The following is a 249,860-nucleotide window of genomic DNA, read 5'->3' on the forward strand; positions in this document are numbered from 1 at the left end:
TGTGTGTGTGTGTGTGTGTGTGATATTTGCCACAATTATATTCCCTCGGAACAGTAGGTGGGCGTGTGCGTGTGTATTTGTGTTTGTATACCCCTGCTATACTTGATGTAAGTCAGAGCGCCACGTCCATCTGGTGGCTGCAGCGAACCACACACAAATTGTGGTCGTCATGGCAACACCAGGAACCCCCCTTTGACACCCCCACCCCCTGGAGGAGCAGTGGTGAGGGATTCACAGACATACTTAGGATCAACTGCTTGTCGTAAATGTCATTTTGAAGGAAGACCAAGGAGAAAGCAAAATCTCCTTTCTTCTTGTAATTTTTTTATTTACTGTTCTTTATTCAAAAACAGGTTTCAGTTACAAGCGCAATATTATCATGAGATGCATTCTCTTTCTGTACAAAAGGACAGTGTTTGTACAAGAGAGGTAGAAGAGAGTCCATGTACAAAAGACAAAGAATAGACAGTGCTTGTACAAAATGGAATATATGGGACAGCGCTTGTATAAAAGGCATAGAATGAATATTGCTTGTACAAAAGACACATAAGGAAGAGTGCTTGTGTACAAAATGCATAGAAAGGAGAGTGCATGTACAAAAGGAACCATATATAAGCGACAGTGTACACACTTCACGTGTCTCTTATTCTCACCGTAAATCAATATCGGATGTACGAGAGGGAGCTGATCATAATCACCCTACAGAATACCACCCCTGCTTTTCTTCCCAGTCGCACACACGGACTGCCGTCGTCATGGCGACGCGAAGACGCTACACTACCTAACTCCACCAGTGCAGTGTAAGTGAGCAGCAGCTGTGGACTCGGCCCCTATATTTCATTCAGCTTAATTTGGTTTAGATATTCGTTCTGTTGCAGCTTCTCTAACGTATCTTCGTGGCAAAAATAAGGTAATGCTAAAGCTCTACATCCTTTCCACAGCACTTCTTTGTGACTATAGTTAGCACTATATTATAAAGTTAATCTAGTTTTACTACTCAGTGGCAATTTGCAGCTAAGTTAGTGCAAAAACATTATATAGAAAACAGGCAAGTTTCCACGTCATTTTGGATAATATTCGAACCTTCATTTTTGTCTTCAGTAGCAAGATCTTTAGTATATTCGTGATTGACTTATTTCATTTATAAGTTTTGTAAATTAGTAAACTATTGCCATTAAGGTGGAAATTACTAACATTTTGAAGTACGCCACTCAGTTCCGTATTCTAACTGTCACTGGAGGACTAGCAGCACTTCTTCCTGAGCGATTTGCATATTAAACCTGAACTCCTCTTATAAGCTATGTATACCTTTTTAAGATCGATATAGTTGCATCAATAATATACATTAGGATATTGAGGTATCATGTCCAGAATAAATCGCACTGGAAGAAGTGTTACGAAATTTCCAAAACTTTGCATACGACCCTGGACCAGCATCTGTATGTGGGCACAATTTTGATCGTTTGAACCATTCGTCACACCGTACCACCACCAAACCATACCACCAGCACACCACACCACCACCACACCAAACCACCACAACACCATACCACCACCACACCACACCACACCATTCCACAACCACACCATACGACCACCACATCATATCAAACCACCCCCACTCCACCATACCACCACCACATCACATCATTACCACACCAAACCACTCCCACTCCACAATACCACCACCAATCACATCACTAGCACACCAAACCACCATCACTCCACACCATCACCACACCAAACCATCACCACACCACTACCACACCACACCACATCACACCACTACCACATCAAACCACCACTACCCCACACTACCACCACATTAAACCGCCACCACTCAACACCACATCCATACGAAGCACAACCACATCGACCACAACGAATCAAACCATAATCTCAAAAGACCACAATCGCACCAACAATGTCAATCACACAACCACATCGACGACATCAAATCATACCACGGTCTCATTAGGCCACAGTCAAACCACCACAACAAATCAGACCACAATCCCATAAGACTACGATCAGACCAATAAAGACAATCACACGCAATTACCCATCAGAGTGCAAGGCTTGGGAGGAGAGGTGTGGTACATAGTATGGCCGGTCCTGCTCCCAGAATCCACCTTAGCCGGGCCAGCAGCAGCGCATCGGAGGGCGAACAGCACCACCACACTGAGGGGTAGGCGGAGGTTTCTTCATGTTACTGACTGTATATTCCTGTACTTCATTAGAACTCTGATCGATGCTAGAGCGTTTCTGTTTCTCCCGAAGTGTTGTCTTCTATCTATCTATCTATTGCCAGACGCCTCAATCCCGTTTGGGGTGGCCACAAACAAATCGCCTCCAAGTCGCCCTGTCCCCCGCCATTTCACTGCCCTGCTCCCAACTCACACCCCCCTCTCTCATATACCTCTCCACCCCATCCCTCCATCTCATCCTCGGCCTCCCCCTCCCTCTTCCACCCTCCACCTCACTCACATACACTCTCTTCGTCAGTCTTTCACCCTCCATCCTCTCCACATGGCCAAACCACCTCAGTGTGTTCCTCATAACGCTTCCTATCACATCCACATCCACTGTCTTACGACAGTAAAAATTTTATTGTGTGTGCATTTTACTTGTACTAAAGTGTAGCTAAAAGATATAATAGCGGTTCATAAACCTTTCAGCTTGATGCGGAATTCATTCAAAATAAAGTCGAATGGTTTAACTGGACTTAGGAGAGAGCCCTCGGGCTGCATGAGTTAAGAACGATTACAGGATCATTGGCAAGCTTACTGAGTGATGCTGGATAACCATCATACTAGCCAAGGAGTAACCCATAACGGGTAGGTCAGGTGGGACTGATTAGCCAGTTCTGATAGTCATCTATCATACACATTAGTTAGTGTCAGATAACAGACAGTCCCAAAGGACTCCGTGGTGTTGGGGCCCGAGGCCAGACACCGTAGTTAGAAACTTTAAGGAAATCGTCCCCTCCTGAGAGCAATCACACACACACACACACACACACACACACACACACACACACACACACATATATATATATATATATATATATATATATATATATATATATATATATATATATATATATATATATATATATATATATATATATATATATATATATATATATATATATATATTCACATCTGTGAGTTTCAGACCCATACAAAAGCCAAGTCGTCACTCCGTCTAGTATCTTCTAACCATCAGACCACCTGTCATACGTGTAATGATGATATGATGGGAAAAGTAATGATGATAATGGTGATGATGATGATGATAATGATATCAATAATGTTGATGACAGCTCTGATGACTATAGTACTACAGTAGGTATACCGCTACAATAATGCAAACAGTAATGATGACGGTTAGTGTGACTACAGTATTTTAAATGAGGATGACATTATAACACTGATAATGAAAGCGATAAGATATGATGAGTGGTGTTAACCCTAATCTCATGGTCGTAAAAACTCTAGTAGCCTATGCGTATTATATTCCAATTAACGGTACACTAATTTATCCAGCTGAGAGTTTATCATACTGCAGAAGCATGAGAATGTTAATGATGATGATGATGATTTTGTTTTTTATTATTGTTTTTGTTGATGATGATGATGATGTTTTGTTTTTGCTGACTGACTGATGATGATGATGATGATGATGATGATGATGATAGTGATGATGATGTTTTGTTTTTGCTGACTGACTGATGATGATGATGATGATGATGATGATGATGATGTTTTGTTTTTGTTGATCTGATTGATGATGATGATGATGATGTTTTGTTTTTGTTGATCTGATTGATGATGATGATGATGATGATGATGACGGTATTGCAGAGCAGCCAGTGCGTCGGAGCTGTGGTCTGTGCTTACCCCCGCTATCCTTCTGGCTCTCCACAACCACTTCACTCCACAACGGTCAGTCCACAGCACAGTAGTGTTGGAAGGCTTGCTAGACGGTACGATGAGTAAGTCCACGATGACACTGGTACTTATGCAGTCTAGAAGTCTTCAGTTATCCATCCATTCACCCATCCATTCAATCCTTTTCTGACCCCTCAGGAGTGTTGGTACCCGGGACTAGCCTATTCAGTCCCGACATTTCAGGCAACGTGACCACCCTCACCTGTCCCTGAATGACATTAAGTGAGCAAAGAATCCCAGCCATCCGTCAGATAGAAACCTTTACAGGTTCCATCCGGTTGGAGCGCCTTAACCCACCAGACCACCAAATTTCATTTGGCTATTTGGTTACCACCCAGCGTATGATCCCCTGGTTTAAAGGAAACCATTTGGCTTGTCACTCAGTAAAGAGTGGCGTGAAGATACTACTACATCGAGTGAGTGAGTGACGAGCGCCTTCACGTACCACACAGAAAACTTACGACTATTAAAACAGGTCATCGTTTGGCCTGATATCCTTGCAACGTATTCCTCGCAACCAAAGACTAGGGTAGTGAGTGAGCAGAAACTATACACCATTTCACCAAGTTTGGCACCATCAGTGATGGTCTCAACAACTGTAGTGTTGATTTAAATCCTCTGCACTAGGTGAACCTCGATTTATTACCTTGAGAACCAATATAAAAAGACACTATAGAATGGTATATCCAGTTCTGAGGACCTTTATTAGTGCTACAGATGGTGACGACATCACTGATGGTGCCAGACTCGGTGAAATGGAGTGTACGACTCGCGAAGGTATATTGTCACTTTCTTCCTGAATACTGCTATTACGGTCAAGAGCCTTTGACTTGCGATTTTTGAACTAAAAACTCGGCATTTGGTAAATGACCATGTACCATACTAAACGAGACTGGCAATGTTATACTGCTGATGATAACAACAGCAACAAAAACGTGGTGTTGATTTATTCATATTCCCGTGGAGGAAAGATTTCTGAAATAAAGAGCACTTGGCTGTAGAAAGAAGGAACACTGCCGCGGGAATTAAGTTGATACAGCTGTTGTACAAAAAAGTTAAGGTGGGCGAAAAGTCAACTTGGTTTGCACGAGAACATGAAAAGTATCAGTACTCATTAGTTGCATCCATTTACGGCACTACTGCATCATCATACGCCGTCACAGGGCAAGGTCAACACTGGCTTTGCCCTGTGGCGTTGACTTCAGACTAAAAGGCAACAGCTTTCCTCATTTGATGACCCTTAACACTTCCATCAAGTCTGGATGAGATAGGATAAAACTGTTCATCTCACAGCTAGGACTACCATGAAAAAAGTTCCAGCCGTGAGATAACTCGAACAGTTTTTATCCCATTATGACCAGACTTCTTGGAAGGGTTGAGGATCATACACTGAGGAAACCTATCGTTTTTGAGACGGATAGCCAAAGGTCAAGGTCACAGAGAGGGTCAGAGTCAACCTCGCTCCGTGGCATTGACCTTTAACCCACTGTTCTAAAAAAAAATAGTGTGGTCTGTCAAGGGCTGCCCCTCAATCCGTCCACCAAATTTGGTTAATAATGGATAAAACTGCTGGAGTGTTCTCATTCTTGGAATGATTCTCAAACGCATTCCTTCCGTGAGAATTATTTCGGGTATGACATGACTCACTTTCTATCACATTTAAACCAAATCTGGTGGAACGATTTAGAGGCAGCCCACGACGATTTTTTTTTTTTTTTTTTTTTAAGAACAATTGTTCGGTGTCAAGGTCACAGGGCAAAGTCAACTTCGACCTTGTCCTGTTACCTTGACCACTGACTTCTAAAAAACGATAGGTTTCCTATTTAGATGACCCTTAGTCCTTCCACCACGTTTGAAAAGTATCGGATAAAAGGTGATCGAGCTATCTCCCGGCTGGAACTATCGTGAGAATAGTTCCGGCTGAGAAATAAGTTTTATTTGATTTTAACCATGCTTGGTGGAAGGGTTGAGGGTCATCCAATGAAGAAACTTTTTTTTTTTTTTTGGAATAGGTTAAAGATCAAGTATACAGTACAAGGTAATCACGTTTACCATGCCATGCAATATTAACCTATAATCTGTTGTTCTAAAAAATAAGTAGGTTAACGTAGGATGCCCCTTAACTTTTTAGCGAAGTTTGTTTAAAATCGGATGATTAATAATAATAATAATAAAACTAATATATGTGTGTTGCTTATGTACCAAAATTACTTATCTTGAGATCGCCGCGCCCGTTTGGTAAATTATCGATAAAATAGCAGCAGCAGCAGCAGTAGTAGTAGTAGTAGTAGTAGTAGTTGCAGTAGTAATAGTAGTAGTAGTAGTAGTAGTAGTAGTAGTAATAACAACAATAACAACAACAACAGTAATAATAGTAATGTCCTGTCTTCGTGCGTGTGGTGCGGCATCCAGTGCGTGGAGTGATGGTGCTGGTGAGAGTGAGAGAGTTTCGTGCCTTCTAACCAGGGTACAGTTCGTCAACGCTATCACTTCCCTCCTAGGTGAGTAAGTCTTTTCTTACCTCACCCATTTTCTATTCTTGTTCTTGTTCTGTTCTGCGTGCTGGGAGTGAAAACAGAATATTTTCAGCACACCCTGAACATACATCAGGTACATGGACTCGAAGAGTATTCAAGTCTGGCTGAATCTTTCATATTTAGCACAATTTGCGTTAGTGTGAAAGATTCTTACACCTGAATAATTCCCATTACTGTAATATAAGACACAAAACATCAGTTTCATTTCTAAAAAAGTGCCGTTCTTTGTCTACACTTATACAGCTGATGAATTAGTGATGTGTAGTGTGCGACAGTGCAGACACTGGAGTGTGTGAGGCTGTTGTCATTTCGGATTTTCAAACACTCACTCATCCGCCATATGGATTATAACCTGTCATTAACCTAGATGCAAAGTAGGCTGCAGTACAACACAAGACATTCCAGACACATACTATAGGCAGGGCAGCACAGTGCAAGGGAAACACAGGTGTGATGAATACACTGTGTGGCAGTCTGTCGTGGTGCTTGATATAAGTACGCATGGCCGGCACGTTAAATACTATCTAGACGTCAGTTTTCGGTACAACATGCTGTATAGGCTATTACTGAATGAAATAAATTTCCTTGGTTTTCATTCTTAAGTTCCGTTCCCTTCAGTTAACAATATTCCCCATCAGTTGAGCAAATTCGTCTCGTTTAACCAGTACAAAATACCTGAGATGATTTGCATGATAAAGGATAATGCAAGTTATTTTTTTCTCTCTCACTTGCAGGTAGGTTCTCTCTCAGGTGAATAAAATCGTCTGGCGTTGTCAAGACAAAGGGTTAAACTGGAGAGCTCTAGTTAATCAGTCCCATGTTAACTTTCAGCCTGTCTTTCGTACAGTATCAGTGGTTACTGGCAAATATTACCCAGTGACTCTGAACCTCTCTTATTATTTGCTTAAGGACGCCGTGCATGTGTGGTGCAAAAAATTGAGTTTATATTACTACGCCGAGCAGCCCGACACGGACCTGTGCCTGCTCCATACTGTCCTACGGTCCACTGTGCATTCCTAGATTTGAATCAGCTTCATACTAATTTCGGCTTTGCCCTGCGGTACGTCGCCTGTGCCGTCTGCATCTCAATATGCTCCTAAGCTTACTGTACAGAAGATAAAGTCTACGTGCTTCACATGCCGAGTTTCACTTTTTATTTTTTATTTTTTAAGACTTCCGAAATTGATGTTCTGTAAACACACACACACACACACACACACACACACACACACACACACACACACACTCTCTCTCTCTCTCTCTCTCTCTCTCTCTCTCTCTATGATCAGGGACAACAATTAGGCCAATTCTACTTCTCACTTACCTTTGGTGGCTAATATTCCCAAGCTATGAAAGGAATGGTACGCTTCTCTGCTCATATACGACTTTCATTCATATGGCACATCAGGGAGAAAAGTAACAGAAATGTAAAGTAGATGCAGCGAAACAGCAGGTGAATTTTTTGTCACTGTACGATGAAACTGTGTTGTGTTGCGGTGCAGGCAGTGAGAGGTATGAGGGTGTGAGTGGCGCCATATATATTAAGGCCGTGCTGTGTTGTACTATGCTGCGATGCAGGGAGTGTGAGGAAAGTGTGAGTGGCGACACATAATAAAGGTATGTTGCGCTATGTTGTGGTGTGTGCAGGTAGTAAGAGGTGTAAGGGTGGGAGTGAAGCCTTGTAGTATGGATGTGCATTGTGCCTTCTAGTAGGAGTGTGTTATGGTGCAGGTAGTGAGAGGTATGAAGGTGTAAGTGCCGTCATATAATAAGGATGTATTGTGTGTTGTGGTGCAGGCAGTGAGAGGTATGAGAGTGTGAGTGGCGCCATCTACGACGCAGCAGTGGCAGCCACGCTCCCGGCCCCATCAGCGCACCCTTTCAGCTCAACCAGCAGCAGCCACAGCACGCCCAGTGCACAAAGTCTCGGGTAAGGACACATCTCAGTTATCACACACGGCGCTTTTTTTTTTTTTTTAGCTCCACTCCCATGACTTCTCTCGTATGATATTCTTATTAATATCGGAGCTTTTCATAGAGCTTAGGAGGCCTTTACGAGCTGGAGAGGACACATGTAGCTTAGTCCTCATCCAAGTGTGGCAGAGGAACTCTGACCAAGTACACTTCCTTGAGTGCAAGTAAACGAATGTCAAACACATTCATCAATTTCGTCAGACAGCACATGGGCGACAAACACCTTTATTCTACTGAACATTCCTCGATTCTTTAAATCTGCGGAACCAAGTGTGAGGTGTGGTGTGATGTTGTGTAGTATCGTGTGACTTTGTGTTGTGTGATGTCGTGTAGTACAGTGTAGTTCTGTGTAGCGTAGTGTGATGTCCTGTGATGTGGTTTTACAGAGGTGGTGCTGGACTGAGCTGGGATGGGTTGGTGAGCTATCTTGCGGAGGGTGTGGGCAGGGTTAGGGAGACGCCTAAACACCCGCTCTTCATATCATCACCTCGATACCGCCTCCTTACACAAAATAAGGTGAGTCGCACACACACACACACACACACACACACACACACACACACACACACACACACAACGTCAGGTAGGGATCAGCACAATGTCCCTCACTCATATTACCATAGAGGCTATTACGGGATGAATAAATCGTTGTTTCACTGATATCTAATTGTTGAACATTATAATGTATTTCTCTTACTATACTAAAATATCTCTAATCTCGGGACTGGTGGTGAAAGATCAACCAATCTGCAAGAGGTTAGGGATCTTTGTCAAATTAGAGTAAATGTCCTAGACTTATTGTGATAAGAATCTGTGTGTGTGTGTGTGTGTGTGTGTGTGTGTGTGTGTGTGTGTGTGTGTGTGTGTGTGTGTGTGTGTGTGTGTGTTTTGCAGCGTGAGGGCACAGCGGGCGTGGTGGCGTGTGGGCGTCGACTGGTGGTGGTGGGCGCGAGGGGTTGTCTCACCAAGATGCACCGAAGGTATAGTCAGTTTTTATCCTGCCTGATACAGATTTGCATTCCCTTTTAGCCGATTACCTGTTATTTAATGGCAGAATAAGTTAATACTACATCCATTTCGCACGGACGAGTCACACTCACTCATTATTTAGCACTATCGCACTGCTGACTCACACGTTCTCATTCATACTCATGCACTCAAACTCATTCACACCACCTCATACCATACTGCTGACTTTTACTCACACACTCACTCATTTATTCACACGCACTCACACTCACACTTTCATATCATCACATACCGCACTGCTGACTCCCATTCACATCATATAATGAATGCAACAGTTTGGTGTGGCGTTATCTGCCACAGGGATTTCTGATGTTCATAATGCTATAGATATTTTTATATAATGATGATGATGATGATGATGATGATTAAAGAATGACAGAATATTCTCTTCACTGATTCTTGAATTATATGAATCGATCTTACATGGCTTACGATTTGTATACGACGTTTCACTGACAATAAGGCCCGTGTTGTAGGTGGCTCTTGGAGATGTCCTAACACCTTCTCCTTGACCAATTATTCCGCACATTACGCCTCAACATGATATCGTATATTACTGATGCAATCTATGTCGATTTTAATATTACAAAAATAACATGAAAGAGAATCAGTGAACAATATGGATATTAAAGAGCTAAGGGAGAGGTATCACGAAACCTCTCATGCCAGTTTGAAAATTCCTCAGTGGCAACTGGAGGTTGATATAGCTTATAATCCATAGATACTCAAGCTCCTTATTACTAATTCGCTTGTTATGGCAGTATTACTCTTTTTACTCAAACTTGGCCTAAACTCTTAACCCCCTATCCTGAATACTGAGTTGTAATGGTAAACAACAGAATTTGAAGCAAGATACGAAACACCGCTATGGAAAGGATTTGAGGCGTAGTAGTCTTATTTTGCCACTGACCTACGGGAAATATGACAAGATAAAGGGAGGAGTTATTGACAGACAGAGAGATTGATTGGTAGAAAGATAGATACAGATATAGATAAACAGTCAAAAAGTACAAGTACTCATGCCATAAAAAGTACAATCACATGCCAGTAACTATCGCTCAATATTCACTTTATTGATATAAAGTTAGTACATAAGGGAAGTCCAAGGATGATATGAAGGGAAGGAGTGGAGAGATATGTGAAAGTGGTGGGTGAGAGTTGAAAGGAGGGCATCCAAATGACAGAGGACACGGCGACATGGAGGCGATTTGTTATGTGGCCATCCCCTTACGGGATTAAGGCGTCTGGCTATAGACAGATATATAATAGGGTTTATTTTAAAGAGTATCGCAGTATCCCCTCTATTAAGTTTTTAAATAGCTAGTGTCAATGACCTGCATGAAATTCGTTCTACTGACTCCCCACTCCCCCCTTCACTCCTCTGCCTGTCCGTGCCTGTGGTGATGATGATGGTGTGTTGTGGTTTGGTATGGCTGCAGATGGTGGGATCAGCACCACGCCCGTCTTCACCTGGACTCCGCTCCTGATGAGCATCACAACAACCTGCCCTACGCAACTCGCAAGGTCAGCTCTCACACCTGCACACTTCACTCATTACCTTACCACCTTACACCTTACTCATCTTACACACCATCTTCCACCTTACTCACCCTGTTCCCCTCTCAGTAACTGCCTAAATTGGTTACGTATCGGCCCAAACCTCCTTCTAAATCACTATGACAAGTTCTTCAATCCATAATCCTTAGTATCTGGGAACCAAATATCAAACCTTGATGATTAATATGATACTGATAATGACAGTGATATCGATAGTAACGACAGTGGTGTTAACAAGTTCACTCCGACGATGTCTTTCTTATTATACTGTATTCTTGAAAATTTAAGACTTTCGTTCAACGCAGGAGACTTCCGCGGAGTCAGATACAGCCTTCAGTAATCCCCACCTACATCGAAATCTGATGGTACGGTAGCAAGAAAATAATGAAGAACAAGTCAACTGATTCAAGGGATTGATAATGATGATGATGATGATGATGATGATGATAGTAATGGTGGTGATGTTCCAGGTAGGAGTGGGTTCATGGGTGGTGGGTGTGGCGGGTGTATGTGAGCGTGAGGGTGTAGCTGCCGTGGTATCGTCGTCCTCCACACTACATCTGCTGGACACCTCGGCTACACCCCCACAAGAGCTGATCAGGATCACATCACTGCCTGCACTACCGACGTGTATCGCCGCAGGGTATCGTACACTTACTGATACACCTTTACACTGACACTCACTTTCACCCTCACCCCCACCCTCAGTGTTTCACCTTCACCCTCAGTCTTAGTCTCATCCTTATTACTTGCAACTTTACTCTCACCCTCACCCTCACCCTTCCTGCTGCAACTTCACTCTCACCCTCACTGCTGCAACGTCATTCTCACCCTTACCCTTACTGGTGCAATTTCACTCTCACCCTCATTCTCATTCTCAATGCTGCACCTTCGCCCTCACACTTACCCTCACCCTAATTGCTGCACATTCACCCTCACTCTCACCCTCACGGCTGAACCTTCATCCTCACCCTCACTTTCACCCTCACCTTCACTGCTGCATCTTCACCCTCACTCTCACCTTCACTGCTGCCCCCTCATCCTCATCCTCACTATCACTGCTGCACCCTCATCCTTACCAACACCCTCACCATCACCCCCATCACTGTTGCACCCTCACCCTCACTGCTGCGCCTTACTCACCATCACTCTCACTGCTTTACCCTCACCCTCATCCTCACTGCTGCGCCTTACTCACCATCACCATCACTCTCACTGCTTTACCCTCACCCTCATCCTCACTGCTGCATAAAGCAAATGGTAATTTCAACTAGACTTATGCATTTTGAAGTACTGCAATAAAACACACGCATTAGTAAATTAGGAACACAATATTATCCAAAAACCATGAGTGAAGTAATATATACACTACCAATTTCGAGGCACTGAAATTAAATGACCATAAAACATAATAATATACAGTGAATAGTTAATGCTTATTCCCAAATCCTTGCATTATGTAAGGACCTTACATGACGTTGGAAATTAATATGGAAGGTGATGGAGGGCAGAGAGAGGGAGTGTTACATGAATCCAAGAGTCCTCCCTTCCCGCCTCCCCCGAGACTGCCATTGCTGGTATGCCATGTCCAGTCTTATGGTTCATCGGTATGAAGTACACTGCAAGAATGACTTTAACTATTAGCTATAGACTCAAACTTAAAAATGAAACTGATTCTTCCTCCCCTCCCTCTTTCCCTCTCGTGTGTGTGTGTGTGTGTGTGTGTGTGTGTGTGTGTGTGTGTGTGTGTGTGTGTGTGTGTGTGTGTGTGTGTGTGTGTGTGTGTGTGTGTGTGTGTGTGAACAGGAGTCACGAGGGGTGGGCTTGGATCTGCATGGGTGACGATGCTGGCTCTGTACAGCTGCTTCGGTTTCCTCACCCGGTCTCCGCTCTCATCACAAGGCCGCGAAGCGAAGGACTCACCACCCTAACTTGGCAGGTAATATCCACTCACCACCCTTACTTGACAGGTAATATCTACATACCACCCTCACTTAGCGGGTAATATCCACTCCTTCATTCATCTCTAAACGGTAGAGTATCCTTCCTTCTCATTCTGCTTGTTGTGTGCTTCGTATTATTATTTTCTCTGAACGTCAGAAAGTATCCTTCCTTCTCATGCTGTTTTTGTTTCTGTGCTTCATATTGCTATCTTCCCTGGACGTCAGAAAGTATCATTCTATCACATAAAAACGATTCATATAACACCTTCCATCATCACCCCCGCAAGGGATGTGTCGCTTGCACTTTTTTTTATTCAGCTATGGAGAAGCTCTTCTACCTCGACAAGTATAGATACAGCCTTCATTTACGCAGTCACTACAAAAGGTCTCTCTAAAACCGAACATGGCAAAATAAATCAGTACAACAGGTCACCGTACAGGAAAGGTTTACAGCTCCACTCCCAGGATGTTTATTGTTACTATCCTCGCTACCAATGAAAGATTTAAGCTTGTATATTAAGACCTGAATCACGAAGTGGGGATACAGACGAAGATTTCTGAAGCATGTGACGACGATGGAATGAATTTGGTTTTCCTGTTATTGTTGCCGATTGCGTTCTCTAATATGGGATGCAGACTGGTCATGCCTAATAACAACAGACGTTCCATAAATGACCGCTGATATTTAGGGTCTTGCATTATACGTTGCGGTTTAAGGTCTATCATACGACCGTTACATTTATGTCCCAAACTGCACTGGTAAGATAGTCTTTAGCTTGGGAAGTGGGGGGGAGGGTGGCTCGAACTGGAATGGTTAGATATAATATTACTTAACGTCCTAGGGCAGAGATCATTCCCAAGTTCTGTGTACAGTTCAGCTCCGAGGTTTATGGTACAGAGAACTAAACTATCAGCCTTTGCAGATAATCATGGGGGAAGGCTTTAGTAATAATAATCAGACCTAATATTATGAGATTGTCTAGAGCTATTCAGCTAGACTATAAAAGCATCATAGTCTGACTCACTATTAAGATATTGCTTCGGGCCAATCACCAATATAATTAATATTTCAGTCTGAACCACTGTGAAGATATTGTTTTAAATATTCACGTATATAAGTAACATTGCGGTCCGACGCGCTATTAAGAAACTGTTTCAGGGCATTCATTTATACAAGTATACAAGTCCAACTTATTATTAAGAGACTGTCCCGACCCATCGAACTACATATACGATCACTTACATTAGTTCATAACTGTTGTCATATCCGTCATATCCTACGCGTGTCACTTGCTGTGCCTTGAACACGTGACCTCAGCTGTCCCTCGTGGTCCTTTGAGTGGATGGGAGAGACTGGTGAGTACACGGTGCAGCTCGGGAGGTGTGTGTCACAGAAAAACACATTTCGTGGTAAAGCTGCAGATATCTGGGATCAAGTGCCTCCCTCCCACCGCACACCCCACCACCAGTCACCCTGCACTCTCCCACCTCCTACCCCACCACCAGTCACCCTCCACTCTCCCACCTCCCATCCCACCACCACAGTCACCCTCCACTCTCCTACTTCTATCCCACCACCAGTCAACCTCCACTCGCCCACCTCCCACCCCACAACCACTTACCCTCCTTGGCTGATCTTTGACGCCACGTGTTGTCCTCGTAAACTCCACGAGACGTTCCCGTGATCCCTTACTCATTAAAATGGAACACCTGGTCTGTGATTCAGACCAGGACTTGGACTGAAAAGATAATGCTTTCCCATTATAGTCATTCCACACGTAAGTTCCCAAGATCACCGAGGGAAAAGGAGGAAAATCTGGACCGAGTTAAAGGACTACAAATTATGCTGCTGAGGTCCGTAATAAATCACCATTTTTTTTTAAGGGGGTGATAAGTACAACGAAGTACGAGGTCCCTTATAAATCACCGAATTGGAAGTTTTCTTTTTCTTTTTTCGGGGGGTGATGGGTGATCCACGTGAGTACCAGCCGTAGGGGATCCGTAATAAATCTCCGAACTGAAAGTCTTAATTCCATTTCAGGAGGTGATTGATAAGTACCAGGATTCTGATGGGGGTCGTGTGTATGCGTGCGTGGACGTGGTTGTGGCAAGTCGCGTGGGGGTGCACGGCTGTGGTGTGCGTGGCGTGGACTACAACCCGGCCACAGCCACCCTGGCCGCCTGCAGCGGCGACCCCAAGGCCAGCGTGGTATTGTGGGGGCCGGATCATCCCACTAAGACATACACCTTCGCTGTACCTAAAGTGAGTACCAGACTTCATCATCACTAAATGCTCTCGGCCGGATCACCCCACCAAGATGTATACTTTCAATGTACTGTATGTACTTAATGGGAGCATTCATAGTGTATTTCAGTATCCTTAAGATTCTCAAAATCATATGACATAAGGCCAGTCTGATGAGTCCGGATCACCCCACGAAGATATGCACCTTCACTGTACCTAAAGCGAGTATCCAGACATCAGTAAATGCTCCCGTAACCACATGACTCAAATTATACGGACATGAAGAGACAAATGAAGAGTTAACTGGGTGATTTTAAAGCAGAGTGACAAGGGGGAGGGGGATCAAAGAAGACATGGGGTGAGATATTACATAGAGACCTCAGTGTAAAAGGACCAACCACAGACGGTACAAATGATCGAGCAACTTAGAGACAATCATTAGGAGACCAAGGTGTACACATACAGCCCTCTTTTCACTTTAACTTGGCCTAAAACAGACACCTCTCCATCTTGAATACTGTGCTGTTACACGAGATGGACTCAAGAATATCGCACTCGTCACAGGCAAGTGCTATGGAAAGGATGTTGAGATGTAGCATTGTCTTTTTCTGCTAACGAGCAAAGTGAAATAAGCTGCAAGAGGACGAAAATCTGGGTCAGGTTAAAATGAAAGTACTGTAGGTGTTGCTATATACTACGACTCCCATGGTTACTTGAGCCTGTATTCTCGCCGAGGTTTGGGGATTTTCTTACACAAAATATATCCCTAACGATTTATTTTGTCTAGTGTAGCTTATCATTACTGCGTTTTGCGTTGCTTACATATTTTAAGAAGTCGACGTAGATTGCATAAATATCATACAGGAAAATATTTACTTGCTAAATGCATAAATAACGAGTAAGGAAACGGTACTCGGGAGTCTCTTTTACTGACGAAAATACAGATCTTGGACACTTTAGCTGCTCCCTTGTCAGAATAAGACTGGACGGCAATGCTGAATAAACTCAAACTCGCCTTGAAAAGTGGAAATATTATATAAAATTGCACTGTGTTGCGAGTTTCCAAGTATCCCGATCACATGCATAGGTATATCAGTGGCACATCAACATCACAGTGTCCAAATTCCCAACTTCGTTATACAGTCTGGATGTAGAGAGGAGCGTCAGATATGGACGATTTATATATCCCCATCATTTATGCAGGTTCCATGCTTGTTTAATTATTAGGTTCAGTTCTCACAGTGATTTTTAAAATAAGGGTACTCATTGTGCATTGTGCAACCTGAAGACAGACTACACACACACACACACACACACACACACACACACACACACACACACACACACACACACACACACACACACACACACACACACACACACACACAATATTGGGCAAGATCGATCCAGATGGAAGCAAGTGGGAAAAAGAAATTGAGGAAGTAACGAGGAGAGGGCCGTATAAGAAGGAAGCAAGACCAATGAGAGTTAACCTGTCGTCAGGAAGTGTTGTAAATGACAAACTAAAAGTGACCTGGGAACTAAATAAAGAGGCAGGGATGGAAAATATTATAATTAGAAAAGATCTGAATGAAGAAGAAAGAGAGGCTTTAAATTCTTTGAGGGAACAAGTCAAGAAAAAAAATGACATGAGGACAGTTGAAGAACGTAAGATTTTTTTTCTTTTTTTGAAGGTGATAGATATGAAAGTAAGGAAGTGGTATGTGACAAACTAAAGTGAAGGAAACAAGGGGGATGGTTGTGAATACGAAGAAAAGAAGAATGAATAAAGACAAAACTGGGGCAGTACATCTAAAAATCATGTATAGTAATGTAGATGGATTTTTATATAAGCAAGAGGAAATTTTAGACTATATAAATGAAAAGAAATAAGAAATTATTTGTTTGAAGACCAAACTGCCCCGGGATATTCATACAATTATTTGGATGGACCAACTATAATGTACTTGGGGAAGGTGGGATTATTCTAACCCGTACTGACTTAAAAACAAAAAAAGACAGAAACTGAAAACACCACGGCTGAACTTTTGGGAATGGAAATAGAGGACTGCTATGGAGAAAAAAATAAATGTAATACCGTAGTATCTTATATGCCCCCCAAACTAGGGTATGGACATACGAAGATTATGAACAGTTGATAAGAGAATCCATTATAAAGATGTTAACTGAACGAAGAAATAGAATAATAATCATTGGGGATTTTAACTGTAGAGAAGTTGACTGGGAATGTATGGATGCTGGAAACAATGAGGAATCATGAGAAAATAAACTGATGGAAATGGTGGTGGAAAACATAAATCAATTAATTACAGAAAATACAAGAATTGGTGGTGATGACGAACCATCAAGGCTGGACTTGGTATTCACAAAGGACCTAAACGATCTGAAGAACATAACCCATCAATGCCCCTTTGGTAAAGGTGATCATCTGGTCATTGAGATGGAAGTGGTGGGAGTAAGGGAAGGAGAAAGAGATGAAAAACACAGGGAATATAGATACAGTTATGGAAAGGCAGGTTTTGCTTCCCTAAGAAACTTTTTCCAAAGTGTAGATTGGAGCAAAATAAATGTGATCAGAAATGTTGATGAGAAATATGAGTTTCTAACAGATGTATATAAAACAGGAGTCAGTAAATATGTCCCAAAATTCTCCACGGCAATGGTAAGGAGGAAAGAATGGTTTAACAATAGGTGCAGAATGGCACTTGACGCAAGAAACAGAGCATGGAATAAAGTTGGAAGAAGGTATAGTGAATGGGCCTGGGAGGAATACAAGCAGGTACGAAATGAATATGTAAGGATGCAGAGAGAGGATGGAAGGAAATACGAAAAAAATATTGTAACTAAATGTAAAGAAAGAACCTAGGATTTATTTATAGGTTTGTAAATGGTAAAATGAAAGTTAAGGACAGTATAATACGATTGAGGGATGGAGATAAACTTACGAAAGAAACGAAGATTTGTACGAAACAATGAACAACAAGCTGCAGTCAGTCTATGTGTTGGAAGAGGAATTTAATGAACCTGAAATGGAATCCAGGATGACGAGAATGGCAAAAATTGCAACTGACATGAATGAGGTGCTACTACTGATGAGGGACCTGGATGTGAAGAAAACAATGGAACCATATAGTGTGGCTGGAAGGATCCTGAAAGAATGTGCTGACTAATTAGTGTGGCCTGTTTATGTTACCATTAAGAGCTCTCTGGAAAATGGACAGTTACCTAAAGCCTGGAAAAAGAGCAAATATTGTGCCAATCTTCAAGGGAGGAGTTAGGGAAGATCCACTCAATTACAGACCTGCATCACTTACTGGTAATGTTTGTATAATTTGTGAGGAAATTATTAGAAAAAGATGGATTAAATATTTAGAAGAAAATGAAGTGATAACACCAAGACAATTTGGTTATGGGGAAGGAAGATCTTGTGTTACTAACCTACTAAGTTTCTATAGCAGGGTAATAGATGTCATGCAAGAGTGAGAGAGAGGGGTGGGCTAATTGTGTCTACCTAGTTCTCAAGAAAGCATTTGACAGAGTGGCCCTATAAGAGACTGCTGTGGAAGTTGAAGACCTCTGGAGGAGTGCATGGGAAACTATTAAAGTAGATGGAAGATTACCTGATAGGAAGGCAGATGAAAACAGTCATAAGGAACAAGGTTTCACAATGGAAAAACGTGACCACTGGAGTACCCCAGGGCTTTGTCTCAGCCCCCAGAATGTTTCTGATATATATAAATGATTTGCCAGAAGGTTTGAATAGTTACATGAGTATGTTCGCAGACGATGCTAAAATCATGAAACATTTTTGTAATGCTAGGTGGTTTAGGGTCGGCTTCCTGTCCCTCTAACGCCTAGCGTGTGGCTGGGTTCTCTTTCTAGACCGGAGCTTAGACAAATAGGGGAGAGGCAGGACACGAAAACTCAAGGCAACAACCTTACATGTGTATTACTAAATTCTACAATGGAACGGGTAGATGTCACGAATACAGATAAACCTGACAATTATACTTCTTAGGCCTAGATATGAGTTATTAGTATCGCACAGGATACTACCCAGGTCAAGGTCGGGTAAGGTGAATAGCACTTAGGGCCGAGGTTTATATACTATTATTGCGGGAAGTTCAAGTTATATATTTGTGGAGTGGGTGGTACTATTGCACTGTTGGTAATTATTACTTTAACACTGGGGATGGTCTCTGCATGATTTTAGTATGATGCGGCGTTACTAGATGGTAGCGTATTTACTGTAATACTGTAGACTCCTATTTCACTGCTTGGCCATGTTCACGGTTTCACTGTTACTTTTATTCACCCCACCACTTTTATATTGCCACTGGTGTTTCTCTCACCGACTTCCTTTTATATGGTTAATTCACTGCTCTGCCTTTATGTCACTAAGTCACGGACACTGTGCTTTCACTGTCACTCCTTTTGGGTCTGGGCGTTGTGGCACTCAGGTACAAGGGCGGTGGAGGTGACCACGCCTCCCTATTGACAAGGCTGGGTTCCGCCGGGGGCCCTCTGCGTTCTGGGGCCATGGGATCATGAGCAGGGGCATCCCCTCTCGTCCGGGGCTGCAGGTGGTGAAGGGTTCCCCGCTTTCGGAGTTTAGGGCGGGAGTATGGCCCTCGGGGGTGGGGCCAAATAGCTGCCTGAACTTCTCGCTCAGGCAACTGACGGAGGACAAAGATCTCCGGCGTCTGGGTGTAGGGAGGTCCCACCCAGGGGTCCTGGGGGCGGCCTGGAGGTCCCGAGGGCTGCAGTCCCCAGTGTTCAGAGACGCCGTCTGGAGGGGGCTGCGACGTCAGCCTACGTCGGGGTCCATCAGGCGAGTCCTCTCCGGATCCAGCTGCAGGGAGAAGAGCCCAGTGGAAGTCATGGGGCCTCTCCAGTACTCCTCCAGGCTGGGGGCTCCCTTTGGGTTGTTGGTTGATGAACAGGAGTCAGCACCTGATGGAGGGGCGGCTACCGGCCGTCTCCTGCCATAGGGCCTGGCTACTGGCCATGGCCTTCTGGGGGTGTGGCTGCAGGCCGTCGCTAAGGCCCGGCTACTGGCCATGGCCTGGGGGAAGGAGCGACTACAGGCTGACTCAGGGGCAACTTCAGAGCAGCTACAGGCAGTCTCGATTCCCTCTGGAGCGGCTACAGGCCGTCTCCTGCAGAGGAGTTGAGCGGCTACAGGCCATCTCTCGAGGGGCACCTTCAGAGCGGCTACAGGCCATCTCCTGTTTGCATCCGGAGCGGCTGCAGGCTGTCTCCTGTAGGAGGGTTTAGTGGCTACAGGCCGTCTCCTGGCGAAGGTGGGAGCGGCTACAGACCGTCTCCTGATTCCCTCTGGAGTGGCTGCAGGCCGTCTCCTGTAGGAGGGTTGAGCGACTACCGGCCGTCTCAGGGGTGCTGACTGGAGCTGGAGCTACAGCTCCACCCCGAAGTTGGTTGGTGGCAGCTCACCCGGAAGGTAGTCTTGTATTCCTGCTATGGTGGCGGCGGGCAAGCTCCGGGTCATAGGAGTGCGCAGCCCAGGCGGACTTATGTCGTTGTCGCCCTGAGTCCCGGCGCGCTGTCGGTGCTCCTCGGTGGGCTCCTTCTGGGGGTGTTAGGTCGCCCTCTGTGGCACTACACTGCATTTTAATATTAAATGTACTGATAGTCGTACAGAACTGCAAGAGGACTTGGATAAACTCCACAGCTGGAGCCAGACTTGGAAAATGGATTTCAATGCCAAGAAATGTCATGTATTAGAAATGGAAGTGGGTGAAAAAAAGACCACATTGGACATATAAAATGGGCAATGAGATAATTAGTAAATGAAAACATGAGAAGGACTTGGGAGTGATTATTCAGGATGACTTGTTACCAGAAAAACATATAAACAGAAGCATTGGAGGCACTTCTGGATTACTGACCAACATGAGAATCGCTTTTAATTATATGGACGAGGAAATGCTGAGGGACTTGATAGTGACCATGATAAGACCAAGACTAGAGTATGCGGCTGTGGTATGGTCACCTCATTTGACGAAGCATATTGATAAACTGGAGCGGGTTCAACGGATGGCAACAAGGATGATACTATGCTTAAGGAAACTGACCGACGAGGAAAAAAAAGGCAAGAAGAGACCTGAGAAGGGCAAGAGGAGACTTTATCACGATGTTTAGAAATGTACAAGATCAGGAAAAGGTGGACAGAGAGGATCTTTTTGTGTTGGACGGTGGAAGGACAAGAGGTCATGACTTCAAGTTGAGGAAAAGTGGATGTCTCTTAATGAGCTTACAAGGTTCAGTTCCCCGAATGGAAGCATAGGTACTTGGAATGACTTAGACGGGAAGGTGGTGCAGGCAAAAAACATTCATCTTTTTAAAACTAGACTGGATAAATGTAGATATGAAGACAGGACAACATGAGCTTTGTTCAGTTCCTGTATACTACAAATACGTAAATACGCACAAACACAGGTCATTTCATGGGTGTTTTAGGAATTTTCTTTATTCACAGCCAGTGGGGTGAGACGTACTTATGTTACAGGGCGTGCGTGTGTTTGCAGTGGCGTGGGATATGCACCTGCTGGTGACCGGCAGCAGCGATGGGCGGGTACGTGTGTGGAACCTGTACGTGCCCAAAGCTTCCCTGGCGCTCCTACCCCCGACTCCAGCCCCACCAGCCTCCATTATCATTTGCACAGCTCGCCCAGCGATCATCACACTCGACACTGATGCTGTTTGTATAATGGCTCGTATAATACTCGGTTTATGAGGCCTTCTGTGCCTCTTCTAAGTGCCTTAATTTTTCCTCTTTCTTCCTAGTATGTTATTTTTAGGTTATTTCTATCTGGTTAGCTCAACCCGTCATCATCACACTCGACACTTGATGCTGTTAGTACCCTAGGTCGTATTATTGTTGGTTTACGAAGCTTACAGGGATTTATTTTACGTATTATAGGCCTCCATAATTATCTTGTAATGTGCCATTGATATCTGTCCAGCCCGACCCACCAAGATCACACTCGACATAGATGCAGTTAGTGCCTCGGGTCTTATTACAGTATCATTACCATTGATTTAAGAGGTTTAACTGGAGTTCCTCCTTGGCGACTTATTTATACTGATAAGAGTAGTATTCATTAATTCCTTCACTACAAGAGGGTTTTCTAAGCTGAATAAAATGGCAGGTAGTGGCAAGAATAAACTCCACAAACGTCACTGCAGTGATGGCGGTAACTCCCTGTACTGCATAATCCCCACAGTCCAGCATGAAATATTCTGCATTTTCTAACTGTTCCTCACACCTGTTCCCCCTCTCCCAGGTGGTGCGGGTGTACAGACTGGATGGCGTATGTGTGCAAACTGTGCCCGTGGCGTTCCCTGGTGGTGCAGGAGGCTTGGCACCTCAAAACCTCACCCTGCTTGCTGGGGGCGAGCTGCTGGTGGCTTGCCGGGACTACTTGGCAGCCTTAGCACCCGCACCCCAACCCCCTTCACACCCACACCCACACCCACAGCAAGACCACCCGCAGGGGGAGAATTGGTGGGCGGAGGAATGCGAGGGCGAGGATTCCAGCAGGGAAGAAGTGGCTCCTGTGAGCAGTGAGAGTCAGCGGCTGGTGAAGGCGGCAGGGCTGGCGTCCAGTGAGGCGCGGAGGGAGCGCAAACACATGCAGAGCCTAATCAGACAAGGCGCCGCCTTCTGCTGCATCACTCTGGCTCCGGTTTTGCTGCCCGTCCTGCCGCCCAACTTGCCCGTGCCGCCCAGCCTCGCCGACCTCGGGCTCTCCTCTGATGACCCAGCCGCTCTCCTGGCCCATCTGCCCTCGTCCACAGCCCTGTCCTCCTCACGACGCCTCACACCAGTAGCCAAGACGCCCATCCCAACCTCACCCACGCCCGCCACCCAGGCCCCCCCCACATCTACACCCGGCCCTGCTCACTACCTCACTCCGGCTTGGCGCCCTCTCTAGAGGATGGGGTGATGAAAAAGGTCATGTGAAACTAAGGCTGGTGACTACATTATTGTGATCATGTGGTTATGGAAGTAGCCTGCTGTGTGAAAGGACGCAAGTTCAACCTTTGACTAGGACATGGAACAGTTTAGTGATTTTGATTTCGTTCAAACATACAGGTACACGAGTACTTTACTGACTTCAAGATCCACCGACATATAAAAAAAACACCCCCGCGAATACCAGCACGTCAGTTGTGAATGAGACAGCCCTAGCATGCATTAAATATGGTCAGTGAGTAAAAGAGCTGAAGTAATGGCATGTGAAGGACCTAGGAGATCGTACTGCTAAGCCTACGCTCAGCGTCAGAAAATGAAAGTTAATCTGTCCTTGTGGTAGGGTGCTTGTGTATGCACAAGCATTTTAAGCAAAACTTTGCAAATTGAATTAATCTTGCACTAGATGCAAGTCAACAACGGCAACAACAAAATATCAAGATTTCGTAATTGTTCAGATTATTAACCAAATACCTAATTACACGTCCGATTTAAACATATCGGCACCTCTCTGTATGACCTTCATCTATTACGAACATTCCTTTAACTCCGTAAAGAGTGCAGCAGTAATGAGACCAAGTAGAGGGTAAGGAAATATGAATATTTCTTTCCTTCACAACACCCCCGGATCCGCAGCAGCAGCTCAGCAGTAGTCCCGCCTCCCCAGAAGTCCATACTCTGGGGTGGTGCTGAACCATGACACTCTTCACAAGGCGGTCGGTGAGAAGCGTAGGTCATGCTGTATATACAAACTGATGTGGTCTAAATCACTCGGGATAGAAAAAGAATTCATCAGTTCCTTGCGTTTGATTTAACCCTCTCATCAACCCAGCATCCAAAATATAAATTCTGGGATATGGAATAGTAAAGCAAAAACATCAGTAAGTTACGGCCGTATGCTTAAAGCTAATGTAGGGCCTTTCCTAAGGGCCCTATATCAAAACAGTATGCTAAAAACATTTTTTTAAGGGGACGAATGCTTGGCTTTCGCAAACCCTATATTTAATTATTCGTAACAAAGTAACTCTGTATCTTCAGAAGGCATAGAATAATGTACATAATTTATGTGAAAAATATTTTAACTTGCTAAAAGTGCAATGCAAACATATGCGGGAACTGAACCGTTGGTTATTAAAACACGCGGGCTCTACCTTACCGAGTAGTAGGTCAAGCACGTCTTTGCCCTGGCAGTGACACGCAGTCATTTTTATTTTTTAAATAGTTAACGGTAGGCGAGGTCCTAAAAATGACATGCGTAAACCACTTTTATACGTTGCCCATTTGATTTAGCTGAATATAGAACGTTCAGTCAATGCTAAAGGTAATAATATAAGTTAATATATATAACGAGAATGGTACTGTTCTTAATTCATAGACCAAACTATGAAGTGTCGTGCCAGCATCGGATCATCTTTGCGTTTTAATCTCAGGCACTGCAAACTGTTTTTCATTTTCTTATAATAACATTTTTAGTTATTTATCACCAGCGTTCTATTCATAATCCTTGGTAATCGTTAAGGAGACAGGACAACCTTATTTTGCATTTTTTTTCCTTGTTTTAGCCCTTCATGGAATTCTTCAAGTACTCTCGAATTTTGTGTTCAAGTTACAGTATTTTTCGTTTCTTTTCTATCTATCTATTGCCAGACGCCTCAAGCCCGTTTGGGGTGGCCACAAACAAATCACCTCCAAGTCGCCCTGTCCCCCGCCATTTCACTGCCCTGCTCCCAACTCACACCCCCTCTCTCATATACCTCTGCACCCCATCCCTCCATCTCATCCTCGGCCTCCCCCTCCCTCTTCCCCCTTCCACCTCACTCACATACACTCTCTTCGTCAGTCTTTCACCCTCCATCCTCTCCACATGGCCAAACCACCTCAGTCTGTTCCTCATAACGCATCCTATCACATCGACATCAACACCACAACGCTCATTTATATCCTCATTCGTCAGCCTGTCTCTCCATGTGACTCCACAGGCTCCTCTTAAATAAGTCATTTCCACTGCTCTCACTCTTGACTTGTGTCCTTCCAACAACTTCCAAGCTTCACTTCCGTACGTTAGAGTTGGTATCACAATACTGTCATGTAGTAACTTTCTAACTTCGATGCTCACTTCCCTGTTTCTTATCACTGCTTTCAAAGAACCAGCAACCTTACTTCCCTGCTGTACCCTTTCAAGCACTTCACCCTCCAAACCTCCATCCTTACTCATCACACTACCCAAGAACTTAAACGTCCTTACATTTTCCAATTCCTCACCATCTAACCTCGCTGTACATTCACTGACTTCACTTCTCTCAAAGACCATCACTTTACTCTTCCCTACATTCACCTTTAGATTCCGTTTCTTACACACTCTCCCAAACTCATCCACCAAGCCTTGCAGCTCCCCTTCGTCTTCACTCAACAACACAGTATCATCTGCAAACAACAGTACAGGGAGTTTCCAAACACTATCCTCTCTCACCAGGGCCACTCCAACATCCACTACCCTACCTTGTACCTCTTTTATTACCCCATCCATGTACAGATTGAACAACCATGGAGACATGACACATCCCTGTTTCAACCCAACTTTCAAAGAGAAAAATTCACTTAGTTCACCATCCACACGCACTGCAGCCTTTGCACCATCGTACATACTCTTCACAGCATTCAACAACTTCCCATCTACTCCATATATTCTTAACACTTTCCACAATCCTTGTCTATCCACCCTGTCATATGCTTTCTCCAAATACATGAAAGCCGCATACTACTTCTTTCCCTTCTCTAGAAACTTTTCCACTAAAGATCTAAGAATGAATATCTGATCTACACAACCTCTTCCCTTCCTAAAGCCTCCCTGTTCTTCTCCAACTAATTTCTCTGTTCTTTCTCTAACTCTGTCAATAAGTATCCTACCATACACTTTTCCTATTATACTAAGAAGACAAATGCCCCTATGATTACCACACACTTCTTTTTCCCCTTTTCCTTTGTACAAGGGAATAATTATACCTGACTTCCAATCCTCCGGGACTCTACCTTCCTCCCAGGCCAATCTGAACATCTTCCACATCCATTCTACTACTATCTCTCCCCCATGCTTCAGCATTTCACCACACACTCCATCAATTCCTGGGGCTTTCCCCGATTTAACTTTCTTCATTGCTTCCACAACTTCTATCCTACTGATTTCTTCCTGTCTTCTCACCTCCCTCCTTCTCCCAGCCATTCCCCAGCCAATTATACTCGCATTACTTCCATCCTCTACGTTCAACAATTCCTTAAAGTGTTCTCTCCATCTGCTCACTTTTTCTCCCTTCTCCACTAGTAATCTACCATTTTTATCTTTCACTCCCCTGCTAACTTCACTTCCACCCTGTCTTTACTCTTTTCACTTCTCTCCAGAACATTTTCTTACAGTCCCTCCACTTTACACTCAAATTCCTTCCAAATTCCTCATCCACTCTCTTCTTACTCTCTCTTACTAATCTTTTCACCTCTCTCTTTCTTTCTACATATAACTCTCTCTTCCGCCTCTCAACTTCTTTCACGCCCCTATTTCTCATCCATTTATTGTATGCTTTCTTCTTTTGTGCCACAGCCTGTTTCACCTTTTCAGTCCACCACGCTGTTCCTTGCACCCCCCTCCGTCTTCTCTTCCTTCCACACACCACATCACATGCTGCACATATTTCTTCTGTAAATATGCTACACACACCTTCCACGTTTCCCATCTGCTCCAATTCATATTTGCCCAATCGTTCCTCCACTTCTCTCTTATACGCTGCCTTTTTCTCATCCTCTTGTAATCTTTCCACTCTCCTTGCAACTACTCCTTCCTCTCGTCTTTCTCTTCTTCTATTCCTCCATCTTACTTAAATTCTAATTCTGGCCACCACCAAGTAGTGGTCAGAAAGTCCACTCCCCCAGCCTCTATACACTCTTGCATCCTTTACACATCTTCGCATCCTTTCATCCACACACACATAATCAATCATTGCCTTCCTTTCATTCAGTTCACCACCCACCCTTCTCATCACTCGCCATGTATACCTGTGGATCATTTTATGCCTGAAGAGGGTATTGGCTATCACCAACCCCCTCGCAGCACAAATGTCCACTAAAGCACTCCCATTCTCATTTATCTCAGCAGGCACACCCCACTCACCAACTATTCCATCCACCTTCACATTCCCAACTTTACCATTCATATCACCAATCAAAAACACTCTCTCATTCCTTCCAGACTTTTCCATGCACACTTCCACATTTGTCCAGAACTCTTCTCTCACTCTTCTAGCACGATCTTGCGTTGGTGCATACACACACACAATCTCCCACATTTGTATTCCAACTTTCAACTTTACCCACACAATCCTTGACCCAGCTGATCCATACTGTCTTATGCTCCTCTTCCATCTTTTACTCACAACTATACATACTCCTAAAATAACATTTTTAGTTATTTATCACCAGCGTTCTATTCATAATCCTTGGTAATCGTTAAGGAGACAGGACAACCTTATTTTGCATTTTTTCCTTGCTTTAGCCCTTCATGGAATTCTTCGAGTACTCTCGAATTTTGTGTTCAAGTTACAGTATTTTTCGTTTCTTTTAAATGTGGTAAAAAGTGCTTTAAGGGAAAGGGGGCGGTTGGTAGCCCTACATGACCAGTTGGTACGTCGGAAGTGCTCCCGTGGGAGTCACCTTGACTATTATCTGTCCAGACGTCAATCAGCACAAACACAAAATAATTACCCGTCATTTTTTTACATATCAGCACTTATTTGTAAGTATACTTTATATACTATTACAGTAATAAACTTTTCAATCAATACTTATGTTGTAAATATGATAGTTAGCGCTGGAGATGGATCAGGTTAGGTTAGGATAAAGTTGGTTAGGTTACCTTAAAACTGGTTAGGTTAGCTTAAAACAAGTTAGGATATATAAGGTTGGGTTGAATTACGAAAATTTGTTAGGTTTGGGTAAATAAGCACTGATTAAGGGCAATTTCGCTGAAAAATGGCGTTCTAAGACGGCGTTCGTCAGTCTTCGCGCACAGGTTTGGTTAGGTTAGCATAAAATTGGTTAGATTAGTCTAAAATAGGTTAGGTAAGGTTAGGAGAAATAAAGTTGGGTATTTACGAAAGTTTAGTTTAGGTTTGTTTAAGTAGGCGTGCAAGGGTAATTTCGATCATATATAGCACTCTAAGAGGGCGTCCATCTGTCTTCGTGCACCGCAAGATAATGGCTGTCCGTGAACAAGCACTGCTTTTTAATGTTCTCTTAGCATACCATGTAAAAACTGACAGCTTCAGACAAAGATAGTAGCGGGGACGGTACAGGGTGACATCATGATGCTGGTGCCAATGGTATTGCCTGTCCATGATGGACACTAACACTGTACTGGAAACCTAGTTTTTACTAGCCCAATCACGACTGTACTTGGGTAAGTGATGGTTTGGGCGCGATTTCGGGAACGACTGGGCAGAAACAACATCCACCGACCTGAACATTGATCCGGACAACTGCATATTTAAACTTTGAACACATATCAGGAAATGCGTTCTTATTTATCCACAAAGTGTTAATCATAGACGGTAATGCATTCAGCATTTACAACTCAAAATTACATAGGTTGTATCTCATCGTTTATCAAGACCCAACGTGCTTGCAAGCATCTGCCTTGGTCACTACGCTGCTCAATCTCTGGCAGCCTTCCTGTGAAGCCTGTTCAGTCCCATATCCCAAAGGCACATTCTACGACATCGTCCCTGTCTTTTTCGGTCTGCCTCTCGCAACCCTATTCCCGACATTCATGCTGTCCACATGCCCAAACCATCTCAACCTGTTCCTCGTCATCACAACACCAGTCCCATCTTTTCTCTCATCAATCGTACACCTAGCTACCCCAGGCCTCACATTCAAGGACGCACTACACATCTATCTAATCCTTGCCATTTCTGTATGTTTGAGACTATGAATATTCTCCACTGCCCTGGTCTCATTATACAGCATTATACTCCTAATACATGCTGCATGCAAAGATCCCCTAGCATGGGGGGAGAGCTCTCTCACTGTCAGAACAGGCAACAGCTCCCTGAACTTCCTCCAGGCACTCCTTACCCTGGCCACATAACATGTCACCGAACATGTTTTATGTAAAAAAGAATATATGTAATGGGGTCTATAAAAGCCCGCATTGCCCTGCGGCAAGTACTTCTAACTTGGAAGGGTGTGCCCCCAATTTGGTCATTAGATAATTTGTTGTAAGTGGTCAGCAAGGTACCAGGTTTTAGACTGATTCTTAACCTACTTGGGTTATGAAAGGGGAGATAAACTTCTTTGTTCTCATTAACCCAAACACACAGTGGTGCCTCTTGCTGGACACACTTACAACAAATTATCTGATAACTAAATTGTGGACACACCCCTTCCAAGTCAGAAGTACATGCCTATGGGCAATGCGGGCTTTTATAGACCCCATTCTATCTAGATAAATTTAATAATAATAATAATAATTCAACAAAGTTCGATTTGTTCTGTGTCTGTCTATTGCCAGACGCCTTAATCCCATATGGGGTGGCCACAAAAAAATCACCTCCATGTCACTCTGTTCCCCGCCATTTCACTGCCCTGCTCCCAACTCACACCCCCCTCTCTCATATACCTCTCCACTCCGTCTGTCCATCTCATCCTTGGCCTCCCCCTCCCTCTCTCCCCCTCCACCTCACATACACTCTCTTCATCAGTCTCTCACTCTCCATCCTCTCCACATGGCCAAACCTCAATGTGTTTCTCCTAATGCTTCCTATCACATCCACATCCACACCACAACGCTCCTTTACATCCTCATTTGTCAGCCTGTCTCTCCATGTGCTTCCACGTGCTCCTCTCAAATAACTCATTTTACACTGCTCTCACTCTTGACTTCTGTCCCTCCAACATGGTCCAAGCTTCACTTCCGTACATTCGAGATGGCATCACAACACTGTCATGTAGTAACTTTCACTTCCATGCTCACTTCCCTGTTTCTTATCACTGCTTTCAAGGAACCAGCAACCTTTCTTCCTTGTTGTACCCTTTCAAGCACTTCTCCCTCCAAACTTCCATCCTTACTCATCACACTACCCAAGTACTTAAATGTACTCACATTTTCCATTTCCTCATCATCCAACCTCGCTGTTCTATGTGAATTCAATATTAATTTCTTTCTATTCTTCCTGGATTGCTTCCAATCTTGTTTTCTTTGGCTTTGAATGTGCCATACTGATCTGCACACTGAAAAAGAGAAAAATATTGGAAGCATCCCACTCAGAAGTGGAAGGAATCACTCATCCCTAAGTTCACCCAGTATCTTCATGCCCATGAGCATGTCCACATTAAATGCTTGCTGGTGTGGGTGGGAATCTGAATCGTTGTAACCCATAAAAGTTTCTGCCTACATTCAATAGGGCCTACGGCCAGCAACTGCCCATACCAGCAAGTACTGTAATTGGTGTACATACAACCTAACTCTACCATAAAATACCTACTCTAACCCAACCAGGCAAATAGGATGAAAACTGGGCACTGTTCTCACCTGTGCAAGCACCTTTTCTTTGACACTTCCACCGGAAATCAAATTACAGAGATGTAACATCATTTAATCTGGCCAGCTGGCAGCCTAAATGAATCACATCATTAACTCAGCCAAGGAAGAGGTGTTAAATCACCAAATTCATTTAGAATATGACGTTAAACAATGTATGTGTTTTCAGTTGTATGTATGGAGAATGAAGACTGATGCAGGACTGTGGTTGTTTGGCCTGGCATCATATGCAGCAGTGTATGGTGCAGCCCATAATTCCCGACCTCACATTATAATCATTGTAGCTGATGATCTGGTAAGTGGATTTTATATTAATCTCTCTCTCTCTCTCTCTCTCTCTCTCTCTCTCTCTCTCTCTCTCCACCACAGCCAATCAAAACTCAAGCCAAACAGCATCCTTCATGAACCTTCACCAGATATTCATCCTTCAGAATCAGCCCTTTCCAGGGACACAAAGGCACCTACCCAGACTTTGATGTGGCCATCACCCTTCCCCAAATCAGCAAATACAACTTGCAAAAACACTAATCCACTAAGCTTACTGTCAAGCAATCTCTCACATCACAACACATTTATTTTGCTCATGCACCTCGCTTTCACAGCACAAACACTGCTTCATCGTAATAAGAGCAAAAGGTTACTGGGAGTGCCTGGTGTAATGAGGTCTGTAAATGCCCGCATTGGCCACTGGCAAAGTGGGGGATCATCTGTTTAGCTCAGTGGTAATGTGCAAGTGTTTCAAGCACAGAGGCCTGAGTTCGAATCTCAGCCAGACTAGTGATTAATTTGTTAAGCTTCATTTTAGTCATTACATTGGTCGGCAGTGGTGTGGGATGTGAGGCAAGGCTTGGTTGGTAATTTGATGTTATTCCTCAGTTAGCTGAGAGCATCACTGTCCTTCATCCCAGGGATGAGCTGTTCGGTGTGGTCCTCAGTGTCCCCAGTGGTGGCCTCCAGTGCTAGGCTACCAGGTGTGTTCGAAACTCACCAAATTAATCACCAAGGGGAGATAAGAGGGGTGCAATGGGGCTATAAATGCCCACAGACAATGTGGGGGATCCTCTGATTGGCTCAGTGGTAACGTGTGCACGTTTGGAGTACAGGGGCAACAGTTCGAATCTTGGCCAGACATGTGACTGATTTGTTAAGTTTCATTTCAGTCATTACACCGACTTAAGTGGCCAGTTTCATACAATCCACTGGAGTCACGACCAGATGAGCCTGGGGCCACAATAACATTAGTAACAACCTGGATAAACTAATTTATTTTGATTGTCTTAAGTGTTTCACAAGAAATTCTACTTTTCTGGTTTATTTTGTTGTGTTCAAAACTGAACTGCATTTTTTTTTTTTTTTTTTTTTTTTACTCCTGCAAAAATGGCAAATTTTACTGAAAACTGGCATCCTTTAACCTAACAACAATATAGAATCATATGGAATTACCTATCTTCACATTTCATACTTTGTTTTATTAGTTCTGTGATAGTTTTGAAGTAAGGAGAGCACTTTACATCAGGATTTTAGTTTAAACATTAATGCACAGCCCTGGGAAAAAGTTCGACAGTCTTCTGGCAGCACGTAACATGCCTTCCATATACAGTACAGTGTCTCATTTTTTCCCAAATGACAAAAAGTATGCTTCCATATACAGGGAGACCCTGAGATACAATACCCCTTGATGCAATACCTTGGCATAGCAATGGGTGTAGAAATTCCACCTTACTCTGCTGTATGATGACCAAGCCCAGGTATAATGTTTTTTTTGTTTTTTTTTTACCGATTTTGGTGATATATTTGAATTTTGTGTTTAGGTTGATTTATAAACTGTTTTTAGACTTAGATTAATGTGTTTTAGTCATACTTGGGGTGAACATCAACATTTTGGGGTACAGTTTACTTTGTTTGATTTTTTCCAGACATTTTTTATGATTTTCAGATTTTATTTTTGGGTTTAGGTGAGTTATAAACTGCTTTTAGGCTTAATTTAGCTTGTTTTAAAGCTATTTGGGGGTTTAGGTTAGCCAGAAACTTGATTGTGGACTCATTTGGGTGGGTTGAGGACTTGGTTGTGGGGAAACCCAGGGCTCCAAAACGCACCCCTATACTTCACGTTAAATCTACCTCGAGATACGATACCCTGCCTAGCAATGGGTTTTTACTTAACCAACTGCATCTTTAAACCGGGGTATGCCCAACTGCATCGTTAAACTGGGATATGCCTGTCCTCTTCTGTTATGTACCTGAAATTCTATCAATCTATCTATCTATTGACAGACGCCTCAATCCCGTAAGGGGTGGCCACAAACAAATTACTGTACCTCCATGTTGCCCTGTCCCCCATCATTTCACTGCCCTTCTCCCAGCCAAAACCCCTCCCCTCTATCATATACCTCTCCACCCCATCCTTTCATCTCATCCTCAGCCTCCCCCTCCCTCTCCCTCCCCCACCACCTCACTCACATACACTCTCCTTGTTAGTCTCTCACTCTCCATCCTTTCCACCACCTCAGTATGTTTCTCCTAACACTTTCTATCACATCCACATCCACACCACAACGCTCCTTCACTTCCTCATTTGTCAGTCTGTCTCACCATGTAACTTTACATGCTCCTCTCAAATAACTAATTTCCACTGCTTTCACACTTGACTTGTGTCCTTCCAACAAGGTCCAAGTTTCACTTCCATACATTACAGCTGATATCACAGTGCTATCATGCAGTGACTTTTTTTTTTACTTCCATGCTTATTTTCCTGTTTCATATCACTGCTTTCAAAGAACTAGCAACCTTTCTTCCTTGTTGCACCCTTTCAAGCACTTGATCCTCCAAACTTCCATCCTTACTCATCACACTTCCCAGGTACTTAAATTCACTCACAGTTTCCATTTCCTCATCATCCAACCTCATTGTACATTCAGTGACTTCATTTCTCTCAAAGACCATAACTTTACTCTTCCCTACATTCACCTTTGGTTTCTGTTTCTTACAAACTTTCCCAAGCTCAGTCACTAAACCTTGCAGTTTCCCTTTGTCCTCACTTAACAAAACTATCATCTGCAAACAACAGTACAAGAAGTTTCCATACACTACCCTTTCTCATTAGTGCTGCTCAAACATCCACTGCCATACCTTGTACCTCTTTTATAACCCCATCCATGTACAGACTCAACAACGATGGAGACGACACATCCCTGTTTCAATCCAACATGCAGATAAAGAGATTCACTCAGTTCACTATCCAGACACACTGTAGTCTTAGCACCCTTATACATACTCTTCACAGCATTCAACAACTTTCCATTTACCCCATATATTCTTCCATCCATCCATCATCCAATCCTACGTCGCCCCATGAGGAGTGTAGGAGCCCGGGGCTAGGCAGTTGGACCTGACATTTAAGATGAGAGTGACTAGCCTCACTCTTCCCTGAGTGGCATTACGTGAGCAATAAACCCCAACCACTCCTTGGATATAAACCTTCACCGGCTCAATCCAACTGGAGTGCAATAATTACCCACTAAACCACCAGGTGCCAAAATTTGGTTATATGGTTACCACCCAGCATAGTAAATGGTTTCCTGGTGTACAGGAAACCATTTGGCTCGTCACTCATATATTCTTAATACAGTATATTCCACATTCCTTGTCTCTCTACTCTGTCATATGCTTTCTCCAAATCCATGAAGGCCACATACAACTTCTTTCATCCATCATCCAATCCTATGCTGTCCCATGAGGAGCATAGGAGCCTGGGGCTAGGCAAGTTGGTCCTGACATTTAAGATGAGAGTGACCAGCTTCACTCATCCTTGAGTTGCCTTACGTGATCAATAAACCCAAACTGCCCCTTGGATATACAGTACGTTTGCATTATTCGATGATTTACTATACTGTTTAATACTTTACTAATATTATTGACTTGAACTGATAGGTATTGTGCAATGTGTAACTGTGGATGGTTATGCCTAAGGTGTAGTTTGGACTCTGTTGGCCTTGCATGGTGTGTGAATGAATGGATAATCTCACCGGATTTTTTCTTGCTCTAGGGACCCCACCTCATCTCATCCTTGGACGAGAGAAGAGGTTGGGAAGGTGATGAGTAACTTTATTAAAACTGCTTATTAATTTTCAGGGCTTCAATGATGTGGGGTTTCATGGATCTACACAAATTCCTACTCCTAATATAGATGCCTTGGCATACTCTGGAGTCATATTAAACAACTACTATGTCCAACCAATATGTACACCATCAAGGAGTGCTCTTTTGACTGGAAAACACCCAATACATACAGGTGAGTTCAACAACTGAGAAAACACATTTATTTTTCTGTTATATCATCATCATCATCATCATCAAGATCACTTTTGGTTTTGTGCCTGTTTTCCATGCACAGTCAGCTCACCCATAACATGGCTTATAGGTTAATATCATGAACAGAAAACTCTGCATTATGGGAGATACAGAGCCTATGGGAAAAACAGCTTATGGTTGACACCCTCCCCTTAGTCACCCCTAATGACCCAAAAGAGTGCCCTTGCCACCTGAAACTGACCTTATATGTACCAAACAATAATAAACACAATTAAATACACACTGTACTGTAACTAACCTTAAGTGTGAAAGTAGCCCAAAGCATCACCCAAACCACACCATCACCCACCACACCATTATCCAGACCATCACCCACACCACACCATTATCCAGACCATCATCCACACCACACCATTATCCAGACCATCAGCCACACCACACCATTATCCAGACCATCACCCACACCACACCATTATCCAGACCATCACCCACACCACACCGTTATCCAGACCATCACCCACACCACACCATTATCCAGACCATCACCCCATACCATTATCGATGAACATAGCCAAGGGGTTAGATTAGATGGAGAAAGATCGTAGGTGTATCGTGATGAATGACTGCACCAGTATCACTAGTCGAGTGTGTGGGATGCTGCGAGTAACATGGTGCATCGTCAAGTAGGGTAAAAGGAAGCTCTCTCTCTCTCACCTTCCTGCTCTAATGTATTCTTTTATCTTAAGTGAGGTGAGTTACAGTTGCTTCATAGGATTACGGGGTTTCATTGTACAATGTTATACGAAGACCTGACAGTGTAATGTAATGTAACGTAGCGTGATGGCAAGCCACCTAGCTGTCCTACTCCAACCCCTTCTCTCCTTCTTTGCTTTCCTCTCCAATTTCCCAGTCTATATATACCGACCAGTGCATAGGTGTATCTTCGTCTGGTACCTTTCCACAGGTAGTTTTCCATGATGTAAGATAACTGGCTCAAGTTGGTTATGCTGCATGCTTATGACATATCTGTATTGTCTGGCTTAAAGAGTTTGTGATACATCGATGTTCTTGAGCACAAATATGTGTTCGACTTTCCTCATACATCAGACATGACTTACTGTGTAAGTGTTACTCATGCCAATACCTATTTTTTTAATTTCTATAACTATTACATATTGTCATAACATATTAAAGCTTACACCATCACTGACATCTTCATCCACACCACACCCTTACTCAGACCATCACCCCACACTATCACTGACACCTTCACCCTGACCACACCATTATCCAGACTCTTACCCCACACCATCACCAACACCATTACCCCACACCATTACCCATACCATTGCCCCATGCTATCACCCACACCAGTGAGCCTCTGAGTAGTCACTCAGCCTCTACTGTGGCAGGTATGTCCATACAGCGACAGAATATGCCGTATTTTGCCATGATTGGGCTTGCCTCCCACACTGTGGTGGATCAGATCTCACCGTGACAACTCTGGGGAACTAACCATGTGTCTACCACATTACAGGCAATCAGTGTTATAGGAGAGCACTTTATAGATGAGCTGACTGTAGCATGGGTCAAATGCCTTCACCTGAGCATGCCTCCACTGTGCTCTGTTCTGTGCCAACTCTCTGTATGTGCTTTAGTGGGCTGAGGGTAGGGTATATGAGGAGACAGTGTTGGTATCCAGAATCAGGCAGGTGTGGGTGGGTTCAGGTCAGATTACCAGTAGACTGGGCAGTTAAACAGTGGTAGATAGTAGGCTGACAATCCATTCTGTATTCTTATAGTGTTCAAACATCTAAAACCTCCCTCATCAGTCACTAATCTAGAGTCCACACAGATTAACTCAAATGACTGCCATCTACCCTGCCCCTCTACTCTAACTTGCAGTCTTCTTTCCACCCCCTATTTATACCTGTGTATCAGTTTCTAATTATATATAAAAACAATTTGCTAATGGGAAATGTTATTATTAAATCTAGTTTTCTTAATATTCTGGTCCTGGAGAGGGATGCCTTCATGTGGTGACACTACAGGTCCTCCCCCACTTACGAATGGGTTATGTTCCGAAAAACTGCTCGTAAGTCGAAAATGCATTAATACTTTACACCTAACCAACCAAACATTAGCCAAGCCTACCAAGCTATTCAAACATGCTTAGAACACTTACACTAGCCCACAGTTGGGCAAAATCATTAACACAAAGCCAATTTTATAATCTATCTATCTATCCATTGCCAGACGCCTCAATCCCGTTTGGGGTGGCCACAAACAAATCGCCTCCAAGTCGCCCTGTCCCCCGCCATTTTACTGCCCTGCTCCCAACTGACACCCCCCTCTCTCATATACCTCTCCACCCCATCCCTCCATCTCATCCTCGGCCTCCCCCTCCCTCTTCCCCCCTCCACCTCACTCACATACACTCTCTTCGTCAGTCTTTCACCCTCCATCCTCTCCACATGGCCAAACCACCTCAGTGTGTTCCTCATAACGCTTCCTATCACATCCACATCCACACCACAACGCACCTTTATATCCTCATTCGTCAGCCTGTCTCTCCATGTGACTCCACAGGCTCCTCTTAAATAACTCATTTCCACTTCTCTCACTCTTGACTTGTGTCCTTCCAACAACGTCCAAGCTTCACTTCCATACGTTAGAGTTGGTATCACAATACTGTCATGTAGTAACTTTTTCACTTCCATGCTCACTTCCCTGTTTCTTATCACTGCTTTCAAAGAACCAGCAACCTTTCTTCCCTGCTGTACCCTTTCAAGCACTTCACCCTCCAAACCTCCATCCTTACTCATCACACTACCCAAGTACTTAAACGTACTCACATTTTCCAATTCCTCGCCATCCAACCTCGCTGTACGTTCACTGACTTCACCTCTCTCAAAGACCATCACTTTACTCTTCCCTACATTCACCTTTAGATTCCATTTCTTACACACTCTCCCAAACTCATCCACCAAGCCTTGCAGTTCCCCTTCGTCTTCACTCAACAACACAGTATCATCTGCAAACAACAGTACAGGGAGTTTCCAAACACTGTCCTCTCTCACCATGGCCACTCTAACATCCACTACCCTACCTTGTACCTCTTTTATTACCCCATCCATGTACAGATTGAACAACCATGGCGACATGACACATCCCTGTTTCACTCCAACTTTCAAAGAGAAAAATTCACTTAGTTCACCATCCACACGCACAGCAGCCTTCGCACCATCATACATACTCTTCACAGCATTCAACAACTTCCCATCAACTCCATATATTCTTAATACTTTCCACAATCCTTGTCTATCCACCCTGTCATATGCTTTCTCCAAATCCATGAAAGCCGCATACAACTTCTTTCCCTTCTGTAGAAACTTTTCCACTAAAGATCTAAGAATGAATATCTGATCTACACACCCTCTTCCCTTCCTAAAGCCTCCCTGTTCTTCTCCAACCAATTTCTCTGTTCTTTCTCTAACTCTGTCAATAAGTATCCTACCATACACTTTTCCTATTATACTAAGAAGACAAATGCCCCTATGATTACCACACACTTCTTTTTCCCCTTTTCCTTTGTACAAGGGAATAATTATACCTGACTTCCAATCCTCCAGGACTCTACCTTCCTCCCAGGCCAATCTGCACATCTTCCACATCCATTCTACTACTATCTCTCCCCCATGCTTCAGCATTTCACCACACACTCCATCAATTCCTGGGGCTTTCCCAAATTTAACTTTCTTCATTGCTTCCACAACTTCTATCCTACTGATTTCTTCCTGTCTTCTCACCACCCTCCTTCTCCCAGCCATTCCCCAGTCACTTATACTCGCATTACTTCCATCCTCTACGTTCAACAATTCCCTAAAGTGTTCTCTCCATCTGCTCACTTTTTCTCCCTTCTCCACTAGTAATCTACCATATTTACCTTTCACTCCCCTGCTAACTTCACTTCCACCCTGTCTTACTCTTTTCACCTCTTTCCAGAACATTTTCTTACAGTCCCTCCACTTTACACTCAAATTCCTTCCAAATTCCTCATCCACTCTCTTCTTACTCTCTTTTACTAATCTTTTCACCTCTCTCTTCCTTTCTACATATAACTCTTTCTTCTGCCTCTCAACTTCTTCCACGCCCCTATTTCTCATCCATTCATTGTATGCTTTCTTCTTTTGTTCCACAGCCTGTCTCACCTCTTCAGTCCACCACGCTGTTCCTTGCACCTCCCTCCGTCTTCTCTTCCTTCCACACACCACACCACATGCTGCACATATTTCTTCTGTAAATATCCTACACACACCTTCCACGTCTCCCATCTGCTCCAATTCATATTTGCCCAATCGTTCCTCCACTTCCCTCTTATACTCTGCCTTTTTCTCATCCTCTTGTAACCTTTCCACTTTCCTTGCAACTACTCCTTCCTCTCGTCTTTCACTTCTATTCCTCCATCTTACTTGAATCCTAATTCTGGCCACCACCAAGTAGTGGTCAGAAAGTCCACTCCCCCAACCTCTATAAGCTCTTGCATCCATTACACATCTTCGCATCCTTTCATCCACACACACAATCAATCATTGCCTTCCTTTCATTCAGTTCACCACCCACCCTTCTCATCACTCGCCATGTATACCTGTGGATCATTTTATGTGGATCATTTTATTTTATAATAAAGTGTTGAATATCTCATATAATTCCATGTAATTTATTGAATATTTTACTGAAAGTACAAATCTATAAGTGCAAAAATTTGTAAGTCGACCATTCGTAAGTGGGGGAGGACTTGTATATATATAGCTGAGCAATTATACAAATGTTCCTCCATTCCCTTCGTATCCCACAAAAGGAGAATGGTGGACTACTAGAGAAGGGCAGCTTTAGCCAGTGGTCCACTAGGTTCACATTTCAGATGAACCTGATGCCACTGCCACAACCACTACCACTCATTATATTCCCTTACTAATGGGGCCTTTTTTTGTTTGTAGGTCTTAATCATGATGTTATCTATGGGCCTCAACCCTATGGTATTCCTCTTGAGGTGAAGTTGCTTCCCCAGCACTTGGTCAGGTTGGGTTACACTACAAAGCATGTGGGCAAGTGGCATCTGGGCATGGCAATAAAAGAATTAACTCCTACATACCGAGGCTTCATGTCTCACATGGGATACTGGGCAGGACACCAAGACTATTACGATCACACCTCTGAGGAAGCGGTACGGTCTCCTTTTATTACTTTCTTTCGAAGTACTGGTGTGCTGTTAATCCCTTCAGTCCAGTAATGTACTTTTCATTATATTCTTGGCATTTCCCACTGAGCCCTATAGCATGAAGAGGCTTTCTCAAGGGCAGCGCCGCATTGTTTGTGTGCCTGCCTCCAGGGGCACAGGACGGCGTTGATGATGTTTATGCCTTACCGCTGACGCCCACACCTTTTGAAATCAGCCAATTAATTCAGAAAATATAGTGCCATGGTCCACTGCACAGCTAAAATATAGTGCCATGGCACACTGCTCAGCTTATGTAAACAACGGGAAAACAGAAACAGAAAGCTAAGAACAGTGTTCCTATTGCATTATTATGATGGAGGCGACAAGTGCGGATGTTTCAATGTTGCAGCCAAAGTTACACACTCGCTTTGGAGATAGCCTCTCTATACTATAGACCTCAGTGGTATTTCCAGATAACTTTATACACCTCTGGGTATAATTTTTAAACTGGAAAGTCCATACTGTATGTAGCCTGCATTAAGTCTTCAATGCAAGAGGTCTCCCCAAAGCTGAATAAAATAATCTGGAGGTAGAAAGCACAAACCAGTAAAACATCACCAGACTGAAGGGATTAACAATTGTAAGGGTGTATTATCATTTACTCTTCCTTGGAATTACAGCATATTTTGTGTAATTATTTCAAGATAATGAATGATTCATTCCTGCCTGAAGGTAACAGCTGTTCCAATTGATCCTGTATAGTGCAGCTGAGCGTCACAGATCAGGACTCACTGGGATTAAGGAATACAATCACTACTATTCATAGGCACTGCAAGATTTTTTTTTTTTTTTTTTTTTTAGCAGGTTCATTACAAGCATCACAATGCACAGCTTGTATTTCATTCATGATGGGTCACAAAATCTAATTCTGAATATTAAATACTCAGCCTTACACTGTACTGTACCTACTTTCTTGACACACTTTATTCATGGGATGGGGAGGAGAGGTATGAGAGAGACAGGTGTGAGTTAAGAGATGGTGGAGGACAGAGTGACATGGAGGTGATTTGTCTGTGACCACTTCTAGGTTTAAGACATCTGACTATGAATAGATATACTGACAGACTTTGCTCATAGTATCATTAATTTCTCCCATCTTTTCATTTTAGGGTTGCAGCACTCAACAATAGGTGGGCCACACCCATATGGCTTGTCCCTTTCGGAGACCATTCTCCCAAGTCACTTGGCCTCCTTGGGATATGTTAATCACCATGTTGGCAAATGGCACCTTGGGTTCTTCAAGGAGGCTTACACTCCATTATATAAGGGTTTTCATACTCATTTTGGATACTGGAGTGGCCGCATTGACTATTTTGACCATACAGCCTTTGAACAAGTATGTTAGTTGATCTCATTTTGTTGCTCTTATTGTGACCCCAGGGTCATCTAAATGTGAACCTGGTGGACTGCAAGCTGAAACTGTCCTTCTCTTGCAGTCCACCACTCTCCTTTCAGTGGCAAAGGAGGGACCTGAGGGATGGTTGTATAACCAGACAGCAGAACTGCCTGGTTATACACTATTGCTGCTACCACATAATGGCATCCCTCCCCAACACCCATCTTATTTTACCTAGTGGTGTTTTGTAGATCGAACTGTTGTTAGTGTTTTTAGTTTTAACTGTAATTGTTGCTTTTGTATTTGATTATATATTCACGAACTTATTGGACAGCAAGCGTGAACTAATGTTTTGCTTTAATGAGTTCTGTGTGGCATTACACAGAACTCATTAAAGCAAAACATTAGGAAGTGATGGAGTGGTGTGATGTTGATGTGATTGAAAGTATTAAGAAAAATACTTTGAGATGGTTTGTCCATGTAAAGAGGATGAAGAATGAGAGACTGACTAGAAGAGTATGTGAGTTAGGTCAAGGGGTCGTGAGCTGGAGGGAGGGCATCCAGATGACAGGGGACAGAGCAATGAGGAGGCGATTAGTTTATGGCCATCCATTTTGAAATTAAGGTGTCACAGTAAATGATTTTCGTGTGTACCGGTAGCTAGATTTATTACACATGCATGTAGTGAATGTTTATGAATAATTCAGTTAACATGATGTGAACATGAGTCCACTGAATCTTGATCATAATCATGAGTTTCACAAAATTACATTAATTCATCATCATGACCTTCATTCCCTTCTTAAGATGGGATCATGTAGGATCCAGAAACAAGGAAGGAGTATAAAAGTGGGAGAACTATCCACATCACTGCCAGGGAAATGAGCTAGACAGTCATTCAGACATCATTCAGATCCATGGACTTCTGGTTTTGCCTCATAGACATTACCATCAGCTTATTTTTTTCCATGTGGAGAGGATGGAGGGTGAAAGACTGACGAAGAGAGTGTATGTGAGTGAGGTGGAGGGGGGAAGAGGGAGGGGGAGGCCGAGGATGAGATGGAGGGATGGGGTGGAGAGGTATATGAGAGAGGGGGGTGTGAGTTGGGAGCAGGGCAATGAAATGACAGGGGACAGGGCGATTTGTTTGTGGCCATCCCAAACGGGATTGAGGTGTCTGGCAATAGATAGATATATAGATAGATACATTTCACAAATGCCTGCCAGACATTCATTCCATATTAATTCTTTAACAAAAATAGCGTCACAGAGGTTAGGTGTACTGAATCAACTCTGTATATTTCTTAACCTCACACAGTTGCTGACATACTGAAGAGGCATTATTTTCTTATTTTCCCATGTATCGAGTATGGCTCGTGTGTTAAGAGGGGAGAAGGGGGGAAGGGATGCTTACTGCATACAGCATTTCAAACAATCGTCTCACCAACTCTCCTCCTCTAACCAACTCCCTTCAGCCACTCTCATACTTGAACCTCAATTCAGCATATGGCCAAAGCTGAATTTGCTGAGCCCGACCTATATAAGTGATGTCTGCCTGGACTCGAAACATTCCCATATCAAACTGCAAAGTCCAATTTGAGTCTTGTTCTAGAATTTTGATCCTAGTATAATAAACTGTTAACTATAAATGGTTATAGATTTGTATTTAATATTTATGAATACTGATGTGTATAAACAGAAGGGTGATGCCCTGGAAAGAGGAAATTATAGAGGTATAAAGCTTTTAGATCAGATAATGAAGGTAATGGAGAGAGTTTTAGAAGGTATGATTAGAGAAAGAGTGAATATTGATGAGATGCAGTTTGGGTTTATGCCAGGTAGGGGGACCACTGATGCCATATTCATTGTTTGACAGCTTCAGGAAAAATATATTGGTAGGAGAAGGGATCTTTATTTTGTTTTTGTTGATTTGGAAAAGGCCTTTGACAGAGTCCCTAGAGAGGTGGTGAAGTGGGCAATGAGAAAGCTTGGCTTGGAGGAGTGGCTGGTTAGGGTGGTTATGGCTATGTATGTGGGTGCTCGCACCCAGGTGAGAGTGAATGGAGATTTGAGTGATGGGTTTTCCGTGAATGTTGGTGTGCATCAGGGGTCAGGTTTGAGTCCCTTGTTGTTTATCATGGTACTTGAAGCCCTTTCACGTGACTTTAGAAATGGACTCCTGTGGGAGTTGTTGTATGCTGATGATTTGGTGTTGATTGCAGAGAATGAAAGGGAGGCGGAGGAAAGGTTTAGGAAGTGGAGAGATGGTATGGGGCACAAGGGCTTAAGAGTAAATGCAGATAAAACAAAAGTGATGATATCTAGGGTTGGTGGCGGTACTGTCAAAGACAAGGGAGAGCGGCCACATGCAGTTTGCCACAAGGACGTGGGAAGTAATTCCATCTTGTGCGGTGTTTGTGATAAATGGGTGCACAAGAGATGTAGTGGTATCTGAGGCAGACTGCGAGATAATGCTGATTTTATGTGTACGGCTTGCTGGGGAGAGCAGGTGGAGATTGTCAGACGTGGAAGAATTGAACTTGCTGGTGAATCTCTTGAGTGTGTGGAAGAATTTTGTTATTTGGGAGACATGTTGTGTGCTGGAGGTGGGGCTGGAGCTAGCTCTGTGGCTAGGGTGAGAAGTGGTTGGAAGAAATTCAGGGAGCTCTTGCCTCTCCTGACATTGAGAGGACTCCCCACGTGCTAAGGGGTCTTTGTATGCAGCGTGTGTTAGGAGTGTAATGCTGTATGGTAGTGAGACCTGGGCTGTGAAGGAGGAGGATATTCGCTGGCTCAGACGTACAGAAATGACAATGATTAGGTGGATGTGTAGTGCGTCCGTGCATCCAAGGTCTGAGGGGGCTGGGTTCACGATGGAAGAGTTGAGAGGTAGGATGGGACTGGAGTGTATTGGTGCTGTGATGAGGAGAGGTAGATTGAGGTAGTTTGGACATGTGGAGAGGATGGGGGATGATAATTGGGTGAGGAAGGTGAGAAGTGTTAATATTGGGGGTGGGGTTACGAGGGGTAGACCGAGAAAGACATGGGACGAGGTCATTAAGTGTGACCTCAAGGTTAAGGGACTGAACAGGAAGGCTGCAATGGATCGTGCAGCATGGAGAGCCGCCATTAGGTGACCAAGGCCAATGCATGCAAGCATGTTGGACCCTTTAAAAATGAAACGAAATGAATTGATGCACAATCATTGTGTGTTTTGGTATACCCTGTGTTACCTAAAGATTTTGTTGTATTGTAGATTTAAAAGTTCCAAACATACAGCAACTGACTTGCTGTGTTTATTTCAGCCTGGTTACTGGGGTTATGACATGAGGAGAAACATGAGTGTGGCCAAAGACTGTTATGGTGAGTATTACACTGGTATTTTTTTATCCCGTCTTAGGTAGGAAACTCAGTCACAAGTAAACAGGCATGATGTAAGATGAACTCTTACACTATAACAAGTTGTTTTACATATGTTAGATTTCTTTTTCCCAATGTTTCCAGCAACTGTTAGGATTTAATTAGCTGGGTTTTAATGCTTGGTTACACATCCACCCCTTACAAGACATTAATTTTATTGTGGCTCATCTCAGTACATGTTATATGGGTTCTTAAGTGGTAAACATGGCAAAATTGTGAACTTATTTGATCTGATGTGAACTCAAGTCAGTCAGTATGTCTCACTTTCAAAGTCCATCATTAGAACATGATTATCATTGTTCCTGGTATCTGTTTTGCAGAGTACAGTACTGTACTATACTGGCTTCCAGATTTTTTAGCTTCATACATTTGGTGGTAGTTGAGGCACTCACCCTCTACTCACTAGATGTAGTGCTACCTCCAGAAGGCTTTACATTGAGTGACAAGCCAGAGGGTTTTCTGTATTCCAGGAAAGTATCTACAACACTGGTTGGTAACCATAAAACAAACAAGTGAACATTTGGTCTAGTTGGTTATGGTACTCCAACCAGATGTTGCCCATAAGGGTCCACCCCTACTTCCCTTGTGATTGCTGGGTTTATTGCTCACATATTACCACTCAGAGATGAGTGACTGGTCCCTTCACCTTACATATCTGGACTGAGTACAATACCTAAGCCCCAGCCCTGGTTGCCCTTATTGGGGCAACACAGGATTGGATGATGGATAGATAGATAATGTACAGCGAGCGCTCGCATATCGTGCGATCCTATGTCGTGAAACTCACATAACACCAGAGGTGCCATTTTGTGTCCAAAGAATGTCATAATGCGGAAAAAACAGATATAATGTGGTCAGAGGAAGCTGCCCATTTTTTACAGGACCTGACTATACGGTGACGACGGACATACTGTAATGCGGCCGGCCCCAATTTATGTTTCAAATTCATAGTATGCGACCAATGATAGACCGAAAGCAGCATGACATGAAGCATAAAATTACGGTTGGAAATCACACAACGCAGTAGGTGATGGACAGAGCACAGATTGCATCAGCTAAAAAATGAAACATAAAACATCACATGCAGTAAGGGAGAGAAAGAAATATTATCCCCCCCACCCTGTCTCACTCACTCATTCATTCTCTTACTCACTCATTCTCTCACTCACTCGCTCACTCATTCTCTGTCACTCACTATAGTCGTGGCGCACGACTCTGAGGTTGTTATTATTGTACCCTGGCAACCTACCATTCAAAAGTGCGTCCGATTTCGTATCATATTATACACGAATCATATTATTATGCACGAATATATTATACACGAATATTATTATACACGAATCACATGCGTCTCATATTATACACGAATTCAGACGCACTTTTGAATGGTTGGTTGCCAGGGTACGATAATAACAACCTCAGAGTCACACGCCGCGAGTATAATTCTCTCTCACTCACTCACTCTCTCTCTCTCTCTCTCTCTCTCAAACACACACACATCCCCTCCATCCCCCCCTCTTCTCCTCCCATCCCCAATTTCCCCCCCATCCCTCCTCCATCCCCCTTCAGGCCCAGCAATTTTTTGCTTTAGTTTTTACCACTTTACTCAAAAACTATTGGTTGTATCAAAAATTCTGAAAAAAACACAAGAAACCTTGTGAAATTCTGCATCTCGGCATATACGTTGCTCTTGCTTGGGGTTTCTAAAATTTTGCACTAGGATGTTGGGAAGTTATTTAAAGCTATTTTTTACCCTTGAACAATTTTATTCTCACTGCACTTCTGCACATTTACTCATCAGTTTTGTGTTTTTTTATTAGCTTATCAGCATAAATACCAGTGAAGATGATAGTATACAATTTATACTAATAATTACCAATTTCTAAGGGTGAATTTGGCAGTAGAATTTTTTTTTTCTTCGTGCCCAAGCAGAAACAACCATAAGGGGATGGAGGAGGAACAGGGGGTAGAAGAGAGGGGATGGAGGGAGGACTGGGAGAGTGGTGTACACCACCACATCTGTGTTCCAAAGCGCTTGTTTCAAACTTACGGTCCCAAAAGGTGAACTTGGGGCTGGCTTAGGTACCATGAAAGCCTTTAACATGCAAACATATGGTCCTATAATGTAGAATTCTCATAAAGCGGGAGCTTCAGGGTACAATATTCCCAAGTTATGTGAGCACTCGCTGTATTTGTTTTTTCAAAAGTTTCATGTAGCAAATACAGGGTATAGTGTACTGAACTGGGTTCCATCCATCCATCATGCAGTTTGGTATTGTGCCATCAAAAGTGTTGGCACCTGGGGTAGGCTACTCAATCCAGACATTTAAGGTGAGTGACTAGGTGCTTGCCCTTAGCAGAACTTGAGTAATAAAACCCCTGGAATTAGAACTTTATGGCCACATATGGTTAGACCTCCATAACTTACAGGACTACCATGTTTCTAAAAACTGTTGAAGGGCAAACATAGCTAATGCACAACATCAGTGCACAGCAAAAAGACATAGTATTGATCTTCCTCTATGCATCAGAAAAATGTCTTGTAAATGGAGAAGTACCCAGGTGCAACAAGGATAATTTATATTACTATCATTACCATCACCCTCACCCTGTTTCTAAGAGAGGAAGACAAAAAAGTGGATTGAAACAACACTAGGAAAACAAAAGAATAAAGCTAAGAAAACTGTCGACAGAATGCCCAGTGAAATGAGGTACACATACATTCATTCCCTGTATTCTGCAGATGTGCAGTTTACATGCAGTTCTGGGAAAGTTTTAAGATTAGTGCAAAGGATCTTGGATGGACAAGGTGTGTATTAGTTACATGGTACTCAGTCAGCTAGCAGAATGATGGCAAGTGGCAAATGCAGTAAAAAAATATATATATACAGTAGTCCCTCATTTATCCAGGTGCTCAGTATGTGGACGTGTTCATTATCCAGATGCTGGACCTTGGCTTTATTAAACCATTATCCGGGGACGTAAAAAGTCCCCGAGAACTTCGGCTGGCCAGCCGACACGGTCAAACTTCGGTATCATGGCCGCTGGGCTTGAGCCATGAGTGGGAAGTACAGTAGCCAGTAACCCACGACCAGAGCTAAAATGTCCGTCCGCCCCTGTACTGAATGGTCAAAGTCGTGCACTCGTCCGACCACTCCCAACAAACCTCCAGCACCTGAGTAATACAACTGTAACCTGCAAGCGGTGTCAAAACATCTGTATGCATCTCCACCGAATGTCCAATATCGCGCGGCTTACGGGCTGTCTTTCCCAATCACCACCACCATCGAACACGCACCACAAGCCACAAGCACATGTTTGGCGACAGCGGCCCTCCACCTCTCTATTGAATGTCGAAAGTCCCCCGGTCACAGTGAGTTGTTTCCGCATGGCCACTCGGTGTCTAACAGACCACAAACCATGAGTAAATCAGCAGTTAAAGTGCTCGTCCACCTATTGACAGAAGGGGGAGAATCCTGTCCACAGCCTCACCTCTCCCCCCCTCCCATCCCTCCTCCATACCCTCCCAGCTCCCTCCTCACTCACTCAGTCCCTACCCTCCTCCATGGTGATAATACTGACTTGTGAGTTTTCAAAGTTTTTTGCGATTTATTTGACTACTGTTGATCGTATTGAAATTCCAAAGTGATCACAAGAAAGCTCATGAAATTCTGCACCTAGACGTATGCTTAACTCTTCGAAGGTGCAGGCAAAATTTTGCACTAGGATGGTGGGAAGTTATATAAAGGTAAGTTTTACTCCTGAACACTTTATTCTTGCTGCATTTCTGTACGTATACAGTATTTACAAGTTTTATGTGTTTTATTAGCTTATCTTATAGCATTAACTCCTGTGAAGATGATGGTATACTATTTATACCAATATAACCAATTTCTGGTGGCATATTTGGCCATAGAATTTTTTTTTTGAGCCCCAGGAGCAATCACTCGTCATGGACAACAGATTTTCAAACCATCGTCAGTTTTTTTGTGGATTTTTGTTGTTTATGCATTGTTTTCATGATATTTAGCATTAATATGAATAATCCTATGTGTGTTTTGATGTTTCAATATGGCAGAATGACCTGAAAACAGAGCCAAAAGTAGGAGGTGGTACTGTACATACAGCAGTGTATAGGTCGGGTGTTTTTTGGTTTTCATTTTTTTTTTCATGGTTTTCTTGATATATAGCATTAATATGGATAATCTTATGTGTGTTTTGTTGTCTCGATATGGCAGAATGACGGCAAAACAGTGCCATACTTAGGAGGGGTACTGGACATACAGTAGTGTACAGTATAGGTGGGTGTTTTTTGGTTTTCAATGTTTTTTTTTTTTCATGGTTTTCTTGGTGTTTAGCATTACTTTGGATATACCTATGTGTGTTTTTATGTCTATAAATGGCAGATTGACCTGAAAACAGTGCCAAAATTAGGAGGGGTACTGTACATACATTGGTGTATAGGTAGGGTGTTTTTTGGTTTTAAGTTTTTTGCATGGTTTTCTTGGTGTTGAAAATTATTTTGGATAATCTTATGCATGTTTTGATGTCAGAATATGGCAGAATGACCGGAAAACACTGCCAAAATAAGGAGGAGTACTGTAAATACCATAGTGTTTAGGTAGGGTGTTTTTTGGTTTTCATTGTTTTTTCTGCATGGTTTGCTTGGTGTTTAGCATTACTTTGGATATTCCTTTGTGTGTTTTGATGTCTTAATATGCCTGAATGACTGGAAAACACTGCCAAATTAAGCATAGGCACTGTACAATTAAGTTAGGTATAGGTTGGAGGTTGGGTATAGGTAGGGTCTGAGTATGGTAGGGGAATAGTGTTCATTATCCAGATGTTGCCACTACCCGGACATGCCTTTGGCTTTGTTATGTCAGGATAAATGAGGGATTACTGTATATGCATACAGGATGGTTCATCTACTGTATTGTGCCCCTGTTGAGACATCTGGCAGTATCTTAGGTACAAGAGGAATACCTTAGTCTGCTTGTGTGAGAAGTGCAGATATTTTGGCTGCATCATAAAATCAGTAATTATATATGCAACCACTGGGTGTAACAAAGCACACTATATAACATGAAAAGGGCTATAGGAATTAGAAAATGATGCAGGTTAGTTATACAATGCTGAGGAGCCATTCCCACACCACATGGGAGTTCTCAAGCAAGTGGCAAGGGATGTTCAACATATGCATCACCATTATACTGTATAATGCTATCTTTGTTATCTTGAAATAAAGTTTTGAGAGTTAGGTAAAAGAATAAATAAAGTTTGCAGAAAGCATCACAGAGAATCTGTAAATGCTGGGCATGGTGAAACATATGTCAAGGTTGTGTAGTACATATCTCAGGAAAAGATAAGCAAAGTGAGTGGGGATATATATGAGGCCCCTAATAACATAGTGTACCGAATGCCACATGTTGTAAGTGGAGAAAAACGCAGTTAAGTTACGTAACTTTCAAAATGCCATAACTTTGGAACTAGTGAATATTTTTTTGGTGCTTTTTTTTTTTTTTTTTTTTTTTAGCTTGAAGTTCGTACTTTCATGTCATGTTAATCTTGGTAGAAGAGAAATTAGTAGCATTCTGAAAGGTACAACAGTAGCTGCGTTTTTCTCCAGTGTGGTTATTGAGAGACAAAACGTACTCTCAGTATGCATTTTTTTACAATCAAACCAACGAAAGATATCAATGGGAAATGTTTACCATAGCAAAATAGATGTATGTAATACTATTTTCAGAAATTAAAAACCATTATGAAAAAAATAAATCTTTCATTTTAGCCCACATCCCCGGCCTCCTCGCTCTTTTTCTGTTATGAGATGACCAGCAGCTTTTTCCTCACTACTAGAGTCACTCATGTTCTCGAGACAATGAGAAAAAACACTAAAACAGCTCTTATAATAGCCTGTTAATCCAGGCAGTGTTCTAGGCCGGCTGGTAAACAAAAACTGCATCACATCGCGACAGATTCCCAGATCACAGTTGTCAATGTCTTGCTGAGCTCTCTGCCTTTCCCGTTTTCTGTACATTATGGCTAACTTACCCTTAAAATCATGCAATTTTATGCTAAAATATTCCATTATGTTAGAATAATGGTACAATAATTAATAATGCTATAAAAAAATGCATGACTGTGAGCATAAAGAAATGCTAGTATCTGGTATCACCAGACAACACGTTGCTGGGAGGCACTCAGTACATTCTGTGACCAGCATGAAGGCTTGTTGATGCACTGAGGTGAAGTGGGCAGTGAGACCATGTTACAGAAGGGGAATTTGGACCCTAATGCCAGTTGCTTTCTGTACCTCGTGGTTGCTTTCCAGATCAAAGAGGGTTTGGGCTACATAGTGGTATACTTAACTCGGTTTCGCTTGCAGTGGCGCTCGGTACACTATGTTATTAGGGGCCTCATATGAAATAAAGAGGTTGAGGAATGGAATGAGAACTGCTTATGGTATGAGGAACCAAAGGAATAATGAATGCAAATAATGAAACTTGATATTATTGATGCTTACACATTCTGATAAGCAATGTATTTTTGGTTGCAGGGAAGTACAGCACAGATCTGTTCACGGATGAGGCTGTGGACATTATAATTCGGCACAACACATCCCAGCCACTTTTCCTATACTTAGCACACCTAGCAGTCCATTCAGGCAATCCTTATGCTCCCCTCCAGGCCCCAGCAGATGTGGTCAATAAATTCTCCTACATTGCGGATATCCAGCGCAGAAAATTTGCAGGTGTGTGGTATATTACATCAGTATTACAGCTGTTATTGTTGTCAAATGTAAGACAGTTGTGGTATTGATATGGATGTGATTAAGAGCATTAGGAGAAATACCCTGAGATAGTTTTGGTGACATGGCCCCACGTGCCCCCATAAGACTGGAGTAGTCATCCCCAAACCTCAGGTACTGGCACCCTCCCTTCCCAGCAAGCCCAGCCTGCCCTCAACTTAAGGTAAAGTGTCATGTTTTAGATGTTTTGTTTACTTTTCATGCTTATCTTTCTTGAAGGAAATACTGTACATACTGGGTAACCTTAAAATGTAGTGTGTCACGTAGACAATAATGAGGAAATAAATGGACAAAACCATGTGAGATGTCCACCAGATACCCTTACTTACATTGTTTGACTGGTCTGTACCTTGCAAGTTCCTAGTCTGCGATGTGAAGTGTTGACCATATTCTCACAAAGTAGGTGAGTGTACTGTATGTGGACACTAGATCTGAAGAGAGTGTGCTTAGATGGTATGGTCATGTGGAGAGAATGGGTGTGAATAAAGTGGTGACTGTGGGTTACTGCACAAGTACCTGAGTGAGTCTGAACATGGGAGGAGGCATGGTAGCCCAAGAAGAAGAAAAATGGATATAGTAAATGAGTTTATGTGAGAGAGAAATATGGAAGCTGTTGGGCTAGGGAACTGACAAGAGGTTCAGTTGACTGGATGAATTTTGTGCAGAGTGTACAACCAGAGTTTGGCACCCCTTTTTAACTTGATAGTTGTTGGGTCGCTCCATCAGATAGGTGAATGTGAAACTACATGCAGATTTCCCTCTCCCCCATCAGGAGAGTCAGTATTAATTGTGAATAAATGGAAGTTTGGCCCATTCAACTTGGCAAGCATTGGTTACTGTCATGTTTTTTCTGGCTCTCAGGACCCTACCTCTCCCCACCTAATGTTGGGAAGGGAGTCTGGATAATGATGATGATGATGACACTGCCTCTCCCCACCCTATGTTGGGAAGGGAGTCTGGATAATGATGATGATGATGACACTGCCTCTCCCCACCCTATGTTGGGAAGAGAATCTGGATAATGATGATAATGACCTTACCTCTCCCCACCCTTTATTGGGAAGGGAGTCTGGATAATGGTGATGATGATGATGATGACAACGATGATGATGACAATGATGATGAAGACGATGATGATGATGTCGTCAGTGACAAGGACAAGGACAATGATGAGGACAAGGACGAGGATGACGATGATGATGATGATGATGACCTTTCACAGCTGATTTAGATTTGTAACTATTAATACTCTCTTCATGACAGGAATGTTATGGAAACTGGATGAGTCTGTTGGTCGAGTGGTTGAAAGTCTTGACAGACGTGGAATGCTGCAGGACTCCATCATTGTTTTTACTACAGACAATGGAGGGCCAGCAGCTGGTTTCAACCTTAACGCTGCTTCAAACTGGCCTCTCAGAGGGGTATGTATGCAGTTCCTCTGCACATCAACAACAGTATATAAACATAGTCATGGAATAATGTCACATTTCCCTTTGCCTACGACCTCCAGTCTTTTACATAGTGTATCCGTCATCATCATCATCATAATCATTATCATCATCATCACTATCAGTAGCAGCACACTGAGCCAGTCCACTGCAGGACAAAGGCCTCTCTATCTTTTTTCACCCAAACCTATTGGCTGTTAGCCGGTTCCATTAAATTCTGGCGAATCTCCAAATCTCGTCCTCTGCCTACCTCCTCCTCTCGATCCATCCCTGGGATGCCACTCAATTACCCTCATTGTCCATCTGTTATCTGTTCTACAAAGGACATGACCTGCCTATGTCCATTTATACCTTTTTATTTTAAAACTGACAAGGGGAGACCCATAAATTCCGTGGACAGATCAATAGCACAGGAGAAAAAAATAGTTCCCTGTTGCTCTGGTAGGCACTGCTTGAGTTCAGTCTGGTGAATCATTGTGACGGATGGTATTGCACTAAGGGGGTCAAGTTCATACTTCTGGCATTTTTTCTTGTCCATGCACGTGACTTCTGTGATTTTTGCCCTCTGACCACTTTGGCAGAGTTGAATGAGCAAAGAGAGTGCATTAAATTTGTTTTTTGCTCAGGAAAACTGCAGCTGAGGCAGTGATACCGGGCTAATAGATGGCCCGGCCTGCACTACAGGTGCAGAAAACTTTAAATGAACGAACGAACAAGGCAGTGACAATGCTTGAGCAAACTTTCAAGAAGCAGGCTATGAAAAAAACACAAGTATGAATGGTACGCTTATTTTAAGAAAAGCAACATGTAGGTCCAAGACTTTCCTTGTCCTGGCTGTCCTTTGACCTTGTGAACAGATGAAAACATCAGGAAAATTTGACAGGCAGTCTTGGAAGATCGTCATCGCCTTACTGATGAGCTAGTGGAGGCAACAGGTGTTTCTTAAGTTTAGTCTAACAGATCTTGACACAAGATCTTAGCATGCACTGAGTCTTGGCAGAAGTCATCCCCCATCTTCTAGCAAAAGATCAAAAACCAAATCATGTGAATGTTTGTCAGGACTTGAAAGAACAGTAGAGAAATGGCCCGGAATTTCTTTCAGACGTCATTATGCATGATGATACTTGGGTTTACAGGTATGACCTTGAAACCATGCAGCATCCCAGTCAGAAGACATCAGCATCTCCAAGACCAAAAAAAGCTCTTCAGGTCAAGTCTAACATCAAAACAATGTTGCTCTTGTTTTCTGACAGTGAGGTTGTCAGTAACAAATTTGTTCCCTGTGGACAGACCTTGAAGCAGCAGTTTTACATGACAGTGCTGACAAGCATTAGGAGCAAACATCCAGAGAAGTGGTACACTCAGAAATAGTTCTTGCATCATGACAATGTCCCATCACACACTGCATTGTCAGTTAGGCAGTTTTTGGCCAAAAGCAATGTTGTTGTTGCTCTGCATCCCCTGTATTCACCAGCTCATGCTCCCTGTGATTTTTTTTCTTGTTCCCCAGTATTAAGTTAGCACTGAAGGGCAGATCTAGCAACTTCGAGAAATTCAGGAAAAAATGTCGGAGTCTCTGGACAAGGCGACAAAAGACGACTACAGAAAGTGTTTTCAGGAATGGGAAAAGCACTGGGACAAGTGTATAGTGTCTCACAGGGAGTACTTTGAGGGGAAATATAATGGATTTGCTGTAAGTTTTGTAATGAAGTTCTTTGTTAACAATACTGGGAATTTTTGAGTCCCCGCCCATGTACATCCTCACTTTTGTTTGTTGACGAATCCAAGAAGCTCTCATTTTATCTCTCCACCCGATCCTTGACATAATCTTTTCCATTCCTCTCTGAGCACTCCTAAGTTTACATTCCAAGGATTTTATTAGGCTCCATGTTTCACATCTATAAATTAGAATAGGAAGGACACACAGATTATGGAACTGTCTCTTTTACCATAATGGTAATTGTTTATCCTTCATGTTACTCACTGTGTTAAAAGCCCTCCCATCTCATTCCTATCCTTTGCTTGATTTCATTGCCTACCCTAGGTACAGGTATATGTATTCCTCAACACATTCTAGTTTGGTATGAAAGATGTTTAACATGTTTTGTATTTTATTTTTGCTATTATGAGACAATTTAATTAAACTTATAAAGGACCTCTATAAGTGAAGCTATTGATGAAGGCTGTATCTAGCCCCTGTAGTTTGAAAAGTCTCACCTAAACAAAATACTGTAAACTCAACTGGTCATGTTGAAGGATGAAATATTAAATACATCATTGGGTTGATAGGGTTAATGATAAACCCTAATGCCTGGGAAAAGTGTTTTAACTATCCTGCCTTAACATATGGGTAATTAAATGTTGAATTATTGTTTCTAGCTGATAGATACTGTGTAGTGCATAGATTTGGAAAGTTATGCTTGTGAGGTGGAGTCATGATTCCAGGAGCTTGAATGGTGTGTGAAAGAGAGTGTGGTTCATTTAATTGGGCATGCTGCTGACAGATCTGTACTGTCATTTCTTATTCTTCCCCATTTGGTCCTTGGGTGGGAAAAGAGGTTGGGATGCTAATAATGGATGAATGTTGAGTAAATGTGTAATGGTGGTGTTAGAGAGAGATGTTTTCAAATGGTAGCACCCTCCCTCCCTATCCCCTGAAAAGAGAATAGTGGACTTCAAGATGAGGGCAACATCTTGTAGTCCACTGGGCTCACATGCATTTGAACCGAGGACTTCAGCAACAATGAATCTGCAATGGTTCTAGGTGAAGGCATCAATGTGGGAGGGTGGCATACGAGGAGCAGGGTTTGTGTGGTCAGCTGATGTGGTCCGGCCAGGCAGGGTTGCTACGCAGATGGTCCACATCACCGACTGGCTCCCTTCACTTATCACTGCTGCAGGTTCTTTGCTTTTTTCATCAGTACAGTAAAGACTTATATTCTCATCAGAAAGGAGGCTCCCTAACGTATCTTCCAAAGTAATTTATTTCACTTTTACTGCTTATTATCCTATGTTATATAAATCGCCTACAGTAATGCACTACTATATTGCCATACCCCCCATAAATATTATACAAAAAGGTAACAACCATTTATCCATCCATAATCCAGTTCTTTGCTGTATCCAGAAATTACTGGTCAGAAGGAAGTGCTAGGGAGGTCCTTAGTTAGAGGGAATATGGGCCTGGCTCGTAATTATACATCAGGGATGGGTTCTAAAATATCACAATTTATTTCATGCAGCTGATCATAGGTGGTCTAGCAGGTTAAGGCACTCCACTGGATGGGGCCTGTAAGGATTTACATCCAAGGAATGGTTGGGGCTTATTATTCACATCATGCCATTCAGGGGTGTACAAGGTTAGTCACCCTTTCCCTGCAAGCTGGGACTAAGCAGTCTGGCCTTTAGTCCCTATGCTCCTGTCTAATGTGGCAGATTGGGGACTGATTTCATACAACTGGTAATGAATGGTGGAGAGGGGGAATATAATAGTAAATTAGCTAACCTGGTAGCAGTGGAGGTCTGAAAGACTATTTTTTAGAATTATTGTGATCATAACTGAAATGAAGGACAAATACAAGGACAATATTTTAATAATATTCTTTATATGATGATGATGATGATAATCATGATGATATCATCAGTTTTATAAAGTACAGTACCGTAATACAATTGTGTTGTTGGATACTGTAAAATTTTAACCCCTTCGGATGGTGTTAGTCTGAAGAGGAACCGATGATGCACTATGACGCATTTGTCAGTGTTGGACTGAAGGGATGCCAATTAGGAAATTCTGGACAAAAATACAGTATTCACTAAAAATTATGTTTTGGCATGAAATGCGTCAATATTTTGTGCATCACAGGGGAAGGTGTTTATTTCCAGGCCAACACTCTCAAACAGTCGGCATTCTCTCGGATTTTGGTTCAGGGGGGAAGGGGGGTGCACGCGATTTTTGACAATTTACTCTAAAATTATTGGTCATATCAGAATTCCGACAACACCACATGAAAGCTCGTGAAATTCTGCATCTAGACATATGCTTAGCTCTTGCATTATGCAGGCAAAATTGTGTGCTACAGTGTAGGGCATTTTCACTGTTGAACAAAAGTATTCTCACCTCATTTCGGTACTTTCACAGTACACTCAACCCCCTGCTATCGCGCCTAATTGCTCACAGGAAACGTGCGTGATAGCTGAATACACGATAGCTGAACTGAACAATCAATGGGAAAATTTCTAATTGGTTTCTCGGTGGCCCATTTTTTCTAACTTTTAACCACTTTATGCCTATGATTTCCTGCCAATCTCTCCTCTAACATGAAATAAAGCATTATTATATTAATAATAACAGTATAATGAATAAATAAACAACATAAAAGGCCATCAAACTTTTATAAGGATTACGGCTTGGGTGGTTTGAAGGGTTCTGAGGCTTGGGAGTGGCTTAGTTGCCGCCAGATCTCTTTGGCTGTCTCCATTTCTTTAGTGTCCACAGCTAAAGGGGGTATCACATGGTACCTTATATCAGGAATGGCTGAGGAACATTTAAGTGGAACAAAACTTGGACGCTATCACACACGTTCCTCACACTGTCGTCAGAGCCCCGTCTCAGTTGTAAACACATGATTACTTTATTGACATCACAGTTTTTTCGGCATAAGAAATATTAACTCTTTATAAGGGTTTCAAAACGATTGATATTTATTCTAAAATACAATATTAATAAGTATTCAGTGTTAGGCTAAATTTCAGTGCTGTAGTACGATGTATTTTTCAAGCCGAGTGGGTTTTCGTCACTGTTTTGCCCGTCATGTCCTCGGCAGGAATCCGTTCAGATGCATTCCAAGTGCCCGTGCTATAATCGGGAATTTTACCACGTTACTGTTCCGATTAACCATCGAATCCTCTGCAAACCTCGTATGAAGTGCCGAAATTCTAATACAGTATATCAGGAAAAGTCCGATAAGGCCAGAACAGTCCAGACTGCTTGATCTCAGTCCACCATGGGGAGAGGGATGGTGGAGAATGAGGATGTTTGGGTAGGTTGTCGTGACCTCGATGATGGGCATTGGATACGCACTGGGTGGTTGTCATGATCTTGATGATGGGTATTGAGTGGTTGTCGTGACCTTGATAATGGGTGTTGGATGGGCACTGGGTGGTTGCTGTGACACTGATGATGAGTGTTGGATGGGCATTGGATGGCTGTCGTGACCTTGATGATGGATGTTGGATGGGCGTTGGGTGGTTGTCGTGGTCTTGACGATGGGCATTGGGTGGTTGTCGTGACCTTGATGATGGCCACTGGGTGGTTGTCATGACCTTGATGATGGGTTTTGGATGGGCATTGGATGGTTGTGGTGACCTTGATGATGGGCATTGGATGGCCATTACAGTGGGTCAGGATCCTGAGGATGTAGATTGCTAGAAGTGAGTTGGATAACAAGTAATGAAGCAACAGTGCTAATGAAAAATGAGGTTAGTGCGATCCGGACTAATGTCTGATATATCGGAAAATGTCCGGGTTAGCAGGGGGGAAGTCTCAATGTTGGTTTTATCAGAATTACGCTTTTTTTTGGAATTCCTTGGGCCCCAATTAGTCCATTATGGTGAGGTTTTACAGTACTGTACTGTGAAACTGTCATTATACTCTGCAAAAGTGGAGCTTAAAATTTTGAAAACCATAGTTATAAATGAATCAATACGTGACATTTCGCTGACCACTCTCTTGATAAGTTTCCTATGTTTATGCTTTTCTTTTCCTATTTCTGGACCCTTCAATCTGCCTCCCCCTCTTTTTTTTGAGGGTGGGGGAAGTAAGGTTACAATAATGATGATACAAGAAATAATGTAGAAAATCCATGTGCTGGCATATAAGTACAAGAGTTAAGTAGGTCACTTTTTTATTTTTATTTTTTTTTTTTTTTAATAGAAATGTTATATATGAGATTGATTTTCACTCAGATATATAGTACAGTACTATACTGTAAAGTGATGGTCTGTGCAACTTTATAAATGATCATATTCAACCTTTACACTAGGAGGGAATTCCTCTGCTGTGGGTGCAATTGATGGTATGGATCTTTGGAAGACTTTGATTAATGACCAAACTTCCCAACGCAAGGAGTTCCTGGTGAACATTGATCCTGTGTGGAATGGTGCTGCTGTGAGAGTTGGTGACTGGAAGATGATATACAGTAAGTATTCTCACCACAGTACATGAAGTCCCCATTATATACGAGAAAGGTTTTTCAAAGTACTGCAACTTTTGACTACAGCTCTCAAAGTCAACTGGGAGAACTATCACAACAGCTTTAGAGGTACAGTAGCAGCGTGGAGACCAGCCATTAGGTGATCAAGGCCACAGCATGTAAGTGTGTTGGAGCCTTTATAAACAAATGAATTATTATTATTATTATTATTAGTGGTGGTAGGTGGAGGTGCTCACCATGCACTCACTCAATGTAGTACTATTCTCGGGTGACTGTCCATTCCACTCTTCCATCCTTCTTTCCTTCCTTCCTCTTCTGTCTTTCCATCATTCTTTCCTCTTCCTTCTGTCTATGAGTGACTCTACACTGAGTGACAAGCCAAATGGTTTCCTGTACACCAGGAAACGATTTATCACACTGGGTGGTAAATATATACAGTAACCAATTTAAGATGCCTGGTGGTTTTGTGGGTAATTAGAGAGCCCCAACCAGATTGGGCCTGTGTAAGTTTATATCCAAGGGGTGGTTGGGTTTTATTGCTCATGTAATGCCACTGAGATATGAGTGAGGCTGGTCACTCTATCTCAAACGTCAGGACTGAGTTGCCTAACTCTTGTCTCCTACACTCCTCATGGGGCAACACGAGATTAGATGATGTATTTATGTATGTACGTCATCATCATCATCATCATCATCATATAATCCTGTGTTGTCCCATGAGGAACGTTGGAGCCCAAGCTAGACAAGTTGGTCCTGACATTTAAGATGAGAGTGACCAGCTCACTCAACCCTGAGTGGCATTAGCTGAGCAACAAACCCTTACCAACCCATGGATATAAACCTGCACAAGCTCAGTCTGACTGGAGCTCCTTAATTACACACTAAACCACCAGGCACAATAATTTGGCTATATGGTTACCACCCAGCATAGTAAATGGTTTCCTGGGGTACAGGTAACCATAAGGCTTGTCACTCAGTGTAGAGTCACCTGTACAGAAAAGGAAGAGGAAAGAATGAAGGAAAGAAAAACAGAAGAGGAATGAAGGAAAGAAGGAAGGAAGCGAGGAATAGGCAGTCACCCAAGACCAGCACTATATCAAGTGAGTAGATGGTGAGCGTCCCCACCTACCACCCTCAGACCCAGCTCGATGTCATATTGGTACTGCAAGCTCATAAAAAAATGTAAGTATCCATGAAGCACAGCACTTGGACAAATATTAAAGATAAATATTTACTGTATATAAAGGTAATGTTTTCAAGACCTCAATGTCCTCAAGTTTGGGGAGATCGTTGGAATGGTTGGTCAGGGCCATTGAGATGCAATCTTATAACTCCTTGGGTCCATCTTTATGTCACACTGTTATCTGGGTGTGTGTATAAGAAATGGAATCTAAAGGTGAATGTAGGGAAGAGTAAGGTTATTGTCTTCAAGAGAAATGAAGTCGCTGAATGTACAGTATGGCTGGATGAGGGGGAAATGGAAAATGTGAGTGTGTTTAAGTACAGTACTAGTACTTGGGTAGTGTGATGAGTAAAGATGGATGTTTAGAGGGCAAAGTGCTTGAAAGGGTACAACAGGGAAGGAAGATTGCTGGTTCTTTGAAAGCAGTGACAAGGAACACGGAAGTGAGCATGAAAGCAAAAAAGTCACTGCATGACAATATTGTGATACCAACTCTAATGTATGGAAGTGAAGCTTGGACCTCGTTGAAAGGACACAAGTCAATAGTGAGAGCAGTGGAAATGAGTTATTTTGAGAGGAAAATGTGGAGTTACATGGAGAGACAGACTGAGAAATGAGGAAGTGAAGGACCACTGACTGAGAAATGAGGAAGTGAAGGAGCATTGTGGTGTGGATATGGATGTGATAGAATGCATTAGGAGAAATACATTGAGGTGATTTGGCCATGTGGAGAGGATGGAGAGCAAGAGACTAATGAGGAAAGTGTATGCAAGCGAGATGGAGGGGGGGAGAGGGAAGGGGGGGAGGCTGAGGATGAGATGGAGGGATGGAGTGGAGCGGTATATGAGAAAGGTGGGTGTGAGCTCAAAGCATGGCAGTGAAGTGGCATTGGATAGGGTGACATGGGGGCGATTTGTTTGTGGCCACCCCTTATGGGATTGAGGCATCTGGCGATAGACAGATAGATAGATCCATGAAGCATGGCAACTGAACAAAAATTTATATCAAGTAATGTTTTCAGACCCTCAGGCTTATGGAAATCATTGGAATGGTTGGTTTGGGCCATCAGGACGCAACCAGACTGCCCCTCAGACCCAACTTGATGTTATACTAAGGCAGGTTGTCACATCACCTGCTGCCATGGCTGTCAAGAAACTTTTTCCTAAGGCATACCTAAACATTAAAGCACTGAGGATGCAGGCAGAGGTTAGTGTCCACTGAAGATTGATTTGTTCATTATTTTACTAGTGTAATACAGTACAGTATATATCTAGTGGTTCCAAGGATAAAAAACATTGGATTCATCCTCCTCATCATCATTACAGCCCTGATACCCATCCTAAAGAATAAGTTAGGTAGAATCCAGAGACAAATAGAAGGCACAAGAGTGGAAGCACTGTCAAACAACATCCCACTGAAACAAGTCACACAGTTATTCACATATCGTTCAGGTTTTTGGATTATTGGGCATTTGCTTGGTAAACTCTTAATATTTCCTTGTATGGAGGAGATAGAGGTAGCCATCCCTTGTTTTCACAGTAGAGTACAACTCTCACGTGTGAGGAGACTTCCCACATACGCTCTTCTCAACAAGGTGGAGTCAAAGGCTTTTTGTCTCATTAACTCTTCTCCTCTTACCTGCTTCCTTCAACCTCTGTCCTTTGCTGCACTGTTGCACCTTTACCTCTTTTCTGTTGCTACATCAATGGTCACTGCTCCTCTGAACTATCTGCTTGCATCCCTCCACCACTACGGCAGGAGCATAGCACCCGTCTAGCAACAAACTCTCATCCCTTTTCTGTCCAACTTTCTAATGCAAGAGTTAACCATTACTCCCACTTCTTCAAACATGCAACAGGTCAACTCTGGAACTGTCTCCCTCTGTCTCTATTTCCTATTGCCTACAATCTCCAGTCTTTCAAACACAGTGTATCCAGGCATCTTGAAATGAATGGATGTTGAATTTGGCTCCCTGTTATTTTTTTATTTATTTATTTTTTTTTAAGGAACAATTGGCAGGCTCCTGGCCTTTGGTTTCTTCTTCCTTGAATAAAAGAGAGAGAGAGAGAGACAGACAGAGAGATGTAGTAGTGTTAAATGTATGCTGCAAAATACAGTAGACCCTTGCTATAACAAACCTTAATACAGTATAGTGTAGTTTAGGTTTAATGAACGCCTCAGTGCCCACCAAGCTTTCATTAGCTATACCGAACAATAATTGTTAAATTGGGTGAATCACACAACCCTTCCTAACATCTCTGAACCCATCAAACTGCCTTTTGGCCATATTAAATAATGGTCATTAAATGGAGCACATTACATGGCCATTCCAAACCAAAACAGAAAAAAAGCTGCAAAAGGGCAAAATTATGGACCAGGTTATTGTAAAATTGGTATAGTTTTCATTTTTGGTACTAGAATATGGATGTGTACTCATTTATTTTCAAACGTATGCCTGAATTCCCATCTGAAGGGGGGGGATCCACAGATTTAACAAACTTTCATCTTTAACGAAGCTAGCTTTTCCCCAGTTAGTTCATTATAACAAAGGTCTCTTGCTGATTGTGAGTGTAAGGCCGCTTTCACAAGAGGCCACCGGTGGCCGCAGTTAGTTGTCTCCCATAGTTTTCAAAGGAGCCTTTCATACGAGGCCACTGTGGTTGCCCGGCCGGCAACCAGCTCCCTGCGGTGGCTTGCTCGTGCAACTCTGGGCCACCAGTTGCAGCCACCGGTGGCCTCGTGTGAAAGCGGCCTAAAGGAGAGCATACTGAAGCAGAGTGGTAAGAAATTATTAAACTTTCTGGGAAGTCTCTTGAGTGTGTGGAAGAGTTTTGTTATTTGGGGAACATGATATGCATTGATTGGTAGCAAGGTTAAGGAGTGGCTGGAAGAAGTTTAGGGAGTTGTTGCCCCTCCTAACATTGGAAGTTCTACTTCCATGCTCAGGGGCCCTTGTATGCAACATGTGTTTAAAGTGTAATGCTCTATGTTACTGAGACTTGGGCAGTAAAGGAGGAGACTATTCATAGGGTCAAACATATGAGGTCTGTTCAGAATATATATAGTTTTTCTATGTGCCCAACACCAGGCAAAAGGCTTCAGAGCCTATCCCAAGGTCCAGTAGTCCTCCTACAACATCTCCACATGTCACCGCTTCAGTGCTAACACCCACTGTCCATATTGAATACAAGCTAGGGCTGTCTCATACAGGACTGGTGTACTGGTATTAGCAGGGGTATTTGGCAACATGTTGGTGGGTCTTCCTGCAGATCTGTAAAGTCTGCTTTTATGAAATTCAAATCCTTAACTGTTCCCTGCCCCAGCCAGGATTCAATATTGGGTCCATTGGGACTGCAGGCTGCCTCTCTACTGATTCAGCCACTGCCTCCCCTAGCCTTAGGCTCTAAAAAAATTAATAGCTAACCTGTTATGCTAGGACACTAATCCCCCTCATAGTAGGCCCCTTCTGAATTGAAACGCATAACCCACTGTTCTTTCCACTGTCTGAAACATGTTTCAAAGTCGGTTTTCGATATCTCCTGCAGGTGCTTCATCGCATTCTTCATGATCTCTTCTCTCATCTCAAATCGGGAACCCTTGAGTAGAGTTTTGAGCTTGGGAAATAACCGAAAGTCACACAGAGCCATGTCTGGTGAGCAGGGAGCCTGCCAAATCTGTTGGATGTTGTGCTTGGCCAAAAATTCCTGAATCAGTTGAGAAGAATGGGCAGGGGTGTTGTCTTGGTGTGGCTTCCAACTTGCTGCTTTCCAAAGGTCTGGTCTCTTCCTCTGATGTATGTCACGAAGATGATGAATAATGCCGAGGTAGCAATTTTTGCTGACAGTCTACCCTTCTGGTGTGTATTCGTGCTGCATAGCACCCTAGGAGCAAAAGAAAAAAAAAAATGTCAACATGCATTTCACCTTGCTGAGGACCTGTCGTGCCTTTTTTAGCTGGGGCATCCCCCCATGCTTCCACTGGGACAACTGTGCTTTGGTTTTTGGGTCTTACCCATACACCCGAGTCTCATCTTCAGTGATAACTGTCTTCAGAAAGTCTGGATCGCGATTCGCACACTCCAACATGTCTTCAGCAACGTTCATCTGCAAAGCTAGTTGTTCATGTGAATGGAGCTTTGGAACGGACTTGGCAGCAATTCGTCACATGCTCAAATCATCCATTAAAAATCTGTGTGCTGATCCATAAATGATTCCTATTTCAGTAGTAATTTCTCTGACAGTCAATCGATGATGACAAAACTGCAGACTTTCCTCACATTTTCAGCATTCCTGCTTGTTGATGGCCTCCCAGGACATGGATCGCTCTCGACCAACATTGGCCATTTTTTAAAGTGATTTCACACCCATGCACCAAGTTTCTGTAGCCCCCTCGGTGGAAGGATGTGGACGTCAGGGTTAGAGAGAAGGCAGACGAATGGACAACCACGAGTGGTAGTTTGGTATATTTGGCGGATGGTGAGAAACCTGATGAACTTGGATTCGAAACATTTCCATACTGTTCACCTGCGAAACATTATGCATTTGTAACATACACAGTACATATATATTATGATATTGACTGCTATGTTATCATGGAGTCCTGTGAAATGTGGTCCAGACACGATCCACCTGTTTTGGATCCTCATCATACAAATGAAGCACTGAGCTAATTTCATTTCAGTCTGCTTCATGGAGGCTAACACTGGATAAGGTGTGGTTTATATTGTTTTTTTGTTGGTATGCTGATAGATCCTACTTCAATTATAAAATAGAACCCAATACTGGTATAGTCAGTCTGGTTGAAAATTATGTAATGTGTTGCCATAAACTGTAATGACGCATTGTTGTTGTTCTATCTATCTATCTATCTATTGCCAGATGCCTTAATCCCATACGGGGTGGCCACAAACAAATTGCCTCCACGTTGCCCTGTCCCCCGCCATTTCACTGCCCAGCTCCCAACTCATACCCCCCTCTCTCATATACCTCTCCACTCCATCCCTCCATCTCATCCTCGGCCTCCTCCTCCCTCTCCCCCCCTCCACCTCACTCACATACACTCTCCTCATCAGTCTCTCACCCTCCATCCCCTCCACCTCAGTGTGTTCCTCCTAACGCTTCCTATCACATCCACATCCACACCACAATGCTCCTTTATATCCTCATTTGTCAGCATATTCTTCATGTCTAATTATTGTAGTCATAATGTTAACATGACATTAACATAACATCTTCTTTTTCCCTGTTGTTAATGTCATGTCAACATTATGATTATACAGTAATAATCAGACATTAAGATGCTCACCATCCACTCACTCGATGTAGTGGTGCTTTGGGTGTCTGCCCTTTCCTCTCTTCCTTCCTTCCTTCTGTTTTTCTTTCTTTCATCCTTTCCTCTTCCTTCTGCTTGCAGGTGACTTTACACTCCCTCTTCTGTCTTTCTTTCCTTCATTCTTTCCTCTTCCTTCTGCCTATGGGTGACTACACTAGGTGACAAGCAAGATGGTTTCCTGTACACCAGGAAACCATTTACTATGCTGGGTGGTAACCATATAACCAAATTATGGTAACTGGTGGTCCAGTGAGTAATTATGGTGCTCCAACTGGATTGAGCTGGTGCAGGTTTATATCCATGGGGTGGTTGGGGTTTATTGCTCACGTAATGCCACTCAGGGATGAGTGAGGCTGGTCACTCTCATCTTAAATGTCAGGACCAACCTGCCTAGCCCCGGGCTCCTATGCTCTTCATGGACAACATAGGATTGGATGACAGATGGATGGATGGATGAAGAACAACAATGCATCATGACAGTTTATGGCAACACATTACATACCGGTACTTTTCAACCGGATTGACTATACCAATATTGGATTCTATTTTATAAATGAAGTAGGATCAGTCAGCGTCCCAACAAAAAACAATATAAAGCACACCTTGTCCAGCGTTAGTCTCTGTGAAGCAGACAGCAGTGAAACTGGCTCGGTGCTTCATTTGTATGATGAGGATCCAAAACAGGTGGATCGTGTCTAGACCACATTTCACAGGACTCCATGATAACATAGTAGTCAATATTATAATATACAGTATACTGCGCATGTTACGAATGCATAATATTTTGCAAGTGAATAGCATGGAAATGTTTCGAATCCAAGTTCATTAGGTTTCTCACCATCCGCCTAGTAGCTCGGTACCAAACTACCACTCACGGGTGACTATTCGCCTGCCCTCTCTCTAACCCTGACTTCCACTTCCTTCCACCGAGCAGGGTACAGAAACTTTGGTATGTGGGTGTAGCACTCCTTTATCTGAGTTACCCCCATGGCTTCATTCCCCAGTGCTTGCAAGATCTTCCTGATAGTTTCAACTTGGGCATCACCTAGTTTTTGGTAAAATTTGATGCAGTAACGCCATTTGACTTTTTCGGTCATTGTGATGACCGCGGGGATGCAACGGCCGTAAGGTGCACGACCATGAACATAGGCTGACTGACAGCCTCTGAGTCACTCATGACGGCTGGCATTAATCACGCATGCACGCGAAGGTCATGCACTGCACTACAAAACCCTGTCCCTATCCTCCAATAAGTTGGTGAGAAAATGAAGTTGGATACTTTCTGAACAGATCTCATACAAAGATGAAAATGATCAGATGGATATGAATTGTGCCCTTTAATGACAGGCTTTGGGGGGGAGGAGGTTGGATTGATAATAAAGAGCTGAGGGGAAGAATGGGACTTGAATGTGTTAGTGTTGTGATGAGAAGGGATAGAGAGCGATGGTTTGGGCATCTGGAGATGATAGAGGGCAACAACTGGTGTGGAGGGTGAGAGGTGTGAATGTTGAGAATAAAGCTGCAAGAAGTAGACTGAAAATTATATGGGATAAGGTCATAGTGTGACCTCAAAGTTAAGGGACTGAACAGAGAGACTGCTCAAGATCGAGCATTGTGGGAAGCTGCCATTAGATGACCAAGGCTGATGCATGCATTCATGATGGAACCATTATAAACAAAGCAAAGCAATAATGCAAATTGAGAAAGAGTAATACTGTTATTTTGAGGCACTGATCACTAGTGACTTCTTTAGAGGAACTTGGCTTTTTAAGAAAAAAAAGAAAAGAGATCACCCATTACTATTATTACCCATGTTTTAATTTTTTAACAATAATTCACCTACTAATTTGCCTATCATAATTATCATCATCATCATCATCATCATCATCACCATCTTCATTTTTGGTATTATATCTGTTTTCTATTTAATACTGGTCTGACAGGATCGCCTGATAGACTTCTCTACCTTGCTCTGTTCGGCATGTCAGTCATTAAATGAAGGATGCCTGTATTTGCAGAGTATTAAGTACAGCATTTGAGCCTGCATTCACTTTGATACACCACTGAAGAAATTTTGGGAATGAATTGGCTTCAATTTTACAAAATACAATATTTTCTGATGTTTACAGATCCACTGCCCACCAGTTCCAGCAAATGCAACAACAGCATGCAACTCTACAGAATTCCCATGCTTGTTCAATATTGCCAGTGACCCATGTGAATACAGAGATTTGTCTTCACTGAGGCCAGATGTGATGGCCATCACGAAGTCCAGGCTACGGTATTACAATTCTACTGCAGTACCTCCCCGCAACCGCCCTTGGGACCCAACTGCTAACCCAAAGTATTGGGATTACTCCTGGACCAATTGGAAGGATTACCCAGCACCTGCTTTAAGACATGAGGAACTTGTTCAGAACGAGGACTTTCTAAATGATCTCTATGGTGATTATCGAAAAAATTAAGATCTGTCTTGTTATATGATGCATTCAGAATCCTAAAGATGAACTTACCAGCATATCAGATATCAATATCCTGTAACAGGTGTTCAAACTTGTAATGATTTTTAAGGCACAACACTCTTAAATCAGTGTTTATGATAAACTGACGTAGAACTAATTTTTTCTCTGATTATTATTTGGTGAGCTGGCAGTTTATTTTGAATGCCTTAAAGTTGTCCATTGATACCACATTATTCACTGAGCAATACCTTGATGTGATCTATGTGTGAGCCATTTGCTTTTGGTGCAGGCCTTTAGTTTTGATTATTGTGTTTATGACTGCAGCTCTTCATTTATAGTACACACATATATTCATTATTGCATTCAGCATAGCGTAAACATTACTGTATCGTGATATACACTGGTATACAGATTCATACAGTACCCCAAGTTATCACACAACAGTGTAATTACATAATTGCAAAGTACTAGCACTGCTTACGCTTTTGGACGGAAGCATGTACAGTACCCTCGCGTCCAACACGGTAATATTGTCATGCATGGGTCACGTGTTGGACCAAAAACGTGTTGGACTAACAATAGAGCTTATGGGGAAAAATGAATTATGTCAGCAACCCTAGGAAAAGTCACCCTAAATACCTACCATATACCTATACATATATTGGTACTATTGTAATTATAATAAATGGTACTGTGCTATGAGTGATAACTAACATTTTAGGATAGTGTTGGTGGGCTTGCTGGGAATGGAAGGTGGTATCCAAGGCTGTAGGTAGTCTTACTGGGTCCCCGGAGGATGGCTGCTGGCGTCACTAGCAGGAGGTTTGAAAAAATCGCGAGAAATCAAAGAAGGCTAAAGGAAAACTATTTCATTATATATCCTCTATTATCACAGTACGGACTGATCTTAAAATTTAAATGTGTTATACCAACGCTTAGATTATGCAGTATTATATCTATCTAGCCATATACAGTACTATTGTGCATATTCAGGCCCATCAGTGTCCAGATCCAGCAGGCCTTATAATATTTATGAGAACCGGAGCCTGACGGTCCATATCCACCTGGCCATATGTTATTGTAATATCAAGTATAGTACTATGTATAACTAGGCCATATACTACTGTGTCTATCGAGGCCTGACAGTGTCTCTCGCTACGTACCTGTATGATTGTGTATAATCAAAGCCCGACTGTGCCTATACAGTCCTGTGTACAGTATATACAGTACTTGTTGTGTATTGTTAAGAGTATGAATTGAGGCAATATATGTATAAGGTTGGTCTGCTCAGTTTTTATGCCCTGTTCAACTTGTAGTGTGTTCTACTTCTGGTCGCGAAAGAGAACCCCGCTCAGCAGCTAGTGTTCTTAGGACAAGAAGTCGACCTAAAAACATCTAGTATAACGCTTCTCATCATCCCAACTCTCTCTCTCTCTCTCTCTCTCTCTCTCTCCACTTTCCCAACTCCTCTCCTCTGCTATCCTTCCGAACTCTTCTTCTCTCTCCTCAGCTTCTCTCCCTTTTTCACCTCCCAACTCCTCTCTTCTCCTTGATCTGCTTCTTCCTCTCCTCTCCTTTCCTTAAAGTCTCAGTTCCTTTCTTCTCCTTTCCTCAAAGTCCTAATTCCTCTCCTCTCCTTCCTCCTTTCATTTCCGACTGACTCTTCTCACAGCTAACACTTTTCTTCCCCCAAAGTTCTGCCCTCTCCTCTTTCTTCCCCCTATCTTCTCCTCTCTTGTCCCTGCACCTCTTCCATTCTCCCCGACTCCTCACCTCTTCCTGCCAACTCCTTTTCTCTCTTCTCTTCCTCCCAACTCTTTATTTCTCTCCTTCCCAACTCCTCTTTCTCTTCCTTCCAAGTTCTCTTTTCTTCCTCCCAAATCCTGTACTGTCTCCGCTTGCTCCCAGCTTCTTTCTTCTCTTTCTCTCAATTGCTTCTCTCCTCTCTTTCTTCCTCCTATCTCCTCCCCTCTCCGTCCCAGCACCTCTTCCCTTCCTCCCGATTCCTCTTCTCTTCCCGCCAACTCCTCTTCTCTCTTCACTTCCTCCCAACTCTTCTGTTTATTTCTCTCCTTCCCAACTCCTATTGCTCTTCCTTCCTAGTTCCCTTTTCTTCCTTACAATTCCTCTACTGTCCCCAGCTTCTCCCTTCTCTTTCTTTCCATTGCTCCTCTCTTTTATTCCCTTCCCCCTTCATCATTAAAATGCAGTATAGTATCACCGAGGGCAACCCAACACCCCCAGAAGGAGCCCACAGAGGAGCATATACAGCGCGACTGGACTCCGGGCGACAGGGACATAAGTCCGCCCAGGCTGCGCTCCCCTGTGACCCGGAGCTCGCCTGCCGCCACCATAGCAGGAAAGCGAGACTACCTTCCTGGTGAGCCGACCACCGACAACCACGGGGTGGAGCTGTTACTCCAGCTCCAGTCAGCACCCCTGAGACGGCCGGTAGCCGCTCAACCCTCCTACAGGAGCCGGCCTGCAGCTGCTCTGGAGGTAACAAGGACACGGCTGGTAGCCACTCTACCCTCCTACAGGGGACGGCCCAGCAGCCGCTCTGGAGGTAACAAGCAGACAGCTGGTAGCTGCTCCCGCCTTCGTCAGGAGACAGCCAGAAGCCGCTCTGAAGGTGTCCCTAATGAGATGGCTGGTAGCCACTCGACCCTCCTACAGGAGATGGCCTGCAGCCACTCCGGAGGTAACAAGGAGATGGCCGGTAGTAGCTCTGAAGGTGCCCTGAACGAGACGGCCGGTAGCCGCTCGACCCTCCTGCAGGAGACGGCCTGCAGCCGCTCCAGAGGAACAAGGAGACGGCCGGTAGCCGCTCTGAAGGTGCCTCTCAAGAGACGGCCTGTAGCCACTCGACCCTCCTACAGGAGATGGCCTGCAGCCGCTCCAAAGGTAACAAGGAGACAGCCGGTAGCAGCTCCCGCTTTCCTCAGGAGATGGCCGGTAGCCGCTCCGAAGGTGCCCCTGAGTCGGCCTGTAGCCGCTGCCTTCCCCAGGCCACGGCCAGTAGCCGGCCCTTAGCGACGGCCGGTAGCCGCGCCCCTAGAAGGCCATGGCCAGTAGCCGGGCCCTACGGTAGGAGATGGCCAGCAGCCGCTCCTCCGTCAGGTGCTGACTCCTGCCCACCAACCTACAACCCAGAGGAAGCCCCCAGCCTGGAGGAGTACTAGAGAGGCCCCGTGACTTCCACCGGGCTCTTCTCCCTGCCGCTGGTTCCTGAGAGGACTCACCTGACGGACTCCGACATAGGCTGATGCCGCAGCCCCCTCCTGACGGCATCCCCGACCGCTGGGGACTGCAGCCCTTAGGACCTCCAGACCGCCTCCAGGACCCCCGGGCAGGACCTCCCTACACCCTGACGCCGGAGATCTTCGCCCTCTGTCAGGCACCTGAGCGAGAAGTTCAGGCAGCTATTTGGCCCCAGCCCTGAGGGCCAGACTCCCGCCCCAAGCCCTGAAAGCGCAGGGCCCTTCGCCACCAGCAGCCCCATATGAGAGAGGACGCCCCTATGCGTGATCCTGTGGCCTCTGAATACAGAGGCCCCTGGCAGAACTCAGCCCCGTCAGTAGTGAGGCTGAGTCACCTCCGCCGCCCTTGTACCTGACAGCCACTATGCCTAGACCCGAAAGTGAGTGATAGTGAAAGCACAGTGTCCGTGACACAGTGAAGTAAGGGCAGAAGAGTGAGTTAACAGAATAGGGGAAGTCAGTGAAAAAAGCATCAGTAATATAAAATAGTGGAATAAGCAAGGTAACAGTGAAATACCGAACACGGCAAAGCAGCGAAATACGGGTCTCTCTCAGTGAACACGCTACCAGATGGTGACACCGCCTCACACTAAGACCATACGGAAGCCCCAGTGCAAAAGTAATAATTAATGACCCGACCAACAAACCCGTTAGCCTACCCGTAGTGAAATAGTGCCACCACCTCCACCAATACACAGAACCTTGACTTTCCTACAATAATAGTGCATAACCTCTCTCCCCTAAGTGCTATTCACCTTACCCGATCTTGTCCTGAGTAGTATCCTGCACCATACTAACAACCCATATCTAGGCCTTAGAATTATAATTGTCCAATATATCTGTATTTGTGACATCTGCCCGTTCCACTGTAGAATTTAGCAATACACATGTAAGGTTGTTGCCCTGAGTTTTTGTGTCCTTCCTCTCTCTTATTTGTCTAAGCTCCGGTCTAGAAAGAGAACCCCGCTGCACACTAGGCGTTAGAGGGACCGGAAGCCGACCCTTAAACACCTAGCACTACAATCATATTTTATTCTTTTTGCTTCCTCCCAACTCTTCTCCTCCCTCCCTCCCAACACCTCTCCTCTCGCCTTTTATCTTTCTCCCAGCTCATCTTCTCTTTTCCTCCCAACTCCTTCCCTCTCATCTTTTCTCTCTTCTTTCACATACAGTAATTTCCTATCTTCTCTTCCTCGTAACTCATCTCTCGCTTTTCTCTTCTTCCCAACTCCTTATCTTCTCTCTTTTCTCCTCCTCCCAACACCTCTCATTTTTTTTCTCTCTTTCTCCCAACTCCCTTCCTTCATTATTTCCCTCCCAGCTTTCCTCCTTTCTCCTCTCTCTCCCAGTTCTCCTTCCCAACTCTCCTCCTTTTGTCTCTCTCTCCCAACATCCCCCCCTTTCCTCTCTTCCTCCCAACTCCCCTCTTTTCTTCTCTTCCATCCAACTTTCCTCCTTCCTTCTCTACCTTTCAACTCTCCTCCATTCTTCTCTCTCTCCAAACTCCCCTCCTTTCTCGTCTTCCCAGCTCCTCTCCTCTCCTCTATTCCTCCCAGCTCCCCTCCTTTCTTATCAGATTGCCATGTGCACTACTCATGTCGAACTCAAAACACATGTGCACCCATTCCTCTGCCATGTGCACTCAGAGCTACCCCCCTCCCAGATACAGGGCTCCTTAACAGTGCACCGCTACTAATGTTACCTGAACCAGACTGAGCACACCCTCAACTCATCATCAAAAATTTCCAAATATCCTGCACTGCCATGGCTATATTTCCAACTCTATCTTATCCTTTACCACTTCTCAAATCTCTTGGGTGGCTATTCTTCTGATCTCATCCGCCATCACCCAACACTAGGCAATCATAGTACTGCAGATGCTACTGTACTAATACGTAAGGCTAGAGAAATGATGTTATTTGTGTTGGAGGTAATGTTTTAAAGTCATGACAGCCCTAACACCCTACCAACAAGCAATATCCGAACACTTACCACCGGCGATCTTGACTGACGTTGACTGGGTTGCTACCACGGAGGAGAGTTATGTGCCAGGTGGCACCTTCCCTGAAAATAATTATATATAATTGTAAAAAACTACCATGAAACTAAATATTATGCAAAAAAATAATTCTAAGTAACACAATCAATAATTATTACCCTGAAAATGCATAATGATGACATTTCCATACCAACATCTCCAGTGCAACCAATGACCCTGACATGAGGAGGACACGGCCCACAAACAGCACTTCAATGTGCGAAATGGTTTATCCTGAACAATGGCACTGCCAATCAACCATTAAGTTAGCATGCGTGATAAACAGGAGGGTGATTTTGCAAGTCTGACTCTTTCCCCCTTGAAAAACAAATGGATCAGTAGTAAATCGATATATAATTTTTTCCAGCTTTCTCAGTAATTCAGCCGTTGCAGCCGAGTGGTCAGCATTGCTAACTACGAAGTTGTCGGCACTTTAACACCTGGGTTAGTCTCGTGCGGACAACTGACGCCGTTCGCCTCAGGGATCCCGATGACACCTGGTGTGTTGGTAGGTAAAATATGAACCAAAGCTAACTAGGAGGTAAATGTGCTGTTAGATGATGCAGTCGCCATGCATTCCATTTTAGTGGATGAATAGCCCACGACAGGCTCAAAGGCCTATGCACCTTCTGACGTCTGCCGCTACCAAGAATCCAGAGACAGGTTGCAGGTCTGCTCTCCTTTTTCGTGTGTGTGTAATTCACCGGGTCGTTCAGGATCACTTGATGGTCGTGATCGTCAGCTTTTACCCACCCGGAAGGGTGGAGAAAACAAGGAAAAGAATATCAAAGAACACAAGAAATATCTGAAAGATATCTGGATAAAGAGAAAAAAGATAAATGGAAACGAAGTTGGCAAAACAGTCAAGGTAGTGTAAATATAGCGGGAGTCGTAATTAAAACATCCAACAATCATTACAGGTTTCGGTAGCTCCAGGTACGGTACGTACTGTACATACGCTTCTGATGGGGCAAATAAAGGTCTGGATAAGAGGTAGAGAGCATTAATGCTATGTTCAAATGATACTCAGCTAGAGATATTCAGAACTCAAGGGTGAATCTCCCGAGCTAGGACCAACGGACCATAATCATACCTCTGCAGGAAAAGGAGAGACCGCTGGATCTCACCAGCGCGCTTAGCTAGTGAGGGCTCGAACTGCCACCTCTGCTGTCGTGAAGCGCGAGCACTTCTACTGAGCCTGTCTGCCCCTATCTATCTATCTATCTATTGCCAGACGCCTCAATCCCGTTCGGGGTGGCCACACGTCGCCCTGTCCCCCGCCATTTCACTGCCCCGCTCCGAATTCAACCCCCTCTCTCATATAACTCTCCACCCCATCCCTCCATCTCATCCTCGGCCTCCCCCTCCCTCTTCCCCCCTCCACCTCACTCACATACACTCTCTTCGTCAGTCTTTCACCCTCCATCCTCTCCACATGGCCAAACCACCTCAGTGTACAGTATTCCTCCTAACACTTCCAATCAATCAACCGTTTTAACCGAAGAAGTCAATTAAGGTGAATGTTAAGGTCTGGAAGTAGCAAGAAAACTGCAGGCAATCAAAATGGATGCCAAAGCCGCGTTTTTGTCGTCCAAGCTGAGGGATTGGATTCGAAGCCATCTTCGGTAAAACCAAGGTGCGCTGTTTTGTCGGCCAAAGTGATCCGAAGCCGGCCCGAGCGTTTGTCATCAAAACCAAGACCGTCTTCGTATCCCACCCAAGCGTGGTCGGCAGCAGTCTTGGTATAGCTTGGGGAGAGTGAGATTGGCCAGCAAGGACACATAAATGATAAATATCCTGAAATTAGCATTATGTACATAAAATTAGGGTGCAGGTGGCTAATATTAACAACATATAGAGCCAGTTCAGCACAAATAACGGGTACATGTAAGTTGCATATTCGTCAAAAGATCGTCTTCGGCGAACCCCTCTGTTTGCTTTGCGATTGGCACGTAATTTTTCGGTTCTACGTATCCTGAACTGTTTTTGCGGACAAAAACCAAGTGCCCCAAGAAGCGCTTCGAATCCCAAGCTCCAGCTTGGACGACAAAAACACGCCTTAAGTAAAGCCTAGTACTCTACAACACATAGGTCTCACTTTACTCAATGACCTTGACCTTTGGTCGTTCTTAAAATCGAATCACTTCATCCTTGACTTACCTTGAACCCTCCACCAAGTTTCGTCTAATCGGGTAAGAACTATTTGATAATCGGCTAGAAACTAGGTAGGTTGCAGAAGCCGTAATTCACAAAGAAGCTTCCAGAACAGCCCCCCTACTTTTTTGTTTGTTGTCATGCAATAATTGCCACCGACATCAAAATCTTTTAAAGAATGAAGCTTCCTTTCGTATAAATTTATAATAGCTAGAAATGCAGAATCCTTATTATGAATGTAACTGTGACCTAGAAATATATTATTTATCAAAATATCCAATACTGGGTCCGAAATTAAATCGAACTGAAATTGCTGGAAACAACTTATAGTGTTGCCAATATAACATTTATAGCGCTAGATGTAAAGATTTTCACTTCATTTTGCGAAAGTTTTTTACATTTAACGGCAAAAAATTAGCCATATTCTAGATATTTCTACTAAGTTTTACCGGCATTGCATAGATTCCAGTTCTTCCTCGAACTATTATTTAGAGATTTTTGTGTTAAGCATCATTTTCAAGGTTTAGCAATTTTAGCGATATGTTAGCGTCGAGTTTGTAACTATGTCAGTGAAGTTCATCTGCTCGCGACACGACAGGAGTCTCGCCGAGTAACTGCAGAGGTGTCTGTGAAGAAGACGAGTCATGGCCGCAATTAAGACCTTAAATCCCAAAGCTGAAGTAGCTAGGGCTGCTCAGGCACTTGCTATCAATATTTCTGGTGCCAGAGGTATCCAGGATGTTCTCAGAACCAATCTTGGGCCAAAAGGCACGATGAAAATGTAAGTACAAATTGCACGTGTGGTGGTGAGTCATAGCTCCTTGGTTTACCCAATTTATCGATAATAGATGTTACAGCTTTTGTAATTTTCCAAATGCAGTGACAAGGCACAGTAGGGTACACTTACGCTTTACTTTAAGCAGTACAAATACCTTACCAAAACAGATCTTCCTGATAGTCTTATATTTTGATTATTTCTGGGGTGTAAATAAATGACGTTTCTTGTGAAATCTTTCCTCGTTGTTTTTAGCAGTGTTTCGCAGTCCACTCTTGTTTGATCCGTTAGTGTAATGGCAGTTTATGAGTTCTGGAAAATAAGGAAGAAAAAAAAATTCCCACAAACTAAAATGGACACAATAAAAAAAAGTACACAAAAGGGAGGACCATTGGAAAGGCTATACTCCCAAAGTATCAACAGCAGGATAATGGTGGAAGTGACTGTCCTAACCTTACTGTTTAAACCTATCCCACCTAAACTGTACCTAATAATTTAACCTAACCCAAACTCCAGTTGGGAGATGAGAAACGAAACCCACATTTGAGTATGTTTGACAAAGTTTCTTCCATTATGCTGGAAACAAGACAGTGGTAGGTACAGCTTAAGAAACATACAGTAACAAGGAGGGGAGGGAATTAACCAAGAAATGGTTATTTACCATCCAGGTTATAGAAAAAACTCTGAAAACAAATGAGGAATATGAACTGAAATGGTAAGGTCTTTTTGCTGCTTACTGTAAAGTGTACAGTATATATCCATCCATCCATCATCCAATCCTACATTGCCCCATGAGGAGTGTAAGAGGCTGGGGCTAGGCAAGTTGGTCCTGACATTTAAGATGAGAGTGACCAGCCTCACTCATCCCTGTGTGGCATTACGTGAGCAGTAAACCTCAACCGTCCCTTGGATGTAAACCTTCACCGGCTCAGTCTGATTGGAGTGCCGTAATTACCCACTAAACCACCAGGCGCCAAAATTTGGTTACATGGTTACCACCCAGCATAGTACATGGTTTCCTGGTGTTCAGGAAACTATTTGGCTTGTCACTCAGTGTAGAGTCATCCACAGGCAGAAGGAAGAGGAAAGAAAGACAGAAGAGGGAGTGTAAAGTCACCCATAGGCAGAAGGATTAGGAAAGAAAGTCAAGAGGATACAGTGTACTGTACAATACAGTCGTACTGTTTGTATGTACGACCAGTTTGGAATTATGTGCTGTACAAAGTAATTTTTGTAGGGAACTGTCAGGTATAGTGGATGGAAGTGTACATAACGGGTAGTTGCACAGCCTTTTTTGTGGGTGTATCAGAACCCAACCTCAAAAGGATAATGTAACCTAAGTCACCGTTGGTAGGTTGGAACTTAGGTTTGGTATGTATAATAGCCACACAAAGGTACTACTGTTATTGTTCGATATCCTTTCTTTTCCTGGTAACTGTTGAAATGCAGATTAAGCCAGTTGTATAGTTAAGCTCAGAACTCTTCAACCAACCATCATGACTATTTTGAAATATAGTAATCCCTCAATTATCCTGCATTATAGAGCCAAGGGCAAGTCCAGAAAGTGGATCCGTCTGGATAATGGACTTTACCCCTGGCCCCCCTTCATAATTATATAAACTGATTTAAAAAGGCCACTACAGTACATTGTACAACACTTGTTCCTGTTGTTTAACACTACCTGGTCAAGCAGAGCTATGCACCACAGGCAAGCAGTTACCATGATCAAGTAGACCCATCAGTCAGTCATCACTGCTGGGCTATACCCTGAAGTGACACGAAAAAAAAAAAAAAAAAAAAAAATGGCCCGGTGCGGCGAAAGTGTTTGGGCAGCTATAATTCCCACCTAGACACAAGCACTTTGTCTGGATAAAGTGGAAAAATGAACGAATAATGGTTTTGAACAGCCAGATCACTGCGTTCGGGTAATGGCTTGTTCGGATAATGGATGTCCAGATATTTGAGAGATTACTGTACAGAATATGGCCAACTTGGTAGTTAGGCTCAAAACTCTTGTACCAGCCCTTGTATTTATACAGTTACAACAGATTCACCAACTAGTTAGTCTGGTCCTAAAAACCATTCCACTCCTGTGTTGTTCTGAATAAGCTTTTATAGATTAGCCTACCCAGTACAATAGATAAAATTGATGCAGGGGAGGAACACTGTGTGGTAATGCTGCAGTGCTAGGTTGCTGCATTGCCTGGCTATTCATTTATCTGTCAGCTTATTCCCTGTTCCCTGAATGGAGGATGGTTGTCTCCAAAAAGGCTTCTTCTACTTGCCATCCACTTCATTCACATTTAGGTGAGAGCAGTGCTGACACGGCACCAGTGAGGCTAGATAAGGTTAATAGGGATAAAACAACTTGGGACAGATTAACATGGTGGCGATACTGACTTGAAAGCATACAGTATTGTGTGATTTATTTATTCTATCTATTGCCAGATGCCCTAATCCTGTAAGGCGTGACTACAAACAAATTGCCTCCATGTTGTCCTATCCCCTGCCATTTTACTGTCCTGCTCCTAGCTTACACCCCCCTCTTTCATATATCCATCCACTCCATCCCTCCATCTCATACTTGGACTCCCTTCCCTCCCCCCCTCCACCTCACTCACATACACTCTCCTAGTCAGTCTCTTGCTCCTCATCCTCTCCACATGGCCAAACCACCTCAATGTGTTTCTCCTGACACTTCCTACCACATCCACATCACAATGCTCCTTCACTTCCTCATTTGTCAGTCTGTCTCTCCATGTGACTTCACATGCTCCTCTCAAATAACTCATATCCCCTGCTCTCACTCTAACTTGTGTCCTTCCAACAAGGCCCAAGTATCTTTTCCGTACATTAGAGCTGGTATAACAATACTGTCATGCAGTAACTTTTGCACTTCCATGATCACTTCCCTGTTTCTTATCACTGCTTTCAAAGAACCAGCAACCTTTCTTCCTTGTTGTACCCTTTCAAGCATTTCCCCCTTGTACCCTTCAAGCACTTCACCCATCCTCACTCTTCACACAACCCAAGTACTTAAATGCACTCATATTTTCCATTTCATCCCCATCCAACCTCACTGTACATTCACTGACTTCATTTCTCTCGAAGACCATAACTTTACTCTTCTCAACATTCATCTTTAGATTCCATTTCTTTCACACACTCCCAGACTCATTCACCAAGCCTTGCAGCTCCCCTTCATCTTCACTTAACAACACAGTAGCATCTGCAAACAACAGTACAGGGAGATTCCACACACTGCCCTCTCTTATTAGGGCTGCTCCAACATCCACTGCCCTAACTTGTGGCTCTTTCATAGGGACATCCCTGTTTCAATCCAACCTTCAAATACAAAAATTCATTCAGAGTTCACTATCCACACGCACTGCAGCCTTAGCACCCTCGTATATACGCTACATGGCATTCATCTACTTCCAAGTTTCTCTGTATATTCTTAATACTTTCCACAATCCTTTTCTATCCACCCTGTTATATGCTTTCTTCAACTCCATGAAGGCCACTTACAACTTCTTTCCCTTCTCTAGAAATTTTTCCGCTAAAGACCTTAGAATGAATGCGGTATCTGATCTACACAACCTCTTCCCTTCCTAAAACCTCTATGTTTTTCTCCAACTAATTAATTTATTAATGGTATTTGTTTTCAGGTTAGTGTCTGGTGCTGGCGACATCAAGATAACCAAGGATGGAAACATTTTGCTGCATGAAATGGTGAGCACCAGTAATATGAAATGGCAGCACAGTACATACAGTAGACCCTCGTTATAACTATTCTTGATATAACTGATTTAGGATTAAATGAACGCCTCAGAGCCCACTGAACTTCGTGGGCAATACTGAACAATGGTCATTAACCCGTTTAGTGCTGGAGTCTTTGTTGGCTTTTGTGCCTAGATTGCCGAGGGTCTGGGCAGCAAAGTTGCCTAGAATTGTGGACAGTTTTATATATATATATATATATATATATATATATATATATATATTTTTTTTTAGACCTGAAAAATGGTCAAAATAAGCCTGGTGATAGTAAAAGTGTTCACCTTGGTTGTTTTTTGCCTGAAAACAGGTGTTTTGGTCCAGCATGCCCAGATTTGCATCAGATGGCTACTTTGATTTGATGGCAAATGATTTTCTGTAAACCAGGAAATCATTGACAGTGGTAGGTGGTAACCTTATAACTAACCAACATGTGTTCCGTATGTGACATCAGGCGGGTTGGCAGTGGGTTAGTGTCCCTCCCTGGAAAACAACTAACTAAAAATACAGACAAGAAGCCTTGGACCAGGGCTGACCAACAGGTGATGACTAAGGACTAAACAAAGGACATGGTACGGATTGCGACATGGAATGTAAGGGATGCACATGATAAGGTGAAAGAGATTGTCCAGGTGCTTGAGGGTGCAAAAGTAGATTCAATGAAACTAAATGGAGAGTTGAGAGTGTGAGAGAATGGAGGTATGGATGGGGTATATGCGTGGGAATGGGTGAGAATGAGAGGGCAAAAGAAGGGGTGTGTATTGTTGTGAGTAACTGATGGAAGGAGAATATAAGAGAGTATGGATCAGTTGGCTCAGTGAGTGTGAGGGTAAGATTGAAAGTTGACTCCAAATATTGGGCTATTGTGTGTTTTTTTGCTCCAACGTTGTGTTATTTTGGAAATTACTAAGATGACAGACTCTCACAGTTTTGTTATTTATATATACCAGTAATCTTCATCAGAACAGAGTATCAAGGCGAAAAAAAGTTCTGACACTACAGGTATCCCTCATTTTATGATTGGGTTGCACGTGGGGAAAACTGATTGTTGTTTTAGATCCATCCATCCATCCATCATCCAATCCTATGTTGCTCCATGAGAAGTGTAGGAGCCCAGGGCTAGACAAGTTGGTCCTGACATTTAAGATGAGAGTGACCAGCCTCACTCATCCCTGAGTGGCATTACGTGAGCAATAAAACCCACACCCAAAGCAGCACTACATCGAGTAAGTGAATGGTGATTGGAATGTTAGAACATTGATTCAGTGGGGATATCGGAGGCCAACCAGGACTCATATGTGACTTTACCTAACCCTTTCAATTCATAATTAGCCTACAGTTCCTCAAGTCATTAACTGCCTAAATGCCACAATAAACTTGTGATATCAAGTGTCTCATAAATGTAAGTATTCAAATGCAACATTTGCCTTTTTCCACAGCAAATCCAGCACCCAACAGCATCCATGATTGCCAAAGCATGCACTGCCCAGGATGATGTTATTGGAGATGGTACAACCTCCACTGTCCTTCTCATTGGCGAGTTACTAAAGCAAGCAGAGATCCAGATTCAGGATGGCTTACACCCAAGGCTTATTGCAGAAGGATTTGATTTGGCAAAGGTACCAGTATATGAGACTGTGCTAGAAAGCATTAGGCTTACCTTGAGAGAATGTGGTGAGAATGTAGATTGTACAACGAGGGATTAACTAAGGGAATGTGAATGACGGATGGGGAGGGGCGAGAAAGGGGGAGACAATGAGATGCAATAGTGGGTTTCATTTGTTTTGTTTTGTAAAGGCTCCAACATGCTTTCATGCATCGGCCTTTATCACCTAATGGCGGCTCTCCATGCTGATTGATCTCTGGCAGCTTCCCTAAGGTCACAGTCAGTGACCTCATCCCAGGTCTTTTTTAGTCTGCCTCTCACAACCCTACTCCTAATGTTAACACGTCTCACTTTCTGTACCCAATTATCATCCCCCATCCTCTCCACATGCCCAAACCATCCCAATCTACCTCTTGTCATCACAACACCAATACCATTGAATTGGGCAGACTTGGGCTCTCTGGATGTTGGTACTCCTCATCCTGCCCTAAGGTGGAAAAGGAGGTCCAGATGATGATGATGATGATTACTACTTGCTTAACCCTATATAACCATGACTTATCATTATATAACAGTTATCAGGAAAATCCCTGAATTCTTCTGCTGTAGTTGATAGAGAACCTAATCTGTTTTCAGTGTCATTTTTGTTTGTGAGGCTTATAAAGAAGTGACTGTTTTCTTGAAATAATACATTGAAATTTACAGGTGAAGGCACAAGAGGTGCTTGATAAAATGAAGATAAGTGAAGAGATGAACCGGGAGCGTTTGTGCCAAGTTGCTCGCACAGCATTACGCACCAAAGTTCATTCAGAATTGGCGGACAAACTGACACAGGTTTGTGTGGATGCTGTACTTGCCATCAGAGAAGACCAGAAACCTCTTGACCTACACATGGTTGAGATTATGGACATGCAGGTGAGAATTTGGTACTGTAAGGTGAAGTCACAATTAAAAGGACTTGAATGATGAGTGAAGAGTTTAACCCATTTAACTGTGTGTGCTGTTGCTAGTTTTTAGCTAGACCCTGTCTCACCTCATCCTTAGGTAGAAAAAAAATGTGTGGATGTTTTTTGGAGATGGGACTGGTGAGGAATCTATGTGGAGTACAGAGAGTGGATAGGATACGGAATAATGTGATTCGTGGAAGATGCGGAGTGAGGGAGTCTGTGGACACCAGATACAGAGAGATTGTACTAAGATGGTTTAGTCATGTGGAGAGAATGGACGACAATAGAGTGGTGAAAAGGGTATATCTTAGCAAATTTGAAGGAGGGAGAAGGCGAGGTAGGCCAAGAAGGTGGAGGGATATGGTGGATGAGTGTGTGAGGAAGAGAGGTATGGAAGTTGGTGAGGCTAAGTGACAGACAGGAGACCAAGCTGGCTGGATGAATTTTGTGCAGAGAAGCGCATAGCCAGGGATTTGGCACCCCTTTTTAATGTGACAGTGTTTGGATGGCTCTGTCAGATAGGTATATATGAATCTACAGTACATGGTGAAATTCTTTTTTGGCCTATCTGATGGAGCCGGATTTGATGAGCTTGAATGATGAGTGAATGGAAGCATGGCCCATTGAATAGGGTAGACATAGCTGTTTGGACGTTGATACACCTCATCCTGCCCTAGGGTGGGAAAGGAGGTCCGGATGATGGTGATGATGAATTATTATGTTTCAGCACAAGACAGAGCTGGACACTCAGCTAGTGAAGGGTTTAGTGTTGGACCATGGTGGTCGGCATCCGGACATGCCTAAGAGGGCCACAGATGCCTTCATTCTCACCTGTAATGTCTCCATGGAATATGAAAAGACGGAGGTCAACTCTGGATTCTTCTACAAGTCTGCTGAAGAGCGGGAAAAGTTGGTTGCTGCTGAGAGGGAGTTCATTGAAAATAGGTGAGAACAAACATTATCTTATTTCAAAAACTGGTTGCTGCTGAGAGAGTATATTGTAGTTAAGTGAGAACATTTGCAGCTTAGGAAGTAATTAGCTGTTTTTGGCACTTGGTTTGGCTACCCGTCCATGGAAAATATCAGCCATACCATGGCCAACCTCATTACAGGAATTTATTAAGAAGATGTATGGCATCATGTTTATCTGTGTAAAAATAGAATTTATAACTTTAAGGAGAAGGTTATTGTGCTGAAGAAAAAATTAATTTCATGCTTGGCAGAGTGGAATGAGAGATTACAAATGTGTCCACTCGAGATGTATGTATGTCAGGTTCAAGTTTGAGAAGGTGAAAGTGACAGTGACTGTAGCGTAGCTATGCACTGTGTGATGACAGGAGTGAGACAGAAAAAAAACAAGCTTTGGGATGAGCTGGATGAAGCAGTTGGAGAAATGCCCAGGAACTATAAAGTGATCATAATGGGCAATATGAATGGCACTGGCCTTGAGGATGACATAATGGATTGTAATGGAGTATGGTACAAGGAGAAAATGATAATGGGAAGTGACTGAAGGATAAGTGTCAGGAAAGGAGGTTGTGCATTTGTAACTCTTACTTCAAATACAAAGATGCACATAAATATACATGGTATGGAGGGGACAGGGGTCGTGTTGAAAGGAGTCTGATTGATTACATGCTCATAGAGAGGTCGATGCTGGGAATGGTTGCTTATATAAGAGTGTGAGAGGGCAATGTGGAGGTCTGTCAGATCATATGCTTATGGTATGTCTGTCAGATCATATGACTGGCATGCAATATCAAGCTGAGAGGAGTGAAGTGGACCAGGAGATAAAGGAGCACTCAGGGAGAAAGACTGAAAGTTGAGAAGCTGAGAATCAAAGAAATGGCATACCACCCAGCATAGTAAATGGTTTCCTGGTGTACAGGAAACCATTTGGCTTGTCACTCAGTGTAGAGTCACCCACAGGCAAAAGGAAAAGGAAAGAATGAAGGAAATAAAGACAGAAGAGGGAGTGTAGTCACCCGTAGGCAGAGGGACAAGGAAAGAAAGACAGAAGAGGATGCATGGAAAGAATGATGGAGGAGAGGAAAGGACAAATACCTGAGAGCAGCACTACATTGAGTGAGTGGACGGTGAGCGCCCCCACCTACCACATACAGTTCTTGTAATTGTAAAAATAATGTATATGTGTGTTGAGCACTAGTGAATTCCCAGTGGAAGAACTGGCGGTGTTCAGAAACAAAAGAGTAGATTATTATTATTATTATTATTATTATTATTATTATTATTATTAGTGGTGGGTGGGGGTGCTCACCATCCACTCACTCGATGTAGTGCTGCTGTTGGGTGTCTGCTCTTTCCTTTCCTCCATCCTTCTTTCCTTCCATCCTCTTCTGTCTTTCTTTCCTTCATTCTTTCCTCTTCCTTCTGCCTGTGGGTGACTCTACACTGAGTGACAAGCCAAATGGTTTCCTGTACACCAGGAAACCATTTACTACGCTGGGTGGTAACCATATAACCAAATTTTGGCGCCTGGTGGTTTAGTGGGTAAGTATTGCACTCCAATCAAATTGAGCCAGTGAAGGTTTACATCCAGGGGGTGGTTGGGATGTTGATGAGTCCATCCTCTTTGGACTCCACTTCATCCATAGGTGAGAAAAGAGGTCAGGATGATCATAATAATTTATAACTCTCAGAATGAAGGTGATTGAACTGAAGAAAAACATACGTAGAGGTAACAGCAAGCTTGATAACAATTTCTGAAAAGGCTAAAATTGACATCAAGGTGTGTGAAAATTGTATGCAGGAATGAATGGTTGATGGTGATGACAAGTATACTGTATAACCTAATGTATAATTTTACCTTACAGGGTGAAGAAGGTGATTGAGCTGAAGAAAAAAGTTTGTGGAGGTAACAAAAAGATGTTTGTAGTGATCAACCAGAAGGGAATTGACCCTATGTCCCTTGATATGCTGGCAAAAGAGGGCATCTTGGGGCTAAGGAGGGCCAAGAGGCGAAACATGGAGCGGCTTGCCCTTGCGTGTGGCGGGATGGCCATGAACAGCTTTGACGATCTCACTGAGGAGTGCCTTGGCTATGCTGGCTCTGTGTATGAACATGTATTGGTAAGCTCACTTTTCTTATTGTTGTGGCCCTAGCCTGGCTTATCTGAACATGAACCCAGTGGACTGCAGTCTGAGGAGGTTGCCCTTCTTATGCAGTCCACCATCTTTTCAGAAGGTTGGGAGGGAGTTGAGGGATGTCGAGCTATATAGCCGGCAATTTGCTAAGCTGTTATAGTCAATTCCAGCTCCTGAGGGTGTTGCTCATAACCCCTTGATTCCTTAGTTGTTTTAATATCAGAGTGGACAATCGTAGCTAATCTGGCTCTGTTTACAAATATGTCATGCTAAGCTCATTATTTTTGCCCTTAATCTCAAGAAGCCATTTTTGACTATTTTAATTCAACTGGGGGGGGATATTCATAGTGAAAGTGTTTATGACAGCTGTATCTGTTCCCTTGAGTTCAGTCTCAGCCTGAAGAATATCTATTAGGTGACCTAGCCAGGCACATGCAAGTATATTGGAGCCATTATAAATGATACGTTTATTATTATTTTAACTGTTACAATTATTATTACAGGGAGAAACAAAGTATACATTTGTTGAAGACACCAAGAAGCCACAGAGTGTTACCATTCTGATCAAGGGTCCATACAAGCATACCCTTACACAGACGAAGGATGCAATCAGGGATGGCCTCAGAGCCATTAAGAATGCCCTTGATGACACCTGTCTTGTACCTGGTGCTGGTGCCTTTGAGGTTAGTGACAATTTGCTTGGGTATGCTGTTGATACTTCTCCCCTTATCAGATTTCATAGCATCTCTTCCTGAGTTGATAAGAATGTTCCTGATGACACCTGCTTTGTACCTGGAGCTGGTGTCATTGATGTTAATTACACTGTGATTGGTCATACTGTTGCTAGATCTATCACTTGTTTTCCTTACTTCCTGAGCCCTACATCACCCCATCCTTGGGTGGTAAAAGAGAGCTTATTGTGAAGATGAATGATGATCCAGCTTTTAGAGTGTCAAGTGGGGTTGGTGGAGGATTAGTGCCCCTCCCTGTAAAACAATTAACTCTAAGCCCTTGGCCACCCCATTTGGGATACATGGCATCTGGCAATGAATGAGTGAATGAATGAAAGAGCTGGGTACCTGGGTACAGTGATAGAAAAGAGAGGAAAATGTGCAAAAGAAGTGGAAAGTAGAATGACACAAGGAAGAAACGTAGCTGGTGCAGTGAAAGCCTTGATAAGAAACAGAGGCTTGAGTGTTGCAGCTGGATGAGGCTTACATGAAGGAGTGTTAGTGTTAACTTAAACATATGGATGTGAGACTACGGTGTGGCATGAAAATGAAAAGTCAAGAGTGAGAGCTGTGGAGATGGTACTGCTGAGGAATGTATGTGGAGTACAGAGAGTGGATAGGAAGCGAAATAATGTGATTCATGAAAGATGTGGAACGAGGAAGTCTGTGGACACCAGAATCGAAGAGAGAGTACTGAGATGGTATGGTCATGAGAGAATGGATAACAGTAATGGAAAAAGGTATATCTGAACAAATTTGAAGGAGGTAAGAGGCGAGGTAGGCCAAGGAGTAAGTGGAGGGATATGGTGGATGAGTGTGTGAGGAAGACAGGTTTGGAAGTCGGTGACGCTAGGGGACTGACAAGAGATCGAGCTGGCTGGATTAATATTGTAAGGAGAAGCGCATGATCAGGGATTTGGCACCCCTTTTTAACGTGACAGTGTCCGGATTGACTCAATTGGATACGTTTATGTGAAGCTACAGAACGTGGTGAGTGTTTTTAGTGTATCCAATAGAGTCAGGATTTCGGGGGCATGAATGATGAGTGAATGGAAGCGTGGCCCATTGGAGTGGGCAATTTTGGGCTGTCTGGACATTGCTAGTCCTCACCCTGCCCTAGGGTGGGAAAGGAGGTCTGTATGATGATGATGATGAAGAGCTTGTCACATTAACCGCTTCAGCATGATGACATGTTTTATTTTTGCTAGCTGCAGACAATATTAACTTTGGGGAGACCATTTGTAGTGGCAGGGTTTGAAATAGTCTCCATGAACCCTGCTACAGTCTGATGGCTCTCCCTAACCTTAAATAAACTTATCAGAAGGTGGCAAGGAAAACCCAAAAAGATGTCATCCTGTAACCCAGGAAACTATGTACCATATAGTGTGGTAGCCATATAAACAACGAATAAGTACACTCCTCATGGGGCAGCACAGGATTAGATGATGAATGAAATGAATAATAGTGAATAAATATTTGGAGTAGTGGGTTACAGTGTTGCTGACTGAATCTGGTCTGTAAGAATGTGCATCTGAGAGGTTATTGGTGTTGATTTCTTACATAATTGTACTTATGATGAACTGCTGGTCATTTGTCTAAAATGCCAGGATTAAGAAATGTAACCCTGAGTTCTTTAACACCTAAACCGCGGGGTTGTTTTGGCGCTTCTTGCATGTCCCGCGGGGATATTCGCGCTCCGACAGATGTTGTAAAAATATTTGCCAAAAATCAGTTATTAGTCCTAGAATATTATAATTACATATGCATATGGCACATACCATTAGCTTTCTCCTGGGATGTTTGTTGAGCCTTCGTCGAGTACCGTAGGACTTGTGGAGACTTCTGAAGTTGGGTAATGAAGTCTCCTCTTTACACTTCCCGACACCCCATAATATGATTACCACAACCTGATATTATCACTAGAAACACTATTCTATGATTTTCAAATAGTTTGGAATCCATACTCAAAAAAAAAAAAAATAGTGAAAGCAATGAAAATTACGAGCGCGTACCAGCTTCCCACTTGCGCTCATTCGCTGCTGGTATTCTGTCATTTATTATTCATAAAAACACTCACACGTTATATTTCTATTACTATATAATGCTTATATATATCTGCAGTCTTTATCCATAAGTTTCCTTCAGTAATAGAAGTTTATCGTCACTGTAGGGATTCAATTTCTCTTTCAGTAAAATACGTAGCATTCACTTTCTCGTCCTGTATACTAGCGTTGAGAGCAAATCTGTCACTTTCACTTTCATAACTCATAGTATTCATACATGCTAGAGTGAAACTTTCACTTTCATTACTCCTAGTATATATACTCGTATTCTTATATGACTACATACTCATTTACATTTCTATTTATATTTATATTTTATTTACGCTATGTTATGCACTGTCACTTACAGTAACTTATAAAACTATTTTCCATTGTTCAGTTATATTTACATTCATTGGTTTCACTTGCTGTTTACACAGTATTTACATTTCCACTTGCACTGTTTTAGAGTCATCAGAAAGATCATAGTCATTGTCCATCATTGTCATTGATAAATTAGCCAGTTCACATTCCACAGCAGTCACTTAGCCTTTTACCCTTTTCCACACGAGGTTTAGTAGGGGTAGAGGTCACAGGGCCCTTTGCATTGGGCTAAAAAGCGGCGGAATTGGACAGGCGTGAATCCAACGTGGTTTCACCTTGAAAGACGACAGTAAACTGAATGGTGCTGCTTAGGGGCAGTGAAGGGCTGCCAATGTCAGCGTGGTGACAGCTGCTACTATATGTGCTATGAAATGATTGGCAGGAAATCTAGACAATACATAATAAATTAGGTAGTTCCAGGTGAATGTAAATATCACTTAGGCCTCTACCTTCCTCTCATATATATATTTTTATTACGAGAATAGATTATACGGCATATTTCAAGGGGAAATTACCGGGGGAAATTAGTGAACGAGTGCACATGAGGTGTTGTGAGGTGATAATTAGCCAATTCCAGGTGTATGGGACTATCACTTACCTTATTTCTTTTTGGTATATATTATTTTGTATAAGAATAGGGCATAGGGCATATTTCAATGGATGAAATCAGTGGAAAATCCCGGGGAAGATTTGCTTAGCGCAGCGCGGCCGGGCAGGTGAGAGGGTAATGGAGGGGAGGTAGGGAGGGGAGTCAAGAACAGAGAAAAATGGCTAAATTGTCAACAATGGATGGGAGTACAGATGAGATTAGGAGTGCTGACTGGTGTTGGACATTGGCAGTACTGATAGATGAGACAAGCCACCACTTGTAAGCCCGGGAGAATTCAAAATAACACAGAATCACAAAAGTGACGCTCTGCGGTATGATCCATTGCGCCCAAGCGTCACAAAAGTGACGCCCCGCGGTTAAGGGGTTAATCTCCTGATGGGGCATTGAAAGACTGGTGCTTAAAATATTGGAACTAAAGGAATGTAGCCCTGAGGTCTTTATCCTTCTGATGGGGCTTTGAAGGATTGGATGATGGCTAGGACACAGTATTTGAAACCAGTGATCACTATATAAAGTTTCAGTTAATTGCAACAGTTTGTTCTGTGTGACAGTATCGTACTTTTCCTTAACTTAAGTATAGTTAACCCCATGGATTATTTATTTATTTATTTTTTTTTTTTTTCACTACTACCTGACTATTTTACTTTGAAGCTTTATTTATATCAAGTTTGGAAGAAGTTCTTTTATACTTTATCAAACCCCACTAACTCAAAAAGTCTCTAAAGCAAAATATATTCATGAGGTATAGTCAGTTCACTGTAACTAGGCAAGAAATTGCCATCTCTTTATCTTGAATGCTGATCCGAAAGAAGGAAGTAATCCTGAAACATGGTACTAGTAACAAACTAGTGCTGTTTTACGGAAAGGATATAGAGCTGTAGTATTGCCATATGCTGCCACTGAGCTATGGTAAAAATATTGCAATGGGACAAAAACCTCTAGTAAAAGTGAAATAACTGTACTGAAATGAAATGTACTTCACTGGAAAAGGGACTAATGTAGCATGTACTCCTCAGATGGCTGCTTATGATACCCTGATGAAGTATGAGAGTGAGGTCCAGGGCCGGGCTCAGTATGGTGTCAGAGCCTTTGCTGACGCCCTCCTTGTCATCCCAAAGACTTTAGGTAAGCTCTGATTTGTAAGTATATATATTATATATCCATCCATCATCCCATCCTACATTGCCCCATGAGGAGCGTAGGAGCCCGGGGTTAGGCAGTTGGTCCCGACATTCAAGATGAGAGTGACCAGCCTCACTCATCCCTGAGTGGCATTACATGAACAACCAACCCCAACCACCCCTTGGATATAAACCTTCACCGGCTCAATCCAACTGGAGCACAATAATTACCCACTAATCCACCAGGCGCCAAAATTTGGTTATATGGTTATAAGTCGGTGAGGCTAGGGAACTGACTGGAGATCGAGCTGGCTGGATGAATTTTGTGAGGAGAATTGCATGATCAGGGATTTTTGGCACCCCTTTTTAACGTGGCAGTGTCTGGGTTGACTCTGTTGGATACGATTATGTGAAGCTACAGAACGTGGTGAATGTTTCTGGCGTATCCGATAGAGCCAGGATTCCGGGGGCTTGAATGATGAGTGAATAGAAGCGTGGCCCATTGGATTGGGCAATTTTTGGCTGTCTGGACACTGCTACTCCTCACCCTGCCCTTGTGTGGGTAAGGAGGTCCGGATGATGATGATGATGGTTACCACATAGCGTAGTAAATTGTTTCCTGGTGTACAGGAAACCATTTGGCTTGTCACTCAGTGTAGAGTCCCCCACAGGCAGAAGGAAGAGGAAAGAATGAAGGAAAGAAAGTAAAAAAGATCACATGGATGTACTGTATAGTGCATTCTTGGATGAAGACCTGAGGGGGCCAGGATTACAGTGGAAGAGTTCAGAGGAAGCATGGGTCTGGAGTGTGTTGGTGTTGTGGTGAGGAAGGGTAGATTTAGATGGTTTGGGCATGTTGAGTGAATGGAGGATGAGAGTTGGGTGTGGAAGGTGAGAAGTGTGAACATCAGGGGCAAAGTTGTGAGAGGCAGACTGAAAAAAAGCCTGGGATGAGGTTATCGAATGTGACCTCAGGCATAAAGGACTGACTAGGGAGGCTGCCAGAGATCAAGCAGTGTGGAGAGCTGGCCTTGGGTGGTGAGGACTAACACATGCATGGCTGTTGGAGCCTTAATTATTATATGATACCATATATGATGCATGTTTTATGTACCAAGGTTGCAACTGCAAAAAAAGAAAGTCAAGCTTGACTCTTAGTGCTGTAATTGAGGATTTAGTAGGTGCCATCAGTTTGATGCAGTACTACTAATAAATTAATAGTCATATTGTAGTGGTAGGTGGTGGCAACCATCATCCACTCACTTGATGTAGTGCTGCCTACTTCTTCCTTAGCCTTTATCATTCTTTTTGTGTGCCTGCCCTCCTCTCTTCCTATTTCTCCCATCTTTCCTGTCACTTCTTATTATTTTTCTTTCCTTTACAGGTGCCTTTACATTGAGTAACAAGCCAAATGGTTTCCTGTAAGCCAAGAAACCATTTACAACGCTGGGTGGTAACCATATAACCAAACCATACGTGCTCCCTACGTGTTAACAAGTGGATTGGTGGAGGGTTAGTGCCCCTCCCCGTAAAACAAATAACTCGAAGTCAAATGGCCACCCCTTACGGGATTATGGCGTCTGGCAATAGATAGGTAGATAGTGTGTTCAGATTTTGAGCATTAGCGAATTCCTTAGAAGAACTAGTGCTTTTGTTAAACAGATCAGCCATTGATTTTATTTGTTATTTGTGTATCTGTTTATTCTTTCAGCTAGTAACAGTGGTTATGACCCAATGGATAGCCTGGTGAAGCTACGTGAGGAGTACAAGAGCAACTCTAATGTGGTTGGTTTAGATATCAGCACAGGGGAGGCCCTTAATCCAGTTGATGCTGGTATATTTGATAATTACTGTGTGAAGAGACACATGCTTGATGCCTGGTGAGTACTCCTGGTTTTCTGTATAAGTAGGTGCTTGTGAGGAATGTCTTCAAATGGGGTCTCTGATATAACTGGGTACTCTGCTGCCTGGTTATACAAATGCCCACAGTTCCCTATAAAGATTCATGAAAGATGTGAAGTAAGGAAGCCTATTGATAAAGGATAGAAAAGACCATCCGTAGATGATATTTTAACATGTAGTGACTCTGAATGGGATGATTGTTGTTGTTGTTGTTGTTGCTTTTTCTTCATATGAACTTGGGCACAATACAGTGCTCGACAAAAGTATTGTGTGCCCTGCGTCCCTCCTACAAAACAAACCTTTCAACATTGAAAAAACATGTAAATAATGCATCATATTTACGTTTAATGCTTGGTAGGGTATCCTTTGCGCTTCTTCACGAACCTGAGATGTCTTGGAACTGAAAGGACAAGGTTCCTCAGGTGCTGGGGTGATATTCTTGCCCAGGACTCATGAATGGCGGCTTCCAGCTCAGGCAGAGAGCTCACGTCCTTCCCTTGGAGAGGGAGTTGAATTCGCGTACTAATAAAAAATACACTTAAAAAAAAAAGGTCCTTGCGTATAAGGGGGATCGCGTACTCAGAACTCGTGTACTGTGGGGATGTACTGTCTATGGGGGCAGCACTTTATAAAGATTACGAGTCTTTAAGTTTGTTGAAAACATGTGGGTAAATGTCACTCAGGCACAGTGAAAGCAACTTCATTAGGGGATGCACGTAGAATCCAAGAATTTAATCTGTGGATTGCGACCCACAGCTCTGGCTGTGCCAACCTTCCAGTAGCCGTGCATCACCACTAACTCCACCCCCTACACAAACTTATGCATGGCGCTACAATGACGGAGTTTTTTTTTTTTTTTTTTTTTTTTTTTCTCCATCAGATGATGCCCTGGATGTTTATCTTCAAGTTTATAATATCCATCCATCATCCAATCCTACATTGCCCCATGAGGAGCATAGGAGCCCTGGGCTAGGCAGTTGGTCTCTACATTTAAGATGAGAGTGACCAGCCTTACTCATCCCTGAGTGGCATTACATGAGCAATAAACCCCAACCATCCCTTGGATATAAACCTTCACTGGCTCAGTCCGACTGGAGCACAATAATTACCCACTAAACCACCAGGTGCCAAAATTTGGCTATATCGTTACCACCCAGCATAGTAAATGGTTTCCTGGTGTACAGGAAACCATTTGGCTTGTCACTCAGTGTAGAGTCACCCACAGGCAGAAGGAAAAGGAAAGAATGAAGGAAAGAAAGACAGAGGAGGGAGTGTAAAGGCACCCGTAGGCAGAAGGACGAGGAAAGAATGAGGGAAAGAGAGAAGAGAATGGAAGGAGAGAAGGATGGAAGAGAGGAAAGGGCAGACACCAGAGAGCAGCACTACATCAAGTGAGTGGATGGTGAGCGCCCCCACCTACCATAAAAAAAAAAAAAAAAAAAAAAAAAAAATACATCCCTATGCAAACTTACGCATGGCGCAACGCAAAGACGGAGATTCCCCCCCCCCCCACCAGATGATTCCCTGGATGTTTCTCTTCAAGTTTATAATAAAGAAAAAAAAAAATCATTTTTTGCACACCATGGAGTGAGATAAAAAAGGTAATTGCACAATTCATGGGTTAAAGGATAGGCCATAGGCAGTAATGCAGGCTTACACTTCAGAGCTTACCCTTTTCATTCTCTCTCCTGCTATCCTCTTCTTAATAGAAATTGATTTTTTTTCTTCCTGTGAATGCTTGACACATTTTAAACATCCACAGCTCGGTTATCGCTCGCAATCTGCTGATCGTTGATGAAATCATGAGGGCTGGACTTTCTCAGCTCAAGTAGTTTGAAGAAACATTGAAATATCCTTGCAGGTGAGATATTGATCTGCTTAATAATTAAGTTCCAGCATGTTAAATGAGAACTTGTGGTATATGCATTTACATATGACCCAAAGTGACTTTTTTTTTTTTTTTTTTAATGTATCAAGTTGCAAAAGGACAATGGTTGATGGAAGGCCTGTAACTCTGCATTAAAAAAAAAAAAAAAAAGTTTTGCTGTATCAACACATACAAAAAAACAGAGTTGCTCCACCTGTGAATATAACTGTGTATCTTTCCTAGTAGGTGCAGTTTGTTCTTTAAATGTAAAACCTATAGCCTCATATGAATTTATAGAGTTTTTACTGGGGGAGTATATGTGAGAGGTGATTGAGGTTGAGGTACAGGGATGTGGTGATGTCTATGAGTGAGATGGAGAAAGAGCAGCCTGATGACGGTAAACAAGGTGACATGGTGGAAATTTATAGCCTCCACTTCTCTCCTGCAACTTACAGGAATACCACATAACTCAGTGGCAGAAATGGAATACTGGGGTTCTTCATTCCATAGCAGTTATTTGTGACTAGCATCATGTATAGTGTGAATTCAGTACACCTTGGCATTCAGGATGAAGAAAACAATATCAGGCCAAGTGAATAGAGTGTTACTTGAATTACTACTGACAAGTGTAGCACACATTGTAATTATCTCACCATGTCCCTACTGGACTTTGTCTTCATTCCATGACTAATTGGTATTTTTTGTTCCAGCACGTACAGACACCATGCACTACATGGCTCGAGAAAGACCTTTTCTCATTAATGCCTTCTAAAGCTTAACAATAAAAGCAATTTAATTATGGTTTGTTTCTAAAACCTAGTATTATGTAATGGTGTTGCCTGGCACCATCAGTAATGAATCATTTGTGATCATTTGACTATTTCCAGCAGCTTATAATGTAAAGAACAGGATCTGTGCAGTCTGGACTGAACATAAGAAAAGGTAACTAATGGAGGCCAGGTGGTATGTGCTAGGCAACTTGTGCATGTCTGACTAAACTACAAGAATAAGTACCTTGGTTTGAATGTACTGTAAATGCAGAATATAGCAATTCGTGAGTGTGATGTGCTGGTAGAAAAGTCAAATATGCTGGTGCAGCACTAGTCAAAAGAGGTAAATGGATAGAGGTTTCAAAACAAGCCAGCCAACTTGTCCATAGAATCTGTGCACCCTGCAAGTCACCATCGGAGACTTATGGAAGGTTAGTACAAATTTGACAAATAAACAGACACGTGACACATCACCATTTTATCACCAGGAAGAAAATTAACTTTGCCTTTTAGGGACGAGTATTAGGAAGTGCTACTTTACAGAAAAGCTGGCTAGCATAGCATTTAGAAAGCAAAACAGCTTGGTAGGATGCACAGATTAAAATAGTGGGAAAAGAAAATGAAGTGGCTGTGGTGGGTGAAAGAAGGGAAACGTATGGTAATTAAAGTGTGAAATTATACTGAGAAATGTATAGTCATAAAATTAATTTGGAGAAAAAAGTAATATATTTTTTATCATTTTTTGAGGTGCAAAATACAACACCAAATAAATATGAACATAGTATGACACATCACTATTTTACAAGTATCAACAGAAAAAGAAATTACCGTAGCCAATCTGAGTCAGCAGTTAGGAGCTGTGACTCTGGGCAAGTTGGCTGGCACAATGTGTAGTAAGAACACAATGGCTTGGTGGGATGTGAATATTGAAAGAGCTGCGGAGGAAAAGGAGGGTGGGGGTGGCTGTGGTGGAGGCATAATACTATTTTAGAAAAAGAAAAACGGCCATTTTTGTAAGTCGTCATCATCATCCGGACCTCCTTTCCCATCCTAGAGTCAAAGTTTGACCAATTCAGTAGGCCATGCTTCCATTCACTCATCGTTCAAGCCCTCGAAATTCCGGCTCTATCTGATAGGCCAACAAAAATTTCATCACATTCTGTAGTTTCACATGTACCGTACCTATCTGATAGAGCCAATCCGTATGCTTTCATGTTAAAAAGGGGTTCCAAATCCCTGGCCATGCACTTTTTCACACAAAATTCATCCTGACAACTCAATCTCTTCCTTGGCCTACCTTGTCTCCTCCCTCCTTCAGATTCGCTCAGGTATACCTTTTTCACAACTCTGTTGTTATCCATTTTCTCCACATGACCATACCATCTCAGTACACTCTCATCGATTCTGGTGTTCACGGACTTCCTTATTCCACATACATTCCTCAGCAGTCCCATCTTCTCTGCCCTTACTCCTGACTTTTCTTTTTCATGCCACACCACAGTTTCGCATCCATATGTTACAGCTGGCACCAACACTCCTTCATGTAAGCCCTGTGGAGCTGCAACACTCAAGCCTCTGCTTCATATCAAGGCCTTCATAGCACCAGCCACTTTCCTTCCTTGTGTCACTGTACTGTACTTTCTACTTCTTTTGCACATTTTCCTCTCTTTTTCTATCAATGTACCCAGGCATTTGAACTCTCTCACTATTCCAGTCTCTCCATTCACTGTAACATCATACCAGAAGTCACCTTCTCTATCAATAACCATAACTTAACTCTTATCTACATTCACTCTCAAGGCACAATGCTCACAGTCATCTTCAAAACTCTGCACTAGTCTACCAAGCTCTTGTCCGGTATTTGGAAGTAGCACTGCATCATCAGCATACAACAAATTTGAGATATACCATCCATCACTATTCCTTCTCAGTGCCATCCCTCTCTCTATTACTCATGTTTTTACTTTTCTCATCACCCCATCCATATATATATATATATATATATATATATATATATATTTTTGAACAACCATGGGGACATCACACAACCTTTTCGCATTCCCACACTGATCATGAACTATTCACTTAGGTTCCCATTTACTCTTACACATGCTTCACTACCACCATAAAAACTTGATGACACCTAGCAGCTTACCATCTACACCATACATGCACAAAACCTTCCACAATTCTTCTCTGGCTACTTTGTAAGAGGGTTCAAAAATGTTGAAATGTACATGAAAAATGTAAGGAATCAGTGTCAAAGACTGCTAATAAATGGAAACGTATTAGCAGGTGGAATGAACATGTTAAAGTAAACTAATGCTTGAAAATGGCAAAAGCAAAAAGAAGTAAATTTGACTTTCGGATGGTATACAGACCAGGAACATGGTGCCTATTACTGCATTATGCTGTTGTGACTCCACATCTGAACATGAACCCAGTGGACTGCCAACAGATGTTCCACTCCTTGCAGTCCATGAAACCTTTCAGGGCAGAAGGAGTTGAGGGACATTTGTATAACCAAACACTGGAGCTGCCTGGTTGTATTAGTACCACCATGTGAAGGAATCCTCCAGCACTACCCTAGAAAAGCACCAGATGTCAATGAAGTATGATTGTATATGATAAAAAATAGAGGAGATAGTGGAATAATACATATAAGAAAAATGATCCACTGTCTGGAGATGTGTGGAGCTGTTAATGTGGAATATTGTGATTGCACCTGTGTTCAAAGTAAAGCTGACCATAGTAAAAGGAAAATATGGGATGTAAACTGAATGCTGCAGAGGGCTGTATGGAATAATACCCATAATATTAACACCAAAGCTATGGAAGGTATCATACTGTCAGACAAGTGATGAAAAGGGTGGTTTAACAAGTTGTTGGGGCTATGTTCATCAAGTGTTTGCAAGATTAAACATGCAAGAAGGACCAAGCTCTATAGGTATACATCAGGAAACGTGAAGTACTTCAGAGATCATATGAATATGAAAAGCAGAGTTCATTTCTTAAGCCCAGCCCTTGTAACTTCTATGTTTCATCACTAAGGGGGAAAAAAAAAAAAAAGCAAAGTACACATACAGTATCTTAGTAATATAATTCCTTCTTGGTCCAACTGTACATACAAAATATCTCAGGAACATATCTCCTCCTCTAACCGACACTACAAAGTATTTTGGAAACATTCTTCCACCTCTGTCCAACACTACACTGTACTCAATAACATCCCATCTCCTCTGCCCAACACTACACTTCACAAATGCATACAAAAACACACTGCCTCCACAGACATCCAAAACCTTCAGCCAAACAGCATCCTTCATGACATACCACCAGACATACAATCCTCAGGAACTTCTCTACCCAGAGAGCTACAAGTATTATATACTTAGCCAGAATACAGTATGTTTATTGCCCTTCCCTGCTACAAAGCCAACACAAAATATAAATCAATCCACTATGCCCACATTGCAGTGCAGCCTCCCCATACCACAAGACACTCACTTCATGTGACAAACTAGCATACTAATACAATCCTTCAACAACAAAGACTTCTGGGAACAACTAATTGTTGCAGGTGATTTCTTTCAGTCTACTGGGCTCATACCAAGACGACCCTGGGATTGCAAAAACACTTACAGTGGCTCCCTTCTTTATGGAGTATGTATAACAAGCACCCTCACAAATTACAAGATCCACAAATAATTGGGACTCCTCCCCCCTCAAAAAAAAACAGCCAATGCAGTCATATTTTATAACATAGCCTAAAAACCCTTGGCAGTGCCTGCAAACATCAGACATTACAGTCTACTTGTTTACACTTCTTGGGAGATTATGTAACGTACACTGTTAAACCTTTCCAAAATACACCTTAAACTAGTACCGGTATACTCAGATGATTTCTTGACCAACAAATAATGAAGCAACTAACATGAGGGGGCCATCTCATATATTTTTAATCCGTAAATAGGGGCAGGTTGACGAGTGAAGAAGTGAAGAACGCTGTGGGGTGGATGTGGATGTGATTGAGAAATTAGGAGAAATACACCGAGGTGGTTTGGACATGTGAAGAGAATGGAGAATGAAAGACTGACTAAGAGGGTGTATGTAGGTGAGGTGGAGGGAGGGAGAGGGAGAGGTAGACTGAGGATGAGGTGGAGGGATGGAGTTGAGAGGTATATGAGGGAGGGGGGGGTGAGTTGGGGGGAGGGTAGTCAAATGGTGGGTGACAGAGCGACTTGGAGGCGTTTCGTCTGCGGCCACCCTTTGCGGGATTAGGGCATCAGGCTATAGATGGATAGATAGAAATAGTATGACAAGACTAGGGAGGGATTAAGGAAGTTATACACGGTGTGAGAATATGGTTGACCACATCTCTTATTCACACCCTGTATAACACCTTCCATTAACAATGTTCCTTAGTGCTGGAAAGGGATGCCTTACTGTGGTGGTACTGTACCCATATGATAGTCAGCTCCAATGCCCAGTTATACAAATGTTTCTTTCCCATCCTCAAGAGGAGGAGGGTGGTCTGCTGATTAGCAGTTTCAGCCTGCAGTCCACCAGGTTCACATTCGGATGAACCCTGGGTTGGAAGTACTGTTGCTGCCTCACTACTTGGTGCTAGACCAGCTTTATATATTAGGGTAATCTAAATAAAGTGACATAATTTCTAAATATGGCATCCTACCAAAATGTTCCATATCCTGAAAAATAATTCAGTAAAAACATTAGCTCAAAATATTCAGAGGTTGCTACTGAGTGATGAAATTTACAGTTTATATGCTTCCCTCTGGTCATGTATACTAATATACTGATCTATCATCCCCCCACCCCCACCCCATAGACAGGAGTGATTATGTACCACTAAATGTTGATGTCAAACTACGGATGCCAGAACTGCAACAGAGATATGGTTGCTTTGTTTAAGGCATGAGGGATTTAGAGGAGGAAAGCTGCCAAGTAAGAGAGATGCTATGGCAGTTTTTCATCACCATTTGACAGGAGAGTTGGAGGAAAAGTGCTGTTCTGATTACAAATGTGGCTATTGCCTTTTGGGAAAAAGGATACATACCCACTGAAGACTGAATAAACACATGACTGATGCATTAGTTAAGATATTCTAAGAGTGAAGGAAGCTCAAAAAGCATCAGAGTAATAGTGTTATGAGGTCAGTACTTTCTGGTGACTGAAGGTAGTTTCAGCACTCCTGCTCAAAAAGCATCAAAACAATTGTGTTATGAGGTTAGTACTTTGTGGTGATAGATGGTAATTCTTTTTAGTGTAGACAACTTGTAATTTTACCAATTCCAGTGCCAGTAAACTGTATGTGTATGGCTAAACAGACTCATTTAAATGATTGTGTGTGTACCAGCTCAGGAATAACTTTTACTTCTTTCAAAACTTAAAGAACTACACTGGAACGTAACCTGGATATCTTAAAAATTTAAGGATTTACATTTTGCTTCATTTTTTTTTTTTTTTTTTTTTTTGGGGGGGGGACTTTTATTAAGATTATTGTTATAACACAATGAAATGCAATAAGCCATTTCCTTACAGCCTGTCATAAACAGATGGAAAATTTTATTGTTTGGAAGTTTTTATGATGGCAGTCAGTAGATGAAAGTTTAAAAATTTGGTTCAGTATCAGTATTAGAGTGAGGTAAGGGTGTGCCATGTCTCAGTACATACATAAAAACATATATACATACAAAACTGTATGTAAATACATAAGACTGGCACCATGCTTCCTCTTATAGAATCCCCATACTGAGGCTGACCATGGTACAGTTGATGTTTTTCTGTGGGCTGGAAGCTAGACCAAGTGCAAGACCAGCTAATTACCTCCCAACATTTGCTGGATGATATTAAGAAAAAGGAAAAATGTGTAATGAGACTAGTAACAATGAAGGGGACATTGTCTACCTGTGGCTGAGTTTCCTGCCTAGTAGTGATGAGTGTGTGCTCGTTACCACATAACTTACCATATTAAATATCCAGTTGATATAACATTTACAATGAAAATAGCTATTTTTCTAGTACAATTCAATGACATATTATTTAACCCCTTGACTGGTAGCAATATCACTCCCAAGTAAACAATCTGGTACAGGTATGCCCTGGTTATATGGTGGTGACGTATTTGAATATGTATACAATAATCCCTTGATTATCAGAAATAATAGAGACGTTGGTACCGTAAGTCTGGATGCAGAGCAATATCCTACCTACCAATATCCTGCCCATACCCAGCTCATATGTACAGTACTCCTAATTGTGGCAATGTTCTTTGGTCTTTCATTTATTGTATTTAGACATCAAAATGAACATGGGAATGTCCAGTATAATGGTAGACACTAAAACAATGCATTAAAAAAAAAAAAAAAAAAAAAAGTATTGAACTTACCACCCAGTGAATGGCAGACAGGTGTTGTAAACCACTAGCCTCAAAAATCACTTCCTCTATCCCCTGGACCTGGGTGGTAACTGGGGACGTGCAGCGAGGTGATGGAGGACGACCCACCTCAAGACACTCTGAGGACAGCCACAGGCTCATGTGTATTGCGACTCAGTGGCTGTTGATGTGCTCGGTTGCAGGTCCGAAGCGAAGACTGGGGACAAGGTGTGGTGGTGGTGGGGAGAACTGGCTTACACACTTGGGGGTGGAGGGCTTGCAAAAGAAGTCGATCTTGGTCTGACAATACAGTAGGTGCGACAATTCTGACGGAGAATGATAGCATCCCTGACTGCCTACGGATCCATACCCGGCTTCATTGGCACCAACTCCCTGTTACAGTGTGGGTGTTCGGCATATTCAAGCACCTGCTCAATGCCGGCATGTAGCACACCAAGACGAGGGAGTGATGGAGTGGCGGGGCAGATTTGCATGGTCATGTAGAATGTGAGGTGTGAATGAGGAGAGCAAGAGGATGAAGTCTCTTCCCTTCCTAAAACCTCCCTGTTCTTCTCCAATTAATTCCTCAGTTATTTCCCTGACTCTCAGTATCCTATCATATACATTTCCTGTTACACCAGGACAAATGCCCCTATGATAACCATGTTCTTTTCCCCCTTTTTCCTTTGTACAGGTAAATAATTATACTTGACTTCCAATCCTACGGGACTCTACCTTCCTCCCAGGCCAATCTGAACATCTTCCATATCCATTCTACTAATATTTGTCCTTCAAGCTTCAACATTTCAACACACCATTAATTCTGGGGTTTCCCCATTTCAGCTTTCTTCATTGCTTCCACTACTTCCATCGCATTGATCTCATCCTCCTATCTCACCACCCTCATTCTCCCAGCCACTTGTACTCACATTACTTTCATTTTCTATGTTTATGGAGGGTGAAAGACTGACGAAGAGAGTGTATGTGAGTGAGGTGGAGGGGGGAAGAGGGAAGGGGAGGCCAAGGATGAGATGGAGGGATGGGGTGGAGAGGTATATGAGAGAGGGGGTGTGAGTTGGGACCAGGGCAGTGACATGGTGGGGGACAGGGCGACGTGGAGGCGATTTGTTTGTTTGTGGCCACCCCAAACGGGATTGAGGCGTCTGACAATAGATAAAAGTTTCTTAAAGTGTTCTCTCCATCTGCTTACTTTTTCTCCCTTCTCCACTACCAATCTACCATTTTGATCTTTCACTCCCCAACTAACTTCTTTATCATCCTGTGTACCTCTACCTCCTACCAGAACATATTCTTACAATACACTTATACAGTACATTAAAATTCTTCATCCACTCTCTTCTTACATATCTTTTCCTCTCTCTCCCCCTCTCTACATGTAACTCTCTCTTGTCTCGACTTCCTCCATACCTCTGCTTCCCATCCACTAACTATGCCTTCTTTTGCACCACACCTTGCCTCTCTTCATCCTACCATATTGTTCCTTGCACCCACTTTTGTCTTCTCTTCACCCCACGTACCACTTCACATGCTGCACAGAGTTCTCCTGTGTCTATCTTGCACACACCTTCCACCTCCCCAGTCTGCTACAAATCATATTTACCCAATTGCTCCTCCGCTTCTTATAATCTGCCATTTTTCCATCATCTTGCAGCCTTTCTACCCTCCTTGTATGGACTACTTCCTCCTGTCCTTCCCTCCTCCTATTCCCCCACTGCACTTGAACCTTGACTTTCACCATCACCCAGTGGTGGTCAGAAAGTCCTCTCCCCTGACCTCTGTATGCTCTTGCATAGCCTACTTTCACATTCTCTCATCCAGACACATTATCACTGCCTTCCATTCATTCATTTCACCACCCACCCTTCTCATTACTCACCACATAATGATCCACAAGTATATTATACTTGTGGATTATTTTCTGCCTATAAGGGTTTTGGCTATCACCAACCCCCTCCCAGCACAGATGTCCAATCGAGCACAGCCGTTATCGTCCACGTCTGCAGGCACACCCCTCACCAACTACTCCACCTACCTTCACATTCCCTACTTTTCCATTCATATCTCCAGTCATAAACACTCTCATTCCTCTCAAACTCTCACATGCACGTTTCTACATTTGCCCAGAACTCATCTTTCACTCTGCTTGCATGATCTTGCGCTGACGCATATACACAGTCGCCTACGATTGTATTCCCACTTGTCAATCTTACCCACAATCCTTGAACCAACTGACCCATGAACTTATATTCTCCTTCCATCTCTTGCAAACAATACATACTCCCTCTTTTGTCCTCTCACTCTCATCTACTCCTGTGCATATATATCATCCATACTCCCCCCCTCTCTCTCTCACCTCCTCATTTAGTTTCAGTTAATCCACATATGTCCACTTCAGCACCCTGAAGCACCTGGAGTGTCTCTCTCACCTCATTATTTGCATCCCTCGCATTCCATGTTGCAATCCGTACCATGTCCTTTGTCCACTCCTTGGTTGTCAAAAGTTAGTCTGTCCTGATTCGAGGTTGTATTTTTAGTTGTTTTCCAGGGAGGGGCACCAACCCACATGCTGACACATACAGAACATGTGTTAGCTGGTTACAAGGTTACCACCCAACATATTAAATGATTTCCTGTTTTACAGGAAATCGTTTGGCTTGTCACTCAATGTACAGCTACCATGAAACAAAAGTACCATTGCACTGTGAGTGGATGATGGGCATCCCCACTGACCACAATCAAAATAGATAATCTACCCTCTGGCCAGTTGACTCCCTTACTTCAAGTTTTTCACAAACACAAGACAAACATGTGGATCTATTTAGTGCACATCTTGCAGATAATGAATCCATATCACATGCAGGTTACAGTGCATGATTATATATATATATAAAAAAAAAAAAGGCCAAAGAATTTAAAAGTGGCATTTACCACACTATTATATTTACCTTGGGAGAGGAGAAACTGCTTTGGCTGAAAGGGTTAGACCAAACTATAATTCTAGAATTGTTTTGACTACTGTAAATAAGCATCATCATCATCATCTGGATCTCCTTTCCCACCCTAGGGCAGGATGAGAAGTAGCAATGTCCAGACAGCCCAAATCTGCCCAATCCAATGGGCCACGCTTCCATTCACTCACCACTGAAGCCCCCGAAATCCTGGCTCTATCTGATACGCCAAAAACATTCACCACATTCTGTAGCTTCACATAAACGTGTCCAATAGACTACTGTATATATTATAATAATAAAGAATGATCAAAACTACTGTATATATTATAATAATAAAGAATGATCTTTTGTTTTTCACAAGTGCCACTACTTACAATTGTGCGCACTCATAACCTCAAAATACATATCATAACTATCGATTCCTTCAAAGTTCTGTTAGAACAGTGGCACCTACTAAACCAAGACTGTTGGCAGTAACAATGAAGGATCAAAATTAACGAAACTTGCTACACACTAGAGAACTTTAATTTATAAAAAAAGATTCTTACACATTTTCTTACCATTTACGAAAGGTTTACAACTTGGAAAATATAAAGTCAAACCCTGTGCTCCCCTGCACAGGCAATGTCCTTCCACATGAACAGGGTAGCGGTTCTCTACTGTAGTTTCTCGCTGGTTCATCCATGAGAGACTGATAACTTTAACCTATAATAAAAGGTTCTTCCACATTTTCTTGCCATTTATTAAAGGTGTACAATTTGAAAATGGAAATATAAAGTCAAATCCTGTGCTCCCCTGCATGGGCAATGTCCTTCCACATACAGAGGGTGGCAGTTCTCTAGTTTCCTGGTAGTTCACCCTTGAGAATGATGACATTACTACAGTGCATTTGTTCTAACCTGACGGACACCTCTAACCCATTTCAGTTCAGCTGATGGGCAAGTGTAGTCAGATTGGAGGGTTCAGTTAACTATTAACCAAGGAGACTCATTACTACCCCTTAACAAAGGCTTGTCAAATTTCATGCAACCATGACCTATTATTCAAGTTGTGGGAGTGGCCCAGTTCCATCAGGTAAAAACAAACCTACTACAGCATAATACTGCTTATCGTTAGTATAAACTCTGCATGGTATAAAACTCCTCAGTATATCTCAATACAAATAACCTTGGAATCATCTCACGGAACCTGATATCTGTGTCCGTGAAGCATCTTACAATGGAAATCCTTGGGATATTTACCTATCCTTCTTTAGTTCTTTGTCAGCTGGTCATTCCAACAAGGTGTCACAGTCATCTAATAAATTTATCTAGTTTGAGATGCAAGACGCTGGCAAACCTTTACTTCGCTTTGAAATTCCTGTTTTCTGTTATGGATGCCATTTAACTTTTACCGGAAGTTAACTAACATTTTTCACTCAAGAAGCCACAGCATTATCCACAGTACAGAGTAACGAAAATGACAAGTCCTTACAAGTGAAGTTATGGTACTGGATGAGAATGTGAATTTCAGCCTGACACACACCATCTACTGTAGGATTAATTTTACAAGTACACATTTTTTCAATGCAAATAAGATAGAGAAGCACATGTAACACTATTTTTTTTTTTTTCCTGATTAAGAACATCATTCATTTCTCAGAACCACTAAACTTACTGCTTAATACACAGTTAATCTATTTCAACACCTCTAATTGAATAAGCATGTAAACCATTCTCATGTCCTGAAGAGAATCATATCAATTTCTATGACAGTACTCACGATGAATTATTCCTTATAAAACACACCTTGTGACCAGGTTAACAAGAGAATGGTTCAAGCCTGTGGCTAGAAAAGTTCCACAGCAAATTTCACTCAAAAACGCCCTGTATCACCTGAAACACGTTAACCCTTGGTTTCCTGCCTCTACTGTATTGTTTTCTTAATTTTTAAATAAGTTGCAGTCATTTGCTTTTCTGCACTCAACACTTGAACAATTCCAAATAATAAACTAATTGAATATATAAAGGTTGTGCATTCAGGAGCAGGTGATAAGTTTCTTTAATCTTTACTCTCATGATGAACTATTTTCAAATTATATACGAGGCTGTAAAACTTTTCATAATCACCACATTTTCAAATTAAGCCAACAATATGCGAAAAGTCCTGTAATAACAGACTTAGTAGACATACATTCCCATGTACTACTCACTACAATATTTTTCAAAACTTTTACAACAAAGATCAACTTCCTATTACTCGATGGTTTTCTAGCATGTTATAAGGTCCTCTTCTTTTTCTCAGCATCAGTGATCCTACTTGCTTTCTTTTTCTCCTACTTGCTTTCTTATCTAGTAGTGGCCATCAACAGGGCTCCGGCGTCCTCCATAAGATGAACTAGATAAAGAAGAAAGATAAGAGCTGTGTCAACAACAAACAACCCCATTACTTTTCCTGAAAATGAAAAAATTTTCAACTATGTGAATTACATATTTACAGCATCACACAACCAGTTCTTTTGAAAACAACACTCCATTTTCAAATAAAGATTTTCTCGCACACTGACGCAGCAAACATCGCTTGTTCGTGAACTGCTTCAGATTTCAGTGATTGATAAGGCATGCCTAACACAAACTTTTTTTAACAGGATCACTGAACAGCACAGTTTTCATGTCAGTTTTCCATTCACAAACATACTTGCCATACAATTACTATTTCAAGATATCAGTACGATGTCATTTATAATTACTATTTCAAGATATCAGTACGATGTCATTTATAATTACTATTTCAAGATATCAGTGCGATGTCATTTATAATTACTATTTCAAGATATCAGTACGATGCCATTCATCATTGTACCTGTTGTATTCCTTGCGTGAGTAAGCCCGCTCAGGACTATAGTCACGGGTATCACGAGAGCGTGAGGTTCGGATGACCTCCCTGGATGGGGGAGGCGGGGTTGTAGTAGAGTAGTAGCGAGACGAGCTGCCATACCCACCACCAATTGGCGACCGTGACCTGTAACCACGCTATTTATGTAACGGAAATAAACTCTCTTTGTGGGTTTTTATTTTTTACTTTTTATTTTGCTACGCACACTTCACAGCTCATCACTTAGTTTTCTTCTCATGTACAAAAAATAAATAAATAAATAAATAAATAAATAAATAAAAAATCATGCAACCCAAGAAGCTAACACAAGTAGGCAAGGACTTGCATTTAATCTTGTGCTAAGATGTATCTATTACTGAAGCTGGCACACATTCATTGCATCTTGAAAATTACTTTATAATCTGCGTTTCCAGTTTCATGTGTGTAATTTTCAACAGCCGTCAAAGTATTGATTTTCTTTCCAAATTTTCCTTTTAAGTGTTAAGGGTCATACAGTACCTGTACCGTGGCAACCAATTATCAAATACTAAAATGAAAATTATCTTGCAACACATCAAAACTACTGGTTGTATTTCCATTCAAGCACTTTCAAGTTGCTTTTTTTTTTTTTTTTCCTTTCATAAAGAATGTTTCAAAACTTTCCATTTCCAATGTGATGCCTCAAGGATAACTTGGATCACATCTTAAGACTGATCATCTTAATCCAGCTTTTACCGGTACCATCGAAATCACTTTGCATACTGCTTCTTTTCATGCTAAACTCTGATACTGTACACCTGTCACTTCAGATAAATTTCTAAAGCACTTTCAAAAGTTTTCAATGTCCAAATTTCCATAGGTGCAGAATGGTATCTTACCAAATACATTCATATTTTCTGGTTTAAACAGACGTTTTTTTCATCCAGTTTCAAGTTTTCAAATTTTAAAAATTTTCAGTCCTCATTTACAGTTTAGGATAGTAAACTGAATTTACTGCACATTATCGCTTCACAATTTATCAGCTTCTGCATCTTGACATTCGCATTTCTAAAGTTGTCCATTAGTTGTTATTTTTCAGATAATTAGTTCTTTCCCAGTTCTATTTCTCCTTCATTGACAAATGGCATTTGCTGAAATCGGTATTTGGCATTCTTAATGCTTTAACGAAGAATGGAAACTGAATGTTTAATTTTCATAATTTTTTTTTTCCCAAATACACATACGTACACATGCATGTTTATGCTAATGTAAGCATGAAATAAATAAGCACATACTAAAACATTAGAATTAAAATCCTATATGCTATGCTATTGGAATAGCTTTAATTTGCTAATGGTCCTTATCTTATTATAAAATGCCATAAAGCCAACACCAATTTCTCATATCGTCTGCCTCTCAAATTTTACTACTACTGCAAAGTATTGTCATAGTGGCACCTTCAGAAGTTTTTCATGCTTTGAAGTAAGAAAGTAATACTAGTCAAGTGCAGGAAAGCATTGTGCTCCATAACTTGTCAAGCTTTTCAATCACTTAAGCTTGTAAACTTAGTATGCACCAGTTACTACTTCGTTATTCCTTACTTCCTTCCTTGTCAACTTGTTGGGTTGCTTTAAAAAGCATGCAAACTAAAGAAGGCACAAGAAACATAATATCAAATAACACATCTTTCAAAGAAAAATGTTCTAGAATTCGAGCATCAACTCGAAAGTGTTAAAATCCACAAGGCATCCAGTCCATTTCAGCAGCTTTTTCTGAAAAGTAATTTCATCTTAAGACTGCTTTCTGGTTTGAGCTCTTTCCCTGTAACTGAGGAATTTTTAAAAATGAGACTGCCAACAATGTGATGAATCTGAAAAAGAAATTCTTATCATAACTTGTAGGATGTTCTATATTTCTAACCCTTTTAAATGATCCAGGAACTGACATATGACCATTTTCTTGACTTTTTTATGGCATATTCTTTGTCTAATGTGTGTTTTAAATTTCCTATTTGATTAATCAGTCAACTTTTCAGTGATTTCATCACATTAGTGAATATCAATTATCAGTAACTGGCTACGCATTCTAACTGAAACTCTGCATGGTCCAATGCAGGCAGTACTGTCATGAGTTAATAATCATATTGTTTAAGTTTGTTTTGAGCAACATCAAGTGACAGCTCCTGGAGTGGGGAGAGCAGGGTACCTGGTGCGCTGGTAGCCCGGAGAGGCAGAACGATATCGATCAGGTGAATGGCTGACTGGTGAACGGCTGCGCTGGTACTCCTCCCGGCGTGATCCGCTGTAGTTCACATACTTGTCATACTTCTCATCTGAATAGTGGGACTTGTACTTGTCACCAGAGGGGTAGCGAGAGTAGCCGTTCTCAGCTGGCTTTTCATATGACTTATCATACTTGTCATAACTGTAGTTGTCATAGTTGCCGGAGCCTCCGCTGTAGCCTCCACGAGAGTATCCTCTGGAGTAGCCACTGCCTCGTGTGTAGCCCCCACCGCGTGAGTAGCTGCCTCCGCGTGAGAAGCCTCCACCACCTCTCGAGTAACCACCTCCTCTGGAATAGCCTCCACGACCACCATAACCACCCCTGTCAGAACCCCTGAACCCTCCTCGGGAGAATCCACCCCTATAACCTCCACCTCCCCTTGGATAATAGCCCTGACTACTACTGTAGCTGCTGGAATAATACCCTCCACCCCCCCGACCACCTCTGTTAAAACCACGCCCGCGAGCACGGCCACGGGGGATGCCTCCTTTTGTGACACGAGCAGATACCCGTGAACCCAAGAAATCAGCCCCATCCATTTGGTTAGCTGCATACTCGGCATCATGGGCATCAAAATACTCCACAAAGCCTGAGCCTGGTGGGTCGTAGATTAGGTACACCTTGGCTATCTTGCCATAACGGGAAAATGCTTTATCCACCTGGTCTTTCCGAATGTCTTTGGGAAGGCTCTCCAAAAACACTCTTGTGTTCTGAGATTTGCTGAAAAGAAAAAAGAAAAATATTAACAGAATAACTGTGTGTGTGTGTGTGTGTGTGTGTGTGTGTGTGTGTGTGTGTGTGTGTGTGTGTGTGTGTGTGTGTGTGTGTGTGTGTGTGTGTGTCTGCGTGTGTGTGTGTCTGCGTGTGTGTGTGTGTGTGTGTGTGTGTGTGTGTGTGTGTGTGTGTGTGTGTGTGTGTGTGTAATGCTGTATGGTACTGAGACCTGGGCAGTAAAGGAAGAGGATACAGTATTTGTAGGCTCAAATGTACAGAAATGGCAATGATTAGATAGATGTGTAGTGCATCCTTGAATGTGAGGCCTGGGGTAGAGGAGGGGTGCTAGGTTTATAACTGAAGAGTTGAGAAGAATGGGACTAGCGCATTAGTGTTGTGATGAGAAGGATCAGATTGAGATGGCCTGGGCATGTTAGGAGGACAGAGAATGACAACTGGGTGCAGAAAATGAGAAGTGTGAATTTTGGGGGTAAGGCCGTGAAAGGCATACAGAAAAAGACCTGAGACAAGGTCATAGAGAGTAACTAGCAATATGGGGCTGAATAAGGAGGCTACCAGAGATTCAGCAGCATGGAGAGCCACCATTGACTAGGTTAATGCATGCACACATGTTGGAGCCTTGATAAATGACATGAACAATACAAACGAGGATGGGTGGGTAGGACCAATCTGTGGATAAGGCAGGGCCCTGACCCGGGTGTTTGTGCCGTATATATTCAGGGCTGCCTGTACCAGATACTACAGAAAACAACACAGGTGCAATGGAAATATTACAGAAAGCCCCCCCAACTGTCAATGCCAACAAATAAATGAATAAATAATCATTATATTGTTTTCAGGCTCCAACATGCTTGCATGTGTCAGCCTTGGTCACCTAATGGTGACTCTCAATGCTGCTCAGTCTCTAACAGCCTCCCCATTCAGTCCCTTATCCCTGTGGTCACACTACGACCTTGTCCCAAGTCTTCCTTGGACTGCCTTTTGCAACCCTACCCCCAACATTAACACTTGTTACCTTCCACAACTGACTGTCATCCTCTCCGCATGCCCAAACCATCTCAATCGACCCAGCCCCATCACAACACTAATACACTCCAGTCCCATCCTTCCTCTCAACTCTAATATTACAAACCTAGCACCCCCAGGTCTCGCATTCATGGATGCATTACACAACTGTCAGATCATAAAGCATATAGTTTATAGAGGCTCCAACATGCTTGCATACGTTGGCCTTTGCCACCTAATGACGGCTCTCCACGCTGCTCGGTCTTTGGCAGCCTCCCTATTCAGTCCCTTATCCCTCAGGTCACAAACTATGACCATGAAAGTGGTGATTAGGCATACACTGCCCAGCATCAAAACTATAAAATCCATGAGAAGTAACTAAATAAATAACAAATAAACTGTACTTGCTTATGGGTTGAAAGTTAACAACTACCAGTTGGGGACATATGACATAGCCTTAGCACACTTGTTGCAATAATATCAACAAAATGACACATAACAATCCAAGGCAACAGGAAAAATGCTCAGCAAACCTGAAGGTAGATTATATGTTCACGGACTCATTTATTTATTTTTTTTAACTGAAAAGTAAAGTTTTAAATTCTATACATTTGTCATGGATTATTAAGAATTAATCTAAACTGTCTGAATCCAATGTATATATATACATATTCTAAGGGAAATAAAGTTGTGAGAAGCTTGGGAAAGAACATGAAAACTACTGTCCTAACAATTACTCTGCTCCGGGCTAACGATTTCGCTGCATTTTATTCCCCCAATGTCAATAACTAATCATTTTAGAATGAGCTTCACTTTGCAAGGTAGTTTTTTCTTTCTTATGGCAATAACTGTGACAAAAGTAATTCTCAGTGGAACTGGCATAATGCTGCATGGCGGTCTTTCACAAATATTGGTACAGTACTGGGGGCTTTCCAGGCTAGGCTCATTGGCAATCCTAGGTGGTTAAAATTACAGGGCATCTGGCCCCATGTTAGGTTAAGTTAGGATGCAGTGACATGTTCAGCCGATGAAATCCTTTATAAACAACCTGCTGTGGATATCCGTGGTAATGATATCATCAATAATAACCAAAAAAGTGGTGACTAGACATACAATGCAAAGAATCAAAACTATAATATCCATGTCTATACCATGTTTCAGTTTTCCATACTGTAGCTTAACTGTGAAACTGCAAGAATGCTCCCATGCACAGAATTTTCAATTTTTTTCCTCAATAAACCTTAATGTATTTATCTTTGTGCCAATTTTCGGTAGTTCACATCACTTGATCCAGGAAATCTGACACGGCCATGTTGTAGGCCACGTTCTTTTAGATCTACTCTACTATAAACTTGTTTTCAGAAATGTATATTCAACGTGAAAATCCTATACTATCTTTCTATCTATTGCCAGATGCCTCAATCCCGTTTCGAGTGGCCACAAACAAATCGCCTCCACGTCGTCCTGTCCCCTGCCATTTCACTGCCCTGCTCCCAACTCACACCCCCCTCTCTCATATACCTCTCCACTCCATCCCTCCATCTCATCCTCAGCCTCCCCCTCCCTCTTCCCCCCTCCACCTCACTCACATACACTCTCTTCGTCAGTCTTTCACCCTCCATCCTCTCCACATGGCCAAAACACCTCAGTGTGTTCCTCCTAACGCTTCCTATCACATCCACATCACAACGCTCCTTTATATCCTCATTCATCAGCCTGTCTCTCCATGTGACTCCACAGGCTCCTCTTAAATAACTCATTTCCACTGCTCTCACTCTTGACTTGTGTCCTTCCAACAACGTCCAAGCTTCACTTCCATACGTTAGAGTTGGTATTACAATACTGTCATGTAGTGACTTTTTCACTTCCATGCTCACTTCCCTGCTTCTTATCACTGCTTTCAAGGAACCAGCAACCTTTCTTCCCTGCTGTAATCTTTCAAGCACTTCACCCTCCAAACCTCCATCCTTACTCATCACACTACCCAAGTACTTACACATACTCACATTTTCCAATTCCTCACCATCCAACCTTGCTGTACATTCACTGATTTCACCTCTCTCAAAGACTATCACTTTACTCTTCCCTACATTCACCTTTAGATTCCATTTCTTACACACACTCCCAAACTCATCCACCAAGCCTTGCAGCTCCCCTTCGTCTTCACTCAACAACACAGTATCATCTGCAAACAACAGTACAGGGAGTGTCCAAACACTATCCTCTCTCACCAGGGACACTCCAACATCCACTACCCTACCTTGTACCTCTTTTATTTCCCCATCCATGTACAGATTGAACAACCATGGAGACATGACACATCCCTGTTTCAACCCAACCTTCAAAGAGAAAAATTCACTTAGTTCACCATCCACACGCACTGCAGCCTTAGCACCATCATACATACTCTTCACAGCATTCAACAACTTCCCATCTACTCCATATATTCTTAATACTTTCCACAATCCTTGTCTATCCACCCTGTCATATGCTTTCTCTAAATCCATGAAAGCCGGATACAACTTCTTTCCCTTCTCTAGAAACTTTTCCACTAAAGATCTAAGAATGAATATCTGATCTACACAATCTCTTCCATTCCTAAAGCCTCCCTGTTCTTCTCCAACTAATTCCTCTGTTCTTTCTCTAACGCTGTCAATAAGTATCCTACCATATACTTTTCTTATTATACTAAGAAGACAAATGCCCCTATGATTATCACACACTTCTTTTTCCCCCTTTTCCTTTGTACAAGTGAATAATTATACCTGACTTCCAATCCTCCAGGACTCTACCTTCCTCCCAGGCCAATCTGCACATCTTCCATATCCATTCTACTACTATCTCTCCCCCATGCTTCAGCATTTCACCACACTCTCCATCAATTCCTGGGGCTTTCCCCAATTTAACTTTCTTCATTGCTTCCACAACTTCTATCCTACTGATTTCTTCCTGTCCTATACTGTACTTAATTATCTTGGATTTCTGCCAACGTCTGCCAGAAGCTGGCCATATTTAATGTTCCTAACACAGTTTTTAAATTTGAAAGCTGGCTGTCAAAGGCAAGTGAGGTCAAGTTGAATCAGGCTTGGTTTGGTTAGATACTGAATTTCCCATTGCTTTGACATGAGATGCCATCAAAAACTCTCTATGTAAGGTCTATAAAAAGAGTGTTTGTAGAGTATAACAGCCTAAAACCATGTTGTGATGGGGCTAGGGGGATGTGAGATGTAACTAGTTGTAATACCAGTTGTTCAGTGACTTCGGAGGGGGTGCAGAGGAGTGTGATGGGGCGGTGTAAGGAAGGAAACATGGGGTCTTTCTTGGGTTTGGGGACAGTGATAATAGTGCCATGCTTCCAGATGTTGGGTATTATGTTGTGTGAGTAGCTGTAGTCTGATATGTTGGTGAGTGCTTGTATGCTTTGTGGTCCAAGGTGTTTAAGTTGTATCTTGCTTATGTTGTCTCGTCCACAAGCTGATGAGTGCTAAAGGTTGCTAATGATGTGTTTCATCTGGTTGTAAGTGAAAGGTGTGAAGTCTGGGTCTGTGGGGAACTGTCTCTTGTGTTGGGTGACACGTCTTTGTGATTGTGTAGTGTTGCTGTTTAGTGTTTTGTAGAGTTTGCTGGTGTTTGTTTTGTGATCAAGTGTTTGGAGATAATTGTTTCAATTTAGTGTTTGCTGCTCTGATATTTTAATGTTGAGTTCCTATATTTGTTGTACGATGTCTTGTGTATGGGGTGTTGGGGAGTGTCACAGAGTGTCGCATTGACTGATGAGGCCTTGAATTTCTGGTGTGAAGTTGGGGTTGTCTCTCTTTCTGTTGCCTCTAAGGATGTGTTTTTCGTCGCATTTTGAAAAATTGTACTGAAAGTGTGCACAGCAGTGTTGATGTCCATAATGGATGTACTGTTTAATGTTTCAAAGTGTTGTTCTGTTTCAGTTGTGAAGGCCTCCCTGTTGGTTCTCTTAATTAGTGTATATATGTCTGTGGCCAGCTAGGGTGATTCTAGTATTGGTAGTGATGATGATTGGCAGGTGGTTAGGGCCAAGGGTTCTGACCACTCTCCAGGATGTTGTGGGGGTGAGGTTTGGGAGCAAAAGGTGATGTCTGGGAATGATGGGAGGAACAGCTGTTGTACGATGTACTGTAGTGGCCTTTTACAATGGCTCTCAAAGTTAGGGTATGTATGAAGGGGGGCCAGAGGAGAAGTCCATTATCCAGACAGATCCACTATCCAGGCATGCCTTTGGCTCTGTTACGCTGCGAAATCGAGGGATTACTGTATTTTGCCTTGGGTAAACCTAACCTCCAAAACAAGTGATTTCTGACAGAAATGATGCAATACACATGAAATTCACACTAAAATTGACCAGAATAAATATTTTTTGTTTTGAAGTCAATTGATGTAACTACCAAAAACTGACCTATCTTTGTCAGTAATTTTCAAGATTTTAACTAAAAAAAAAACTCACCAGTTTTACATGCATACCATAACAAGCGGCTACCCACCATGTCGGACTTTCAACTTGATACAACTTCAAACTCAATCCATCACTAATCATTTGTCCCTACCAACCCATTCTAATATGACCTAACCTAACAGCCTAACCTAATTTGATTTAACTTAACCATACTAACTGGAACAATTTGGGAATGAATGAGTTTCAAGTCTGAATCAACCTACTGCTGTCTGTGAGCCACCACCACCACCGACAAACATACTGAACCTGAAGTGGTGGTGTCTTCGCTGTGGATCTACCCCCTAGAGGCTGTCGAAGTAAAGGAAGAGGACAGCATGGGGGGCCAAACTACCACAAACTCCCCCGGCCCCTCACAGGGCCCAAGAACCTGGGAGTGGCTTCAGTTGCCCGGGCAAGTACCACATCTCTCAACACAACAACACTGTTTTTTCTATACTGAGAAATGACTCCCCGGCGGTCGTTTCTTGAAGACTTCTTCTAGCCGGTGACATTGAGCAATCCAGGACCCATCAACAAATACACGTCCAGCATGCTCAAAACTTATCACTTTGAGCCAAAAGACAAAGAGTTCACTTCAGTGCAGTTCCTGCAAGAACTGGGCCCATTACACCTGCACAACACTTGCATCCAGAAAATATTACACAAACACCTTATCTCCATCACAACCTTCTCCTCTCCCTTCCCCTCCACCCACACCCCGACCTCCCCCCTGTGCTGCAGCACCCTACACACATCATACACACAACATCACCATTCTTCAGATAAACACAGATGGCATAAACACCAAAAAAACAAGAACTCACACAATTCATCAAACAACAGAACATACACACTACCATCTTACAGGAAACTAAACAACGGACATCACAAAAAAAAGGCCTAAATTTCATCATTTCATCACCATTAGACAAGACTGGGCTGATGGTGGTGGCGGCGGACTCATCACCCTGGTACACCAATCCATCAACTTTTCAGATACTAGTGCACACACACAGTCACTTCTCCCCCCACATGATACCACAACATTAATACAATCAATTAAAATATGCACATTTATGTGAGGCTACAGAACGTGGTCAATGTGTTGGCATATCCGGTAGAGCTAGGATTCCGGGGGCTTGAATGATAAGTGAGTGGAAGTGTGATCCATTGGACTGGGCAAATTTGGGCTGCATGGACATTGCTACTCCTCACCCTGCCCTTGGGTGGGAAAGGAGGTCCAGATGATGATGATGATGAACAAATCACACATAACAATCGCCAATATACAGGATTCATTTTCCCCCAATCATCCCTCACAGTACCATACAATTACTCTCCTCAAATACATCACATTACTAACATACCCAACATCATCCTGGGTGGTAATTTCCACACCAAAGTATCGGCCTAGCATGTCATCTACCTGTACCCTGACACAGACAGGGGGCTGGTACTACAATCCCAAACAAATAATCTTTTCATACTTAATAATCTCCATCAACATACCCATATCCCACACCAAACTCTCTTCCTGCAGTCATCTCCAGACATCACCTTTTGCTCCCCAAACCTTGCCCCCACAACATCCTGGAGAGTGGTCAAAACCCTTGGCCTTGACCACCTCCCAATCATCACCACTAGCTACCAAAACCAGAATCACCCCAGCTGGCAACAGACACACATACACTAATTATAAGAGGGCCAACTGGGAGGCCTTCCCAACTGAAACAGAACAACACTTTGAAACACCAAACAGTACTGTAGGGTACATCCATCACAAACATAAACACTGCTGTGCACATTTTCAATACAATTATTCAAGATGCAGACAAAAGACACATCCTTAGAGGCAACAGAAAGAGAAACAACCCCAACTTCACACAAGAAATTCAAGGCCTCATCAGTCAATGCGACACACTATGACACTCCCCAACATCTCATACATAAGACACCATACAACAAATACAAGAACTCAACACTCAAATAAACATTAAAATACCAGAACAGCAAACATTAAATTGCAATAATTATCTCCAAACACTTGATCACAAAACAAACACCAGCAAACTCTACAAAACACTAAACAGCATCACACTCTCCAACAGCAACACTACACAATCACATGATGCCATCACAACAGACACCATACCCCTCAAACAAACAAAAAGCAAACACCCTCATCAATCACTTTTTACATCAGCCATCTAAACCCACATCACAATGACCGATGTGTCATCCGACCCAAGAAACAGTTCCCACAGACCCTTCCACCTTTCACTTCCAACCAGACAAAGCACATCATTAGCAACCTTAAGCACTCATCTGCATGTGGACCAGACAACATAAGCAGCAAACATCTTAAACATCTTGGACCACAAGGCATGCAAGCACTCACCAACATATCAAACTACAGCTACTCAAACAACATAACACCCAACATCTGGAAGCATGGCACTATCATCACTGTCCCCAAACCCAACAATGACCCCACATTACCTTCCTCACAGTGACCCATCACACTCCTCTGCATCCCCTTCAAAATCACTGAATGACTGGTATCACAACTAGTTACATCTCATATCCCACTAGCTCAATCACAACATAGTTTCTGGCCGCTGCACTCCACAAACATTCTTCTTACAGACCTTACACAGAGAGTTTTTGATGGCATCAATTCAGCTAGGCCACCACACAGAACACTCCTAGTCACACTAGACATTAGCAAAGCTTTTGATGCCATGCCCCGCCACAACCTCACAAACAAAATATTCAACACAAACATGCACAACAGCACAAAAAGATGGCTGGCAAATTATTTAGCAGGCAGATGTGCACATGTAACATTTACCCGTCAGTCATCGGACATCAGAAACTTCACAAATGGTGTCCCCCAACGATCTGTTTTGTCCCATGCTCTCTTTAACTTATACATGCATGACATACCCACACCCCACGCAACACAAATACACACAGCATCCTATGCAAGCGACATAACACTCATACATACACACCAAAACACAAACACAGCCGTACACATCCTTCAACCTTACCTCAACACATTAAACAAGTGGTTCACCACAAACAGGCTCAAAACAGCCACAGGCAAATCTACAGTGACCCTTCTCACAAACTGGACTGCAGAACACAGTCACATTCCACACCTCACCATAAACAACACTCCCCTACCCCCCCAAACACACACACACACACACACACACAAAGAGATCGTCCAGTCTAAAAACATAAACGAGTTTAAAGTTAAATTCGACTTATTGAGAAACAGCGACGGAAACCCACGAGCATAGTACATTCTGTGTATATCACAATTAGGTATATTCTTAAATATTTGGAACGACTTAGACAAAGAGGTGGTGCATGAGAAAAACATTCATGTGTGTAAAGGTAGACTTGATAAATGTGGATATGGAGACAGGACAACACGAGCATTGCTCAATTCCTGTATACTACAAATAGGTAAATACAAATAGGTAAATACACAAAATCCTTGGTGTAACATACATCAACGTCATTTAAACAACACATCACAAACATTAAAAATAAATTAACACCAAGACTCAACACCTAAAGGTGCCCATACAATATTTGGACACAACAAAGAAACCACCACCACAACAGCAGCCTATACAAACAATATACTGGTATACAGTATGTTCAGTGATGAATTATGCAAACCCTGCTTGGGCTTCAAACCTCATTAATGCACACTACAACACTACAGGCCACACAGAACAAAGCCCTAAAAATAATCACAGGCTGCACAGATGCTAGTCTACCCCCACAGACCACCTACACCAAGAAACCAAAGTCCTCAAAGTCAAAGATCATCTACTGTAGACATGAGAGGCACACAACTTCTTGCCACAGCCTCCACAAACCCACACCATCCACTACACTACATGGCAGCACATCCACACACATCATGGAACATCAAAACAACACCCAGCACATGATACCGTATCATACACAAATACTGTCATCTCTCCCTCCTCGCCCACCTCAAACCAGCTTCCATAAACATATCCATACTCAAATCACTCACCGCTCCATTCAGTCACTTAAAGACAACACACAGCTGCATGCACAGCCTCCTGATATCCATCCTTCTGAATCCTATCTCCCTTGTGAGGACAGGGTCCACCTGGCCAGCCAGAGATGTGGGCATCATCCAGGCCTCTTGAACTATCAGAAGAGGCTGGATGACTCAGTTGCTGATGCCTGTCCAGGATGCAACACAGCACCCCATACCATTATGCACATTACAAAAGACTGCATTGCAAACAATGACCTGTGCCAACAACACAACATACACTCCTTGAGAGCTCTGTGAGAATGCCCGGTCTCAGCCATGGCCTTCCTTAGGGACTCGGGAATGTTCAGCCAGACTAACTAGGGAAAAACTACTATTACTACCGGTACTACAAACATAATGTTTGCACTTTTCAGTAACATGTTATTTCAGCAGTATCTGGGTGTAATAAATGAAGATGAATGTACACTTTACTTGAAGCAGCACAAGGTCCTTATCAATTCAACTCATTCCTCCAGTTTGTTTCCTATATTTTTCTGACTACACTCAATCCTCGTAAATCGCGTGTTCATAAATCAAAGATTCGTAAATCACAGCTATGTGGCCGTCAGACTGCCGGCAACCTTAAATCATTGTTGTCACGAAAATCACGGACCTAGGCACCCAAGTGGGCCATTTCCAAGGAGAACCGTAGACCGCGGCATTCAAACTGAAAATCGCGACCCAACAACCAATCAGTGCGCGTCCCTGGTTGTATGTGTGCATACTAATGCCGCCATGTTGTTGTTCTTGTCCCGCCAGTCCACACACTACAGACCGTCGCCGTGGAGTACGAGAGCTACCTGCCTTTTTTGTGCAACTTCCCCCCCGCCTCCTACCTCCCATGGCACCTCCCGACCCCCTGATGAAGCGCTCTAAGCAGTATGGCGCCAAGAGGCTGCCATCGTTGTTGTACAGTCAACGTTGCTCATTCGTCATGTTGAGAGGGGAGAGAAAAGTTTTCAAAGCTGGCGAAAGAGTTTGGGAAGAACAAGTGCAGAGAGGTTCTAAGTTCTTCCCAACACCACCCCACTCCATTCACTTAAGCAATTTCGTTATAGGATTAAGGTGAAATCCCTTAACATGGCTTATTTCTATTTAATACATGCACTGAATATTCGTAAATTTGTATGTTTGCATTTGATGGTGCCTAGGTAGGTGTAGGTAGGGTGCTGTGGGGACGGGTTGGCCAAAGTCCAGACCCATATTAATTTTTCACATAGGAGTTATTATTCATAAATCGCGGAATTCTTAAATCACGGCATTGGTACAAACCCAAATTGCCGCGATTTACGAGGATTGAGTGTATTTCAGGGTGGTAAATTACCTCTTCCTGCTAAAAAATTTCCTAGTTTTCATCTTCACGTTCCTTAAGCAATACCTATGATGGTTTGTCTTACTCAACATACTCAACAGTGGTTTTCGTTTCCCAGCTTCCCAACTGGATGCCAGGTTAGGCTAAATTAAATTAAATTATCAGGCACAATCAAGCTACCAGATTAGGTTCAGTTTAAACACTTAGAACAGTCCCTTCCACCATCATGCTTACGAGTCAACCATGCAGACACAACGGTACATTGCTAAAAAACAATGGGGAAACTGATTTTGCATGAAATGTTTACCTACCACCCCAGAAATAATCATAAAAATATTACAGACTATCAGGAAGAAAAACAGATTTGGCAAGGTGCTTCTACTGCTTCAGATGAAGTGTATGTTTACCAAAATGAATAATATTAATCTTTAACAATAATCCTATTACTGCAGAATCTGGGCTTCATAAATGAACTGTATAATTACAGCATGTAATTTAATTTTCATAATTTGTTATAGGGAGCTCTCCTGCAGTCAGTCGTCTTACAGTACAGGACATCTAACTTTATTCCTGCTACCTCCAGGCAATTTTATTCAAATTGAGACTTAGAAATGATGGGATAAGCTCTGGGTAATACCTTCACCATTACAACTGAACATAATGGTCCGGTAGTAAAAGGGTTAAATTGAAAAACACGTCATCGTTATGACGGGATTATGGCGATGCTCTTCCAGATAAATGCCTGGTTCATGCCAAGCTTACATGATGCCAATCACAACATAGCTTTCAATGCGGCCTAGTTTACAGTGACTTAAGAAAACATCATTCAACATCCGTCTTGGCATCAAGGCACCAACCAAGTAACCCAGAATCGCCCAAGTGAAGGAGGAAGTAAGACGTTACTTGGTGTGGGTGACACGATATAAATACACAACCAGGACCACATGCCGGTTTATGCTCTTAAGCAGTGTTACGTCTCAGCCAGCACTCGTCATTCCCATCTAAGAAGTCACTCTTAACCATATACTGCCTAGCATTGTTATAATACAGAAAATTAATACTTACTCTTCACTTAAATTACTCTCCATGTTGAAGGGTGCAAATGGCGTCTCTTTCCGCCCGCTCGATGAAAACAGACAATACAAACCTCAACGTGAAGCCTTTAACAATATTCATTTTCTTGTTTCCCTTTTCATATATCAATTACCTAACTATTGGGATTTCAATATATCAAATTTTCACAAGTGGCAAATAACGAATGGTATATTCTTAGCGAAGCAGCAAAGTTTATAGAGAGCTAATTTGACTTTATTTTGAGCGCGTTTCTTGAAATTGGCGTCCCTTCATCACATCTGATGGCTTTTTTGTATAATACGAACATAAGAACAAAAGAAGAGAGGATAACTGCAGTAAGCAACTTGGTTCATGCTAACCTGCTCTTAGAAGAGTAATTAAACTACTATAAAGAGATAAGGAAAACAAAGAGAAGGCTCATCCCCGCCCTCCAAATTCTCCAGCTCTCATGTCATCCATTTCTGATTTGAAATATGATTTTAATTTTAAAACCTAAATATAAAATATTACCTATCTATTGCCAGACGCCATAATCTCGTAAGGGGTGGCCACAAACAAATCGCCTCCGTGTCGCCCTGTCCCCTGCCATTCCACTGCCCTGCTTCAAGCTCCCACCCCCTCTCCCATACACCTCTCCACTCCATCCCTCAAACTCGTTCTTGGCCTCCCCCTCCCTCTCCCTCCTTCCACCTCACTCACATGCATTCTCCTCGTCAGTCTCTCACTCTCCATCTTCTCCACATGCCCAAACCACCTCAATAAATTTCTCCTAACGCTTCCCATCACATCCACATCCACACCACAATGCTCCTTCACAACCTCATTTGTCAGTCTGTCTCTCCATGTGACTCCACATGCTCCTCTCATATAACTCATTTCCACTGCTCTCACTCTTGACTTCTGTCCCTCCAACAAGGTCCAAGCTTCACTTCCATATGTTAGAGCTGGTATCACAATACTGTCATGTAGTAACTTTTTCACTTCCATACTTGCTTCCCTGTTTCTTATCACTGCTTTCAAGGAACCAGCAACCTTTCTTCCCTGTTGTACCCTTTCAAGCACTTCACCCTCTGAACTTCCATTCTTACTCATCACACTACCCAAGTACTTAAATGCACTCACATTTTCCATTTCCTCCTCATCCAACATCACTGTACATTCACTGACTTCACTTCTCTTGAAGACCATAACTTTACTCTTCCCTACATCCACCTTTAGATTCCATTTCTTACACTCCCAAACTCATCCAACAAACCTTGCAGCTCCCCTTCATCTACATTTAACAGCACAGTATCATCTGCAAACAAATGTATGGGGATTTTCCAAACACTCCCCTCTCTCATTAGGGCCGCTCCGACATCTACTGCCCTACTTTGTACAGCATCTCTTTTTATAACACCATCCATATACAGATTAAACAACCATGGAGACATGACACATCCCTGTTTCAATTCAACCTCCAAATAGAAAAGGGATTTAATCCCCGAGCTAGGCAACTATGGCCATATAGCCCCGCTAGGTTACAGGAGCGTGCTACCACTCCTGGTACGGCAGTCCCGGGTGAGGCTCGAACTCGCAATCCCCTGATCACAACTCCGATGCTCTACCACTGAGCCACCATGCCCCCTCCCAAATAGAAAAATTCACTCAGTTCACTATCCTCACGCACAGCAGCCTTAGCACCCTCATACATACTCTTCACGGCATTCAATAACTTCCCATTAACATCCATCCATCCATCATCCAATCCTACATTGCCCCATGAGGAGTACAGGAGCCCGGGGCCAGGCAGTTGGTCCCATCATTTAAAATGAGAGTGATTCCCATTCACTCCATATATTAATACTTTCCACAATCCATGTCTTTCAACCCTGTCATATACGTTCTCCAAATCCATGAGGGCCACATACAACTTTCCCTTATTTAGAAACTTTTCCACTATAGATTTAAGAATGAGTATCTGATCTACACAACCTCTTCCCTTCCTAAAACCTCCCTGTTCTTCTCCAGCTAATTCCTCTGTTATTTCCCTAACTCTGTCAATAAGTATCCTACCACATACTTATCCTATTACACTAAGAAGACAAATGCCCCTGTGATTCCCACATACTTCTTTTTCCTCTTTTCCTTTGTACTGGGGAAAAATTATACCCGACTTCCAATCCTCCAGGACTCTACCTTCTTCCCAGACCAATCTGCACATCTTCCACAAGTCTCTCTTCTCCATGCTTCAGCATCTCACCACACACTCCATCAACTCCTGGGGCTTTCCCCATTTTAACTTTCTTCATTGCTTTCACAACTTCCATCTTACTGATTTCTTCCTCTCTTCTCACATCTCTCTCTCTCCCAGCCAATCCCCAGTCACTTTGACTTGCACTGCTCTCATTCTCTGTGTTCAACAATTCCTTAAAGTGCATCAAGTACTTGGGTAGTGTGATGAGTAAGGATGGAACTTTGGGGGATGAAGTGCGTGAAAGGGTACAGCAGGGAAGGAAGGTTGTTGGTACACTGAAAGCAGTGATGAGAAATAGGGACGTGAGTATGGAAGTTAAGAAGTCACTGCATGATAGTATTGTGATCCCTACCCTGACGTATGGAAGCGAGGCATGGACCTTGCAAGAGGGGAACAAGTCAAGAGTGAGAGCAGTGGAAATGAGTTACTTGAAAGGAGCATGTGGAGTGACGTGGAGGGACAGGTTGACGAATGAAGAAGTGAAGGAACGCTGTGGGGTGGATGTGGATGTGGTTGAGAAGATTAGGAGAAATACACTGAGGTGGTTTGGACATGTGAAGAGAATGGAGAATGAAAGACTGACTAAGAGGGTGTATGTAGATGAGGTGGAGGGAGGGAGAGGGAGAGGTAGACCGAGGATGAGGTGGAGGGATGGAGTTGAGAGGTATATGAGGGAGGGGGGGGTGAGTTTGGGGGAGGGCAGTCAAATGGTGGGTGACAGAGTGACTTGGAGGCCACCCTTTGCGGGATTAGGGCGTCGGGCTATAGATAGATAGAATAGTTCTCTCCATCTGCTAACATTTTCTTCCTTCACCACTAGTAATCTACCATTTTTGTCTTTCACTCCCCAACTAACTTCTTTGACACCCAGTCTACTTCTCTTTACCTCTTTCCAGAACATTTTCTTACATTTCCTCCACTTTACACTCAAATTCCTTCCAAATTCCTCATCCACTCTCTTCTTACTAATCTTTTCACTCTCTCTTCCTCTCTACTGATAACTCACTCTCTTCCATCTCTCAACTTCTTCCATGCCCCTGTTTCTCATCCACTTACTACATGCTTGCTTCTTTTGTGCCATAACTGTCTCACCCCTTCATTCCACCATGCTGTTCCCTGCACCCCCTTTCATCTTCTCTTCAACCCACACACCACCTCACATGCTGCACAGATTTCTTCTGCAAACATCTTGCACACACTTTCCATGTCCCCCATCTGCTCCAATTCATATTTACCCAATCACTCCTCCACTTCCCTCTTGTATTCTGTCTTTTTTCCATCCTCTTGTAACCTTTCCACCCTCCTTGTATGAGCTACTTCCTCCTGTCCTTCCCTTCTGCTATTTCTCCATTTCATTTGGATCTTGATTCTGACCACCTCCAAGTGGTGGTCAGAAAGTCCACTCCCCCAGCCTCTGTATACTCTTGCATCCATTACACACCTTCTCATCCTGTCATCCACACACAAATAATCAATCATTGCCTTCCATTCATGCAGTTCACCACCCACCCTTCTCATCACTCGCCACGTATACCTATGGATCATTTTGTGCCTGAAGAGGGTACTGGCTACCACCAACCCCCTCCCAGCACAAATGTCCACTAAAGCACTGCCATTCTCATCCATCTCTGCAGGCACACCTCACTCATCAACTACTCCATCCACCTTCACATTCCCCACTTTTTCATACATATCTCCAATCAAAAACACTCTCTCAATCCTTTCAAACTTTTCCATGCATGCTTCCACATTTTGTCCAGAACTCTTCTCTCACTCTGCTTGCACAATCTTGCATTGGTGCATACATGCATGCAGTCGCCCACATTTGTAGTCCACCTTTCAATCTTACCCACACAATCCTTGAGCCAACTGATCCATACTCTTTTATATTCTCCTTCCATCTGTTACTCACAACAATATATACTCCTTCTTTTGCCCTCTCATTCTCACCTACTCCTGCACATATACCCCATCCATACTCCCATTCTCTCACACTCTCACCTCTCCATTAGTTTCAGTTAATCCACATACATCCACTTTCACTCCCTCAAGCACCTGGACAATCTCTTTCTTTGACCTCATCACTTGCACCCCTTACATTCCATGTAGCTATCCATACCATGTCCTTTGTTCGGTCCTTAGTCGTCACCTTTTGGTCAGTCCTGGTCTGAGGCTTTTTGTTTGTATTTTTAGTTAGTTGTTTTCCGGGGAGGGGCACTAACCCTCCGCCAACCCACTTGTTGTCACGTAGGGAACACGTGTAGGATGGTTATAAGGTTACCACCGAGCGTTGTAAATGCTTTCCTGGTTTACAGGAAATAATTTGGCTTGACACTCAATGCAAAGCTACCCTAAAAACACAGTATCACTACACTAAGTGGGTGGATGATGGGCACCCCCACCTACCACCATTATTATATGAAAGTAAAGATGAACATTCTGAATAGTTCTGTATTTTTTTTTATAACTTACACAGAATAAAATATACACCAAATTAGTCAAACATCCAGACTGCTTTAGTGTTACAACCCATCAATCACCTGCATGTTATCAGTATGGTGTAAAAAAAAAATAATTTGTTGCAATAAACTTAGATTTACCATATCATTTCAGAGTCTAGCACAGTTGTACAGTGCCTGTTGTGCTGGATTACAGTCAATCAAATGACAATATGTTTCCTCTTAAAAGAATCCCATACTGATGTTGGCCATGGTACAGCTGATGATCTGTATAGACAAAGTGCTAACACAATTTAATTATAACCCAAGAAATGCTAGAAACTTGGCAAAATATAAACAGCACTGTATTAAATGTGAAGTAAGATTTGTAACATGGCTGAATGCTTCCAGCCTAAAGGGCTTCATTCAACCCTGATTACATAATCATGGTGACTGTGCTGCCATACCTTTGTGTATGAGTGTGATTAAAGGCTTGCACAAATGACAGAAGAGTATCCAACATGGTCCGATATTTTCTCATCATGATGCTTGTACAATCATGCCTGACTGTATAGAAATGACTGTGCGATCATGGTCCTGTAAACGGGTCTTGTATGTGAATCTTGGTATTTTCTTATGCCAGTTCTTCATCCCCCCCCACCCCCCAATTTTTTTTTGTGTGGGATCTGTGGTCTTTAGTGCACAGGCATGGCTAGGGTTTAAAATATTGGGTGACCAAGGGGTTGCCAAGTCTATCTATGGGGTGACCCAGTGACCCAAGGAAAACTTGGGGTGAGGTTGGGGATACGCCCTCAGAAATTTGGGGTGGCCAGGCACATTTCGGGGATGGGCAGTGCCATCCTGGTAACCCCTCTGGCTACACCACTGCTCAAGTACAAGATTTATTGCTATACATGCAACCTCCAAACTCATCTTTATGAGGTGTACCACACATGATGAATGAAGATTGCACAATCATTACTAGTGTGTGGCCAAAACCAATGTTTGCACACTCACCATGATTACAGTCATGACTGACAGTATGGGGCCCTTCAGAGTGAAATGACTGACCTTTTTCAAAGCATGTAGCCACCCTTCACTCTTTTGACAGTACCTCTCTGGGCTGATGGCAGCCATCCATCTTCTACTACTTAACTGGTCAAGCAGCTATAAAGTTTTTGTACACATGATACACATGACTACTGACAATATTCAGGGTGATGACCTACATTAAGCAACTATAGACAGTTCCACCTTATTCCTTTTGAAATGTTGAGATACAAAGTCAGGCTACCCCATACACTACCTTTAAAGGTAGTTTCCAGCCTCCAGTCTGCTTTTCCTAATGGCATTACATGATCGAAAAGCCTCCAGTCAACTCATGGGGTTTAGTCCTTTGGATATCCGTTTCTCCAGCTAGGGTATTCTAACCACTAGATCACCAGACACCATGGTTAGCTAAGCAAAAGCCTTGTGTAATGCTGATTATTCTTTTAGGTGATTTTTCTTGAGGCTTTGTAAACTCTACAAGCTGGGAAGGAAGATGTCAAAGATGAAATGGAGGGTTGGAATCAAGGTGCTATATAAGAAAGCAAGGGCGTGATCAGGTGAGATGGCAACCTGAAGGCAGATGATGGGGTGGCATGGACATGATTCATTTTGTAGCCATCCATTCCAGGATTATGCCACCTGGCTATGACAGATGGACAGACGACTCTATTGAGTGACAGATGCACAGTAGCTATTCATATTCTGGCTGACTGGTAATACACAGGCTCTGTAACAGTATTACATTAGTCTGCTTACTTGGACAACTGATGAGTGTTGTACCACATGCCCTTTCCATCTGTTTATGTGGTATGTTCTGCTTGTGTGATGTGCTTGTTCTCCCTTTTTATGTACTTCATGAAAGCTGCACAGTATGCCTTGTAACATGATTTCCATATTCAGTCACGAACTGAGATGTACCAGTACTCATTCTCTGACTTGGCAGATGAGGATGTCTGCCAATTTATGGATATCACTGTGTTACATACAATAGGAACATGCCTCCTCAAATAGCCTGATACCTCTCTGTCTACCTGTCTGTCCATCATCCAATCCCCCTTTGCATCAAGAACATATAAACCTGGGGCTAGATTACTAAGACCTGACATTTAAGGCCTGAGAGGCAATATGTGAGGAATTAATCCCAATCATTTCTCATGGAAACCCTTATGGGCTGCATCTAGTTCAAGCATCTCAATACACAAGACTGCCATAACATCAAAAATGTAATTCTCACCCATTGGTTGCTAAGTACAGTACTGTAATGCAAAATAACCATAGTTTATTCCCTTTAACTTTTGCTACTAGGTGGCACAATAAGACAGTGCTACAGCTCAACATCCTTTCCATCGAACATCTTCATGACTAGCACCATATTCGAGTGTTACTTTCCTGTTACAGCTCAACATGCAAGAAGGGGCGATGGCAATTTTACATCTCCTTAAAGTGAACAGAGTACTGTATAACAATAATAATTCACCAGCACTGGACAGCAACAACTCCCCCTGAGCTAAGCTACATTATGTGTAAACCCATCCTCTTCCTCCTGACAATACACTTTTGCCCTTGGAAATGACATTCATTTTTCATGTGATATTACAATACTCTATATATTCCAGGACATGTTCTATAATGCTGTAGCATTACCAATTCCTTTTTTTTTCTTCCACACAGGGGTGGGGGTCAATCTTGTTAATTATGCTGTTTTTGGTCACTGGATAGCATAAGTCTACATTAATTACCTGCATCTGGAATGTAACAAATATTTCACAGAATGAAAATACACTTGCAAAAGTAAGTTTGGCTATGTGGATGGAATGGAGAATGAGATTTTGGTTACAAGAATGTACATGAGTGAGGTAGAGGAAGAGATCAAGAATGAAATGGAGTGTTGGGGTAGAGATGTATATGAAGAAGGGAAGTATGGACTGGACAGATGGTAGCCTGATGTCAGTAAACAGGGTGATGTGGAGGTGATTTATCTGTGGCCATCCCTTCCATGATAAAGGCATCTGGGTACAGATAGATGGGTAGATACTATATCAAGGTCAGAGTCCTATTTCTTCATGTTTAGTAGGGAGACTGGACCAAGGGTCTCAGATTTGCTGGAGGACACAATCAGCCTTTCCAAATGTCCTCCCAACAGTACCACAACAGATTTTTACTGCTTGTAACAACCAGGCTAGGAAGTCCAAGATTAAATGTATTTAACACTTACTGACACTGGGTCTGCATTTAAAGATTACGGTACCTTTACTTAGAGCAACTGGTGTAATATTATTTCTATTTCTGTATGCGTTCATCAATGACTTGTACATACTCATCTCCTTTTTTTAGTTAAAACCCATCACTTGGAATGCATTACATTTCCAAGTATGAGTGCAACTGTTCAAGCATGTATCCATTTATGCCTCTGCTCCCTGTTGCCATACACACTCTTTCATGTAGGATAGGCTACATCACACATCTTCCACATATCCTCATCCTGCCTCAGCTATAGTCATGTACAGTACTTCATTCCAAATCACCTTCCCTAATATGTTTTTCAGCAGTCTTTATAACTCATCCCATGTACACTGAGTTGCCCAAAATTCAGGACCCAGGTTGTGAGAATAAAACAAACCTATGCTATAACAATTAATTATAATAAAAGTTGCTGTATAACAACACTGATAAATGACACAAACTGAAATGTCTGCAGATAAATCACTGGAGGAAATAACAATTTTTACAGATATTTCTAAAATACTTTTACAAAAAGTCACTTGACATTATCTGTTACTACTGACTGGGAGAACAAAATCTGAGCAAATGAGATTTGGTTGAAGTATATCCTGGGTAAGATGTGTGGCAGTGGCATGAGTGTGAGCATGGGTGATATATCGAGCAGGTGGAAGTGACGGAAAGGCTGAAGAAGAAGATGACACAGCAGTGTAGTCATAGGAATCCAAGCTTGCTGATACATTCAATTCCCCATGACTCTGGATGGAGTGAAGACTCATCTCCTGTTTCACCTCCTGCTTTAAAGGCTCCCTGAAGATTTGATCTGAGGTGAGGGAAAGGGGGTCTGCCTCCTCCAATGTCTTCTGAGTGGTTCTCATTACATCTGGCTGTACATGAACTTGGTCTTCCTGTGATGTAGGCACCACCACCAAGGCCTCTGAGTTCTGTGACAGACTGAATGGCTCTACCATGACCTGCCCACCACTCCCACTCTCAGCATAGGAAGCAGACGAGGATATGGGCAATGTGTGCAGCTCATTACTGGATACCAGGGATACAGCCTGAAAGTTGTCTTGTGTGAAGAAAGTGGACGGTATCAGCTGGATTATCTGTGAATCCCCAACAGTGATGATATGGCTTTGACCTGAGTTTGAATTCTCCCCCATTAATATGATACTCTCCTGGTCCGGAAGTAAGATGCCTGAGGTGTCTTTAACAGATGACTCTGTGGGCAGGGCAGGTGACAGAACTGAATTTGAAACTGACACAATCTCATATTCCTCACCATCTGAATATTCTGCATTAGGCAGCTGACTTTTCCCACTGAGAGATTTATCTGTATTGGAATCTAATTCTTCAGGTCTTTTAAATTTTTTAACAGCTCTGGATTTTAAAATTTCATTGTGGGCAGAGGACATATGTCGCTTTAGATGTGAGAGCCGTTTATAACTAGTGCCACACTGGCACTGGTAAGGGCGGTCATCTGAGTGAATTCGAAGGTGGCGAGCCAGTGAAGATTTGTTTTTGAAGCTCTTTTTGCACTCAGAGCATTGGTAGTTGCGCTCATCAGAATGCACAAAACTGTAGTGGTCTTTCAAGGTTGCCAATGCCTGGAAAGAACTACCACAAATTTCACACATAAAGTTACGGCTTTCCTGATGCAATTCCATATGTCTTTTTAAAGTGTGATTACGATTTGTTTTATAATCACAATGGGGACAACTCCAAGTGATTCCTACTTTATGCTTTGAACGGCTGTGCTTTGAAAGCATAAGTCTGGTAGGCAACTTTATTCCACAATATTCACATGTAAAATCCAGTTTATGCTTTGCATCATAAGCATGATCTTTTTCCATATCATTAGTCTGCAACATCTGTTCGTGGCTAACACTGTTCAAGTGTTTGCGGAGACCTCGTTTATGACTGAACTGCTTGTCACACATGGCACACTCAATCTTCATCCCTGGGGGGGGAAAAAAAAAAAAAAAAAAAAGTTAAACAAAATAAAAGGAATATCTGATATGACGTACTGTACAGAACTGTCATATTATGTTCAGCACTGCCCAAACATATATGTACTGTGCTACTAGTCTCCTGAAGAGATCCTTACATAAGTTAAATCATCTGTACTGTTTAACCCTTTGGATGCTGTCAGCAACAACAGATAAGATGCGTTGCCTTCTACATTAATTTAACCTTATTTCTACCTTTGTTCTTAGCTGTATGTAACTTTGTTAACCAAAGCACTGCAAAATACATCCTAGGATGTTTTGAGTTTAGGACCGCAACATGCATCTTATGATGATGGGCTGAAAATTGAATTTTAAATTGTTCTGATGGTCATTACAAATCAACCTGAACAGGAAATTACTTGGAAAAGTGCATAACTATATTTCAGCATGACCCCTTGCATTTAATGCCCATAAAAATGACCACGGATTTAATGCCCATAAAAATGACCACGGATGAAGTAATTTTTTCCTGAAAAATTTTTAGCTTTAGGATATGGCAGAGGCTAAACTATGACACATATTGACCTAAAAATTGATACAGTTACTTCACTATACTGTATTTTCTATGAGTCTGCAAGACCGAAAATCAGTTGAAGGGACATAAAGAGACTGATTTTCTTTGTGCACCTGGGTTTTAGCATATACAGGTATTCCCCAAGCAGTAGTTTACAAACTAATGCAGTCTGAAGTGCTAAATGCTCTAATTTACATATACTTGATATGGAAATAACAATTATTGTCAAATTTTATTAAGGCAAAGTCAAGCCAAACAACAGAAGTGAACAGAACAGGTGATGCCACAAAACATTCTAATACTGGTAAGTAGTGACAGCCATCAGCACTGCAAACAAATTTCTGAGACCTGATGATAAAAGCCACAGACTCCATGGCTAATTCCTCCCCCACAGGTTCATCACCTGATTACATACTGGGATGTGGCCAGGACAGACGTCTTCACTGTCTTCTCTGACAACCAATACATCTCCCTATCAACGACAGCACCACATAGTGCATTTAACACTTCGCCACACTGATTCTTCCTCCATCACCCCAACGTCTATGTCTGCTACCAGATTATCACTATGGTCAGAGTGGGAAACAGCCTATGCTATTTCAGCTTCTGTCATGCACATACCACGCATCCGGTTGGCGATAACCTCCACGGCACTGGTATTTAGGGTCATGCAGGAGATTAATACTGTACCTTGGTCAATCAGGTCTTGCTGATGAGGCTGTGCCCCCACCATTTAGCTGGAACTCCAATCACCAGCATCAGAAGACATGGTACCACCTCACAGCTGGTAAAACCCACCAGCTGATGAGGTCAGGGCACACAAGGAAAAGAAAACTATACAAACACACTGCCCACCATGAGGATATGTGAACAGTAAGACAGCTGGCGCTGGACCCACTTATAATATCACATTCCTCCTTTTCTGCAGCTTGGTTTTTCAAACTCTACATTTTCCTTTTGGGTGAATAAGTCCTTCAAAATTATGCAACCCTCAACTACAGTACCATTAACAAGATCATAAGTTTTCAAGATGTGAGAAGTCTTGAGTTGCTTCTTAAATGACTAGGAGTTACAAATAATATCTCCTTGCAAATCATCATCATCATCATCATCACCCCACTTTTTTTTCTCCACTAACAGGACAGTTGAGGTGAGATAACACTAGGGAAGTATAGTGCCACTGCTAACTACCAGTTCCAATAACTGCATTCTCTCCAAGAATGCACTTGTGGTGGGTACTTCACAACTTACAAAGGCCTGGCTTTAGTAATAAACGTAGAGCCAAATTCAATAGTTCATTCACTTTTACTTAAAGGAGGTTTTGTCTCTATCCAGCAGGGTAGGGCTGGCAGCACAGGGTCCTTCAGGTCGTAATCAAGCGACTGTGCTGACACCGACTATTACAGTTCATCCACACCATAACGCTCCTTCACTTCCTCATTTGTTAGTCTGTCTCTCCATGTGACTTCACTTGCTCCAGTCAAATAACCCATTTCCACTGCTCTCACTCTTGAGCTGTGTCCCTCCAGCAAGGTCCAAGCTTCACTTCCATACATTAGAGTTGGTATCACAATACTGTCATGCAGTAACTTTTTCACTTCCATGCTCGCTTCCCTGTTTCTTATCACAGCTTTCAAAGAACCAGCAACCTTTCTTCTTTGCTGTACCCTTTCAAGCACTTCACCTTTTAAACTTCCATCCCTACTCATCACACTACCCAAGTACTTAAATGCACTCACATTTTCCATTGCCTCCTCATCCAACCTCAATGTACATTCAGTGACTTCATTTCTCTTCAAGACCATAACACTACTTTTCCCTTCATTCACCCAAAATTGCTCCACTTAAAATACAGGCTAGATACGTAAAATCCATCCAAGACAATTTACCAACCAACAAAGCTCCAGGCCCTGATGGAATTCTTCCAACTGTTTTGAAAAAATGCTCCCCAGAACTTGCTTCTGCTCTAGCTAAATTATTATGATTATGCATACATATTTCTTCATTCCCTAATTCTTGGAATGAAGCCAATATCCACCCTATTCCGAAGAATGGAAGTTCCTCCGACCCTTCTGATTACAGACCAATAGCTGTCACGTCTTCTCTTGGTAAAGTATTTGAGATTGAAATTAACCCTATCCCGTGAAGGGAGGAACGTAAAGTCTGGCTGTGCGCGTAACTCTCACTCAAGAACTTTCAGAACAGTCACGTAGAGATATTTTACTTCTATCGCTTGTAGGAAAGTTACTATTCATCATAGAAAGGCCACTTTGGTCTCAATTTGAAGATGAAGAGTTTTGCTCTGTCATACATTGTCCAAAAAGACAATATATGCAAAATAAAATGCAAAAAAAGTGAGTAGAAGTTAGATGACATGCTAAAGCTTTACATTGTCCTTTAAAAAAATATTCGCCAAAAAAAAAAAACTATTCAAGAAGTAATAAAATCTTTTGCTTCAATATGCAGCTGAATAAATTTCTTTTCCAATAATGCATTATTTGTTGTATTTTCTTAAATAATAACGTCGGATATATATGCGAGAAAAAGGAGCATAAGTGTTTGGCAGGAGGTCAAGAGGTGTACATCCTACCTGTGAGGAACCTCACACCACACTGAGCCATGCAAACCAAGTGAGCACGCATGCACCAGCTGTGGCAGGCTTAGCTCCACCCACTTTTGCCCGTCATCCAACAAAAATGACAACTCCCTAAAAATTTCTTTAGAGATTACGTAGGATGACGGGCAAAGTCGTCATACTGACGTCAGATGTTGACAAATGCACAATGGCCCAGGTCATCATTGGTAAATCTAAGGGTTAATGAGCACATAGTTAAACATCTTGAATCCAACAACTTAATTAGTGATAGACAGGATAGTTTTTGCCACAAAAAATTCATCCATCGACCCATCCACCATCCAATCCTACGTTGCCCCAGGAAAAGCGTAGGAGCCCAGGGCTAGGCAAGTTGGTCCTGACATTTAAGATGAGAGTGACCAGCCTCACTCATCCCTGAGTTGCCTTACGTGAGCAATAACCCTAACTTACCCCTAGGATATAAACCTTCTCCAGCTTAATCTGACTGGAGCGCCACAATTACCCACTAAACCACCAGGTGCCGTTATATGGTTACCACCCAGCAGAGTAAATGGTTTCCTGGTGTGCAGGAAACCATTCGACTTGTCACTCAGTGTTAAGTCACCCACAGGCAGAAGGAATAGGAAAGAATGAAGGACAGAAAGGCAAAAGAGGGAGTGTAACGTCACCTGTAGGCAGAAGGACGTGGAAAGAATGAAATAAAGAAAGACAGAAGAGGAAGAAGGAATGGAGGGACGAGAGGAAAAGGTAGACACCCAAAAGCAGCACTACATCGAGTGAGTGGATGGCAAGCTCAATGGCAAAATGAGATAATACTGTACGACAGCCTTGCATCCTTTCCACAGCAATTCTTTGTGACAAGTACCATATTCTAGTGTAAATTTGTTGCTATAGCTCAGCATTCAAGATGGAAAAATTCCAATTTTAAGCCTTGTTAAAGCTAGCAGAATATAACTGTAACTTGGAGAAAGAACAGACAAGAGGTTTCTGCAGTTTTTCCTTGTCCTTAAAATAGAAGAAAAAGATCCTAGTAATAAAAAAGAAAAAAGGCAATGGATGATTCGACACATTCTATGTCATTCCTGTGACACCAAACCACAGTTATGAGAGGGAGCTGTCTTAAGTCTCTTCATGAATATTAACAAAAACCTTATGAATATATACCTTACCAACAAACAATGGTTTGTGGTAGGTCACGATCCTGTACATGAGGTATGGGTGTTGGTTAACTGAAGGTTAACTGCATCCCTTGTTTTTTGTGGTTTCAACTTTGCCAGTTCAACTATTTGTAGGTGAATAAACCATCACAAAATATAGTACACAAATTTGAGGTGTATTTTTATATGATTAAACAAAACTAATTATGAAATCATCTGAATGGTCACTTTAAACAAGTACAGTAGATTCTAATGTCTGTTGAAGTTTTGGGGCACTAAAATCACATAAACAAATTATGGGTGGGAAGGCCATTTTAGATTATTCGCGAATTTTTCCTACTCACAGGTGTGTATACCAAAATACAAAGGAACAACTACAGTATATCAATATGTCACCACTGGAATCACAATAGCTAGTCAGTTTTAAGTTAACTCACCACTGTGAAGCTGAAGATGTTGAAGGAGATGTGATGGTCTGTTGAAAACTCGAGCACACTTATCACATTTGTACTCAGGGTCACAAGCAATATTCTGTGGTAACATTTTGTGCTCTGTCCGGCAGTGTCGCAGTAGAGCTCGCTTGGTGTGGAAAGGCTCTCCACACATTTCACATCTGTTTTTGTTATGATGCTGCAAGAAAAAAAATTACACCATTTATCACTAATCACCAACATTCCAACTCAGTTTCTGACTACAGTACTACAATGAGCTATGTAGGATCCAAATTACCAAAACATATATTGCTGCTGTTCTGGCCCCACTTTCATCTAGATGTAAACTTAGTGGGCAGCGGGTCGAAGTAGCCCTTCTCCATCAGTTCAACATCCTTCTTCCGGGGAGCAGGGAAGGATATGAGGGACATGTGTTTAAGCTACCAGCAGAGTTGCCTGGTAATACTGATGTCACCACATGAAAGCAGCCCTCTCCAGCATTATAAAAATACATAGGAAACAGAAGTCAGAACTGGTCCATTCACTCATTTACTGATAATTCAAGCTTTACTTTAAGCAAGTAGATTCTGATATCTGATGATGTTCTCAAAGCACTACAATGATAATTCATGCTTTACTTTAAACAAGTAGATTCTGATATCTGATGATGTTCTCAAAGCATTACAAAGACTTTTTCAATCAAAAGTTTAATTATACCTGCATGCATTGTTCTGGAAGGGGGGGGGGGGGAGTTATTCACCAAAATTCCCATTTGTGGAGATGTCTACACTACAACTCCTGTGAACAGGGAGGGATCACTGTTTACTATATGTCCATTTTGCTTCTGTTATCAAAGCTTAGACTACTTTTACAAAGGCTTTAGCCAAGAAAACTACAAACAATTTTACATTCATCTATCTGACTCTGTTGCCAACAATACTCACAACTTTTGTCCACAATGTCTGTGACAATATTACCAACAATGTTTTGGTAAAAATGACCACTTTCTAATATTATCTTGTTACACACACACACTGACCTTAGGTGGCAATGAAACCAATCACAAGTGAGCTTGGTGATAAGTTATCATAACCCTTCTTGCAGAGTGAGAAGGAAAGATACAAAAACAACGACCAGGTGTCCAACCACAGCTAGAAGATAGGGATGTTGCAAAGTAAAAACTATTAAATGAAGGACCGTGGGCTAGTCATGTGGGGCATATGGGAAGAGCAGAATGTAGTAAATAAATGGGTGTACAGTATAAAGTAGCTGGAAAACTCAAGGGGGAGGAGGAGAGGAAGACTAAGACAAGGGGAGGGTTGTGACATATACTGTACAGTGGGGTCTCCTAATATAGGGAACCTCAATATGCAAAACACCTAATATGTGAACTCGACTCAGAAAAAAAAAAAAAAAAAAAAAAAAAAAAAAAAAAAAAAATTAAATGCAAAATGGGAAAAACGGTGTTCCCTCTCAAAATGGTAGTGTCCGAAGCCACCACCAGATGGCTGACCAGTTTCCCACCCTTTCCCTCATTCACAGTGTGTCTCAAGTCAAGTCTCAAGATTATCAGGCTGTGTCTGCCTGCACCACACTTGCATATTGTGGTTTTTAGCGCTGTACATGACCTGCTCTTTCTCACCTGTTACATCATGGCCCCACTGCTTCATTCCAAGAATAAGGGGATCACTTTGGAGCTGAAAATGAAGGTTATAAAGTTAAATAAGCAAGGTAAAAGGAACTCAAACACTGGACGTGACCTTGACTTAGGTGAATCAACAATGATGAACATTCTCAAGAACAAGGAGCAGGGTTTAAGAACCATCAAGACTTATTGAGGCCAGCAAAAGGACAAGCGCAGTAAGGTTGCTAATCCCGCAATTATACAAATGAAGCACTACCTAGCACACTACATTACAGTACAGTCACAGTTCCATTACCTTTCTCTGACCAAAAGTCTTTCTTAAAATGATAATCAATAATGAGGAACTACTGTAAATGATAAAGACAGGGTGAGGTATCAACCATAAACACTTGCAGTATTTCCACTGATTCAGTGGTTTCTAATATGCAAAATTTCCAATTCGCGGTGCATTCCGTCAACCATATTCTCACATACTGGGAGACCCTACTGTATCTGGGAAGGTGGGTTGGGATGAAATTAGAGACTGTTGTAGAGTTGGGCCTCCATAAGATAAGATATAAAGTCATGGACAGAATGGGGAATGAGCGTATGGCTAGATGGGTTCATAAGAGTGGGGTGGGGTTGGGGAGGGGGTGACCACGGATGAGATGGAGGGAAGAGGTGGAAAAAGTACATAAGAAAAGGCAGTGTGGGCTGGGGAGAGTGCAGGCACATGGTGGAGGTCAGGGTAACATGGAGGCAGTCTGTTTGTAGTCACCACTACCAGGATTAAGGTATTTAGCTATAAACATACAGATAGACAGCATTATACAAGTTGACAGATATATTTGAGGTAGGTGGAGACGCTCACCATCCACTCACTCGATGTTGTGCTGCTTTGGGTGTCTACCTTTTCTACTCTTCCTCTTCTGTCTTTCTTTACTTCATTCTTTCCTCTTCCTTCTGCCTATGGGTGACTACACTCCCTCTTCTGTCTTTCTTTCCTTCATTCTTTCCTCTTCCTTCTGCCTATGGGTAACTCTATACTGAGTGACAAGCCAAATGGTTTCCTGTACACCAGGAAACCATTTACTACGCTGGATGGTAACCGTATAACCAAATTATGGCACCTGGTGGTTTGGTGAGTAATTATGGTGTTCCAATCGGATTGAGCCTGCGCAGGTTTATATCCAAGGGGTGGTTGGGGTTTAATGCTCACATAATGCCACTCTGGGATGAGTGAGGCTGGTCACTCTCATCTTAAATGTCAGGACCAACTTGCCTAGCCCCAAGCTCCTATGCTCCTCATAGGGCAACATAGGATTGGATGATGGATGGATGGATGGACAGTTATATTACTGCATTTACCTTCAGGTGGTCATCATACTGCTGACGACGTTTAAAGCTGGTAGGGCAAATGTGGCAGTGGAATTTTGTTGACTTGATGTGGTCAGCCATATGCAGCTCAAAGCTCTCTTGTTCTTTGCAGAACATGCCACACTTCTGACACACTACCTGAAATCACACAATACTGTTACCTGTCATCTCACACAACAAACAGCAAAGGACCTGCACAATAGCACACCAGTATGTTTAGGTGTCATAAATCTCTCGTGGAAGGTGGGGGCATCAGCTATCTATTCACTTAACGTAGTGCTATCTTCAGGTGGCTGCAATGAGTGAGAAGACACATCCTCTCCTGTAAAACCATTTACTACAGTGATTAATAACCACAAAACCAAATTACACCGGATGGTCTCTGGGTTAAGGCAATCCACTCAGATGAGACCCATGAATGTTCTAATGGGTGGTTGGGGTGTAATGCTAACACAGTGCTAGTCAGGGGCATCATACAATACTGTTACCTATCATCTCACACAATGAATTGGTGGGTCGTATGCTGAAAGCTTAGATCACGAAGTGAAATGTAAGCCCCTAAATTTTTTTGGTTATTAATGGAATACTTTCGGTTATTAGGCACAATCAGCTTGCATCCTACATTAGCATCCTACATTACAGATTGCTGTCAGCATTGATACAGGAAGGTCAAACATATTATATTTTCATCATGTGCTTCAGAAAGAATGTAAAAAATAAAGTTTCTACTCCACTTCACAATTTAAGGCTTAAGCATGTAACCAACAGCAAGGGAAATTACATGATGGCCCAGCAATAAATGGAATGACTGACTAGGAGAGAATGAAAGAGACTGACCAAAAAAGAATGTAGCATGAGAAACTCACTTAATGAGTGTAGGTGAGGGAGGTGGGAGGGGGTGAGACTGAAGGTAAGATGGAAGGATGGGGTGGAGAGGTACCTGACAAAGGGATGTGTGAGTTGAAGAGAGAGCAGCCTGATGGTGGAAGACAGAATGACATGGAGGCAAACTGTTTGTGCCCATCCTTTCCCAAATTAAGGTGTCTGGCTACAGGTAGACAGCAACAGAATTCCAGTCCCTGCTATTAATACATGTATTTACAAACAATTTTTAACTGTGACTTCTTATAGGCAAGAACTTTCTCACAGCTGGACTCTACATTGCCATACCTGAATCCATTGATAATAATCACTGGATACAATGAAACTATACTCTTTTCACTTTAACTTGACCTAAAATGGCCGTCTCTCCACATCCAATGCTAAGCTGCACCAAGAGATTAACATCAAAATACAATGCTAGTCATGAAGATATGCTATAGAAAAGACACAGAGTTCTATCTACCTATCTATCTATTGCCAGACGCTTTAATCCCGTACGGGGTGACCACAAACAAATCGCCACCACATCGCCCTGTCCCCTGCAATTTCACTGCCCTGCTCTCAACTCACACCCCCCTCTCTCATATACCTATCCACTCCATCCCTTGATCTCATCCTCGGCCTCCCCCTCCCTCTCCCTCCCCTCCACCTCACTCACATACATTCTCCTCATCAGTCTCTCACCCTCCATCCTCTCCACATGGCCAAACCACCTCAGTGTGTTCCTCCTAATGCTTCCTATCACATCCACATCCACACCACAACACTTCTTTGTATCCTCATTTGTCAGCCTGTCTCTCCATGTGACTCCACAAGCTCTTCTTAACTCATTTCCACTGCTCTCACTCTTGACTTGTGTCCTTCCAACAACGTCCAAGTTTCATTTTCACATGTTAGAGCTGGTGTCACAATACTGTCATGTAGTAACTTTTTCACTTCCATGCTCACTTCCCTGTTTCTTATCACTGCTTTCCAGGAACCAGCAACTTTTCTTCCTTGTTGTACAGAGTTACAGCACTGAATTACCCTGCTATTGAGCTATGAGAAATAAACTGCAAAAGGACAAAAATCTGGGCCAAGTCAAGGTTAATGAACTAAAATACTGTAACTTACTAAGCTTATCTCCAACCAAAACTATACAGTAATCCCTTTAAGACCTGGACGCCCAAGACCTGGACACACCAAGTCCCGGACAGTTTGGGCTTGGGTCCAAAAAATGTCAATGTGGGGGGAAAAAAAAAAAAAAAAACGATGTGTGTTCATCCCTACCCTAAATTTGCTGCGCAGTGACGAACTGCTGTGTTTTGGTGCGTAGTTCTGGCGACATCCACTAGAGTGCCCCTGCATCCTCCCCATTTCCCGAATACCTACCGTCGTGACTGCACACTCGTTGGCATGGCTGCCCACATGCTCGCTTTTGCGAATAAACTTTGAATAAACTGCAATACCTCGCCACTAGACCACACAGGAATTTACAGTGTTGTGCAGTGTTAAGAAATTAGAATTCAGACTGCAAAGGATTAAGTGCAAAGTGCAACACTGGCATGTTGCAACTAGTTTGGTGCAAGTAAGACCAGAATGCACAGTGTTAAACAATTATAATTCACAGTGCAAAGAATAAGTGCAGCACAACACTGGATTACTGTACATGCTTCAAGTGCACCTTCACCAATGTCTGAGCCACAGAGGAGGCAGCTTAATCTTCGCGATGGCCACGGATGTGTCGTAAGTACTCCGTACACTGCTAAATATTTTCCTTACTCACTTCTAATTTCTCATTCTCTGGTTCTTTTTCATTTATTTTATGGTTTCTGTCCCTTATTTGTGTGAACAGAATCTTACCAGGGGCATTTTTCCCAAGTCCCGGACAAGACCAAGTCCCAGACGTTGCTTGGGCTTCGGATCTTGGGGGGATTACTACCAAAAATTCTGATGTGGCCAAATGTGATCTAAGATGGTCTCTTGAGCTGAACTGCTGATGCATTGTATTGATGAGAAGCAGGATTTGCTGGAAGGTTCTCAGCAATTCTCATCATTCGGTTATGAGTCAGAGTTGCCAGTTAGCCTGTATTTGTAAGTAGAAGAATTTAGTAAGTTGTACATTAATTTTCGAGCTCTTTTTCTCTATAATGTTTTATTTATGTGACTGTTTGTTAAATTATGTAATTTTAGCTCAATTTGTAAGCTAAATAATTTAGAGTGTTATGCAGTGTATGAAAACTCTGGATATTTTGGATGTCTCCGAGTTGGTAACTGTTCCTTCTCTGAGAATGTAGTATATCATTCTAGTACATAGGAAGCTTATACCATATAAAGATGGGGACAGGACTAGAGGAGTTTCTGTTCAGTCTGAGTTTAGTTCAGTGTTACTTCAGCGTCACTGCAGTTAGTGAAGACTGTATAGCTCCGGTACTTGCGAAAACAGTGGTGTAGTTGGCATGCATAAAGTGTAATTAATTGGTAAATAAAGACAACAAAAGTGAGAAGCCCGTGTTTGTTTAGTACACCTGAGCTGATCCTGTGTACTGTGCATTGAAATGCAGACCCTACGAAGAAAGACTCACAGAGTGATGTCCTTCCTATACTGAACTACTGCTGTTGGAGACTGAGGCAGTGTGAGACATGGATGTACCAGTATGTTAAGGAATCTTACCTCAGTGTGTGTTGCATGAACCTTAAGGTGGTGGTAGAGAGAGGACTGCTTCAGAAACTTGCGAGTGCAGCGTGGGCATGGGTACAGCTTGGAGATCAGGTTGTAGTTGTGCTCGGATTTCATGTGAGCCTTAAGCTTTTTGTGGCTGCAGAAGCTCTGACAGCATTTACTACACACATTCCTTTTGTGGCCTTCAACATGTCTGGTGTATGTGACCTAAAGGAGGACAATTAACTCAATGTAAAACAAAGCCACATTCTTGCTGGATATGGAATTTCCCTACCAACTCTTCCTTATCATTTTGTTTTGCTTGTTTTACTTTAATATACTCTTTCATGCTATTACATCTCTTTGTTACTGCTACAGATTGCATAAGATATTAACAAATCATAATACAAAAATAAACTGACATGGAAGATACACTAGAAAGGTGACTACGCTTATATAAACACGACCCATACTGAACCTTAGGAGTGCACTGATAGAACTACAACATTCAATACATTTATTCTGGATGTTAATCACTATGAGCAATACACCCTACTGGCAATGGCTGCAGCCAATCCCATATTAGCACATTTTAGTAGGATCCGGCCTGAGGCTAGGCTGCCACAGTCAAGATCATTAAACGGTAGGAGACCACCCTATGTCTCTGACAGCATTGTGCATCACACACACACACACACACACACACACACACACAAATAGGTAAATACAAAAAATAGGTAAATACACACACACACACACACACACACACATGGAGAGGGAGGACGTCCATCACTTTGCTCTGCACTGGCCACCTTTGGCTGCAACTGGCCACGCCTAAATAGTATATTTATATGAGTCAAGCTCTGTACTAGGTTAAATTATGTGATGTTCTAATAAAGTAGAGCAAGTATAAGCAAAAGTGTTGTCCAAATAATAGAATACATCCAATTAGTGCAAGAATCTGCTGATAAAACACATCATCAGCTGGGTGTCATCTATCACCTGGCAGGTAGCAGGAAGATGCAAACTTGTGAGTAAAAGTGACCTTTCTGGGCGAGAATTACCGCATGATGAGCACCATCTTTAGTAAAGTGAATATGGAAGGAGTTAAGAGAAGGGACGAAGGTAAAAAAACAGGATGATGATTTCTACCCAGAAGTGGTTGAAATGGAAACATATAATAAATTAGTGAAGAATGTGAATAAACTGGAGAAAACTTTTCAAAGTGAAACAGATGAAATTCGGATGGAATTATGCATGCAGAAGGAAGAAAATGAAAAAACAGTAAAGGAATTAAACAAAAAAGACACCACAACAGATGAGCTGTTGGCTGAGGTAGTTTCACTTAGAAGGATGGCTAGTGAAATGGCAAGTACAGTTGTCAATCATGAGAATATTCTGGAGGAGCTCAGAAATGATACAGGGACAATTAGGCAAGCAAGCAGTCGGATAGACCAAAGCAATGATACTGAAGAGAAGATAACCCAGGTGAGCGAAATGATGAGAAATTGCAAAGATGAAGTACAAACTACGTATGCTGAAATGGTGAAAGTAAGGAAAGACTTAGAAACAAAATTTAAAAAAAAAAAAAAAAGCATTAAAAAAAGAAATGAAAGAAATCATTAAAAACAATCCAAAACTGGTCACAGAATCAGCAGATATCAACAAATCTACAGTAATCACTGGTACAGATGACGAAGAAATAAGAAATATAATTTTGAGAGACAAAAAGAAATGGTAAATATAGTGAACATACTGAAGGAAGTATCAGAAGATATCTGTGATAAGGACATGGAGGAACCCAAAGGCTAGGGAAATATGAGAGAAGTAAGTCAAGGTCCCTAAAAGTAACCTTCGAGAGAGTGAACACTGTGAAGGAAATGTTAAAAAATGTAAACAAGCTCATGGGAAAAGAAGAATTCAGAAAAGTATGGGTAATAAAAAACGCCTAACTGAAAGGGAATTGGGAATACTAAAGGAGAAGAGAGAGGAAGCAAAACCAAAGAATGAGGAAAGATCAGAGGAAGAGAATTTTTTTTTACAAAGTAATTGGATTGCAGGTACAAAAGTGGTACATAACCAACAGGGATAAAAAGAAGGAAGGCAGTAGACTCAAGCTATGGCAAGTATGTAAACAAGATGATTAAGTTGATGTACTCAAATGTAGATGGAATAGTGTCTAAATTATTAGTGATGAAAGGTAATACTTCCTTCCTCTTCTGTCTTTCTTTACTTCATTCTTTCCTCATCCTTCTGCTTATGGGTGACTTCAAACTCTCTCTTCTGCCTTTCTTTCCTTCATTCTTTCCTCTTCCTTCTGCCTATGGGTGACTGCTGTACACTGAGTGACAAGCCAAATGGTTTCCTGTACACCAGGAAACCATTTACTATGCTGGGTGGTAACCAAATAACCAAATTATGGCCCCTGGTGGTTTAGTGGGTACCAGTAATTATGGCGCTCTAATCAGATTGAGCCTGTGAAGGTTTGTATCCATGGGGTGATTGGGGTTGATTGCTCATGTTATGCCACTCAGGGATGAGTAAGGCTGGTCACTCTCATCTTAAATGTCAGGACCAACTTGCCCTTCTCCGGGCTCCAACGCTCCTCCTGGGGCAACGTAGGATTGGATGATGGATGGATGGATGAAAGACTATACCAAAGAAAAGGAACCACATATTATCCGCCTAACTGAAACAAAATTAACTCCAAAGATATCAAACGATACCCAAACTTAGAGGAATACAATCTATGGAGAAGAGAATGAAGTTTAAGAAAAGGAGGAGGAATTATAATACAGTATTAATACATAAAAATCTACAAGTCAAAATAACAGAACTAGATATACCCTCACAAGTAGAAATGAGCAGTGGAGATTAACACATCTGAAGGGAAAGTAATTGTGGCAAATTTATACATGCCACCCAAAACAAACACTTGGGAAAGACGTGAATATAAAGACCTGGCAGAAAGTACCATACAATTCAGAGTTTAAGAGCATTATTACAGAGAATGGAAGCAAAATCTGAAAGAATTATGTTAACTGAAGATTTCAATACAAATATAAATAGGAATACTCTATGTAAGGTAAGGCAATGGATGTTGGAGCAGCCCTAATGAGAGAGGGCAGTGTTTGGAAACTCCCTGTACCATTGTTTGCAGATGATACTTTGTTGTTAAGTGAAGACGAAGGGGAGTTGCAAGGCTTGGTGGATGAGTCTGGAAAAGTGTGTAAGAAATGGAATCTAAAGGTGAATGTAGGGAAGAGTAAAGTTATGGTCCTTGAGAGAAGTCAAGTCAGTGAATGTACAATGTGGTTGGATGAGGAGGAAATGGAAAATTTGAGTGCATATAAGTACTTGGATATTGTGATGAATATGGATGGGTCTGGAGGATGAAGCGACTGAAGGGACGCAACAAGGAAGAAAGGTTGCTGGTTCTTTGAAAGACGTAATAAGAAATAGGGAAGTGAGTGTGGAAGTGAAAAAAGTTACATGAAAGTATTGCGATACCAACTGTAACATATGGCAGTGAAGCTTGGACCTTGTTGGAAGGACAGAAGTCAAGAGTGACAACAGTGGTAATGAGTTATTTGAGAGGAGCATGTAGAGTTACATGGCGAGACAGACTGATGAATGAGGAAGTGAAGGAGCATTATAGCGTGGATGTGGATGTGATAGAATGCGTTAGGAGAAATACACTGAGGTGATTTGGCCAGGTGGAATGGATGGAGAGTGAGACACTAATGAAATGAGAGTATGTGAGTGAGATGGAGGGTGGGAGAGGGAGGGGGAGGCTAAGGATGAGATGGAGGGATGGAGTGGAGAGGCATATGAGAGAGGGGGGTGTCAGCTGGGAGGAGGGCAGTGAAATGGCGGGGGACAGGGCGACTTGGAGGCTATATGTCTGTGGCTACCCCTGATGGGATTAAGGCATTTGACAATAGATACACAGACTGTCTACAACCTACCCAGAGAAACATGAGTACATCTAGCCAGCCTTGACTGTGGCCATCATCCATCCCTGCTACAATATCAACACAAAATACAACTCACAAACAATCTGCTAGGGTCACACTGCAACGCAGTCCCCACACAACAAAATTATTCACCTCATGCACAATACTATTATAACACAATTGTCCAAGGTAACCCAAACAAAGAGCCTCTAGGAGCAACCAGCTGAAGTGGCCAGATTACTGCTGTCCACTGGGTTCATATTCAGATGAGCTTGGGGTTACAACAACAACTCTCATGATGTACTTATCACTTTATTCTTGCTATCTCTGGATAATTTTTATTCAACCCTAGGAGAGAGATCTCATAGTGAAAGTGTTTATGATGACTATAACTCCTCCTCCAGCCTGACAAGTCTATCCTAAGCTGAATAATACTGTCTGGATGGGAAGGGTAGAAGGGGAAGACTGGAGATAGATGAAACAACAGGGGTGGAGTGGTTGTGTGAGTATGATGTCAAGAAAGGGTAGCCTGTGGGCAGAGGACAGGGTCACACTGAGGCAATGTATTTGTGGCCACCCCTTCTAAGATTATGGCATCTGGCTACACAGGGTACAGATGGTAATGGAGGAGCTAACATTATGCACAAACACAGCATAGTGATGAGTTTCTTCACTGAGGGCCACTGAGAGACACCAAGGGCCACTGGAAAAGCACGGTTAGGTTAAGGTGGGTGGCTCTCGGTGACCCTCGGTGAAAAGACCAACCTTTACTTTTCTGCAGACAAAATGTTGTATTCTTTTCATGTGATTTATGTACTGTACATCAATGCTAAAAAGACAAAACGAACATACAAGAGAAAATAAAGAGGCTCTAGGTGAAAAGATCGAGCCCAGCATGGTAGTGGAGAGAGACAAACTTATGCATAAATACAGCATACCTGGTAGTAGTGGAGGGAGCTAACATTATGTATAAAACAGCATAGTAGTGGAGGGAGCTAACCTTAAGCACAAATACAGCATAGTAGTGGAGGTAGTTAATCTTACACATAAACACAGCACAGTAGTGAGGGAAGCTAATCTTACACATTAATGCAGGACAGTAGAGGTGGGAACTTATGCATAAATGCAGGACAATAGTGAAGGAAGCTAACCTTATGCACAAATGTAGCATGACAGAGAGTGCAGGAGAGGCGAGGGTTGCAACACTGTCGCTGGTGCACTGAGAACAGGGAGATGTCTGCCAGTTGTCTTCTGCAGGTTCGACAACTCACTGGATGCAACTTGCCAGCTACCACATTCTCACACCCAGCTTCCTCCAAGTGCTCTGTCTGGCATAATGATTTTTCTTTTCTAATCTTATTTTTACACCCAGTCTCTTCCAATGTGTCATTCTGGCATGAAGATTTTTCTTTTCTACTCTTACTTTCACACCAAGCCCTATCTGAAGGATCATTCTGGCATGAAGATTTCTCTTTTCTACTCTCAATTTCACACACAGCCCTACCTAAAGGATCATTCAGACATGAATATTTTTCTGTTCTCCTCTGGTTCTCACTGCACTCTCCTGCCAAATCAAATGCATCAACAGTGTCTGGTAGAGAATGATCAAACTTTGATGGTGGAACAGACTGTTCATTCTCAGCTACAGTATCAGAAATTTCCTGTGCAGTCTCTGAACTACAAGTAACTTTATTTATTCCAAAATTCTCCTCCAGAGCATTACTGCCAAGAACAACCTCACAGCAACCTTTATCAATGACTAAAATATCCCCTTCTGTCAAGCTGACACTGGTTTTGGCAAGAGGTAATTTGTCTTTTGCCATCTGTGCATGAATCCTTTTCCTGAAAAACCTCCTAACCTCTGACTGTTTTTGTTTTTTAGTACATGTGTTTGGTTCACAACTACTGGCTTCAACTCTATATGAGTAACCTTTTGTAAGTGGCGATTTAATGCTTAATTTTTGGTAACAATGAAATGAATCACTTACATTCAAAACACTAACTGCTTTGGAACTATGAATGCTGGATGCACTACTTAGATCTACAGGGTTCTTATCATTGTCTAAATCACTGAACAACTCTTTCTGTTCATGACATTTCTTTGAAAAGTTGTCTTTATGGCATGCTTTTTCACAATTTTCTTTTTCTAAATAAGGTAATATATACTGATTTTCTTCTGTGTATAAGCTTTCTCTGTCACCAATGTTATTAAAATTTGTTAAGTTGAATGAGCCTGAGCTACTTTCATCAAATATTAGCATTTTATTGTTTGCATTTGCCCTAGTATCATTTCTCTCTTGTTTTACATCAATAATTCTCAAATGTGTATCATCTGTCAACAATGATTCATGTCCCACAAAAGTCTGTGCATTACCTGACTCCTCGAGTGGATCAACATTTTTACTTTGAGTCTGAGGATCCAAAAGAGAGGTCAGTTCTGTTGTTCCTTGAGTAGTGTGACTCAAGTCCTGTGCACTTAGTAAGGCCAGCTGGTGGTCACTGTGGGAGAGAGGTGGGACAGGCTCATGCTGGGGCTCAGCCACTTTGTCTTCAGGGCTGCTGATCTCCAGTATTGATTCATACTTGCTCTGATTATAACTCTTTTCTACATAACCACCAACCGTGTTTGCTGGTAACAGAGTATGAGCAATATATGTTCTTTCTCCTGGAATATTATGATTGTCATGATCATTTGTTGTCTGCAACTCTGATGTATTCTCTTCTCCATGAGTAGTAGAATTTTCGTCAACTGAAATCTTTCCATTGCATGGACTTTCTGTTGGTTTTTCTGCTCTTATCTGGGCTCTCTGAGTTGTTTCATGGTTTATTTCATATTCCTGAGAGTCATCATATTCTCTTGGGTTTTGTGCAATCAAAAGAGATTCTTCGTTTTTAGCAGTATTTAATTCTTTGTGTGGTGAAGGCTTACTGCCCCCAACAGCAACTTTAACTACAGTCTCTTCTAGGCATGTGGATTCTGAGAGCTGATGAAGAATACCTATGGAACACTTTTCTTGGAGGATATTTTGATAGACATGGGTGGTTGCTTGGTTAGACTGACTTCCAGGCTTCACTTTGTCATCTCCATGTGCAACACATTGCACCTCACCTTGATCTACATGAAGTGAATGGCACTCAAGATGGATATGTTGAGATTCTTTACATAAACTCTGCTGACTTTTTTTAGCACAGCTTTTTTGAGATGCTAATGAATCCTTAAATGCAGTGTCACAGTTGCTTTGTACTTGATCTTTCAGTGTTAGCTGCAAGAGGTCTAAAGCTGCTTGTTGCTCTCCTTGGGGAAGCTTCTGCAATGTTGCCAGCAGTCCACTAAGCTGAAATACAGAAGAACATTGTACCTGTATGTGACTAACCAGGAGAGTACGTACTGTATGCAAGTGAGATGGAAGGGGAGACAGGAATGGGAGCTCAGGGATGAGATGGATGGATGGGGTGGAGAGCTAGCTATATGAGTGGGGATGGTGACTTGGAGAAATGGTAGCCTGATGGCAGAGGTCAGGGTGAGATGGAAGCAATTTGTGAGCAGTCATTCCTTGCAGGACTATGGCATCTGGCTATAGGCAGATAATTTTGTACATGGCAATGGCTAAGGACTACACTCTACTATAATATTCATATGTACCGTGTGTATATATACCCCACTCACTCGATGTAGTGCTGCTTTGGATGTCTGCCCTTTCCTTTCTTCCATCTTTCCTTTAGGAAATTCTTAGCCTTGAATAGATCTGGGATATCTCCTGAACATGTGTTGCAACTGTATGTCCTACTTGAACTTGCAAAATATTTCAACACTTCTGGAGTCACAGCTATCTTGACACATTTCATGAGGCCATCAGGAACAAGCATCACACATGATCCAGTTAAAAATGTCATTCCCTGGCTTTATTAAACACTAAGCTATTTTTCCCAGCTGCAAAGTTCTGGTCCTCTTCAATGATATTCCTATAACACTTACTGGTACTTGTTATTTGGCTGAACCCTGAGTCTGACCTTTTGGTGTCTTTGGTGTACAGTACATACTGGCAGTTTTGCTAGCCTTCCATCCTGGGAGACTGACCACTTTCATTATACATATTTGTCTTAGGCGGCTTAACTGACTGTGGTAACTTCCTGCTCTGTCATTTATGACCCAACTCCTCTGTCATTTTATAATTGGTAAGCTAAACTGTTGTGGAAGTGCTGATATGGCAGAGAAGTTTCAAAACACCTTTGTGAGTTTAAATTTTCAAATGGAATATTTACTATAAATACCGTACTTAATATTTATGGTATTTGTGAGTGTTACCAGGCATTCATTCAGGAAAGTTAGTATGTGAGATATACTGCATACACTTGGTTCTTGGTGCTGTGCTCCAAACTGTGCACATAACAGAGTAGCAATAGGTGGACTTCCTTGTGACTAGAATAGGGCAAAAATTACACAACTTATTAAAAAAGGGATAAAAAATTACCCTCTTATTTACCTGCCAGAGTCACTGATCACTGTAGTCTCCAAAATAATGGAAAGTGTAATACACCAAGAGCTCATAAAGTACCTAGATAAAAATAACCTCTTAAAAGACTCACAACATGGACTAATGAACGACGGAAGTTGTCTCAAAAACATGTAATGTTATTTAGTTGATATGTTAAATGCTGTAGACAGTCAAGGCTGTGTTAATGTGAATTACTTGGACTGGAACATGGCATTGAACATGGTTCCTCACCAAAGGCTGATACTTGATTGGTAACTTAGAGGCCTAGGGAATAGGGTAAAATCTTGGAGTTGAGCAATCATTTCTTGTTTGACAAGTTCCATATGGAAACTGTCCTGCTGCAAGGGTAAACATAAGCTTTATTATAAGCAGCGGAAGCATCTTACCACATCAGTTTTTCTTCCTGATACTCTTATATTTTTCTGATCATTCTTGAGGTGGTAAATAAACACTTGTTAAATTTGTTTCCCCTGCTGTTTTTAGCTATGTTTGCTGACAACTCTTGTTTGATTTATCAGTGCAATGACAGAAGGGACTGTCCTGACCTAAGTGTTTGACCAAACCTAACCCAACCAAGCTTACCTGTAACTAATATTTTTAGCTCAGCTGGTATAACTTTAGAAGTAACCAACATTACCAATTTTCATTATATTACGTCCTTGAACTATTCTAACTAAGACTTACCTTTTAAGCCTAGTCTGAGTTGGGGGAGCAAATTTTGTAGGGGTAGTCATACTGTATAGTGGCTTAGGTTAGGCTATCGCTCAGTAGTGGATGAATGTCGCGCCATATTGGCTGGTGCAGGCGTGTGCACTTGGGTCTATGTCAGGCCCTAGGTTAGGTTAGGTTAGTTTAATGCAAAATACTGTGTTTTTAATTAATTTTGATCTTGATTTTGGGGAATAACCTCACTTTTGGAAATCTTACTCAAAATTCCAAAAGGGGGATTTTCCCCCTAAAATGAGGGTCAAAACTAATTAAAACAGTATTTTGCATTGGAAAACATAAAAATAGTAATAACAGAAAACGTTGGTTACTTCTAAAAATGTACTGCTCAACTAAGTTATGCTAACCTAACCTAACCTAACCTAACCTCCAGCTGGGAAATGGGAAACAATCTATGTTTGAGCACATTTAAGTCTTCCATTATGCCAGAAACAAACAATCATAGACAAGGCTTAAGTAATGTGATGATAATAAGAAGGGGTAAAGTTTTAGGCAGGAAAAGGTCATCTACCACCATGAAAATATTCAGAAAAATACAAAGTGGAGGAATATGAACTGAATCGGTATGGCCTTTCTGCTGCTTAAAGTAAAACGTACATTTGCCACTGCAGGAAATTCAGTGTGTGGTAAAAATGAGTTTCCTTGGTTACTCGTAGAGTTTATCCAGCAACCTGACCACAACTGGGTATCGACTCAGCTGAAGAGGTACCGTAATGGATCTTGCTAAGTGAAAAACTGAGTCAAGTACTGCCGAAAGAGAAACTTTATATACTGAAGAGGGCTTAGCTCACCTGCTTCTTGAAGTCATTCATTTCCATCCGTGTTACCTCACGGCATCATTCATATCAAATCTTACTGGTTTGTCTGCACTCTACTGCAACTGCGGAAGCCGTCAAAACAAAACCCAATTCACCGTCACGACAATTCGCCGCTTGGATGTTTCCCCGTCTTTACATATACTCAGTGTGTGTGTGTGTGTACTTAGCAAATATATTGGTAAAGGCACTTTTTATTTGTAGCAGTAGAAGGACCGTGCCCATTCAATCCATATTCCTCCAGTTTGTTTCTGTATTTATCTATTTTCACAGTGGTAAATTACTTTTTCCTGCTGAAAATTTTTCATTTTTTTTTTATCATCACGTTCCTAAAGGCATATTATAGAGCTTAGTGAGGCGTACCTACGACTGTCTCAACGTACTCAAAGGTGATTTTTTGTTTCCGAGGTGGATGCTAGGTAGATTATGCTTTTGTTAACACAGACCTGTGAACCTGAATCGACGTGGCTTGGGAGGCTTTTTAGACCTCTTCCTACTTCCTTCATTACCAAGTTTGCACAATAATTATTATTTGAACAGCTGATAATATATTCAAGAGCTTCTGTGCATAAAATTTGCCATTGAAAAGTATATAATTTTACGGGTGGAGGGTGACGTCACAGGAGCATTGTGGGAGATGAGAGTGAGACGGAGATGTTGGAGGTGAGCGATGAATGCATTTATTATTTATTTATGGTGTTTCTTCTCTTATTTTTACGATAATTATCATGTCTGTATATTTATTAGTATCTGATGCCTTTATGGAGAATTGGAGTTGGTTGATAGTGTATTATTATTAGCTATGAGGACGATATAGGGCGGTGTGCGCTCCAGGCATCCAGGACGTCCCCTTAAAACGGAGTTAGGAAAGGGTGCTATTTAAATCTCATGTTATTTCAAGCATCCATATGTTTTTTTTTGGATTTGAATATCGTCAGTACATGAGTATGCGTTGGAGATTAATTTAAACGAAAATCAAGTAGATGTGTGGTGTAATATTTGGTGAAATAAGTACATTTGATTGAAAGGCCCCGGTGGCGGCCATTTAACTAGACAGGCTGAGTGTCAAATTTAATCACCGAGTATTGCCTCCATCCATTAAGGGGATGGAAAAGACCTGTAGATTATTATATCCTTTTCATGTTAATTAATTGTGGTAGTTTTTTTTTTTTTTTTTTTGTGAATTTAAAATGGTTTTGATACGTGAACTGCTACAGGTGCTCCCGAGCAGGAGAATGGAAGCAGTTTTACATCGCCAAAAATGTCAACCATCTTAGTGTATAGCAAGATGGGTAGGCTTTAGAAATTAAAATGGCAAAGGAACCTACTGGATTTGGGTATTTTTTTGGTGATATTTGAGAATTTTAATGGTGTATATATATAGAAAATAAGGCGGTTTCATTTTAAGGTACGGTCCTATGGTGTATGGTCTGGGATGTGCCTCTGAACCGACACTGAAGCTCACCATCCACTTCCTGGGGCAGGGGGGATGGGGAGAGTCTAGAGCTGTTGGCAGGCCCAGGTGGAGTCTTCATTCCGGCTCCGATGACTCTTCGTCCAGGCCCTGATGATTCCTTGTCCAGGCAGGTCCTACAGCCAGGCTCGTCGATTCCTCCAAAGGGAAGATGCGTACTCCAGTGTCGACTGCTATGGCAGGTAAATAGAAAGATAATAATTTGAATTGTCACAGGAAAACCCCTGTTATCTGTAGGGGTTAGGTTGTCCACTCAAGAATTTTTTTTAATCGAGGGCATCATATCTGCATAAAAACTCCCAGTGTATGAGTATTGTTTTTTTTTAATCAGGCGCATCATATCTGCATAAAAGCTTCTTATGAGTATTATTTTTAAATCAAGCGCATCATATCAGCTTATTAACTTCACATGAGTATTTTGTTTGAGCACTTCGTATCGGCATAAAAACTCCTTCATATGAGTATTTGTTTTTAATCAATCACTTCATGGCAGCACAAAAGCTCTAATGTATGAGTATTTTTAATAGAGGGCATCATATCAACATAAAAGCTATCTATGAGTATTTTTTTTTTAAATCGAGCACTTCATATCAGCATGAAAACTCTTGTACAGTAATCACTCCAATATCCGACGTAGTAGAGCCATAGGGAGGTCCGGATAGTGGTCCTGTCCGGATATTGGACTTGTACTTATGGACCCTAACTCAGAGAAACACCTATACAACTCCCTCTGGACATGCATAGCACCTATTTAAGACCCAAATCACACCAATAAGGCACATAAATGACTGAAATAAATGCAAAAGAAGCATAAAATGAGGGTTTAGAAGTAGGTTCATACAATATTAAACATTCTGGTGACTGGCTCCTGGACTGGTACTTATGGACCCTAACCTAGCCTAACTCAGAAAAATACCTTCCTACTGCACATGCATAGCTCCTAACACCCTATTCACACCAATAAAGGACATTAAAGAGTGAAATGAGGTAAGTATACTGTGGAATAAAGTACAGTATGAAACATTCTGCCTACTTACAGCAAGTCCATGGCCACCTCGATGAATAACCACCTCCTCTCGGACTCTGACAGTAAGAAGGATTTCCTGAAGCACTTCCAGTACACTGTTCCTGAAGTCTTCCACTGAACTTAGTCAATCGCACACAGAAGTCCGTTCTCTTCACAGTGTGCATTCTTGTCTAACTAATGCTCCATTGTAACTTACTAAGCGTTGCACTCTGCACTTTAACTTTTCCCATTCTTCTAATAATTTTCCAAAGCAAAAACAAACAAGTCTATTTACGTTAAATTTTGTTCCAAATGAGTGTTTTCTCTCACAACTGTAAATCCTTAACACAACACACTGTTTTTTTCATTGCACAACACTGTAAATTCCCATGTGGTCTAGTGGAGAAGTTCTTGCTGTTTATTCACTGTCGGAGTCCAAGAGTATCACTGGCAGGTGACCTAGGGGTGTGTCACTGGGTCGTGGTGATGGCGTACCCACTGCATACGACTCTGAAGACAGCTGCAAACTCACGTCGAGCGGTGACTCCACCGTGGCTGATGTGCTGGGCTGTGGCTCGGAGCATGAGGGCCTGTCTTGGGAAGGCAACGGAGTGGAGCCAGGGCTGGGCACAGCGGGAGTCACGGGCCTGAAAAAACTGTCAATGGTTGATTGACGCAATGACCGACGATTCTGACGTTGATGATGCGCTGCCTGAAAGCACGCACTTCCTCCACAAGTCCCAAGGGCCCCATCTCCATGTCGCAGTCCGGGTGTTCCAGGTAGTCTAGGACAAACTCTAGATGTTCCCGGAGTGCGCTCAGCTTGGGGATGGCTGGAGTAGTGTCCTGCTGAGAGGAGTCCGCATTATCATCGCCTTCCTCGTCGGAATCTTCAAGCTGGGTACTGACACCTGCAACTGAAGACGCGATCTCGATATCAGACAATGTCTGATAACCAGGATCGCCCTCGTTGTCATCCAACCACTCATGAACATCGCCCACATCAACATCGTCGCCGTGTGTACGTAGCCGTGCATGGAAGTCATCCACGTCAAACGCTAGAAAATTGTCCTCCACATCTGTTCCGAGAAGCAGACGAGACCAACCATTTTCCAGAGTCTTCACAGGGACTTCCTTCCATGCACTAGCCCAGTTGTACAGCGCAGACTTGATGTTGTAGCGGCGAAGGTTTTCCAAAGTCCGCTGGCCTCGTGTGTCCCGTCCCTCCCTGCGCTCGTCCTCGTCCTTGAGAACAACCATCACCTTGTCCAGGAACTTCCTTCGGTATAGGTGCTTTGTTGCCACGATCACTCCTTGGTCCATTGGTTGGATGAGAGCAGTCGTATTAGGTGGCAGAAACATGCACCTAATCCGGCCATTCTCAGCAACCAAGGCCTTGTCGCATGGGTGGGCAGGTGCATTGTCGAGGAGAAGGACGGCCTTTACCTGGTCGTGCAGGATTCCCAGTGTCTTCGTCCGGTAATTGATGACCTCCTTGACGACGTGGCAGTGGAACCAGTCTTTGAAGATCACGGCTGTAAACCATGCCTTCAAAGAATGGTACCAGACGAAAGGAAGGACATCCATCACCCCACGAAGACACCGAGGCTGCTTTGCGCAGCCAACAACAACGGGCTTAAGCCGATGCATGCCGTTAGCATTGGCACAACACAAAGCAGATATCCGTTCCTTGGAGAGCTTGCAGCCAGGTACACGCTTCTCCGTCTCCTCGGCTAGAGTGTTCGTTGGCAGCGAGCGATAGAATAGACCAGTTTCGTCTGTGTTGTAGATTTGACTGAGAGTGAGGCCCTCCCTGTCGATCAAGCCCTTCACCTTGTACCGAAACTCGTCAACTCCATCCTCGTTAGCGTCCAAAGCTTCGCCATGAGCTTTACGGTTGCTAAGGCCATGCCGTAACTTGAACGCAAAGAGCCAACCCTCGGATGCCTTGAGTCTAGGGCGTCGTGAAGCCTGGCGAACTTCTCAGCAACAGCCTTCAGCTCCGTTCCACGTACCAGCAGCACGTTGCTGTCGATACCAAATCAATGTGGAGCGGTCGATTTCTGCAAACTTGGGGGTAAACATCACCTTCCTCTCCACGTTGCGTTTGCTTCTCGACGAGAAGTCAGCCGTGTACTGCATGAGTTTGTCTCGGGATCTCTTAATATCGAACAAAGTAGATTGGGCCAGGTTAAACTCGCGGAGGATGCGGTAAGAAGACCACACCGCATCTACTATTTCCAATATCTCCCGTTTCTTCTCCAGAGTCAACACCACTCTCTTCCTTTTCTCAGGTGGCGGGGCCATCATCACACACACTAAGAGGAGGCCCGAGAGCAGCAGGAGTGCCTGCAGCAGGTAAGGCACCTCCACAAAAGCAATCATGTGGGCAGCCATAACGACGAGCGTGCACTCGCGGTGAGAGACAGGCGGAAAGTGGGGAGGATGCAGTGGCGCTCTATCGGACGTCGGAGGAATGACGCGCCACAACAATGCTCTCCCGCGCATGGCGCGGGAGGTTCAAATTATGGGCAGGAAAAATTCGTTTTTTTAATTTTTTGCGGTTTTCGGACCATTTTGGGAATATTGGATCCCGGGATGATTAAGTCCGGTTAGTGGGGATGTTCGGATATTGGGCGTCTGGATATTAGAGTGATTACTGTATATGAGTACAGGTATTTCTTTTAATCGAGCGCTTTATATCAGCATAAAAACTGCGTATGAGTACCTGTACTGTTTTTTTTTTTTTTTTTCCTATTGAGTGCCTTGTATGAGCAGGAAGACTAGTACTAATGGGTACTTTTTCATATCAAGCACCACATTTGCACAGGAAAACTCTGAACATATGTATACTGTATTTCTTTGTACTGAGGACTTTGTGTAAGTGGAATAGCTTACATATGGGTAATTTTTTCATACTGGGTACGTCATGTGAACAGGAAAATAATTAGAAATCGGTATTTTTTCACACCAAACATCTTGCATGCACAGGAAAGCATTTGCATGTGGATATTTGTTTGTATTGAGCACTTCGTATAAATGGGAAAGCACCTATGTATGGGCATTTTTTCATATTGAGCACCTCATATTAGCAGAAAGACTTTTACATATGGGTAGTTTTTCATATTAAGACCTTGTACAAATAGAAGGACTTTTACGTATGGGTAGTTTTTCACATCAAGCACCTCGTATAAGCAGAACAACTCTTACGTATGGGTATTATTTCACATGGAGGACTTGTATTGCAGGAAGACTCTTATGTATGGGTATTTTTTCATATCCAGTTCCTCATATCAACAGGAAAACCATTACATACAGGTATTTCTTTGTATTGAGCACTGCCTATAAGAGGGAAAGCTTACATACAGACATATTTCATATCGACCACCTTGTATAAGCAGGAAGAGTCGTACGCATGGGTATTTTTTTTTCATTGAGTGCTGATACAATGCGCTCAGTGGGGAAAAAAAAAAAAAAAACGTAAGAGTCATCCTGCTTAAATGAAGTGGCCACTCCTTATGGGATTAGGGCATCTGACGATAGATAGATAGATAGATAGATAGATAGCCTCGTGTCAACAGGAAGGCTACAGGCAGACCCCGAGATACGATATGCCTAGATGCGATTCCCCAGCATAGCGATGGGGGTAGAAATACCATCCTACCCCACTGAACGATGGCCAAACCCCTCTATGACTATTTTTTTTTTTTTTTTTTTTTTGACAAATTTTTTGTTTAGATTGAATTATAAACGCTTTTAGACAGAATAATGTGTTTTAGTAACAGGTGGAGTGAATACTGTCATTTTGGGGTACGGTTTACTAAGTTTGATTTTTTCCAGACATATTTAATGAATTTCAGATTTTATTTTTGGGTTTAGGTGAGGTCTGTCTACCTATCTATCTATTACCAGACGCCTCAGTCCCATTCGGGGTGGCCACAAACAAATCGCCTCCACGTCACCCTGTCCCCTGCCATTTCACTGCTCTGCTCCCAACTCACACCCCCTGTTTTTAGGCTTAGTTAGCTTGTTTTAAAGCTATTTAGGGTTAAGGTTAGCTAGAAACTTGTTTTTGGACTCATTTGAGTGGGTTTAGGACTTGGTTGGGTGGAAACCCAAGGCACCAAAATGCATCCCTATACTGTACTTTACATGTTAAATCTACCCTGAGTTACAATATGCCACCTAGTAATGGGTTTTTACTTAAACAATTGCATCATTAAACCGGGGTTTGCCTGTACTACATATGGATATTTTTTAAACAGGGCACATCTTATAAGTGGGCAGCTCTTATGTATGGGTGAAGCCAACAGGTCTGTAAGTGGGCAGCTCTTATGTATGGGTGAAGCCAACAGGTCTGTAAGTGGGCAGCTCTTATGTATGGGTATTTTTACCTGTGGTGAAGCTGAGAGGTCTGTAAGTGGTGCATCTGGGGATCTTTTTCATATTTCTCCTTCTGGAATATCTGCTGTTGGAGAGCTCAGAGCAAAATTCTTATGAAATACAAAGTTGTTCAGATTGAAATTTTGAATCGATTTTATCATGTCAGCTGTTCCGTTGGCTGACACATCAGCTGACTGTTATGTGACTTTCTGTTTGGATTATAAAGGGTCATTTTAGTGACTTATGAAATCCAGAGTTCCTTGGCTTGAAATTTTGAGTTGAATTGACATGTTAGCTGTTGCATCAGCTGATTATTTAGCAGTTTTCAGTTTTGTCCATAAGAAGGTCTTTTAATAAAACAGTTTCACATTCAACGAGTTTCAAAGAAACTTTTTAAATTGGCTGCAATAGTTTTGCTGCAGGTCTATGAAGATAGTTTCTTCTTATTTCATATTGAGCACCTCGCATAGAGAGGAGGAGTTGCATATGGGTAGTTTTTCATATCCACTACCTCATCAGCAGGAAAACCTCTCTCTCTCTCTCTCTCTCTCTCTCTCTCTCTAAATCTGTCTACAGCATATCTAACAACAGTATAACCAGACGCCATAATCACATAAGGGGTGGCCTTTTGTCTTTTGAGTTAGTTGCTTTTCCATATGTATATTTTTGTGAATGGAGGGCCTTGTATAAGCAGGCAAACCAGCCTATAGATATTTTTCCACAAAGCAGATTACATAACCTGGATAATATAGCTATCTATCTATTGCCATACTCCATAATCCCATACGGGATGGCCACAAACAAATCGTCTCCACGTCACCCTGTCCCCCGCCATTTCCCTGCCCTGCTCGAAATTCACACCTCCCTCTCTCATATACCTCTCCACTCCATCCCTTCATCTCATCTTTGGCCTTCCCCTCCCTGATGTATGAAAATATCTTAGCAGGGGGAAGTCCACTTATCGCTTTTTTCGGAGTTTCGATTTTTTCGGAATGGCTTGGGCTCCAGATAATCTGTTGTAGTGAGGTTTTATTGTATGTAGAATTGTTTAAAAAAAAAGGAAATATTGGGTAGGGAAATGTGGTGGTGGTGGTGGTGGTGGTGGTGGTGGTGGTGATGATGGTAGGGGGTGGTGGTGGTGGTGGTGATGATGGTAGGGGGTGGTGGTGAGGTGTTGATGATAGATGGTGGTTGTGATGATGGTAGTGGTGGTTTGTGGTAGTAATTATGGTGGTGATTATCCTGTGTGAAATCAATCATTATCATTGATGTAACTATCATCATCATCATCCTATAGATAATGTGTATATGTGTGTGTGTGTGTGTGTGTGTGTGTGTTCTTACCTAATTGTATCTTTACAGGAATGAGTCAAGCCTGTACTGTCCCGTGTTTTAAACCATATTTATCGTACATATCTTTAAAAATGTGAATTGTTTTGGCACAGTATTTCATTCGGTAGTGCATTCTACTGATCAATTCCTCTATTTGGGAAACTAAATTTCCTTACGTCTTTATCACCTCTCTATGCAGTTTTTTTTGCAGTGTCCTCTTGCTGATGCATCCCCATATGTTAAGTAATCATTTATGTCTATTTTCTCCTTCCCTGATATGCATTTATATAGCATAATCGTGTCACCTCTTTTCCTTCTCTCATGTAGTGTTGGTAGATTCATTTTTTTTTTGTCTTTCTTCGTAGCTTAGATCCCTTAAGCTTGGTACCCATCTTGTAGCGGCCCTTTGAACTTTTTCAATCTTGTCTATGTGTTTTTTGAGATGAGGACTCCAGACTACTGATGCATACTCCAGGGTTGGTCTGATGAATGATGTTATTATCTTTCTTAGCATGTCTTGATTTATGTATGTGAATGCTATTCTCATATTTGCAAGCAGTGTATACATGTTCCTTACCTTCTCACTGATGTGGTCAGCCAGAGATAGTCTGTTATTGATAATCACACCTAGGTCCTTCTCTCTGATGAGTGTAGGGTTTTATTTCCTAACTTATAATCCCAATCAGGTCTTTTTCCACTTTTACCAAACTTGATTACATGACACTTGTCCACATTGAATTCCATTTGCCATTTATTACTCCATTTATGAAGTTTATTAAATTCTTCTTATAGCTCTTTACAAGAGTCTGTGTTAGTAATTCTCCTTTGTATTTTTGCATCATCTGCAAACATATTTAGATAGCTTTCATTTCCAGTGTTACTCTCTGTATCATTTATATACACTAAAAACATGATTGGTGCCAGCACTGAGCCCTGTGGAACTCCACTAGTCACTTCTCTTCCATGATGAGTAATTTCCCCTTAGTACTGTTCTCATTTCTCTTTTTATGAGAAAATCTTGCATCCAACAATACAGTTTGCCTCGAATTCCTCCTTGATGGTACAGTTTCCATAAAAGTCTTTGGTGTGGTACTGTGTCAAATGCTTTCATGAAATCTAAATAGATACTGTCCACTCATCCTTCTCTTTCCTGTGATGTGTCTGTTACTCTGTCATAGTAGCTCAATAGATTAGTAACACATGATTTTCCTTTTCTGAAACCAAACTGTCTTTCTGTTATCATATTGTGTTCTAGATGATTTATCCAAGCTTTTCTTATAAGCTCTTCTAATACCTTGCTTACAACACTGGTTAGTGATACTGGTCAGTTGTTGAGTGGATTTTGTCTCTTCCCTTTCTTGAATAAGAGAACAATGTTTGCTTTCTTCCAAATATCAGGTAGTTTACCTTGTCTCAAGGATTTCTTGAAAATTAAAGATTATGGTTTACTTAACTCCTTTGCACATTCCTGTATCACCCAACATGAAATTTCATCAGGACCATTTGCTTTTCATTTGTCTAATTTACTTAACTCCTCCTGTATTACTTTTTCTGATATTTGTATATCTGGTAGTGTGTGTGGGCATGCATATTCCACATAGTCCCTCTCAAAATTTTTTTCTTCTGTAAAAACTGATTGGAAATTCTTCAGTGCTTCACAAATATCCTTCTCTTGTGTATAGGTGATTCCCTTGTCCGTAATGGATTGTATTTTATTTTTTACTTTGTGTGTGTGTGTGTGTGTGTGTGTGTGTGTGTGTGTGTGGGTGTGTGTGTGTCTAATGAGAGAGGAGGGGGAGGAAAGGGGGGGATGGAGGGGAGAGAGGAGGTAAGGAGGGATGGAGGGGAGAGAGGAGGTAAGGGGGGATGGAGGAAAAGTGTTTTTCAAGGAGGAGGAAGAGGGAAGGAAGATTGATGACAAGAGATGGAGAGAGGAGGAGGAGAGAGGAAGGAAAGAAAAAAAGAAAAAGAGAGAGAGGTGGAGGAAAGATGGGAGGGAACTAGTGGGGGTGGAGGGAAGGGAGGATGTAAGGAGGGAGAGGGACAGGAGGAAGAGTGCTTTTCAGGGAGGAGGAAGAGGTGGAAGGAAGAAGGAAGACAAAGGAGAAGAAAGAAGAGAGAGAGAGAGAGTTGAAGGAAAGAGGGGGGGGGAGAACTAGTGGGGGTGGAGGGAAGGGAGGATGTCAGGAGGGAGGAGAATTGGAGGAAGAGTGCTTTTCAGGGAGGAGGATGAGGTGGAAGGAAAAAGGAAGACAAGGAGGAGAAGGAAGGAAGGAAGGAGAGAGAGAGAGAGAGAGAGGTGGAGGAAAGAGGGGCTGTGAAGGGAGGGAGGAGGTGGTGGAGGGGAGGAGGAAACTAGTGGGGGGGAGGGAGGGAGGGAAGGAATGTGGGGGTGGATGGAATGTGCCGGCTTTTGGTCAGTCAGTCAGGTTCCAGCAGTCACAGGGGAAGGGGCTGCAGTTTTGGTAAGATATTTTTCCTTTCTTTTTTCCAGTAATTACCTTTCTCTCTCCATTAATTGCTTCTGTGGTGATGATATTGATTTTAATGTGTATTGTAAACAGGCCTGAGTGTTTCTAAAGCATACTCAGGATTGAAAGGGTAAGAAAGTATCATGACAGAGCTGGGTGTGAACTCTGGGGTGGGGTGTATGTATGTGGAGCTTGGGGTGTGTATGTGTAGTTTTTTGGGTATGTGTAGTTTTGTGTGTGTGTGTGTGTAGATTTTGTGTGTGTGTGTGTAGATTGGGGTGTATGTGTGGAGTTTGGATTGTGTATGTGGAGATTTTGTGTGTGTGTGTGTGTGTAGATTTTGGGTGTGTGTGTAGATTGGGGTGTATGTGTGGAGTTTGGATTGTGTATGTGGAGATTTTGGGTGTGTGTGTGTAGATTTGGGGGTTACTATGTGGAGTTTGGGGTATCTGTGTGTGTGGAATTGTGGTTTTGTTTGTGTATGGATATTTTGATATTTTTTGTGATTTTCTTGTGATGGCTTATAAGGAATATTCTTTTTCAGGAGTGAGTTGGGGAGAAGGCAGCCTGATAATGAAGAAGAGGAGAAAAAAAGATCTGAAGGGTTCAGTAATTGGCCATGTAGCTGTAGAGACTGCTACCACTACGACAACTACCCCCAACCACAACCATCTTTGGGGGACATTTAATTGGATACTTACTAGGTGAATATGCCAGAACCTTCTCAATTTTATTATTATTATTATTATTATTGTTATTATTATTTTATGCATGCTACCTGGAGGGGTTAGGTATACAACTTTCCCAGCTAATTTATAAAAATAATATGAGTTTTTAGTGAGACCCTCAGCCTTCACAGTTTATGGCCAAGTGTAGCCTGATTGGGAGGGTAATTTTAACTAGTAACCAAGGAGACATTCCATACTCATGACCAGGGCTCTCTGTAAAATCTCTAACCTCTTTTCTGTTAATGGCCAGATGTAGTCAGATTGGGAGGGAAATTTTGACTAGTAACCAAGGAGCTTCATGACCAAGGCTGTTCTTAAAGATCCCTAACCCCATTTCAGTTACTTTTTGGCCAGGTGTAGTCAGATTAAATCATTCCATAACTAAGGTTCATAAAATTCCATGCAAAGACTATGTAAAGATTCCTAACTCCTTTTAGTTACTTTATGGCTGTGTAGTCAGATTGAGATGGTAATTTGGGCTAGTAACCAAGGAGACTCATTCTTTAACTAAGGCTAAAATTCCATGCTAGAATAATGTAAAGATCCTTATGCCTTTTTTCAGTTAATTTATGGCCAAGTGTAGAGATTGGAAAAGTAATTTTGACTATTAACCAAGGAGACTCATGACCAATGCTCTTTACATACTGTATTTCTGACCCTTTTATTCAGTTACTACTTGGCCAAGTGTTGTCAGATTGGAAAGGTAATTTTGACTAGTAACCAAGGAGACTTTCCCTAAGACTCAAATTTCATGCGACAACTTTCCAAAGATCCCTAACTCCTAACTCCTTTTCAGTTAATGCCAGGTGTAGTCAGATTGATGCTTTTGATGCATATTTTGACTAGTAACCAAGGAGACTCATTCCCTAACCAAGGCTCAAATTCCATGCAGCAACTATTCAGAGATCTCTAACTCCTTTTCTTGATAGTTCCATAATTCTTTTGGCCCTACATTTCCCCCCAACTATCAGGCTAGACATTTGGTATTATGCCATGGATAGTTTAAGGCCCTGCCATTAATACTGCCCCATCCTTCCTTCCTCCCTATCCTCCCCTTCCTCCCTACCCTCCCCTTCCTCCCTACCCTCCCCTTCCTCCCTACCCTCCCCTTCCTCCCTACCCTCCCCTTCCTTCCTATCTTGCCTTCCTCCTTATCCTGCCTTCCTCCTTGTGCATTAACACCAAACTGTTTCATCACCAAGCGTCTTCATGGCCAAAGCTGCTCCCATGCCAGTCTTGGTGCCATGTAGCCAGTGTGACTTGGTGCTGGTTCATTGGTGCTGGTTCCCTGGTGCTGGTTCATTGGTGCTTCCTACTGTGACATGCTCTTAAATGCAGTGGCCAGGCATCTTGCACTGAATGGTTCCCTTACTTTGTTCATTTCTTGTTTGGGAAGATTTTTTTGAACTGTAGTAGCTTCCTCATGTAATGCAGACTTTGAAAGTCTGCAGAATTACTTCAGTAGGTACAGATAAATAGATATAGATGGATAAAGCACTCAGGGAGTATGGTGAATTATCTTTAGGTGTATTAGCAGTGGTTACAGTTTCTGCCATTTTTCTAAATCTGGCCATCGTCTAAGTCGTTGAGTGGGTTAAGGTGGTGGTGTCTGATGCTTTGAATGTGTCAGGTGGTTGTGCTGCTGTGTTTACTGTAGGTGCCTGGTGGTGTAGTGGGTTAAGGTGATGCTGGCTGATGCTTTGAATGTGTCAGGTGGTTGTGCTGCTGTGTTTACTGTAGGTGCCTGGTGGTGTAGTGGGTTAAGGTGGTCCAGCCAGATGTGCTTTGGAATATTAAGAGGTCTATTCACCTTTGGCAAAGCTAACAGGTCTAGAAGTGGTACTTTTTTTTTCTCTCCAAGGAAAGTGTAAATATCTGCTTTTGGAGAGCTTTGAGTGATTTTATGAAATACAAAGCTGCTCAGCCTGAACTTTTGTTGATTTATCATGTCAGCCATTGCCTAAGCTGACTATTGGGTGCATTTCAGTTTGACTTTAAGGAAGCATTGTAGTGGCTTATGAAATACAAAGTTGCTCAGCTTGAAATTTTGATTTGATTTGATAGGTCAGCTGTTGCATCAGCTGATTATTAAACAGTTGTCAGTTTTGGCCATAAGGAGGCATTTTAATAAAAGTTTAACATTCTGAGTTTGAAAGAGAAACTTAAATATTGACTGCAGTCTATGCAGGTAGGCTCTTGTTGTTTAGGTACAGAATTTAAACTTGTGATCTTGTGTTTAGGTAATCCAGTTGGCTGGTGTTTGAAGGTTAGGTGTGTGTGTGTGTGTGTGTGTGTGTGTGTGTGTGTGTGTGTGTGTGTGTGTGATTAGGTCAGTGGGTGTAGGTGTAGAGTAGGTTAGTGGGTGTCGCAGGTTATGTCAGTGGGTGTTGGTGTAAATAAAAGCACAGCTAATGTGTTGTTGTATTTGCAGGAAACAGATGGCGTCCAACAAGATCTATGAAGATATGAAGATGGCAAGATGAAGCCAGCTGGGTAAATAAGCCAGCTGGGTAGAGGAATATGCTGTATGTTTGAAGATTGGTAATGTGTTAAAACTGCATCTCAATCATTTTGCTTTAACTTGGCCTTAAAATACCTTGCTAGTCACGAAGAAGTGCTGTGGAAAGGTTTCAACGACCTAAAATTACCATCTTTGAATCGTGTTTAGCTATACTGTATTAGATCAAAATTAGTGATGTTAGTCATGCAGTGCGGTGGAAAGGTTGTAGAGCCAGTGATTGTGTCTTTGCTACTGAACTAAGTGAAGTCAGCTGTCAAAGGATATGTCTTGGCCAAGTTAAAGTGAAAGAACTGTAGTTGTGTGTACAGAAAGTCCTCGTTTATGCTAGTCATGAAGTGCTGTTTTCATGTATGTTAAATCCAAGTAATTGTCATTGTGTTCCCTGGCTGGTTTATATGGTAGTGCTGAAGTGATGTATTTTGTGGCCAGGCTTATCTGAACAGGAACATGTTGGTCTGCTGGCTGCATTGGCCCGTATCCTGTAGTCCACCATTTTCCTTTATGGGATGATAGGGAGGTATTAGACTAGTAACCAAGGAGACTCGTGTACTCCACCATCCTTGGAGGATAAGGAAGGGAATTGGGGCATATTTTGTTTGATGGCATTGTGAATTGAAGTACAGTACGTTGTTGATCAACCCCAGTCTGCCTGGCCAAGCAGACCCATCAACCACAGGCAAGCAACAGCCTTGCCACCTCATTTAGTGAACCAGTGTTCCCTTGTGGCTGACAGTGCCCTGCAATGGCAAGGTGCATTGAATAGTGTGGAGGTTTGGTTCCTGGATGGATGCTGCATTTGCATAATCCAGTTAACATGGGCACCATAGCAGGCCCCACATCACCCCATTATTTGGTGATATGGTTACCACCCAACATTGTAAATGGTTTCCTGGGCTGCAGGAAACCATTAGGCCTGTCACCTGGTGTAAAACGACATGAAGTGGAAAGAAGAGAAAAAGTGACCGGAAGGAAAGGGAGAAGTAGGGAGTGAGGACAAACAGAATGATAAAGTTGAAGGAAGAATAGGTAGTACTACAGTGCAACCTCAAAAGTTTGTAAACCTCTAAAGTTCAATTGCCATAATTTATGAAAAAATGTCATTTTTATTTCCCAAACTTAGCTCAGAAATAACCAGAGACTAGTAAAAAAACAAAAAAGTCCAGCTGCACCCATCTGATACTGATGACCTCACCATAAAGTGTGTGGTCACCCATAATAATAATAATTTCCTTTCCTCCTCTTGGGTAAGCTCTTTATTATTTGAGTCAGTTTTATCATATCCAAATTTGACCATAATTGTGGCTTCAAACAGGTGTCCTGGCTTTACCAATTAGTGCAGTGCTGGGAACAAAAATGATGCAGTATAAGAATGCAGCCACAAGTACTTAGTGTGTGTTGTGAAATGACTGGTGATGGAAGCTACCATGTATGACAAATTTGACAGTTCTCAGTGCTGTACCAACTGAAACTAGAGTAAATAACTCATTGCAGGTGTTGTCAAAGATAGCGGTGGTGTTAAACCTGACAGTGTATGACATTACAAAGCGGTGTGATAAGGTTTTTAAGTTTTTGAGTGGAATTATGGTAAATATTCCTTTATCATACAACACCATGCAACGCCACTTGTCAGACGTCAACTGATTTTATTCAATTTTGACTGAAGCATGATTGTTGGTAGGCAGCAGTCTTAGTGTAATTCTAATAGATCATTTGCATCACTGTTAAACCACTGTGCAATCTATTTTTGAGCAGATATAAATTACCACCATCATCATCCATTTTTTTTTCACACACACACACGTACTTAAGTATTTCATCACTGAGATTGCAGTATTTCTGCAAGATTATAGTAATGCAGACTGGCAGTAATTGTACATATCATAAAATGTCATAAAATAAACTGTGTAATCAGTGCACAATGTGAAGTGTAGCATCACGTATGGGTTGTTTATATGGTTACTACCCAGCATTGTAAATGGTTTCCTGGCTTACAGGAAACCATTAGGCATGTTACTCAGTGTAAAGCCACCTGAAAAGGAAGGAGTAATAGTAATGTACAGGAAAGCTGAGAAATAGGGAGAGGAGGACAGAAACAAAAATAATGGAGATAGTGGGCAGTGGTACATCAAGGAGTGGATGGTGGTTGCTGAAAGATGTAAATATTCGTGTTCAGTACTGTAGTTTTTACGTAAATAAATGAATGCATAATTACTGTCCCTTACAACTTACTGACTGATGTTAAATATGAATAGAACTGCAAAGTGTCTTAGAACAAGGGGACATACACAAGATGAGGAAAGGAAATGTGAAAGAAACACTTCATGGTTTGTATCGATTATTGTAATGATCCTTGAGTTGAGATGAGATAAATGGTAGTGTTAACAATGGAAAATAGGATGCCTGAAGCCAGCTAGTTAGCCCAGACAACAAAGCTTGTGTCAAAAGCATGTCTAAACCATGAGAATTAAGACTGCCACAGAAATTCTTTATTAAAAGTTCAAATTTTTCAAAACTTCCAAAAGAACACAAGAACTTCGGATTTAAGAGGTTGCACTGTATATCAAGTGAGTGGATCATCACAGTCACCTACCACCTGCAGGACTAGGAACCAAGGAGACTCATGAAAGCAAGGCTCCTGTACCTGTAAAGCGTATTGCTATAGCACATTGATATGACTAGTAGCCATAACCAAGGAGACTGCCACCTCATGAAGGCAACTTTCTCCATTGTCTGTTAAATTTGTTATAGCATGTTATCAAACCTGACAGATCCCTGTTCCCTCTTGTCTCAGTTGATGGCAGTGTGTTGTGTGATTGGAGGGTTGATATGACAAGTAACCAAGGGTGATGGTATCTAGGGCTGGTGGTGGTACTGTCAAAGCTGAGGGAGTGTGGCCATGTGTGGATTACCACTAGGGTGTGGGAAGGAATTACAACTTGTTCAGTGTTGGTGAGATGCTGTGTATGTGGTGTTAGAGGTAGACTGTGAAAAATGCCGACATGGTGTGTGCAGTGTGGGGGGGAGCATATGGAGATTTCAGGCATGAAAGGATTAGTCTTGCTGTTGAGTGTGTAGAGGATTTTTTTTTATTTTTGAGGACATGCTATGTGCTGGAGGTGGAACTGGTGTTATCTGTGTGGCTAGGATAAGGAGTGGCTGGAGGAAGTTCAGGGAGCTGTAGCCTCCTGACATTGAGAGGGCTCTCCCTCAGTGCTAAGGGATCTTTGTATGTGGCACGTGAGACCTGGGCAGTGAAGGATGAGGATGTTCATAGGCTTAAACATACAGTAATGACAATGATTAGATTTGTTTGTAGTGCATCCTTGAATGACAGGCCTTGGGAAGGGTGTTAGGACTGCAGTTGAAGAGTTGAGAAGAAGAATGGGACTTGAATGTAGTGATGAGGAGGGGTAGGTTGGGATGGTATGGACATGTGGAGAGGATGGAGGGTGAGAGCTGTGATTGTTTAGGGTCGAGTTGTGAGAGGCAGACAAAAAAAAAAGACCTGGGATGAAGTCAGAGTGAGACCTCAGGGATACGGGACTGGACAGGGAGACTGCCAGAGATCAAGTAGTATGGAGAGATGCCATTAGGTGACCAAGGCTAACTTATGCAGGCATGTTGAAGCCTTTGTAAGCGATAGGAAAATACACGAAGTAACCAAGAAGACTGTCATACCTCATAGTTAAGGACCATCAAACAATGCAACCCCTCTCCTGCCCCTCTCCATTTTTTTTTTTTTTTTTAAATCGGTGCAACCCCCCTATCTATTTATTTATTTTTTCAAACAATGCAACCCCTATCCCCCCCTTTTTTTTTTTTTTTTTTTTTTTTTTTTTTTGTTTATGTTGATAAGTGTTTCTGTAAAGCTTAGTCAGGGTGCAGAATTTGCCATTACCAGTTGTATGGTGGGAATACTGTTAGTTTAGGCCATACATGTGACTAAACGAGGACATCTGTATATGCACTGTACAGTATTTGTGGATGTGGGAGCATCTCTTGGCCAGTCAGTCAGACCATAGGATTTTTCAGCAGAACTTCACTTGTGTAGATTTGAATATATTGCTGCCCTTCATGATCCCACATCCATTACTTATATATTTATATGTGCTGACCATATTTTCTTTATTCCAATAAATGCATCTTTAATGTATATGCTTCTTTAATATAAATGTTTCAATATTTTGTCTAGTGGAGTAGAGTTTATCGCCTTTTAAGACTAACAAAAAACAGCTTGATTTTGACAAGGCAGTCTTATAATTTCCGATATTTGAGAGGTAGTAAAATTAATTGTGCTTTTTAAATCTAACTTCAGTTGCTTTGCCAATGAGTGAAATATTGCTACAACTTTTAATCCAAAGACTAAACACACAACCAAAGAACTGCAGCTAAAAAAAAAATAAATGCATGCTCCTGGTGCAGGCCAAAAATTATTTGAAACATCTCTACATATTGCATCAGTGGCACATGGTGATGCAGGTTGCCAATTTTTATTCCATCTGACTACAACTGTTGCATGTTTATCTCATTTGTACTGCTGTGTCAATGGTCACTGCCCCTCCGAAACGTCTGCTTGCATCCCTCCACCACCCTGGCGGGTGCGTAGCACCTGTCTAGCAGCAAACTCTCATCCCTTTTCTGTGCAGCTATCAAATGCTGGAGTTAACCTTCATGTACGCAATAGGTCAACTCTGGAACTGCTTTTCACTCTTCCTACTGCCTATGACCCTCCAGTCTTTTTAATGCTGTGTCCAGGCATCTCAAGATGAACGATCTTGAATTTGGCACTTAGTTTTTTGTTGGAGGGAACAGTCGTTCAGGTTTTCTAGCATTTAGTTCCTTCTTCCTTGCATAAAATAATGATTTAAATTGTTGTGGGAACAACATTGCCTAAAAATTACCTGCTGTAGTGTTCATCTGTCATGTTGGACTAAAAGACCTGTTGCCTGGGTATGAATGGCTGGGTAGGCCAGGAACAGCATTACTGATTTTATACATACAGTACTTTATTAGTTGCCTACTTGCACCAGACCATGAGCAATAGATTTAAACTTCAATCAGTCTTGGTTAAGATGTGTGTGTGTTTATGACCAAGAAATTAACAAGGGTTATATAAACTGTAGCAGCCAGTTCATGAGTAACCTTGTAATTTTTTATAAGTGCTATTCCAAGGTTTTTTAAGGGAACGAAGTCTTAAAAGGCGAGAAATATTACTTCATTACTTTTAAAATTATAAGGTGGCCATATTTTTTTTTTTTTCTCCAAAGATCTGTTATTGGTAGGTAGGTTATGGCAACATTCCACGAGTTTAGTAAGAAATCATATGTCAATTGGTTGTTTATGCTCCATAAATTAGAATTGGGAGACTGAGGGATGGAGTGGAGTGGGAGACAATTAACTAGAGTGTATGTGAGTGAGGTAGGAGGGGAGACCAAGGTTGAGATGGAGGGCTGGAGTGAGAGACTAACGGCCAATTCACACTATACGGTTCGTCTTCGTAGGGTTACGGTTCATTTGCTATGTCACTGTTCACACTATATGTCCATGATCTCATCAGTCTGCGTGCAGCTGTGGCTCCGACAAGAAGCCTCGGAAATTAGTGTAAAGCAGGTTGCTGCAACATTCATTTTTGCACTACTACTTAGGTGACAATGCCACTGATGTTACAACCATGAATGTCACGAACAATGCAAGCTCTTTAGTAGACATAACTAAACAGGGAGGAAATGCTCCACAAGGTGCATTCGTTGTAAAAGAAATTTAAAAGATTCTTGAAGTCCCACTGGTCCTCTTCCATGGGCATAAAGAGGGTTGAGAGAGAACCTACCAATGGTTATGAACAGGATGTTGGGAGAACCTGTGAATGGTAATGGATAGGGTGTTAAGAGATACCCTATGAATGGTAATGAATAGGATGAAGGATAAAATGCTATTTGTCACACTGTTATAATAAAATAGTGAAATAGTTAAATATCTTACCTAATTTTTCCAATCCCTCTCCTATTAATTTCCATATTTTTTCTTTCACATGGTTTTCGTATTTTCTGTTGCCCATGTCATATAGTTCCTTGTAGCCTCTGACCAGTTCTAATAACTTCTCATCACTCATGACTGCTTATAGTACTGTTCACAGCCAAAAGCAGTGATAGGCTAAAGTTGTCCTCTGTCGTCTGTAAACACACCGTGACTGATACGTATTGATGTTCACACTGATCGGTGGAGGTACAGAGCGTTTCCATACGTATACGTTTTGTTCGTTAGAGATTTCTTCCAAACGTAGGCGATCCGTACAAGTGAAAGCCGCACACAAGATGAACAATAAACGGAAAATATAGTGTGAACAGCCCCATTGATTTCGATAATAATTAACATACGAAAGCCGTACGGAGACGAACCGTGTAGTGTGAATCGGCCCTAATGTGTGAGGTGGAGGGGGGGGGAGGGAAACTGAGGGATTGAGTAGAGGATGTTGTAAATTGAAATGGGATGGAGAGGGAAACTAACTAGGAGTGTATGTGAGTAAGGTGGATGTGGGGTAAGAGGGAGGGGGAGACTGAGGTTGAGGTGGAGGGATGAGTGGAGGTATATAGGAGAGGAGGGTGTAAGTTGGGGGTGGAGTATGAGAGTGAGGTGGAGGGATGGAATAGAGGTATGAGAGGGAGGTGTAAGTGGGGGGGGATGGAGAGTGAGACTAAGTAGGGGTTTGTGTGAGTGAGGTGGAGGTGGGGAAAGTGGCAGGGGGAGACTGAGGATGAGATGGAGGGATGGAGTGGAGAGGTGCATGAGAGAGGAGGGTGTAGGAAGATTAATTCTGAGAGTGTATGTGAGTGAGGTGGAGACTGAGGATGAGATGAAGGGATGGAGTGGAGAGATATATGAGAAGGGGGTGTAAGTTGGGGGGAATGGAGAGTAGGAAACTTCATCAGGAGGGTGTATGTGAGGTGGGGAAAGAGGCAGGGGGTGTAATCTGGGGGGAGGGCAGGTAGATGGCAGTGGACAGGGAGGAGATATGTACCCTCACAGGATCAAGGTGTCTGGCTATAGGTAGATATAGCATGTCCACACTTTCACATTGTTATAGTAATATGGCCATTATATTTTTAGTTTTATTTGTTTGCTTGAGATTATACTCTGAACTTTAGCATGGCCTAAAATTTTAAATCTTTCCAGCCTGAATTATGAGTTGTAACTTTCTTAAAACAGGATAGTAGGCACAGTGTGAAAAGGATTATGAGTAATAGCATTGCCTTTCTGTGCCTCGAGTTACTCTTATGTGACACAGCTGGAAAAGACTGAAAAATTGGGCCAAGTTAGTGAAGAGTAAATGTTGTTCAGTTGAATATGATTGTTATTTAACATGCATCACAACCAGTCCATGTTGGTATTTTTGAACCTCTTCAGTACTGTTACATCTTTTCTGTGTATTGTTGCTGTGTCCCAGATGATTTTATTCTTGCTGTGTCCCAGATGATTTTATTCTTGCTGCTGCCAGACGATTTTACTCAGCTTAGGAAGGGGGTCTCATACTGAAGGGAGGCTATGTCTCCTCCAGTGTGAGATCGCACTCCAAGCTGAGTAAAATCGTGTGGCATCAGCGGGAATAAAATGTCCTCATACTGAAGGGGTTAATTGGCTCATGTCTTTGTTATACTGTATTATGCCATGTTGATTAATGGTGGATTGCTTCCGCTTTAACATGCCTTAGCAAACACACGTTGCGTGGTGCACACAGTGGTAGCAATGCATGTTAAGTAGCCCTTTTGATCACTCTGTTGTATGCCATATGTTCTTGTATAGCTCTGCCTGGCATTAGCTGGGCAGAGCAATACAAGACATGGGATCTACACAGTGATTTGAAGGGCACGCTCTTGGAAGCATCTTGGGGTAGGGCACAGAACCTATCTCGATAAATCGGCCACGAAAATACGGACTGGCAACCCTCCCTTGGGGTGCCAGTCCTTATTTCTCTGGCCGATTTATCGAGATAGTTTTTTTTTTTCACCTTCTTCACTTAAGTGTATCTTAGTGGAAATAAAACCAATGTATTATTACCATGTCTTTATTATATACATATACCTTTTTTGTATATTACTTATATATGTATAGTACTTTGAAAAATATCAAAGAATACCAATAGACATGAATAGTACGAAGGCGACATCACTTCGTACTATTCATGTCTATTGGTATTCTTTTTCTAATATTTTTCAAAGTACTATACATATATAAGTAATATACATATATAAGTAACTTATAACATTCAAAATTTAGCACTTAGAAAAAATTATGAACTTAAAAGGACAATATAAAAAGACATTAAAGAATAAAAGAAACATATTATGAACAAACAAAACAAGACACATGGAGCAGGACATAGAGATGACAGGGCAGGAACAGCAGGACATAGCACAGAAGACAGGGAAGGACAGGGCACAATGACAGGGCAAGAACAGCAGGACATGACACAGATGATGGAACGACAGAGCATAGATGATGGAAGGGCACAACAAGGCAGGTCATAGCAAGGCAAGACAAGCAGGATACAGCACGAGATGGAAGGACAGGACACACAAAGGAAAAAATAGCAGATATGGAAGGGCAGGACACCACAGGCAAGAACAGCAGGACACAGGGTAAGAATAGCAAGGAGGGGAGGACAGGCCAAGGATGGCAGGGCACAGCAAGAGTGCAGATGACAGTGCATGGGTGTAGGGCAGGACAGGGGTGGCAGGGCTTTGTGCACAGATGATGGAAGGGCACAACAGGGCAGGTCATAGCAAGGCAAGACAAGCAGGATACAGCAAGAGATGGAAGGGCAGGACACAGGGTAAGAATAGCAAGGAGGGGAGGACAGGCCAAGGATGGCAGGGCATGGCAAGAGTGCAGATGACAGTGCATGGGTGTAGGGCAGGACAGGGGTGGCAAGGCAAGGCAGGGCAGGACAGGGGTGGCAAGGCAAGGCAGGGCAGGACAGGGGTGGCAAGGCAAGGCAGGGCAGGACAGGGGTGGCAAGGCAAGGCAGGGCAGGGGAGGGAAGGGAATAGCAAGGGTGTAGGGGAGGGCATGGCTGCATATTGCAAGGATGTAGGGGAGGGCATGGCTGCATATTGCAAGGGTGTAGGGGAGGGCATGGCTGCATATTGCAAGGGTGTAGGGGAGGGCATGGCTGCATATTGCAAGGGTGTAGGGGAGGGCATGGCTGTACAGTGTATTGCATGGGTGTAGGGGAGGGAAGGTAAGTGCAAGGGTGCAGGGCAGGTAAGTGATGGCAGGACAGGGGTGGAAGGATAGGACATTGTTGACAGAACAGGGATGGATGGACAGGACATGGTTGACAGGACATGGTTGACAGAACAGGGATGGAAGGACAGGACATGGTTGACAGAACAGGGATAGAAGGACAGGACAAGGATGACAGGAATAGCAAGGGACACCTGGTAGGGCTTAGCAAGGGTGGGGGTGGTAGGGTGGGTTGCAGGGTGGTAAGGTTAGGAAGAGGAAGAAAGAGGGGAGGAAGAGGAAAGAAGAAAAGGGAGAGAAGAACGAGGAGAAGAGGAGGCCTAATACAATAAGAGGGGGAAGAGGAGGAGAGGAAGCCTAAAACAAAAAGGGGGGGAGGAGCAGGAAGGAAGAAAAGAATGAGGAGGAGGAGGAGGAAGGAAGAAAAGAATGAGGAGGAGGAGGAAGGAAGAAAAGAATGAGGAGGAGGAGGAGGAGGAAGGAAGAAAAGAATGAGGAGGAGGAGGAGGAAGAAAAGAATGAGGAGGAGGAGGAAGGAAGAAAAGAATGAGGAGGAGGAGGAAGGAAGAAAAGAATGAGGAGGAGGAGGAAGGAAGAAAAGAATGAGGAGGAGGAGGAAGAGGAAGGAAGAAAAGAATGAGGAGGAGGAGGAAGGAAGAAAAGAATGAGGAGGAGGAAGGAAGAAAAGAATGAGGAGGAGGAGGAGGAGGAGGAGGAGGAAGGAAGAAAAGAATGAGGAGGAGGAGGAGGAGGAGGAGGAAGGAAGAAAAGAATGAGGAGGAGGAGGAGGAGGAAGGAAGAAAAGAATGAGGAGGAGGAGGAGGAGGAGGAAGGAAGAAAAGAATGAGGAGGAGGAGGAGGAGGAAGGAAGAAAAGAATGAGGAGGAGGAGGAGGAGGAGGAGGAGGAAGGAAGAAAAGAATGAGGAGGAGGAAGGAAGAAAAGAATGAGGAGGAGGAAGGAAGAAAAGAATGAGGAGGAGGAAGAATGAGGAGCAGCGTAGGAACCCGGGGCTAGGCAAGTTGGTCCTGACATTTAAGATGAAAATAAGTTAAAAATAAAGTTCATTATTATCCTTAGACCCCCAATGCATCACTCTCAGTTGAATAAAACCATCTGGTGTTAGTTGGAATAAAGACAGTTGCTCTCCCACTTACGAACAAGAGCTAAGAGGAATTGCTGTTGAGATTAAACACTTATCGGTTTGAGATTTCATTCGGCTGTGTGGTTGCCACCCTGATAGTGCCAGGGATTGACTCCTGGCACAGCATCATCCTAGCTTATCATCAATCATCATCGTCGTTGATTGGCCAGTAAAATCAGCACCTACACTAAGTTAACTGGCCTTATATATCCTAGTGGTGGAATGATCTAGTTATGGAGCCTAGCACTAACCATTCTATCATCAATCATCGTCGTCATCATCAATAGGCAGGTAAAATCAGTACCTAGACTAAGTTAACTGGTCTTGTATACCCTAGTGGTGGAATGATCTAGTTATGCAGCCCAGCACTGACACTGATCATAATTAAAATCATCATTAGGCATTATCATCATCATTCCTGACTCCTCTTCCCACCCAACGATGGGGTCAGGAGTTCTCTATTAAAATATCGTAAGTAGGGGAGCAACTGTTATACTCTGTCCATCTCAACTTGGCTTAAAAGTAATCTGGAAAGGATGCAGAGCCACAGTACTGCTAGCCTTGTCTTACTCTGCTTCTGGCCGATGAAATTAGGCTGCCAAGGACAAAACTCTCCGCCAAGTCAAGGTGGACCAACCAAAAATTTTCTAACTCACATTTCAGACGGGTGGTTGTAGCTGTAGTTGTAGTAGAAGGGACTGAGATGTAGAAAGGTTTTCAGCATCAACGGCGCTGGGAACCTCTATATCTATCAGAGGTATTTCCCCTGAGTTTTGAGGCCACTATTTTTCAACATTCACCACACAATCTTGTATCGCCCCATGGGCAGCGTAGGAGCCCGGGGCTGGGCAAGTTGGTCCCGACATTCAAGATGAGAGTGACCAGCCTCACTCATCCCCGAGTGGCATTACGTTAATGATAAACCCCAACCACCCTTGGGTATAGCCACAGCATAACGAGAATAATTGAGCCAGCACCGCCGGCTCCAGCAGGCAGCATCACCTCCAGCACAGCAGCACCATCTCCAGCATGGCAGCATCACCTCCAGCACGGCAGCATCACCTCCAGCATGGCAGCATCACCTCCAGCACGGCAGCACCAACACAGCAACTGCAGGAACAGCAGCCTGAGTAACACAGACGGACCCTGAAAATAAGACAAGGTTTTAGGAGATAATCTCAAGTGTGTTCATAACTTATATAATCCTTTTGTCTGTGGAGGAGTTCAATATGGATCTTAATTAACCCCTAGTGTATTGGTGCTGGATGGGGGGGGGAGGGCTGCCTGACTACATTTACACTTCTCAATGCCACACCTATCCCGCAAGAGGAGAATGATGGACTACAGAAGGGTAACTCAGCCTGCAGTCCACTGGGATAATGTTCTGCTGTGCCTGGGGTTGAACTACTACTAGTACACAAGACCTAAGATGAACAAATCCATTTTACATCATCTGTCTAGCTCAATTCCTTGGTTATAGTCCCTCAAGTACTTCCTTATTCCCAGCAGAACAAGAAATTCCGACGGCTCTGCATTATTTACCGAACTCTTCATGACTGGCTTTATTCCTGTGTTAATCTTTTGTTACAACTCAGCACTGAATAAGGACAGATGGCAGTTTTGACAGATAGATAGTGGGAAACTGGGTTGTAGATAGATTCCTTCACAATGATGGCCGTCTCCTAATATAAATGAAAGAGTCTGGTGGTAGCAAGTATACTATGACAAGAGCAGAAGGCCCCATACTACAGGTCCCTTTGGCAAAATTTAAAAAAGTCACAACAGGACACTTACCTGAGCAGAGGCAGATGGTTGGTATTACCGTGATTGGGCAGCTGGTTGGTGTTAATTTGGCAGCTGGTTGTGGCTTTCTTCTCCCCTTTCTCCGTCTCTGTTGGCAGTTTCCACAGCTGGGTCAATTAACACACCTGAAAAAATAGTACACATTAGTCCTTTCCTTCCAAACCTTGATTAACAAAAGTATCTGGTTAGCAGCAAGAACAATATAACCAGGGAACAGTAAGGTTTAATTACATGGCAGTAAGAATTTGCGAAATCTGTAGTAATAATAATAATAAATAAAAATAATAGTAATAATAACTAATAATCATAATCGTTTCATTTTTAAAGGCTCCAACATGCTTGCATGAGTCAGCCTTGGTCACCTAATGGGTTAGACTTGATTCTTTAGCCAACCAATGCTATTTCCTCACTCAGACAGACCATCTCCATATTTTAGAGGGGGTATTTGAAAATTATGGAACACCACCTCCTACCCAACCCCGATCATTTTACTAGTAAGCTATTTCCTTCTGTCCTAGCTTTTCCCCTTCCTTCCGACCCCTACACTTGGCCACCAAGTACAGCTCCCTATCTGTTTGTAAAGCTGGGGGCAATAATGGATCAAAAAATGGCTGGGTAGATAAACAGGAAGATTGACAGAAGAATAAACGGACAGCCTGACAGACAGTCTGATAGATACAGAGATAATTATGCTGCAGTGCTCCTCTGTGCAACTGACCTTTGTGTCTGTGACATTTCCTAAACAATCCTGGGAAACAAGGGCACTCTATCATCTGGGTAACCACACAACTTTCCTAGGTACTCATTTTACCTTTTGTATTATTCTCTCTCTCTCTCTACCAGTATTGCTAGCCACTCTGCTACTCATTCAATAAAAATGTATTGAGGGGTTTAAGGGAGCACCAACATGTGCCTCTGATAGCAGCATATAAGGAAATGAATCAAGTAAATAATAAAGGGCCCTGGTGATAGGAATAAATGATTACAGGGCAAACATAGGGCAGAATGGGGACAGAAAAAGTATGAAGGACTGTTTTGTGATAGACTGGTGTTCTCTCTCTTTTTTATGTAAGGAAGAAGGAACTAACGGCTAGAAGCTCAACGAAAATAAGATAAGAGGGTCAAATTCATGATCCGTTCATTTTGAGATGCCTGGACACAATGAGTTTAAAAGATTAGAGGGATGCATTCTTGGGGTGGCACTCTATAACCTGTCAATTCCTCTGCCTGGCTGTACAAACATCCCTTGTCCGACTGCATGTTACATCAGTAACTCTCAAGAGATTGTTCTTGAGGGCTCTGTACTGTTCATTAACGCCTCTGTCTACAGCTCCCTGTTCAGCCATCACTCTCCTCATCTCACTATAGAAGGCAAACCCTTACTACTTGGTTTCTCAGTTTCCATATTTTCCTCCTAGGTACATAAGTCCTCTTTTTCATCATTCAGTCTTTAACCCCTTAACCGCGGGGCATCACTTTCGTGACGCTTGGGAGCAAGGGATCATACCACTGGGCGTCACTTTTGTGATTCTGTCTTATTTTGAATTCGCCCGGGCTTTCAAGTGGTGGCTTGTATCATCTATCAGTACTGCCAATGTCCAACACTAGTCAGCACTCCTAATCTCATCTGTACTCCCATCCATTGTTAACAATTTAGCCATTTCTCCCCGTTCGTGACTCCCCTCCCTACCTCCCCTCCATTATCCTCCTCTTGCCTGCCTAGCCGTGCTACGCTAAGTAAATCTTCCCTGGAATTTTCCACTGATTTCATCCATTGAAATAAGCCCTATGCCCTTTTCTTATACCAAATAATATATACAAAAAAGAAATAAGGTAAGTGAGAGTGCAATACATCTGGAATTGGCTAATTATCACCTGACAACACCTCACATGCACTCGTTCGCTAATTTTCGCAGTTTATTTCCCCTTGAAATATGCTGTATAATCTATTCTCGTAATAAAAATACTGTATATATAAGAAAAGGAAGGGAGAAGCTTAAGTGATATTTACATTCACCTGGAACTACCTAATTATTGTAGGCCACCACACTGTATTCTATGCTAGGTAAATCTTCCCTGGAATTTTCCACTGATTTCATCCATTGAAATAAGCCCTATGCCCTATTCTTATACCAAATAATACATACAAAAAAGAAATAAGGTAAGTGAGAGTGCCATACACCTGGAATTGGCTAATTATCACCTGACAACACCTCACGTGCACTCGTTCGCTAATTTTCGCTGTTTATTTCCCCTTGAAATATGCCGTATAATCTATTCTCGTAATAAAAATATATATAAGGAGGGAAGGGGGAAGCTTAAGTGATATTTACATTCACCTGGAACTACATAATTTATTATGTATTGGCTAGATTTCCTGCCAATCATTTCATAGCTATATATTAGCAGGTGTCACAAGGCTGACATTGGCAGTATTGCACTCCCCCTAGAGGCAGGCCACCAGTATCAGTTTACTGTCATCTTTCAAGGTGAAAGTACGTCGGATTCGCGCCTGTCAAATTCCGCTGCTTTTTAGCTCCATGCAAAGGGCCCTGTGACCTCTACCCCCTACTAAACCTCATGTGGAAAGAGGTAAAGGGCTGACAAATGATACAGAGTGACTACGATCTTTCTGGTGAGTAAAACAGTGCAAGTGGAAATGTAAATATTGTGTAAACAGCAAGTGAAAGCAATGAACGTAAATATAAGTGAACAGTGGAAAATAGTTTTATAAGTTACTGCAAATGACAGTGCCACCCCCATGTAGTCGTCAGAAATCTCCCACAACCTCTATAAGTGCTTGCATCCATTACACATCTTTGCATCCTTTCATCCACACACACATAATCATTGCCTTCCTTTCATTCAGTTCACCACCCACCCTTCTCATCACTTGCTATGTATATACCTGTGGATCATTTTATGCCTGAAGAGGGTATTGGCTATCACCAACCCCTTCCCAGCACAAATGTCCACTAATGCACTGCCATTCTCATCTATCTCAGCAGGCACACCCCACTCACCAACTATTCCATCCACCTTCACATTCCCTACTTTACCATTCATATCACTGATCAAAAACACTCTCTCATTCCTTCCAAACTTTTCCATGCACACTTCCACATTTGTCCAGAACTCTTCTCTCACTCTGCTTGCACGATCTTGCGTTGGCACAAGCACACACACAATTGCCCACATTTGTATTCCAACTTTCAATCTTCCCCACACAATCCTTGACCCAACTGATCCATACTCTCTTATGTTCTTCTTCCATCTGTTACTCACAACTATACACACTCCTTTTGTCCTCTCATTCTCACCTACTACTGCACATATACCCCATCCATACTCCAATTCTCTCACACTCTCACCTCTCCATTTAGTTTCAGTTACTCCACATACAGTACATCAACTTTCGCATCCTCAAGCACCTCATCATTCACACCTCTTACATTCCATGTAGAAAATTACCATGTCCTTTGTCCGGTTCTGGGTCGTCTTCTTTTGGTCAGTCCTTGTCCGAGGCTTCTTGTTCGACTTTTTAGTTACTGTAGTTGTTTTCCGAGGAGGGGCACTAACCCTCCACCAACCCTTTTAGTCGCCTTGTACAAGCAGGGATACTGGGGGAGTATTCTTGAAAACCCCCCTACCCCCAGGGGGCAATATATATATATAGATATATATAGATATATCATCAGCCGTTTGAGTATCCACTGCAGGACCGGCCTATCCTGACCGAAGTCGGGACGATACAGCCAATATATGTCTACCAAGGGGCTTAGGCTGTCTGGTAGAGATTCTCTGTAGGGTGAGAAGTGCTTGCAAGTGTAGTTGTAGTGTTGTAGTGGCTTTGGATGTGTGTGTAATCTGTGAACCAAGTGTAATCGGCCCGCGCAAGCTGACTGGGTGGTACTGTAGTCGGTACAAGAGATAGGCAAAAACCAAGAAACGGATCCAGTGTGGTTTTAGTGTTTAAGACTATAGAGGAACTTTTTTAGACCCCCCAGGAAGACGATGATGACCCAGATGACCCTCGTCCTGGACCATCATATCTCTAAGGTAAGCATTCTGCTGCAGAGGGTTAGGTAAGTTTAGGTTAGGTCAGTTTGGTTAGGTTAACCGGTTGAGCAGTATATATATATATATATATATATATATATATATATATATATATATATATATATATATATTTATATATATATATATATATATATATATATATATATATATATATATATATATATATATATATATATATTTTAATGTATATGAGTGATTTTTTCCTTCGTTTTCTGTCGGTTAGGTTTGGTCTGGTTAGGTTAACTGGTTGTGTAATATATTTTTATGGTGGTTTTTTTATGCGATTTGAGTGATTTTTTACTTCATTTTCTGTAGAAAATGCATCATTTCACCTCCTCATCTAGTCAAAGTTCATGACTGGAAAGGAGGCAAAATGAACCATATCCGAGAAAAATGAAGGTCAAAATCACTCAAATCACGTCAAAAACTATCAGAAAAATATACTGCACAACCGGGAGGTGTATTGGCAACTTGTAAAAATTTATCTCGAAATCATCATCCTAAAATATTCTATAAAATATACTACTACTGGCTGAAGATAAATTCAAAACTATAATATAAACAAATAGATGGCTATAGTTACCTTTGTCCTTTGCGATTTACTCTGCATTATATATCCTCTCTAGAACGTGGAATGAAAGCTAAGATTATGTTAAACTATACAAAATACCACAAACCAATATTGGAAAAACACCAAAATCGCTACTGACAAAGTGCTGCGACCCCTATGCACAGTCGATTTCAACACGATCATTTGTCGTCTTTTTTTAAGCTTAGAAGATACTTTTACGTACTAGAGGGATTGAATGTATCCGAAAATAATCTCTAGATTACCGCGGTGCTCTTCAGAATTCGGAATAGAGTTCCAAAGGGAAAGAAAATGGAGGCAAATCGAAGTGAGAACTTAGTAGCTGCAAACGCCATGTTGGAAAATGAAGACGGAAAGCTTAATCCTACAAATGTTTAGTTCTACCTCAGTTTAATTAAAAAGTTCTACATAAACTATTATTTCATCTAAGAATATAATTAATCAGGAACACGAAACACTTACCTTAGAAACCGAGCCACAACTCATCATGCAATCCCCACCCTGCGTAGAGAAGAGCCCCTCTCCTGCGTACCGGGGTGACGGGGTCCGGCAGCACGTCACACGGGCAGTGTTGCCAACCCCAAAGACCTCTCCATCCTAGACACTCAAATTACCCTACGTTTCCCTTAATTACCCTACGGCTCATGATGAAAATATTACTCTGCTAGTTGGTACTATGCCGGTACATAGCAACAAAAATAAAAAGCAAAAAAGTGTTTTCTCATGTTTAGTGGTATCTACGAGTCAAAAGGCAGTGGTCAAAAAGCCATAAGCAAGAGGGATGCAACAACATGCATTAACCGGTAAGATTTATTTTGATTCAATTTACACTACGCAAGACATTGTATTTGAACTATATGATGTGGCCTACAAAAAAAAAAAAGTCGATTAATTTATTTACTGCCGTGCACTCAGCTGAATTCATCCAGATTACTTTATGTAGATATAAAAGCAAATCAAGGTATGTTGGTATTATTAGACATTTGCAACTATAGCCAGTCTGGTGAGTCTCAAGAAGTTGTTCGAGATTCTGACATTATTCCGCCATCCACAGTACCAGCTCTCCTTGACATTTTACGGGGGGTTGTTTTCATCTGATGGAACTTGATCAATCTAAAAACTTGAATACTTAGTCATGTTTGCGTGAAATTTGAGGATGAGTCTCCATGGTTGCTAGTCAAATTTAGCCTCCAGTCTGACTACATTTGGCCATTTAGTTGAGCTGAAAGAAGTTGGGGATGTCAAGCAAAACTGAACGGACTACAGTATGTCCTACCATATGCTTGTCTACGTTCGCACACTGGTGGATCTAGCGATAGCACTTAAGGCTGAATTTTAAGTCGCTTTAGAGATTTCGTAATACCTATTTCTTAGCGATTTATTCTGCACATTACACTTTAATATCTTGTCCGTTAATGCAGTGAGCTATCTCGATATTACAGCGATATAAATAGCATGAAAGCCGGTGTAAAGATGTATCCAAAATAAATCACCAAGAAAGAGGAGGTGCGAAACCTTCTACACCACCTAGAATACGGTCCATATGGACTGACACACACACACACAAAACCACTGGAAAACTTCGACTTTTACATGCATCATACTTCCTACGGACATCACTTCCCCAATCGCACTTCGGCAGTTGGGGAAAAGGCTAATTCTGGCCGTCACTCTCCCTCCGAGAAGGTCCAGTCCTGCAGTGGACCTAACATGGACCGATAGACACACAGACCTTGTCCTTATACGTCGTGTGTGTGTGTGTGTGTGTGTGTTTATTTACCAGCTCTCCATCCTTCTTCCCCCACTCCATCCAGACCGCCCATCCCATTGTCTGTCTTATCCAAGCCCACCCCTCCAATTCCCGCCCAAACCCAATCACCCCTCCCACCCTATCGACGCCATGCAACCCCTCCCGTCCCCTTGGCCTCTTCTCATCCCCCCGGTCCTCACTTACCCCCTTGACCCTCTCTCATTCCCCCAGTCCCTTCCCACCCCCATCGCTCCTCCCTCCCAACCCTGCAATCCCCACCCATTCCTCCGACCCCATCCACCCACCTTCCACATCCCATTCACATCCTTTCAACTCCACTTATTAAGTGCTCCCCCCTCCACTCCCTGCTCGCGCCCCGCCTGCTCACGTTACCTTTCACGCTCCCGCCATTACCATGTGCGCTTCCTGTCTGCTCTCCCCACCCCTCACCCCCACCACCTTCCTGACTCCCATATTCTTCTCAACCCCCTACCCTTCTCCCAGCCATTTTATCCCTTATCCCCCTCTGCTTCAATCCGACGCTTCCCCCTCGCCGTGTATGCCTCTCTCTCTCTCTCCTTCTAGCAGTCAAATAATCAAAACTTCTGTATGCTTTAACTGTATGTATGTACAGTATGTGTGTATCCACCGGCCTGCACATACACGACATGTAATCTAAGAAAGGGGAAATTAGAGACTATAAAAATGAAAAGAAACCTGAAACCGTTTGCTTGGTGGAGACTAAATTGTCCTGAGATGTCAATACAAAACTATTTGGATGGAGCAATTATAATATTTGGTGGAAGGAGAGAGAAAGCAAGTTTGGGGGAGGTATAATAATTTTAACCAGTAATGACCTAAGAGCAAAAAATATAGAAATTGAAAATACCATGGCTGAACTTTTGGGAGTTGAAATAGGGGACAGTTATGGTGAAAAAATAGATGTAATAGTATTATATATGCCTCTCAAAACTAAGGCACGGACAAAAGAATATTACGAACAGTTAATGTGAGAATCCATTATTAAACTAAAGATGATACTTGAACGAAGAAATAGAATAATAATAATGGGAGATTTCAACTGTAGAGAAGTTGACTGGGAAAGTATGGATGCTGGGAGCAATGAGGAATCATGGGGAAATAAATTAATGGAATTGGTGATGGAAAACATGCTAACCCAAGTAATTAAAGAAAATACAAGAATTAGGGGTAATGATGAACCATCAAGGCTCGACTTAGTATTCACAAAGGACCCAAATGATGTGAGGAACATAACCTACCAATGCCCCTTTGGTAAAAGTGATCATCTGGTTACCGAGACGGAAGTGGTGGGAGTAAGGGCTGAGAAAGAGATGAAAAACACAGAGAAAATAGATACAACTATGGGAAGGCAGACTTTGCTTCCCTGAGGAACTTTTTCCAAAATGCAGACTAGAGTAAAACGAATACAATCACAAATGTTGATGAGAAATATGAGTTTTTGATAGAAGTGTATAAAACAGGAGATAGTAAATATGTCCCCAAATTTTCCGCAGCTATGGAAAGGAAGAAAGAATGGTTTAACAACAGATGTAGAATGGCACATGAGGCAAGAAAAAGAGCATGGAATAAAGTGAGAAGGTATAGTGAAAGGGCTTGGGAGGTGTGCAAGCAGGTAAGAAATGAATATGTAAGGAGGCAGAGAGAAGAAAAAAGGAAGTAAGAAAAAGATTTGTAACTAAATGTAAAAAAGAGCCAAAATTATATTATAGGTTTGTAAATGGTAAAATGAAAGTTAAGGACAGTATAATATGATTGTGGGATGTAGATGAAACATACGAAAGAGAAGAAGAATTGTGTGAAATAATGAATAACAAACTGCAGTCAGTCTTTGTGTTGGAAGAGGAATTTAGGGAACCTCAAATAGAACCCAGGATGACGGAAATGGAAGAAAATACTGTTGACATGAATGAGGTGCTGCAGCTGATGAGGGATTTGCATTTAAGAAAAGCAATGAGCCCAGAAGGTGTGGCTGGATGGATCCTGAAGGAATGTGCTGAACAGTTAGTGTGGCCTGTTTATGTTATCATCAAGACCTCACTGGAAAATGGACAGTTACCTAAAGACTGGAAAAGAGCAAATATTGTGCCAATCTTCAAGGGAGGAGATAGGGAAGATCCACTCAATTATAGACCTCTATCACTTACTAGTATTGCTTGTAAAATTTTGAGTAAAAATTATTAGAAAAAGATGGATAAGTATTTAGAAGAAAATGAAGTGATAACACCAAGACAATTTGGTTTTAGGGAAGGATGATTATGTGTTACTAACCTATTAAGTTTCCACAGTAGGGTAATAGATGTCATACAAGAGAGAGAGAGGGATGGGCAGATTGTGTCTATCTTGATCTCAAGAAAGCATTTGACAGGGTGCCTTATAGAAGACTGCTGTGGAAGTTGAAGACCTTTGGAGGGGTGCATGGGAAACTGTTAAAGTGGATGGAAGATTATATGATAGGAAGGCAGATGAGAACAGTTACAAGAGACAAGGTTTCCCAATGGAGAAACGTGTCTAGTGGAGAACCCAAGGGCTCTGTCTTAGCCCCAATAATGTTTCTGATATATGTAAATGATTTACCAGACAGTTTAAATAGTTACATGAGTATGTTCGCAGATGATGCTAAAATCATGAAACATATTGAAGGTACTGATAGTTGTAAAAAACTGCAAGAGGACTTGGACAAACTCTACAGATGGAGCCAGACTTGGAAAATGGATTTTAATGCCAAGAATTGTCATGTATTGGAAATGGGAATGAGTGAAAAAAGACCACACTGGACATATATAATGGGCAGTGAGATAATTTGTAAAAGAAAAGATGAGAAAGACTTGGGAGTGATTATTCAGGATGACGTGTCACCAGAAATGCATAAAAACAAAATCATTGGAGGAACTTATGGATTACTAACCAACATGAGAGTGGCTTTTAACTATATGGATGAGGAAATGCTGAGGGAGTTGATAGTAACCATGATAAGACCAAGACTGGAGTATGCGGCTGTGGTATGGTCACCTCATTTGAAGAAGCATATTGATAAACTAGAGAGGGTTCAACGGATGGCAACGAAGATGATACGGTGCTTAAGGGAACTCACCTATGCGGAGAGACTGGAAAAACTGAAGTTACCAACACTGCGCGAGAGAAGGGAAAGAGGTGACTTGATCATGATATTTAGAAATATAAGAGAATAGGAAAGGGTGTATAGAGGGGATCTGTTTGTATTGGATGATGGAAGAACAAGAGGTCATGACTTCAAGTTGGGGAAAAGTAGATGTCTTAATGATCTTAAAAGGTTAAGTTTCCCGAACAGAAGCATAAGTATTTGGAATGACTTACACAAAGAGGTGGTGCAGGCAAAGAACATTCATGTGTTTAAAACTAGACTAGATAAATGTAGATATGGAGACAGGACAACACGAGCTTAGCTCAATTCCTGTACACTACAAATAGATAAATACACACACACACACCTGAATTATTAATACAGTATATTCTCAATTATCAGTTGTAATTCAGCCAAGCCCTATGCTAATTAAAGTTAAATGGCGGATATTGCATATTTGGTGCAACATGTGGCTTTGATCCGGGTATTGTGATTCTCTCCATCTCGACCCTCTGTCCTAAAAACTTTACCATGAGTAAAAGATGAAAAAAATACAGTAATGATACAGTACAGTAGTCTGGTACTGTACATAGTGTACTATTGTATGTACTCACCAAGTGTTGGCACTGAAGGGGAGAAACAGCACTGGGGGGTTAATACTCGTGAACATGACAGTACAGTACACAATACAGCACAGGATTAGGTTAACAATCACAACAGAGCACTAAGACATCTGCACTGACAGGCCATTAGCTTTGCAATACAATACAGTACAGCAGCTTGAACACTGGATGCCACAGAGTTAGTCAAAGCACCAGGGTTTAGCGACCAGTCAGAAGAGTGGAAGTGCACTGGCACGTCTTAACTCTATGACATCCGTGGGTGAGAATGAAAGCAAGGCAGTAATTCTTGGCATGCCAGATAAGCCACGCCCATGATGGATTCTGATTGGCTCGCACATAACGAGCACTTTCAATGACTCCTGCGTTTCGGGATTTTCCCCTGCATCGGTTGGCTACTGCTTACGAGCCACTTAAGACCCCTCAACACCGGATGCTGCATTAGATCACCAATTAAGTCCCATTTCAGCATTGGATGTTGCATAAAAATTGCCCAATATTTCTTTAATAGAGCCAAGATTGCTGCGCCAGATATTGCGTTAGGCCGGATATTGTGATGGCATGTAGTTGAGAGGTAACTGTACTTATGACACATGTACTGAGTTCAAAACCTGACATAACAACAGTATAACTGATTATTATTAACTAAACGTGGGGTGGATGAAGTAAAGAAACAGCCTAGTTCAAGAAAAGTCCATATTAATTTATTCTTCATAACTAAAAGAACAATACCGATATATGACTCATGATTCTCACTACATATATACATATAATTATATACACAACTGTTATACACCACTCTATTTTAACCTCTCCACCCCAGGTACCTAATGGGAGGTCTGTAATCCCCCCGTAGGTTTATTTTGGTAATAAGTGAATTTCTGAAAACTGCAAATTCAGTCTTACAAAATAGTTGGGCAAGCTACGAATATCAAACAAATACATGGACTTACCATTTTACTGATGCACAGTCGAGGAAGGAGGGCTGAGTGTGTGTGTGTGTGTGTGTGTGAGGGGCCTGGTGGTGGTGTTGGCAGGGGGGGAGGGGGGGTAGTGGCGGGAGTACATGAGGGTTGCCACTGAGGGAATGGTGAGCCATGTGGAGGAATGACATAGGCCTAGTTGGCAACCTCAACCAGCCCGGGTAGGGCAACTATGCAAACAATGGCACGATATGACAAAACGTTTATTTACGTGAACCGATATGACCTACATACACGTAAATAAACGTGAACTGGGGGGAGGGGTTAAAGTACAATATTTATTATTATTATTTAAGTTTCTACTGGCTCAATCATATGACACTTGCATCTTCCCACTAAATTTAACATAGTTAATAAACTAAAATTTACATTATTTATGTCTGGTATACCCGTACCCATTTGTGGCAGCCATACTTCAAAAAATTTTACACGATTTTAGAGGTACAAAAACAAGTACCAAGTGATATGCATACAGCAAAAATTAAGAGAAGAAATAAGTGCTGTTCTTAACACCAGTAATGTCAAATTCTCCTTTAGGTGGAACATTACGTAAAGTTTTGTTCAGCTTCATCTTGGCCGAGTCCAGGGCTGAACCATCATGAGCAAATTCTCTGGAAAATAAATAAAGACATAAATAATCACAATGACAAGTACAAGCATTAGTAAAGTGTGACTGATATCTGATACAGGAAAAATGCACAAATCAAAAAGAGAAATATGAGACAGAAAAGTCATCTTTTAACTTGTGGATTGCGCAATTACCTTTTTTAATCCCACCCCGTGGTGTGCAAAAAAACGAAGATTTTTTTCTTTTTTTTTTAGCCCTTTCCTCTCTTCTTTCCTTCCTCTTGTCTTTCTTTCCTTCATTCTTTCCACTTTCTGCCTGTGGGTGACTTTACACTCCCTCTACTGTCTGTCTTTCTTTCATTGTTTCCTCTTCCTTCTCCCTATGGGTGACTCTACACTGAGTGACAAGCCAAATGGTTTCCTATACACCAGGAAACCATTTACTATGCTGGGTGGTGACCATATAACCAAATTATGGTGCCTGGTGGTTTAGTGGGTAATTGAGGTGCTCCTATTGGATTGAGCCTGTGTAGGTTTATATCCAAGGGATGGTTGGGGTTTTCTGCTCACATAGGCTAATGCCACACAGGGATGAGTGAGGCTAGTCACTCTCGTCTTAAATGTCAGAACCAACTAGCCTAGCCCCAGGTTCCTATGCTCCTCATTGGGTGACACAGGATTGGATGATGGACGGATGGATAATTTTTGTTTATTACAGTATAATCTCTATTTATCTAAACTTGAAGATAAACATCCAGGGGATCATCTGGTAAAAAAAAAAAAAAAAAAAAAAAAAAAAAAAAAAAAAAAATCTCTCTCTCTCTCTCTCCGTCTTTGCGTTGTGCAATGCGTAACTTTGCATAAGGGTGGAGTAATTAGGAGTGATGCACGGCCACTGGAAGGTTAGCTGTGGCTCGCAATGCACGGGTTAATATCTAATGAATGAGAGTGGTGTAAGCAGACCCGCTGTTAACATACCTGGGTTTAGTGATGCACAAAGATGGAATGAGGCACAGAAAATAAAATTATGACAAACAGAAAAGAAGATTCTGAAGTGGCAAATGCTGCTTAAATAATATGTTAACATGTTCTGTGACTTGAATGGGTAAATATTCTTCTTTACCTAAATACTGTTGTACTACCATTACAACTAAAAAAAAAAATAATAATAATAATATGACTAAAAATACTATGAATTCCAACCTCTTTTTTCCACCCAGGAATGAAGTAGGGTTCAGAAAGCAAGAAAAACCTGATAGACGGAGAACTAGCCGACAGAATGCCCGGCGAAACGAGCCACACTCTCATTCGCTCACCATTCAAGCCCCCAGAATCCTGACTCAACTTCACAGGCAATGTTCTTCACATTACCTTTCAGTTAACAGTCAGCCTGGTAACTATCACTGCAATTCCTTACATCCATAGGTGCTGACTGAGGTTTTTTGGTCAGAATTTCACATATTTCCTCATCTATGCTATGAATAAACCTATCATGCTTTGAAATTATCCTCTCTCTCTCTCTCTCTCTCTCTCCCATTTTACTTTTGAAAGTGTTATAAAGGAGCTAAAGTTTTTCAGCATCTTGCCCCATTATCCTTTTCAAAATTCATTTTTTCATCTCTTCTTATTTACATATACAGCAGACACTCACTTTAATGGACCTCGATAGATCAGATATCGGATTTAACGGATTTAACTCGCTATTGTGACGTGATCGTGATGTCGCCCAATTAAAAACGCTTCTGCTCTCATGTGATGTTTTGTTTAAATTGCTCCCGCCACAGCACCACTCAGTCGCATAATTCGCATTGGATGGTGCTTTTTTCTAGTTGTATTTTCTGCCCTTGCTACTGCATTTTACCCTACTCACGATACCTAGGAAGCCTTCTGAGAACCTCAAAAAGCGGCGGCACCTCCCTTAGTGATGCACAAAGATGGAATGAGGCACAGAAAATAAAATTATGACAAACAGAAAAGAAGATTCTGAAGTGGCAAATGCTGCTTAAATAATATGTTAACATGTTCTGTGACTTGAATGGGTAAATATTCTTCTTTACCTAAATACTGTTGTACTACCATTACAACTAAAAAAAAAAAAAATAATAATAATATGACTAAAAATACTATGAATTCCAACCTCTTTTTTCCACCCAGGAATGAAGTAGGGTTCAGAAAGCAAGAAAAACCTGATAGACGGAGAACTAGCCGACAGAATGCCCGGCGAAACGAGCCACACTCTCATTCGCTCACCATTCAAGCCCCCAGAATCCTGACTCAACTTCACAGGCAATGTTCTTCACATTACCTTTCAGTTAACAGTCAGCCTGGTAACTATCACTGCAATTCCTTACATCCATAGGTGCTGACTGAGGTTTTTTGGTCAGAATTTCACATATTTCCTCATCTATGCTATGAATAAACCTATCATGCTTTGAAATTATCCTCTCTCTCTCTCTCTCTCTCTCTCCCATTTTACTTTTGAAAGTGTTATAAAGGAGCTAAAGTTTTTCAGCATCTTGCCCCATTATCCTTTTCAAAATTCATTTTTTCATCTCTTCTTATTTACATATACAGCAGACACTCACTTTAATGGACCTCGATAGATCAGATATCGGATTTAACGGATTTAACTCGCTATTGTGACGTGATCGTGATGTCGCCCAATTAAAAACGCTTCTGCTCTCATGTGATGTTTTGTTTAAATTGCTCCTGCCACAGCACCACTCAGTCGCATAATTCGCATTGGATGGTGCTTTTTTCTAGTTGTATCTTCTGCCCTTGCTACTGCATTTTACCCTACTCACGATACCTAGGAAGCCTTCTGAGAACCTCAAAAAGCGGCGGCACCTCCCTCAGGCCACCAAGCTAGAAATCATCGAGAGAAAGAAGAAAGGGGAGAGGAATGTCGAAGGATTTATGAGGAAGGTTGAGAAGCAGCAGTCATTACCCGCCAGTGACGCCAGCAGCCATCCTCCAGGGACCCAGTAGGACTACCTACAGTCTCGGATACCACCTTCCATTCCCAGCAAGCCCACCAACACTATCCTAAAAGGTTAGTATCAACTTATCATTCATAGTACAGTACCACTTATTACAATTTCTGTAGTACCAACATATGTATAGGTATATGGTAGTTATTTAAGGTGACTTTTCCTAGGGTTGCTGACATAATTCATTTTTCCCCATAAGCTCTGTTGTTTGTTCAACACGTTTTTGGTCCAACACGGGACCTGTGCATGACAATATTACTGTGTTGGATGCGAGGGTTCTGTACTCTTTTCATCTGCTCCTCACTTCTAATGGTTAACATTCTTCCACTCTCACCCCTCATTATAAATAATGTAATACAATAATTCCATAACTGTTCCTGTTTATCAATTTTCTTGTCTGCAATTGTACAATTAGGAAAGAACTAGTGAAAACATGGGTATCAAGGATGTGTACCTGTTACCAATACTGGCCATGTACCCCATGTAAAGGGAGAATTTCTGAGTTTGCAGAAGTGAAGTTATGTAGGCAAACACTGCAGATTTATTTTGCTTGGTTTAGCCAGAAGGGTCAGTGAGTAAATGGAAGGATGAGTTGGCTACATTGGACATGGCACTGTTATGGTGGAGTGAGTGTGTGAGGGTGGGCTGGTCAAGTGGGTGGGGCTGGGTTAGTCAAGGCTGTACTGAATATACCTTACCCAAGCTAAGCTGGGTAACTGTTATGATCAGAGTGCAAGTAAAGAAGTGACAGAGTACTTACTGATACGACAAGGCAAACTTCTCCTGAAGAAACTTGGAAAGATCTTCAAGTATGGGTTCTCGATGTAGAGCCACAAACTGTTCTCGACAGATCTGAGGGGGGGAAAAAAAGTTTGCAGTTGTACAAAGAATACATTATAACATCTTCATTTCTAACAGATTATTATCTTTTCCTGAAACTGCATTAGTTCTTCACTTCAAAGGCAGTATTAATAATAATTCATAAAATAAATGTTCAGTGCTCAATTATTCCCTATCATCCCAAAGGATCGGAAAGAATATTGCATTTCCACTCAATCTCATACTTCCTATGGCACAGGGAGAGGGCATGAGACAGATTGGTATTATTTGAGGCTATTTCTCCCTGATTCATATCCCCAAAGAAATATTTAAATTCAAGAATTCAACTCCAGATCCTGCCACCACATGGAGGCAGAAAGTTACTGCTAGAGTGAGATGAAGTCACGGGATGGATATACTGTTTATACAAATCTTCGTCATTTTAACCCATCCTGTCCCGACCGATTTTCCACAACCACCACTGACTCCCCCCAATCCTGACCAATTTTAGAACAAAATTTTTTTTGGCTCAAACCTCCGCTTTTGGTGAGAAACATCAAAAATTCATAGAGGAATTGCTCACCTGAGGTTTAAAATACTGAATACAGGTAACAGTATCCCTTACCTTACTGGGTTTTCTATCAGGCTGGCTCCAAAGAAAACAGGCTCTATGGGAGGGTAACTATTCCACACCACTCATAAACGGTATTTATTTATTTGTTTGGTACGAATTTATATGTAGCATGAGAGTATACTGGTTTTCACACAGTAATATAGGCAATAGAAGCATTGTTTCAATCACCAAACACATCAACATACCTGACCTTTTTTGGCAACACTACCTAATCATCATTTCTTACTGTTTCTTCCTCTAATGCTACGTAAACTTTGTCCTCCACATTGTCATCGATTGGGGAATCACTCTGGCCTTGAATTTCATACCGTGGAACGACATGTCTTTACTGGCCAGGTCACTGGTAACAGGTGAATTGCTGTGTCAGTGGCATGGGGGGGGGGGCATGCGAGGTAAGGCATTGTCCCTGCCTGGCATCTCATAGAAGGTGTCCTGTGTATATGTACCAAAAATCACGCGCGTAATTTGAAAAATGTGCAAATGACAGACCTTGCAATTAAGGCGCGTTTATATACATCAACGGGACTCACAGTGACAAAACGTTTGGACGTATATATATGTCAACGGGACGTGGCGGGTCAGTCCCTCAGCCTCACCAACTTCAATACCTCTCTTCCTCACATACTCATTTTTTAAATACATTACAAAAAAATATTCATCTATCATTAATCTCTGATGCACTGCCTAAGGTGGATCACTTAGATGTTCTCCAACAAACTAAAGCTCATGCGCTCTCTAGGAAAATACAGTAAATTAACATGCTTGTAACAGTCAAAATACAAACTGCTACAAATTAATACATGATGGTCAGGAGGTAAAATAACAGAAGTCATTAAAATAATTCAGACCTTGCTCATTGTTGCAACAGATGGTGCATGTGTCCAGAAGCAGTCATGAACAGACACAAAAGTGATCCCAGCTTGCTGGCAATGTAGTGATGTCAGCATCATATGTGTAGAGTCCAGGGAATGGATGAAATTTGGAGGAAATGCATTTTTCTGCTTCATGACATTTGGCTGCCTGGAACAAAATCAATCTAATTAGTGATAACCAAGGTATAAATAAATTTACAATACAGAAATTCTTTCAACAAGAACCTCCCAGTAACCATGATCAATAGAGCAGATGCTCAATCTAAATTATTTCCAAAGACCCTCATATTATGATACTGCTTCATGACTCAACATACAATTTTATTAAAGTGTAAGTATTTTTTGCGGGATGAAATACATGGATGGAATGTCAAGCTAGTCATGCTGCTACATTTCAAGTTAAAATTTCAGCTTCACATTTCAGCCAAATAACCAATGATCTGGGGTTCTGTGACCCATTCAACAAACAGCTTCGACACTGGTGAGGAACAACTGCTTTGATTTCAAAGCATAAGGCCTCTGTCAAACTTCATTAGCCCTCTGGCCATTACAGTAACAGTCCTCTCATTCGGCATCTGGTCTTACGGAGCAGTATTTTCAGTCTTTCGGCAGTTTTCATTAATATTGTAGTCCCATTACAAGATCTCACTGCTCTTCAGGCACATAGGCTGAGCTGATCAGCCAATTTGGCACTGTTGGAGCTAGGCCTAGTGCTTTTCATAATTTAACGCCATTAAATATTACAGTTTCTTCTATATCTTGTGAGTGTTGAAGTCCAATTTAGCGTGACAGTTTGAACAGTTCACCCATAGATTAGTGCGTTTTAAAGTTGTACTTAGCACTTTTGAAGCTGCTTGCCAAGCCTGCATGCGTCATCAGCCATCATGACTCAAGACTGTCTGGCTTTGTGTGCAGGACCTTATAAAAGTTTGGAAACTTTGTCATGTTATTTTACGGTCATTCTCTTGTCCTTGTGTTACGCTATGGCCTCTACATAGCGGAAGACCTACTGGTGTTGTGAAAAAATGCACTCATAAGGTGATCACTATCATCAAGAAGATTGAATTATTGAAAAAATTAGAGGTGGGTGTTCCTATGAAGAAGATAATGGAAGATTTCGGTGTAAGCTCTTCTATTATATACAACTTTACGAAACAGAAGGCCAATTTAGTGCTTATGGTTGACCAATAATACTTGCTAGACACTGTAATTGCATTGGGGTAACTGACCATGACTGCAGGTTTTCCCGGTCATCCGGCAGTTTCTGCTCTTTCAGCACATGCTTAGTCCCGAGGATGCTGAATGCGAGGACTTTTACTGTACTGTAATTACAAACTTCGTATTTTAATGAACTAGAATCTCACTGCATCCACAGGGATTAATACTGTCAACAACTCATCTCCAGCTGTAGCCACTGCAAAAATCTTGATACTCTCCTGTACTTAGGAAGAAAACTTCAACATGACATATCAGAACAGGAATATAACAAAACAAACATCTGAATTTCTTCTGTTTTAATATCTAGTGACATCTCCTTTAGCTTCTATAACCAGCTGGAGTCGTCCTGGCATTGATGCTACAAGGTCCTTGAAGTAATCAGAGTCCATGTCAAAAAGCCACATGTTCTTCAATGAGTTGATGAGACGAGGAACAGAACTTGTGTCGTAGTCTGGAAGCTTCCTCTTCATGTATGACCAACAGTTCTCTATTGGATTCAAGTCACATGAGTATCCTGGCCACTCCAAAACCTGGACTCCACTGTCTTGAAGGAATTTCTTCACTTTTTTGGCTGTGTGGCATGGTGCACCGTCCTGCATAAAAAATAAGCACCTGTGGATTTCATAAAAAGGGAGCATATGATCATGTAAAACCTCAATGTAATGATCAGCATTCACTGTTACATTTCTTGGTAAGAAGAAGAGGCTTCCTTGCCCAAGTTGACCACTGAAACATCCCCAAATCATTACATGATCAGGGAGTTTAACTGTTTTTTCAGTGAACCTGCTGTCATAGCGGCTGACCCCAAGTGGGCTCCTCACCTGCCCTCAACGCACTGTTACACAACGAAACACGGACTCTTCACTCCACAGAACTTTGGACCAGTCTTCAAAAGTCCAGTGCTGAAATTTCTTGGCAAATTTCAGTCGCTTCTACTTCATCCTTTCAGTCTGAGGAGGTTTCTTGGCTGGAGAGTGTGAAGGGAGACCGAGGTCCTTCTGCAACTGATGTTGGATGGTTCTCTCTGACACACTTCCAAGAACACCAGGATGAGCTTTCTTAAGTTCAGCTGCAGACAGTCGTGGGTTCTTGAGTGCTTCTCACCTTAAAAGCTTGTCAGTTACAATTGTAGTTTTCCTAGGTCGTCCTGGGATGTGTTTCCTGGCAGGAAGCTGTGAGTCAGGGTTGGCAGCAGCTGCAGATTTTAGGTGCTTGATGGTTGCAACTCCACGTCCTGTACGCCTGGCTATTTCTTCTAAAGTGACATTTTCACCTATCAGAGTTAATATTTTTGACTTATTTTTTCTACATCAGTCCAGTACTTTCCAGGCATCTTGGAATATGTCAGGTGAAAATATAATGCTAGGAAGACGTAGGTAAGAAACTGAGACTTTAAGCTGCAAGAGCATCAACAGCATACATCCTCCCCTGACGAGAGGTCTGTCAGCACTGGCCAGTTTCCCGCCTCAGTGAGTCTGGGAATGTCCAGGGTATTGCCAGATGTACATTAACAGCCGGATTAACTCGGGAGACGGTTGGAGCTAATCTTACCTTAAATGTGATTTTCATAGGTCTCAGAGGGGTGATGGGATCAAGGTTTTTTGCGGAGGGTGTAAAGACTGCAACAACTAATCCCAAGATACATGGACCCCAGAGTAAGTTTTTCTAATTTTTTCCAGGCAAGTCATACGTGTTCCAAGGGTGGATTAAGGTGAGAAAATTACAAACAAAAGAAGAAAAACGGTAAACATGAAATGGGTATACAGAAAGCAGAAGTCTTTTATTTCCATGCCAGTACAGCACACCACTACTTAACCCGCTAACTGAGCATGGCGGTTTTTTGGAGGTGTCCGTGATGCGCAGACATAGGGGTAAAAATGAATTTTCCCAAAGGCCAAATTTTGTTAAGAATTGATAGAACACATGCCAATGTTTACAGTAACGAAATATTAGCTCAATACTTACCTTGGTAATGCCATGGATGAACATCGAAGTGTCTGATTCCCTATTGGAATGTATGGTTTTTGTTTTCTTTTTCGATTCTGAAGGCTCAAACATGGTTGCATGGGTCGGCCTTGGTCACCATGGCACTATATTCGAAATTCACCTGCACAGCCAGGGCTGTATTGAGCAGTCGCACTCGGAACAGCCCAGGTTGTATAGAGCAGTTAATGGGTTAAAACCACTGCCAAACTATAAATGAATAATTATACTTAAGTGCTATTGAAAGTGCTAGCTTCAGTAGCTTACATCATGTATTACTTCAGCTTGATGGACAGTTTTACTATAAAAATTACCTAAAAGGGAATAAAAATGTCTCTGAGTGCGTATTTCAATTGGAGATTAAATGATTAAACATTAGACTCCTACAACTCTTACATATCAGCTCAGGTAGAAGACTGGTAAACCAACTTTACGATTCTATAATTACATGAAAAAATCCTGTGAATATGCTAATGGAAGCATGGCTCTGGAGGCTTTCTCACTGATGCCGTACTTGCTGTAGGGCTGCACCACCGGTAGACCTAAAGGTGTCACGTACTCCAGATTCCTGCCTCGCGTCTGTATCAGGAATACCAAAATCTTCATCACCAAATAAACTTTATTATGAAAATAAAAAAGGGTAATTAAAAGGATTAACAACTGAAATTTTACATATTTTTTATACCAAGAGAAATAATGAGATAGTGTGCAGTATATAAAAACCAGTGAAAAGTTAAGCATTTTGGGGGTACCTGACAAACAATTTTGGCACAATCAGTGAACCAGTTCTGAATCTCTTTTGTTGAGGTGAACATCTTCTCAAGGCAGAGGAAGGTTTTTTGCACCAGGTAAAGAGAGGCTGCCCATCGCTGATCTTGTGGGAAGTTATCCAGGGCTGCCGGTAAGAATAAAATACCTTTTAACCTAGAAGATATCATAAAATAAATGTTTAACAGTGCAAACAAACACCAACAAAACAATACACTGCAAATGGGTGGCTATGAAAGACACAGCAAGAACATACCAGCCTATATGCCATCCAACTTACTGTATACCAATCCATCATGAATCAAATCAGCAATGATGTTTGCAGAATATAATGTCTAAGTTGAAACATTCAGTTGCATAAGTGCCAGCAATGTATGCTACAGGACTTAAATGATTGTCTTCTGGGATGCTTATCAATAACAGAATCAACACCAAATATAAATCTTATGAGGTACAAGGGATGGGTTGTTGTTATTAATCCCAGTATACTGGCACAGCAGTCCCATCAACAACAGGCATGCAACCGCCCCTGCAGGGTTGTCTAACATGGGCACCACAGCAAGCCCCATTTCACCCCATAAATTTGTAATATGGTTACCACCCAGTATTGTACAGAAAACCATTTGGCTTGTCACTCAGTGAAGAACCACATGAAGTGGAAAGAGGAGTTATAAAAAGTGAAAGGAAGGAAAGAGAGAAGTGGGAACACAGAACTGCAGACACAAAGGTGGAATGAGAAAAAGGAAGGTAGTAGTAACTTTTTCACTTCCATGCTCACTTCCCTGTTTCTTATCACTGCTTTCAAGGAACCAGCAACCTTTCTTCCTTGCTGTACCCTTTCAAACACTTCTCTCTCCAAACTTCCATCCTTACTCATCACACTACTCAAGTACTTAAAAGCACTTACATTTCCCATTTCCTCCTCATCCAACCTCAATGTACATTCACTGACTTCACTTCTTTCGAAGACCATACCTTTACTCTTCCCTACATTCACCTTTAGATTCTGTTCAGTACACACTCTCCCAAACTCATCCATATATATATATATATATATATATGTAGTATACATACATATATATATACTCCTTCCATCTTTCCTTTCTTCCTCTTCTGCTTTTTTCTTTCTTTCTTTCCTCTTCCTTCTGTTTACAGGTGATTCTACACTATGCCAAGCCAAATGGTTTCCTGTACATCAGGAAACCATTTACTGCACTGGGTGGTAACCATATAACTGAACTATGGCACCTGGTGGCTTAGTGGGTAATTAACTCACCGCATCCCAGCAGATTTTTCACCACTGACCCCCCCCAATCCCGACAAATTTTTGAAAAGTTTCTTTTTGGCTAAAAACCTCCGCTTTTCACGAGAAACATTGAAAATTCAGAGAGAAAGTGCTCAGTTGAGTTTAGAAATATGGTAGAAGTAAGAGTACTCATACCTTATTACCGTGTTCTCTCAGGCTAGGCTCGAGAGAAAACGTTTTCTATGAGAGGGGTAGCTATTCCAAACCATTCATAACTGGTTAGATATTTATCTATTTGGTACGAATTTATATGTAGTTCAAGAGTATATTGGTTTTCAGACAATAATATAGGTGATATAGGCATTGTACCTCTGTCTCTTCGCCGCACTGTTGCATCTTTATCTCTTTTCTATCGCTACTTTAATGGTCACTGCTCCTCTGAATTGTCTGCTTGCATTCCTCCACCTCTACGACGGGCGCGTAGCACTCGTCTGGCAGCAAACTCTCATCCCTTTTCTGTCCAACTCTCTAATGCAAGAGTTAACCGTTACTCCCAGTCTTTCATTTATGCAACAGGTCAGCTCTGGAACTGTCTCCCTCTGTCTCCCCAGTCTCTCATTAAGGTACATCTTTTCAATTTTATTGTTGCTATTAACTAATGATTTGAGTCAGGTTAAAGGAGACATCTCATAGTGAATTACCAAATAGTCTCTCCATTAATCTCATCAATAACAGGGAGTCTCCAATAACCCCTTCAATACAATGATGTCTTTTTTATAATGTTCTTGCAATCAATACAAAATTTTACTAAGTTTAAGAGTGACCTCTTGCAGTGAAGGGGTTAAACCTGAATATCCACACACTGAGAAACAACTGACCAACTAAACATACCTTTGAGCTGCTTCTCTATCTGAAGTCGGGCACCATAGCGAGTAACACCATACACTGTGGTCATTACCGTTTGCTTGATCAGTTTGCGCTTAATGTGACCTTCCAGCACCTGAGCTATCTTTTCACCCTTTTCTGCATCACTTGCTCTCTCCTTCTCCACCAGGGCAGCTACATCAGAATACACATCCTGGTGAGGAAGGAGAGTGAAACAACAATAAAAATGGTAGCTCAGTAATAATATGAATCTCTTTACTCTTTTCCCTCTTTCTCTCCCGGAGAAAGCAGTAGGAAAATCCAGAGCAGTGAATCTTAACCTTTTGGCATTATTCCCCTACTGTATCCATTCATCATCAGGTCCCCCCATCCCATTCTTCAACCAACCAATACTACTATGAGCTAAATTAACAGTGCAACCTTCTTACAGAAAATATACTTTGATATACTGTACAGTGATATGTAACATGCTATCAACAATGGTCATAAACTCCAGCACATGGTCATAAGTGTCTCCACATAGTCAAAAACACCACCATATGGTTTTAACCACCACCGTAAGGTCATACACAAAATCACATGTTCAGAAACATCTTCACATGATCAATGGTTGCAAAGCATGTGAGAGATGATGAATGTTAGAGTTGGTGGTTCAGTATAATCCATATGAGGGGTGTATGCTGCATCCATAAATGTTCAATAATTCATGGAAAATTATATGATAATGGTCAAAATCAATGTGGTATGTGTGTGTTATTTATGACAAAAAAGATGATATAGTTACATAACATATCACGACAAAAATATGACAGGTAGTGAGGCTGGTCAGACAAAATGCTCTAAGGTATTCGTATCTAACCTGGGGAACATCACAGGGTGCAAGGTTGACTGATGTGGCACCAATTTTGTCTCTGCCAAGGGCTGCATAGTGCTGAAGGCCATTACAGGAGCCATCCTGGTGTATTGGTAAGTGACTCACATAAGCCTCAGGATCAGTACTCCGCAATGCTGCTGCAAGCTGCAAGGTCAGAATACCACCCATTAGTGCAACACATAATCACTAACATTACCTTTTTCCCTAACTATGAAAGGGGTGAGGTATGATCTAGAAACAGAGGAAAGAGAAAGTATTAAAGTGGGAGACCTACCAACAACATGCCCAAAGAAATGGCCCACAAAATCATTCGAATATCATTTGAAGACCCAGGAATCCTAGCCACCTCACATCTCTGAAATCCAAGCCATCTCACAGGGCTAACCAATTCCACATCATCTTTTATTATTATCAATATTTTTTTCTTTACAGTGCAGCATGGAGTTACAAAATATTTACCTATCTATCCACACACAATGAAGGATAAACAAAATGACTTGCAAGTAAAGGAAGAAAACAGATCAACCACACTGGTAGATATATTGAAGGAATAGTAAAGAAAAAAGAAGAAATTGGAGAGGAGAAAATGAAGAAAAGGACATCTTAAAGCAGGAGTGTTGAATATTATATGGACGGAGAAAACAGAGTGAGAGAATAAAATGTGTGATAGTGTTTGGGGACAAAGAAGATAAAATTAGAAATAATGTGAAAAGGAAAGAGTCAGAGGAATAAAAGGCCGGGGAATTAATCCAGGAAATAAATAGTTAACAGTGGCTGGCAGAAAGTGGTCAGGGCTTGTATGAGTTGTGTGAGTTTGAGGTACATAAGATGAGTAAGTGTTATGGTTCGGAGAGTGAACTACAGTGAGGACAGAATGGACTGTTTGTGAGTTCCGGTTTGCGTTGGTGCTGAAGTAGAAACAAGTGATGGTCGCTTCAAAATTTTTGATCAAAAGTAAAGTCCAAGGGCAGAGTTAAGGGTCATGACTTATGACAATGGATGATCAATATATGCAAATACAGCACAGTACATTATATGGGAGACTGCCACAATGGGAGTCCAAATGTCAAACAATATAAGAGAAATCCAACTCCTGTCATTATCAGTCTCTGTTAATTACAGCAGGACAAAGGTCTCTTGCACCTTCTATCCTTTTAAGTCATTTTTTTCTTTTTTTTGGCAGTTCCAATGAATCTGAACAAACATCATCCTTGCGTGGGCAAAAAGGTCTAGACCATGATAAACACAGATTTTTTTTTTTTTTTTTTTTTCCAGGGCCCAAACTGTACACATTTCTGTACACATAAAATGGTGTTGGAAGTAAGCCTTATGGCAATAATGAACTTTACCTCCTTGCAAGCAGCAAGAGTCTGCCAGGGTTCATCACTTTTCGTCCACCACTTGCGTCCATCAAGGGGTCGGTCAGCTGAGTCGAAGATGTCATCCAGCACACTCTCACAGTACTCCACTCTTGCCTGGATAGCATCTCGCTTCAACAATCCCGTCAGGTTGATCAGGTGTAGCTGAGACAGAAATGTCAGTTATCATTATTGTAGATGAAAGACAATAATAATTTCTTTAAGGCCTCAGATGATTGGGGGGGAAGGGAATTACGACTGTTAATACAGTAGATATATTACAATCTCCTGTACTAATAGGCACTGTACTTAAATCTTTACTGATACTTTGCCAAAGCAGGGTCAATTTTGCATTCTTCAAAATAGTAAGAATTAAAGTACTGTATTTCTTTTTTTTTTATAAAGAACATGAGTTAAACAATTTTTTTTTTTTTTACCTGATCATACATGAATTGTTCATAGTACTGTAAATAAGACTGCCTCATCCAATATCGTAAATGAAAACTATGTTTGTTGTTATACTCCAGAAGTCATCATCATCTAATCCTGTGTTGCCCCATGAGGAGCTTAGAAGCCCAGGGCTAGACAAGTTGTTCCCGACATTTAAGATGAGAATGACCAGCCCCACTCATCTCTGAGTGGCATTATGAGAGCAATAAATCCCAACCACCTCTTGGATATAAAAAAAATAAAAGAAACAAAAAGATAAATTAGTGATATCTATTTCTAAATTACTGGTACTGTTATCTAACAGAAACATACTGAGTTACATGGAGAGAGAGACAAACAAATGAGGAAATAAGGAATGCTGTGGTGTCCATGTGGATATAAATGCATTAAGATATCCGAGATGGTTTGGAGATGTGGATAGGATGTAAATTGGACAGACTGACTAAAAGAGTGCTTGTGAATGAGGTGGAGGTGTAGGGAGTGGAGGGGAACAAGACACTGAGAATGAGATGGAGGGAGGATATAGAGGGATAACATATATATGAGATGGAGATATGAACTGGATTTAGAGCAGCCAAATGGCAAAGGACAGGGAGACATGGAGGCAATTTCTTTCTGACCACCAAGTACTATACATGATTAAGACATCTGGCAATAGATAGACAGACTGGTATTGTGTACGAAACCTCAAAATAAAATAATAAACTGAGATATCTTGAACTAATACCATGCAACGATACAGGAACTGATACAGGAATATCCAGTAAACCCTTGTTACCTCTTGATAATTGGGTTCCAACCCTCAACGAGTCAGCATTTTTACGAGTTATTGGGGTCTCCCCCCATTCCCTCCAAAAACTCATTAGGCTATACAGTATAGTATGTTAAAAAAAAAAAAATTTAAACTAATAGAACCTTACCTTGTTTTGGTATTGCAGGGAAGTATTCAAGCTTGGAGGAAGCCTTTGGCAGAGTGAAGAGGTGGACTGGGGGGCTCTAGGTCATTTTTCTGAACACTTTTCTAATAAACACTCAACACTTTGTGCACTTAGAGTACACACACTTAGATTACTATACTATACACTGTAAATGCCATTACAGTACTGTATCACTTACATCACTTAACCTATAATGTGCTGGGTTTGATATCAAACCCAACACAAACTGAACAAGTCAAAACGCCAGCATTGCATCAAGCCAACACTTTCAGTTTCTCCTGCAGAGTAAGGCTCTTCAGCTTAATGCCATTCCTCCCGTATGGTACAGTAGACCTCTTGCTACCATCAGAAGACATAATGGCAGGGTATGTTGGTCTTTTAGCTCCATGAACAAAATGTAATGCAATTAAAAGCACTAGCAAGCAGAGAGAGATGTGCTGCAAGCAAAATATGGCGGCAAACTGAGCATCGCAGAGGCATGGATGCAAGATAGGTGTTTGTTTACAAGCCTAACTCTCACTTTTCCCGTGAGTAAAGAGGTTAATACAAACTATTCTCTCCAAAACATGTTACCACGTGGAGCATCTTGCATCATAACTACAACTTTAACCTCATTACCTCATGTTTCCACGAATTAATGGAAATTTTTACGAGATGATTTTTTTTTTTTTTCTTTTTTTTTCATGATAGTCTCTACGAGTTATCCCAAATTACGATTTATTGAAGTATGAATTAATGAGGATTTACTGTACTGATTTTATCTTCAAGGAACTGCTACATTCAAAAGAAAAGCCAGAGAATATTGAATTTAAGACACTCATTTTGCCCATTAACAACAAGGAAGAAAGTTTGCTGGTTCCTTGAAAGCAGTGATATGAGACAGCGAAGTGAGCAGGGAAGTGAAAATGTTACTACATGACAATATTGTGATACCAACTCTAAAGTATGGAAGTGAACCTTGGACCTTGTTAGAGGGACGTAAGTCAAGAATGAGAGCAGTGGAAATGAGTTATTTGAGAGGAGCATGTGGAGTCACATGAAAAGACAGACTAACAAATGAGGATGTGAAGGAATGTTGTGGTGTGGATGTGATAGGAAGCATTAGGAGAAACACATTGAGGTGGTTTGGCTATTTGGAGAGGATGGAGAGAGAGAGACTGACGAGAGGAGTGTATGTAAACGAGGTGGAGGGCGAGAGAGGGAGGGGGAGGCCAAGGATAAGATGGAGGGATGGAGTGGAGAGGTATATGAGTGAGTTGGGGGGGTGAGCTGGGAGCAGGGCAGTTAAATGGCAGGGGACTGAGCGACGTGGAGGCGATTTGTTTGTGGCCACCCCTTATGGGATTAACCCCTCAAGACCGATGCCACAAGATCGTGCTTTTATGTAATTTGACACACCAGCCTATTCCGCACGATCGATAAAGACACACAAAAAACTGGGGGAGGGTAACTCTGCCCCTTTGGTGACGTATATAGGATCAGACCAATGGGAGCTAGAATGTGTGGGGTGGTATGACGATACTGACCCCCTAAGGTGGGGGAGAAGGAACACCCCGCCACCACCGTCACTCTACCTCCCTCAGCCCCATTGCATCATCTCCACATTGTCCCTTTCCAACCAACCATACCCCAACATACCCCTTACAGCAGTGTGTGTGCATAGCAACCCTTCTCCCCTCTCCCTCCTCCCCCTCCCTCCTCCCCTATCCTTCCCTCCTCCTCCCCCCTCCAGCCAGACAAACTCCACCTCCACTTTTTGCCTCGTTTGTTTTGTTGCTATGGGCACATCCCACACTCACATTTCATGCCTAGGAAACACTTCACATTGACATTAGTTATGTATATATAATTATTTACCGTAAATAATGCATTTTCTGTACATTTTCTAATTTCGGGATCGGTACATTTTTGCATCTTTGACGGATGGTTGTGCGATAACTGTTTGGTCAATCTGGCTGAAACATACATTTTCAGGTGTGTAAATTTAGTCTCTTGAAATGTGGAAGAAAAATTTTTACTTTGGTGAAAGTAAAAAGATCGACCCTGTTTTGCTGCTGGAGGGACAGACCTGCTGAGCGAATTGCGTACTTTAGGGGTTAAGGCGTCTGGCAATACATAGATTGATAGAAAACACAAATCTTTAACATAAAGACCCCCACCCCCTTTGTAAAATGCAGGTTGGTTGAAAAAATAAAATAAAAAGGTGGGGTGAGGGTGGTGGTGGTGGTGGTGGGGGGTTACAACCCTACTAAGTAATGCCGTAACAGGACCCTCTTTCTCAGGGTGACACCAAAGACAAGAGCATAGTGAAAAATAAGAAATAAATGTGGTAACACCCTATAAAGATTTCAAGCAGTCTTTACTTCTAGTGTAGTAAGTGTGCAAGGAATTTTACTTCATGGAAAATAATTCTAAATGATGCTCATGCTTCTGGCTCATGACTGATGGGTAATAAGCTGACTTCATAGTATCTATAGTGAATCATGAGTAAGTGTAATTGCGTAATACAAATATAGCATCGCTAATTTACCACGTGGATTGCGAGCCGCAGATCAGGCTGGGTAGCGTCACGTTGCGAGCCACAGCTCAGGCTGTGCTGGCCATGCATCACCGCTAACTACTCCACCCCTACACAAACTTATGCATGGCGCCACGCAAAGACAGAGAGACAGAGATTTTTTCTTTTCTCCAGATGATGCCCTGGATGTTAATCTTCAAGTTTATTTTTTCATTCATTCATTCATCATCCAATCCTACATTGCCACATAAGGAGTGTAAAAGCCTGGGACTAGGCAAGTTGATCCTGACATTTAAAATGTGAGTGACCAGTGTTACTCATCACTGATTAACAAAAACATTTTTTCCCCCCCCCATTTTTTACTACTCCCCTATATAAATTTGTGCATGGCCCTACACAAAGATGGACAGGGAGAGATTTTTTTTTTCATCTGATGATGTCCTTGATGATTATCTTCTAGTTTATAATAAACAAAAACTAAAAAAAAAAATATTTTTTTTTTTGCACACCACAGGGTGGGATAAAAAGAGGTAACTGCACAATCCATCGGTTAAACACTTTAAAACTTTACATAGGGCTGTTGTAAATTTACTGATGTGTAATACCAACCTTAAGCCACCACACTCCTTCTGCTCCAAGTTTTTCCCCATGAGCAAACTGGAGGACTGATCGAACAGCATCAGAGCTCAAGTGATTAAGGTGAGGAGGACATGGGTACACTCGGCCTCGAAAGTCCATGTTGTGAGGGAACCAAAAAACCCTCTCACGGAACTGGGGATAAATAGCTAGCATTAGTAATAACCAAATAACACAAAATCTTACACTACTGTAAAAACTATCAAAACAATATTTTAAGACTCTGTTCTGGGAAAAAAGTAATTGATCTGTAAACTGTGAAGTGATACTGGAACTTCCTCCTTCCAACTTGAGGAATGAATGGAACCTAATTTATGTGGCTACTACAGAAATACTCTCTGATTACCCTGACCTCATTTTATCTAGCACTGTCACGAGATATACAAATACACCAATCCATTCCCCATTACCTGACTGATTAAAGCAACTGATCCTGGAAATCCAACACCTAAACCTTGGACAATACTGCTGTACAGATGAATATCAATAAAATGATAAAATCACAATTCCCATGTATTAAACTAATGTATAAATATCAAATGCTCTCTGTAAAACCATACAACAAATATCTTTTAACACACACACACACACACACACACACACACACACACATGAGCATTGCTCAATTCCTGTATACCACAAATAGGTAAATACAGTACACACACAGAGGTTGGGCATTACATGAATGTGCAGAAGAGTTAAGTAGACCAATCCATCCATCTATCCATCATCCAATCCTACGTTGCCCCATAAGGTACCTAGAAGCCCGGGGCTAGACAAATTGGTCCTGACATTTATGATGAGTGACCAGCCTCACGCATCCCTGAGTGGCATTACATGAGCAATAAACCCCAACCAATACATTTAATATTCAAGGAATCCTTAAGTCAAGGTAAACTACCTGATACTGTATTTGGAAGAAAGCAAACATTGTTCCCCTCTTCCAGAAAGGAAATAAACAAAATCCACTTAACTACCAACCAGCATCACTGACCAGCACTGTAAGATATAAAAAAACCTGATATGAAAAATCTGGGTAAACCATCTGGAAAAATACAATATGATACCTGAAAAACAGTTCAGCTTCAGAAAGGGAAAATCATGTGTTACCTATCTATTTAGCTATGATAGTCGTGAACTGAATGAGGGGGAGGCAATGACTGATTATGTGCGTGTGGATGATAGAATGAAGTGTGTAATGGATGCAAGAGTATATAGAGGTTGGGAGAGTGGACTTCCTGACCACCGCTTGGTGGTGGTGAAAGTCAAGGTTCAAATGAAATGGAGGAATAGAAGAAGGGACAGACAAGTGGAAGTAGTTCATACAAGGAAGGTAGAAAGGTTACAAGAGGATGGAAAAATGGCAGAATATAAGAGGGAAGTGGAGGAGGGACTGGGTAAATATGATTTGGAGTAGATGGGGGACATGGAAGGTGTGTGCAACATGCCCACAAAAGAAATCTGTGTGGCATGCGCGATGGTGTGTGAGGTGAAGAGAAGACAAAAGGGGGTGCAGGGAACAGCATGGTGAAATGAAGAGGTGAGACAGACTGTGGCAAAAAAAAAAAAAAAAAAAAAAGCATATAGTGAGTGGATGAGAAAAGGGTTTGGAGGACGCTCAGGGACGGAAGAGAGTTATATGTACAGAGGAAGAGCGAGGTGAAAAGATTAGTAAGAGAGAGTAAGAAGACAGTGGATGAGGAATTTGGATGGAATTTGAGTGTCAAGTGGAAGACTGTAAGAAAATGTTCTGTTAAGAGGTAAAGAGAGTTAGACTGGATGTTAAAGAAGTTTGTCGAGGAGTGAAAGATAAAAATGGTAGATTACCAGTGAAGATGGAAGAAAAAGTGAGCAGATGGAGAGAACACTTTAAGGAACTCTTAAATATAGAGAATGAAAGTAATGCGAGTATAAGCAGCTAGGGAATGGCTTGGAGAAAGAGGGATGTGAGAAGAAAGGAAGAAATCAGTAATGGAAGCTGTGGAAGCAGCGAAGAAAGTCACAATGGGGAAAATCCCAGGAACTGATGAGGTATGTAGAGAAATACTGAAGCATGGGGGAGAGACAATGGTAGAACGGATGTGGAAGATGTGCAGATTGGCCTGGGAGGAAGGTAAAGTCCCAGAGACTTGGAAGTCAGGTATAATTATTCCCCAGTACAAAAGAAAAGGGGAAAAAGAAGTGTCTGGTAATCACAGGGGCATTTGTCTTCTTAGTGTAATAGGAGAAGTATATGGTAGGATACATATTGACAGAGTTATGAAATAACAGAGGAATGAGTTGGAGAAGAACAAGGAAGTTCTAAGAAGGGAAGAGGTAGTGTAGATCAGATATTCATTCTTAGATCTTTTGTGGAAAAGTTTCTAGAAAAGGGAATGAAGTTGTATACAGCCTTCATGAATTTGGAGACAGCATATGACAGGGTGGATAGACAAGGATTGTGGAAAGTATTAAGAATATATGGAGTAAATGGGAACTTGTTGAATGCCGAGAAGAATGTGTATGAGGGTGCTACAGCTGCAGTGTGTGTGGACAGTGAAATGAGTGAATTTTTCTATTTGAAGGTTGGATTGAATCGGGATGTGTAGAGTCTCCATGGTTGTTCAATCTGTATATGGATGGGGTTATAAAAGAGATATAAGGTCTATTCTCAATAGGAAGATTATGACCCACCTTTCCTTTCCTTCCACAACATTCTAACTGCCAGCACGGGTTATATATTGTTAGACTTTCACAGACAATCATCTTACAAATTTCTCATTCCAGGTCATTCTCCTTCTGGGATTTCAGGATAATCTTTTTTGTGCTAACCATCTCTGAGGCTAGTGACCAAGTACAACACAAATTTTCTATTTCCAAACTTCTGTCCTAAAATTTCTCTCTTTCCTTCTGTGCCTCAATCTCAGACTTCCTTATTGGTCATGATATAGTGTGATTCAAAACATACTCGTACTGTTTTTCTTATATAACTACCAATACTGGTGTTCCTCAATGTTCTGTCCTTTCACCAACACCTCCTTCTACCCAACAACAATCTTCTGAGATACAGCTAGCCTTACCTACTCTTACACTGATGACTTCACCCTTCCCTTCTCCACACACTCCTCAGAGTCCATCCCAAGTCTCTCTGACAATCATGGGATGAGGTTTTAGCACATGTGACTTCAGATTTGTCTCATATTTCAGACTGGAGTAAAAGAAACCTAGTCACTTTTAATGCCTTGAACACTCAGTTTTCCATTTTTAACTTAACACAATCTTCCAAATGCCCCTCCCTTCCATACAACAATAACACAATCATTCCTCCATCATCATCATCATCATCATCATCAATATCATCTCTCTCTCTCTCTCAATCTGTATTGGAAACACAACATGACTGGTACAAGTCTTAAGAAAACAACTGCACAGGGATTAGGTGTTCTGAACAGTGTCCACAATTTTCTTAACCTAACTCAGTTGATGACATTGTACATGGACCTTATTTGCCTGTGTCAGGAGAACAGTTCACGTTCAAGAGGGGTCTCACCGTTTACTGCACAGTACTGTACTTCGAAAACAGGGTAGCCACAGGTCTTTCATTTCATCACCTCTCCTCTCACTAACTCCTTTCAGTCTCTGCCAATGTTGCATCACTCTATCACTATTACAGTATTCTGGTCACTCTTCTGAACTCTGCTTGCATTCCTCCTCCATTAAGGTGGGCATGCATCATCCATCTAGCTTCACATTATTCTGTCCAATTCTAATGCAGGAGTGAATTGGTTCTCTCAGTTTTTCATGTGTGCAGCTACTAACTCTGGAATTATCTTCCTCATTTTTTATTTCCTACTGTCTGATCTCAGGAGTTTTAAACACAATGTGTTCAGGCTGTTCTCTGATTTGGCTTTATACTGTTGGATTCTTTTTACACAATAAGCTGCTCAACAGTTTTCATATATCACCATCTGGGCTCCACCTCCATTGTGATGGGCTTGGGGTATCATATTCATGACTGATATTATTTGGACCTAATAGAAACAATACTGTATGTCAGTGAGGTCCAGTGGTCAAATGGTCTGACACACCAATCAATGAGATTGGCTCATGGTAAAAGCAAGTCTGGATTCCCAAGAGGCAGCTGGTAATTATCTAAATAACATATCACAAGTGATAATATGGGATAAGCTAAGAAAGCTATTACCAATGGGAGCTGTGAATACCATTCTAATTATCTTTTATCCTTAAACTGTTCCATGCAACTTCTATGATTTGAACTCTAAACCTTGCAAACTACAACTCACCATCATACGCATTTATCAACCACCTCTCCTACAGCTCAAAGCCACCATTCATCCACCACGGTCATGGGAATGGCACAGTTACAGAAGAGATAAATGAGTGGAGGACTCACTGATGTATACAGTGAGGAAGGGAGAACAATGGCCTGAAGTGAATGCAACACTGGATACAGAAAAAGTTTGATTGCTATAAAATGTTTTCTGAATCAATAAAAAGAGAAAGCAATGACTTCCAGTCAACTCTACATCAGATATACTACAATTTTTATCTAAATTCATTGCCCTATCCTGAGACAATAAACATTATCTATATCTGTGTTATAATAACTTACATGGTTGGCCAGTGACAACTTGTAAAGAGCATCACACCAGAGTGAGTGCATCTCATTCTTGCGCTGCTCATACTCAACCTGGCTGCGGCGGGCTCGCTGAGCCTCAGACTTGCTCATGCCGCTATGAACTTTCTCTGGTTGTGGACAGCATGATGGTGGAGGTGGGATATCCAGCTCTTCACAGCCATTATCATTGAACACCTGTGGGGATATGAGTCAGTTATATGAGACTTAAAAGAAAAGTCAAAGTCTGAATTGAAATACGTACACCATGTTAGATTAATGCCATTATTTCACTGTTGTTCCTCAATCCCATTCTCTGACAGGGTGCATTAGTGGTTTTACAGTACAGTGCTAAAAGAAACTCAATACTTCATTTTACAATTCCTGTAATGAGAAATTCCATATAATTTTGGCATTTTTCATCCCTATCCTAACACCACGTATGTTAATTTAGAAATAAAGATCAAGACATTCCATCACCACGTCAATTCACTTCTCTCCACTTCCCTCTATTTCAGTTCTATCGTCATCAGTTCGGATGTTAAAACCTGGGATTTTTGCCAACAAGCTAAAATGTCTAATTTCACTCCCATTTTCATTTATCTACACCAACCTATTAAAACTGTGTTTATCACAGGGATACACTTTCTCTGCCTTGGATCCTCTCCATACCTGAAGGGGGTTTATGTTGGGACAAAAATGCTGTATCCTGACAGTGAACACAATTTTAATTTACGAGTGTAAATTTCTTCCATTTCACAGTTCACAGCCTTGTGAAAACAGAACCTAAGAATCATAATTATACTTCAGCAACCAAAATACATGAAAAAGTTATCTCACCTGAATAATGATGTCCAACATGGGCTGATTTATCTTCCAAGGAATACTACCAAGCTGATTGAGTGAGTCCATAATCGGATAAAGCTGCTGATTCCCACACTCCACCATCCTCTCTCGCTGCTGATGGGCATTGGGAGGTAATCTGGGATGATACGGTTGGACATAAATGAGAGTAATTTTTGTCCTAAAAAGTGTCAGATGATGGTGAATTAACACCTTTTCTTGAATTAAAGAGTCTCATTATTCATTATAAACTTGTTCTGCTTTCAGATTTTTTTAAAACTCCTAAGTCATGAATCAGATGCATGTCTCACTTTAAGTTACTGTACTTCATTTAAATTCACATTCTGTCTACACACTTCTCACACTTTTAAGTGAGGAGTGACTGTGTAAGAGAGGATTTGGCCATTTTATCAAAAACTATCACTACCAGACCAGGGCCAGATCCAAGCTGAGACAACCAATGCACATGCATTGGGTACATATACGCATTATATATAAAAAATATATAGTGGAATCTCTTAAACTGTGCAATTTTTAATTGCAGATTCATAACAAGTGGCAACATCATGAAACAGTATGTAACATCAGGAAATTGTGAAAATTACACAAAATTGGCAGATGCAGCCTTAAAAGTGATTTTTCTGATGCCTCGTACAATACACACCACCATTATCCCTGTAGGTAGTAATATGTTATGACAATATGTAATAATTATAGACATTAATACAGTATATAGGTAATGACATGGGTAACACATACACAACAGGCCACGTCTAATGCACGAGGAATGTCAAACATATTCTAATTCAAGAATGTCGATGTATCACAAACTCTTTTAGTCAGACAATACAGGTATTTCACAAGCAACCAGTATAACAACCTGAGCCAGTCTTCTGATGTCATGGAAAACTACCAATGGAAAGGTACCAGACAAAGACCCACCTGCGCACTGGTCGGTGTATAATCCAAGGGAAAGCAACTTTAACCCATCTCGTCCGGGTGGCATGTATACATGACCAAGTGTTTTGTGGTATTATTGTTATTGTATTATGATTATAGCACTGTATTATAATATTATCTAATACACTATAGCACTAGCCGTGTGTCTGTGTGTGTATGTGTATTTTGGGCAGCTGAAACTACACATTCAAATTGCACCAAAATTGGCACAAAAATTGCAAAAAATTCGCTGAAGTGAAAAAACTTGGTCCCATCACAGTTGAAAAACTTTTACTATATTTAATGAGCGATCACATTTTGACCAAAACACTGCTCCAGGAGCCCGGCACAGGATCTCCGTAGAATTTTTTGCCCATAGGTATAACTCCTGTAAAATAAACTAGCAGTGCGAAAGCCCTCCACAGGAGCAAGTGCGAGGGGGGCCTGAAGGGCCCACAAACAATTGTATTACACAATAATATTATATTATAGTTTTAGCTGAGAAATTATGGTTAAATAATGGAGATTTTTAAGAAAAACACCTGCTGGTGGTTTGGGTGGTGAAAACAACCCTCGGATGTGATGAGTTAAGGCAGACAGCCCATGCCTCTTCTCACTTTCAAACTCACACAGATATACCCTTGTCACCACTCCATTCGCACCCATTCTCTCCACATGACCATACCACCTAAGAAAACTCTCTCCAACTCTGGTGTCGACAGACTTCCTTACTCCACATTTTTCATGAATCACATTGTTCTTATCTTATCCACCCTCTGCACTCCACACACATTCCTCAACTGCTCCCACTCCTGACTTTTCATTTTCATGCCACATCGCAGTTTTACATCAATGTTACAGTAGGCACTAAAAACTTCTATTAACAAATAAAACCAAAGAATATCATACTACATACTATAGCAAAATGACAACACATGAACACACAACACACTACCAATGAACACTGATTATTTAACACCTATATCCATCCTCCACCCATAGCCATCACTGTCTTACAGTCAGTGGTGATGCTCCTCATATATTTAATTATCACACTACCAAAGTATCGCTTACCTAACAAATTTTGCATCACTAAGGAGGTAGCCCCCCAGCCTGGTGGAGACCCAAGGGAGTGGTGGGCATACCATTGGAATCTTGGTGGACTCAAAAGTTAGAGTAGGCAAGGCAGCTTTTTCATATAATTCAACTAATGCAGGCGACGGTTTGATCTTATCAACATGCCGGTATCCCTTGCTGCATTCGACTTCAAAAACAGCTGGATGCATGTGCCTGAAATTATGGGAAAAATCCTTTTATAAGAACATAAAAAAGACGTTGCTACTCCTCACCCTGCCCTAGGGTGGGAAAGGAGGTCCAGATGATGATGATAAAAAAAGACAGCTTATAATGAGAACTTACTGTATAAAGTAGCTGAGGATTCAAACCAGGGAACATACCTGCGAGAGTGATGAGGATTCCAGATCATAACCTTGGGGAGTATCAAGGAGTACATAAACTTGCCAATAGATGTCAGCACTGCATTTGGCCATTCCAATGGGCAATGGTTAACACTGGGACTTCCTGAGCTTTGCACAGCCAACTCCTGCCACCGTACTCGAGGCACATATGTCTCACCATCTAACTCACGAACACAAATTTGTGAAAAGAAAAGTACAATCATTAATTATACAGTGACACGATGAATGTCTAAATCATCACATAAAAATTCCAATATTAAAAATTAAGTTGCGTTCAGCTAAGACAAAACCATAAGCTAAACAGTTTCAGCACCACTGCAACAATTAATATGGGCCTAGACATGTACAGTGTTGACTAACCTGGTCGATCACAGTTGAGGTACCATGACACATAATCAGAGTATACGTCCCTTAGCTTGTCCAGGACACCAACTTGCCGCTTATATTGCACCTGGTACCGACTGAAAACCATCTCTCCTAGACGACTGAACAATTGGTTCTTAGTTAGGGAATAGCTTGATGACCCACGTGCTATTCGCTCAATCTCCTGTAAGTAGTTAGTGAATATCTGTACTCTAATAGGGGATACAACTGGAAACTAATACAAAGCATTCAGATAAATAAATTACTGAATATAGAACATGCCAGCATTATGCTTTTGGTGTGTGTGTGTGTGTGTGTGTGTGTGTGTGTGTGTATTTACCTATTTGTAGTATACAGGAATTGAGCAATGCTCGTGTTGTCCTGTCTCCATATCCACATTTATCAAGTCTACCTTTACACACATGAATGTTTTTCTCATGCACCACCTCTTTGTCTAAGTCGTTCCAAATATTTAAGTATTTACCTAATATACCTAATTGTGATATACACGGAATGTACTATGCTCGTGGGTTTCCATCGCTGTTTCTCAGTAAGTCAAATTTGGCTTTAAACTCGTTTAAGTTTTTAGACTGGACGATCTCTTTGTCCAGGCTATTCCATAAGTGTATACTTCTGTAAGGAAAGCTATATTTCTTGATATCCTTCAAGCAGCTTGACATTTTCAATTTCATTCCATGTCCTCTTGTTACTCTCTTATCCCATACAAACAGATCTTCTTTGTCAATTTTATCTACTCCCACCATGGTCCTGAACACTGCAATCATGTCTCCCCTCTTTCTCCTTTCCTCTAAGGAAGACAAATCCAGTTTTTCCAGCCTCTCTCTGTATGACAGATCTGCCAGACTGGGGACCATCTTGGTTGCTGTTCTTTTTATTCTCTCAATCTTGTTTATATCTTTCCTTTTGTGTGTGGACCACACTACCGCTGCATATTCTAACCTGGGGCGGATCATGGCCACTATCAATTTTTTCATCATCTCCTCATCCATATTATGAAAAGCTACTCTTATATTAGTCAGGAGTTTATACGTCTTTCTAACTGCCTTGTTAATGTGTTTTTCAGGTGACAAACTGTCCTGGACCAGCACTCTCAAATCTTTCTCTTCTCTCGCTTTTCTGATTGGTTCATTACCCATCAAATAATTCAGTGATGCCCTCTTGATACTTTTACCCATTTCCAATATTTTACATTTCTTTGCATTAAATTTCATTTCCCACATCCGACTCCAATCGTGTATCCTATCCAAATCCTCCTGCAGCATTTTACAATCCTCCTCAACCTCTACCTTCCTCAAGATCTTTGCATCATCAGCAAACAGACTTGCATAACTGTTCACTCCATCTACCATATCATTTATGTAAATCAGGAACATTACTGGCGCCAACACCGAGCCCTGTGGGACTCCACTTGTTACTTCCCTCCATCCAAACATCCTATCCTTTATTACTGTCCTCATTTGTCTGTTTCTCAAAAAATCTCCCATCCATTCAAAGAGGTTCCCCTTCAGTCCCCCTATATTCTCTAGTTTCCACATTAGTCTCATATGGGGTACCTTGTCAAAGGCCTTCTCCAATTCCAAATACACACAATCCACCCAACCATCTCTCTCCTGTAGCACGTCAATTGCTCTTGAGTAAAAACTCAACAAGTTGGAAACACATGACCTTCCACTTCTAGATCCAAACTGGCTATCAGTCAAAATATTCATCTCTTCCAGATATCTTATTCATCTATCTTTCAGAATTCTCTTGCACAATTTTGCGACCATGCTGGTTAGGGACATTAGTCCATAATTCAGGGGTTCTTCCCTGTTTCCTCTCTTATAAATTGGTACCACATTTGCCCTCTTCCATTCCTGAGGCACTTTCCCCTCTTCCTGAGAACACACAATTAAACCGTGAATCTTATCTGCCAGTTGTTCTCTGCATTCCTTCAGTACCCAATTAGAGATTCCATCAGGTCCTGGGGCTTTCCTTACATCTTGAGCTTCCAGTAATTTATACACTTCCTGTACTTCCACTTTTATATCTTTTATCACTACATTTCTAGTCACTCCCTCCCCTTCCACAAACTCCTTTTCATTAGTGAAAACTGATTGGAAACATTTGTTCATTATTTCAGCTTGCATTGCCGTGTCTTTAGGGACCTCTCCTTCTAGTTTCAGTTTGGTGATTCCTTCCTTTTGTTTCAGTTTACCATTGACAAATCTATAAAACAGTTTGGGTTCATCCTTACATTTGTTAATTATACCTTTTTCAAAATTCCTTTCTTCCTCTCTACGTATTCTTGTGTATTCATTTCTAGTTCTTTTATATTCTTCCTTCGTTCTGTTGTTACCTCTCTTTCTCCAATGGTTCCACGCCATGTCTCTCTCTTTTTTTGCTATCATACACTTTCTATTAAACCACTCCTTTTTCCTGTTTTCTTTCCCCCTTACTCTTGGCACAAATTTCTCCACTCCCGAATTACAGAGGTCTAGAAATATATCCCACTTCCTCTGTATCTCTCTTGTTTCTCTGAATTTTCTCCAATCTCCATTTTCGAAAAATTTTCTCAATCCTGTAAAGTTGCTTTCCCAAAGTTGTATCTTCCCTGCCTATAAAGCTCGTCCCTTGGCTCCACATTCCCTGTTATCATCTGGAACTCAATGACCAAATGATCACTTTTTCCAACAGGACACAGATATTCCAATGATTCTATTACATCGGGTTCTTTGGTAAACAGTAAATCCAGTCTTGCTGGTGTGTCCTCACCTTGGAACCGTGTCTCTTCTTTGACCCATTGTGTCATCACTTTGTTCATTGTTATATTTAATAATATAGTACCCCATGAATCTTCCCAGCCTCCTGAGTCCCATTCCTCCCAGTTCACCTCCTTGCAATTGAAGTCACCCATTAAAATAATATTGTTGCTTTTCTCAATCATTTCCCGTAAATAAGTAGCCATGTCTGACAACATTTCCTGGTATCATCATCAGCAAATGTTAGGGTGCACAATAAATTTGTAAGCTGTAAGCAAGAACACAAAGTACAAGACTAGCGCCTGAAGTACTTTCTACATACCCGGACCATGATGCTAACATACTCCTCAGGTGGCAATGCAACCAGGTAGGGGTAGATGTTCATCTTCTTGTCGATATGGTTTGAAAAGAACTCCCTTTTCAGCATTTTTATGGAAGCAGTGAAGGTTTGCAACAGTACATTCCGCCACTGCCGCTCATACTCTTCCACCAACTTTCTCTGCCAGAAAGACAAAATTTTTAATTTATCAAAAACTGATCATTGGAGTTTACCATGAAAGTCCCAGTACATAAAGCAATATCTTTAGTTTAACTCCTCTTCCTACTCTACACAAATAACCTAGTTTAACTCCTCTTCCTACTCTACGCAAATAACCTAAGTAAAAAACCCAATACTTTATGTCAAGAATACATGCAATTTTTAATACTAACAGCACAAATTAATATTTATTCTCAAGAAAAGCAGAAAGGTAAGTCCAGTATTCTAACCCTAAAACCATAACTTCTTTACTAAAAAAGCAAAATTTTATTTTACTCTGGTTTCAACATGACAGCTTCATCCAGTTTTGATGACACCTCTTGAACCTAAGGGTAGGTTTATGTGAGGGTCAATCTGAGGGTGGGAGAATTTACAGGAGCAAGAAAGTAATTGATTTGCTCATGAATGGTGGCGAAGAATGATTGATTGTGAATGTCAACTCGTGGTGCCATGTACAGTATGTTACATCTGAGACTGTAAAAGTCACTGGAGACAGAACTTGCAGTGTTTAACCCCTGCCCCCCAGGTATGTGGTGGGAGGTCTGTAACACCCACGCGGGTATATTTTGGCCATAAATGAATTTCTGAAAATTGTAAATCCAGTCTTACAATATAGTTGGGCATGCTACGAATACCAAACAAATACTTGGACTTACTAATTTACTGACGTACAGTCAAGGAAGGAGGGCCGAGTGTGCAAGTGTGTGAAGGGCCTGGTGGTAGGAGGCCATGAGGGCTGCCACTGAGGGAATTGTGAGCCACAGTTTCCCATGTGGAGGAAATGCATTGGCCTAGTTGGCAACCTCAACCAGCCTGGGTCGCACAGCTATGCAAACAATGGCGCAATATGACAAAATGTTTATTTATGTGAACCAATGTGCCCTACATACACATAAACATGAAACTGGGGGGGGGGGGACAGGGGGGGGGAAGGTAAAAAAAAACTGCACCATGTAATTTGAGGGAGCAAAAGAACGTGCAAAAGGACAGACTGCTATTCCTGTTATTATTGTTGTTTCAACCCCAGGTTCATTTAGATGGAAACCCAGAGGACTTCAGGAAATAAACCACTTCAACTAGTTGCTCCCAGAGAACTTTTGATGGAGTTATGTTGGAGGCCTGTCTAAACTGTGATATTGTGGTGCATGAGGTGAGTGTGTTGTGATGTGGAGGGTGGGGGAGGAGTGCACTGAAGTGTAGGCATAGCGGATTGCTCATTAGTTTATGTTTGTACTGTCGCAAGGAGCAAGGAGCAATAGTCTCTCTCAGGGTAGAGTAGTTTCAGCAGGCTGGATGTCTGGCAGAGGTTTGTGAAAGTTGCTACTTGACTAGAGGTTCTGGATGGCTGTGGTGGCTATGGGTTTATGTATGTACATGTTTGTGAAAGTCAGTGTTGTGTGGACAGTAGATGTTACTGAGGCTGGGCATTTTTTTTTTTTAAATAGAGGACAATGGTACACTATAGTTAAATGGTGGTATGGATTTTCAGCTCAAGTGATGAGCTACGTAGGGTAAAAGACAACCCCCAAGTTATCAGAGTGAAAATTCAAGCCTCAGGTTGTTATGTATGGCATTAAATTGTTGTTCACCTACTTCTTTGGTTTTCTTTCCCTATCCCTGGATCATATACCCCATTTACATTGAGAATAATTATTAAAATGATGATGATGATGATGATGATGACGATGATGATGATGACGATGATGATGATGACAACGATGATGATGATGATGATGATGATGATGATGATGATGATGAGGAGGAGGAGGAGGAAGAGGAGGAGGAGGAGGAGGAGGAGGTACAGGACTGATACATAGCCTGACTCACAAATCTGCGGGTGTCAGGTGAATTTTTCTTTCTCTCAATGCTCTTGACAACCATCTCACCACATGCCTCCATCTCCAACTGCTCTTTTGCCCAACCTTCAAGCAGCTCTTTTGTTACCGTCCTGCCTACTGGTGGTGACACCTGCAAAATGCGAGACAAAAGGTGAATATCATGGAGCATTCACTGCCTCTGGCTGAACCTGAAAGTACTGTATGTTAACTTTCACTGGCACAATCTGTCATGATAGAGTACATATGACTTAATCACTGCCAAGCACCTAGGTTTGTATTCTCATTCATTAACCCCTTATGGGCGGGTGAATTATCAATTATATGACTGTGTGGGATGGCATATTTTCAGAAAAATAAAGTATCAAGGGGTAAGTCTAAATATGCATAAATCAATGAAAATGGATGAAAAATGAAGGTAAGAGGTGTTACATGACTGAGTTTTGTGCACACACACACACACACACACACACACACACACACACACACACACACACACACACACACTACATAACTCCTCATCTTCAAACAACTCAAAGTCCTGCCAGCAGTTCAACACCTCTGGAGGAAGTGAGTTATCCATATTCTGTTGATTTGTATATTGACCTATTTCTATATTTACACAAATAAGTATTGTCTTAACATATACACATATGAGATGGAAATAAGTACAGCTTCAGTATCAGTGGCAAGGAAGAAGACTAGTGGTCATGTCGAGGTTCTGAGAGCAATGTAAAAGAGCTGGTGAAATTTTACATGTATACTTTGAATAAAACAAAATAAACCTAGAGAGCGAAATATGTTCGTGTGGGTGAGGCAGGAAAAATTGACAGTGCACTAGGAGGTATATACTGTACTGTATTGTTCTATATCGTCCAAGTACTCGGAATGTATTAGTCGTGTCAAGGTTTTGAAAACATCATGAGAAAGCATGTAAAATTCTACATCTGTACATGACATTAAAAAAAAAAAAAGCCTTTGGGAGCACAATTTTTAGGTACAGGCGGAGGAAGAGAGTGTTTTATCTTGCTTGCAAGCAAAATATGCAGCGTACTAGGAGTATTCTACCTTTGTCGTCCATTTACTCGAAAAGTATTGGACGTATTAATTTCCTGAAGATACCATGAGAAAGCCCATGAAATTCTACATTAGCTGATGAAAAGAAAAACATAATTTCTGCAAGAAAACTTCTTCGCTAGAACGCCGTGAACAAAAAATCACTTCCATGCAATAATTACTTTTAGTTTTCAGCTATTTTCTCAAAAACTAAAAATCGTATAAAAAAGCCGCAAACATTATTAGAAAGCTCATGAAATTCTCTTTCTAAACATGTAATAACAATCTGAGGTATGATGGAAAACATTCGAGCTATGATGTTGGGAAGTGAGATTGACATTCCCAAATGTTACTTTTCTGTATTCTTTTTCTGCTTATCGGCAAATAAGATGTAGTTTTTATGGCAATATATATATGTTTGGGTGGCAAAAATATGGCGAAAATACATGTTTTCATAGGTGTGTGGAGGGGCTGGTGGAGAGGCGGGTGGGATGAAATCGTGAGCCAGAAAACTTACCAAAACTTACCGTGCGCGAGAGGGTTAAAATCCACAAATCTATTTCAAAAGCTGCGCCCTGTATTCTGCCCTAAGAACTCTGTGCATTCATCCACTCACACCTGGGGTTGCTAGTTCATCATTTTAGCTTCCTGCTAAGTCTACATAAACACTACCTGGCATGAACAAGTACAAAGGAAAGTGACAACATGGTGCCCAGAGTGCCAGGTTGGCTTATGTCTGGGAGACTGTTACCGTGACTTCCACACACTCATCAATTTCTAGAAAAGTCACACATAAAATGTAAATCAGTGAATGAAACTAATTGTACGTGTGAGTGAATAAAATATTTGGAAACTGAAAGTGTCTAGTGTAAGCTATATATATATTTTGTTGTGTTTAGCATTACTTACTACAACTGATTAATTTTTCAGCCTCTCTTCTACCTTATTTCTTTCTTTACTTACCTCCAGTTCCCCCATCTTTCTTTAATCATTATTATCATTATCACAATCATAATCATCAATACCTTGAAACCCCCAAATAGCCTGTCATTACAGAACCACCTCCTGGCTGCAGTCCTCAAATATCTCTAACACTCTTCTCTCACACCAGTATTCTGCTCCATTCACATTTTCCATACCAAACTCCTGTGAGGTCTGCCTCTTCAAACATTATCCTCACTCAAAACTTCCCGAGTCATTTTTAGGCACCCTATCTTTGTTTAGTCCTTAATACACCCATACCATCTTAAGAGAATTCTACAGCTCAGTCCTACTGCCCTTTCTCCCATTCTTTCAAGAAAAATAAAGAAAATATGAAACAAACATGAGCTGCATGCACACAAGCAAACACACATGCACAAACATACATACACATGAATGCACATTGGCAAATATGCACACACAAAATTATGACAGTGCCTGTACAATAAATCTGCCTTACTTTAGTACTGCATGCACACATGCAAACACACATGCACAAACATACATACACATGAATGTATATTGGCAAATATGCACACACAAAATTATGACAGTACCTGTACAATAAATCTGACTTACTTTAGTACTGCATGCACACATGCAAACACACATGCACAAACATACATACACATGAATGCATATTGGCAAATATGCTCACACAAAATTATGACAGTACCTGTACTATAAATCTGACTTACTTTAGTAGAGTGTAGGGAGCTATTAAGCTTATTGACAAGGCTGCAGTCATACTCCAATGGGGTGACCATGGGTTGAGGGTTAAAAGATGGATGGACACGACGAGTTGCTTTTAAGATAAATTCACAGCTATCATCGTCACTGAAGTCCACCTTACAAAATACATCCTCAATGGCAATGCCCTGCAACATAAAAAAAATTAACAATATGTACTTCTGTTACTCACTGTCAGTATTGAGTCTGTTAATAACAGAACAGAAATGTTCTACAAAGAGGTAAAGAGAGTTAGACAGAGTGTCACAGAAGTTAGTTGGAGAATGAAAGATAAAAATGGTAGATTAGTTGCCGAGAAGTGAGAAAAAGTTGGCAGATGGAGAGAACACTTTAAGGCATTGCTGAACAGAAAGAATGAAAGTAATGCAAGTATAAGTGGCTGGGGAATGGCTGGGAGAAGGAGGGATGTGAGATGAGAGGAAGAAATCAGTAGGATAGAAGTTGTGGAAGTAATGAAGAAAGTTAAAATGGGGAAAGCCCCAGGAATTGATGGAGTGCATGGTGAAATGCTGAAGCATGGGGGAGAGATTGTAATAGAATGGATGTGGAAGATGTGCAGATTGGCCTGGGAGGAAGGTAGAGTCCCGGAGGATTGGAAGTCAGGTATAATTATTCCCCTGTGCAAAGGAAAAGGGGAAAAAGAAGTGTGTGGTAATATTAGGGGTATTTGTCATCTTTGTGTAACAGGAAAAGTATATGGCAGGATACTTACTGACAGAGTTAGGGAAATAACAGAGGAATTAGTTGGAGAAGTATAGTGAGGTTTTAGGAAGGGAAGAGGTTGTGTAGATCAGATATTCATGCTTAGATCTTTAGTGGAAAAGTTTCTAGAGATGGGAAAGAAATTGTAAGCGTAATGCCACTCAGGGATGAGTGAGGCTGGTCACTCTCATTTTAGTGTCAGGAACATCTTGCATAGCTCCAAGCTCTTATGCTTCTCTCTCATGGGGCAACATAGGATTGGATGGATGGATGGTAAATACTTCATCACCATCATCATCATCATCCCACTTCTGTCTCCCAACCAGAGACGCGGTGAGGTATCGTCCACAAGCAAGGAAAAGGAAAGAATATAATAAGGGAAACTAAACAACAGCACATTAAATGTAAAGGGCCAGACACCTATTCACTCATCATTCAAGTCCCCCAGAATCCTGGCTCCATCTCATGGGTATACCTTTCCACACACACCTTCATAATACACCTTTTCACACACACCAACTATCAAACTGCGTCAATCTGATGACTGTGCAGTTAACAAGCAAGGATGTCAAACCCTTGCCATTAACTCCTTCATACAAAATTCAGCAAACCAGCTCAATCCCTTTTCAATTCCCTAGTTACATCAGCCTCCATAACTATCTTTCTCGTTCAGTAATTTACCACATCTACAGAAACCACATTCTTTTTGGCCTACCATGTTTATGCCCACCTTCAAACTCACTCACACAGTCATTTCACCATCTTGTTTATACCTATTCTCTCTAAATGATCATACTAACTAAACATATTCCCTTCAACTTTGATGTCCATACCTTCCTAACTCTACATCTTTCATGGATCATATTCTTTATCCTATCCATTCTCTTACCTCCACACATATTTCTCAAGAACCCCATCTCCCTCGCTCTAACTCTTGACAATGTTTTAATTCTACACCATAATCTTGCAGCCATGTGTTAATCTATCCATCTATCTATCTATTGCCAGATGCCTCAATCCTGTAAGGGGTGGCCACAAACAAATCGCCTCCATGTCGCCCTGTCCTCCGCCATTTCACTGCCCTTCCCCTAGCACACACAACAATCTCTCATATGCCTATATGTTAATGTGGGTACTAATACTCCTTCATGCAACTCTCTTGCAGTTGCCACACTCAGGCCTCTGTTTCGTATCAACACCTTTATAGCACCAGCCACTTTTATTCCGCATTCCACTCAACTCCATTGCACATAATCTGGATTTCTACACCCTCATATCATTTGTATCATTTATAAAGGTTCCAACATGCTTGCATGCTTCAGCCTTGGTTATCTACTGATAGTTCTCCATGCTGCTTGATTTCTGGCAGCCTCCCTATTCAGTCTTTTTATCCCTGAGATCACACTCCATGACCTTGTCACAGGTCTTTCTTGGTCTGCTTCTCGCAACCCTAACCCTGATGATCATACTTCTCACCCATCACAACCAACAGTCATCCTCCATGCTCTCAACACACCTAAACCTTCTCAACCTATCCCTCCTCATCGCAACACCAATACACTCCAGTCCCATCCTTCATCTCAACTCTTCAATTGTAATCCTAGGCCCCCCAGGCCACACATTCAAGAACACATTACACATCCATCTAATCACTGTCATTTCTGTACATCTGAACCTATGAATATTCTCTTCCTTTACTGCCCAGGTCTCATTACCATACAGCATTACATTCTTAACACATGCTACATACAAAGATCCCTCAGCACAGAGGGGGAGCCCCTTCAATGTCAGGAGAGGCAACAGCTCCCTGAATTTCCTCCAACTACTCCTTACCTAGCCACTGACCTAGCTCCAGCCCCACCACCAACACTTGACATGTCCCCCAAATATAGACTCTCCAGCAAGATCAATCTTTTCATGTCTGTCAATCTCTACGTGCTCTCCCTGACACACCGCATACACGAATCAGCATTATTTTGCTGCATACCTCTAATACCACAACATCTCTTGTGCATCCACTTATCACAACCACTGCAAAAGATGGAAATACTTTCCACACCCTTGTGGCAAACTGCACATGCCCACACTCCCTCTGCTACGAGTAACGACACCAGCCCATGATAAAGTAACGTGTTTCATCCACATTTAGTCCCAAAACCTTGTGCCCCATTCTGACTCCCCACTTTCCAGATCTTTCCTCCATCTCCCTTTCATTCTCTGCAATCAACACCAAGTCATCAACATACAAAATCTCCCATGGGAGTCCAATTCTGAAGTCACATGGGAGAGCTTCAAGCACCATGACAAACAACAAGGGGCTCAAGACTGACCCATGTTTCCCCCCCCCCTCCCCTCAACATATTTCTACTCTAATTCATCATACATTCAATTCCACTTATTACTGACACAGGCGTATGACATTAGTGACGTGCACCACTAATAAAGTTTGTAATTCTCCTTAAAACTAAACTTAAGGAATATTCACAAATCTGTAGACAAGCAGTGGAATTTGAGCGAGTCCACACGAAGATTAACTGATGAGAAAATGGTTTGTTATGGATTACTTCGTGCTCTGACAGTGAGTGTGACTGATACTACGCTCTTTCTTTACCCCTGCACAATTGTTGACTCTATACAGGGATTTTATCCGCCCCTGTGTGGAGTACAACTCTCATGTGTGGGAAGGCTCCCCACATACAGCTCTTCTCAATAGGGTGGAGTCAAAGGCTTTTCGTCTCATTAACTCTCCTCCTCTTACTGACTCCCTTCAACCTCTGTCTCTTCGCCACAGTGTTGCATCTTTATCTCTTTTCTATCGCTACTTTAATGGTCACTGCTCCTCTGAACTGTCTGCTTGCATTCCTCCACCTCTATGAAGGGCGCGTAGCACCTGTCTGGCAGCAAACTCTCATCCCTTTTCTGTCCAACTCTCTAATGCAAGAGTTAACCGTTACTCCCAGCCTTTCATTTATGCAACAGGTCAACTCTGGAACTGTCTCCCTCTGTCTGTATTTCCTGCTGCTTATGATCTCCAGTCTTTCAAACGCAGTGTGTCCAGGCATCTCAAAATGATCGGATCTTGAATTTGGCTCTCTATTGTATTTTGTTTTTCTCTTGGAGGGAACTGTTACTGCCGGCTCATGGCCTTTGGTTCCTTCTTCCTCGCATAAAAAAAAAAAAGAAAAAAAAGAAGAAGAAGATTGTTTACTAACCTGTTGCTTCACTGCATTAAAGCAGGCATGGATCTGGGAGGTATTGACAGATGATTCTTCCTGTTGCCCCAGACATGACAGAAGTACAGCAAAAGTTGTTTCATTTGGGATGACACCATCTTTCTTCATACATTTCACTAATTTTTCCATGTTTACATAGTCACCCTGCAAAACAAATATAACTGTAATTGATAGTCTTATTGGGATTTTTATCCACTTTTCTTTATTTCAACAAGAATTTCCAATTAGATAAGTATTTTCAATATTTGATAAACAGAAAAAGAGAAGGACAGGAGCAAGTAGTTCTTACAAGAAGGGTTACAAGAGGGTGGAAAAAAGGCAGAATATAAGAAAGAAGTGGAGGAGCAATTGGGTAAATATGATTTAGAGCAGACAGAAGACGTGGAAGGCGTGTGCAAAATATTCACAGAAGAAGTCTGTGCAACATGTGACATGGTGTGTGGGGTGAAGAGAAGACAAAAGAAGATGAAAAGGGGCATGGAACAGTATGGTGGAATGAAGAAGCAAGACAGGCTGTGGCACAAAAGAAAAAAGCATATAGTGAGTCGATGAGAAACGGAGGTGTGGAGGAAGTTAAGAGACAGAAGGAAGAGTTAGATGTAGAGAGGAAGAGAGATGTGAAAAGATTAGTAAGAGAGAGTATGAAGAGAATGGATGAGGATTTTGGAAGGAATCTGAGTGTCACGTTGAGGGAATGTAAGGAAATGTTCTGTTCTGGAAAGAGGTAAAGAGAGTCAGACAGGGTGTCAAAGAAGTTAGTCGGAGAGTGAGAGACAAAAATGGTAGATGACTAGTGGAGAAGAAAGAAAAAGTGAGCAGATGGAGAGAACATTTTAAGGAATTGTTGAACATAGAGAATGAAAGTAATGCGAGTATAAGTGGCTGAGGAATGGCTGGGAGAAGGAGGGATGTGAGAAGAGAGGAAGAAATCAGTAGGATGAAAGTTGTGGAAGTAATGAAGAAAATCAAAATGGGGACGCCCCAGGAATTGATGGAGTGTGTGGTGAAATGCTGAGGCATGGGGATGAGACAGTAGTAGAATGGATGTGGAAGATGTGCAAATTGGCCTGGGAGGAAGATAAAGTCTCGGAGGATTGGAAGTCAGGAACAATTATTCCCCTGTATAAAGGAAATGGGGAAAATGAAGTGTGTGGTAGTCATAGGGGCATTTGTCTTCTCAGTGTTATGGAAATAACACAGGAATTAGTTGGAGAAGAACAGGGAGATTTTTGGAAAGAAAGAGGAAGAGGTTGTGCCGATCAGATACTAATTCTTATGTCTTTAGTGATGAAGTTTCTAGAGAAGGAAAAGAAGTTGTATGCGGCCTTCAAGGATTTGCAGAAAGCATATGACACGGTGGACAGACACGGATTGTGGAAAGTATTAGGAATATATGGAGTAAATGGGAAGTTAGTGGTAGGTGGGGGCACTTGCCATCCACTCACTCGATGTAGTGCTACTCTTGGGTGTCTGCCCTTTCCTCTCCTTCATCCTTCTTTCCTTCCATCCTCTTCTATCTTTCTTTCCTTCATTCTTTCCTCGTCCTTTTGCTGTAGACAGAGGCGTTAATGAACAGTACAGAGCCCTCAAGAACAATTTCTTGAGAGTTACTGATGTAACATGCAGTTGGACAAGAGGACCACCAAGACAAAGTAACTTGGTGGTGGGATGAGGGTGTAGAAGCTGCAGTTATGGAGAAAAGAAGGCTTTTCAGGGAATGGAAGAAGGGTGGTAGCAAAGAGGAATATTTGGCTGCCAAGTGGAGGGCTAGAAGAGAGGTATACCGGGCAAAGTCTGAGTCTCAGAGACAATTACTTGATAACCTAAATCATGGGGAAAGGAAAAATATGATATTTAGGGTGGCAGGTCATGTGAAGAGGGATAATCAGGATATTATAGGTGAGCAGTGTGTGAAGAATGATGAAGGAAGGGTAGTGGTGAACAGTGAGGATATTAAAGATGCATGGAGACAGCATTATAACCGGTTGTTGAATGAGGTGTTTGACTGGGGCAGGGAAGGTTTGGAGCCAGCAGATCCAGTGTCTGGCCCTTGGCCTTTGATTGATGCTGCTACTGTGAGTGAGGCAATAGGAAGGATGAAGCTGAGGAAGGCAGCAGGTGTGTCTGGGTTGACTGCCGAAATGTTGAAGGCCTCAGGCGATATAGGGGTGAGGTTAGTCACTGACCTGATAAATAGGATTATTTATGGGTGTGTTGTCCCAGATGATTGGCTGAAGAGTGTAATTGTAAATGTGTATAAATGGAAGGGTGATGCCCTGGAAAGAGGAAATTATAGAGGTATAAAGCTTTTAGATCAGATAATGAAGGTAATGGAGAGAGTTTTAGAAGGTATGATTAGAGAAAGAGTGAATATTGATGAGATGCAGTTTGGGTTTACGCCAGGTAGGGGGACCACTGATGCCATATTCATTGTTTGACAGCTTCAGGAAAAATATATTGGTAGAAGAAGGGATCTTTATTTTGTTTTTGTTGATTTGGAAAAGGCCTTTGACAGAGTCCCTAGAGAGGTGGTGAAGTGGGCAATGAGAAAGCATGGCTTGGAGGAGTGGCTGGTTAGGGTGGTTATGGCCATGTATGTGGGTGCTCGCACCCAGGTAAGAGTGAATGGAGATTTGAGTGATGAGTTTTCCGTGAATGCTGGTGTGCATCAGGGGTCAGTCTTGAGTCCCATGTTGTTTATCATGGTACTTGAAGCCCTTTCACGTGACTTTAGAAACGGACTCCCGTGGGAGTTGTCGTATGCTGATGATTTGGTGTTGATTGCAGAGAACGAAAGGGAGGCGGAGGAAAGGTTTAGGAAGTGGAGAGATGGTATGGGGCACAAGGGTTTAAGGGTAAATGCAGATAAAACAAAAGTGATGATATCTAGGGTTGGTGGCGGTACTGTCAAAGATGAGGGAGAGTGGCCATGTGCAGTTTGCCACAAGGGCGTGGGAAGTAATTCCATCTTGTGTGGTGTTTTTGATAAATGGGTGCATAAGAGATGTAGTGGTATCAGAGGTAGACTGCGAGATAATGCTGATTTTATGTGTACGGCGTGTCGGGGTGAGCCGGTGGAGATTGTCAGACGTGAAAGCATTGAACTTGCTGGTGAATCTCTTGAGTGTGTGGAAGAGTTTTGTTATTTGGGAGACATGTTGTGTGCTGGAGGTGGCTAGGGTGAGAAGTGGTTGGAAGAAGTTCAGGGAGCTCTTGCCTCTCTTGACATTGAGAGGACTCTCCCTACATGCTAAGGGGTCTTTGTATGCAGCATGTGTTAAGAGTGTAATGCTGTATGGTAGTGAGACCTGGGCAGTGAAGGAGGAAGATATTTGCGGGCTCAGACGTACAGAAATGACAATGATTAGGTGGATGTGCAGTGCGTCCCTGCGTCCAAGGCCTGGAGAGGCTGGGTTTACGATGGAAGAGTTGAGAGGTTGGATGGGACTGGAGTGTATTGGTGTTGTGATGAGGAGAGGTAGATTGAGATGGTTTAGACATGTGGAGAGGATAGGGGATGATAATTGGGTGAGGAAGGTGAGAGGTGTTAATATTGGGGGTAGGGTTATGAGGGGTAGACCGAGAAAGACATGGGACAGGGTCATTAAGTGTGACCTCAGGGTTAAGGGACTGAACAGGGAGGCTGCAATGGATTATGCAGCGTGGAGAGCTGCCATTAGGTGACCAAGGCCGACACATGCAAGCATGTTGGAGCCTTTAAAAATGAAAAAAGAAAAATTAACAGTTAAAAGCACCTTCTTGGCAAGGCCCCTAAGCACTATGTTGTAGGGGAGGGCCGATGTGATGACCTGATGGAAGTCCTTCCTGGTGTGGTGTCGAACGCACTCGTGGTAGTACAGCAATGTGAGAGTGGCCCGGTTCACCATGCCCAAGGATACCTGTAGATAGATCATCAATGGCCTCATGTGGGAGATGGTAGGCTATGAATTAATAAATGGATACATTATTGCATTAATACTGGCATAATGAAAGATCTCAGGATGTTCCTATACCGAAGAGGTGGCCAAACCTCCAGAATCTTAACACCACACACAACAATTTTTCATCATGTGATGGCCACAAAATATGGAAAATATAGCAGACCCTCATTATACAATGAACTGTTTTGCAATGAATAACACACAATGATGAAAAAGTTACTTTCTTCCTACATATGACTGAACTTTCGCTTATACTGTGTTATCATTACGATCCCACGTGAAACCTTACTGGCCAATGTACAATCAATATTTCGCTTAGGCCTATACAGTAAAATCATCGCCCTGCAAGCTCATGGTCATTTATTAGTTCCAAGATTGCCTTTAAACCCATCATTATTAAGAGCGTTAGTGTTGGTGATGGAATGATAATGTCATATTGGAGTTCAGCCAGTAAATGATGTAGCTACAGTGAAGTAAAATAACTACCAGCATTGTACTATGAAGCTTTTCAAATCTATTTTTGTAGCAATCAGTAATTAAATTGCAGTGAAATGAAATAACCACCAGCTTAGGTGAGCTGGAAACTTGTTTTTAGACTCTGCTGGGTGAGTGGCCCTAGGCCGAAAAATATATGCCATTGACCCCATGTTATAAATGATTCAATATAACTACAATACCGTAAATCATCATGCGATGGATATTTTCAAGTGAATCATCATAAAATGAGAGCATGCTGTATATACTGGGCCTCCACAGATTAAAATCCACAATGTTAATGCACATATTGATACCTGTTTCCTCAAAAACAAGTTAAAAGAAACTATTACAGACTTAACTCTATACCCACCTACTGTACTGTATTGCTCTGTGTAATGTGTGAATAAGAAAGCTTGAAAGCTGATACCCTGTATGTCATTTTATGTTTCAACACTTAAATATGTCCTTGAAAGAGGAGAGATGCACAACAGTCCCCACAAGAGTAGCTCATTTCCTGTATATCACAATTAGGTAAATACACACACACACACACACACACACACACACACACACACACACACACAGTATCTAGTGCTGCAATGCATCTTACAAGTGAAAACAGGATTTTCATGTTGCCTGATGAACATGTACGCTATAACACATAATTAGACTTTTTAAGATAATGTACCTGGTACCGGGATCTGGATCTCTTCTCTGAACACAAACCAAGAAGTTACTGAGCCAATTAAGTATTTTTCTTTCATTTTCCTTATGTGCCCAAAATCACATTCTACAGTACAAGGCAAGGCATTACTGGGTACTGTACTGTACTGAATTCATTCAATAAAAATCTGACAATTTAAGTGCCACAGAAAATAGCTCCTCTTCATGCAAGGGTCATCATCTACTATTGAAGACACTGTACTCTGGCCTCTTTCACAACTTTTGATAAACATAATAATTCTTACAAAGTAAATATAAAAATCCCTAAGAGACGTTATCAGTCCCCAACAGCATTTTTGGATACTCACACACACACTGAGGTAGGCAGCAAGGGACTGGTTGAAAGTGGCCTCACGTCCTTTCCGTCTAATCTCCTTTAGATACTGGGTTTCTTGTTCTTTTTTCCCCTTCTTTGTCTTCTTTATTTTCTTGCTTTTAGCCAACAATCGAGGCGAGGGAATGGTTTCAACTTCTGGTTTCGGACTTTCTACACTTGCGTTTATAATGGGTTGCTCTTTTGCCAACTTGGGTAAAGAATTAGTTCTCACAGCACCTTCTGTCTTTGACAACATTTTGTTTTGCTTTGGCACTTTAGCTTTCTTTATCTTCTTTGCTACCACTGTGTTTGCTTTCTTATTCTTTGTGGACACTTTAGGTTTACTTTCAGCACTACTCAGTTTTTTATCATTCTTTGGTTTTCTTGAAATATCAGCTCCAGATTCTGACTGGCAATCTGGCAAATGTCTTGAACTTACTTGAGCAAATTCTTGAAGTGTAGCAGGAGGGAGACTAGAATACTGTTGCACAGGCACTGTTGTACCACAACCATGGTTGTTTGCACTTGAATCATTACTACCACTAATTGTATTTATAATCATATTTACATTACCACAAGTACTATCTCCTAACATGAAACTTGGATCATATGTGTGGGTTATGCTTGCATTCCATCTGACCATATCACTCATATTATGTTTAAATATCCGGCTACTTTCACTTTTAGCTTCAAGTAACTGTTTCATTTTATGACTAACAGCTTTGTGTTCAAGTTCTAGCAAGGTCTGATGACTTGGGAGGTGCTGATCATGTTGAGACTGAGTTACACCACTATGAGTGACAGCAGGTACCATCAGGGATGGATGAGACTGAAGAGTGTTGTGAAACATCCCATTTCTTGCTTCAACTACACCAGTCTGTCTCTCTCGGACTCGTTCTGCAACTGTAATAAAAAATATAAAATATAAGGAGTATACTGAACATCAAACGATACAGCATATCATTAAATATATATATATATATATATATATATATATATATATATATATATATATATATACAGTAATCCCTCCACTATCCAATGTAATAGAGCCAAATGCATGTCCGGAAAGTGGTCCTCTGTCTGCTGGACTGGTACTTATGACCCTAACCCAGCCTAACTTTGAATGCCACCTAAATAACTCCCTACCAGACATGCATAGCACCTATTTAAGACCCTATTCACACCAATAATGGACATAAAGCATGAAATAAATGAAAAGGAAAAAAAGAATGAGGAATCAGAAGTGACTGTACCTCAGCCAGGGTACAGTACTTACAGCACATTTGTGGCTGCCTTCTCTAAGATTTTTAACCTACGCTAACCAAACCAATCCAACCTAACCTATATGAGGCTGTGCTGTATTAACTGAAGTAACTGGTACTCAACATTCTTATCCCTGGGAGAACTCTCCATCAGAGAGCAGAAAACTAATGAGTTCCATTAAGGGTTGACACAATAACAGAACCAAAAAATGATACCAGTAAATCAATAAACGAAAGCCTCAAGTTTGACAACTATCCTAAATATCAAACTGACCAATTTTCTTTTCTTTGCATGAATTTGTGGTATTACTAATACAGATCTGGACAGTCACATATCTCCCTTAACATGTCAGGCTAGCTTGGTTAGGTAAGATTAGATTAGATTAGTGTATATTAGTTACATGTGATCAGTTGGGCTAGTTATTTTGGTAACTATTAGTCAAGTAAGGTTAGGTTAGAAAAAGCCACCAGAATAATCCTGAGTGTCCAAAATGAAAATATAGCCCATTTGTTGTTAATGGAACCTTGAGAAATAGGCCAATCAATCCCCCCTGCCTTTAGAGCTACCCTAAATCCCCAGTGTCAAAAACTAAGGTGGGCGATATCTTTTGGATATAAGGGGCCACAGTCGATAGGCCTAACCCAAAGGTGAATTCCCAAACTGCAAACTGACAATACCTGGCCTACTGTAGCTTCTATATCTTCCTTGCAGTACCCTCACATCCTCCCGTCGAACCTTCTGACCCATCCATGGTATGACACCGACTCTGGGCCACGAACATTTTAATAAAAACAGCACGGGTGCCATTCTTCCATGCTTATATCATAGGACTGTCATTGTTTTGTACGGCACAGATCACTACATGAATCTCTGAAATATCCGAACTTACTTGTACATTAGGATTATTCTATGTCACAATCCACTATCCTATAAGTGATGTTTATTTGTCAAACTGCTGCCATGACTACACGCGCTTATGTCATCTATGAAGCAGACGGACAAATAATTGGTAGCGCGGTATGCTCAAACAGTGGTCTCATGGCTCGATTTAAATTTAGAAACTAATGCTTAAAGATCCATAAATTCTTGCAAATTGTCATTTCATGGAGCTTTTCAACCGATTTCTTTTGACCATTTAATTTTCATATACGATGATTTATCATCCGTACTGTACTTGGCCGGTGTAGTGATAAATCTACCCCCACCGGCGTGTACACAATCTTTCCCATAAATATTTTGCAGCCAGACGACTTCGTGTTAGTTTTATATATATAGAGATAAGTCTGAAAATTTCATTTAACATTATGTTAAAAACTTGACAGGGCTTTAACCCTAGATAGGAAAGGTTACACGTTACTGACGGCTCAGGAAATCTGGGTCCAGTTGGACCCGCTGTAAAAAAAATGTAAAAAAAATACATAAACCAAATTTGTTATGCCCAAATAGGTATTGTTATGCTAGGTGTTTAAGGGTAAGCTTCCCGTCCCTTGAACGCCTAGTGTGCAGCTGGGTTCTCTTTCTAGACCGGAGCTTAGACAAATAAGAGGGGCAGGACACAAAAACTCAAGGCAACAACCTTACGCGTGTATTGACTAAATTTTTGTGGAACAGGTAGATGTCACAACAACAGGAATCTGGGTGATTACAAGTCATGTACTAGTATCGTAGTATCGCACAGGATACTATTTGGTCAATGGTTCAGGATAGCAGGTGAATGGCACAATAAATAGTGTTCGTAGTATTTCGGGTAGGGGGAATAGTTCACTGTCACTTGGAGGGTGAGCCGACCACCAACAACCACGGGGTGGAGCTATTACTCTAGCTCCAGTCAGCACCCCTGAGACGGCCGGTAGCTGCTCAACCCTCCTACAGGAGACGGCCTGCAGCCGTTCTGGAGGTAACAAGGAGACGGCCGGTAGCCGCTCCCGCCTTCATCAGGAGACGGCCAGAAGCCGCTCTGAAGGTGCCCTAAACGAGACGGCCGGTAGCCGCTCGACCCTCCTACAGGAGACGGCCTGCAGCCGCTCCGGAGGTAACGAGGAGATGGCCAGTAGCTGCTCCCGCCTTCGCAGGAGACAGCTGGTAGCCGCTCTGAAGGTGCCCCTCAAGAGACGGCCGGTAGCCGCTCGACCCTCTTACAGGAGACGGCCTGCAGTCGCTCCGGAGGTAACGAGGAGACGGCCGGTAGCCGCTCTGAAGGTGCCCTTGAGTCGGCCTATAGCAGCTCCCTTCCCCAGGCCACAGCCAGTAGTCAGGCCTTAGCAACACCCGGTAGCCATGCCCCTAGAAGGCCACGGCCAGTAGCCAGGCCCTATGGCAGGAGATGGCCGGTAGCTGCTCCTTTGTCAGGTGCTGACTCCTGTCCACGAAACTTCAACGCGGAGGGAGACCCCAGCCTGGAGGAGTATTGGAGAGGCCCTATAACTACCACTGGGCTCATCTCACTGCAGCTCATGGTTCCTCAGAGGACCCACCTGATGGACCCCAACGGAGGCCGACGCTGCAGCCCATTCCTGACGGCGTCTCCAACCGCCGGAGACCGCAGCCCCCGGGACCTCCGGACCGCCCCCAGGACCCCCGGGCGGGACATCCCTTCGCCCCAACGCCGGAGATCTTTGTCCTCCGTCAGGCGCCTGAGGAAGAGGTTCAGGCAGCTTTTCAGCCCTAGCCCTGAGGGCCAGACTCCAGCCCCAAGCCCTGAAAGAGCGGGACCCCTCGCCACCAGCAGCCCCGGACGAGAGAGGACGCCCCTGCGCGTGATCCCGTGGCCCCTGAATACAGAGGACCCTGGCGGAACTCAGCCCCGTCAGTAGTGAGGCTGAGTCGTCTCCGCCGCCCTTGTACCTGACCGCCAGTACGCCCAGTCCCAACAGTGAGTGACAGTGAAAGCACAGTGTTCGTGACATCAGTGAAGTAAGGGCAGAACAGTGAGTGTCAGAATATGGAAAGTCAGTGTGCGAAACATCAGTAATAATATAAAAGAAAGGTGGAATAAGTAAGGTAACAGTGAAACAGTGAACACGGCAAGGCAGTGAAATAAGGGTCTATCTCAGTGAACACATTACCAGATATTGACAGCACCTCTCATTAAGATCATATGGAGGCCTCAGTGCAAGAGTAATAATTAACGTTCCAACCGACAAACCACTTAGCCTGCCTGCAGTGAAAATAGTGCCACAAACTCCACCAGTATACAGAACCTAGACTTTCCCCAAATAATAGTGTTTAGCTTCTCTGCCGTTAGTGCTATTCACCTTACCCGATCGTGCCCCAAGTAGTATCCTGTGCGATACCAACACCCGACATGAGCCTTGGAATTATAATTGTCCAGCATAACTGTATTTGTGACATCTGCCCGTTCCACTGTAGAATTTAACAATACACATGTAAGGTTGTTGTCTTGAGTTTTTGTGTCCTTCCTCTCTCTTATTTGCCTAAGCTCCGGTTCAGAAAGAGAACCCCGCTTCACACTTGGCGTTGGAGGGACGGGAAGCCGACCCTAAAACACCTTGCATTACACTATCAGAGGGTCAAGGAGACTCAAGGGGTGCCAGAGGTGGTGAGACAACACTAGTACGTCTGGTAGCAGCCAGGCCAGACGTAGATGGGCGAGGAGAAGAGTAAGGTACACCACCCCTACAGGGATGAGTGGCACTGGGCACAGCTGGCATCTCCCTCGTTACCTGGCAACCACCAACCTCGTACTCCTCACTACCAGGAACTTCAAATAAGTCAATGGTGACTGGTTCACCAGGTGTTCTCCCGTAAGGCCACGGTTACGTGCTATCTTTCAATCTTGAAAAAATATATATACAACAAAAATAAATAAATAAATAAATATATATCGCACGTGTAAAATGTTGTGTGTGTGTGTGTGTGTGTGTGTGTGTGTACAGTAGTACAGTAGTTGTAGATCAACCCCAATCTGTCAAGTGGTAGGTATATGTGTACAGTAATTAGATATTGCAGTCATACAGAAAAAATGCATATGAATATAGTAGTAATAAGGATACAGTGTATGCTAAGTAAGTTAAGAGTGCAAGATGTGTCGAGAAAAACGTCTGGATATGCTTTATGAATGGAGGTATGTGAAAATGAAATGTATGGGAATGGATCTATCTCACAGACACATCTGAAATACACAGGATAAAAAAAAAATGGCATAAGAATGCAAATAAAGCTAATTATTTTGAAGGTTAGAATGATGTGTGAATGGCCTGTGGCTGAGTTTCTTATTTAAGTGTGGCTTTCACTACCAAGCTTGTAGCCGCATTTCACAAGCTGTATGGCAGTACAGTACTGTGCTATAGTACTGTACCTCCTAGGATGGTAGCCAAATGCTAATTAATACAGTACAGTAATCAATTATCCTAAGTGTAAGAATATACAAACAGGAGAGGTAACAGGTATATTGTAATAATGCTATATAACATATACTGTATATATATTTATTTATAAAATTATCACATTTCCTAATAAATTAAAATAGAAAATCTGACATCAGCTCTAAAAGCATACCATATAACAACTGTGAGCACCTTGTGTTTAAAATGTAAATGCTTTTAACAGTCAAAGACTTAAGAGACAAATGGATGAGTATGAAAATCAGAATACATATTTTGCATTGCTTATACTGTATATATAGTGTAGTTAGTACCTCCCTTAATTTTGGAATATTCGTTTGTTCAGAATAACATGCTGATAAAGTTTCACAATGATGATAACATTTAATTCTGTACACTAAACACTACCTTTATCATAAATAATGTACAAATAATGTACAGTACTGCAATGCTACTCTGTATGATGCAGTCGTGGCAGTTGATGAATGGAAGCAACTGGTAAAAATTTAATGCCTTACCATGTTGTATTACCTTTTCTCTTACATCTGATAACTGACTACTGTGTACAGTACGCTCTTTTTAGAAGTCACCTTTTTTTCTTCTTCTTATTTTCTGCTATAAAGTTCACATTTAAGTTACAAAGTAAAAGCTGTATGCTTTTTCATTGCTAAAAATAATGCAAATTTGCCAGTTTCCCCAAATTTATAATTCTGGTGGGAAGGAAAAAGTTTGGTATTTAGGAACACAACCCTGACTTACACTGAGAACTGCTTGTAGGCTCTGGTAAAATCTGGCAGCTATAGAGAAATAAAATGCCACCCCAACCTCATTTAATTTTCCTATGATAGGTGTAAATTTGCAAATTATCTTTACAATATGTTATCACCATGATGGTAATAATCTACATTTTGTATCCCATTTCTCCTGAATAAATTGTTTTACATGCAGTTTCTATGTTTCCCTGCTCACGAACGCACGCACGCACACACACACACACACACACACACACACACACACACACACACACACACACACACACTTCGCAACACATGTCTTCCCCTTCCTCTCAATTCAGTCTTTCAATCTCAATATAGATTACTGTATAGGGTAATATATTATTTCTATCACAAACAAAAACCTAACACTTCACAATAAATGACACTGCTGTTGGGAAAAAGTACAGTGGGTGTCCCAAACTGTGCTGTAAATTAATCAGTTACCAGACACATGCGATACCTCATCATCCATCTCCATTCACCTATTAAAAATTGTACCATACCAACATAGCTCACCTGACACAAAGCTTGCTCCTTTTTAAATTTCTTGCAAGACCCATCCACAAATATATATCTGTACAATATTTAACCCAGCCAAAGCACTCATATTGCATATTAAGAGCAATTAAATTCCTGGCAGAGGTAAGAAAGCCTGTGAATACAGAACCTCTTTACCACTTGACTCCAATGACATTCTTATTATTTATTCTTACTACACCTGATGATTTCTAATACATATATGCTACACTGGTTTGCTAAAATGGTCTGGTCATGATGCTAGGAGGAAGGATGGGGAATGGTTGAGGAGGAGCACTGGTACTGATTGTGGAGGGGATAATCCCCAGAGGCAGACCAAGGAAGATGAACAACATAGTTCTGAAGAGAGACCTATGGGATAAAGGAAGCGAGGAAAGAAAAGACACAAGATCATGAAACATGGAGAGCTACCATCAACCGAAATGACTTACACAAGCTAGCATGGTCTGTGGTTTTTAATGGTAAACATAACATGGCCAATACCCTTCTTAAGCCGAATAACATCCGAGGAAGTAGCAAAAATAATTAAGATAGCTCACCATCCACTCAGTCTAGCATATATTAGAAATCATCTGGTGTAATAAGAATGTAGTGCTGCTCTCAGGCAAATGCCCTTTCCTCTCTTCCTTCCTCTTCTGTCTTTCTTTCCTCTTCCTTCTGTCTGCAGGTAACTCTACATTGAGTGACAAGCCAATTGGTCTCCTGTGCACCAGGAAACCATTTCCTATGCTGGGTGGCAACCATATAACCAAATTATGGTACCTGGTGGTTTTAGTGGGTAATTAAGGTGCTCCAATCGGATTGAGCCTGTTCAGATTTATATCCAAGGGATGATTGGGGTTTATTGGTCATGTAATGCCACCCAGGGATGTGTGAGGCTGGTCACTCTCATCTTCAATGTCAGGACCAACTTGCCTAGCCCAGGGTTCCTATGCACCTCATGGGGCAACACAGGATTGGATTATGATGATGATGTCACTGGGTTACAAAACTTAAGTATTACTGCCAATTGCAGTGATTCTTGGCCTCATGAGTAATAAAACTATTTACAGTAATACCTTAAGATGAGAAGGAGCATTGTGGTGTGGATGTGGATGTGATAGAAAGTGTTTGGAGAAACACATTGAGGTGGTTTGGCCATGTGGAGAGGATGGAGAGTGAGAGACTAATGAGGAGAGTGTATGTGAGTGAGGTGGAGGGGGAGAGGGAGGGGAAGGCCAAGGTTGAGGTGGAGGAATGGAGTGGAGAGGTATATGAGAGAGGGGGTGTGAATTGGGAGCAGGGCAGTGAAAAGACGGGGGACAGGGTGACATGGAGGTGATTTGTTTGTGGCCACCCTGTATGGGATTAAGGCATCTGACAATAGATAGATAGACCTTAAGAAAATTTCTGAGACCATATAGGAAAGACTCATCATTCATCTGTAGCTCAGGTTTCCTACAGTACATAAGAATCCTGATGTTGAGGAACAAACTTCTGCAGTAACTTATTACAATCTGCTACAATGGTCAATCTACTGTACATAAACTCAAATCCATTCATTCAACATCAATATGAAACAATATGGTAACCCAACACAGGTATAAAAATCCATGTTGGAAAGAATTATGCTGCAAGAAGTGGGAAAAGCACAAATGCCATTGCAGGAATGCTTAATTTGGCCCAGTCAATTATCTATCTTGCCATTAAAAATGCACCTACACTGAAGGTTGTGCGAATGTAACTCAATGTGCTGCCACATTCACGAAGGTCTGGATGACACAAAATGAAACATAGTCAGATCTGGGTTCTTTAAATGTAGGGTTTTACCTTCAGCTTAATATTATCTGGTGTCCACCAAAACAAAATCCTCAAGTAGCCAACCCATTCTCTAAATAACACTGAAAAAACACCTTAGTCTCCTCATTTACAATAATCCAAAGACATAATGCTTACCCCCACTGTATGAAGGATGTGTAATTTTATCAAGAAATTTAAAGGACAAGAAGCACAGGTCTAGGAAAACCACTACCTCCAGCTTCTTCAACTCTGTCACATTTGCCTTTGTCACAGCTGTTCTTCGTCACTTCCAACAAAGATTCCTTTGCTCCAATCAATGCCTCTTCTGCTGCCTGCACTGTTATTTCAGCTCGTAGTACTACCACCTATGTTCCATCAATTCAATCACCTCTAAGAACACCCACATAAAGCAACATCCACCACATCTATCATCTCTGGCCAGACTGACCTTGATGCCTGCCATACATTTCAAATTATTCTTTGATGGTGCAAAGTCTTCCAGCCTCAAGGACACCTGGTGGTGACTTCATATTTTCACACCAATTGAATATGGCAAGTTCCAATCATCATCATCATCCAACCTTTTTTCCTCCCATCCACAGCATACTGCTTTTCTATTTTACCTATAATTCTGTATGATGTACTAAGTTACTCATGTATTTGCACTGTACAATACAGATACAGTGACCCCTTCTCTTACATGGACCTCACTTGCATGGATTTCACATAGAGGGTGCCCAAATTTGGCACAGTGTCCATAACTGTGCCAAAAATCAGCACAGTGCTTTAAAAAAACACACCCAATGACATCCAGGCTGCCATCTTTAATTTTTGCCAAGACTCTGAGGGGTTTTGCAAAGAATTCCTTTAAGCACTTTTAATGTCACTGTCTCTTACATCTGCTTTACTTCTATGCAGTAGGCTATGCCTTGAGGAAGTATATCTGTGGTCCAGTTGGGGTCATAAAGGGTTTTTAGTAGGCAAGTTGGGGTCAGGATGGAGACTTGGTTAACACATTAGCTTTATTATAATGGGTTCAATGATTCTGCTTACACAGAAGGCCTGGTTAAAACTTTACCCATGTAAGTGGAGAGGTCACTTTTCTAAGCTTCAGTTTTGAAGTAAGATGACTGTACAGTCCAGGTAATAAAATACTCCCAAGGTGGACTTTCCAGATCACCCAAAACCAAGCTCTTTTTAAACCTGTTAGGCTGATAATCATTTGCCTTCTCTTATTTCCAGCAATGCATATCAGTTGCAATGAGATGGATAAGTATCTGTACTGCATTTTTACATATCAATGAGTGACTCTAATTATTGTCTGGGTATGACCTACTATGATGTGAAAACTTCTTGTTGCCAAATTTTTTGACAGTAAAGCTTTACTGAGTACTCAAAGTGTACAAATTTTTAAAGCCATTTATGCATATCAAACTGACAGGCTATAATACAGAAGTTAACACAGGGTAATGACAGCAAACCATATCAGCTAACACAATAAAAAATATATATACACAGTAAAGATAAATGGCCATAACAGATGATACAATAAAAATAGGGAACACACATAATATAAGAAACTTGATAGCAGGTGAGAGGAAAGGCAGGGATATATGATGAAAAAATATCAGTAAATCTTTGTGGTTCTGTACTCATTATGGAATTGCCAGTCAAGAAGCAGTTTTCACTAAAAATAACTATATCCAAGGACCTGCTGCTTCCTTATACTTCGTACTTCTGAAATTTTTCCAAAGTAACAAGCACTAAACTGTGTCTCAAACTATGCATAAAAATACTGTCACTCCATCTCTAATAATGGGTATAAAACGAGACCCATAGCAGAATACGGTGCTTGTCATGAAGTTCCATGGGAAGGATGCTAATCTGTAGTATTGTCTGACTGTGCTGATGGGCTACAGGAAAGATGCTACAATATTATAAAAGTCTCTGCCAAGCTAAAAATGAATGAACTGTAGGTCAAAATTGTGAGGATGTAGTGTAAATCAAGGAGACTGAATAAATTTCTGTGGCTTCCAGATATGCTTGGGCTTTTTTCCCAAAAGCTTGAGTAACATGTCTGGATCAACAGTCATGTCTTGAAGCATTAGTGTGGAAGAGCACATCCCCAAAACATGAGGGTTTATTGCAATGGAACTCAAGTAGACTGGACCATCATGTATTAAGACAAAACAAAGAATAACTTAAGACCTGGGATGTACTGCAGAACTGCAATGTATGTGGCTGTTGCTGTTATTTTTGCTGTGGCCCTAGGCTTATCTGATATGTGAACACGATGGTCTGCAGCCTTAAATTACTGTGATAACCTGTAAGCTGAATGACCTCCCTTCCAGACTAATATAAATACCAGTGCCTGTCTGGAGAGACAGTATTCTCTTTCCTCCTGGTGCCTCTTCAACTTGTGTTAATGAACTGCAGCTCTACTTGTAATGGACTATACAAAGTGTTATCCCACCAAGAGAGGTAAGTAATTTTTATATATTAACAGTATGTCTCACATCCTGGTATAAAATATTATTTTACATCCATCCACCCATCATCCAATCCTACGTTGCCTCATGAGGAGCGTAACAGCCCAGGGCTAGGCAAGTTGGTCCTGACATTTTAGATGAGTGACCAGCCTCACTCATCCCTGAGTGGCATTATGAGAGCAATAACCCCAACCAACCCTTGGATATAAACCTTCACCGGCTCAATCCAATTAGAGTGCTGCAATTACCCACTAAACCACCAGGCACCATAATTTGGTTATATGGTTACCACCCAGCATACTAAATGGTTTCCTGGTGAACAGGAAACCATTAGGCTTGTCACTCAGTGTACAATAGAGTCACCCATAGGCAGAAGGACCAGGAAAGAATGAAGGAAAGAAAGACAAAAGAGGGAGTGTATAACAACATGCCAGGTTTAAGAATGACTTTAGATGATCTGATTCTCTTGTACTGTCTGTTGTGAGTGGCAATGCATATAAGTTGGGGTAAAAGCTGTGCCTTACATAAAATACCTGTAGTTCGAATCTTCAAGAAGTAACAGCAAGTTTTTCTATCACACTGAATGCTGCTAGGGGCCTAGATAAGTCCCTACTCTTACATATTAGAGACTAGCATGCTTGGGCCCCTATGACTTCATCATAATGTATCATATCATTTATAAAAGCTCATACAACCTCACATGCATCAGCCTTGGTCACATAATGGCGACTTGAAATGGATATGGGACTGGTTATTTAAACTCAGATGTCATCAGCATTTCAGTGCACTACTACTCTGCTGGTATCACATCCACATGAATAAGAATATTCTGTTGTAGTGCTACCTTGATGAACATTACTATGACCAGCAAATGTGGAACAAAGCTATGAAATATCTACAGACAATATTTTCAAAGTCTGTGGTCATTGGAGCCAAAACGAATTCCTGGGTAAAAGAAAAAAACAAATGGAGTGGCAAAATAATCAATACCACTAGCAAAGAAGGAACAAAACAATGAAATACCTGCAGATGATACCTTCAAAGTATGAGTGGTCACAGGGGCAAAATGATATTCCTGGGTAAACAGAGTGGCAAAATAATCAAGAGATGACCTTTTGTTATTATAAAAGTGAATATCACCAGCCAACTTTTCTATACATTTTCCTTGTTAAGGCACAAACTTTTATAGCTTCACTACAATATTATATTTTCAATGCAACAGATGTTTCATCTAACATATGCTGTACAGTATATTCAACAAACACTTGAAACAGCAAAATACAATTTCAGCTGACCCAGCTTATGATACAAACACAATATGGATGGCTATTCTGCAATGTTTTATTCTCAGCATTCATTCATCATTCATTCATTCAACATCCAATCCTACGTTGCCCCATGAGGAGCATAGGAGCCCAGGGCTAGGCAAGTTGGTCCTGACATTTAATCCGTCACGTCCCAAGCTATTTCGCACCTCCGACATCCCCCAATCCCGAGGTATTTTCGATTTTTATTTTTTGGGGGGGCTAAAACCTCCGCTTTTGGTGAGAATCATCGAAATTTCATAGAGAAATCGCTCACCTGAGGTTTAAAATACTCAATCCTGACAGCAGTACCTCCTTACCTGACTGGGTTTTCTAACAGGCTGGCACCAAAGAAAACGAGTTCTATGGGAGGGTAACTATTTCACATCACTCATAAACGGTACTTATTTATTTACTTGGTACGAATTTATATGTAGTACGAGAGTATATTGGTTTTCAAAAAGTAATATAGGCATGATAAGCATTGTTTCACCCACTAACTCATCACCATACCTGACCTTCTTTTGTCACATTACCTGATCATCATTTCTGACTGTTTCTTCTTCTAATGCTATGTAAACTTTGTCCTCCACATTGTCATCGATTGGGGAATCACTCTGGCCCTGAATGTCTTTATTGGCCAGGTCACTGGTAACAGGTGAATTGCCGAGACAATGGCATGGGGGAGGGGGATTATGCGATGTAAGGCATTGTCCCTGCTTGGCTTCTTGTAAAGGAATAGAGGAAGGTGTCCCATGTATACGTACGAAAAATCACGCACGAAAATTGAAAATTGTGCAAATTAGGGACCTTGCAATTGCACGACGTACCAGTACGTCGTCGGGACTGGCAAATGAAAAATGTTGCAACGTACCCATACGTCAACGGGACGGGGCGGGTTAAGATCAGAGTGACCAGCCTCATTCATCCCTGGGTGGCATTACGTGAGCAACAAACCCCAACCACCCCTTGGAAAAAAAACTTTAACGGTTCAATCCAATTGGAGTGCAATAATTACTCACTAAACCACCAGGTGCCAAAATTTGGTTATATGGTTACCACCTAGCATAGTAAATGGTTTCCTGGTGTACAGGAAACCATTTGGCTTGTTACTCAGTGTAGAGTCACCCACAGGCAGAAGGAAAAGGAGCGAATGAAGGAAAGAGAGACAAAAGAGGGAGTGTAAAGCCACCCGTAGGCAGAAAGATGAGGAAAGAATGAAGGAAAGAAAGACAGAAGAGGATGGAAGGAAAGATGGATGGAGGAGAGGAAAGGGCAGACACCCAAGAGCAGCACTAAATCGAGTGATTGGACTGTGAGCATCCCCACCTATTCATCATTTCAAATAATCCTACTAGCTTTCATAATATACATGTACATCACTGCTAAGAACTATAAGGAAGGCATTCACTGGTAAAAGAAAGAAATGCATATACTTTATCTACCTAAAATTTTCATTTCTGTATACTTCTCACAATTCTGGACTCATTAAAAGGAGTCTTCTCAAGTAAACAGCTCCATTTGGCCAGCAATTCAGACCTGTTAGTGTTGTATGCATGAAATGAAAGCACCCCACTTAATACAGGTGTCCTTCATTCAACAATTTTCCAGTTAATGGTATTAATCTCTGCTTTAACAATAACTGAGACAAAAATATAATAAATATTTTAGGGACTTAAAGAGAAAATGAGTGTTGCTGGTAAATGTGAGTGCACCTTGGCCTCATAAAT

At 41.9% G+C, this 249,860-nt stretch overlaps 6 protein-coding genes across 9 annotated transcripts; 3 read left to right on the forward strand and 3 right to left on the reverse strand.

Moving 5' to 3' along the window:
* The first annotated feature begins 2,105 nt into the window (after positions 1-2,105).
* LOC145411841 (uncharacterized) lies at positions 2,106-23,217 on the forward strand. The gene is made up of 11 exons (XM_080281799.1): positions 2,106-2,188; positions 6,366-6,454; positions 8,288-8,420; positions 8,851-8,980; positions 9,359-9,444; positions 10,933-11,017; positions 11,521-11,693; positions 12,857-12,989; positions 15,035-15,256; positions 21,789-21,980; positions 22,567-23,217. Exons 1-11 carry the CDS (start codon positions 2,106-2,108, stop codon positions 23,215-23,217), a joined length of 1,977 nt encoding a protein of 658 aa, XP_080137925.1.
* A 4,725-nt stretch (positions 23,218-27,942) lies between these two features.
* On the forward strand, positions 27,943-69,895 carry LOC145411888 (arylsulfatase B). Of its 2 annotated transcripts, none has more exons than XM_080281853.1 (11): positions 27,943-28,035; positions 31,010-31,135; positions 34,972-35,131; positions 40,152-40,378; positions 45,074-45,131; positions 51,748-51,942; positions 53,263-53,420; positions 56,212-56,347; positions 59,492-59,647; positions 61,867-62,051; positions 68,306-69,895. In XM_080281853.1, the coding sequence occupies exons 2-11, from the start codon at positions 31,025-31,027 to the stop codon at positions 68,639-68,641; spliced, it is 1,722 nt and encodes a 573-aa protein (XP_080137979.1). In that variant the 5' UTR covers positions 27,943-28,035; positions 31,010-31,024; the 3' UTR covers positions 68,642-69,895. The 2 variants fall into 2 exon arrangements, with proteins under 2 accessions (XP_080137979.1, XP_080137978.1); XM_080281852.1 differs by lacking the exon at positions 27,943-28,035 and adding an exon at positions 28,761-28,849.
* A 6,788-nt stretch (positions 69,896-76,683) lies between these two features.
* Positions 76,684-105,382, forward strand: CCT6 (chaperonin containing TCP1 subunit 6). 2 transcript variants are annotated; one of them, XM_080281777.1, is made up of 11 exons: positions 76,684-76,871; positions 80,534-80,597; positions 82,082-82,261; positions 82,954-83,163; positions 83,923-84,140; positions 86,030-86,285; positions 86,804-86,983; positions 91,084-91,192; positions 92,900-93,068; positions 94,853-94,951; positions 105,210-105,382. In XM_080281777.1, the coding sequence occupies exons 1-10, from the start codon at positions 76,735-76,737 to the stop codon at positions 94,920-94,922; spliced, it is 1,593 nt and encodes a 530-aa protein (XP_080137903.1). In that variant the 5' UTR covers positions 76,684-76,734; the 3' UTR covers positions 94,923-94,951; positions 105,210-105,382. The 2 variants fall into 2 exon arrangements, with proteins under 2 accessions (XP_080137903.1, XP_080137902.1); XM_080281776.1 differs by lacking the exon at positions 105,210-105,382 and adding an exon at positions 95,668-95,756.
* A 440-nt stretch (positions 105,383-105,822) lies between these two features.
* On the reverse strand, positions 105,823-122,945 carry LOC145411897 (uncharacterized). Of its 2 annotated transcripts, XM_080281868.1 has the most exons (4): positions 122,884-122,945; positions 110,134-110,931; positions 107,938-108,096; positions 105,823-107,472 (listed from the first exon to the last, which is right to left on the reverse strand). In XM_080281868.1, the coding sequence occupies exons 1-4, from the start codon at positions 122,904-122,906 to the stop codon at positions 107,427-107,429; spliced, it is 1,026 nt and encodes a 341-aa protein (XP_080137994.1). In that variant the 5' UTR covers positions 122,907-122,945; the 3' UTR covers positions 105,823-107,426. The 2 variants fall into 2 exon arrangements, with proteins under 2 accessions (XP_080137994.1, XP_080137995.1); XM_080281869.1 differs by lacking the exon at positions 107,938-108,096.
* Positions 122,946-131,272: 8,327 nt separating this feature from the next.
* Positions 131,273-154,118, reverse strand: LOC145411842 (uncharacterized). The gene is made up of 6 exons (XM_080281801.1): positions 154,040-154,118; positions 149,178-151,361; positions 144,083-144,298; positions 140,539-140,685; positions 137,553-137,745; positions 131,273-132,799 (listed from the first exon to the last, which is right to left on the reverse strand). Exons 1-6 carry the CDS (start codon positions 154,064-154,066, stop codon positions 131,385-131,387), a joined length of 4,182 nt encoding a protein of 1,393 aa, XP_080137927.1. The 5' UTR covers positions 154,067-154,118; the 3' UTR covers positions 131,273-131,384.
* A 37,233-nt stretch (positions 154,119-191,351) lies between these two features.
* On the reverse strand, positions 191,352-236,110 carry PolrMT (mitochondrial RNA polymerase). Its single transcript, XM_080281778.1, has 20 exons — positions 235,629-236,110; positions 233,935-234,078; positions 230,159-230,323; positions 226,193-226,372; positions 223,450-223,590; positions 221,407-221,583; positions 218,320-218,506; positions 217,939-218,119; positions 217,556-217,771; positions 215,540-215,681; positions 214,697-214,897; positions 210,058-210,219; positions 205,534-205,707; positions 204,170-204,328; positions 203,317-203,503; positions 201,164-201,306; positions 200,860-200,990; positions 197,187-197,358; positions 195,646-195,737; positions 191,352-191,939 (listed from the first exon to the last, which is right to left on the reverse strand). Exons 1-20 carry the CDS (start codon positions 235,890-235,892, stop codon positions 191,810-191,812), a joined length of 3,348 nt encoding a protein of 1,115 aa, XP_080137904.1. The 5' UTR covers positions 235,893-236,110; the 3' UTR covers positions 191,352-191,809.
* Between the last annotated feature and the right edge of the window lie 13,750 nt (positions 236,111-249,860).

Source organism: Coenobita brevimanus, chromosome 91 (genome assembly GCF_032717465.1).
Source record: "Coenobita brevimanus isolate Jiangsu-jjx chromosome 91, ASM3271746v2, whole genome shotgun sequence".
NCBI classification, from domain to species: Eukaryota; Metazoa; Arthropoda; class Malacostraca; order Decapoda; family Coenobitidae; genus Coenobita; species Coenobita brevimanus.

Bases quoted from the DNA above. Each gene is read 5' to 3' on its own strand.
- LOC145411888 (XM_080281853.1), top strand. From the start codon at position 31,025: ATGAAGACTGATGCAGGACTGTGGTTGTTTGGCCTGGCATCATATGCA. The intron at 45,132-51,747 runs GTGAGTATTACA...TTTTGGTTGCAG, and splicing joins TGTGGCCAAAGACTGTTATG to GGAAGTACAGCACAGATCTG. The intron at 62,052-68,305 runs GTTAGTGTCCAC...TGATGTTTACAG, and splicing joins CACTGAGGATGCAGGCAGAG to ATCCACTGCCCACCAGTTCC.
- LOC145411841 (XM_080281799.1), top strand. From the start codon at position 2,106: ATGGCCGGTCCTGCTCCCAGAATCCACCTTAGCCGGGCCAGCAGCAGC. The intron at 2,189-6,365 runs GTAGGCGGAGGT...TGCGGCATCCAG, and splicing joins CAGCACCACCACACTGAGGG to TGCGTGGAGTGATGGTGCTG. The intron at 8,981-9,358 runs GTGAGTCGCACA...TGTGTTTTGCAG, and splicing joins GCCTCCTTACACAAAATAAG to CGTGAGGGCACAGCGGGCGT.
- PolrMT (XM_080281778.1), bottom strand. From the start codon at position 235,892: ATGTTGTCAAAGACAGAAGGTGCTGTGAGAACTAATTCTTTACCCAAG. The intron at 215,682-217,555 runs GTAAGCGATACT...GTATCATCCCAG, and splicing joins AGTGATGCAAAATTTGTTAG to ATTACCTCCCAATGCCCATC. The intron at 201,307-203,316 runs GTATGTTTAGTT...TCTTACCGGCAG, and splicing joins GATAGAGAAGCAGCTCAAAG to CCCTGGATAACTTCCCACAA.
- CCT6 (XM_080281777.1), top strand. From the start codon at position 76,735: ATGGCCGCAATTAAGACCTTAAATCCCAAAGCTGAAGTAGCTAGGGCT. The intron at 80,598-82,081 runs GTGAGCACCAGT...CTTTTTCCACAG, and splicing joins ACATTTTGCTGCATGAAATG to CAAATCCAGCACCCAACAGC. The intron at 86,984-91,083 runs GTTAGTGACAAT...TGTACTCCTCAG, and splicing joins CTGGTGCTGGTGCCTTTGAG to ATGGCTGCTTATGATACCCT.
- LOC145411897 (XM_080281868.1), bottom strand. From the start codon at position 122,906: ATGGAGAGTAATTTAAGTGAAGA. The intron at 110,932-122,883 runs GTAAGTATTAAT...TTTTCTTTTCAG, and splicing joins GAGAGTAATTTAAGTGAAGA to CAAATCTCAGAACACAAGAG. The intron at 108,097-110,133 runs GTACCCTGCTCT...GCGTGGTTACAG, and splicing joins CCGGGCTACCAGCGCACCAG to GTCACGGTCGCCAATTGGTG.
- LOC145411842 (XM_080281801.1), bottom strand. From the start codon at position 154,066: ATGGAAATGAATGACTTCAAGAAGCAG. The intron at 151,362-154,039 runs GTGAGCTAAGCC...TCTGTATTTCAG, and splicing joins TGAATGACTTCAAGAAGCAG to CTTAGTGGACTGCTGGCAAC. The intron at 137,746-140,538 runs GTAAATGCAGTA...TTTTTCTTGCAG, and splicing joins AGTATGATGACCACCTGAAG to CATCATAACAAAAACAGATG.